At 38.3% G+C, this 281,392-nt stretch overlaps 5 protein-coding genes and 2 long non-coding RNA genes across 13 annotated transcripts; 4 read left to right on the top strand and 3 right to left on the bottom strand.

Moving 5' to 3' along the window:
• The first annotated feature begins 26,573 nt into the window (after positions 1–26,573).
• Positions 26,574–47,762, top strand: LOC139126328 (succinate dehydrogenase [ubiquinone] cytochrome b small subunit B, mitochondrial-like). Its single transcript, XM_070692403.1, has 4 exons — positions 26,574–26,731; positions 27,106–27,219; positions 39,114–39,267; positions 46,527–47,762. Exons 1-4 carry the CDS (start codon positions 26,698–26,700, stop codon positions 46,690–46,692), a joined length of 468 nt encoding a protein of 155 aa, XP_070548504.1. The 5' UTR covers positions 26,574–26,697; the 3' UTR covers positions 46,693–47,762.
• On the bottom strand, positions 47,255–53,649 carry LOC139126329 (uncharacterized). Its single transcript, XR_011550533.1, has 3 exons — positions 53,576–53,649; positions 53,029–53,178; positions 47,255–52,697 (listed from the first exon to the last, which is right to left on the bottom strand). It is a non-coding gene; the product is annotated as an uncharacterized lncRNA (long non-coding RNA).
• An 11,469-nt stretch (positions 53,650–65,118) lies between these two features.
• On the top strand, positions 65,119–84,072 carry LOC139126354 (uncharacterized). Of its 6 annotated transcripts, XM_070692421.1 has the most exons (9): positions 65,119–71,983; positions 74,219–74,608; positions 74,926–74,963; positions 75,333–75,398; positions 76,000–76,250; positions 76,503–76,623; positions 77,365–77,601; positions 78,072–78,234; positions 79,516–84,072. In XM_070692421.1, the coding sequence occupies exon 1, from the start codon at positions 65,840–65,842 to the stop codon at positions 69,047–69,049; it is 3,210 nt and encodes a 1,069-aa protein (XP_070548522.1). In that variant the 5' UTR covers positions 65,119–65,839; the 3' UTR covers positions 69,050–71,983; positions 74,219–74,608; positions 74,926–74,963; positions 75,333–75,398; positions 76,000–76,250; positions 76,503–76,623; positions 77,365–77,601; positions 78,072–78,234; positions 79,516–84,072. The 6 variants fall into 6 exon arrangements, with proteins under 6 accessions (XP_070548522.1, XP_070548524.1, XP_070548521.1 ...); XM_070692423.1 differs by lacking the exon at positions 78,072–78,234 and having other exon boundaries at positions 76,503–76,618; XM_070692420.1 differs by lacking the exon at positions 78,072–78,234.
• A 3,877-nt stretch (positions 84,073–87,949) lies between these two features.
• On the bottom strand, positions 87,950–107,966 carry LOC139126355 (large ribosomal subunit protein bL17m-like). Its single transcript, XM_070692426.1, has 3 exons — positions 107,670–107,966; positions 101,979–102,047; positions 87,950–93,346 (listed from the first exon to the last, which is right to left on the bottom strand). The coding sequence occupies exons 1-3, from the start codon at positions 107,853–107,855 to the stop codon at positions 92,951–92,953; spliced, it is 651 nt and encodes a 216-aa protein (XP_070548527.1). The 5' UTR covers positions 107,856–107,966; the 3' UTR covers positions 87,950–92,950.
• On the top strand, positions 95,353–97,964 carry LOC139126357 (uncharacterized). The gene is made up of 2 exons (XR_011550547.1): positions 95,353–96,071; positions 97,476–97,964. It is a non-coding gene; the product is annotated as an uncharacterized lncRNA (long non-coding RNA).
• Positions 107,967–135,658: 27,692 nt separating the features above from the next.
• LOC139126505 (trafficking protein particle complex subunit 4-like) lies at positions 135,659–183,660 on the bottom strand. The gene is made up of 5 exons (XM_070692562.1): positions 183,236–183,660; positions 149,862–150,036; positions 139,479–139,582; positions 137,891–138,017; positions 135,659–135,950 (listed from the first exon to the last, which is right to left on the bottom strand). The coding sequence occupies exons 1-5, from the start codon at positions 183,408–183,410 to the stop codon at positions 135,872–135,874; spliced, it is 660 nt and encodes a 219-aa protein (XP_070548663.1). The 5' UTR covers positions 183,411–183,660; the 3' UTR covers positions 135,659–135,871.
• A 24-nt stretch (positions 183,661–183,684) lies between these two features.
• Positions 183,685–259,194, top strand: LOC139126504 (vacuolar protein sorting-associated protein 26C-like). 2 transcript variants are annotated; one of them, XM_070692561.1, is made up of 8 exons: positions 183,685–183,973; positions 200,389–200,532; positions 210,416–210,565; positions 212,035–212,190; positions 217,133–217,310; positions 233,283–233,408; positions 245,316–245,393; positions 254,472–259,194. In XM_070692561.1, exons 1-7 carry the CDS (start codon positions 183,917–183,919, stop codon positions 245,351–245,353), a joined length of 849 nt encoding a protein of 282 aa, XP_070548662.1. In that variant the 5' UTR covers positions 183,685–183,916; the 3' UTR covers positions 245,354–245,393; positions 254,472–259,194. The 2 variants fall into 2 exon arrangements, with proteins under 2 accessions (XP_070548662.1, XP_070548661.1); XM_070692560.1 differs by lacking the exon at positions 245,316–245,393 and having other exon boundaries at positions 183,687–183,973.
• The last annotated feature ends 22,198 nt before the right edge of the window (positions 259,195–281,392 follow it).

The raw sequence follows: 281,392 nt of genomic DNA, 5'->3' as shown, positions 1-281,392 counted from the left end.
TTTGAAAACTGTATATAAGAATATTTCATGATAATCAGTTATGTTTAATCCATGGACGACTCAACTATATTTTGACATGTATAGCGCTTAGATATTGGACACGGGCTGTCTCTGTGTGTGTTGCTTTCGGCATCCCGTATCATACGGTGTGGCTAACTTTGCTTTCCATTGCATATTTTGTTGTATTAGAATAGCACAGGCATAATTTAATAAAAATAGCGAGGATATTTCATCATATGGAATTATTTACCTGCACCATACACCCTATGGGTCTATGATAAAACTAAAATGATGTAAGATTGCTGTGGTGATAGTGAAACAGGTACAGAGTATATGCATTTTCGTGAACAATAATACGTTTTTTATTGTAATTTAAATGGTCGGGTTAGAGGCTATGAGTGGGACGGTCCTGAGACGAGGCCACCTAACAGTTAATCACAATTGGTTTTGACCTTAGGGTGTTCGCATGTGGATTGTCTTTGTCCACAAAGCTATTGTTCCCGCCAACAAATAGAAACAATGGCAGACAAAGCACAAAGTTTCTGCGAATGGTGTGAGACAGCAGGCATGACAGAGGATATACATGCGACGTGCTAACTACACAAGATGGCGGCGTTGAATGGCGACACTTCACGTCACCATTTATAGACATCTTTCAATAAGTCAAACAACATCGGCAACTGCTCGTTTGCAACTATTACAGGTAGTGAAAAAAAAAAAAAACGGTCAAAAAATAGTCGCTTTGTCCCTTTAACAAACATTCATGATCTACCAAGTTGACAATCAGTAACTGGACTGCTGTTAATAATACCCTGTACCAAAGTCAATTGGGCCCTAAAACATTTTTTAGGACCCTGGCACCGGTAATTTCACTAGAAAGAGTTACTTACAAGGTTAGGATTTTCTACTTGTGTCGGCATTCTGGAATTTATGAAAGCAAATCAAAAGTCAACCCCTTAGAACAAACAAAGTTTGTGAATTTTCCCATTCTCCAAGGAGGAAGGACCGTGCTTGAAGGTACAGTGGAAATGGCTGTTGTTATTATGTCCTTCTCATGAAGTGGTTCTTTCATTACGAAGGCTAAATCAACCAAATAATTCAATGGTATATCATATTCTTGCCTTTTTTTGCACCAACATGAAGCTTACAGTTATCACACCAATGTTATTGTTTCCAGAGTGCTTCTTCACACAGCTGCCTCTGCTAGAAATCCACTCTCCATACTTTCAGCATTTAGATTGACCATAGACCCAGTTTTCTCTACAGTCTGTGAATTTACATACCCTATACTGAGTCTGTATTTCTGATAATAATTCTCTATGCTACATCAAGTTATGCATTAAACCCTCTTACTGTATGATTAAACCTTTCACCCAACCACAATCCCTCTCACTGGATGGACTGTGAAACAACCCATTATTTATCAAAAGGGCCAAAGTAAATTCTTTGTTTTGTGTCCGCGCCTATGTAGGTTCTTGGAAATTTTTTGGGAAAAAAAACAAACTTTCCTCTTGAAATTTCGCCGCTAGTGGCACTATTTTGTCAAAAAAACAAGTCATGGCTTTTAAATTTTAAGAGTGACCGTTTATTTTGATCCATTATGATGAAAATGCAATCAGCAATCATACAGTTTGTCACACTATGACAGGATTATTCATGTTGTTTGAGGAAATATGTCCAATTAAGGCAAACTGATTTTGTATTAAATTTTCTGTGTGTGTTTTTTAACCACTTTCCCACATACCTTTTGGGACTTTGAGTGGATACTAAACAAAAAATTTACTTACTTGGCCTAGTGGCTGTGGACTTGTTCAGCGGGAATTGGGATGAGTAGGTTCAGTAAAGAAAGGGCAACCCAAATAACCCATGTCATATTGATTTTGTATTTTTAGCTACTATAGACTATAGTCTATAGAAGCTATTGGGATGGGTATCCGTCCGGCGTCAGTCTGTATGTATGTATGTATGTATGTATGTATGTATGTCCGTTTGTGAGGTGTCCGTCCACTCAAATATCTGAGAACCGCAGTACTTACTGATTTGATATGTGTTGTGTAGATGAAAAATATGATTTTGAGAAACTGTTTTTTTTTAATTTTTTGATATTGTTTAAAATAGGCAAATTAATGCCAAAAAAGGTGTTTTTGGTAAAAAATCTTCTTCATAACTGCTGGTCAGACAGCTTTGTTATTTGGTATACAGGTCCCTAAGGATAACCCAACTTAGATTTGTTCAAATTGTTATCAAATATGCAAATGTGTATTTTTAGCTCCGCTGTCAGCGACGCGGAGCTTATCAAATAGGTTGATTTTCCGTCGTCGTCCGTCGTCGTCCGTCGTCCGTCGTCCGTCGTCGTCGTCGTCGTCGTCGTCCGTCAACAATTGCCTTCTCCTCTGAAACTGCAAGTCCGATTGCTTTGAAATTTTATATGCACTTCAATTGGGGTGACCTCACTTCAGTTTGTTCAAATCGTGGTGAAATTTGCATATTTGTATTTTTGGGGCATTTTTTTGTGTTTTTGGTAAAAAAATCTTCTTCTCTGAAACCGCATGTCCGATTGCTTTGAAATTTAATATTCAGTTTACTTAGGGTGACTTCAGTCAGATTTGTTCAAATCGTGGTGAAATTTGCATATTTGTATTTTTAAGGCAATTTTTGTCATTTTTGGTAAACAAATCTTTAAAAATCTTCTTCTTCAAAACTGCCGGTCAGATAGCTTTGATATTTAGTACATATGTCCCTAGGGATGATCTATTTCAGATTTTTTCAAATTGTGCAGAAATATGCAAATTTGCATTTTTAAGGCAATTTTTGCCATTTTTGGTAAAAAAATGTATTTCTCAAAAAATACTAGTCTGATAGTTTTGAAATTCGGTATACAGGTTTCTATAGATGAACTAAGTAAGATATATTGTATTTCTGATGAAATCTGTAATTTTGTATTTTTGGGGCAATTTTTGCCATTTTTGGTCAAAAAATGTGTATTTCCAAAACTACTCATCTCATAGCTTTGCAATTTTGTATACACGTTCCTACAGATCACCTTAATGATATTTATTGAAATTATGATGAAATCTGCAATTTTGTAATTTTGGGCAATTTTTGCCATTTTTGGTCAAAAAATGTATTTCTCAAAAAGTGCTGGTCTGATAGTTTTGAAATTTAGTATACAGGTTTCTATAGATGAACTAAGTAATATGTATTGAGTTTCTGATGAAATCTGTAATTTTGTATTTTTGGGGCAATTTTTGCCATTTTTGGTCAAAAAATGTGTATTTTCAAAAGTACTCATCTGATAGCTTTGAAATTTGGTATACAGGTTTCTATAGATGAACTAAATGATATTTATTGAAATTATGATGAAATCTGCAATTTTGAATTTTTTGGGCAATTTTATCCATTTTTGGTCAAAACATGTGTTTCTCAAAAAGTACTGGTCTAACAGCTTTGAAATTTGGTATACAGGTTTCTATAGATAAACTGAATTTGATCTTTTGAAGTTATGATGAAATCTGCAATTTTTTTTTAGGGGGGGGGGCAATTGTTGCCATTTTTGGTCAGAAAATTTTATTCTCAAAAAACTACTCATCTGATAGCTTTTGTTGACATGTTCTTAGGGATGATCCGATGTGATATATTCAAAGTATGATGAAATCTTCAATTGTGTATTTTTGCAGCTATTTAAGCCACTTTTTTCTGGCCACTGCATTGAGCTATCAAAGATTTCCACCTTCTTCATCAACATGTGTCAAAAATAGTTATTCTCTACATAAACACAGCGGAGCTATATCGGCCGCTAGGTCGCTTGTTAAGGAATTTTTTTGTCATTTTTGGTCAAAGTTTGACTTACATTGTATGTAATTCTTGTACTGTATAAACCCTATCAATTCACCCAGAAAAAAATAATTAATATGATTTTAAATAATTGAATTAATTAGGAAATCATCAAAGCCAAAATAATTTTAGTGTGGAATTATCAGAAAGTTCAACTTTTTTTGACAGTTCATAGTGAATTGAGGATTAAAACATGTAAAGGCAACTTTCCTGAATCCCAACTTTGATATATTCTGAACCACCATTTATGTTATCTAAAAGAAATTGCTCATAATAGTTTGTCATGATAGGGTGGTCAAATAAATAGAGATAGAGAAAGTTCTAATTTCCATTTATGGTTGACTTGGTAAGGATAAAATAAAATTACTTTTTGAGGAAAAAAATAGAGTGGTCAATTAAAAGAGTGGTCAAAGTGATAGGGTTTTTATGGTAAAGCTGGGCTGTAAGATTCCTCATGTGCTATTTATAGCAATTATGCAATCTGTGTAAACAGTGCAATGAAAGTGTAACATGATTCCTTATAATGCTTTTAATGACCTTGAACTTCTTAAGTTTCAAACATTTGTCTCTTCAGTGTGCTTTCTCTGAGTACGTACAGTCTCAACTTATTCAACAGAACTTACTTACAATGTTAATTTGAAAGTTAAAATGTGCTTGGTTAATAGGAAGAAAATACTGATATTAAAAGATAACCAGCTGAAGATTCTTTATAACCTGACAGATATGCTGTTTTTTTATGACGTAAATCTTGATTTAAGCAAGTCTTGTTTACTTTAATTAGAATGTCATTAACTCTCGTTTATTTGCTATTATAGACTAATAAAGTCTGATGAAATATGCAAATCTGTATTTTTACAGAATTTTTTTTTCCATTTTTGGTCAGGCCATCCTGAAATGAGCTATCAAAGATATCCACCTTCTTCATCAATACATGTGTCACAAAAGGTTATTCTCTACATAACACAGCAGAGCTCTGTCAACTGTTGAGTCGCTTGTTTTTTCAAAACCGCTGGTCAGACAGCTTTAATATTTGGTTTACATGTCCCTAGGATGACCCTAGTGAGATAATTTCATACAGTCAGGAAATACTTAATTTTGTATCCATGTCTATAGTAGCTTCAGGGACTTTGGCCCTATGTTTACATTTTCTATAAATTTATAAGATTTTGAATTGCATTTTAATGTTGTAGGTTTGGAGAGATACAAGGTACATGGTGTACTGTAGCTGCATTTGAATCAACAGAAGACAATAGAGAAGTAGAAAACAGAAATAACAAAGGAAGCATAACTTCAACAAATGGTAAAAGAGGTCACAAGAATTTTCACAAAAGGTACTCATCATTGAGTCAGAAAGTCATAATTACAAATGACCCATACCATTGGACATCAACAGCTGTCAATGTAACAGTTACGTAGGCTGGAAAGCAAACACCAGACAGTCTTGAGACCTTGACAGTTTTTATCAGATGAAGAACTTCAGATTTCACCTTGAATATGATTCCAGTGTTGCTGTATTTTACCTTGTCCCAGTTAAGAAAGTCAAGCATTTTCCCCATTGTTCAGATGAGAGGTCAGAATGTGTGGATTGGAGCACAAATGTCTTTCAGTTTCTTTTTTATGAAGAATTTTGATAATATTCACACTATTTCACACTAATCAGGGATCTTTATGTTTGCTTCTATGTTTTAATTAAGAACAAAATATATAATTCTTTCAAACAATTTAAAATAAGTACACTATTTATTCTACATAAATCACCAGTTGACAAATGCTTCAAATGAAGGCTAGTATATTCCGAACTGTTCCATATAGAATACACATTTGTCACACACAGACCACAGACCATACCTTTTGTATTAATTTTATTATTTAAGAATTTTCAAAGTGAACAGCCTTTGGTGAGGCTGCAGGTTCAGTGTTGTTCTTTAGATGTAGGTCAGTATTGTCACTCACTCACTGAGTGGTTTGTTTCCTGATACTTCATTAATCTATCTTTTCTGAAGACCATTCTTTAGTTTCTTCTCGCAGTGATCTGTACTTTGGCATTAACACTCAAATAACTTTTATGTGTGATGTGTTGGTACTATAGTCTGATTTTATCTGGCCTACATATCAATTGAATTGATTTTAACATTGTTTTAAGGGGATAAGTAGAATTTGCAGTAACTTTGCCATTCAAATTAAGGATGCCAGTGTATCAAGTAAATGCTGTAATCAGTATTGTTGGGCTTCAAAGATTTTCAGAGTTTTAGCTAATTGGTACCATAACTTACAGCATGTGTATGCAAATATTCAAGGGACTCTTGACTATTTCTTGTGTCACTCATGTTGTTTTTTTCTTGCTCTTTAAAACTCCTTTAAGTTCTATTCTGCAGAGCTATATCTCTTTGATTTTATTGACATCAAACAAATCACTGAAACATTTGGTAAGATCAAATTTAGCCGTTTGACAGAATAACCACATTTTTATATTAACTTTGCATGAAATAGATAATGGACATGTGACTGGTGTAGATTGTTTACAGCCTTTAAGGTCAAAAGTCATAAGTTGCATAAAAGGAGAAGAGCCGATATCTTGTAAACATTTTTGATGTTGAAGAGGTGTTAATGATTGCATTGTGAAAATTGTACGAAAAGTCTATGTTGTTAGCAGTTTGTGCAGACCCGATATTTGTATTATTATTCAGGTTCTCCTTTATATGGCTAGTTTTTTTCCAATTGATCTTCCATTACATGCCAGCCATATTCCATGGTCGATAATCAATAATTCAGTTTATGTGGTTAAATATATGAGAACTGCTTCTTTTATGAGTAAGTGCATGTACATGTAGGTTATAGATATTTTCTTGCAAAAAACTATGACACAATTTATTGTTCATACTCAGTGATTTTCCAATGGACTGCCGTCTCAAGAAACTTCAGATTATAAATTCTGTTCTGTAATTACAAAGTTTGGGAATTTTTTAATGATTCCATACATTCCTATATCCTGTAATCTTGTTAGTCAGACAGATCAGAAAATGTGTAAAGGAGCTGCAGCTTTCAATTACATATTCAAATTTTGGTTCTAGAAAATGAACACTTTTTTCAACAGAAATGCTCACATGGAATCAATATTTAGTTTTGGAAGCAACAAAGTAATACTGATAGAGTTTAAGATTTAATGCCTGGCTGCTCAATGTCACCACTTCTGAGGGACAGCCTGTCCCATATTACTTACCAAAGTCAGCCTGGCTTTGGTCAGTAATATATAAATTTAAAAGCACTGCCACCGTGACATCACAACTATTTGTTACAGCATGGGTGTAGTGCAATTGAAAACTTTTATAACAGGAAATGTAAGTCATGCTTCATGTCAGTGCATTTCTTCAGAAACTGAATGCTCTCAGAATCCTGCCACATTGAGCCAATTAAACAAATGTGTGAATGCTTTGGTAATGGAAAGACAAATAATGTTCATCATCTTGTAAAAATTAACGAAACTATTTGCCTACTCATTTTAATAATAATCCAAGAACGTTCAGAGTTTTCAAATATAACCAGTTTTACTGGAATTACAAGTGATATAGCACTAATCAACAAGAGTTTTAAGGACTTTCATTTTCATTATGTTTATCACTCTTTGTCTTGTAATTGAAGTTGAAATCTGATTTAGATACCAGCTTTGATTTGGATCAGTTTGTAAATTTACGGTAACAAATCATGTATGGTTATTGCAATGGTTAATGCAGGAAAACAAGATGTCTTGGTTCTCAAGAGATATATTGTTAGGATCATGCATAGAATTATTGTCTCCTTAATATGATGTATTTGTTGTCATGTTACAAAGTTATTGCTGTCATTGTTCTGCCATTCAATCAGCCTACGTTTTGCCATTCAGTCTGTTTCAACCATTTCCGAAGGTTGCAATTTTCGTATTTTTGACATTCAACATGATTCAAGAATTGTTTCAGAACTGAGCAGTATTGGAATTTCCTGAGGTGGATTGTATATAGAATATATGTGAGATCTTTTCTTCATTTTATAGAAGTGAAACTGAAATGCAATTTAAAAGAATATTTCTAAAGTTTTAATTACCTTATATTTGAAAATAAAACATTAAACCTAAGTATGGATTAAATTTGTTAAATTTCATGCTTGTCTATAGAAATCATGTTAAGTTATACAGTTAATTAGTATCATTAAGAATAATCAGTAGATAATGTGCAATTATAAAAACAACAGAAGAAATTGAAGGCACTCATCATGTGAATAAATGATGTCATACATCTGTGACTGTAACCAATGGAGTTTCTTTATACACTAATTTGCAGTATCAGAGGATGAAGACTACAATAACTTTATGTGTTACTGGACCCTATTTGACCTCAAAACACCTTTACGTCATCACAGGGGAAAACAAAATTTTATATTGTTAAAAATACATCTAAAAATACAGTGTGTCATGCCGTGAATGATGTCAGTCCTAAACCTATGAATTTGAGTGAAATTATACTGCTGAACCATAATTTAAAACACATGCACTGCACTGTGCAGGTCAAAGTTTCCTTCTTTGCACTAAAGTACAAGCTGAATGCATTCCCAGTCTGCTTGCGATCGCTTGATGCAGTGCACAATAGGCATCCTGAAAATACTATACAGACACTTTTTTCCAACTTATAAAAACTTTTCATCATTGACAAAACGGCCTATATCCTCTGAATTGTGCAGCATGTGCAGCCAATTCAGGGGTTATTAGGCCGTTTTGTCAATGATGTCAGCATCTTTATAAATGCTAATGATCACCCTCCCAAACGTCATGCAAGTGTGACATGCATTAATTTTGAATATGCAAATCAGATACATTGCCGATTGAGTTGGAATGCCCTGAAAATGGCCTGAACTCTCAATGATGCATTTCTAGATGGCCCAGGCTTTACATGTCGCACAGCGGCCAGGAGTCTAAAACCAGACCAGTTCAATGCCTGACATATTAACTTGCCCCAGTGCAGTAGAAATTTTGGAAATCAACAAGCAGCAAGGAAGAAATTTTGAGCTCTTTGAAGGCCTGTGCACTGCTTTGACGGTCAAAGTCAGCCCCCTTCCTATTATTTACTGTTTAGAAAGTCTGTAGGGGCAGTATAATTGCACCCATGAAGTTACTGTGCAATGCTACTGATGCAACTATATTGACCAGATTTCTGAGGGTCTGTGCTACAACTGCGTGAGTTTGGCATTGATACTACTCATCTAGGATTTTATAGGGTACTTTTGGAAGTTTTCAATATTGACAGAAAAATTAATTTTTTATCAAGAATTTCAATCAAAAATTTATTGATAACAGGGTCTATAGTACAACTGCGCATGACGATCAATGTAAGACCACAGGGGGTCGCCTACGTGTCCGTCCCCAGGGGTGGGTAGGTGTTTCTTTGTATTGCTAATAAAAATATATTCTACCAACCTTTGGTATTTTGGTCTTAACTTAGCACTGCCCTTGACAATCTTGCGTAAACGTTTTATCAACATACTGCGTCTATTATCTGATGGGTTTGAGTGCCTAATTTGCCAAAGTAAGCAAGGGTAGATTACTAATCTTAGGCGCTGTCACCAGATTATCACCGGATTAACTTTGACAAAGTCAGCAACGAACGCACCAGCAAGGTAAACAAGAGGTCCTGTTATACCTTGCTGATGCGTTGAAACTTGGTGTGCAGGTTCCTTTAGGTATTGTAAATTAGGTGTTTAAAATTTTGGATGAAATTTGCATGTTTCTATTTTTGGGGTAATTTTTTCAGTTTTTAGTCAAAAAATGTTTTTCTCTGAAACCACTCATCTGATTGCTTTGAAAGTTGGTATACATGTTCCTCAGGATGACCTTAGTCAAGTTTATACAAATTGAATTGAAATTTTCATATTTGTAATTTTGGGGCAATTTTCCGAATTTTTGGTCAAAGATTTTTTAATTCAAAAACCACTAATCTGATTGCTTTGATATTTGGTATACAGGTTCCTAAGGTTGATCAAAATCAGTTTTATGAATATCATGAAGATATCTCGAATTTTGTATTTTTGCTGAATTTTTTGGTTATTTTTCTCATTTTAAGTAAAATTTCTTCTTCTCTGAAACCGCTAGCCCATTTGCTCTCAAATTTGGATTGGATGTTTGCAAGGGTGTTACCATTCTAATTGTTGAAATTATGACAAAATTTGAAATATTACTGTTTTGGGGCAATTTTTGTCATTTTTGGTCAAAAAATTTTAAAAAATATTTTCTTTTTAAAGCCCCTGGACAGACGGCTTTTATATTTGGTGTACAGATGTCCAGGGATGACAATAGTTAGATATGTGGAATTTGTCCTGAAATATACAAATTTGTAGTTTTTAGACAATTTTGTCATTTTTGGTCAAGAAAACTTGTTCTCAAAATTACTTGTCTGATAGCTTTGTAATGTGGTACAAAAGTCCTGAGGGATGTTATCAGATAAATTTTCTGCTCAAAGTGTTGGGAAACCCCCAAATTTTTCTATTTTAGGTAATTTTCTCAGTTTGTGACCTTAAACGACCTACACCAACCCAGGATGTTGTGAGAGAGTTTCGAAGGCTGTGAACATAATTTTGTCATATTTAATATAAATTTGTTGTAAAATTCGATCCAGAAAACAAACCTGAGGTAAATTTTTTCATTGCGTACCAATTTTTGCAACTTTTGTATGTAAGACACACAAGAACTGATGAGAAATTTGGATCCAGGATAATTCCAGATGTTGGAATCCCCCCACAGTGGAAGGCATTTCACTATCTGTAACTGATTTAAGTGCTGTTTACATTCGAATGATAGCACTCAATGCATTAATTAAAACATCCCATTTTAAGCCAGCTGGTCTTTTGTAACAATGGTCAACCAAGGGGTGGAACATTTTATTCAGGAGGGGGTAGGGGCTAGAAGATTGATGAGGTAGCATTACTTTTTACCAGATCCCTTGTACATTTTTTCCCACTCTTTATTTTTTCCCCACTCTCCCACCTTTTCTTTTTGTCAAGCTTCTCTGGCTAATTTTTTGTTGACATTTGCTTATTTATGTAGGATCTGCTTGTCCCATTGCTATAGAAGTTGATATGCATGTTCCTAAAGATGACCTCCAGTACCTAAGTTGCAGACCTTATTTGCTTTTGTGATTCTTGTTTTTCTGGTTTAAATATTTCTTTAATGGACCAATTCAAACCGAATGTGAGCACACTGTCCTTGACGGCATTTTTTCCTTTTAATACAGCGCCATAACTTAGACATGTTTCAACCGAATTTATTCAAAGTTGGTACAACTACGGGGGTATACAAAACGAAGACCGAAGATCGAAGACCGAACACCGAAGATCGAAGACCGAAGACCGAAGACCCCTGAATTTGGATTAAAGGCACGATGCACTCTAACCGGCAAGGACGGATCGAACGTTATAGTATTTAGTACGCAGTAATTACGCTGTTTCAGACATGATACACGCCAAATTACCATCACATCGGAGTCAAACTGAAACACTCGCCTGCGCGACTTGATAACGATGGCGGCTAACATTTCAAACACAATACACGAAGTTCAACCGAAATTAAGCAATACGGCGAAATATGGCCCTTAAATACCGGAGATATCACAGTTCTTTGATTTGTACTTTTGACTTTGACAGATACGGCAAGCCGCTAGTATTGGTTTCGGATTGTAATTCTCAAATAGGCGCAACTATTTTAAGTTTTAATGTTTCATATAGCCAATTTAGCTATAGTTGTGGATGAATAACTCTCACCTTGACCAATTGAAACAATCCCGACGAAATATGGACGATTATTACGAAAGATATGCCAGGGTCTTCGTTTTGTACATTTGGACTTGAAAAACGCCCAAAATTAGTAGGTTTTTCTTAAATTACTCCAAAAATATACGTCCAAATTTTGTTTTTGGCACGGAATTGACTTCCTCCCACTATTCGTCACAAAATAAACCAATACCGACAATGAAGGGTCCTTAAATACCGGAGATATCAAGGGTCTTCGTTTTGTACTTTTGACTTTGACAGATACGGTAAGCCGCTGGCGTTCGTTCGGAATCCGATTCTTAAATAAACGCAACGATTTTAGGTTTTAATGTTTCATATGGCCATTTTTGATATAGTTGTGGATGAATAACTCTCTCCTTGACCAAATGAAATAATCCCAACGAAAAATGGACGATTTTTATGAGAGATATGCCAGGGTCTTCGTTTTGTACATTTGGACTTGAAAACCGCCCAAAATTAGTAGGTTTTTTTGACATTACTCCAAAAATATAGGTCCAAATTTTGTTTTTGGCACGGGATTGACTTCCTCCCACTATTCGTCACAAAATAAACCAATACCGACGAAATATGGTCAATAAATACCGGAGATATAAAGGGTCTTCGTTTTGTACTTTTGACTTTGACAGATACGGTAAGCCGCAAGTATTGGTTTCGGATTGTAATTCTCAAATAGGCGCAACGATTTTAGGTTTTAATGTTTCATATGGCCATTTTTGATATAGTTGTGGATGAATAACTCTCTCCTTGACCAATTGAAATAATCCCGACGAAATATGGACGATTTTTACGAGAGATATGCCAGGTTTTTTTTTAAACTTCTTCTTAGTTTTTGTCTTTTTCATTATTTTCGGTCAGTTCTATTATATTTTTACCCAATACCACATAGATATCAGTTTTTACCTGTAAAATATTAGTTAGCCGCCTCTGATGACTACATTTTGTCGTCTGCCACACAGTTACGCGTGGTTCGCGGCCGCCGCGCGCGGTATGCGTGCATACCACGCGGCGGCCGCTATGTATCAACCGCACGTATGTGCTAGTCACCTATGCGAATTCTGGCGGAATCAGCAAACTTTGTTTTCCGTCTTTTCTCCGAGTCAGTAAGACTCGGCTTTCCCCCATGGGGCATGACCGATCACCGACGCGAGTGGTACTGTGGCATACAGCAGCGTAAGCGTAGACTCGTACTCCATAGCTTAGTTGACAATGGCCCCAGTGCCGAACGTTCGATGTTCGGAAGCTGAATTGAGGTGGGCCACCGGAATTCAAACTTTTACTTTTTTGAGGACATGTTTTTATCGATATCTTGCGATCCGCGCGCAGCCGCCACGTCAAATATCGACCGTTGGCATTAAAAAATACGTTTTAAAAATGTTACCAAGTGGGAGTGCCTCTTTAAGTAGCACATAGTGGATAAATCGAATGGTCGTACTGGAATTTGTTTCATGCATCAAAATTGACTAATGTTTACTTTAACATGGTATTGTGGATATATTGAAATGGCTTGAGTGGTTACACAAATTCGTTTTTTGTATTGTTATTGCCAAGTACGTGACCTAAACAACTATGTGTTTCTTGTAACGTGTCTCCGAAAATTTGGTCAGTAGGACGACGATTGTTTTTGTTGATAACACGATTGGAACTAATTTGAGATAATGGGATTTTCATATTTTTCAAATTTCTCAAAAATTGTACGTGCCCTATAGCGGACTGATGCAATATTACAAATTACTCATAAAAACAAATGCATTTGTCACTTAAAAAGACAAGCAACCTAACGGAAGATATAGCTACGCTGTGTTTATGTAGAGAATAACTATTTTTGACACATGTTGATGAAGAAGGTGGAAATCTTTGATAGCTCAATTCAGGAGCCGGAAAAAAGTGGCTAAAATAGCTGCAAAAATACACAATTTCATCATAATTTGAATATATCTCATCAGATCATCCCTAAGAACATGTCAACCAAAGCTATCTGACGAGTAGTTTTTTGAGAATAAAATTTTCTGACCGAAAATGGTAAAGATTGCCCCAAAAATAAACATTGCAGATTTCACCATAATTTCAATATATCATATATTACAATAGCCCCTTGGAAACTGTATACCAAGTATCAAAGGAGAATCACAGTTACTTATACGGCGATGTCAGGATGGCTATTAAAATGCACATCACCAAGTTAGGGTCTGTCGTACTACTTATTAAGCAACATGTTCACATGTACCTTGTGTAAAAATGTTTCAACAGTATCATAAACCGATGACCCTCGCTGTAATTGTTCTAAGCAATTGTTTTCCTTCGTAAGATAATACCGATCACAATACAGTAGTTATCTTGAAGTTCGAATTGCTACAAATTTGATGTTTTACCATTACAAAGGACTGTGTAAGGTCAGCGTAAAGTTGACAGTTCATTTTGTTTTAATAAAAAAACTTTCAAAGTGCATTAAGCTTGTTATATATATATATATATATATATATATATATATATATATATATATATATATATATATATATATATATATATATATAATCTATCTATCTATCTATCTATCTATCTACCTCTCTATCTATCTCTATCTGTCTGCATGTCTGTATGTATGTATGTATGTATGTATACATGTATGTATGTATGTATGTATGTATGTATGTATGTATGTATGTATGTATGTATGTATGTATGTATGTATGTATGTTAATTAATATAAATAAATAATTTATTTAACTCTTCGATATTCATTTATGCATTTATTATTATAAATGTAGTAAAAATGCCTCACAACAAATAAAACAAATATAATTCAGTGAATTTAAGATTCGTAATCTGTAATCAACGCTAGATCATGCTTTCGTACCTGTCAACGTCAAAAGTACAAAACGAAGACCCTTGATATCTCCGGTATTTAAGGACCATTCATTGTCGGTATTGGTTTATTTTGTGAAGAATAGTGGGAGGAAGTCAATTCCGTGCCAAAAACAAAATTTGGACGTATATTTTTGGAGTAATTTAAGAAAAACCTACTAATTTTCGGCGGTTTTCAAGTCTAAATGTACAAAACGAAGACCCTGGCATAGTTCTCGTAAAAATCGTCCATATTTCGTCGGGATTGTTTCAATTGGTCAAGGTGAGATTTATTCATCCACAACTATATCAAAAATCGAAATATTGAACATTAAATCCTAAAAACAATGCGTTTATTTGAGAATCGGAGTCCGAAACGAATACTAGCGATTAGCCGTATCTGTCAAAGTCAAAAGTACAAAACGAAGACCCTTGATATCTCCGGTATTTAAGGACCATTCATTGTCGGTATTGGTTTATATTTTGAAGAATAGTGAGAGGAAGTCAATTCCGTACCAAAAACAAAATTTGGACGTATATTTTTGGAGTAATTTCAAAAAAACCTACTAATTTTGGGCGTTTTTCAAGTCCAAATGTACAAAACGAAGACCCTGGCATATCTTTCGTAATAATCGTCCATATTTCGTCGGGATTGTTTCAATTGGTCAAGGTGAGATTTATTCATCCACAACTATATCAAAAATCGAAATATTGAACATTAAATCCTAAAAAAATTGCGTTTATTTGAGAATCGGAATCCGAAACGAATACTAGCGATTAGCCGTATATGTCAAAGTCAAAAGTACAAAACGAAGACCCTTGATATCTCCGGTATTTATTGACCATATTTCGTCGGTATTGGTTTAATTTGTGAAGAATAGTGGGAGGAAGTCAATTCCGTGCCAAAAACAAAATTTGGACGTATGTTTTTGGAGTAATTTAAGAAAAACCTACTAATTTTGGGTGTTTTTCAAGTCCAAATGTACAAAACGAAGACCCTGGCATATCTCTCGTAAAAATCGTCCATTTCTCGTCGGGATTATTTCATTTGGTCAAGGAGAGAGTTATTCATCCACAACTATATCAAAAATGGCCATATGAAACATTAAAACCTAAAATAGTTGCATTTATTTGAGAATCAGAATCCGAAACTAATGCCAGCGGCTAGTACCGTATCCGAGTCTGTCAAAGTCAAAAGTACAAAACGAAGACCCTTGATATCTCCGGTATTTATTGACCATATTTCGTCGGTATTGGTTTAATTTGTGAAGAATAGTGGGAGGAAGTCAATTCCGAGCCAAAAACAAAATTTGGACGCATATTTTTGGAGTAATTTCAAAAAACCTACTAATTTTCGGCGGTTTTCAAGTCCAAATGTACAAAACGAAGACCCTGGCATATCTTTCGTAATAATCGTCCATATTTCGTCGGGATTGTTTCAATTGGTCAAGGTGAGAGTTATTCATCCACAACTATAGCTAAATTGGCTATATGAAACATTAAAACTTAAAATAGTTGCGCCTATTTGAGAATTACAATCCGAAACCAATACTAGCGGCTTGCCGTATCTGTCAAAGTCAAAAGTACAAATCAAAGAACTGTGATATCTCCGGTATTTAAGGGCCATATTTCGCCGTATTGGCTTAATTTCGGTTGAACTTCGTGTATTGTGTTTGAAATGTTAGCCGCCATCGTTATCAAGTCGCGCAGGCGAGTGTTTCAGTTTGACTCCGATGTGATGGTAATTTGGCGTGTATCATGTCTGAAACAGCGTAATTACTGCGTACTAGCACTATAACGTTCGATCCGTCCTTGCCGGTTAGAGTGCATTGTGCCTTTAATCCAAATTCAGGGGTCTTCGGTCTTCGATCTTCGGTCTTCGTTTTGTATACCCCCGTACAACTACAAGGACATTGACCAATTTCATAGGTATGCACGTCAATTTTTTTTGTGATATGATCCAATATGGCAGCTGTGCGGCCATTTTGTTACGATTTTTTCGTGTACAGAGCCATAATACAGGCATATCTCAACTGATTTTATTCAAAGTTGGTACGAGGACGTTGAGCTATGTCATACATATGCACATTGATTTGTTTTGTGTTACGATCCAATATGGCCGCCGTGTGGCCATTTTTTTACGATTTTCCATGTCCTGAACCATAACTCAGACATGTATCAAGCAAATTTATTCAAAGTTGGTACAAGGACATTGACTTATAGTATACATATGTACGTTGATTTGTTTCTCGATATGGTCCAATATGGCCACATGGTGGCAATTTTGTTACGATTTTCTCATGTACTGAGCCATAACTCAGACATATTTCCACTAGTATCATTCAAAGTTGGTACAAGGACATTGACCTATTTCATACATGCTCGTCAATTTGTTTCACGTCATGTAGCAGTATCATGTCAATTATTGAAGTTTCATAATAGGCTGATATGTCAAGAAATACTGCATCAAATTTCATGAAACTTTGTACAGATGTTAAGCTCACATTGCTTTAACAGTGAAAAAGACATTTATCAGTGTCATTTTAATTAATTTGTAATTGCATATGTAATGAACTTTCCTAATTAGAGTGATGTATCCACAAATACAACGTCAAATTTGGTGAAACTTGATACAGATGTTGATCTCATAGTGTTGTAAATACTGCATTAAACTTTATGAAATATGGTACCGGTCACAATCTATTAGTGTTAGGATAGTATGAAAAAATGTTTTGCAACATCCTGTCAACTAATTCCCAGTTGACTCATTTAATGACCTTTATGTTTTCATCACCATGGAACTCATTCTTGGCCATTGAGTGCCATCTGTATCAATACGGATAGTTTTCAATCGGATTCGAAGCCACAACATACGGCATCAGTCGCCTAGCTGAAATTTTTATTTGTATTTTTATCACAGACCTAATGAAGAGGACTCTATCCTCTCTGAGGACCTGTAATCAAAGTACCCATTAACAAGCGGGGACTGTGTCATCAACGATGACTTGTTTCTTAAATGTTGACTATAGATGGAGACTCGAGCATATTGGAGGATGCTATGGACTGAGCTTGATTGGTAATTTCTTGACCTGGACGGAATTTTAACCTTAGTGCAGTTTGCTCCGAGCTGAGACATTTTGATAATTTTGACACATAGCGTGTCGGATATTCCTGCAAAGTGATGAAATTGTTCGTAAGCATGGACTATAGATATTATTAATATTATTATTATTATTATTATTATTATTATTATTATTACAAGTTTAGGGGCTATAAGTATTATACAGAAATCCAAAAAACAATTAATTGAAGCTGTGAGACTTCTGAAAAAAAAATGTTGTTACTCCTGAATGGTTGCCATGGAAACATCTCACATTAAAATGAGTGTGATTTTTTTTGGTGTGCTAACCAGAAAACCCCTTATTATCAATTGTTTACATCAATTTATAGTTCTTTAATAGGAATTAGGGAAAAAGTAACATTTTCAATCCCAAAATAGTTACTATGGCAACTCGAAACATTAAAATAAGTCTGACATTTGTGTTCTCTGACCTGAACTTCCCCACTAGATAATTTTCATATCAATCAAAGTAACTTTTCAAGGGATATTAGAAAAACTGAAATTTTCAACACCTAAAATGGTTACCATGGAAACATGGGGCAGTGAAATCGATATCATATTTGGTCTTTTCGACCCAAAATACCCTTATGGTGAAATTTTCACGGAAATTGAACCTATTATTATTCGTGTTATTATTTCTATATAATACTTTATTATTATTAATTATTATTATTGTACTTGGGCCTCAGCCCAAGTACATTTGTTTTCATTCCGTGGGAAAAAACTCTGTAAGGTATAACCATTCCTGGCTGAGACCAGGGAGGGCAAAATGTCTTGGCTTCATCTTTCTTGGCATAATAAATGGCGTAATGATGTTAACTGAATGGAAGTGCTGCTCTCAGCCAGTCTTGAATAAGTGAGATGTGAATATTAATGCTTCTCTATCTGAGTTTTTGCCACAAAATCTTCTGAATATAATCAAAATGTGCATCGAAATGCAACAATTAATGCACCCTCCGTTTCCTAGGCGATGGCACGACCCTTGCCACACCCACTGGACGAGCCAAAGTGGGAGGGGTAATTTCAGTTTGGTCGAACAAGAGGGCTCGAGACCAGAATTTAACATTTAAACTTGAAACATGTTTAATCGCTGACAAGATGTGGACTAGTGTTAATCGAAGTAAAATTGTGAAAAGGAAAGGTTTTATATCCCGGACACATTGAAAAACATTACGACTGGAAACTGTACCCCCAGTTGAGAATAGTAATGCCCACAGCGATGGAGAACACTTATCCTTGAGCTGAGAAAACCAGACCATCATTTCGAAAGAGAGCTGCAGATTCGAGAAGCTCGTTCAAAATAGCTAGGTACACCCCATAAAGGGGTGGTTTCGAGTTTTGAGGGCAAATTTCGCCTCCTTCATATAGAAATCGTACGTTTGTTTTTTCCAGGAGAACACACCATTTGACACAAAATTTGCATGTAAAGGGGTCGCCAGTAAGCACGTGGTCAAATCTGGCATAAGAAACAATATGAAATGTTGGGTAAAGCCAGTCCAAAATAAACTGATTTGAACTTTTGTGTTTTGTAATTTATACCACTGCAGTAACATTACCTTTTTTTTGACAACATCACACAATGTAATACGTTTTGAAACTGAATACTCCGACGTATTCTGTGTCTCCTTTGCTAAAAAATACGGTATGCCGATTACCATGTAAGGAGATGATGACGTCAAGACAGATTTGTAGTGTGTTTGGTCCTGGATGGTGCACGAAGTTTTGTCAAAAGGTACTAGCTTGTGTATTTATTTCCTAAATGGGAGAGATTAGGGTCGATCTAAACGAAGGCCGAAGAATGTTATGATCCTCTAAGCAAGCTGAACTCTAACGCGAATGGTTGGATAATTTGGAGGATGTCTAGAATGATCGCGTCTCATTAAGATTATTTGGCGGTCAGTATTGAATTTCAACTGCGTCACAAGTTTGCGAAATGAGTATTCCGTCGAACGTTCAACGAACGATATTTTAGAAATCTGGAGACATGGCACATCGCATTTTTATTTTAATATTTTATATTTTACAAAAGATGTAAGAAGCAATGATTTTGTCGAAAATTCTGAAAAAAATATAGGAAGATTTGATCGCGAACACATTTTCACTTGGGGTCAACTAGCTCTGCGTACGATGCTGTGTGTTCCGCTACAGCTAATCGCCCCGCTCACCACAGCCCTGCAAAGACCCGTACGCGTACGTAGGGTCGGTGACTTCAAATCCATTTTGGGACTTGACGTAAAAAGCCAAATTACTGCCGAAATTCAGCGTTCTTGGGCCCAAGTCGTATCCCAGCCTACCTCAGCTACTCGATCGCTTCCAAAAATGACAGTCTTTTATTCACTTCTCGTAAATAACCGTCGATGTCGGCAACTCTCTCGCTAGCCCTGCGTTTGATGCTGTGTGTTAGCTGTAGCACATAGCATCGTACGCAGGGCTAGGGGTCAACATGGGGTCGCAGCCATGTTGCCTCAAAACTTATTTCTGTCTGCACTCAAAACTCAAAAATGTCAGATATGAACCTGAAAGATCGATGCAATTTTGTCAAACTTCGGCGAAATTTCAGCATATAGACAAAATTTCGTCTAGGTAAGGTAAATTTACTGAAATTTGATCGACAAATAATCCTTAGCTTGAACGTGACAGCTCGCCTTCTCCGGGAAGTCAAGTATCCAGCTGCTCATACACAGTTGCCCATATGGCCAGGTTTATGAGATTGTTTTCAAGCGACGGCGGCAGACCGTACGGGGCTCTGGATATGAACCTACCGCCGGTGTAGCTGTAATAACTGTTGCGTTGTTTTTAGTGCCCACGGACGAAGTCCTGGGGAGTTATAGGTTTGGTCATGTCAGTCCGTCCGTCCGTCCGTTCACGCAGATATCTCAGACATGCCCTGGTCAATTTCTTTCAAACTTTGCACAAGAATAGTACCCAACCCCATACAGATGCACGTCGATTTGTTTCACAATGCGATCGAATTTGGCCGTGTTAGAGGACTTTTTAGTTTACACCTCCATAGACTCCCATGTATAAGGCAGTTCTCCATAGACTTCCATGTATAAGGCCAAGAAAATAAAAATTTAGTTTCTCATCGTATTCATATTGCCTAAAGGATGCAGTGACACAGTTTTTTGTCCCCACGGATAAAGTCCAGGGGGCTTATAGATTGGGTCATAACCGTCCGTGAGTCCATCAGTGAGTCCATCGGTTCACGCAGATATCTCAGACATTTTGACAAAATATCATGTGACCTTGGTGACCTTTGACCTCAAATATACATTATTGTCCATAACTCAGTAACCACAAGTGCTAAACCTTTCATATTTAGTATGATGGGACACCTTATGACGCCACATATTGTACCTCATTAATTATGCGCATATCTAATTTTGAGCGAGCCAATAGAGCTAGAGGTCTGATTTTTGGTATATAGGGATAAGTTAACAATATAATTTGTTTGACAAAACGTCACGTGACCTCAATGACCTTTGACCTCAAATATACATATTTGTCCACAACTCAGTAACCACAAGTGCTACACCCTTCATATTTCGTATGATATGACACCTTATGACACCATATATTGTACCTCATTAATTATGTGCATATCTTATTTTGAGCGAGCCAATAGAGCTAGAGGTCTGATTTTTGGTATATAGGAATAACTTAGCAATACAATTATTATGACAAAATGTTACGTGACCTCAATGACCTTTGACCTCAAATATATATATTTGTCCACAACTCAGTAACCACAAGTGCTACATCCTTCATATTTGGTATGATAAGACACCTAACGACACCACATATTGTACCTTATTAAATATGCGCATATCTAATTTTGAGCGAGCCAATAGAGCTAGAGGTCTGATTTTTGGTATATAGGAATAACTTAGCAATACAATTATTTTGACAAAATGTCATGTGACCTCAATGACCTTTGACCTCAAATTTATATATTTGTCCACAACTCAGTAACCACAAGTGCTACACCCTTCATATTTGGTATGATGGACACCTTATGACACCACATATTGTACCTCATTAATTATTAGCATATCTAATTCTGAGCAAGCCAATAGAGCTAGATGTCCGATTTTTGGTATATAGGGATAACTATAGGGTAGAAATCTAAATATGCCTATCTAAATATTAGACATCTACCATCGAGAACAAAAGAAATTTGCTGTAATTTGAATATTTAAGGAGTTTAAGCAATTTCACTATAAATAAAGAACCCCTGCCTCAAACTCCACAAAAGTTGCTAGACATATTTTGCCGTTGTCATGCGATTGCTTCGTTTAATAACCAGTAAATCAAATGCCTAATTGACAGGAGGAAATTCAAGACCATATTTGAATAGTAGTATATATTGTCCTCAAAATTACTCTATCTCGGCCCAAGTACTCATTGCCTTCAGCAATACTGCCTTGTTATTATTATTATTATTATTATTAATCTTTATTTAAACTCGATAACTCCATAGATGAAGCACCTCTTTTCATGGAGGTCGAATAGACAAAAGAAAATCATATAACAGCACCAACTTGAAAACACGAAAAACACAGAAGTACAAATATCAAAAAAAAACCACGAAGAGGCATCAGACTAAGGGACTGGTCAGTTTCTTCAGCCTGGGGGGGGCCGGTGGATTCATGGAGGGGGGTCACCCTGTTTTTGACTTTGGTGATAGGGGGGGTCACCATGTTTTTGAAATGCCCAATAGGGGGGGTCAGTGTGTTTTTGAATTTTGACACAGGCTCATCGTTGCCTAAAATGCTAGTGTCAGCCACAAATTTCATCATTCAGTTGTATTTTTCGGTGCGCCCTTCGGGCGCGTAACTTTAATAATCAGTCATATTTTTCAGCACGCCCAACTTTAACATATCAAGCATACATACATCAGAGATATCTGTATGTTCAATATTTTTCAGCGTGCTCTTCAAGCTCATTACTTTTATATATCAAACATTTTTCAGCATGCCCTTCAGGTGCATGACTTTAATATACAAGGCATATATATCGGAGATATCAGGATGTTTCATACTTTTCGGCGCGCCCTTCGGGCGCCATACTTTAATATTTCAGAGATATCTTGATGTTTGCTAAGTGAAAGTGTACCTTTATGAAATCTGCATTTCATATGAAAAGGATGACAAATTCCTGATACTTTTCTGTTCTCTCTATGAGAATTCAGTATGAGAAAGCAACATGCACAAATATTTCACAATATATATTTGATACAGTGACTTATTTTAGAAATAGAAAAATGACAAGATATCTTTCCTTCTCATTGATGCAATTATTTTCCTTTGTGTCACTGGTTTTCTGTAGAAAGATGCTTTTTTATGAACAAATTACAGTTAAAAAAGGCAGTTTTTGTCATTATTACCTGTGCTTTTATGGTTTCAATGTTACAAGAAAAGGTCCTCTCAGACACTGTACACATCAGATTTGGCTAAAAAAGCTCTCTATTGCTCCTCATGAGATTTAATTGGATGGTTAGCAAGTCTTAACACCCATAAAAGTTTTTGATTCACTGCTTTTTCCTCTTTGATATTAATGATTGACATCCATTTCTGTACAACAGTTCAGGACATCTGGTTAAGCATAGAAAGTGTGAAATACATTCACAGCTCATTCAAAATACAGCTCATTCAAAATGTACTGTATTCAAACTTTAAGATTTACATTTTGAAATTCCTATCTTACAACTGACATGTCAACAATTTCATTAAAACATAGAATGACTATTTAAAATATAAATATATGTAAAATGTAAAATATAATATATATATACATACATATATATATATATATATATATATATATATATATATATATATATATATATATATATATATATATATATATAATTTATGTCCACCTTTTGTTTTACCTATGTCGCGCGTCGGGGGGGGGGGTCACCCTGTTTTCGAAATTTGGAATAGGGGGGGTCACCCTGTTTTCAAAATTTGGAATAGGGGGGGGGTCAACCAGTTTTTGACGTCGGCAAAAAATAATCCACCGCCCCCCCCCCCCCAGGCTGAAGAAACTGACCAGTCCCTAATAGAATACAGAAAGTTGTTACAAGATTTTTAAAAACTATGATCTTGATTTGGGGAGATTGTTATATTCATCCACACCCGCAACAGACAAGGTGTTTTGATAAAGAAGTGTACGTGCTTTGGGAACTTTAAGGAGGTTCTGATTGGAAGAACGAAGTGATCTGGAAGGGATATAATTATTGAACACACTGGTTACATAGTCAGGTGTTAGATTGTGAGTTGCTCTGTAAAGTTGGGCCAAGATATAGTCCTGAGATTATTGTGGATGCAACCGAACGTGAGTGATTGGTCATTTTTTGGCCTTGACGGAGTTTTAACGTTAGAGCTGAGACATCATAACTTTTCCGTCATATACACAGCGTATTGGATCTTGCACATTGCTGCCAATGGTTGACATTTCGTATCCATGGCCTTAAGATAGAGTTATGAGCTTATAGGAGGATACAACGGACTGAGATAGATTTTAAATTTCGAAGCCTGGACGTAGTGTTCATCTGCAGTTTGCTCCGAGTTGAGACATTTTAAAAGTCTCGTCATATAGGCCAACACAGCGTATTGGATATTGCAGTTTGTTGGAAACTTAGCGTTTTTTCTTTAAAATATTGACTATAGATAGAGTGCCGAGCATAATGGAGGATGCTATGAACTGAGATAGATTTGAAATTTCTTATCATGGAAATAGTTTTAACGTTAGTGCAGTTTGCTCCGAGCTGAGACATTTAAAAGTTTCGTCATATACACAGCGTATTGGATATTGGGGTTTGTTGGAAACTCGGCGTTTGTTCTTAAATGTTGACTATAAACGGAAACTCGAGCATATTGGAGGATGCTACGGACTGAGATTGATTGGTAATTTCTTGACATGGACTGAGTTTTACATTAGTGCAGTTTGCTCCGAGCTGAGTTTTGATAATTTATGTACTACACATAGCGTGTCGGCAAAGTGATTAAGTTTTTCGTAAGCATGGACTTTAGATATAGTCCTGAGATTATTGTGGATGCAACCGAACGTGAGTGATTTGCCATTTTTTTGGCCTGGACGGAGTTTTAACAGTTTTAACGTTAGTGCAGTATGCTCCGAGCTGAGACATTATAACCGTTTTGTCATATACATAGCGTATTGGATCTTGCACATTGCTGCAATAATGGTTGACTTTTCGTATCACTGGCCTTTAGATAGAGTTGTGAGCTTATTGGAGGATATAACGGACTGAGATAGATTTGAAATTTGTTAACATTGTCGGAGTTTTTAGCTCAGTGCAGATTGCTCTGAGCTGAGACATTTGATAATTTTTTTATTACACAGATATTTCAGATTGCTGCAAAGTGATTGACTTTTCATATCTGTGGACTTTGATAGAGTCCTGAGTGTCTGGAGAATGCTACGGACTGAGATAGATCAGTAATTTCTCAGCCTTGACGGAGTTTAACGTCAATGCAGTTTGCTCCGAGCTGAGACTAATAATTTTTGTACCTACACTTAACATGTTGGATATCTGTGGACTTTTATAGAGTCCTGAGTGTATTGGAGGATGCCGCAGACTAAGATAGATTGGTAATTTTTTAGCCTAGACGGAGTTTTAACGTTAGTGAAGGTTACTCGGAGCCGAGTCACATATTGTCGGATATTGCAGATTGCAGCAAAGTGAAACTGAAGACAATTGATAGCCCTGAACATATTGAAGAATGCTTGGAATTGAGATGATTTCGTCGTTTCTTAACAAAAGAGGAGTTTAACGCTATAGTGCAGGTTACTCAGTTCTGAGACAATTAAATAATTTTGTTACACGCATAGCTGGTACGGTCACATAGTACAGATTGCTGCAAACTATTTTCGTGTCACAACTACACGCTACTGTAATCTTATCAATTCATGGAGGGTATTCTCGTGTCAACTTTGTTATCTCATAATTCGACGATCAGCATCGTAAAGTTGGTAATTATTTGCGTCACAATGTGTGTTGTACCATGGAGAGAATGAAATGTAGAAGTTTTCTTTAATCCTCGAACACTTACTTGACAAGTGTTCACAAAATAACTTCGCAAATTGCGAAAATGACCTCTATTCGCAAGTACTGTTAACTTTTAGAAATCTCGTGATGTTTTCGTTGTAAATATTTGCTAAATTGCCATGGAGATAATTTTGACACTCTCATCAAAATTGAAAATTAACCTTGTGAACTCCATAATGTGTCTGTAGGCCAAGCTGTAATAAAATATTAAAATTTTTTGCAGCGGAAAATATGTGTTTAGCTAGAGTTAATCCTCTAATATGGCTTTCAGCTGGCGTTTCCTGTCCTGTCAAAATGTTAGTCTCTTTCGTTTTATGCAAGCTTTGGAAACCATCAAATAATAATAATAATAATAATAATACAGGAAATCAGTACGGAAGAATTTCCCCTCTGCCTTTTGACCGTGACGTACAACTTTTAAAATATCACTTGTGAGCAAATGCATTTTAAAATCGTTACAATGAGTTCACTGAATAGGTATTTGGTTGTGGGAAAATAAATAAATTTCTTTCAGGGGAAAATTTTCTATTTGGCGAAATGGTTTTTTCTCAGCTTCCTAAAAGGTTGGTCAAGTAAAACAAGGTTCTTTTACAAGGTAAAGCGAAAAAAATCTTGTAGATTATATTGGCAATGTCGACTTCGCAAGCGCAATGAACTATGGAAATTTTACGACCTGCTCCGCCACAGGACGGAGATAATGTCTGAGCTCGGAGGGAGGCCAGCGGATACTGATTGGGGATGGAGCCCCAGCTATCTATTGGTAAACTCAGTTGAGCCAGTGGCGTCGGCTTTGCGTATGCCAAGGATGTCCAGCAGCAGTGCAGTGAGCAGTGAATAAGTGTGAGAAGTTTGATCTCTCCCCCTCCCTCCCTCCCCAATCTGTTCGGTATGTTAACGTTAGCCTAGCGCCGCCAGCGGTAGAAATTGGGCAGGGAGCAGGGAGCCAGACAAGAAATTCACGTACCAAATCTCGCGCGATCTTCTTGACATTACATGCGTACGGTCAGATATATACAAAATGGCTGCTTCGGTGTTCCTACGTTCATCTCGAGGTAAGTTTTAACTCTTTGCAAAAGTCTCATCCGAAAACAAACCATAGCCAAGTTCAATATACAATGATTTAATTATTGGAACGGAGTATAACATTTGCATTGTCGTCGTGAGCTTTACTTGACAAAATACTGAGTACTTTCTCGACCTTGTTTGACCTTAGTTTAGATTGCGTGACAGTGCAGTGTCGCTCGGTACACGTAGTTCGCGTTGTCCACGGGTAGAGGCGTTATGTCTTATTTCCTGAATCTGTACACGATACATCTGAGACGAATGATTTATTTTTAAATCTATAACACAGTAATAATTTGTATATTTTATTCACTTTACGGAGTGAGGACATAACTGAAATGCAAATTCATCTCTGTCTCATCAGCTTTCCTGTTGGGACCGAGGGCCGTGACCCAGGCCTTTATCAAACCGAAGAACACATTAGGTCATCCAGCTATTGGCACAACATTGCATACAAATGCGAATCATCAACAACAAGGTTTGAAATTATTTACATGATGTCACTTAATTAATAAGTTCTGCAACACATTGACATCATGAACACATGGACTATATAGCTGCAAAATTGTAGCTCTACGGTGAGGCGGTCGGTGAGTTTTGGTTTTTGCGACGTCGCTCACCAGTAGAGCTACAATGCCGAAGGCCCTGTAGCATACAAAATAAGCGCGCCACAAATGGCGCGGCATTTTCATGTAAAATCCCGCATATTAACTGCATTTGGTTCGTACCGATTTATCACTACTGAAGACTAAACACTATACTACACTAACCTTGTCGTTTATGGGGTTTGGTATTAGCGCGAACACGTCGATCGCGTTGCACGTGACCATTTTGTCCACCGAAGAACGTCCCCGGATCATATGTCCCGGGGACATTCACGAGATTTCGCGAGAACTGTATTCGGCGCAATGTCCCTGGATCATTCACAGAAGAAAGTCCCTGGATCATTTTAAGTGGTAAATGTCCAAGGATCATTTGTATTGGTAAATGTAATGTCCCTGGATCATTTGTATTGGTAAATGTCTACTGCAATGTCCCAAGATCATTCACAGAAGAATGTCCCTGGATCATTTTAAGTGGTAAATGTCCTAGGATCATTTGTATTCGTAAATGTAATGTCCCTGAATCATTTGTAGTGCTAAATGTCCCTGGATCACTTGAAGTGATATGTCCCCGGATCATTTGTATTGGTAAATGTCCCTGGATCATTTGTATTGGTAGATGTCCCTGGATCATTTGTAGTGCTAAATGTCCCTGGATCACTTGTAGTGCTAAATGTCCCTGGATCATTTGTTGTGCTAAATGTCCCTGGATCATTTGTTGTCCTAAATGTCCCTGGATCATTTGTAGTGGTAAATGTCCCTGGATCATTTGTAGTGCTAAATGTCCCAAGATCATTTGTAGTGCTAAATGTCCCTGGATCATTTGTTGTGCTAAATGTCCCTGGATCATTTGTATTGCAGGGGTTTCACTAAGTTTTAAAACAGGGGGCCAAATGAAAATTACAGGCGGCCAAGCCGTACCAACGTTCAAGCATGAGGATGTTTGGATATGGCGCGGCAGCCCCCCCCCCCCCCCCCCCCCCCCCCCCGACACGGTTCCAAATTAGCTATAATAGCTCGACAAAACGGTACATCAATCACACATGATAAATTTTCCTACTTCCTGCATTACCGTGTACGGTGTATGAAACCACAAACAACTGTGCTACAGCACGGTCTCTCCGGACCGTTTTTACAGTCTACCACTCAACGTCACAGTCTGCTAAAGTTTACACCTTCAATTTATTCTGTTTTGATATTTATATGCCCACAGAGTTGAAGCAAGTCAAACGTTTGGCTCTCAGTCATTAAAATCAAAGAACGAACGCGAACGTTGACTACATTGACAAGCAAGCCGTTGTTTTTTTACACAATCTGCGGCCACGGATAGCTGTGGGCGATTGCTGATGCATTCAGAAGAAACCTTTCCTCAGAGATATTCATAAAATGCCACATAAGTATCAAAATGATCTGAGAAATTGCCATCCCCTGTACCCTTCTTAATCAACCAACCCGTCTAACTGATTCCATTTCGACCGAACTGAGTAACTTCAACTACGTATGGCCGACATTATGTTGCGTTACTGCACATGCTCGATGACCCCTAACCTCCAACCACCCTGTGTATGTACGTTGTACAGACGGGTTCCGTGCTGTATAGCTGTACCAGTATCGCACGATACACGAATGCGAACCAACGACCACAAACTTTTCACTGAAAACCTCGCAAAAGCGTTGAAAACAAGTTATTCAGCATGAAGGATACAGATCATTGTAAACTTTTACCGATATGCTGTATTTGTTACCAGCTATTCATTCCTGTAAGCGGCACAACAATTACATGATTTTCAGGTAATTACAGGCGGCCGTGATCGCCTTACAGCCGGCCATATGGCCGGTGGCCGGCTTTTAACGAAACCCCTGTATTGGTAAATGTCCCTGGATCATTTGTAGTGGTAAATGTCCCTGGATCATTTGTTGTGCGAAATGTCCCTGGATCATTTGTAGTGGTAAACGTCCCTTGATCATTTGTAGTGCGAAATGTCCCTGGATCATTTGTAATGCTAAATGTCCCTGGATCATTTGTAGTGGTAAATGTCCCAGGATCATTTGTAGTGGTAAATGTCCCTGGATCATTCACAGCACACACCTTACAGTTACACGCGCACCATAAATCAAACATGGCTGTCCGCATGCGCCGAATACAGTTCTCGCGAAATCTCTTGAATGTCCCCGGGACATACATGTATGATCCGGGGACGTTCTTCGGTGGACAAAATAGTCGCATGCCGATCGCGTTCCATAAACATTGAGCGTGTTTCTGGGAGCCGCCATTACCGGAAGTTGGTAATGGCGGCTCCAAGAAATGATTTTGGAACGCGATCGACGTATTTGAACAAATACCAAACCCCATAAACGACAAGGTTAGAGCAGTCTACTGTTTAGTCTTCAGTAGTGATAAATCGGTGTGACCAAATGCAGTAAATGTATGGGATTTTACATCAAAATGCCGTGCCATGTGCAGCGTGCTTATTTTGTATGCTACAGGGCCTTCGGCATTGTAGCTCTACTGGTGAGCGATGTCGCAAAAACCAAAACTCACCGACCGCCTCACCGTAGAGCTACAATTTTGCAGCTACATGGACTAGAACTAGTCTACGGCAACAGTCTATGGGAGTATGGCCTTCTTGAAGTACTTGGCTACCTCTGTGCCTATTAGCATTGCATGAGAAGTGGTGTTGTATAAATTTTATATACACGATGCTTCGCAATATCCTGCTGAAGGAAATAGCTCCTGATCATGTAGTACCAGTGTTTGTGTAAGGGATAGTTTCCCTATGGTTCCAAAATCTTCTAGCAAATTTGGTCTAGTAGAAGCCCTGAAATATTATTTGCCAAACCAGACATTCAATTAGCCAAACGTATACCACTCATCACAAATGATGTCATTTTTAGCTCACATTTGGTTATACCAATGTGAGATTATCATATAAGCTGAAGTCGGTGGCGTCTGTATGTATGTATGTGTATGTATGTTATGTATGTACGTATAGTATGTCCGTCAACTTCAAAAACTCACGAACCGCTACTCTTTTTAGCGCGGTATTTAGTCTGTGGATGCATCCTGGGCTGTAGATGGGATTTTGTTCAAATGAAGTTTGCAGTGCCCAAATTATGCAAATGAGCTTAAAAAATGTGAAAATGGTCAAAAATCAATAACTCAAGAACTGCTGGTTTGATTGCTTTGAAAATTACTATGCAAGTACCTTAGGTAGACCTTATACAGTTTTATGAATATCGCGAAGATATCTTGAATTTTGTATTTTTGCTGAATTTTTATCTACTATAGACTATACTCTATAGAAGCTATTGGGATGGGTATCCGTCCAGCATTGGTCATCAGTCTGTATGTATGTATGTATGTATATGTATGTATGTCCGTTTGTGAGGTGTCTGTCCACTCAAATATCTTGAGAACCGCAGTACTTACTGATTTGATATTTGTTGTGTAGATGAAAAATATGATTTTGAGAAATCCTTTTTTTAAATTTTTTGATATTGTTGAAAATATGCAAATCAGTGCCAAAAAGGCATTTTGGGTAAAAAATCTTCTTCTTCATAACCGCTGGTCAGACAGCTTTGATATTTGGTATACAGGTTCCTAGGGATAACCCAACTTGGATTTATTCAAATTGTGATGAAATGTGCAAATCTGTATTTTTAAGGAATTTTTGTCATTTTTGTTCAAAAATTTATTTTTTCAAAACCGCTCGTCTGACAGCTTTGATATTTGGAATAGAGGTTCCTACAGATTAACTAAATGGTCAGAAATGTTAAAATTGTGGTCATTTATTATGTATTATTTTTAAATAATACTTTTATCTACTTTTACTTTATAATCAGTTTATTTTCAGTCGATTTTGCTAAAGCTACCGTCTGTGCATGCACACAATTGAAAGACAAAAATGAGAGAAATAGATGCCATCTTGTTTCTCGGACTAGTCCTATTTTTTATGTTGTAAATGTTTCAGTGTGTATTTGAATATGTTTCATAAATGTATAGTTGACAGTGATGGTACTTTTTCCGACGTCATGTATTTTTTGGTTCGAAAGGTGCCTTCGATCAACTGAACAATGATGGCCTCTGTAGGCGATAATCAACGGATACCAGCGAATCTGTTATTGGCGGCAGATGTATCAGTCTTACTGAGGAAGGCAACCACTGGCCCGTAGTAGGTTAGGCTATGCTTAGTATGCGCATGCACATATAACAAGTTAGCCTTGGTTTGCAAGGAATAAGGATATAATACAGCTAGTTTTCAATCGGGTTCGAACCCACAACATATGGCATCAGTCGCCTAGCGGAGAGGCCACAGAGAGAACCGCTCGGCTAGATCTCCACTCCCAAAAAAGAGTGGTTCAATAGCCGATTAAGTTGTTACATTTTTCTGACTGAGACCGCTCCACACGTTGTAGAGTTTGTGACGCACTTACACACGCACGCTCACTATCACACATCGCACATACAAACTTTATCGAAGCGAAATAACGAATACATTAACTTTCACTGGGCGAACGATAACCTCGGGGACAATTCTGTCCACCAGCAGAGCTACCAACCCAGGGTAGAAATAGGTATCCCAAACGCATAGTGGATAGAGGTGTACAATGTAGCCATTGAAGAAAAAATAAAAAATGTCAGATTTTAAACTCTAACAACTTATTTATATTTTTTTATATTTTCTACAAAATTAGTTTCATATGAAAGACAATTATCTCAGCTTTCTGTTGATATGAGTGGTTATTATGTTAACGAAATGAAAATTCAAGAAAAATTAACTTCAATCCACGTGATCACGCACGTACGCGTGCGGGACGGCAAACTGAACGCACTCTACAAAATCACGGATTGCAACGATGTTCTGTATCTCCCTTCGCGCTCGGTGTTGGATTGGCAAATAGCGTTGTCAATACGATTACCATGTTCACAGAATTCAGAGCTGCCGATTCGTGTGTTTTTTTCCTTTCAACACTGACGATTTCATGGCTAAAAATCGATTCAAAAATTTCAAAGTGTTCGCAAATCGTCCACAATTTACTATATCCGAGGGAAAAAATATATTTAAAAAGCTCATGAAGTGATCTTTTCGATTATGAACTTCGTTTTTTACAAACTACGATCAACACGCAGCGCCGTTGCCGAATAAGGTGCTATGTATGTGAGACTATTTGAGTCAAAGATGGCGGAAACCAGCAGCGGGGCGAGTGAACGCGATCGCCATTGCGAGTCACCGTCTAAAATGGGTCTGTTAACGACACTGTTTTCCGAAATAAGTGAGTATTTTACGAAATAAAGAGTTTCGAAGATATGTTATGGTATTTTTCTGTGATAATTTCTGATTTACGAGCGCTAATGTGAAACGATTTTTTACCTCCGTGAGATCTGTGTGTATGTTGTCATGCCGTCATGGATTAATTGGCTATGTTGTTGGCCGATCTGAGTTGAGCGGGCTCGAGTACCGGCGAGCATTGATACAATAGTAAGTTGAATATCATCCGGAAAAAAATTAGAAATGATGCCAAGACGTAGTGTGAGCTATCTTTAACTCTATTTATCGACTCTTTCTACAAATGCGTGATTTTCATCGGATATATGTTATCTGTGACATATCAAAGATGGCGTTCATCGGTCAACTTGACAACAGAATCACACGATGCGATGGCCCAAAAGTGCAATCATATTTTCACTGCCTTTTTTGAAGACATCGGTCAATATTTTGAGAATAGAGAAAACAATAATGAAAGCTTGGAAGTTTAAATTGATTTCCCCATGTTACAAATAATTAATTTTGAAAGTATAATTATTAAACTATTCGAGACATGGACATCCTGGACATACTTGTGAAAGATTATTACCAAATTAGATTAATTAAACATGCATTTGATATTTTAGAAACTGATATAAAATATGCATCCTGCAACCAGAACTCTTGTAATAGGATGACTGGAGTAGCTGTGTGCTCCCACTCCCACAACACTTCTTTGAAATTGGCCTCTGTATTGACAGTTTCTGTCTTGTTGAAATTTTATCAATACTTGGTACTTGGTCCTTTGGATTTATGGCATAGTTTTAATAATTTTTTTATTACATTTCAGCTGATGAGACAATGCTTAATCTTAGGACTGTTTTCCTAGCTAGGGGTAGAGGTAGGCGCCCAAAACTTCCAGATTTGCCGCTTACTAATCGGCTTCTTCTGCAAGTTTATGCCTTGATGACACAGTCTGGTTCATCTTGGGACAAAGCATGCACTTGGCTTGGAATGCTATTTCCAATGTACCCTCGTCATCGCTTTCAGTTACACATCAGGAATGCAGTAGATAGGGCAGTCAGTCTATCAGAAGAGTCTAGAGTGGAATTCTATGATCAGATAGCAATAGATGTCAACTACATAGGCAAGTTTTCAGCAAGCTTAGGGCTTCAACGAAGACATGTGCATGATTTTAGTGAATTACCATCATTAGCCAGGGAATGCCAAGTGACAAATGGATTAGTGCTAGAACTCTCAGAGTTTTTCCATGCTGAGAAGTTCACTGTTACCCACTTGATGCATTTTTTGCAAGCATTAGATCCTGAGTTGACAGTTCGTGACACTAAATCCCTTAAGAAAGAAATAGATAGAGTGCGAAAGAAGTTCCGCAAACTTAATAAGAATAAGTCGCGCAATAATAATGCAGGGGCCAGTTTCAAAGAGGAGATATTTCATGTAGATGGCAATCAGGCTGCTTCCACCTCATCACATCCTAAGAAAAAAATTAAGAAAGGTCCCACTTCAAGATCCAGTGCCAGGAGTGTTTTTACTTCAGAGGACAGTACTCTAGCTACTACTGAAATATTGAAAATAAAGATATCTGCTCTGGCAGAACTTGTTGCAGAAAAACAGAAAGACATGAACAGACTTTCAAAATGCATTGAAGAAAAGGACAAAGTAATTCAAAACTTAGAAACAAAACAATCAGTCTTGAAAGCAAGAATTGTTGAAAAGGATAAAATGCTGAGAGAGATGCAAGATCAGCTGAGACATGTAAAAGGTACAGCAGTCTATCAAAGAAGCATAAGAGTGTCAAAGAAGTTAGAAAGAAAAGAAAAGCAGATTAGAACACATATAGACACAAGTAACATTGACAGAGCAAAAATTGTGAATTTAAAGAGTCAAGTTCATGGTCTACAAACTCTAGTTAGTAAATATAAACTACTCAATCTAACAAATTCAGAGAAAGTGAAACAACTATCTGTTGAAGTAAAGAGCTTGAAAGCAGAGGTCCTTGACCTTCAGTGTGAATTGCATAGTCAAAGTAGTAGTTCTTGCACTTTCCAAACAAGGGAAGGGTCAAAAAATAAATTTACAGATGCGATAGAAATGTGTTCCATGGAATTAGCAGGTGAGTGTGAGGTGTCATCAAAAAATGTCAAAAAGGTTATAAAGTGTGTGAGTAAGTGGCTGCATGATGAAAACATAAATGATAAAGACCTTCCCAGTGCATCTACTGTACAGAATTTTGTAGACAGGGCACATATTTTGGCTAAGTACCAAGTTGCAGAGGAGGGTACTTTAACAGAGCGGTGGGACTTGCACAGTGATGGCACCTCACGTGATCAAAAAAAGATCATAGGAAAACAAATAACTCTTGAAAACAATCAAACAATGTCTCTTGGTTTTTCGCCTGTTGCAGTAGAGGATAGCTCAACATTATTGGATAACGTAATCTCCATGATTGACGAACTGAGTGATTTATACTCAGAGTGTGATAACGTTGAGCGTGAAACTATCTTCAAGACACTGCTTGGAAAAATGTTTGCTGTTATGGGTGACCGATCTAGCGTTAATAAATCCTTTAATAAGCTTTTAGCTGAATACAAAACTCAGTATTTTGGGACAGAAATGGACACCCACTTTTTATTCTGCAATGCCCATTTCCTTCTTGGTCTTAGCACAGCTGTTGAATCGAAATTGAAGGAAATTGAAAGAGACCTTGCATCAGAGCTTGGTCATGGTTTAGGTCGTGATGCCTCAACGAAATTCCAACGATTTAAATCTGCCTCTGGCTCTGCAACTTGTCGGTTTGTTAGGACTGGTTGTGATGTGCTTGGACCAAGAGGAGATGAGAAAAATGGCTGCAGAATAAAGTGGGTGTCCTTTCTGGATGAAAACTTGAAAAAGAAGTCATTCATAACCAGTTTCAGAATGAATCGCTTTAATAATTTCTTTCAAGGGGCTGGTAGTTTAGCCCACCATGCTGCTGATATATCAGACTTTCTCACAAATTATTTTGAGTCTTTGAATATGAAACTGGAAAGTGTGCTACTTGACTGTAATTGTCAACAGCTAATTTCATTGACAAGAGCCCTGGGGATCCTGTACTATAAGGTGACTGGTCCATTTTGGTCAATGCTACAAAGTGATGTTGAATATGTTGACCAGTATATCTACATTCAAGCAATGCTTGAAATGTTTCAAGAATGGGAAACAGATTCAACATCACTGATGGCAAGAGACCAAAATGGAGTGTTCAGTGACAGATACAATCCCCGTAAGGATGAAGTGTATGACAGTTTGTTCTCAGATGATTTGATTACTTCACCATTGACTAAAAGTACACTGGAAAAACTGATGACATCATTTATTGTAGTCACAAAACGACAACTCATAGATTTCCTCCCTGGGGGAAAGTACAGTTCGGAACCCACCCAGGAACTGAGAAATGCCATGAAACATTGTAGATTAACAAATCTAGTTAGCGAGTACGAGTTTGGTGACTTGGATTTTGGCATGTTCAAAAGACGGCATGCATCACTATTTTATCATTCAAGCATACAAATGTTGAAGACAAATCACACCATCTCAGAGTGGTTGTTTGCAAAAAGTTTCGATGAACAACAACATTTGTTAAAGTTTGCTCGCTCAAAAGCTGTGGCTATGCGCCAAAAGTATAAGATGATTGAAAAAAATGTGAAAATTAAAACACAAGAAAGATTAGAGGAGACTCGAAAAAAAAAGCAAGAGAAAGAAGCAGCAAAAGCAGCTGGTCTACAAAACATAACTGAAAGTGTATTTAGTCATGGTGGGCCGTGCAAGAATGCAAGTGATGTTGCCAGGGTTTTGTCAAGGGTCAAATCAAAAACACAACAAATCAGTGTTCTGAAAATGAAATTAGATACATTACGAAAGTGATGGGTAAGAAAGATGACAGGCTAATAATGGGAAGAAAGTCCTTTGATTGTCTCAAAACAGATTTTATTTCATATTTAAATTCCAATCCTTCTGCAGTTGCAGAATCTGGTTTAGTGCTACAGTCTGACAGTCGGCCTGAGAGTAGAAAACGAAAGCATGATCAGATTTCCAATTCAGATTCTGAATCGGAGCTTGCTTACTGTTCATCTGATGAGTTTTCTGATGATGAGGAAACTGAATGGAACTTTCAGTATGAATTTACACGTCAAGGTGTGCCTGTCGCAGTAGCTTATGATCAAGGATACTTTATTGGTGAAGTTGTTGAGGCCAAATCTGGAGAGGTAGCTACAGTCCAATTCATGACAGCTGGGTATAGAAATACCTTTAAGTGGCCTTCTGTTGTGGATATTGATGAGTATGTAGAATCAAAATTTGTTTTTCATGCAGAATTTAGTATTATTGCAAAAGGTAGATGTTGTGTAGTGCCAGAGTTAGATGTAATAGAAAAAAGGTACAGTTTGTACCAGAAGCTTTTCATGACTTGAGCAGCTATCTTTGAATCATCTCTTTACTTGATGAAAATGAATAACAGAAAATAAAAGCTGGTACTTACCTTACACATACCCTTTCTTTTTGCTTATTTTGCAATTTTTAATGTAGTCTTTGATATAAAGTCATTTTAAAGAATACTTCTGAAAATTTGTTGTCCAAAATTAGCTATTTTGACATAGTCATCACAATCTCGGAATTTCGGTCTTTTTAGCAGTTTAATCAAAAGTTGAGAACACATGGTAGCATATTTCAAACTAATATAGGTAAACTAACTAATTATTTACAAAGAACAAGCAAAATTAAATACACCCTGAAAGTTTCATGTAATTTGCATTAACGGTTTTGATTTTGTACAGGATTGAAATTGTGGAATTTTCGGTGATTTCGGCAAATTTTATCACTCTGTAAAATTGGCTAAATTTGCATTTTTAGGCCAATTTTTCTCCAAGTTACAGTTTTCTGAAGTACACAGAAAAAAATAGGCATTAAAAGGGCATCATTTAGTAACAGTACAAGTATTTTAAGACCCCTAACCTTGAAAGTTTTATTTTTTGAGCTTTGTGAAAATGCCCGGATGGCCATTTTGGATAATTTACGACCCCTGGAAAATGGGGTTTTCTCAAACTTTGTCAATGAATTGTGCTAAAACTCCACTTCTCATATGCTTTTTACCTTCCAAATGTCATTTTGTAGGTTGTTTCTCACTGGAAACTGGATAAATAAATTGCTTTAGGTAAATTTTTAAAATTCTAGGAAGCCTTGAAAATGCCATTTTTCAAAATTTTGACAAGGTCATTTATCCGAAAGGTCAAATGAAGGTCAAATCTCGCTTAATCTTTGGATAATTTTAAAAAATAGGGTATCATTTTTCATCAAATTTTATGTACTTTTCTGTGAAACTAACAAAAATATGTGATAACAAAGTCAAAAAATTTCCTTGGGATACCTACCCAGGGTAGAAAATACGGCTAGTTTTCAATCGGGTTCGAACCCACAACATACGGCATCAGTCGCCTAGTGGAGAGGCCACAGAGAGAACTGCTTGGCTAGATCTCCACTCCCAAAAAAGAGTATATATAAATATAAATTTTACTATAACCCAAACGGGATTCGAACCCCCACTCACTCACGGCAACATCGCCTAGCTGCTAGGCCTCACACAAAACCAGTCGGCCACTGCTTCCAACCCAAAAGAGTTGGTCACAGTAACCGACTGAGATGTTGCAATTCTGTGCGCGACCGAACAACACGGTGTGCGTGGAGCAGACGACACACAGACACAGTACACAGTACACACACATATAGTAATCGGAAAAGCACGAAGCTTTATACTGAGCTATCAGACAGCCTCGGGGACAAGTAAATATCCACCAGCAGGACAGTCCACTCAGGTTAAAGAAATATAAATTTTACTATAACCCAAACGGGATTCGAACCCCCACACACTCACGGCAACATCGCCTAGCTGCTAGGCCTCACACAAAACGGACGCCATTTTGTTTCTCAGTCTGGTGTGAGTTTTTATGATGTAAACTTTTTAGCGTGTATTTGATCAGGTAGCATTACTTTTTTGTACATTTTTACTCACTTTTATTTTATCCCCACTCTTGCAACCTTTTCTTTTTGTCAAGCCTTCTGTGGCTAATTTTTTAGTTGACATTTGCGACTGTATGTAGGATCTGCTTGTCCTATTGCTATAGAAGTTGATATGCATGTTGCTAAAGATGACCTCCAGTACCTAAGTTGCTTTTGTCATTCTTGTTTTTCTGGTTTAAAATATTTCTTGAATGGCCCAATTCAAACCAAATGTGAGCACACTGTCCTTGACGGTATTTTTTGTGATATAAATATGTGCCAGCCAAAGTGCGCCCGCAAAAATCGCATCCCCACACAAAGCTTACTTAGACTTAGAAGTCAAGGTTCTGTCAAATGTACGGACTGGTATGAGCTTGAATTTGTTCACATGATAAGTCATGTATGCATCAATTTATTCTGACCAAATGAGAGATTGCAGTCTAATTGAGGCTAATTTTCTTCATATCCCACAGTTGACACTGGTGGCAGTCATTTAGCATCCACTCATTGGAATGCAGAAAGAGTGTTGGCCACTGGACTTCTTTGTGCTTTTCCCATTGCGTTCATTACACAAGCACCAGCAATGGATTATGTACTTGCAGCTGCTGTCACACTTCATGGTCACTGGTAAGTGCTAGTGTTTATTTTGATTTGGCACTTTCTATCTCAGCTTATGCAAATGGATTCCCTTTTGCTCTGGCTGTGTGCTCAAAATGCAGCGCTACTTCCAACAGTAGACCATCAAAGTATCTTGTGCAATGTAACCAATTGAATCAAAATAAAAGTAAAACTGTAGCCCAACATATTGCCCTTCATGTGACAAATAAAGATACAGCCAATGAAAGTTCACATTATAATTTGTATGGTGTAAACCAGCAATGTAAACTGTCATAATACAAATGTAAAAATGGAAAGCAGCACCAACATGTAAATAACATAACTAACAAAGTATATGACCGTACTATAGAGCTTGGTGAGAGAGAGGGCACATAACTAGTTGGTGTTGTTTTATGTTGATGTACTGTCCTTCGACACAGCAATAACTTTTAGTTTTCTGTTGCTTATTTTGGGTAATTTCATCAGTTGTGCGTTGATTTTGACATCATTGTTGACTTTGATTGCTAAAGACAGCGTGTGCTTATATTTTGACCAATTTACTTGGAAGTACGCGCACTTCAGAATCACGGCATAATCCGACATGGCAATTTGGCATGATCATCATATCATACACGATCTGAGATTGCACTTACGCATGGTCATGATAACTAATGTTGTTTATTTCACTGTTGTTACCTATATTTCCACTAAAAGACCATTATTATTATTAATTATAAACTTTATTTCGGACTTAAAAGTCCATATAAATGTTGTGAAATGTTATTACAGACTCTTTGAAGAATTAATTGTTCTCTTGCATACTGGTTGAAACAAAAAACAATCAGTTAAACAAAAAGAAGCTTATTCCAAACCTTAACTATATCAGATTTGAAGTACAATAAGTCACATGTACGTACAATTGTATTACTGCTGTTCAAAAGTCGCTCTCTCAAACCATAAATCTGTTTACGCATTTGAGCGTCAAAGTTATTGATACTATTAGATACAAACATTGAACTCGCACTACTCCGTTTTCATAACCCAATAAGAGTCGTGCAGCTAAGTGATGTATCGTTGTATGCGTTGTATGCAACTTTCAATTTACGCATAACAGCCACAGAGTAATTACTCCAGAGTGGTCCTCCATATAGCTGGTAACAATACGCTTTAAATAGAACACACTTAACATGAAACGTACACTTGCAGAAATTTCTCATCAACATATTTGCTGAAATGTAAAGATATCTCATCTGTCGCTCGATGTCATCGTCATCTCTAAAGCGATCAGATAAGACAATACCAAGGTATTTTTTCTTAGAAACAACTTCTAATTTAACACCGTTGAGATACACAGAAGGAATTTTACACATCCTACTGTGATTAGGAAAAATACACATGCAGTTAGTCTTTTTGCTATTAAAAATGATGTCATGTATACCACCATAGCAAGTGCAAACATCTATCAATTTCTGTGTACCTTTTGCAGAAGGACTAATTAAGCAGATATCATCTGCATACAGTAAGTGATTTACAAAAACACCACCGATATTACAGCCTGTATTCGAATTTGTTAAGAGAATACTCAAGTCGTCCATATAAACATTAAAAAGCTTAGGTGACAGTATACCACCTTGCTTGACACCATTTGTCACAGTAAAGCTATTCGATGTGAGAGCACCCCAACGAATAGCAATAACTTGAGTTCTATACCAACAAACAAGGAATCTAACAATAAAAACAGGAATATTACGCTGAATTAACTTTTTGAAAAGTGTCCAATGGTTGACTCTGTCAAAGGCCTTAGAGGCATCCATGAAGGTAATAAATACATTGCTGCCATAACTTCTGTAAAAATGAATTATTTCCTTCAAAATAAAAACACACATATCAGTGGAGTGACCTGATTTGAAACCAAACTGGTAGTCTGTCGTCCCAAGATATGATTCAATATGACGCAATATAACTAACTCAAGAATTTTAGAAGTAACAGTACAGAGGGCAATAGGACGATAGTTGTTCTTGTCAGTTATGTCACCATTTTTATCTTTGGTGATTGGAACTAGAATAGTGTTCGAAAGTCTTTCGGGGCAAACTACATGAACTAACATGGCCGTAAAGCACATACTGAGCAGAGTTGAAACTTTACTGCTGGCATACATAAAGTGTTCGGATGAAAGAAAGTCAGAACCAGGACTTTTGTTAGCCTGGAGGTTGGCAATAGCATCACGAATATCACCAGGGAAGATAGTGAAATTATCTCCCAGAGTACAGTTGTCAATAGCATCATATACAAATTTCTTATCCTTAGTATTGTTTACAGAGTTATAAATGTCACAATAATGGTTACGCCACATTTCAACAATGTCTTCATCACCTGAGCAGCCATTAATATTATTTGGTCTGGACATGTGATTTTTCTTACTATTGACAGAATTCCAAAATTTCTTACAATTACCAGAGGAGAGATTAGTCGCCATGGCATCAGCTTTCATCTGTTCCTCATTACGGCGGCACAGCCGCAAAGCATACTTGAAGCGCGCATGTGTACGTCGTTTAAGGTCATACAATGGACCACTCCTAGGCTTCCCAGAATCACGCCAAAGCTTAAAAGAATCACGCGCAATAGAATGGACCTCTTTCACATGGTCATTCCATCCTATAATATTACAATCCTTACTGTGAGTTTTTGACATAATATGAGTGCCAGCAGCGAAAAGACTGTTGATAATATTGTCATAAAAACTACAAATACTCTTTGCGTGCATAGGATTTTTGCAATGGATATCTTTACAGCACAATGCCTCTGTAGGAATGGTGATATCAGATAGGAGCCTATCAGTAATATTAAAGTAAATATCACGCTGCTTTTTGCTGGTCCTAGCCCAATTCACCCGAGAATCTGCTTCGCTTTCATCACTATGGCTACTTTGACATGAGGGTAAGACGCCAATATCGCACACAAGACCAAGTGGAAGATGGTCAGATGATATCACATCATACATAATATCCATAGACTTGATACAGTTATGAGCAGTATACGAAGAAATACAGTGGTCTAACCAAGAGGTAGTACCATGGGCATCACTTACGTACGTGAATGAGTTTTCGGGTAGAAAAACCCTGTCAGAAATACAGTAGTTATATTCATCACAAAAACTTTGTAATAGCTTACCAAAAGATGAATTGGAATCAGCATTCCAGTCACCAATTATCATAGTACTATAATTGTCAGAAGACTGAACAATTGAGTGAACTTTTGCTAAACACTCTGCAAAAACATCATTATTTTCCCTACTACAAGTGGGCATGTAAACACAAAGAATTAACAATTTACTATTGACATTATCTATTTCAATACCAATTATTCTATTATCATGAAATGATCTTACTTTAACTACATGACCAATAGACTTACGCCATAAAATTGCAACGCCCCCAAACGGTCGACCAATGATGTTCTCACTTGTGCAGGGGACTCACCAAAGTAATCAAAGTCGTCATGGACGGAGGATAAAAAAGAAATGTCATCCTTAGTAAGCCAGTGTTCTTGTAATAGGCACATATCATGACATTCGCACAAATCTCTTACAGCTTGCAATGAATTCTTGATAGAACGACAGTTGTAGGATGCAATACGAAGTTCATCCATCTAGGATTTACGGGGTTGGTAGAATTTTCGAATTAGAACACCTTCCGGCCAAACATCAGGGTTCATCAATGACTCAAAATTATCCGGTCTCACAGCAATACAAAACGAAGCGTAGGAGTCATATTTCGTCTTAAGCTTATCACAGTCAATGGTATCAATACGCATGGTTTCTCGTATGTATCGCACAAGATACTCTGTATCAGTTTCTGGCCTCAATCTGCTCACAAAGACACGTTTTCTTTGTGTAGCGGCTGTTTGTAGTCCGGTGTGCTGGCGTTTGCCAAGTATAAACTTACTACGACCGCTGTCAGCTGGACGTATCAGCTCCTTGGTCGTAGTAGCAGGTGAGCGGCGGTCTCCAACACGATCATTAGTTAACTTGTCGTCCTTTTTCTGACTGTCGGCAACTGCATCAGCATAGCTTCTGTGTCTCCTTCTGTATCGCCCATAGTTAACAACTGTGAAGCCATCTGCATCATTATCTGGTATTTCGTTTTTACCAGTCTTTACACTATGACCACATGCAGATGGTACTTCTGCATTCACTTGCAAATCAGGTTCTTCATTAACACATACATTTGTGGACGTGGTGTTGACAAGTGGCTGAACACAGTCACGGACACTGACCGAATCATCAAGGTGTGATTTCGAATGTACAGACATGTCAGAGTCTTCACTGTGGTCAGATTTCGTTGATATTGCAACTGATTTCACAGTCATGTCCTTTTCAAGTGGCAGATCTAGTATTTTCTCTTTTATTTGTCGAATGTCCCCAGAAGTGGTCAAATAAAGTTTTGACATATTGTCAACTCCGTGTTTAAGGCTATCAATGTTGTATTTCATCTGGTTCATTTGTGACAGCAATGAAGACACATTGATATGGTTGAAGTTTACCGGGGGTAGCTTCTTCAAATCCTTCGCGACAAAGCATGGAATATTTTCAACTTCCATCTCATGGAGAAGAGTCAAAATATCCTGCACGTTCAACTGTGATTTGTTCACGCCCTTACGATGCTTAAATAGATGTGAGCCAGTCTCTCCACAAACGTCAAACAGTAGATGTTTCGCTGATTCGATTTCTTGGTCATTGAACGCATCCACACATATTTTCACAACAGCATCAAACGGCAAAATGTCCATTTGGTTGACAATAAAGCAGAGCAATTCATTAATGATTACATTACCGGAATAGTAATTCTTTTCGTTAGTACCATGTTGATAACTGGAACTCCGCAACACACGATGTCTGTCCGAGCCACTCGATAACAAAGGATCAGCACACGTTTCGTCGTCGCCATTGTTTGGTGACACCACCGCATCCAAGCATCGATCAACATGAAATCGTTTTTTGTTGCAAGCAGGACACAAATCTAAGTCACCGTTGCATATGGTTACTTCTTGGGTACTCCCACAATCTTCGCAGTGCCGCATGATGCTTACAATGTAGTATTGTCGAAACTATCGACAACAAAGTAACAGACTGCAGGAGCTGCATGTGAACACGTCCGTTCACGACACCAGCAAAGAAAGAATTTCCTCGTGGCTACTTGAAATCGTGCACTGGCATGCATGTAATTATCAACATCACTATGCTTGACTCTCATACTATGAGTTACATCAACTGTCACTGCATATTGCATATGTGTGCAACTGCAAGTCACTCCGTATCGTATCAAAAAAATGTAGTATTGCGACGTTTGAGCTGCCCGAAGCGAGAATTTACAGTTTACGAGAAAGTTATCTTACATGTAAAACTCAGTTCTACTGTGAACAAAATGCAAGCTATGTTGTATAACTATCGTGAATAGCAGCATAACATAAATATTTTGTACCTATCACTGTGTCAGAAGATCAGAAGGAAACAAACCAGTCAGAGAAACTGTGGTCAGGATGATGCTGTCCAATTTTAATATTTGTCTCTCGGCACACACCAGATACTTATGACTGTGAGACAACATTTCCATATCATAGTATATTCAGTTTTTATATTTAGTTTGCTTTTCACCATATTGTATGTCCTTCCCTGCACTACGTAATTAAAAATTAAATATTGTTTTTGCCTTATACATACTTGAGGGGTAAGCTTATTTAGTCTCATAAATTAAGATGCACTGTTGACCTACAGTGTCCAAACTTTTTTTCATTGAACATGTATTGGAGATAGGTGTACACTCCAAATACTAGGTACAAGTGGTGAGTGTAACAAGCAAATGTTTTTTAGTCAATGGCCCAAATTTATTTTCTATTTGATGGACAATAGATACATGTGTAATCAATGCTAACAATCCAGTTTAAGTAATTTGGTTTAGATTAGCCATTGTTCATTATATTACAATAGTTTGTTGCTAAATTTTCTCCCCTTCTGAGAAAAATAACCAACAATTCAGCAAAAATACAAAATTCAAGATATCCTCATGATATTCATATAACTGTATTAGCTTCACCTAAGGTACTTGCACACAAATTTTCAAAGCAATCAAAACAATGTTTCTTGGAGCTATTATTTCTTGACAATTTTCACATTTTAAGCTCATTTGCATGATTTTGGCAATGCAAACTTCATTTGAACAAAATCCCATCTATAGCCCAGCATGCATCCACACACGAAATACTAAAATGTGCAGCGGTTTGCGTGTTTTTGATGATGACGGACATTGATATACCAAATGTGAGCTAAAAAATTAATTTCTTTGAGAATAAACAGCACATTTCTGATCTCTCATCGTAAATGTTACAAAAATAATCTTCTTCATTAAAGGCATGTTGATATTTTGGTGGACTATCCCTAAAATGTTGACAAAATTGTTTTATGTGAGAAAAAACAAAAAACGGTGAACGTAGCAATGTCTGTTAAAACAAAATTTATTACAAATAATAAAAGTAAGCACTAAGTCAAGGCATAGAATACAAACCGTAAATTTTTTACAGGCTACTTATCTCAGCTGGACCGGTACACAGCTCCAGAGTTGAGTCAGATTCTGAGACAGAGTATTATAATTAGCAGTCCTTTGGTTTGCTTGCAGGCTTGAGGTTGCGCAAAGTCCAGAGTAAAAATTTAGTGTGGCAGTGAAGATCTTGAAAAGTCTTGAAATTAATACTGCTGGAGTTTCCAAAGTCTTGAAGTAACATGCAAGTGACGTGATACCAAATTTCTGACTGAAAAACTGCTGTTCCCTATTTATACTCAAGTGGTTATATAAGAGACTATAAGAATAATCTAGAATTTCTATTGATATGCTAATTACTGTTCCAAAAATATCTCCATTTGTGACTAATTGAATTTCTAGAAAGTTGTAAACATGACTAATTGACTTCAAGGTCATGAAGGACAGTGACCTTAACAATGTTCTAGATTAATTAAACTCAGGTCATGAGTGTTGAGGGAAAATGACCCACATAACAATTTTTATGAGGCATTTGGTCAAAAGCAGTATCAGTCAGTATTTCAGGGAAAGCATCAGAAATGAATGAGTGATATGTCACCATGATTTCACAACACCGGACACAAATAACGACTCTTAGTACGCAAGTACTATGTAGCCTTGGTACAAAGGTAAGCAATCAACACAGAATTCACAAGATAACCTTCTATTTATGTAATTTAATTTGTGTTTCCTCTCTTTATGATTTGTTTTTACAGGGGTCTACAACAGATTGTTACAGACTACATTCATGGTGATACCCTACCAAAAATGGCACACGCGTCACTCTATGGTTTATCCATTGCAGCATTTGCTGGTCTCTGTTACTTCAACTACAATGATGTTGGTATTGTCAAAGGATTTATTGAGTTGTGGAAATTGTAGATCACAGGACAGTGATACAACATCATTCATTTTCGTGTTATTGCTGTATTGTAAATTATGTTCTACATCAATTTTGCCGTTGACATAAAATCATGATAAATACTTGACAGAGAAATTGTAATTACAGTAAGAGCATTGTGTTTGTTTTTGCATAGATCTCGTCAATATTCATGCATTTGTATGAAATATTCGTGAACAAAACACTGTGTGCAAAATTATCCAACAACTATTTCTACTTTGTCAATCGTCATGTTGATGTTGTGTTGTTGCTCTATTACTGATGCTGTTCAGTCCAATTGGTAATGCATGGTAATATGTTTATCTTTAATAGTTTTCAAAACAAACATTTTTACTGTTTGAAAGTATGACCAAACATACGTCTGATCTAGAAAGACTTCTTTTAATAAACATTTAAAACTTTGTCAGTGTAGAAAATTAATAGTGGTCAAAAATCCCATCTTGCCATATTGTATCTTGTCTTCTATGATTTTAGATATCATTATTGACCAATTTCTCTTGCTGGATGTGAAAGATAGTATCCAATATCAATTTTCAAGTCAGATTAGGTTGAAACATCACTGTGAAACGTTTCAAGAAAATATGCCAGCATTACAGAATCTTAAATCCAGTGACAAATAGTGCCACAGCTGCATTTTTCTCAGCACAGTATTTGTATTTCATTTTGATTATTTTGGCATATGAATGGAAAAACCAAATGAAATGAACCAGCTTAGGTTGTCCTATGAGCTCCTAAGATAGAGCTTGTAAAAAATCGCTGCAGGTCAGTGCTTATACGGTAGCTTTATGTTCTTTTACAGTCTCGTCTTTCGATGGAATTGTTGTACTTGATTGTTAAAGTAAAGGAGGAACACTGTGAATTTCCAGTGCTCACAAAGTAACATAATGATTTCAGTATAACTGCAGTGTGAAAGTTAAAGCTTTTCAGAACAGAATCGTCCTGTTCAATTATCATTTTCATTTGGAATGTTATTTCTGTTTATAGTAAACCACAAATGTACTACACAATTCAAGAATATACCACAGTGTTATAGTCACTTATTCATTGTAAAGCTTGTGACTTTTCTATTTTTCATTGATCTTGGTACAAGTGCTTTGACACGTGCAAGGAACCCTACACCAGCATGTGTAAGCATATCTCTCTCACCACATTACTATATACAGTTACAGCAAAAGTATCATTATTTGTTGTCAGTTCCCATAGGGGGACCAGATATGAACTGAAAATGCTCTCGTGTTTCATTATATATTGCAATTTTGTAAATTTGAATCTTTGCCACATGTTTGCAACTCCATTGAAAGTGTTATGATCAAAATAATAAATAATATTCACCACAGATTAATTCTAAATCCAAGTATATATCCCCATCATAGTATCTTTGATGTACAAAGCAATTCGTCAGGAAAGTTAATTAAATGTGCAAATAAGGAATTGGCTAAAGTAAAAATGGTTAATGGCTTTCAATGTTGTATCATAGTATCTTTAATGTACTTAGCAAGTTTCATCAAATTTGGTCTAGTCAATAAAGATAAATATCCCTATTTAGGAAAGTTCATTAAATATCAAATTAGGAATTGGCTGAAGTAAAAAAGTTAAATGACTTTCAATAATGTTGCTTTATAGTATCTTCAATATATATAGCAAGATTCATCAACCTCAGTCAAGTCAATTCAGATATATATTCCTAATTAGTGAAGTTCATTAAATATGTAAATAAGGAATTGGCTGAAGTAAAACGGCTTTATTATTTTCAATAATGTTATATCATAGTGTATTCAATGTACATAGCGAGTTACATCAACTTTGGTCGAGTCAATTCAGATATATCTAAAAAGAAAGTTCATTAAATATGCAAATAAGGAATTGGCTGAAGTAAAAATGTTGAATGACTTTCAACAATGTTATATTATGTACATAGCAAGTTTCATCATTTTTGGTTAAAACACCTTCTAAAATAACCTTCTAGATTCTAAAGTAACAAATGATGTGTTCTTCCTCTACATTCTGATGTGATTTAGCTGAATTTTGTGAAATAGAAGTTTCCAAATCTCCAGTTTGGCTGAACTGTAATGACATGACAGAATAAAGGTTAAAAATTGCACAAAAATGATCATGTTTGGATGGTAATCAGCCAATACAGTATCTGGATGATTTAAATGAAATGGCCTAACTATAAAAGACTTACAAATTGCTCAGGTTGGCGGGAAAAAATAATAAAAATCCGACTATAATAATAATAATAATATTTATTTCTTTAAAGCGCACTACACATACGTCTCAGTGCGCTTTACACATTTAAAATTGATAAAATACCAGCGAAACGTGACAAACTTAAAATGTAAAAACAATCAAATTATGCTAAAAAATTATGCTAAAAACGTACATGGTTAAAAATAATGAAAAATTCTGCAGAGTAAAAAACAGTCAAAATACAAAAAAAATTATTAAAATTCTATAGAGTAAGTAGCAGAAAATGTTAAAATAAGATATAATAAAACAAGCATCAGCGGTTACAGTAAAATGGTGACCCTTCCAAAACATTAGTAATAGTGCTTTACAAATTGATGGGTCTTTAAAATGCGCTTAAAACAGTCAACGGAGCTAGCATTACGGATTTCTGGAGGCAATGAGTTCCACAGAGACGGTGTGCAGACAGAGAAAGCTCTCTGCCCATATGCTTTGTTGAACATTCCCTGCGGTGGCACTAAGCGTAACGAATCACTCGATCTGAGATCTCTGATGAACATTCCCCGCGGTGGCACTAAGCGTAACGAATCACTCGATCTGAGATCTCTGATGAACATTCCCCGCGGTGGCACTATGGCGTAACGAATCACTCGATCTGAGATCTCTGGCAGGGGTGTATATCTCGATCAGATCCAAGAGATAAAGTGGAGCAAAACGATGAACTATTTTAAAGGTTGTCAACAAGATTTTGAATTTAATTCTTGCTTCAGCCGGCAGCCAGTGTAGATCAATGAATACAGGTGTGATATTAACAAATTTTCGAGTACGCGAGACAAGGCGAGCTGCAGCATTCTGAAGTGATTGAAGGCGTCCGAGCTGAAATTTCCCAACACCATACAAAAGACTGTTGCAGTAATCCAGCTGAGAAGTGACAAATGCATTGGACCATCTTTTCTGTGGTGGGTTTGTCCAACAATTGACGGATCTTGCCAATTCTACGCAATGCATAAAATCCATGCTTACAGATGTGGCTGATATGGTCTGACATCTAGCCGTCATGGGTGAGTTTCACACAGAGATTGCGAACTGTAGCAGAAGGGACAATATCTGACTCGCCAATCCTTAGACTTGAGAGTATCACTGCATCGGATCTGAGACGAGACGAAAACTGAACAAAATAACAACATCAAATATCACTTCCACAAAAAACTTTTATTTTCAAAAGTTTAACCGACATTTCATGTGAAAAAGTACTTTACAATTGATTTTTATCCATTTCATTGTTTACTACACTGGAAATGCACATATACATGGAAGTTTCTGCCACCTTTCATGTTCAATTTTGAATTTCAGAAAATGAATGCAACAAATGTGAAAAGCTTGACAACTGCAAAACAGTCAATGCACTAATAGTTAAAACTTCAACTCAAGAATCAAACTCATATCAACAACTTTCTTTTCATTAAGTTGAGAGAAAACTTTATCAAAACTCATCTGAAACACCTCTCACCAACTGAGACAGGCAGATTACACGACCCACTGCCACCCATGGATTCAAGGTTACAGGTTTAACTGAGCAAGCATTGGCCCAATCAACCTTAACAAACTAGAAGAAAAAGCCATGGCAGGGAACATGAGATAAAACTACAATTTGATTTCTATCGAATATGAAACTGATATTCAGTCAGTCTTAGAAATTTCTGATCCCTTTTGTGAAACTGGGCAAATGGTGACTGCAAACAAGTATAACTTGCAGATCAAACTTTACCATGGAAAATACAAAATCATGGCGATGAAAGATTGATTTTATGATTCTATGATTTTATTTGTATCTGACTAGAAACTGATGTTCAGTCTTAGAAATTCCCTATCCATTTTGGTTAACTAAGTGAATGATGATGAACTGATTTCATTCAATATTGGTACACAGATAAAGTACTATGGCATATATATATGCACATCAATTTATTTCACAAAACGATCCAATATGGCCACCAGGTGGCCATTTTGTTGAAACAGACTTTATTCAAACTTAGCACACAGACATTGTATTGTAGTGTGCATGTGCATGTCAATTAATGGTGCGAGTGAGGACTGTATCATCAGAGATGACTTTTTTAGCAAAATATGACTAATTAAATTGTTTCATCCAAATTAATTCAAAACATATAAAAATGAGCAGAAATTTCTAGGACTATTTTACTAATCCTCTATTTGGAGTAAATGCTTTCAACATCTTCACACATTTTAAGTAGTTTTGTGAACACATACAGAAAGTGAATCTTTCTATTATCATGATAGAAAACAGAAGTGACATGTAAATGCTGTCTGGCAATATGAGGTCAGTTCTGATTCTCATTTAGCGGGTCTACCACTTGATACACACAGCACTGATGAATGTCACAGTGATACACACAGCCCTGATGAGAGGCTCCTTGCCGTCAATGTCACAGTGATACACACAGCCCTGATGAGAGGCTCCTTGCAGTCAATGTCACAGTGATACACACAGCCCTGATGAGAGGCTCCTTGCAGTCAATGTCACAGTGATACACACAGCCCTGATGAGAGGCTCCTTGCAGTCAATGTCACAGTGATACACACAGCCCTGATGAGAGGCTCCTTGCAGTCAATGTCACAGTGATACACACAGCCCTGATGAGAGGCTCCTTGCAGTCAATGTCACAGTGATACACACAGCACTGATGAGAGGCTCCTTGCAGTCAATGTCACAGTGATACACACAGCACTGATGAGAGGCTCCTTGCAGTCATATGTCACAGTGATACACACAGCCCTGATGAGAGGCTCCTTGCAGTCAATGTCACAGTGATACACACAGCACTGATGAGAGGCTCCTTGCAGCCAATGTCACAGTGATACACACAGCCCTGATGAGAGGCTCCTTGCAGTCAATGTCACAGTGATACACACAGCCCTGATGAGAGGCTCCTTGCAGCCAATGTCACAGTGATACACACAGCCCTGATGAGAGGCTACTTGCAGTCAATGTCACAGTGATACACACAGCCCTGATGAGAGGCTCCTTGCAGTCAATGTCACAGTGATACACACAGCACTGATGAGAGGCTCCTTGCAGTCAATGTCACAGTGATACACACAGCCCTGATGAGAGGCTCCTTGCAGTCAATGTCACAGTGATACACACAGCCCTGATGAGAGGCTCCTTGCAGTCAATGTCACAGTGATACACACAGCCCTGATGAGAGGCTCCTTGCAGCCAATGTCACAGTGATACACACAGCACTTATGAGAGGCTCCTTGCAGTCAATGTCACAGTGATACACACAGCACTGATGAGAGGCTCCTTGCAGTCAATGTCACAGTGATACACACAGCCCTGATGAGAGGCTCCTTGCAGTCAATGTCACAGTGATACACACAGCCCTGATGAGAGGCTCCTTGCAGTCAATGTCACAGTGATACACACAGCACTGATGAGAGGCTCCTTGCAGTCAATGTCACAGTGATACACACAGCACTGATGAGAGGCTCCTTGCAGTCAATGTCACAGTGATACACACAGCCCTGATGAGAGGCTCCTTGCAGTCAATGTCACAGTGATACACACAGCCCTGATGAGAGGCTCCTTGCAGTCAATGTCACAGTGATACCTACATGTATAAGGTAAATACTCAGAAAAGCAGGTGTTGGAAATATTGACCAGCAGAGTTTGACGTCCCTTTAGAATTGGTGTTAAACATCAGCTGTTTCACATTTTGTGACAAAAACAACTTCATGCTTTTTTCCAGTGCCTTTACTGTTTTTACACCAGTAGCTGAGAAGTTAAAATAGAAAAGAACAGAAATTACTGCATGGATTTTATGATTGTATACAGTTGAGAAACAGAATTATTTAGAATTTAGTCATAGTTTTAATCAGTCTTTGTCATGGTAACTGAATGATCATGAATAGTATTTCTTTTGAAAATAGCTGGATAGTGCCCGATTTTTAGGATGTTTACAAAGACAGGTGTGAGGCCATGCAGAGATAGTACAGCATCCAATAAAACACCCAAGGTTGAACTCTGTACCCACTACTGATAATGGAGAATGAAATGTACCAAGTAATTTGGCTACAGATGCAAGTGTAAAACAAATAGGTCTTACCTTGGTCTGTCATTAGTACACTGGCAGATGATGAGGACAGCATTTCAGCAACAAGTGATGACAGATCATCACAAGTGAAGAGATCTGTCACTAAATTTGGATTACTAGCCTCCATGTACATGAAATATAGGAGTCAAATTACTTTTCTCCCTGTGAAGTTAAATTTTAAAATTAGGTAATACTAAACTCCTTTTTCTCAACAGTGCAAAAAGAGGAAAACACATTTAGGTGAACCCCATGGCGAGACAGCAAGTTTACTATACCAGTTGTAATTGCACTCATATTTATGGTCTATTTTGCTGTGCTTTCACTCATGTAGTCTTTCTATTCACTAATGCTCATGAACATACAGTCACCTAATACCATGGCAAACACTTGTGCACATACTGCTGCAATGGTACACTTGCACTCAGTTGCAATGAGCTGACAACATACTGTCTTCATCTGTATGAATTTAACCCTAGGCCTTACGTTGATTTTACCCTATCAATTTAATTATCAGCAACAAAATTAGTGAAAAAATAGAAAAAATGAATGAAGTACTCACCTCCAGATTTCAAGGGTGCAAACCTCCACAGTGCGCCATCCTGGTTAGGGACCGTTCAGTTTTTACGGCCGGGGGGGGGGGGGGGGGGGGGGGGGGGCCGGCAAAATCTTGTCGCCGGTGTTCAAAAAAATGATGACCCCCCCTGCATTTTTCGCGAAAAAATGATGACCCCCCCTTTGTCAGACGAAAAAAATTTGATGACCCCCCCCCCCCACTGAAAAATAACCAAAGCCCATATGTCAAATTTACCCGCACGGTTTGGATTTGAACTCCGGTACGCGGCGCACTTTATTCGTGTAGCAGAGATGCCAGTGTACAACTTCTCAGCCACATCCATGCAAACGTCTGTTAATTAGGACGACTGTAAGGCAATTTTTAACTTCATTTCCATAGACAACTTATGTCCATGGACATTGTATAAAGTAAACTTTATTGGAGTGGTTCGCCAAAGGCAGCCCTCCGGTTAAGAGGGTCATGGGCCATTACGTAAAGTCAACTTTATTCTAGTGGGCAACCAAAGGTGGCCCACTGGTAAAAAGAGGGTCGATCATGGCCATTGCATGAAGTAAACCTAATTGGAGTGGGCCGCCAAAGGCGTCTGCCCGCTAAGAGGGTCATGGGTAATACATAAAGATTATTTATTGTATTGGGCCGCCGAAGGCGGCCCGTCGGTAAAGAGGGTCAATCATGGCCATGGCATAAAGTGGACTTTATTGTAGGTATTATGTTTTTGAAAATGTGGTGACCCCCCCTTTCCTACCAGTGAAAAAGTGATGACCCCCCCTTCTTGGATTCCAAAATTATGATGACCCCCCCCCCTGGATTTTGCCGGCCCCCCCCCCCCCCCCCCGCCGTAAAAAACTGAACGGTCCCTTATAACTGTGCATACTCTTCACATCCACAATGAGAACCAATTGATAGGATGATATCAGTGATCACATGTTGACATCCTTATATGACGCATGTCAACATATCCATCTCCTCAGATGAAATCTGTAAGATAAAACAGATTTATTAGGAAATACATGAGAAATGCTGCTAGCCTCAATTGGTGTATCTAGCAAGAATTAAATGGTGAAAAATTAGGGTAAGTGTATTTTCTGTGGTGACTTGTTATTTAGTACCAGTGCTTAGAGCTAGCTTATTCACCAGCAAGTTCAGAGAAACTTTCAAAAATAGAAACAAAGTTCACTGCAACATTTAACCCTTTCACCACCATGGTTAGGTCCAACTCCATTGTTTTCTATGGCAAAGCTGGACTTCTACAGAGGGAAATGGGGGTGTCCAACTCCATTGTTTTCTATGGCAAAGCTGGACTTCTACACAGGGAAATGGGGGTGAAAGGGTCAAAACAAAGTGAATGTACAAAAATCATGACTAAGTGGTTTCAACTACACTGTATGCATGCGCTGTACGCAAAGTCCGACAATATGACATTATTTTAAGTACAATAGCTAATAACTGAACAGACATACAGTAGTGAGCAATGTAATTTACCTCAAAGTTGAGTAAATCGATGATGACAAGATTTGCCCCTTCTTGTCTCACCAAGGCTTCCTTCAATTCTAGAAGTGATGTCTGGCTGTTACTGTATTTTACTATAGTGATGGTGCTACCATGACAGGTGATCGATCACATGGTCATCACCAGTTGATGCAACTTTTCCCTCTGAACTTAGTCTTCACTGCTCTTACACAAAATCTCAGAAAACTTTCCGATGGTTTCTTTTTCAAGTCCTTGATTCCTTTGAATGATTTCAAGGCATTATAGGTGGTGTGATCAGGAAATCTGAAATTAATTGACAAAAAGGTTTCAGAAATATGCGACACTTCAGGCAAATTTACTTTCTGACTACTTAAACCAAAAACAGAAGATGTACATTGTTATATCTACTTTCAATGGGATGTATATGTTTACTTGTTCAAAGATGAATAAATTTTGTCAAGTGAAATCATTTTCATAGTGAATAGGGGTGAGCAAATCCATTACCCCAAGCCCATGGGCTAGCTTACAAGTCTTCTTTCTGAAGACATCATGCATACTTTTACATGTACTGGCGACTTATTTGGCTTTAACACTGATGTTAAATTGATGGTTAGTTGAAATTAGGGTTGGATCGGGTCAGTAATGTCTCTTTACTTCTGAAATTGACTTGTTAACCCCTCTATTCCAATCTATACCTTGTAGTGACTGTTTCCCAATCTTCTTCTCCAACTTTCTTCATGAAGCATTCTTGTACATAGCGCATTTCTTTCATATCTCTTGCTGCCTCATGGAGCTCATCAAATGAATATTCCAAAGAAGTGACTTTTTGGAGAAGACTGTACTGCTCTTCTTCTTTCAGATTACGAAGTGGTTTGTAGTTGGTTGATTTGCAGTCAGGGATACTGCGGTTCAGTATAAGAGACTCCCTTTTCTTCAGCTTTTGACCTTTGATTCTGGCATCCTTGTAAAGTTCATCTATTTTTCTTACAAGATTGTAGCATCTTGTACTTAGTGAAGCCATAAAAAATATCAGATCAAGAGATACTTCCTGAAGATAAATAGAAAAGATGGAAAAGATGTAGTGAAAAATTTGGGTAGAATTGATAGAAAATAATAGTGCAAAAAAGACCAGAAATTTCCAGTCCCTTTTACCTAAGGCATAGTGATTCTCTTTGTTATTTACCATGATTTATGCCTTTACATGTAGGCCTATGTACCAATTTTAGATCACTACTTTTATCCCATAGCAAGATGAAATGCACAGTGTCTCTGAAATCACAATTTAGAATGTATTGTGACCCCATATGTTGTTGATTGCACACATAACAGCTGTCAGGAACAGGAATGTACACACTTTGCGTTTTATCATATTCGTGGTAATCAACCAAGGACTTTAACTGCAGTTACACTAGGACAAAAATGAAGAATTTCCCAAAGGTGACATGCCACAAACATGACATGTACACTGAGTAGCTAGGAAACTAATTCCAGCCTTCCCTTAAAGCTAAAAGTCATCAGAAACCTGAGTAAATCTTGTTGAAGAGTACACAGAAAGTATATTAGATTACCTTCTCTCCCAGATGCAGTGAACACATATTTCTCCACTTTGCTGGTTTCCTTTTTGGTGGTTCTTCAGAGGTCTGGTTTTGAAAGCTCAAGTAAAAGTTTTCGGCAATACATCACCTGTAACAACAAGTTTAGTGTTTTAAAGAAGCTCCATGCCAACTAAAGACATTCATAAACTAAGTGATGTCCAGCTTCATTTTTGTCTTGATGCACTGAATACATGGAGCTTTAGATGCCATGGTTTTGACAATGTGGTAATTCTTAACAATACATACTGGTACAGACCACTGTACATAAATACATACCTTTTCAATGGTGTCATAAAACTTTAGAGTCTGGGCAACTGTGTTGTATAAGTTGGCCAGACGGACCACCTCATCATCTGTACAACCTTGAATTATTATGAAAAGTATAGAGAATCAAATCTTATAGTGGTAGATGACCTTTAATGTATTCATTAACACATTTCTTCTAAACATTAACACTTCAGGTCCTTGTTTTTCATACTATCAAATTATGTTTAAACCTTTGGTTTTCAGCTTATCAGCACATCATTTACATATGACCACGCTGACAATGCACAGGCTGTATTCATGTGATGTGCAGTGGACATTAAAAAGGTGTGAGAATCTGCATATAGATCAAAACATTATTATTAATAGTAATTCTAGTCAGGACAATAAACCATACAGTTGGTATATATGCAAGTGAAAAATAGGAGACAGATTTTTATATTTGTGTTAAAGTGCAGTCGTCGTCGCGCTGCGCGTGCGCATTTTTTTGTTGATAAACATAAATGTTTGTAAACATAAGTCTTCTAACTTCAATCGGAGTGAGATGGGAGCGGTCCCTCACTTTGTTAATGCCTTTGTAAGACCCAACATCATGCAATTGTAAAATATTAAGATTGGAAACGAACTTCAGTGGTGTATTTCTATCTATTAAAACTCATGTAAGGCTACGAACATTGAGACACTCAGCACAATATGTCGCTGAGTTTATTGCACGCAGTCACAGTGAACAAATGGGTTTGATTGCGCACGGTCATGCTGGTTGTACACAATGCTATATACAGCCCAGTAAAAATACATCACTAAAATGATCAACATTGTATATATATATATATATATATATATATATATATATATATATATATATATATATATATTAAAGTGCGATCTATAAATTATTATGCGATTGATAATGTAGTCCCGTTTTGAAACGCTGGAGTTGACTCTACATCTGCGCCAATCTGTTATGTTTCATACTTGATATAGAAGTTAATTTATAAGTTTAATGAAAATGGATATTTTTACCATAGAAAGACTCAAAAGAGAGTAAAATTTCTTTTAGCACGAAGAATCAATATCAATGCGCGATCTGATCTTGATGAACCGTGACCTCAGAGTGTAAACATGTCGGCTGGTCACGCTCGCTGCTCATAGTGGGCTAAGGGAGCGTTCAGTTTTTACGGCTGGGGGGGCCGGCAAAATCTTGTCGCCGGTGTTCAAAAAAATATAGACCCCCCCTGCATTTTTCGTGAAAAAAAGATGACCCCCCCCCTTTGTCAGACGAAAAAAATTGATTGACCCCCCCCCCCCCCCCCGCTTAAAAATAACTAAAACCCATACGTCAAATTTACCCGCATGGTTTGGATTTGAACTCCGGTACGCCGCGCACTTTATTCGTGTAGCAGAGATGCCAGTGCACAAACTTCTCAGCCACATCCATTGAAACGTCTGTTAATTAGGACGACTGTAAGGCAATTTTTAACTTCATTTCAATAGACAACTCATGTCCATGGACATTGTATAAAGTAAACCTTATTGGAGTGGTTCGCCAAAGGCAGCCCTCCGGTTAAGAGGGTCATGGGCCATTACGTAAAGTCAACTTTATTCTAGTGGGCCACCGGTAACCGGTAAAGAGGGTCGATCATGGCTATTGCATAAAGTAGACTTTACTGGACAGGGCTGCTGAAGGCGCACGGCCATTAAGATTGCCGTGGGGTATTACATAAAGTCAATTTATTGGAGTGGGCCGCCGGAGGCGGCCCGCCAGTAAAGAGGGTGATCATGGCCATTGCATGAAGTAAACCTAATTGGAGTGGGCCGCCAAAGGCGTCTGCCTGTTAAGAGGGTCATGGGTAATACATAATGTATATTTATTGTAGTGGGCCGCCGAAGGCGGCCCGCCGGTAAAGAGGGTCGATCATGGCAATGGCATAAAGTGAACTTTATTGTTGGTATTATGTTTATGAAAATGTGGTGACCCCCCTTTCTTACCAGTGAAAAAGCGATGACCCCCCTTTGCGGATTCCAAAATTTTGATGACCCCCCCCTGGATTTTGCCGGCCCCCCCCCCCCCGGCCGTAAAAACTGAACGGTACCTAACACATGTAACAGGACGCGTTGGAAGTTATTAGATTTTCGTAAAGCGGCTCGGGATGGAGTGTAATTAAACCTCAAATTTGTGTATATAACTCTATCGCTGAAAACATGGACAAAAGCCTTCACATCAATCCATATCATCAGAAGGCGAGATTTTGTTCACGATGACGGGGCACAGACTGTACCGGTCCCACTAAACCAGTAGGGTAACTGGTCGTTTCGGCACCAAGTCGTTTCGGCCCAAGTCGTTTCGGCCTCGCAATTTCCGGCCCAAAGTCATTTCGGCACCGCAACCAAAGACGTTTCGGCATCCCTGTTTCGATTTGTTTTCAAACTATTTAGTAATTGACTGACCAGTCATATTCGTAAGCGTGACCTTTGCGTTCTGACCAGTACTTTTCTGTGCATTTGTGTGACATTTGCTGTGCTGTTTTGTACCGTGGCCGAAAACGACACAGACCTTCTTCAGTTTGTAATTGCGTCGAGGGGGGGTCATCAAAATTTTGGAATCCGCAAAGGGGGTTCTGTTTGAGCTGCATCGTTCTGTTTTGATCTGCGCTCTTCAGTTGTAATTGCGCCGTTCTGTTTGAGCTGCGTCGTTCTGTTTTGATCTGCGCTCTTCAGTTTGTAATTGCGTCGTTCTGTTTGAGCTGCGTCGTTCTGTTTTGACCTGCGCTCTTCAGTTTGTAATTGCGTCATTCTGTTTGAGCTGCGTCATTCTGTTTTGACCTGCGCTCTTCAGTTTGTAATTGTGTCGTACTGTTTAAACTGCATCGTTCTGTTTGATCGTCGCTCTTCAGTTTGTTTTGTTGTAATAAAGGGAAAGCAACTCCACACATCGTTTACATCTGAGTTGTTTGCATTGTGTGTATGATATTGTGTATATTGTGAGTGTGTATCATGTTTGATTGTTTTATATGAGTATTGGTTAGCCATTGCGAATGTAATAAAGGGAAAGCAACTCCTCACATCATTCATATGTGAATTCTTTGCGTTTTGTGTATGATTCTATGTGTGTGTATATCATGTTTAGCTGTTTTATGTAAAGGGTTGATTAGCCATGGCGAGACATACCCGTAATTTACGTGTCTTGCTGTTAACCAACATTGGAGCGGAGAGACTAGCGTTACACTGCAATCCTTTGAAGCTACGTTTCGAAAACAGAGTTTTCTTCACCAGTCACTTAAAATTCATTTTTGATTGGTGAGACATGTTGAATGATTGATTGATTTTATGTGTTAATATGTTGTTCCACTGAAGTTTGTTGTTCAATTACGGAAGCTATGTCTACGGTTTGGTCTTGTTGTGTTTTTGTATGCTCATGTGAATCGGAGTGCCATCTATTGTAGCTTTTGTGAAATCTGGCATATGTAAGTGTATCGCATACTTCTGTTCCTTCTGTATGCGATTATTGGTTGCTTGAAGGTTTGCAGCATGAAAAAAATATTTGGGACAAGATTTCACTGACGTTCTTGATCCAAAGCTTAAATAGTATAAAATCATGGACTTTTGTATAAAATACAGCAAAAACGGGCTAAGTGTCAAAGACACAAGGAAAAAAGCTGGAGCAACAAAAAAGGACCTCGAAATTAAGAAAGTGAAATAGAAAAACATGAAAAGACATTGATGAAGTTCAGAGAGCTTTAGGTGATATTTACGAAGTCAAAACACAAGGTATTAGGCCTATTCAACATGCTAGAATAAGATGACATGAGATTGTTGAAAAAAGCAATGCTTATTTTTTGAAGCTTGAAAAGAGAAATCATTACAAAAATCACATTCGTAAACTTCAAGCATCTACAGATTTAAATGAAATTTTAAACACGTAGAATAGCACAACTGAAAAGTATAGGACCCGCTGGCATATTCTGGTAATGTACTTTGAATCATAGATTGAGAATGTCGTTTTTTTGTAAGTGCTATCCTTGTTCTTCGTCTTTTGTCTGTGTTCTGTTTCCGTTGTCTTTTTTCGTACCTTTTTCTCTTGTTCAAGTTGTAAATTATATATAATATATATATATATATAATATATATATATATATATATATATATATATATATATATATATATATATATATATATATATATATATAATATATATATTATATATATATATATATATGTTGTGTTCTCGGTTGAACATTTGAGTTCGATTCTATATTAGTGTCGACTGGACGACTGACGTTTAGTTAAACATCAACAAATAAACTTTATTCAAGAGACGTAGACATGCTACATACACATCCGCCATGCCATGTGGGGAGAGCGTATATATGCGGAAGGCGGGGAACTATCATGTGACTACATTTGCATATATGAAACGATACAATCAGCATGCATAAATTAATTGACTCAATAACACAACTATATATATATATATATATATATATATATATATATATATATATATATATATATATATATATATATATATATATATATATATATATATATATATATCTATATATATATATATCATCTAGTAAACACAATACGAACACAACGAACCTTTAACACAATAGAACAAAGTTAGACATCCTAGCTTCCAGAATGAAAGAACAAACCTTCAGTGGGACAACATAGGAATACGTACAATCTGCCATTATACTACGAAATTTATCCACTGAACCTGACTTGAGGCGATTGATAAAGAAAGTCTGGCAAACTTTCGAAACATAGCGTTAGTGTCGTACGCAGTGACTCAACTCTGGAGTACAGACTGCACTGACATTCATATTCAGCTGTCTCGCTGTACCTATTCTGTTCTGTACACAAGACAGTGAAACAAAAAATACACACCACCATACATTAAACGCAAACAACCAATATGTGAACGATGTGTGGAGTTAGTCTCCCTCTACTACCTATGACTCCATGGGCACCCATGCCAAGTTGCAATGGTATTCTCCAAGTGACCGTTCAATGTTTGTTACAAAATGTTTACTCCAGTACTTCCGTGTTATGCTGAAAACAAACTGAAGAGCACAGATCAAACAGAACGATGCAGTTCAAACAGAACGACGTAGGTCTAACAGAACGACGCAATTACAAACTGAAGAGCGCAGTTCAAAACAGAATGACGCAGCTCAAACAGAACGACGCAATTACAAACTGAAGAGCGCAGGTCAAAACAGAACGACGCAGCTCAAACAGAACGACGCAATTACAAACTGAAGAGCGCAGGTCAAAACAGAACGACGCAGCTCAAACAGAACGACGCAATTACAAACTGAAGAGCGCAGTTCAAAACAGAAGGACGCAGCTCAAACAGAACGACGCAATTACAAACTGAAGAGCGCAGATCAAAACAGAACGACGCAGCTCAAACAGAACGACGCAATTACAAACTGAAGAGCGCAGATCAAAACAGAACGACGCAGCTCAAACAGAACGAAGCAATTACAAACTGAAGAGCGCAGATCAAAACAGAACGATGCAGCTCAAACAGAACGGCGCAATTACAAACTGAAGAGCGCAGATCAAAACAGAACGATGCAGCTCAAACAGAACCCCCTTTGCGGATTCCAAAATTTTGATGACCCCCCCTCGACGCAATTACAAACTGAAGAAGGTCTGTGTCGTTTTCGGCCACGGTACAAAACAGCACAGCAAATGTCACACAAATGCACAGAAAAGTACTGGTCAGAACGCAAAGGTCACGCTTACGAATATGACTGGTCAGTCAATTACTAAATAGTTTGAAAACAAATCGAAACAGGGATGCCGAAACGTCTTTGGTTGCGGTGCCGAAATGACTTTGGGCCGGAAATTGCGAGGCCGAAACGACTTGGGCCGAAACGACTTGGTGCCGAAACGACCAGTTACCCTACTGGTTTAGTGGGACCGGTACAGTCTGTGCCCCGTCATCGTGAACAAAATCTCGCCTTCTGATGATATGGATTGATGTGAAGGCTTTTGTCCATGTTTTCAGCGATAGAGTTATATACACAAATTTGAGGTTTAATTACACTCCATCCCGAGCCGCTTTACGAAAATCTAATAACTTCCACCGCGTCCTGTTACATGTGTTAGGTACCGTTCAGTTTTTACGGCCGGGGGGTGGGGGGGCCGGCAAAATCCAGGGGGGGGGTCATCAAAATTTTGGAATCCGCAAAGGGGGGTCATCGCTTTTTCACTGGTAAGAAAGGGGGGTCACCACATTTTCATAAACATAATACCAACAATAAAGTTCACTTTATGCCATTGCCATGATCGACCCTCTTTACCGGCGGGCCGCCTTCGGCGGCCCACTACAATAAATATACATTATGTATTACCCATGACCCTCTTAACAGGCAGACGCCTTTGGCGGCCCACTCCAATTAGGTTTACTTCATGCAATGGCCATGATCACCCTCTTTACTGGCGGGCCGCCTCCGGCGGCCCACTCCAATAAATTGACTTTATGTAATACCCCACGGCAATCTTAATGGCCGTGCGCCTTCAGCAGCCCTGTCCAGTAAAGTCTACTTTATGCAATAGCCATGATCGACCCTCTTTACCGGTGGTACCGGTGGCCCACTAGAATAAAGTTGACTTTACGTAATGGCCCATGACCCTCTTAACCGGAGGGCTGCCTTTGGCGAACCACTCCAATAAGGTTTACTTTATACAATGTCCATGGACATGAGTTGTCTATTGAAATGAAGTTAAAAATTGCCTTACAGTCGTCCTAATTAACAGACGTTTCAATGGATGTGGCTGAGAAGTTTGTGCACTGGCATCTCTGCTACACGAATAAAGTGCGCGGCGTACCGGAGTTCAAATCCAAACCATGCGGGTAAATTTGACGTATGGGTTTTAGTTATTTTTAAGCGGGGGGGGGGGGGGGGGCTAATCAATTTTTTTCGTCTGACAAAGGGGGGGGGTCATCTTTTTTTCACGAAAAATGCAGGGGGGGTCTATATTTTTTTGAACACCGGCGACAAGATTTTGCCGGCCCCCCCAGCCGTAAAAACTGAACGCTCCCTTAGCCCACTATGAGCAGCGAGCGTGACCAGCCGACATGTTTACACTCTGAGGTCACGGTTCATCAAGATCAGATCGCGCATTGATATTGATTCTTCGTGCTAAAAGAAATTTTACTCTCTTTTGAGTCTTTCTATATAAACTCTCTTAAGCATGGAATCACCTATTACTAGAACATCAACTTCATTACAATCTATGGTACTCGTGACTCCTGAACTTTCTGTCAACGTAACAGGATTGTCCAAGTCAGCTTTATCAGTCACAAGTTGCTGTGGTTTCTCGGTATCGTATTTACACTCGCTGACAACTGATGCGATGGAGAGATCTTCAGTCTGCGCCATTTCATTAGTGTTATTGAAGTGCGTTCAGCAGCACGCCCTCACTCTTTGTTATTAGTTTATACTTTCGTCTTTTGCGCATGCTCGGCCCCCTCTCCCCTCTGGACCGCCATTGCTGTATGTACGTTTATATATCGATCGACGCAGTGTATCGATTAAACTGGTTATTGTTCTCAACTTCAAGTGTCTGGTTGTGATTCCGACTACTATTGGTAACTGGGCTTGTATCCCTACTGGCGTGGTGGCAGCGATTTCGAATCTACACGCCTCCTAAAGACAAAATAGTCGTCGCTGGACCATATAACCTGGCCAACTAGTCGTCGGACACACACACATAGTGTACAACCGGTCAGTATACATTAACTGGATAGCACAGAAGTTGTAGTCGTTACCAGAGTACATCATGGCATCATTCCAGCGGGCACCCAAGCAATGGTGTCTCAGTAAATCAGAGACTATTAATTCCTTCGAGAATTGGCGCCAAAACCTCAGATATACGTTATCTCTTGATGCTAATTTTGCACCATTCCTCGCTGAGGGCGCACAATGGAGAAAGAAAACGAAGTCCAGTCCACTGAGAGGGTTTACAGACGACGGTGGACACATCAGAGAAAACAAACGCCTTACAGCCCAGCAGAAGGTAAATGCTTTAGAGCTTATGTTGGGCCAAATAGCCAATACTGCCCTGTTATAGCCCGCAGTACCATTGTCAAGAACTCAACATCCATAGACAGCATTGGCAGGTCATTCGCTTACATTATGGCTTCCAGTCTACTGGTGCTCACTTCATTGATTTTGTCAAATCCACCTTGAGCCCGATGAGCGTCCTGAAGACCTTTACCAACGCCTCACTGCGTTCATTGAAGACAACCTACTTCATCGCGATAGTGGTATAACTCACCATGGCGATGCCATTACAGAGGATGAAGAACTTTCTCCGTCGTTGGAAAATTTTGTGGTTCTAACCTGGTTGCAGCTTATACACAAGGATCTCCCAAGACTTGTTAAACAACGGTATGGCACAGAGTTACGCACCCGTACCTTAGCTTCCATTAAGCTGGAAATTTCACAGGCTTTATCTTCTCTCCTGGATGAGATACACACTGCAGAAGATGCCACTGTCATGCGCACTGCTGCATCCAGTTATAACACCACCCGTCATAAAGGCAGCTTTCCCACTCGCTCTACTGGTCCTCCCAATGCCAGACAGAGAAGCCGTAGAACAAATCGCTCCTGTCCCCTGTGTAAGCAAGCTAGCAGACCAGCTCAGCATTTCTTAGTGAGTGTGAGTTCTTACCAGACCAAGATCGCAGGTTCATGACTAAGGCAAGACAGGTAGCCAATATATTCGACATTAACAGTGATGAAGATGATTGTCTTTCAAGTGATGAAGCCTCACTACAAGACACGAGCATTACCAACACTGCCCTCGAATACAGGTCCGCCAGTCACCCTACCTAGACACTTTCTATGGTTACCAAACCGCCCGCGTGATCATTGACAGTGGTGCCACTGGTAACATGATGCGCCTATCTTCAGCCAGACAACTGAATGTGCCGATAAAAGCCAGCTCCCAATCCGCGCATCAGGCTGATGGTTCCTCTCCCTTGAAAGTTGTAGGTGAAACTAGATTCACATTGACACGCGACAGCATCAGCTTCGTATTTGAAGGCCTAGTTGTGGAAAATCTGGATGTCGACATACTAGCAGGGACTCCCTTCATGGAACTAAATGACATCAGTGTTCGTCCAGCCAAGCGCCAAATCATGATTGGTGACGGTATGACATACACGTATGGGTCAACACCTGCAACCAATCACAGCGTCCGCAGGGCCCATGTACTCAGGGCCCCTCCCGTATCATCAACCATTTGGCCAGGTGACTTCATCGAGGTAGAATTACCACCTGATCTCCAGGCTGCTGACACAACCTATGCAGTTGAACCCAGATTAGACACATGTCCTGACAAAATGTCCACGCCTAACAACACATGGCCTGCACCGGACCTGTTGTCAAGTGTAGCTGGAAAACTACGTGTTCCCAACTTATCTGACAGTCCACAAACACTTAAGCGCAACGAACACTTTTGTCAGATACGTGCCACCTTCACCCCAGTCACAGATCACAGCAGTTCCGATATGAAGACACACCCCACCAGGTCTCCAACCACTGTAGGCAACTACTCAGACCATATTAAGCTCGACCCTGACAATCTCCTATCACAAGAACACCGTACAGCTTTCCGCTCCATACACCAAGAGTTTGATGAAGTTTTCAACCCAACCGTCAAAGGCTACAATGGTGCGTCAGGTCCATTTGAAGCAGTTGTCAATATGGGCCCTGTCCAACCACCACAGCGCAAGGGGCGCCTCCCCTTCTATCCACATGACAAGCTGTTGGAACTACAAACCAAATTTGACGAACTTGAAGAAATGGGAGTTTTTGCCCGACCAGAAGATGTGAAGGTTAGCGTCGAATATATAAATACTTCGTTCCTGGTCAAGAAAGCAAACGGTGGCTCTAGGCTAGTCACCGCCTTTGCAGACGTGGGTCGCTATAGCAAACCCCAGCCTTCTGTCTTACCAGATGTGGATGGTACTCTCCGCTACATTGCACAGTGGAAATACATAATCACCACAGACCTCACCAAGGCCTTCTACCAGATACCGCTTTCGAGAGAGTCACTTAAATATTGTGGTGTAGCTACTCCATTTCGCGGCATACGCGTCTACACACGATGTGCTATGGGCATGCCCGGCTCTGAAACTGCACTAGAAGAGCTCATGTGTCGCGTCCTCGGTGACCTACTTGCAGAAGGTGTCGCCGCAAAGCTAGCTGACGACTTATACTGTGGTGGCAATTCTATACAGGAGCTCATGGACAACTGGAAACGCCTGCTACAAGCGTTACATGCCAATGCCTTATGCCTTTCCGCCACCAAAACGGTTATCTGCCCAGCTACTACCATGATCCTGGGATGGATTTGGCACCAAGGATCAATCAGTGCAAGCAAACACCGTATTGCACCCCTTTCTTCATGCTCTGCACCAGTGAATGTACGTGGACTCCGCTCTTTCTTAGGTGCATACAAGGTCTTAGCGAGAGTAATTCCTAACTGTGCAGTTCTCCTTACAGCGTTGGAAGCTGCTGCTGCTGGGAAGCAGTCTAGCGACCGAATTGAGTGGACTGACAGCCTCCGCGAAGCTTTCCGCACTGCCCAGTCTGCGCTTTCCACAAACCGATCCATCACCTTGCCACGCCCATCCGACCAGCTTTGGATCATCACAGATGGCGCCGTGAAGGACTGCGGAATTGGTGCTACATTATATGTCTCCCGAGGCGACAAGCTCCACGTCGCTGGATTCTTCAGTGCAAAACTTCGTAGTCGCCAGGTTACTTGGCTCCCCTGCGAGGTTGAGGCTCTATCTATTGCAGTTGCCACCAAGCATTTCACTCCTTATATAATACAGTCTCACCACAAGCCGTGCATACTCACAGACAGCAAGCCATGCGTACAAGCATATGAAAAGTTGTGTCGCGGTGAATTCTCGGCCAGCCCACGTGTAACAACCTTTCTCTCTACTGTGAGCCGTTACCAGGCCTCTGTGAGACATCTTGCTGGCAGTGAAAACATCCCTTCGGACTTCGCCAGCCGTAATGCCCCAGACTGCGACTCTCCCACTTGCCAAATCTGCACATTCGTCGCACGTACCGAAGAATCGGTTGTACGATCTCTCTCTGTCCAGGACATCGTCTCTGGTAACGTAAAGCTACCATTTACCAACAGGGCAACCTGGCTCAGCATACAAGCCGACTGTCCGGACTTGCGTCGTACTCACGCCCACCTTACTCAGGGAACCCGTCCGTCAAAGAAGCTCACCAACATCAAGGACGTTAAACGCTACCTGAACAATGTTACTATCTCCAGGGATGGATTACTAGTTGTCTCTCGCACTGACCCATTTGTCCCTCCAAGTGACCGTATTGTTGTGCCCCGACAAGTTTTGGATGGCCTTCTGACTGCCATTCACATCCGCTTAGGTCACCCGTCATGCCATCAGCTGAAGCGTGTGATACATCGCTACTTCTTCGCCCTGGACTTGGACAAATCCATTGAGCATGTCTCCTCTGCATGCCACCACTGTGCCTCGCTCACCAAGGTTCCGCATACCATAATCACTCAATCAACTACAGATCCGCCTGAAGTCATCGGCATATCCTTCGCTGCTGATATAATCAAGCGTGAACGTCAGTTAGTCCTAGTACTCCGCGAATGCGTCACATCATTCACGTCAGCATGTCTCATTGAAAATGAGCGCCATGAGACCCTACGCACGGCCCTCGTGAGACTCTGCATCGAACTCCGACCTTTAGACGGCCCTCATGCTGTTATCCGTACTGACCCAGCCCCAGGTTTTGCTGTCCTTGTGAACGACGATCTCCTTCGTCAGCACAGATTGAGCATAGAGATTGGTCGCACTAAGAATCGCAACAAAAACCCTGTAGCGGACAGAGCAATCCAAGAAATTGAGGATGAGCTTCTACGCCAGGACCCTCTATGTTCTACCATTACGCCACTCTCCCTGGCCATAGCCCTCTCACACGTCAACTCCCGCATCAGATCTAGAGGTTTGTCCGCTCGTGAAATGTGGACTCAAAGAGATCAGTTCACCCATGATCAGTTACCGATTAGCGATCACCAGCTGATTCTTAAACAACATGCTCTCTGAAAGGCCAACCACCGCTCCAGTGAGACCTCCAAGGCTCCAAGTGGACGCATACAACTAGCCCCTACACTGGAAGTTGGGAATCTAGTATACCTACACTCCGACCGCAACAAATCGCGTTCTCGAGATCGCTACTTGGTCATCCAGAGTGACCCGCCATGGTGTTGTATCCGCAAATTCCGCGGCAACCAACTCCGTAAGACATCGTATCGCGTTAAGCATTCAGAATGCTACCTAGTGCCATTCTCAGCGACCGATCACTCCATGTCAACGAAAAGTGCAATGGACAAATGCTCTTCTGATGAAGATACACCATGTCCGCCACCAGCCACAGTGCCTGAACCCCCCAGCATTCCGTTGGAAATTGCATTGCCACGTAATGCTGATCACGTAGAAAGTGCTACACCTGATGTCTGTGATAGAACCACTACACATACAGAATCTGACACTTGTACCTTTAACATAGACCCAACAGTGTCCAGTGCCATGGAAACCACTGACAGTACAGCAGCTGTTGAAGCTAGTCAACCAGATCAACCACTCATCACTGAGGGTACAAGGAAATCCAACCGCACTCGCCGTCGTCCCACTCGCTTTAGTGACTATGAACTTGACTTTTAGAGTTAGAATTTTGTGCTGATCTGTAATGTTTCCAGTGCCCCCATTTACTTTTATTGACGTTCATGCTCTCAGTGTATTGAAACTTTTGACCCTTATATGACTCATTTCACGTGCATGTTTACATGTTTCTATGCACTTTATGCTTAATTTCTAGTTTCACGCTCTTTAGACCTCCTCTATGGGGACAGAAACTGACAGACAAAAGGACAAGAGAGAAGGTGGCTACGCCATTTCATTAGTGTTATTGAAGTGCGTTCAGCAGCACGCCCTCACTCTTTGTTATTAGTTTATACTTTCGTCTTTTGCGCATGCTCGGCCCCCTCTCCCCTCTGGACCGCCATTGCTGTATGTACGTTTATATATCGATCGACGCAGTGTATCGATTAAACTGGTTATTGTTCTCAACTTCAAGTGTCTGGTTGTGATTCCGACTACTATTGGTAACTGGGCTTGTATCCCTACTGGCGCTGTCCGTTAGACTGCGCGTGTACATTTACAGAGAACTTTTCATCTTGGCTACGATTTCCTGACACACTGGGATCTCCTGTGTCGTTGGCTGGATTATTACTCTGGTTCTTTAAAGCCGACTCAAACTTACACAGCTCGTTTTGCAGCTCCTTCAACGAAGCCTTTTCACGCACCTTTGATTCTGTTTCCATCAGTGTCTGCATATCAGACAATTTCTTTGACCAACTACAGTCAGCTGCGAGTAGGTCGGCCTTTAACGATTTGTTTTCGGCCCTCAGTCTACAAAGCTCATCTTCTAAGCGACCCAGCTTCTGTGTTTTAGCTTTCAGCTCCGAAATTTCCATTTTCAGGACAGTCGTCTCACTCTGTAGGGTGTTGCACTGGTAGACAGCATCTACAAGTCTGTCTTCTAGGGCTTCGATCAATACATCGTATCTGTCCTTCATTTGATCAATTTCCAATTGATGAACAGCAGAACAAGTAGTCCCACAGTCTCTTTCCTTTACATTTGTTGATTGGCTTGCACTACATATTTTATTAGCGCTGACCTGGTCGCCGTCACGGTCATCACGCACACTGTCATCATGAAAGAGACGCTTCACTTCTGTATCTGAGATATCGGATATATCATCTGACACAAGTGTTTCTGAGGTACAAAGCATTTGATCAGTTCCTGCATAGTCATTATCATCAATGGGGAAATCCTCCGAAACAAAAACACCGGAGCGGTTACATCTATTTTCAGCATGAGGGTCGCCATCAATTGAATCAGTCTCACACCGCGGGTCACGTGCACGAGGTACGCTCTCAATTTCATCAAGTATATTATTCCTGCTGAACCGGTCCAGATATTCCTCAGCCGCCAATCTTGTTTCAAAACTCTTAAAACAATTACCGGGAAACCCATTGGTGTACTTATGGCACAACTTCCAGTCAGTAAAGACGCCAGTTTTACGACCAACTGACACGTACTGCATAATATTTCACCTTCTTTTTCGTCTGCTTCTTTGTATGGCCATGTGCTTCCACTGTGTCATTGTCGTAGTCAATCTCCGCATCCAAATCCAACCCGTAGATAAAGTCCGCATCTGCTTTTGACTTTCTAAGCCTCTTGTCCGGTGTGTGCATACTTTCAATGTTAATTTGTCACATACAAACGAAATAAACAGATGCCAACACAAGCTAAATCACGCCAGTTTTCCAGGAGACAACGTAACGTAGTGTTTAGTATAGCGCCGCCATCGTGGAGATCGTATGCTCCAGCACTAGTTCCCTCAGATAGCCCTGAACAGTGCCGAAATGTCTTGGGTTGCGTTGCCGAAACGACTTAGGGCCTGAAATCAGGAGGCCGAAACGTCTTGGGCCGAAACGACTTGGTGCTGAAACGTCTAGATTTACTGCCCGTGACTGCCCGTAGCTGCCTGAGGACTGCCCGAGAACTGCCCGAGCACTGGTCCATCCCGATTTAGAACCATAACTTAGATATGCCTCATGTTTCAAATTGGGAACAACGACATAGACCTATGTGCCCATAGATCTCAACATATACACTCCATTGATACTTCTTAATGACCACATTTCCCTACCCCATCAAGACTAATACTCCTATTACAAGTGGGGACTATGTCATTGTCAATGACTTGTTCATGCAAGGCTCTCATATTTCTTGGTCACATATTTATAGATCTTTTAACTGAGTTTCTTTAATGTATCAGGAAAACCGCTTCACAAAGTGTTACGTTTGTGTGGCACTCAAAGAGGAGAAAGCTGAAACAATGGATCCAGAACCCAGAACAGTGATTGACAAACTAATGGCAGCTAGAACACAATGCTGCATGCTGTTAATGTGTAAGTATATCTTGAAATATGCTCCTAGTAAATTGTAATAGTGAAATGTTCAATACGAGATAAGAGCCAGTGTATCACACAACACGATGGAGAGTTATACAAACTACAAAGCAGTCATGTCTGAGTACTTCCTTTGAAATATATTTGTAACCACATTCAGTGAAATACTGAGTTAGAATGAATTGTCTCCATGTATGGAATGCATGCCTATTTGCACGTTGCTGTTAATGATAGACATGCATGTAAAAAATCATATTTAAATATATATATATTTTATATACTTTTTTTTTTCTCTCTTATCGTTTTCTTTTTTACGCATTTCTACTTACTCGTAATGTATCTATTTAGTTATATATTTATTTATGTAGTTGTTCTTTTATTCACTTAGTTACTTTGTTACAATTAGGTTACTTTGCAATCCCACTACTTTCATGTACACTACCCTCGATATACTTCAGTTTTCTTTTTTCTTCTTCGTTTCCTTGCTTTAACTTCAAATGGCTTTGGGAACGGACTAGACTAGCATTTGCTATTTTCCGTTTCCATTTACCCTTTATCACAGCACAACTCAGATGTACATTCATCATTGAATTGTAATATTATTATGATTAAGGGTAATAAAGATTATTATTATTATTATTATTAGCTACTATAGACTATAGTCTATAGAAGCTATTGGGATGGGTATCCGTCCGGCGTCCGGCGTCAGTCTGTATGTATGTATGTATGTATGTATGTATGTATGTATGTCCGTTTGTGAGGCGTCCGTCCACTCAAATATCTTGAGAACCGCAGTATTTACTGATTTGATATTTGTTGTGCAGATGAAAAATATGATTTTGAGAAACTGATTTTTTTAATTTTTTGATATTGTTGAAAATACGCAAATTAATGCCAAAAAAGGTGTTTTTGGTAAAAAATCTTCTTCTTCATAACCGCTGGTCAGACAGCTTTGTTATTTGGTATACAGGTCCCTAGGGATAACCAAACTTAGATTTGTTCAAATTGTGATGAAATATGCAAATGAGTATTTTTAAGGAATTTTTTTGTCATTTTTGGTCAAAGTTTGACTTACATTGTATGTAATTCTTGTACTGTATAAACCCTATCAATTCACCCAGAAAAAAATAATTAATATGATTTTAAATAATTGAATTAATTAGGAAATCATTAAAGCCAAAATAATTTTGTGTGGAATTATCAGAAAGTACAACTTTTTTTTACAGTTCATAGTGAATTGAGGATTAAAACATGTAAAGGCAACTTTCCTGAATCCCAACTTTGATATATTCTGAACCACCATTTATGTTATCTAAAAGAAATTGCTCATAATAGTTTGTCATGATAGGGTGGTCAAATAAATAGAGATAGAGAAAGTTCTAATTCCATTTATGGTTGACTTGGTAAGGATAAAATAAGATTACCTTTTGAGGAAAAAAATAGAGTGGTCAATTAAAAGAGTGGTCAAAGTGATAGGGTTTTTATGGTAAAGCTGGGCTGTATAAAGATTCCTCATGTGTTATTTATAGCAATTATGCAATCTGTGTAAACAGTGCATTGAAAGTGTAACATGATTCCTTATAATGCTTTTGATGACCTTGACCTTTTTAAGTTTCAAACATTTGTCTCTTCAGTGTGCTTTCTCTGAGTACGTACAGTCTCAACTTATTCAACAGAACTTACTTACAATGTTAATTTGAAAGTTAAAATGTGCTTGGTTAATAGGATGAAAATACTGATATTAAAAGATTAGATCAGCTCAAGATTCTTTATAACCTAACAGATATGCTGTTTTTTTATGACGTAAATCTTGATTGAAGCAAATCTTGTTTACTTTAATTAGAATGTAATTAATTCTCGTTTATTTGCTATTATAGACTAATATAGTCTGATGAAATATGCAAATATGTATTTTTACAGAATTTTTTCCATTTTTGGTCAGGCCATCCTGAAATGAGCTATCAAAGATATCCACCTTCTTCATCAATACATGTGTCACAAAAGGTTATTGTCTACATAATACAGCAGAGCTCTGTCAACTGTTGAGTTGCTTGTTTTTTTCAAAACCGCTGGTCAGACAGCTTTAATATTTGGTTTACATGTCCCTAGGATGACCTCAGTGAGATAATTTCATACAATCAGGATATACTTAATTTTGCATCCATGTCTATAGTAGCTTCAGGGACTTTGGCCCTATGTTTATTATTATTAAAATATGTTTCTTATCTCTTCAAGGTCTGAAAGACAAACCTATTTTGACCATCATGAACTTGGAAGAAGCCCGGCCAGATAAATATCTGAGTGCAATCTTGGATGGGATGGATCAGAATAAATTGTTTGTTCCAAGATTAACACAGACTCGGAAAGCCACCAGTAGTTTATGGCAATTGAGAACCCATCTAACTGGAGCCTTGGTACATGGTTGACATGCTCTGGGATTTTTTGACGATCTGCATTATCCTCATGATAGCAACTTAACTATGAATGTCATCCTAAACATCCTCCTGATGGTAGATCATATCCCTGATACAGCATTTTTCCAGTTCGACAATTGTTTCAGAGAAAATAAATAAATTTGTTTTCTTATTCTTTGGTCTATTAGTAGAAGAAGGCATCTTCAAGGAAGTAAGTGCTGCTGTTAACAATGGATAGAATTTGGATTCAAATTCGATTAACAGAATTGGTTTGTTTAGTATTTTTCTGAACGGTTCCAAATGCACATTTGGCATCACAATTTTTAAATTTGAATATTGTTTTTGTCCTACATTTATGTCTTATGGCAGAAACTACAAAACTGGAATATTTTAAGTCATTTCAAATATCACATCTAACAGACACATATTCTGTGCAATTTAATTAATGTGCAAATATTTCTTAAAGCATGACAAACACTACAGTTGTATATTTTCCATTTCTCATGAAACTTTTCTCTTGTATTTCAGGTATGTCAATTTTCTTCTCCGCGGTCATACCCATGAAGGTAAATGTTCGCTTGATTTTTACCCCACACTCAATACCTTCCCAAATTAACCATTGAATTCCTTTGATTTACTTGAATTTATGAAAGCCACAAATCAAATGGACTCAAGCACAAATGTGAATAAATGCAGACACTAAAAACATGTACTCATTTGAACATGTTTTGGCATTTGACAACTATTTTGTAATCCAATTGATCCAATAGAAAAACTATAAATTGCTGTAAATGTACTGGAGCTGGACAAATTCAACTATGCAACAGAATGAAATGTTCTGGAAAAATCTGAACCATTTTATTTTTCTGCATGGAAAGAAAGCTTCTTTCCATTCTCATATACAACCTTAATTCTGTCTTTCTGTGTTTTGACAGATATTGATCAGGTTTTCAGTGTGATTGCAAATAACATAAGTGGGAAGAATATTATAACTGTTGAGGGTGAGTTTCTTCTATTAAAGTTCAAATGAACCAGTTGACCAACACATTTTCCCGCCAAGTTTTTATACAAATATTTTTCATACTTTTATGTCATTTTAACTAACAGTTTTCCTTTTCAGTCCCAAAATGTGTATGATGACACTGCTTCCAGATTTTGGTCAAAATTATATATAAAAATATCTTTTACATTTTATGTAATTACCATAGATATAAAGCAGATCATTTTGTGGAATGTGTCAAAAGTTGACAATGGCGATGGCAGAAAATTTTGAATGGCTGAGTTACACTAATTCTTGATTTATTATTAAAAGAAACAATGGCTAATTTTGTTCCGCTTCAATTTAAGTAAGGTATCTTGCTATAACTGAGACCTGATAATTTCATGAGTTATACATTTAAGAGGAGGGATTGGAAATTTCTGATCCCTATAAGTAATTGGTTACAAACATATACAGTGTAATACCAAAGTTCAGTGCAGTGTTCACAGTTTTAATGCATATGTAACATTTTGAAATTGCAAATGTCATTCCAATCCTGCAGATGTCATCAGACTATTCAGTATAATTTTCTAATGAAATATTTTTGTTTAAAAATGATTTAGAGTTGATGAATTTGGTCCTTGGTGTCTTGGAATCAGGATACTCCAAATCTGGGTCTCATGTACAGCTGTTGGATAAGATGTTTGATATCCGTACTTGGATTCATCCTGTGTGTGCTGACTTGCACAATCACTCAATACCACATGCCTTGAAAATATCGAAAGATGAATGTGGTTCTGCGTAACTACAATACAAAATCTGGAGTACTGATAATGAGTGGTTGCCAGATAATCATTCCATTAAACTTCTAAAGGTTGGTTTGTACTTTTTCTTTGTATATCTTCCGGACACAGTAACACAATTTAACTTGTATGTTGAATATCCAAGATTTCAACTCAATGGTTGGATGATAAGTCCAATAGTGAAGCTGAGCTTAAAAGCTGTTGAAAATTATCACATCACAACAACCAACAAAAACAGAGTTAAAACTAAAGCTTCTCTTTTGTGTGATGCAGGAAATTTTTCATATTGTGATTTCTTTTCTTGTCAAACACAAAATATACAGTCAAAACCAACTGGGACACCTGGATTGGTAATACTGTCAAGTACCAAAATGAACTACGAGAAATTGCTTGATGACATCCCAAAATTGCTCACCAGCAGTGCTGTAAGGGTTGTAAAGTAAAGTAAGCCTTTATTGAAATCGTATCCCAGTTGGGATCTTGACCATAAAGTACATAAAGGTTTTGCAAAAACAACAATGAAAGAGTATATATATATATATATATATATATATATGAGGTCAACATATTACAGGTTCATAAATAGTTTACTTTTTTTCATTTTGTCTTGTCTGAGTTTAAAACATGTATGTATGTATTTTCCCAATTCACATAGTGATGCTTTATCTGTCCTTGAAAAGATCCTTACAAGGTCTTGTGTGCCTCTGAATGCCTTCTTACAAATGTTTAGATTACTGAAAAAATCATGTTTAATGTCTGCGTAGCCTTTGCAATGAAAAAGAAAATGTCTCATCTTCTACTTGTTTGTTTTGGCAAATTGGGCATGCTCTGTCTATGACATCAAGGTTTCTATATCTACCTGTTTCTATGTGTAGTATGTGTGCACTAATGCGTAACTTGCACAGGGCTGATCTGTGATCTGGGTTTTTCATAACATGAAGGTAGCTTTTGAGAGAGAAATCTTTTTTCAACTCTCTGTATGTGCAAAGTTTATTTTTATGGTGCCCTTGTCTGGTATCATTATGGAGCAATTCAAATGCACATTTTTCAAATAACTTTTACATAGAAATTAGTTTTAAACTGTTTGTCATTTTCTATTTTTACATTCATGGCATCTCCAATATTTACGAGCAGCAACGATTGTTTAATTACTGACACCCAATCATCTGTATGTGCATTGTCCAGTAATGGTCCAGGTGAATTGTTGTAAGTGAACAACAAAAGAGATGGTGGGATGAATTCTTGGATGAACGATTACCTGACCTGTTGCCTGAACAAGACCCAGCTGAATGGCCACTATCAACAATCTTAGAAACGAAGTTAGGAACTGGTATTGAAGAGAATGTTGATCAACCACCTCAAGTATCAGAGGAGCTACTGCTGCTACATCAAAGAGCACTCCATGTGGATGCCACCACTGAGGTCAGTTTATTTTGATGTTGATATTATGTGAATGTGTGTGATGACCAAATAGTTACAAACAAGATACTTGTACAGAATTCAACTATCAATAAGACATGCTTCATTCAAGTTGAGCAAAAATCTCTAAATGCCCTTCAAACTTGGCAGAATTATGCCCAACATTAACGGTATCAACTTTGGCCTTTCTGTATTGCTTCATAGGAATAACAGATATGTCATACTCTTGTTTCACAGAGAATTACGCACAAGCCTTTTTGAAATCTTACTCTAGTGTGAGCTAATCTTGCTCATAGCAATCACTGGTTACAAACTTTTAAGATTTCATACGTCTAATTGTTATGTAAATTTTGTAGACCAGAGTGGAATTTACAGATGGACTAGTAAAAACATAGGGCCAAAGTCCCTGAAGCTACTATAGACATGGACACAAAATTAAGTATTTCCTGACTGTATGAAGTTATCTCACTTAGGTCATCCTAGGGACTTGTAAACCAAAACTTGTAAAGCTGTCTGACCAGCAGTTTTGAAAGAACAAGCAACTCAACAGTTGACAGAGCTCTGCTGTGTTATGTAGAGAATAACCTTTTGTGACACATGTACTGATGAAGAAGGTGGACATCTTTGATTAACATTGTAAGTGAGTTCTGTTAAATAAGTTGAGCCTGTACATACTCAGAGAAAGCACACTGAAGAGACACACTGAAAATGTTTGAAACTTAAGAAGTTCAAGGTCATCAAAAGCATTATACGGAATCATATAACTTTCATTGCACTGTTTACACAGATTGCATAATTGCTATAAATAGCACATGAGGAATCTTACAGCCCAGCTTTACCATAAAAACCCTATCACTTTGACCACTCTTTTAATTGACCACTCTATTTTTTTCCTCAAAAAGTAATTTTATTTTATCCTTACCAAGTCAACCATAAATGGAAATTAGAACTTTCTCTATATCTCTATCTCTATTGACTATTTTGAGCAATTTCTTTTAGATAACATACAGGGCACAATAAATGACGGTTCAGAATATGTCAAAGTTGGGATTCAGGGAAGTTGCCTTTACATGTTTTAATCCTCCAAGATGGTAAGCATTTCACTATGAACTGTCAAAAAAAGTTGAACTTTCTGATAATTCTACACTAAAATTATTTTGGCTTTGATGATTTCCTAATTAATTCAATTATTTAAAATCATATTAATTATTTTTTCTGGGTGAATTGATAGGGTTTACACAGTACAAGAATTACATACAATGTAAGTCAAATTTTGACCAAAAATGACGAAAAAATTCCTTAAAAATACACATTTGCATATTTCATCACAATTTGAACAAATCTAAATTGGGTTACCCCTAGGGACCTGTATACCAAATAAAAAAGCTGTCTGACCAGCAGTTATGAAGAAGAAGATTTTTTACCAAAAACACCTTTTTTGGCAGTAATTTGCCTATTTTCAACAATATCAAAAAATTAAAAAAAAACAGTTTCTCAAAATCATATTTTCCATCTACACAACAAATATCAAATCAGTAAGTACTGCGGTTCTCAAGATATCTGAGTGGACGGACGCCTCACAAACGGACATACATACATACATACAGACTGACGACGGACGCCGGACGGATACCCATCCCAATAGCTTCTATAGACTATAGTCTATAGAAGCTAAAACCAACTATATAGTCCAGGGATTAGCAGGAAAAAATGCAAATTTTCAGGCCTTGATGACACAAAGTTTTCAAAGGGTTTGCAAGTTCAGGTGTCCTTGAGCTTGAGACCAACTTGTCTGTCCCTTTCAAAGAATAACACAATATTTCTGAAGGTTTGGTTTAATGGCCCTGTATGACATTGATGTACAGAGTTGTGGGTTTCTCTTTCATAATGTTTAAAATTCCAGTTTCTTACTTGTAGGTGTACACAGGCTCACGCCAGGCAACTGAAGGCACAGATGCAGGCTGTTCTCAAAATGAGAACAGGCATAATTATGAGGTTGGTCAATTTGTTGCTGCCACCATAGACCCTCTATGCTGCCACATCAGATCATTGGAAAGAGATACCACTGATAGGCGAGATTAAAACCATAGAAGATGACTCGGTGACAGTTCATTGGTGGCATGGTAGCTGGACAACGAAGTGGAATCCCCTATCAAGGTGCTCCAGACACTGCACAGAACCATGGCTAGAGACGCTTCAAATTCAGAATATTCTCCTCACAGGTATTGACTTCACCAGAAATAAACATCTCAAACTTAATGTTAAGGAGAAGCTTAAACAATTGTATAAGGTGTAACAACACAAAATTTCACGAAGTTTATGCCAGGATTTGAATCTGATAATTTGTGCATGTTTGCCTGCTGTGACTTTGATGTTTGTATTACATCTTCACAACTGGCTGTTGTTGTTTGATCCAAACCATGCATATTCATGTTCTTATATGCAAATAAAATATATTCTGGGGAACAGGAATTTCTGTTCCCTTTTGATAAAACAGTTACTGTGATATTTATCACATGAATTGACTCATTTCTTATGAAGGCTCATGCATCTCTGTTGGAAAATAAAAAAAATAGTACAACAAACAAGTTACATTTGACTTTAAGCATTCAAAGATACATGTGTGATTTTGACTGACAGGATCAGACCAACCACATTTATTTTATAAAACTGATCTCCAACACACATCAAAGTGTGTACTTAATTTTAAGGTTTTGCTAGACTTTACCTGCTTATGACGACTGAGTTCGGTTTTGCAGAGACATGTTGTATTGTTGTGACACTTTATACATGTACTGTTGCATGGTGCTGAGAGTGTGAAGAGGTATAAGAAATTTCCATCCCTTTATGGTAACTGTGTTTTATTCTTTCAAGTTTACCAGTGTCTCAATTGAGATTACCTTGTCAAACAAGAATTGTGTTTGGTGTGTTGAGTTACATTTTCAAAAAAGGTTTTTGGTGTTCAATTGTACCTCTGAGTCATTGTAATAGTTCAAATAAATATGGAAAACAAATCAGTCTTTGTCAGTATTTTTTGTGATGTAAGTTTACATATTATCCATTCTGCTTCACAGACTAAATTGAAAAAAAATGATAACCTATGACAATTTAAATGTCAAAATAACCCTTAAAATAGGGTTTTTGACTTTTTGAACAAACATGGCCAAGATTTCTCCAACTTTTGGCTATCTTCTTGTCAGTAGCATTAATTGATGGCAAAATTATGGGTCTATGGTTTGGAAGAGCTTAAGAGTGTAGTTCCTGTAATGAAATATGAGTTCTGGTTACCCAGTGAAAACTCTCACATATTTTTTTGTCCCTTTCATCTTCCATTCCGTCGGCAATTATTATCTGTCTGTCTGTGTGTCTCAAACTTAATATCTGATCTGGCTGCAGGAACTCCATGGGTGGCAAAGTGTAATCACATACACTGACAGCTATAGTGCATGCAGTGATAGTATAAACCAATTTGAGACATGAGTTAATGCACTCAAAGTATTCAATAGCATACCATACAAAAATTGTTTTAATAACAAAAAAAGTAAAAACACCACAATTACATGGTGTCGCTCACATTTGATCAGAATTGGTACATACCAGTATGGGTACTAAAGATCAAAAATACATGTTGTTTCTATCTGTTCAGTGCAGGAAAATTCTAGGTTGATGTTATGACAAATCAAACGTCATTAAGTCTGACAAATCAAACGTCATTAACTACAAGCCTGTTTCCTTATTGTGTATTTGTAGCAAAGTTTTCGAGAGATGTATTTTTAACTCCATTTATCCACATATTGAACCATTTCTCCATCATATGCAACATGGTTTTACTAAAAGACGTTCCACGACTACACAACTTGTACAAAATTTCATCATGTAGGGAAAATCCTCGATCAGTCAGGGCAAGTCGATATTATATATCTCGACTTTTCAAAGGCCTTCGATTCTGTTCCACATGACCTTCTTATCCACAAAATCAAATCTTTCGGCTTTCATGGCACTTTACTGCGGTGGTTCACTGCATATTTGTCAAACAGAAAACAAAGAGTTGTTGTAGAGGGCTCAAATTCACAGTGGTGTAATGTATCGTCCGGAGTACCCCAGGGATCAATACTGGGGCCTATGTTGTTCCTGTTTACCAGACCATGTCAGTTCAAACACAATGGTTGCACTTTTTGCAGATGACTCAAAATGTATCAATGAAATCAACGACATTTCTGACTGTCTAAAACTGCAAAGTGATATCAACAATTTAGTATCATGGAGTGAGAAATGGAGCATGCTTTTCAATGCTGAAAAATGCAAGCTCCTTACCATTAGTAGAAAACGCAACCCCATTACTTATACTTATTCAATGCGTGGTGTTTCCCTAGAAAAAGTTGACAGCATCCGTGATCTTGGAGTCGAAGTTTCTTCAAATATGTCTTGGGATAAGCATATCAATATATCTGTTACAAAAGCAAACCGCATGCTGGGACTGATTAAACGTACATGTGGCCACACCTGTTCCACTAAAATGAAACTCCAACTGTATTTATCCCTTGTCCATAGTATTCTTGATTATTCATCCCAGTCATGGGCTGTCACGACTAAGCAATCAATGCTTCATCTTGAAGGTGTCCAAAGGAGAGCCACAAAATGTATTCTTGGATATCCCCAGGAGATGGATTACAAAGAGCGTATGATTAAATTGAATTTGCTCCCATTGAGCTACAGGAGAGAATTAAATGACTGTGTCTTTTTAGCTAAATGTTTTACTGGTATGTATGACTTAAATTTAAGCCAGTTTGTCACATTTAAATCTCCTGATGACACTTCCATGAAGATGCCACTTTTTAAAACTGAATGTTTTCGTTACTCGTTTTTTAACAGAGCTTTTTACTCGAGTAGTGTTATGCCCTTTCATGGCAAATCTTCAACAAGTGTTAGCTAGGTCATACAAGTCTATTTTATTAAAACATTACACGGGTTTGTTAAATAATAATTTTTATCCTGATAACACTTGTACTTGGGTGGGAAAGTGCCACTGTAAAAATTGCCCACTCTGTTAATTTCTGGGGTTTTTTTGTTCTGTTTTGAAATTTTTTGTATTTTTTTATCATTGTTTTATTCTGCGTTTGTCTTTTCTGTTTTTAATTTTGTATGTGTAACTTGTTAAATGTGTGCTTTTGTATAGGTGTTAGTCACCTGTGTGACTCATCCTGACTTTATGTCAAAGCTGAATAAATAAATAAATAAATAAATAAATGACAATGATTTCTGCACAGTACAACCAGAAAACAACAAGAAATATTTAAACCAGAAAAACAAGAATGACAAAAGTTGGACATGCTGCTACAGAGAAATAGCCGTTTTGATCAATAACGGGCAAAAATTGTCCTAAAAACACAAATATTGAAATTTCACCAAATTTTTTGCAAACAGCTTCTCAGCTTGTCAAAAGATGATCTGCAACATTTCGCGAAATCTATCAGCAATATAAATCACTAGGCCATATGTATGTTGCAGTTACAGCATGCAATTTTATTTGCGCTAGTGATATGGATGTACATTGTATCATCAGACAGCGTCGAACAACAAAAAATTATAAATCTGAAAATTTACTCCGAAAAAAAAAATTAGCACAGCTTTTCTCATTTTGACAAATTTTTTTTAGAAATTTACAATTGTAAAAAAATGTTCACAACTTCATTGTGACAACCCCTCCCAAGATCTAATGGTCTGTCCCTTAGTTTGAGCAGGTCTGTTAATATGTAACAGTGCATAAACAATGATAGGAAATGACTCAAGGTCAGTGGAGTATCCTGTTTCAGTCATTGGCATGCCACCACTCCTGAACATTTGCAGAATTTCCCCTCATTTGCACATGTTTGACATTGACGTGTTCATTTGAACAACGTCACATCTCAACCCCTGCATCTACCTGTACACCAAATACTGAGATGGTAGCTTAGGCGGTATGGGAGCTTTTGCGTGTGACGGACATACATACAGACATACTGACGCCACCGACTCACCATATAAGCTCTTTTTGGTATTTATATATATACCAAATATGAGCTAAAAATGAGGCATGGGACAAATATAGCTTACAATACTGATAACCTGCTGACTGCTAAAAAGATTTCTGTAAACTCAATGGACATTGTCTGAATGAACATGCAGTCCAACGCTTTACTTTTTTAAACATGATTATTGAACACCGCTCCAATTTTCAATCACTTTCCTGCATCGACTTACGCCAAAATAATTTTAACAGAATAAAAAATACAAAAAAGATTTACATTCTCACGACCTCCATGATTTGGCATTTCATGGTCACATTTATACTGATAGACTACCATAGCCAAAAGGCAGCAAAACTCTGCAACAATTCAGAGCTTGACACAGTATTTTATATAACTTTATCAAATCAAACTGATTACACAATCACTGGATCAGTGACATTTTGGTGAAAATTCCGCATGAACCATATCTTAAAATAAAAATAGACTTCAAACAAAGACGTCATGTATGCTGCTGATCAACAGCATAGTGTGAACTGTGAACTGGCTTGTGCATTGCCTACAAATAAAAGCAACTAAAATGACTGCATCTTGTGAAAACCAAAACATATCAGTGAAAGTTGTACTAATAGTCACTGGTAAAAACCCTTCATAACTGACATGTTTACTCATGTTATATCTGTTGGTTTTACTGAAGAAAGCCAGTCCAGATGACCAACCCCTGTCATAAATTAGTTTATGGCACTAGTATGGTACTTATTAGTGACTTTGTGTACACATTGCGTACCCCATGGAGTGCTCATGTTGCCAGATCAAGTATCAAGTTTGAGGTGAATTACCAAAGTGCTTTGGTAATTACCGATCAAAGTCGATCAAAGTCTCAATATCATCAGCGAACTTGCTGGGTAAATAGCAAGTTTGGTGTCCTGATAAATCGTAAAACCTCTGAAATGGCATGCTATGGCGTGTGTTTCTTTTCTAGTGTAGTGCCTAATGTAGCCGTCGTACTAATTAATGTGTCACTGCTTGTCAAGACATTAACCTATGAAATATCGTAATCAGTCAATATTTAAATATCACAGACCACTTCTGTTTATAAAACCCTAACAAAATAACAGTCCAAGTCTCACAAACATTGATTTTCAAACAAGTGGGTGTTACTCGCCTCACAAGGTGTCTATTGGTGTGATTGGGTTTATTGACAGGAGTAGTGAAAAACCTAATACAATAAATCCTCTCAGAGATAGTTACTCAGGCAGTCTGGTCACAGGTCTTGTCTTATCAGTGGCAGTGCTTCAAGTCTATTCAACTCAGCGTCCTGTACTCAGCTGAACTCCTGGATGTCTATATAATGTCTGTCTTTGTTCTTGTGTTTTGACTAGTGATTAGCTTAATGAGGTCTGCAAATGTTGAGTAAAATCTCCTTGTATGTTGTTTTGTCACTTTAAATGAGACAGGTCAAGGTCCAACTTACACAACTTCATAACAGTCAAAAGTATGCAATAATTCACGTCATACTGTCTTATTTCAAATGTCCAATATTGTCTAATAAATATCGATACATGTCGCATTATCAGCAGTCAACTTCAATGCTTGATTATTAAGTTTGCAATTTTGTCAAAACTTAAAATCTGTTCAAGTCATTAACCTATAACACGTCAGTCCAGCCGTCAATATAGCAGGTATCCTTGATCTGCTCTGAAAATGCAAAAATTTTCTTGTCAGTTTACTGGACATCCAACACTCTCCCCTCCTTAATTAAATGTCGTCCCAGACATTTGCCAAAAAGTAGCAAAATGTTAGATACTGTTCAATTTGTAAGTCTTCTGAGCAGTTTCTGAAAATAAGAATCCATTGCTCAGCTTTTGCATTGCAGTGTTCAATTTCATGACAGTGTCTTTGTATCACAGAGTCCATCTCATTTGTAAACAATACTATGAGAAGTCTGTTCTGTGAGTTCCATAGTACACAAAATGCAATGTCTGCAAATGTTTTTGAAATTCTTTTGCAACGAATTTCATAATGTTCTGTTACAAATCCAAATTTGTTAGTGAATTTGGTATTTTTGGCAGTGTATAGCCAGAAAAAATTAAACAGTGTCTGAATAATTGTATGAGTTCAAACCAAATAGTGTCATTGAACTAAGAGTTCAAGTGGGTCAATCAAGGTCATCAATTGTTTGTAAACAGTTCAGGTCATCACAGTTCATTCCAGGTCAGATTCAGTCTAATGCAGTATCCTCAGCACAGTCTAATGCAGTATCCTCAGCAATGGATTGGTGCATTGTTTGGTGTCAGATATATACCATGTGGTTGTGGTTGCATCATTGGCATCATCCACGGATATAGTGTAGGCTGCACTGGCATGCATGTATGTGGTGGGTACCACATCGGCGTTGGCTGCCGTAGTGATGCTGCTGCTGGTGTAACCATAGCAACATTGACATGTGGGTCAATGCGGTGATATTCAGGCTGTCCCATCGATGTATACGTTAACATAGGTGGTTTCTCTGGCTAGATATCGTCTGGTGTGTTGACTCACCTTGTGAGCATTCAGGTACATTTGATGGTTGTACTTGGTGCTCAGTTTGGTGATCTGCTGGAGCAGTGCTGTCCCTCTGTGCCATTGCTGGCTGCTGGCTGAAAACAAGGAACTTCTGGATTTAAGTCATGATGTGTGACGTCTCCAGCTTGATCCACTTGTGTTTCCATCTGAGTGTGTTCTGTCTGCTCATAAGCTGATGCAGTGTTGCTTGGCCGTGTGATGTAGTAATGATAATTTTCATCTTTATCGCTGGTGTTGCTGCTGTAACTTTCACTGACTTCCTCAGTTGGCAGGCTGTCTGGTCTCAGTCTCCGACTTTACCTTCTCACCTGGCGGGTTGATGTAGGTGCTGTTGGAGATTCTATTTCCACAGGTAGTCCATCACAGGGCAGGGGCAGATTGCGATGTAGCACTCTGATTCTTCCTTGGCCAGTTTCTGGTCTAACCTCTAGGCTCATAAACAGGACTGTCTGTACCTTTTCTTTCTGTCACGACGTGGATTTTGTCTTCCCAGTATGATCGGAGTTTGCCTGGTCCGCCTGTTTCAGTCATATTTCATACCAGCACTCTGTCACTAGTTGGAGTTCAGTACTTTGAGCTTTTTGGTCGTAGTACTTCTTCCCATTCGCTGCTGTTTTGTCAGAATTCTGGGATGCTAATTTATATTCCATTTTTCCACTTTTCGACATATTGTAGATAGTCGCCTTGATGTTTGTCCTCTTTGATATCAAACAGATGTGCTTACTGCCTGTTCAGAGGTTGACAATACCGCACAAAAGGTAGAATATTTGCTAGAGCTTGCCTTAAAAAGACACCAGCACAGATAAGAAATCCATATCAGTCCTGTTGTACGTCATCAACCAGAACTTTTTTCCTGCACTAGAAATACTGTTCATACATGCATGTCAGCATTGTTGTGACACTTTCGTGCACAGAGTGATCTGTCTTGATTGATGCTGTGCACACATGACATTTTTATGAAACGGTGACATGATAAAACAAGATGTGGAAACATACAAGGCATGGCTTGTCCAACAAAATTTTAAGTCGCTATAGCTTTACCTACAGTGCGTTTCACCTAGGTACTGCAACTCAGCGTATGAGACAGACACAATCCACGTACAAAACAAACGATTAGCTTGGGTATCACGACACATTTGAAAGTCACCGCCTCAATGATTAATTACAGTAAACCAGCATAGGGCTGCCACTCAGTCTAAGCTAAGAGGTACACTTGATCTACAATGTGTGGCTTTTTAGTTAGTTTCTGTTGAGAATACCTTCATCTCTTGAACTCTAGAGCTGAAATTGTAAAAGAAACAGTTACATTGTAGATCAAGTCTAGCCAACTGTTTATCTCTCAGTCCAGACAGCGGCTGCCCCATGCTGGTTTACTGTAATTAAAGCTGGTGACCTTTACAAAGTTAGAGAAACCAAATAACATAGTCACTTTAAGTGAACTTTTGACAAAATGGTAACCATCCTTCACTCAGATCTGAATTTACTTTTGCTAGAAGTTCCAGACTGTCATTTGACCAATGGTAGACATGGTTCCTCATACTCTGGAGTGACTGAGACAAGGAGGAGCATATCAGCCTTAGCTAAATGACATGCATACTGACATGAAATCTGGGGATAAGGAGAACTTGAGTACTATGACAATAACTAACAAAAAGTTGAGGTAATTTTCAATTTTGAGAAAAAATATTCTCATGTGCATTAATACAGAAGTAGAAGTACTTATCTTCCATTCATGTAAACCAGTATTATTTCACAGAACAAAATCTCACTGCAAGCACATAAACCATGCCACTCTCACTTTATTACATTACAACATCAAAAAGACACTTGGTCAGATACAGTATTATATACCAGTAGTATAGTATGGTAATATTATACAGGTCCTTGGTGTCGCGCCAGGGGTTTAGATTAGAAATATTTTTAGTATTGATTCATGATTAGTAATAACAAGTCATCGTTGATGACACAGTCCCCACTTGTTAATGGGTACTTTGATTACAAGTCCTCAGAGAGGATAGAGTCCTCTTCATTAATTAGGTCTGTGATAAAAATACTTTGATACAGATGGCGCTCAATGGCCAAGAATGAGTTCCATGGTGATGAAAACATAAAACCAATGTAGGCCACCATCCTAAAGTTCATAAAATGAGTCAACTAGGAATTAATCAACAGGATGTTGCAAAACATTTTTGCATACAATCCTAATATTTAACAGATTATCACTGGTACCATATTTCATGAAGTTTGATGCAGTATTTACAACAAACTATGAGATCAACATCTGTATCACGTTAATCAAATTTGACATTCTATTAATTTGTGGCTATATCACTCTAATTAGGAAAGTTCATTACATATGCAATTACAAATAATTAAAATGACACTGATAAATGTCTTTTTCAATGTTAAAGCAATGTGAGCTTAACATCTGTACAAAGTTTCATGAAATTTGATGCATTATTTCTTGACATATCAGCCTACTTACCAAACTTCAATAACTGACATGTTACTGCTACATGACGTGAAACAAATTGACGAGCATATGAATGAAATAGGTCAATGTCCTTGTACCAACTTTGAATGATACTGGTGGAAATATGTCTGAGTTATGGCTCTGTACATTAGAAAATTGTAACAAAACCACCGCCATGCAGCGATATTTGATCTTACTGTTTAAAAACATAGGGCCAAAGTCCCTGAAGCTACTATAGACATGGATACAAAATTAAGTATTTCCTGACTGTATGAAATTATCTCACTAAGGTCATCCTAGGGACATGTAAACCAAATATTAAAGCTGTCTGACCAGCGGTTTTGAAAAAACAAGCAACTCAACAGTTGACAGAGCTCTGCTGTGTTATGTAGAGAATAACCTTATGTGACACATGTATTGATGAAGAAGGTGGATATCTTTGATAGCTCATTTCAGGATGGCCTGACCAAAACTGGAAAAAAATTCCGTAAAAATACAGATTTGCATATTTCATCAGACTATAATAGTCTATAATAGCAAACAAACAAGAGTTAATTACATTCTAATTAAAGTAAACAAGACTTGCTTAAATCAAGATTTATGTCATAAAAAAACAGCATATCTGTCAGGTTATAAAGAATCTTGAGCTGATTATCTTTTAATATCAGTATTTTCATCCTATTAACCAAGCACATTTTAACTTTCAAATTAACATTGTAAGTAAGTTCTGTTGAATAAGTTGAGACTGTACGTACTCAGAGAAAGCACACTGAAGAGACAAATGTTTGAAACTTAAGAAGTTCAAGGTCATTAAAAGCATTATAAGGAATCATGTTACACTTTCATTGCACTGTTTACACAGATTGCATAATTGCTATAAATAGCACATGAGGAATCTTACAGCCCAGCTTTACCATAAAAACCCTATCACTTTGACCACTCTTTCAATTGACCACTCTACTTTTTTCCTCAAAAAATAATCTTATTTTATCCTTACCAAGTCAACCATAAATGGAAATTAGAACTTTCTCTATCTCTATTTATTGACCACCCTATCATGACAAACTATTATAAGCAATTTCTTTTAGATAACATAAATGGTGGTTCAGAATATATCAAAGTTGGGATTCAGGAAAGTTGCCTTTAGATGTTTTAATCCTCAATTCACTATGAACTGTCAAAAAAAGTTGAACTTTCTGATAATTCCACACTAAAATTATTTTGGCTTTGATAATTTCCTAATTAATTCAATTATTTGAAATCATATTAATTATTTTTTTCTGGGTGAATTGATAGGGTTTATACAGTACAAGAATTACATACAATGTAAGTCAAATTTTGACCAAAAATGACAAAAAAATTCCTTAAAAATACACATTTGCATATTTCATCACAATTTGAACAAATCTAAGTTGGGTTATCCCTAGGGACCTGTATACCAAGTAACAAAGCTGTCTGATCAGTGGTTATGAAGAAGATTTTTTTACCAAAAACGCCTTCTTTGGCATTAATTTGCCTATTTTCAACAATACCAAAAAATTAAAAAAACTAGTTTCTCAAAATCATATTTTTCATCTACACAACAAATATCAAATCAGTAAGTACTGCGGTTCTCAAGATATTTGAGTGGACGGACGCCTCACAAACGGACATACATACATACATACATACAGACTGACGACGGACGCTGGACGGATACCCATCCCAATAGCTTCTATAGACTATAGTCTATAGTAGCTAAAAATCAACACGTAAATGTATTACATAAGTCAATGTATGTCCATGTACCAACTTTGAATAAGATCAGTTGAGACTTGCCAGAGTTATGGCTCTCGACATGAAACAACCATAACAAAATTGCCACCATGTGGCCATATGACCATCTCGTGAAACCAATCGACATACATATGTATTAATAAGTCAATGTCCTTGTACCAATTTTGAAAAAAATCAGTTGAAACATGTCTGAGTTATGGCTCTGTACATGACAAAATCATAATAAAATGGCTGCCTAGCGGCCATATTGGATCATATCACAAAACAAATTGACGTGCATATGAATCACATAGGTCAATGTCCTTGTACCAACTTTGAATAAAATCGGTTGAGATATGCCTGAGTTATGGCTCTGTACATGAAAAAATTGTAACAAAATGGCCACAAGGCAGCCATATTGGATCATATCACAAAACAAATTGAGGTGCATATCTATTACAGTGGTCAATGTCCTTGTACCAACTTTGAATAAAATTGGTTGAAACATGTCTGACTTATGGCTCTGTACATGAAAAAATTGTAATGAAATGGCCGCCTGGTGGCCATATTGGATCATATCACCAAAAAAATTGACGTGCATATCTATGACATTGGTTAATGTCCTTGTACCAACTTTGAATAAAATCAGTTGAAACATGTCAGAGTTATGGCTTTGTACATGAAAATATCGTAACAAAATGGCCGCAAGGCAGCCATATTGGATTGTATCACAAAACAAATTGACAAGCATATCTATGACATTGGACAATGTCCTTGTACCAACTTTGAATAAAATCGGTTGAAACATGCCTGAGTTATGGCTTTGTACAAGAAAAAATCATAATAAAATGGCCGCCTGGCGGCCATATTGGATCGTATCACAAAACAAATCGACGTGCATATCTATGACATTGGTCAATGTCCTTGTACCAAGTTTGAATAAAATCGGTTGAAACATGTCTGAGTTCTGGCTTTGTACATGAAAAAAATCGTAATAAAATGGCCGCCTGGCGGCCATATTGGATAGTATCACAAAACAAATTGACGTGCATCTGTATGACATATGAAGTAATCCTTGTACCAAGTTTGAATGAAATTGCTCCTTGCATCTCTGAGATATCTGCGTGAACGGACGGACGGACGCACGCACGCACGCATGCACGCACGGACATGACCAAACCTATAAGTCCCCCCGGATGGTGTCCGTGGGGACTAATAAAGGATAAAATTGAAATAACAGTACTTGCTATATATGTTTGTACGACAACTATGCCCAGTTTACCCGCTGATGAGAACAGTTCACGATGTCAGACCCTACAAGTATAGATTATCTGTCCAATATGTAAAACTATTGGGCAAAAATTGGCAATATTTAACATGAGAACTACCTATAAGGGATATATTGTGCCATCATCGTCACACTAGTAACTGCACTGCCCTGAAACTTCGACTTGCAAGCTGAAAACTAGCGTTCCGCCTTAAAACTGAAAATGTTTGCATCTAGTTATAGACACAGAGGGCGCTTTTCGAAAATTCAATCCCAGCATTCTTTGCGTATGCCGTCGTTCATATGCACGAGTTTTCTCTTTATCTATTTTTAGGCGTGATATTTTACGAGCACTCAAAAAAACATGGTGACGCCCATGAAAGCCAGGTACAATTCCGGTTACTCAAATAGTATATTATGAATCTGTGCATGCATAATCATTAAGCAGCTGGTGCGACTATTAAAGGCGTGGCAATATAATTTCTTCTTTCAATAAATTATCCTGTACAAACCTGCCTACTTTTAATGTCCGTATTTTGTTTGTCGCAAAGTAGAGAGAGAGAGAGAGAGAGAGAGAGAGCGACATATTGCTTGCATTCTTGGTATGACAAAAGGTGACAGCCAAGATCAAATTGTTAGTAATGCGCACACAGGCTTTAAATACAGTATGCAAACACTGCATTTTGGTTATTCTGTTATTTGCTGCAAGTATCAAAGGTTACAAGGATTTCAACTGGAGTATAACATACATCCTAACAAACGGTACTATCATTGTATATATGACAATGGAAATTTCCTGTGCCTAAAATTGATGTTGGTAATAACATCAGTTGCAATTGTAGTGTAGGAACATCCAAAAGTTTATGGTGTTTACTGCCAAGTATTGCTGCTGATACCATGCTCAGCTCAATGTTTCCCTGATTATTTAGTGAAGACATTGACGTTATAGCTGTATAAATTGATACACCATGACATGACTATCATACAGGACACTCACCAATGAATTCATGATGTTGATCCATATTCAGCAATTGTATAAACCATTGTTATACCAAGTTTACAGCCAATCTTTCAATTTGCATGGTTGTAAGAAGTATGCTACTTCCCTAAAAGTTTTTCTTTCATCATTATAGTTTGTTTGAGGCAGAAAGGCTACACTGAATGTCTTTATTCAACCATGACAAAGGTATATTAAGCTAACAGCAAAGATGCATAAGTTCTTAAATCCCATTGAAGAGTTCACAAAATCATTGAAGTTGCACCATGAAAATCACACATCAGTTTTATTTAAACAGCGGTACCTTCTTCAGATGGCTGATGTGAGTTTGCCTTTTTTGTTGATAGGTTAGTCTTTGTTTCCCTTACATCTTGGCTAAGGTTACCATCAAAGTCATATTTTGTTCCCAGAGATACATTTTGCAGTAAGTCTGTGATTTCATCTGGGTTGACCTCATTTTGTGTTCCCTGTAATAATATATTGACGAGCCAATCAGGGTTCTTTTGCTTTTCTGGCTGCAGTGGAGGAAATGGATTTCCAACAAACTCTAAGAATGCCATCGTTGAAGCACTTGGATGGAGATGCATACCTCTTTCACCAACACACCACAGCTTTGTGTAACTGCCTCCAAAATTTTCATAGCGTGGGACAAGCACTTTAAAAAGCTTATGAACCAAATCTTTTTCCTGTGTGAAAAATTGAGAGAACTGTATTATGTCTTAGCTTTTCTGTTGTAAACCCTTTCCACATAATTTTACCCAGAACTGTCTGTGCACATGAAAAGTAGAGTGCATGTTGCTGGTTTTGACCCATATAATTAGGGGTATCAGGGTATCACTACATGCGCCAGGAACATACACTGTATGCAGGTTCTACTTTCACTTCATTTTGCTGTGTTATGGAATTGGAAAATCAGGTAGAAATGTGCCAGCAAAATGCTTAAATTCTATTATCCATTTCAATTTAGTCATTGTCTTTAGATTATTGCATTTTCAAAGTTATCATTGGTTTAACATGGAAATAAAGCCGCTGTCAATTGGAATCTCCACCCCTGGGTGCACCTGTCCACCAAATACTAAGATGGTAGGTGCTGCGGTTTAGGAGTTTTTAATGTTGTCAAACATACATCCGCACACGCTAACTAACTAACATACATACATACATACATACATACATACATACATACATACATACATACATACAGACAGACAGACAGACAGACAGACAGAAAGACAGACAGACAGACAAACAGATAGACATGCATACATACATACATACATGTATGGTTTGTACAGTACAATAGTTACATACAATTTAAGTCAAATTCAGTTAATATCAATTATCGTCTGACATTGCATCATTCCTATAAATAACACCCCAGCCTTCAACAGCACAATCATAATCTGCTCATTCACACAGGCAGTACTTGACTTTGAATGAATGACCTACTACAGTTCACCTGTGTACCAAATTTGAAAGCATGGCAGAAAGTACCACAAAATTTGCACATTTCACCTTTAGTTCACTGAGTCATCTTTAGATCACTCCTTGGAACCTGCACACCCAATTAGAAAGTAATACCATACACAGTTTCAAAGAAGATTTTTAGTCCCCACGGACACCGTCCGCGGGGACTTATAGGTCTGGTCATGTCCGTGCGTGCATCCGTCCGTCCGTGCGTGCGTCCGTGCGTGCGTCTGTCCATTCACGCAGATATCTCAGAGACGCCTGGGGCGATTTCGTTCAAACTTGGTACAAGGATAGTACCCTACCTCATTCAGATGCACGTCGATTTGTTTCACAATGCGATCAAATTTGGCTGTGTTAGAGGACTTTTTAGTTTTCACCTCCATAGACTCCCATGTATAAGGCAGTCCATTGACTCCCATGTATAAGGCAGTCCATTGACTCCCATGTATAAGGCCAAGAAAAATAAAAATTTAGTTTCTCATCATATTCATATTGCAAAAAGGATGCACTGAGACAGTTTTTAGTCCCCACAGATAAAGTCCAGGGGGCTTATAGGTTGGGTCATGTCCGTCCGTGAGTCCATCTGTTCACGCAGATATCTCAGACGCTTTGACAAAATGTCACGTGACCTTGGTGACCTTTGATCTCGAATATACATATTTGTCCTTAACTCAGTAACCACAAGTGCTAAACCTTTCATATATGGTATGATGGGACACCTTATGACGCCACATATTGTACCTCATTAATTATACACATATCTAATTTTGAGCGAGCCAATAGAGCTAGAGGTCTGATTTTTGGTATATAGGGATAACTTAGCAACACAATTTTTTTGACAAAATGTCACTTGACCTTGGTGACCTTTGACCTCAAATCGCACTGGATAGAAACCATTGTAAAACTGTCACTTTCCAACACCTTCTCTTTAATAGAATTGTCATTCTCTGGAACAATTTACCGGCGACAATTAGAACCACTGCTTCACTTTGTACATTTAGAGTAACATTGACGAAATGGTATTGGGATAAATTTTATAACTGTTTTGATCCAGACAACACTTGTACGTGGATTTCTCGTTGTCTGTGTAGCAGGTGTAGACCTATGTAGATTTTATTTGATTTGTTTTAGACTTTCTTCATTTTTTATCTCCTGTATGTTATTGTTGTTTGCTTTTTTCATTTGTACATATTTCATTTCATTAGGGTGACTGGCTTTGTATTAGGGGGGTCGCGCGCTCAACTAAATTCCTTCACTGGGGTGTGCTCATTGAAATACGTATGAAAAAGTGTCATCATGAAGAAGGTGAAGTCGTCGTTCAAGAAGAAAAAAAACGTGTAATAAAATAAAACTATTTACAAACTTTGTGTGTGTTCTTTTCTGTTCTTTAATTTTTATTTTGAGCAATGGTTTTCTCCGCTGAAAAGTCAGCGAAATTTGGTTCAGGCTGGCGCGCGCTAAAAAACGGCGCGTTGATTTACGTCGTTGCCGTAACTTTGAGACAAAACCCGGAGGCCGTCTTTCTAGGTAGAAAAATCCTATATGTGTCATTTTATAGACCAGAATTCGACCTATATGATGGTGGTTACGTATCGAAAATCGGCCAAATGACAGCAAAAATACACCAAAATAAAGATTTAAAACTTAATTTTCCTTTTTTTCTTCCGTATGATTCATATTATACGGAGCCAGTTCATAAATATTTGAAATTTCAGCTTTCTAATGATATGAAAATTGTACGGATTCGAGTGAACATGGTCTCCGGAAATTACAAAATACTTTCTGTGACAGAGCGAATATAGCGCAAGCTGTCATGGGGGGTCATCTGAACAATAACGCCGACCCGGCGCTCAAGAGTTTTCTGACCTCATGGAGCTTCTACGGATTCATATGCAAATATTTCAAGTTCTCACAAAGATAAAATTTCGGGAAAGTTTTCAGGTAAGTCAAAATAAGCCCTTTGAAGTTGTTTTTGTGTCAATCTGATTTTTAGTTCGAAATTAGAATGTTCATTCTTTTCTGTACTTGTTGCCATGTTACGATCTTTTTCAGTTTGTTGACGTCGCGTTGTCGATCGAATCGAAAGATTTTAAATTCTCCCTACTTGTGGTGGTGTGCTGAAGTCCCGGGACTTCGATCAGCGTACAAATGATCGTCATACATGTTTGAAAGTTATAAAATGTTCAAATAAATTGTTTTGTCCAATTTCCGTTGTAGCTGTCTGTTGTGTGTTCGTCCACTAGACAGCAAAATTTGCGATTCGCGTTTTCCCGTGTACCGTCAATTTGATCCCGGAAGTACCGGTAACACAGGTTGCGGTCCGAGCGAGCGTTCAGAATAGGGAATGTAAAATCTATGTAACTGCGATTTTCGTCATGATTTCACTTTAAAAGGAGTTCCAATCGGCAAAAATACTATCGAAGAATTTGAAATTCTCGTTTGCTAAACCGCGAAAATGAAATTTACCGTGACTGAATTATGAATGAGAATGTAAACATGAATGATTGATGAGACGGCCTTGTCGCAGTACAGTTTAGGGACCGTGGTTTACATCGTGGACGGTAACATCGCAACTGCAGATTTACTTTCTGGAACTAAATTTCCAGTACCGAGCAGTTCAGTTTACACTTCTTACCGTTTATTAAATTCCGTCGATGTCAGATAAACGTGTACGTAAAGCTACTAAATGTCGGAGCTGGAAGACAGATCAAGTTAGCATGAATCAGCTGAGCGATCTAAAAATAGCTACTGTAGACGTCTGTGCGGAACTTCCGGTTTATACATCCGTGGTGTTGCAATGCGAATGCTCGGTGTTTTTCATTTCTAAATGATAAAATTCAACACTATGAAGCAGTAACGAAATGATCGAGCCGTATTTAATATTTTGATGACGTAAAATCGAATTCATGACGATCTTGTATCGCTTATAACATGAAGACAGACCATTTGGTCATGCTTGCATTGTGCTTATGCCCTCTGTGGGTCATTGAGTTTTAGTGTTTACTATGTATTGCGTCTATTACTCACTGCTGTACTGATGATTATGAAGTTAGCATTCAGATTTTTTACTTGTAATAGTTATCCTGTTTGTAAATACTACTACTACCACTACTACTAATAATAATAACAATGATGATGATGAATTGTGATGATGATGATGATGATGATGATGATGATGATGACAAATACAAAAATATTCATTTCTATAAAAAAAGTCTGGTAATTTCTGATTATTACCAATCTCTGATGGCATGATGCAATCTACAAAATGACTTCATTTGAAATATAGTAATCATTAAGAGTTTTGAAAGATAAAAATATGATCTATTTTTTTTTTGCTTTAAGGTCATGACAAAGATAAATCAAGAAAAATATATGTAATTGGAGAAGAGTGTGACCGAAAGGGGATAACAAGAGAGATACTGGAAGGAAATGGTGTTTATGCTGTAGAAAATATAACTGAAATGGTTGTAGTTGAGCTAGAAATTTATAGAGCCAAACAAGGGATAGAGTGGAAGAGAATCTGCAATTGGATTGACAATTTGTATGGAGAGAGAAACATCCTTCAACAGTCACTGCGAACTTCTTTGCAAAGTATGACGGCAAAAAGAGACAAAGCAAAAAGAAACCATAATATTGCATGTATAGAGCAGATGAAACAACAAAAATACTGTCTACCAATTAAAAGAGATATGTCATCAAGTGCAAGAAACATGTACTGTACAATAATTGTTTATTTTATTACACTGTCATACTTCTTGGACAAGTTTCATGTATTTTCAAAAGAACTTCATGATGGCTGACCCAGTAAAGGAACTTTGAAAATCTTCACAAGCTTCTTGTTTATTAGCGCAACACACGTGTAGGTCACACAGAATACTGAAAAGAAATACTGTCAGAGCACCATTGACTAATCTTTTAAGGTTTTGTTTCACTATTTTGATTGAGTGTGTGTCAGTTGTTCGATCTTGTTCTACTCCCAAAGCATGTTGACGCAAACACTAATTATCTTATCAGTCAGACACACTGTTATTGTTGACATTTCAATTGTAGTCTCTACTAGAATTCACTTGTAAACAAAAACAACACAGATAACACTCTCACATGATAAATAGATAATGTGAACCTGTGCAACTTACCATGCTTTAGGGAGTAGTTAAAGAATCTACAATAGGTAAAACGGGGAATTCTAAGGCGCGCATGCTTACAGTAACCATTGTACAAACAAACCTATGTGGCCTAAAGTGACCATAGAAATATGTGTATTCCTGTGTATATGCTCACTCACAATGTTTTTTGTTTGTACTCTATCACATGACTTATTCCACGTTCATTTTCCATGGAACACTACAGTAGTCTGCACACAACATTTTTATTCCAGAGTAGGCCCACTGACACTCACAACAACAGTTAAGAAATCACTGACAAATGGCAAATACTATGGCTTTCTAATAAGGTCATTTCTGTTGTCATGGTGATAAGAAACACCTATAATTACATAAAAATATTCTCTCAATGATATTCAAGCAAAATAACTTAATTGAACATTGTTTTTGCTTTTAATATGGATATTTGAAAGTTTTACGTCAAACCAGTATTTGTTGCCATGGAAACCAATTCATAATATAACGTTTCCATAGAAATCATATAATTTGGCATTTTTGACAAATTCTGATACCACCAGTGTAAAGAGCACCCTAAGAAACCTACTTGTGTGGAAAATCTTCTGTTTTGGTTTAAATATGAAGAAACTATAAAGAATTTTAAATTGACCAATGGCAAGTCACCATATCCTAAGTTTTCAGCATTTGACCATGGTGGGTTTCATCAATTTTTATGAATTTAACAGTTTTTTAACCAGAAAACTGTGTCTCATTGAACAAATTTCATTTTGGAAAGTGATAGTATGGAGAAAATTGAATGTAATTTTTATGTTACATCAGAAATTTTTAAATTCCCCTCAAAATGAGAGCGGCCTAAATATGTTAATTTATGCAAATTGGCATTTTTACTACACTTTACTCAAAATAATTCACAATTTTTTTCACTTTCAATTGGCGATATCTCGGCCATTTCTGGGTCAATTTTGATCAAACAAAAAGCTTTCTGTTTCTTTTTGTAAGATCTAACAGGAAATACCAATACAATATGCACATCTAACTTCTAAAAATTTCATGTGACCCCCCTATTTGTATAGGTGGTTCGCACCTGTTTCAGTCATCCTATCCTATGTCGGTACATGTATCGTGTCCGCTGTGGATGAATATTATAAATAAAATAAATAAAATAAAATAAACATATTTGTGCACAACTCAGTAACCACAAGGGCTACACCCTTCATATATGGTATGATGGGACACCCTATGACGCCACATATTGTACTCATTAATTATGTGCATATCTAATTTTGAGCGAACCAATAGAGCTAGAGGTCTGACTTTTGGTATATAGGGATAACTTAGCAACACAATTTTTTTGACAAAATGTGACTTGACCTTGGTGACCTTTGACCTCAAATAAACATATTTGTGCATAACTCAGTAACCACAAGTGCTACACCCTTCATATATGGTATGATGGGACACCTTATGACGCCACATATTGTACCTCATTAATTATGCACATATCTTATTTTGAGCGAGCCAATAGAGCTAGATGTCTGACTTTTGGTATATAGGGATAGACTATAGGATAGAAATTTTTTGACAAAATGTCATGTAACCTCTATAGCCTTTTACCTAAAATAAACGATTATGTCAATAAATAAGTAACCACGAGTGCTATGTCCTTTATATTTAGTAGGATGGGAGACCTAATGACAACACATGCTTTACCTCATTAATTATGCACATATATAATTGTGGGCTAGCCAATAGAGCTAGAGGTCTGAATTTTGGCATATATGGATTAATTAGCAATACAATTTTTTTTTCAAAACGTCATGTGACCTTGATGACCTTTGACCTCGATTGTGCATATATATGCATTACTCAGTAACCACAAGTTCTTTACGCTTCAATTTTGATAGGATAATAGACCTTAAGATGTCACATCTTGTACCTAATTTATTATGCGCATATGTTTTTCTTGGCGGGCCAATACAGCTACTAGAGGTCTGATCTTTTTTCCCGATTTAGAACCATAACTTAGACATGCCTCTTGTTTCAAATTGGGAACAAAGATATAGACCTATGTTTCCATAGATCTGAACATATACACTCCAGTGATACTTCTTAATGACCACATTTCCCTGCCCCATCAAGACTAATACTCCTATTACAAGTGGGGACTATGTCATTGTCAATGACTTGTTTAACCAAAAAATGGCAAAAATTGACCCAAAATACAAATATGCAAATTAAACCATAATTTTCATGAATTCTATTTTGAGTTATCACAAGGCACACCAAATTTTAAAGTGATCCGACCATTGGTTTAAGGTAAAAAGATTTTTTACTAAAATGGCAAAAAAAAGGAAAAAATTCATTAAAAATAGAAAGCATCAAATATTGACATCAAATTTATATATTTGAATGAGTTGGGCCTAAGGTACCTAAAAACCCAAATATGACAATGATCAGATGAGTAGTTCCTGAGTGATTGATTTTTGACCATTTTCGCTTTTTTTCTACCTCATTTGCATATCTATGGGGCTAAAAAGTTCATTTTAACAATGGCACATCTACACCATATATGACATCACTACACCAAAATTCAGCTTAATATGTGCAGCGGTTCGTGAGTTTTTGCGTTGGATGGACAGACATCCATACATACATACATACATACAGACAGACAGATAGACATCTCACATACAGACTTTTTTCAATCATACCGGTATAACCTCCCAATTGCCATATATGTACGGCCAATGGGAGCTTAAAAATTGCTCAGATTGCATTTAAATTACAGTCATTAACCGAACACATACTGCAGTTTCACTGTCAAATGAAGCTAATCTTCATACACTAACACAGAGCAAATAGCAACTACCATACTCTCTGGATCGAGTTAAGGACATAACACTTTACAGTACACACAGAAAACACATTGTTCTCTTGGCCATCATCATAGAGGGCATGTCTTTCTCATCTCTTATATGACTTTTGACTTTTATGACAAAAAAGAATGATCATTTCACGATGTACATTGTAGTTAATCAATTTCTTGATTTTATTGAAAGCTTTGAAGATTTTAAGGTGTTATGGTGATTTTCAAGGGTGTACAGACTTGCATGTACTCAAATACATTGGCAAACCTTAAAAGAATATTGATTACACTTGCCCGAACACAGAATTCACTTGCTACAGGGGTCCGAAGCCCTGAATATATTGCAGCAAGTTTGTTTCATAACTTCCAGTTTTTCTACATCACAGGTGCTGTTTGTTGTACACCTAACATCAAGCAGGTGTGGTTTCATCCTTTGTGTGGGGAAGCATGCACATTGCATGTTGTTCTTTATTAAATACAATCATTTCAATGAATGAAATACCGAGAAGATGACTTCAATACCATCATCACAATTAAAAATACGTAAAAGCTAACTCTTATTCCATAGTATGGCAAAGACAGACAAAATGAATATAAGATACGGATAATTGAAAAAACCATGAAATTCTCTTCATTTGATCTACATGTATATGTACAGTTGTTTTGCTAAGGGCAGTAAGCAGGTAAATGTTACTGGGGTTGCCAAGTCATTTTACCTGGGTTTCCTTCGGTATATCAATGCAATCAGATTAGGGGACAGCAGCGATGTTACCTGGGTTCCCAAATCATTTACCTTTATTCCCCAACCTTAGCAAAAACACTGATGTACTAACTTAAATTAATGTTAATAATACTTACACCAAGCCATGTGTTTGCTACTTGCATAGCTTCAGGATCTTTGAAGCCATTTTTGGCAACATCTATCAACTGTAATGGAGAAAGTATTGGGAATGAGACTGACTGTCACTCAGTACGGCCATTTTGGACAATAAGCAAAAATTTGCAACAAATTTATATTGACAAGCGACCTAGCGGCCGATATAGCTCCGCTGTGTAAAGAATAACTATTTTTGACACATGTTGATGAAGAAGGTGGAAATCACATTGGATCATTTCCGAGAACACGTCCACCAAAGCTATCTGACGAGTAGTTTTTTGAAAATAAAAATTTACAACCAAAAATGGCAATAATTGCCCCCAAAAATGAAAATTGCAGATTTCACCATAATTTCAATACATCATATATTACAATATCCCTTGGAACCTGTATGTCAAATATCAAAGCTATCGACTTGCAGTTTTTAAGAAACAAATTTTTGAACAAAAATGGCAAAATTTGCCCCAAAATTACAAAATTGCAGATTTCATCATAATTTCAAAGTATCAAATTAAGTTAATTTGTAGGAACCTGCATATCAAATTTCAAAGCTATTAGACCAGTACTCAATACTTTTTGTGAAACATTTTTTTACCCAAAATGGAAAAATACCGTCAAGGACACTATGTGCTCACATTCGGTTTGAATTGGTCCATTCATGAAATATTTAAACCAGAAAAACGAGAATGAAAAAGCAAATCAGGTCTCAAACTTAGGTACTGGAGGTCATCTTTAGGAACATGCATATCAACTTCTTAGCAATGGGACAAGCAGATCCTAAATAAATAAGCAAATGTCAACAAAAAAATTAGCCAGAGAAGGCTTGATAAAAAGAAAAGGTAGGAGAGTGGGGAAAAAATGTACGAGGGATCTGGTTAAAAAGTAATGCTAGCTACCTCATCAATCTTCTAGACCCTACCCCCTCCCGAATATCAAATGTTCCACCCCTTGGTATTGACCATGTTTACATAAGGCCAGATGGCAGGAAGTGCATTTACAACCTTGGGGATTTTTAATTAATGCTATGAGTGCTATCATTCGAATGTAAACAGCACTTAGTTACAGATAGTGAAATGCCTTCCACTGTGGGGGGTGATTACAACATTCTAGAATTATCCTGGATCCAAATTTCTCATCAGTTCTTGTGTGTTTTACATAAAAAAGTTGCAAAAGTTGGTCTGCAATGAAAAATTAACCTCAGCTTTGTTTTCTGGATCAAATTTTACTACAAATTGATACCAAATATGACAAAATTATACTCACAGCCTTCAAAACTGTCTAACAACATATCCTGGGTTGTTATACAAGGTCACAAACTGAGAAAATTACCTAAAATGTACAAATTTGACAAGAAGTTTTTTAGAAACCAATTTTTTGACCAAAAGTGGCAAAAACTGCCCAAAAAATACAAAATTTCAGATTTCGACCTAATTTCAATATATCATATTAAGATAACCCATAGGAGCCTCTTTACTAAATATCAAAGCAATCAGACAAGTAATTTTCGAAAAAAAAAATTTTCAACCAAAAATGAGAAAAATTTCCCCAAAAAATACAAAATTTCCGATTTCGACATAATGAGAAAAATTGCCCAAAAAATTCAAAATTACCAATTTCTACCTAATTTCAATATATCATATTAAGATAAATCATAGGAGCCTCTTAACTAAATATCAAAGCAATCAGACAAGCAATTTTCGAGAAAAAAAAATTTAAACAAAAATGAGAAAAATTTCCCCAAAAATACAAAACTGCAGATTTCATCAGAATTCGAATACATCAGATTTTGATCAACCTTAGGAACCTGCATACCAAATATAAAAGTGATCAGATCAGTAGTTTTTGGATAAAAAAATATTTGACTAAAAATTCGGAAAATTGCCCCAGAATTACAAATATGAAAATTTCAATTCAATTTGTATAAATTTGACTGGGGTCATCCTGAGGAACATGTCTACCATTTTTCAATGCAATCAGACAAGTGGTTTCAGAGAAAAAGATTGTTTGACTAAAAACTGAAAAAATTACCCCAAAAATAGAAACATGCGAGTTTCATCCCAATTTTTACACACTTAATTTAGAATACCTAAAGGAACCTGCATGTCAAGTTTCAACCCAATCTTACCAACAGTTTTAGCAATTTGAAGGTTTTTTGCCTTTTTTCCCCTCATTTGCATATTTTTGACACTGACAAGTTCATTTGAACAAATTCACATCTCCATCCCTAGGTGCACCTGTACATCAAATACTAAAATAGTAGGTGCTGCTGTTTAGGAGGTTTTGACGTGGACGGACATACATACATACATACCGACATGCAAATAGGATGCAAATGAACTGATTATACGATAACCTCACATTGGTATACCAAATGTGAGCTAAAAATTGCCCCAAAATTACAAAATTGCAGATTTCATCATAATTTCAATAAATATCATTAAATTTATGGGTAGGAACCTGTATACCAAATTGCAAAGCTACCAGATGAGCAGTTTTGGAAATACACATTTTTTGACCAACAAGTGACCTAGCAGCCGATATAGCTCTGCTGTGTTTATGTAGAGAATAACTATTTTTGACACATGTTGATGAAGAAGGTGGAAATCTTTGATAGCTCATTTCAGTGGCCAGAAAAAAGGGGCTAAAATAGCTGCAAAAATACACAATTAAAGATTTCATCATACTTTGAATATATCACATTGGATCATCCCTAGGAACATGTCAACCAAAAGCTATCTGATGAGTAGTTTTTTGAGAATAAAATTTTCTGACCAAAAATGGCAACAATTGCCCCTAAAAATAAAAATTGCAGATTTCATCATAATTTCAAGAGATCAAATTTAGTTCATCTGTAGGAACCTGCATATCAAATTTGAAAGCTATCAGACCAGTACTTTTTGAGAAACACATTTTTTGACCAAAAATGGCAAAAATTGCCCCAAAAAAATTCAAAATTGCAGATTTCATCATAATTTCAAGAAATATAATTAAGTTCATCTATAGAAACCTGTATACCAAATTTCACAGCTATCAGATGAGTAGTTTAGGAAATACACATTTTTTGACCAAAAATGGCCAAAATTGCCCCAAAAATACAAAATTGCAGATTTCATCAGAAATTCAATATATATTACTTAGTTCATCTGTAGAAACCTGTATACCAAATTGCAAAGCTATCAGACCAGTACTTTTTGAGAATCACATTTTTTGACCAAAAACGGCAAAAATTGCCTTAAAAATGCAAATTTGCATATAACTGCACAATTTGAACAAATCTGAAATAGATCATCCCTAGGGACCTATGTACCAAATATCAAAGCTATCTGACTGGTACTTTTGAAGAAGATTTTTTAAAGATTTTTTTACCAAAAACGACAAAAATTACCTTAAAAATACAAATATGCAAATTTCACCATGATTTGAACAAAGCTGACTATAGTCACCCTAAGTAAACTGTACATCAAATTTCAAGCAATCGGAAAAGCGGTTTCAGAGAAGAAGATTTTTTTAACCCAAAACAGCAAAAAATGCCCCAAAAATACAAATATGCAAATTCCACCACGATTTGACCAAACTTAAGTGAGGTCATCCCAAGTGAACTGCATATAAATTTTCAAAGTAATCGGACTTGCGGTTTCAGACGAGGCGGCAATTGTTGACGGACGATGATGGACGACGACGATGGACGACGACTGAAAATCAACCCCATTTGATAAGCTCCGCATCACTGACAGCAGAGCTAAAAAGTGGAAATCATATGTGGCTAAAAAAGCGAGAAACGTTGGGTTTATTTTTCACTTGAGTGATTAACACATAATAGCCTAAGTGGGGTAATAGTGTCTGATGAGTAGCCTTCACTGTTTTTCAGAAACTTGAACCACAAGTGTGAGTGACTGTGCATGGTCCCTGCAACACATGTGCACAGAGGTTGCATACAGTATCTAGAGATAGGACCACACTGGTGGAAGACGACTAGCTGACAAAACATGCATATCTGACAAAACCCACCCCATTTCACTATAACTCTACTCCTTGGTATAAAATAATCCCTAAACATCTTTCCGCTGTATCACAACCTTCTACAGATATTGTATCACTTGACTGTACAGCTACATATAGTGGATTACATCAACTCATAACATATCATAGACAGTAATCATGAAGTGAAATGCACTCTGTGTAAACCATAATCTCAAACCTCATAATAGAAGGGTGACATGTTGCGCATTTGATGGGGACTTCAATTAGATGGGGGATTTACATAATCTCATATCCTTGAGATTATGTAAATCCCCCATCTGACCACCATCTCAACGTGTCAGTTTGGAGAGACGCTTCTGATCCGATCAGCTTCTCACGACTTTGTAGTTTGCATGGGATCCAGTCGGTTTGGGGTCCAGTTGTCTAGAAACCCTAACGCTTACCCCCAAAATAATTTATCACCCCTTTCCAGATCGTGATTTTGACCTCATTTCCATAGTACAGTACTGTACACACAAATTTGACACTTGTACAATGTCGAAATTCATTCTGTTTTTATAATTATGGCCACCGTCTATGATTTTCGCTGATCACTGCGTCTCACGTGACTTGACTAGACGCAGCACGTAGTAAGACGCAGATACCGGCAACCGCCATTTTGAAATGAGACAGTTTTTGGTCTCCCGGAAGTTGTTGATTGCGCATGCCCGCACATAGTGCTTCATTTTTTATCGCCTGCTTTTTAGTCTAGTCTGGTAGCTGCCAATATTTCAAAACTTGTAAGAATGGTAATTAAATCCTTGGTTAAATTCTAGCCACGTTCGCATCTTGAAACTGTGATAATTTTAGCGTTACTTCCAAATAAAATTGAACAGCCAATGACAGCGCCCCATGATTCAACCAATCAGATTTCGTAATTCGATACATGGTGGTTTCCCGTTACCCGCCTCTTTGTGCTTGTCACTGAGGCGGGGACCAGCCAATCTATGATTTAGCCAAAAGACTCCCTAGGCTACAGGTAATGAGTTCAGATATGCACCTACTATTATTTGACTCGATGAGGCCTTGACACGTATTTCAAGCCCTCGCCTGCACCTGTGGTTCTCAATGTTAGAAATATTTGTTGTAGGCTGTTTTAAGAAATAAAACGTTTTTATACGTACCAGGTACTCATAAAATTGCAAAAAAGTATCGGGCTAGTTTGCATCGGGCGAGTTGGAATCGGGCGAGGTGGAATCGGCGGCTGGGCGGGTTGAAAAAGGTGCGAGTTGACTGGTACCCGTTGAAACAAGCGGCTCTACTGCTAAAGGTCGTCATATTCACGGGTACTTATCAATCTGATTAAAATCAGATGTAGAGTACGGTGACGTCTTCTTATGCGTACGCGGTATTCTCTCATTGTCGCCTCTGTCGTAGTGAGAGGCGACACCCCAGGCACACCACCATTTGTGCATAGCAAATCTATGCGTGCATCCACTGGGCTTATCACTACGACAGAGGCGACATCGACAATGAGAGAATAAAGCGTACGCATAAGAAGACGTCTCCTTACTCTACATCTGATTTTAATCAGATTGGGAGTTGTACTTGTGTACCAAGAGTGAGCCGAAGGGGAAACAGAAAAACACTGTATACACTTAAATTAACGAATTTTATTCCGTAGAAGTATCTTATGAACACACGTAACTTACTCGTTCGGCATATTTCTGTGCCTCATGTCCTTTAGCGTAACTCGTCTCCACTCTTTCGTGTCGAACAAGGGCGGTGATCATTCCTTGTAATAGTCTGAGTCTCTCACGGGGGCCTCTCGACATATTGCGGAACATCTTTCCATGCCTACGTTGGGCAGGGTGGCTAGGAAAGTATCTTCGACTCATTCTCTTCCAATGTTGAGCTAAACTTGCTACGGTTTTTTGTTCATGAGCCCGATGCTGCAGCTTTGGCACGGAACGGACGCCTTATACACTTCCGGTGTAAGTAGCATTATGGGATTCTGTTTTGATCGTTTCGGCATGGTTCAGCCTTATCACAGGCGGTCCAGAAATTTTGAGTTTTGTCACTGTTTTCTCTATCAGTTCCTCTCCTTTTCTCTATGCTCTGAATGACCGGAGTAAATAAAATAAATGATTCTACAACGTAGCTTAGCCTCTTTATTCATCATATGTTTTTCACTCCATTACAAGGACGTTAACCATATATATATATATATATATATATATATATATATATATATATATATATATATATATATATATATATATATATATATATATATATATATATATATATATATATATACAATTAATTATGCTTATCCGTGGACTAATCAGGAATTTTATGGGTTAGCCAACATTGCGAAAGATAGAGATGTGAATGAAGAGGAACTGATAGAGAAAACAGAGAGAAAAACTCAATGTCTGGGCCGTCTATGGCCTGATGGGTGATTTCACACACCAAACAGTGGCGGCGCTCTCACTTCCGTTACACTTTTCGCTGACCACTGCGGCTCACTTGACCAGACAAGCAGCAGGTAGCAGGCGGGGACCAGCCAAGTTACACTTCTGCTCCCGCTTGATAGCAAACCTCCGCCCGCGGGCCCTCATCGCTGGGCTTTGAACCACGGCTAAGCAGGAAAAATCAAGCAAAATATAAACAAACATACACACAAGCATACAAATACATAAATAAATAATAAACACAAAGCAAACAAATAGATAAGCAAATATAATGAACAAACAAATATATATATATATATATATATATATATATATATATATATATATATATATACAGAGAATCTAGGAACTTGTAGTTGTCACTCTACAGGCTGTTTCATGCGCTAAGCAATCATCAGGAGTGAGGATATGGCGGGAATGGGACTGTTTATATTGTGTTGCAGGTGAGTATGCATATTCAAATAAGCGGATGCGGCCAATGGCAGGTCAGTTATTAATGAGGAGGAATTTGCTGCGGTGTCTGCATTTTGAGAGGAATTCTGCTCGTTTGTTGAGGGTTGATTTGCTGTCTGAATAAATTATATGGAGTTTTTCTGTTATGCAAAGGTTGCAGCTAGCGTTTGGTTTTATTTGAATAGGGGGGAGCTCTGTCGATAATTGGCCATTTGATATCGTAGTTTCTGTTGTTGTCTTTGAGTTTCCATATGAATTTTGAGAGTTCTGTGCTATTTCTGTGCTTGGGTGCCTTGAATGTCTACACAGTCGTTTGGAGAGCTATTCAGCGCTGGTACTATTCGCCCCATAGACGAGTGTGCAGAAGCGAGAAATACCCCAAGTCTGGAAACAGAATGGCTATAAAAACCACACCATGTCACATTCCGTGTCCGATTTCACTGTGAAAATTAACAAGTTCATCTATCATGCAACCGTCGATCGCTCCCTAGCATTCTAAAACTTCATACCTGATACTTTATCTGATTCAAAAACGCTCGTTTCGTGTAATTTTCGGCCGAATTCGACGGACACCTCGCCAAAACCTGGGGGTGAGCAACATTCCGGTCACCTCTTGGGTCCCTCCACTTTACTGACGTTGGCGCCGCCTACCCATGAGGGACGACTGGAATGTTGCTCATGCTTATGTTTTGGCCAGGTTTATCTCGAACTCAGCCGAAAATCACAGGAAATGAGCATTTTGTAAGCAGATGAAGTATCAGGTATGAATTTTCGTGTGATTTTCGGCCGAGTTCAGAAGACACGTCGCCAAAACATAAGGCATGAACAACCTTCCAGTCACCCCTCATGGGTACGCGGCGCTAACGTCAGTAAAGTGGAGGTGCCCAACGTCCACTGTGAGGTGACCGGAATGTTGCTCACGCTTATGTTTTAGCGACGTGTCCGTCGAATTCGGCCGAAAATCACACGAAACGAGCGTTTGTGAAGCAAATCAAGTACCAGGTATGAATTTTGAGAATGCTAGGGAACGGTCAACGGTTACATGATAGATGAACTTGTTAATTTTCACAGTGAAATCGGACACGGAATGTGACATGGCGTGGTTTTTATAGCCATTCTGTTTCCAGACTTGGGGTATTTCTCGCTTCTGCACACTCGTCTATGGGGCGAATAATCCCAGCGCTGATTTCTCGCTTCTGCACACTCGTCTATGGGGCGAATAGTACCAGTGCTGAATAGCTCTCCAAACGACGCGACTGTGATGTCTACTTGTGATACGTGTATCTTTGATTGAAAGTTGAGTCCGTGAGTCCAATGTAGTGTTTCTGATCGTTGCTTGTGGTGACAGTGGCTTTGTATATTACTGAAGAGGTGAGGCAGTTTCCTGAAAGTGGACAATCGTCTTTTTTGCGGCAGTTGCACAGCTTCTCTTGTTCCCTGTCTTTATGTAGTATTTGGTTGTTGTGGGCTTTGATTATGCTGCCCATATTTCTGGAGCAACTGTAGCTTACTTTTACGTTGTTTTTGTTGAAGAGCTTGTGTAGACGGTGGCCTTCTGGAAAGCGGGTCTTAATCAAGTTCAGGAATGTTCTGACGATGTTAGTTTTCATTGCCTTGTTGAACGGGGGGTTGTACCAAATGATTCGTCTGCTTCGTTTTCTTTTGTTTTCGGGCTATTGACAAAGGTTGAGACGACCCAAACTAGCCAAAATTAGCCAAACCACCATAAACCACCATAAACGACCCATATCATCAAGTAAACGACCTAAAATAAGCACAGGGATGAAATATGTCTCAGATTTCTGGAGAAACCGCCCCAAAAACGGCGAAAACCAGCCGGCATTTTCGATCATTGCAAATTCCTATACATGCCATCAACGAGTTAAGGGGTTCGGTTTGTTTCTTCAATAGAGGGCGCTGTGCAAGATTGTTACTGCTTTTACAACGTAAAGTGTAGCACAGGGAATTTCCCCGTTGTCGTGTTTAGTGGCTTACCAAGGAATGAGATCAAAGTTTTTAGTTTATTACATTTTTACAGCTCATTCACATTTTTTTTGATACCAACATTAATTTATTTGAATAAATTCTACAAACCAAATATTAAGATAACATGTGCCGTGGCCCTGGTTCCATACATGTACATACACATACCTGCATATATGTGCATGCATGCATGCATGCACACAAACATATATATGCGTGCATGCAGGTTACCATGGAAAGTTGAAGATCTAGCAAATAACAGATTAAGTGGGTGGTCGCTTTAAAAAAACAGCGCCCTCACATAGAATAGATGGCATTGATGGAAAATCATTAAAGAGTCTCTCTTGGAGCAAAAAAAAAGCGCAAAATCTTCCAAAACATAGTTAAACACTAAAAATCGTAGAACTTAACCTTTTTTTCACTCACCTGCACATTATTGGCCGGTGAATGAGAGTCTGGAAGTTTGAAAAAGCGCCCTCCTTCGGTGAGCCCAGTTTAACTGGATGCTGAAGTTATTGTCGTTTTCAGTTGTGTCATCGAAATGAGCCCCACAACTTGGTAATTGATAGTACCAACAACATGGCTGCCCGCAATTCTGTCGACGGTTTCTCCAGAAGGTGGAGTTTTATTGTATCCCTGAATACCTAGAATGTTTGTTTTAGGTCGTTTACTTGATGATATGGGTCGTTTTTGGTGGTTTATGCTGGTTTGGCTAATTTTGGCTAGTTTGGGTCGTCTCAACCTTTGTCAATAGCCTTTGTTTTCGTTGCTTGGTGACGGGGGCTCGTACTTCATTTTGTAATGTGTGTCCACTTTGGTTCAGCGCCTTTTCGAAGTCGGGGGCTGCTTTCTTGAATGTTGCTTCACAATCTGAGATGTTTGATATTCTGCTGTTGACTGAGGTGGGTATTTGTTCCAGGATTGGCGGGGGGTGATTGGATCGCCTGTCGACGTAGATAAGTTGGTTGCTTGGTTTGCTGTATGGCTGGTAAGGGGCATTTTCCAGGTTAAATGTTACGTATGGACCAAGAGAAACTCAGAAGACATGTTTGACGTAACCATGGGGAGTTTTGACGGAGCTGAGATATGTGAACTCGTCGGATCGTACATCCTTTCCCACCTCAGCAAGAAACTCGGCAAAGAAAACACCGGCCTTTACCGAGACGACGGGCTCGCTATCACAAGCAGCAAATCAGCAAGACAGTGCGAAAAACTGAAAAAGGAACTCGCCTCCATTTTCCACGCATTTGATCTCCGCATAACTATCCAAGCGAACATCAAGATCACCAACTTTCTTGACGTAACATTCAACCTGGAAAAATGCCTCTTACCAGCCATACAGCAAACCAAGCAACCAACTTCTCTACGTCGACAGGCGATCCAATCACCCCCCGCCAATCCTGGAACAAATACCTACCTCAGTCAACAGCCGTGAGAATATCAAACATCTCAGATTGTGAAGCAACATTGAAGAAAGCAGCCCCCGACTTCGAAAAGGCGCTGAAACAAAGTGGACACACATACAAAATGAAGTACGAGCCCCCGTCACCAAGCAACGAAAACAAAAGAAAACGAAGCAGACGAATCATTTGGTACAACCCCCCGTTCAACAAGGCAATGAAAACTAACATCGTCAGAACATTCCTGAACTTGATTAAGACCCGCTTTCCAGAAGGCCACCGTCTACACAAGCTCTTCAACAAAAACAATGTAAAAGTAAGCTACAGTTGCTCCAGAAATATGGGCAGCATAATCAAAGCCCACAACAACCAAATACTACATAAAGACAGAGAACAAGAGAAGCTGTGCAACTGCCGCAAAAAAGACGATTGTCCACTTTCAGGAAACTGCCTCTCCTCTTCAGTAATATACAAAGCCACTGTCACCACAAACAACGATCAGAAACACTACATTGGACTCACGGACTCAACCTTCAAACAAAGATACACGTATCACAAGTATACATTCAAGACACCCAAGCACAGAAATAGCACAGAACTCTCAAAATTCATATGGAAACTCAAAGACAACAACAGAAACTACGATATCAAATGGCCAATTATCGACAGAGCTCCCCCCTATTCAAATAAAACCAAACGCTAGCTGCAACCTTTGCATAACAGAAAAACTCCATATAATTTATTCAGACAGCAAATCAACCCTCAACAAACGAGCAGAATTCCTCTCAAAATGCAGACACCGCAGCAAACTCCTCCTCATTAACAACTGACCTGCCATTGGCCGCATCCGCTTATTTGAATATGCATACTCACCTGCAACACAATATAAACAGTCCCATTCCCGCCATATCCTCACTCCTGATGATTGCTTAGCGCATGAAACAGCCTGTAGAGTGACAACTACAAGTTCCTAGATTCTCTGTATTACCGCCCTGCAGAAATGCATTGAGCACTATACTTTGCCTGCATTGACAAGCAAATCCTTTTCGTATATATATATATATATATATATATATATATATATATATATATATATATATATATATATATATATATATATATATATATATATATATATATATATATGACCTCCTTCCGAGCTCATACATTATCTCCGTCCTTTTCGGAGCAGGTCGAAAAGTTTGCATAGTTCATTGCGCATGCGATTTAGACATTGCCAATATAATCTACAAGATTTTTTTTCGCTTTACCTTGTAAAAGAACCTTGTTTACTTTACCAACCTTTTAGGAAGCTGAGGAAAAACCTTGTCGCCAAATAGAAAATTTTCCCCTGAAAGGAATTTATTTATTTTCCTACAACCAAATACCTAATCAGTGCACGTGAACTCATTGTAACAATTTGAAAATGCATTTGCGCTTGCTCACAAGTAATATTTTAAAAGTTGTACGTCACGGTATTATTATTAGGGGCCCAAGCCGACCGGCTGGGACCCTATTGTTATTGCTCAAGTTCTACTACTTCCTCTTCTTCCTCTTTTTCTTCTTCTTCTGCCGATTTTTTGTCGATCTAGATCTCTTAAACTGCTGAACGAAAACTTCTCAAACTTGCAGGGCTAATAGGTGTTAATTAGTACTCGTGCACCTGACCCTTGAAATTTTGATTGGTCACGTGACCTAGCGGCCATATTGGATTTTCCAAAAACCTAAAAATGGCTTCTCCAGAAGATCTAGGGGTCTAGTCGATTTGAATTTTTTTGTATAGTAAGCATGACCTAAGGTCTTTAGAATTTGCAAATAAAATCGCATGCAGTCACGTGACCTTGGCCGCCATATTGGATTTTCTAAAATAGTCATTTAATCTTTAAAATCTTCTTCTCCAGAACCGAAACATCGATTAAGCTCAAATTTTACTCATGTCATTCTTACAGTGATCTCTTTTAAGTTTGCAAAAGACATTTTGATTGGTCACATGGTCTGGCCGCCATATTGGATTTTGTGAAATCACAATTTAATCTTTAAAAATCTTCTTCTCCAGAACATATTCACCAATTGAACTAAAATTTAATAAATGTCATCTACAGTGTGATCTATTTCAAGTTTGCGAAAACCGTTTCGATTGGTCACGTGGTTTGGCCGCCATATTGGATTGCGCAAAAAATTAGAATTTAATCTTTAAAAATCTCCTTCTCCAGAACCAAAACACTGATCAAGCTGAAATTTTACTCATGTCATACTTACAGTGATCTCTTTCAAGTTTGCAAAAGGCATTTCGATCGGTCACGTGGTTTGGCCGCCATATTGAATTTGTGAAATCACAATTTAATCTTTAGAAATCTTCTTCTCCAGAACTAACACACCGATTGAACAAAAATTTTACATCTATCATCTAAAGTGTGATCTCTTTCAAATTTGCGAAAGGCGTTTGGATCGGTCATGTGGTTTGGCCGCCATATTGAATTTTGCAAAAAAATCGTAATTTAATCTTTAAAAATCTTCTTCGCCAGAACCAAAACACTGATTAATATGAAATTTTACTCATGTAACCCTTACAGTGATATCTTTCAAGTTTGCAAAAAGCTTCTAGATCTATCATCGAAAGTGTGATCTCTTTCAAGTGTGCCAAAGGCATTTGCATCAGTCTTGTGGTTTCGCCGCCATATTGGATTTTGTGAAAAATCGTAATGTAATCTTTAAAAATCTTCTCCTCCAGAACAAATACACCTATTGAACTAAAATTTCACACTTATTTTCCCTAGTGGTAGTCCTTTTAAAGTTTGCGAAAGGCATTTTGATCAGTCACGTAATTTGGCCGCCATATTGGATTTTGTTTAAATCACAATTTAATCTTTAAAAATCTTCTTCTCCAGAACCAATACACACATTCAACTGAAATTTTACTCATATCTTTTATAGTGCGAGCAGTTTCAAGTTTGTGAAAGGCATTTGGATCGGTTAAGTCGCCCCAATGTTCATAAGGCTGCAGTTTAAAACCTCGTCAGTCAGAGGATCGATCAGTGATGTATGTTATATTGTACACTTGAAAGTCAAAGACGGCACGACAGACTGCAATGCCCGCTGTCAAATTCAGCTAGCAGTCACACGAACCCTAATCTCGGCCCCTTGTGTAAGGCAACTTTGCGACCAGCTTTGTACGCTAGGTGACGTTGTCGAGTATACTGCGACGGAAGTACTTAGAGGAGTGTGCCACTAACTTTAGGGGTGGCCGACCGGTGTGATCGACTGAATGGAGACAAGGTCCTGCCAGGGCACAATTACTAGGGTCTACGCACAGCTGATATGTGAGTGTCAAGGACCATAAATGAAGCTATTCGGGTATTTTTATATGTAGGTGTCTGAATGCACGCTCACTTGTTCATCATGATAAAAAAGACGGATACATGACATTGCAAGGTGTGGTGATTTGTTTATGTTTCTCTATCTTACATGCATGGAGTGGCCCTGGTGTGTTGTGTAACTGGGCGCATGTAGCTGATTAAAAATGTAAACAAGACCACATCAAGTCCAGCTGTTAATGTCGTAAAAATCGCTGATAGATATCCATTGAAACAGCACCTTGTTACATGAAGTTCTGCAGCTTGATCGAATTTCACTGTAATTGCTTTGTGCAGTTGCATGCCCGGTCTAAGAGATCGCCGAAATTTACCCGATATTTAGGTACCGTTCAGTTTTTACGGCCGGGGGGGGGGGCCGGCAAAATCCAGGGGGGTCATCAAAATTTTGGAATCCGCAAAGGGGGGGGGGGTCATCGCTTTTTCACTGGTAGGAAAGGGGGGGGTCACCACAATTTCAAAACCATAATACCAACAATAAAGTTCACTTTATGCCATTGCCATGATCGACCCTCTTTACCGGCGGGCCGCCTTTGGCGGCCCACTACAATAAATATACATTATGTATTACCCATGACCCTCTTAACGGGCAGACGCCTTTAGCGGCCCACTCCAATTAGGTTTACTTCATGCAATGGCCATGATCGACCCTCTTTACCGGCGGGCCGCCTGCGGCGGCCTACTCCAATAAATTGACTTTATGTAATACCCCACGGCAATCTTAATGGCCGTGCGCCTTCAGCGGCCCTGTCCAGTAAAGTCTACTTTATGCAATAGCCATCATCGACCCTCTTTACCGGCGGGCCACCTTTGGTGGCCCACTAGAATAAAGTTGACTTTACGTAATGGCCCATGACCCTCTTAACCGGAGGGCTGCCTTTGGCGAACCACTCCAATAAAGTTCACTTTATACAATGTCCATGGACATGAGTTGTCTATGGAAATGAAGTTAAAAATTGCCTTACAGTCGTCCTAATTAACAAACGTTTCAATGGATGTGGCTGAGAAGTTTGAGCACTGGCATCTCTGCTACACGAATAAAGTGCGCCGCGTACCGGAGTTCAAATCCAAACCATGCGGGTAAATTTGACATATGGGTTTTAGTTATTTTTAAGCGGGGGGGGGGGGGGGGGGGGGGTCATCAATTTTTTTTCGTCTGACAAAGGGGGGGTCATCTTTTTTTCACGAAAAATGCAGGGGGGTCTATCTTTTTTTGAACACCGGCGACAAGATTTTGCCGGGCCCCCCCCCGGCCGTAAAAACTGAACGCTCCCTTATCAGGGATTTGGGGACTCTGATTTCGATACTAGACAATAGTAGAATGACTTGCCCTGTGCTTCGGTACGCCAGATCTGTGAAATCGTCGATATTTACATGTAATTGGATGTTTATCACCAATTTGGGGACTCTGATATCGATAGTACACAATACTAGAATGACTTGCCCTGTGCCTCGGCACGCACGGTCTGTGAAGTCGCCGATATTTACCAGATATTTATTGGCGATTTGGGGACTCAAATATCGATACTAGACGATACTAGATTCTGTCAAATCCCGGTTAAATATCCGATATAAATCGTGACCTTGCATTTCTGGTCAAACCCGACTTCCAAGGACTGACTCTAACTTCGATACTGAACGATACTAGATTCTGTCGAATCGTGGGTTTATATCCAATATCGGAGAAGTTGGACGCTCTTGCCATAGTTCTAGGTCTAAATAGGTGCGACCTGGCATCTTATGTTTGTTTGCAAAACTTATTATAGTGGAAACACTCAGTAAACATCCACTTCCTTCGGCGTCTTTGCTTGCTTTGTTTTGTGCGCGACTTCCGCGCTGTCAGTAACTTTACCAAGGCAGACAATGGCTCGGAAATGCGCGATTTGCGCAATCGCGCAGGCGAGAGAAAACCATGTCCACCATCGATAATTATGCCGGTTCCATCACTGTTACTAATGAATCAAAAATAATCCTTATATCAGCCATATTTTCGACATATTTTGTCATTTAATTGTCTACTCTTTGAACAAAATAATTTGTCGCTTTGTCGTACGTCGGCCGATGACTGACGGCAGACTTCTTTGGCATGCAACCAACATAGTGAGTTGATAGCGTTGGAATTTGACAAAAGCTTAAATGAGCATGCGCGAAAAAGTTTCAAGATCCCCCGTTTTTATAGTCCGGTCATTGTACGCTTTCGGTAGTTTCGAGACATCCAAACAATGCAAATGCATAACAAATGCACGGTACGATGCGCCTAGAGTTGATTGAAGTCGGTGAAATGTTAAAAATTAAATAATTTTTAAAATCGTAGTTTCTTTTGTGTCTCTCCTACATCCATACGAACCTATTTGGAATTAAGCAGCGCAGGCCAGGTTTCCTAGCAACTGAATGCGTTATCTGAGTCTGTGCAGTAGTGAGTTAGTTTCGGTCGGGGATTCGATATATATCGGACATTTCACCACCTTACATGTACATGTTTTCATAAAACCGACTTCATGGACTGACTGTATATGTAACTTCGATACTAAACGATACTAGATTTTGTCAAATCGCGGGTAAATATCCGATATATATCGGAAATTTCACCGCCTTAATGTTCTAGTAAAACCCGACTTAATTCCAGCATGCTATTTTTTACATCCATGATTCCAGGGACTGGCTCTAACCATGCTCTAACCTTGATACAAGGCGATACTGAATTCTGTCAAATTACGGGTAAATATCCGATATATATCGGATATTTCACCACCTTATAGATCTAGCCGAGCCAATCTAACTTCGATATTGTATAATCTACTAGCCGTAAATATTGGATATCATATAAAAAGTGCAATGTCGCGGTATCCTCGAGATTCCGGGATAAACTCCTTTGTGATGTAACGCTCACCCCGCCCGCTATCGCGTTCACCACACTCAGGCGTCTCACATCGCCTTCACCCCAATAAAGGATTCACAAATCACAGTTTACGATGCAGCTAGAAGGCAGCTACAATTACCAACTACAAATTGTTTATTGATTGTTGTCAGTTGGGAAGGAAACTAGGTTTAAAATGGCTGCTCACTCACAGCCTGTCGGTAAAATGGCTAATCAAAGCTGGACGCTCTTATAATAGTTCTAGGTCTAAACACAGGCGTACGGAATGTTTCCTAGATCGTCGTCGGATGGGAAGTGACGGACACTGCATGCACTGTGAGGCCGAAGGCCGAACCTCGGTACTGTATAACAATACAAGGTATGTCACGGAAAAATCGACCGGTGGCCCAAAACAAACGAAATAAAGCATCTACCTCAAAAAAATTACATCGACCGGTCGGAAATACCTTCAAACTTTCAAATCTTTACTCTGGTTACAGAATTCTTTCAAATCTGCCAGTTATGGGCGATAATTGACTGTCCGGCGAATACTCGCACTTGCATTGCCACTCCGCCATTTTGAATAGCTGTTTTACTCCCAAAAGCCTTTGCGAGTGGACGATCCGTAAAGAGTTTGTTTACAAATGTCAGATGGCGGGATTTGAACATCACGCTGCCGAGGCAATGGTTTGCGTTGATTGCCTTGTTGCCAGATAGCTGAAGTTATATTCACTGACAGTATGAAATTTACCTAACGGTTAACGGTTGAATTTAGCGGTTGTGGGGTCACGGGGTCACTCGTCCACTTGCAAAGGCTTTTGGGAGTAAAACAGCTATTCAAAATGGCGGAGTGGCGATGCAAGTGCGAGTATTCGCCGGACAGTCAATTATCGCCCATAACTGGCAGATTTGAAAGAATTCTGTAACCAGAGTAAAGATTTGAAAGTTTGAAGGTATTTCCGACCGGTCGATGTAATTTTTTTGTGGTAGATGCTTTATTTCGTTTGTTTTGGGCCACCGGTCGATTTTTCCGTGACATACCTTGTATTGTTATACAGTACCGAGGTTCGGCCTTCGGCCTCACAGTACAGTGTCAGTCACTTCCCTTCCGACGACGATCTAGGAAACATTCCATACGCCTGTGGGTCTAAATAGGTGTGACCATTTCAGTTGTTAGTGTAGCTGTGCAGAACGTTTCTTTGCACAACTTATTACAGTGGGAACACGCAGTAAACATGAACTTCGTGAGGTTTATTAGTGTAAAAGTAGTCCTGCGTTCAGGTGTGTGTTCCGGGCGTTATACGGCCTCCAGCACAGCCCTGCAACGGTCTGTAGAGATAACTTGGGTCTCTTCGGCGAGATTCACAATGGCTAGCCTAGATTCCTTTTCGTCCGCTTGCCTCCGTACCTCCTTCCCCTACTAGTGGGGACGGAGGTACGGAGGCAAGCGGACGGAAAAGGAATCTAGGCTACACAATGGCTATCTACATGGGTAAATTTAAATAACTTGTCGAGTACTTATGTTTCAGAATGCGAGCGGTTTTGGACGTTAGAAGAAGTTAATCGCAACTTTTCTGCGGTAGGTTAGGAGGTAAAAGCAGATCTAGATAGGGAAAGGATATTGCCTCTTTTTTTTACATCCATGCCCCAATAGAGAAGAATTTCGGCCAAAACGACCGTATTTTCGTTGCGGTCTGGATCTGGACCGGACCGCAGAGACACCAGTTACTTCCATACGATCAACCTCCCTTATCAGTGCAACGGGTGTCGATCATTCCGATGTGATCGTTGGCCCATCAAACGGGTTTAAGTTACTGAATCTTTTCAGAGGGGCTGTTCAAGTTACGGAATAAGTTTGGAAATAGGTGACTGTGTGATTATGGATTATTGCGGTTTCCACCGCGCGCGATATATTGAACAAAATTTCCAACTACTATTGCGGAAAGTCTACCGTGAATTTGGAAAGTTAGGTAACGGCATTGCATGCGACTTATTTTACAAAGTAGAGCGAGAAAGGCACTCCTGAACGGCGAAAATGTTGGTGGTGTATTGCTGGCAACAAGACAATACCTTTACTGACGTTAGGAACTTGTGTTAATTGGCTTCCGTAGAGATGAATTCGCGAGATTTTTCAGTGTATTGTGACGTGATATCGGAAACAGATTTTCAGAGAAGGCGCTCGCTCGTCTGCCGAGTCATCGTACTTCCACATTCATATCGTGCAAATGCGCAATTCCTGTCGCGATATTTGAGCATTAAACTTGATCGTCAGTGAAACAAAAAGATGGTTCTCAATATCAAAACATTATGTATTTTATATTTTAGGGTTCTGTTTAAGTAATTGACATGAACATTTGGATTTATGATCCAGGATTTCCGTGATCCGTGACATGATTCAAGCTGATTTTTTTTGTGATGACTCCTGACCCAAGTGTCATCGATTCGTTGTGCGCTCTGTCCGAGCATCGCTTGCTAACATTCATGGAGCTACCAAAGCTCCATGCTAAATTCAATCGTAAAGCAAATGTATCGAAAGTCTAACATGCACAAATATCTCAATTCTATGAGTATTTTACTTTTGAACTGCTATGAAAATGGATATCTAATTCGTTTGAAAAACTGGTGTGCGGAAGCAGGTTTCGTGCTGTTAAAGCGCGACATGTACAGTACAGCACTGATAGCGATTGCAGGTTTATTACCAGGGCTGCATTCACAAAAAACAGTTAAGGGGGGGGGGGGGGCTGGAGAAATTCAGGAACGGTGATTCGAAAATTTTGATGGTAGTAGAGAGGGAACTTGAAATATTGCCCCACCTGTAGGGGGCACTTGAAAATGTTTTGGTTTCCTTTTATGTTTTACATTTTCCGATTCCAAGTTTTTGTAGGTAATTTAATGAACAATGAATACCATTTTTATGTCATTCAAATGTTGTAATGTTAGTAATAATTTAACAGAATCTACAACCATTTTGTCACATTCCATGACTTTTATCTCGACAAAAATCTAAACATGTGTGATTTGTCGTAAAAAAACCCAGACTTGAGCCTAGTAACAGGGCACAAGCTCCAACCGTTGATGATTTTTGCAATATTTCGATCCAATATATCAACTACAGTTTCTTGCTGTCTCCCTACAGCATGCTCAAACACATAATGTTCAGTTTCTCGACAAAGCCAGTATATATAAATATGTATTAGGTGATAGTTTAATTAGAGTCCAGACTGACAGTCAGTTGTCAGCATTGATACATGGTACACAAACACTGGCTGTGCTAGCAAGCTGAATACTGGACAGTTCAACATGCTGTAGAGAGTAGAACACAAACGCAGTTGTATAAACTGAACATAAATATTGTCAAAATTATCAAAGATAATACCGCTACTGCCTATGGGCAACTGTCACTACCAGATACTGCCCTGTTACTGGTACAGTAGTGTCACTGTTACTGCATACGTGAGCAGTGACAGAGAGAGCTCTGACTCTGATGCACATGGTAGTTGAAGAATAGTGTGTGTGTCAAATGACGCTCATGACAGTGAAACATTATACCTAAACAAGATCAGGCCAGAAAGCAATACAAGGAAGAACACATGGAAAATTTTTGAATTCTGGCATATGAGAATAATAAAATATTGCAAACAAAAGATGGGGTCACCATGCTTGATTTTCTAAATTTTCACATTCTTGTCATAAAAATTATACAAAAGTAAAACTTTGAACACTAAAGATGAAATGAAAAAATATATGACTAAATGGAATTACAACCAAATTTGCAATTATTACACTCAAAATTTCAGAGATGAATACATTAATTTAATGGAATATTTCAGCCTTCCAGTATCGTCAATTTTGAGTGGCATCTAATTCATATATGTCTTGTACTTTTGAAAGACATTTTTGGTAGCTAACCGTGCTCAGTTTCAGAATCCATATTTTATTTTGCAAAAATCGCAATTTATCTCTAAAATCTTATTCTCCAGAACCACAACACTGATGGAAGTGAAATTCCACTTTTGTCATTCTTAGTGAGAGCTCTTTCAAGTTTGTTAAAAAAATTTGATCGGTCACGTGGTTTTGCCGCCATATTGTATTTTGCATAAAACATACGATTACGATTGAAACAGACAGTAAATATGAGATGATGTTCAAAATTCTTCTTTACAAGGACTTGACTGTTTTCAAGTTGAAATTTTGCACATAATAAAATCACTGCACGAACTGGAAACCATGTTAATCGCTTGGGCCCCGCCAACGCTGCTTGCAGCTTTAATTATTATTATTATTTGATGGTTTCCAAACCTTACATAAAACGAAAAAGACCAACATTTTGACAGGACAGGAAACGCCAGCTGAAAGCCATATTAGAGGATTAACTGTAGCTAAACACATATTTTCCGCTGCAAAAAGTTTTAATGTCTTATTACAGCTTGGCCTACAGACACATTATGGAGTTCACAAGGCTAATTTTCAATTTTGATGAGAGTGTCAAAATTATCTCCATGGCAACTTAGCAAATATTTACAACGAAAACATCACGAGATTTCTAAAAGTTAACAGTATTTGCGAATAGAGGTCATTTTCGCAATTTGCGAAGTTATTTTGTGAACACTTGTCAAGTAAGTGTTCGAGGATTAAAGAAAACTCTTCCATGGCTTTCATTTCATTCTTTCCATGGTACAACACACATTGTGACGCAAATAGATACCAATTTTCCGATGCTGCTCGTCGAAGTATGAGATAAAAAAAGTTGACACGAGAATATCCTCCATGATCGCGAATTGATTGGATTACAGTATAGCGTGTAGTTGTGACACGAAAATAGCTTGCAGCAATCTGTACTATGTGACCGTACCAGCTATGCGTGTAACAAAATTATTTAATTGTCTCAGAACTGAGTAACCTGCACTATAGCATTAAACTCCTCTTTTGTTAAGAAACGACGAAATCATCTCAATTCCAAACATTCTTCAATATGCTTAGGGCTATCTATTGTCTTCAGTTTCACTTTGCTGCAATCTGCAATATCCGACAATCTATGACTCGGCTCCGAGTAACCTTCACTAACGTTAAAACTCTGTCTAGGCTAAAAAATTACCAACCGATCTCAATCTACAGCATCCTCCAATACACTCAGGACTCTAAAAGTCCACAGATACGAAAAGTCAATCACTTTGCAGCAATCTGAAATATCCAACATGCTATTGGTACAAAAATTATTAAAGTCTCAGCTCGGAGCAAACTGCATTGACATTAAACTCCGTCAAGGCTGAGAAATTACTGATCTATCTCAGTCCGTAGCATTCTCCAGATACACTCAGGACTCTATCAAAGTCCACAGATATGAAAAGTCAATCACTTTGCAGCAATCTGAAATATCTGTGTAGTACAAAAATTACCAAATGTCTCAGCTCGAAGCAATCTGCACTGAGCTAAAAACACCGACAATGTTAACAAATTTCAAATCTATCCCAATCCGTTGCATCCACAATAAACTCAGAACTCTATCTACAGTCCATGGATACGAAAAGTCAATAGTTTGCAGCAATCTGCAATATCCAAAACGCAGAGTGTATGGAGAAACGGTCAGAATGTCTCAGCTCGGAGCAAATTGCAGTAATCTTTGAACTCCGTCAAGGCTACGAAATTACAATGCAATCTCAGTCCGTAGCATCCTCCAATACACTCAGGACTCTATAAAAGTCCACAGATATGAAAAGTCAATCACTTTGCAGCCATCTGCAATATCCGACAAATTATGTGTAAGTACAAAAACTTATTAAAGCCTCAGCTCAGAGCAAACTGCACTGACGTTAAAATTTCGTCAAGACTGAGAAATTACCAAAGTATCTCACTCCGTAGCATATCAATAAACTCAGGACTATTTCAAAGTCCACTGGTACAAAACGTCATTCACTTTGCAGCCATCTGCAATATCCGACACACTATATAGTACAAAATTTATCAAATGTCTCAGCTCGGAGCAAACTGCACCAAGGTAAAAACTCTGATAATGTTAACAAATTTCAAATCTATCTCAGTCCGTTGCAGCCACAATAAACTCAGAACTATTTCTACAGTCCATGGATACGAAAAGTCAATAGTTTGCACCAATCTGCAATATGCAATACGCAGTGTGTATGGAGAAACGGTCAAAATGTCTCAGCTCGGAGCAAATTGCACTGACGCTAAAATTCCGTCTGAGAAATTAGTATCTATCTCAGTCTGTAGCATTCTCCAATTAACTCAAGACTATCAAAATCTACGGATACGAAAAGTCATTCACTTTGCAGCCAACTGCAATACCCAACACGCTAAGTGTAGGTACAAAAGTCACAGCTCGGAGCAAACTGCACTGACGTTAAAACTCCGTCCGGGCTAGGACATGACTAATCTATCTCAGTTCGTAGCATTCTCCAATAAACTCAGGACTCTATCAAAGTCCATGGATACGAAAAGTCATTCATTTTGCAACCATCTGCAATATCCGACACACAAATTTCAAATCTACATGTGCCGCCAACTGATAAATTTCATCAATTTTACAAAACCATCACTTCCATTGTTCCTTGAACAAAGATCCTCATACGAGCTCGTATGCAGATGTGGTTCAATCTCGTGCACCTGCTGTCAAAGCTAAACGTCCATCACAATATGATCGACTACCGACAAAGGCATCTGAAAATCTGTCGGTGAATAGAGAAGGGGAGTTCACTGTGGTATCGCGTCGTTCTAAACGTCGCCCTCCGCCTGTTATTGGTACTGCGAAATTTAATGAAGAATCCACAATCAAAGCTGTTCGCTGTCATCCTCCGTTCAAATTTTTTATCACTCGATTCGCGCCTACAACGACTCCAGAAGCGGTTATTTCTTTCATCAAAAATCGCTGCCAAGTTATAGTCAAATGTGAACAACTAAAAACCAAATATGACACATATTCATCATTTCTGATTAAAACAACTCGTGAGTTTGCCGACAAAATACGTGACCCGGCATATTATTAATTTATGACATTACGTCTTTCATCTTATAAATGCCGTGGAATAAAGTCATCCATTGACGCGATTAGGACCCTTTGTAAAGATCATGATATTATTCTTGTGCAAGAACACTGGCTGACGGAAGCGGAACTGCCTCTTCTTTCGAGAATTCACAAGGACTTTAACGCATGTGGTGTTTCTGCTATCAATGACAACTGTGGAATTCGTGTTGGGCGGCCGTTCTGTGGCGTTGCCTTCATATGGCGTAAGTCCTTGGAGACAAATTTTCACGATTAAATACCTCAACGATACGAGACTTTTAGGTGCTGAAATAGTTACATCCTCCAGAAAGCTATTTATTGTTTGTGCGTATCTTCCGACCTGTTCTAGAGAAAACTATGATAGTTATACGAGTTTTTTGGCAAAAATCAAAAGTATTATAAATGAGGTTGACACTACGAATGTTATCATTCTTGGCGATTTTAATGCCAATTTCGGTACGTTATTTGCGAGTGAGCTTGATACTTTTTGTATTGAAAATAATTTGCATATCTCTGATGCTGAAAAGCTTGGTAGATTTGATGAAAATTTTACATTTATTAGTGAGGCACATGGTAGTACTAGTTGGTTGGATCATATTTTGAGCACCCATGCAGTGCATAATGCTATTTCTGACATTGGTATAATATATGATTGTATGTCATCCGATCATTTTCCTCTTTGTGTAAATATTGATATTATTGAGCTTGTTCATACTGACCCAATTCGACAGAACGTGACCAATTCTCATGCAAAACCTAATTGGAGTAAAGCAACGCCTAGGAATCTGTCTGCCTATGAATATATAACCGATTGCTTACTCCGTAGAGTGGAAATCCTCAGCAATTCTCGTGTCGAGATCCTAATTGTAAAAACGTTGAGCACCTTCTCAATATGAACTCATTGTATTTGAATATTGTTATTTGCCTTAAATCAGCTGCTCAGAACTGTATCCCTATTTCGAAAGCAGACGGTCATGGGTTTAAAGATATTCCAGGGTGGAATGAACATGTGCGCGAGTTCCACAGTGCCGCTCGTGATGCATTTAAGTTATGGGCCTCCAATGGTAAGCCTAGGTATGGTCCGCTTTTTGATCTTATGCGCAAAACGCGTGCAAAATTTTAATCTGCTTTACGGGCGTGTAAAAGGGATGAAAATCAAGCCAAAGCCGATGCTTTGGCTAACAACTTGAAGCAGGGGGGGGGGGGGGGGGGGGTTGTTACAACCGATAACGTAGTAACTTACCGATAACGTATCAAACCCGATAACGTAGTAAAAATTGACCGATAACATAGTAAATCAACCGATAACGTAGTAACGAACCGATAACGTAGTAAATTTTTCTAATCGATAACGTTGTAAACATTTACCGATAACGTATCAACAAATTTACCGATAACGTATCAATGAACCAATAACGGATTAAATAAACTGATAAAGTAGAAAACTCAACAAATACCGCATCAAACCAATTAATAACGTATCAATTAACCGATAATATCTGATTAAGCGATTCATGGGCAGCGATAGATTGATCGATTTATAGATAGATAGATATTAGATAGATAGACAGATAGACAGATAGATAGATAGACAGATAGATAGACAGATAGATAGATAGATAGATAGATAGATAGATAGATAGATAAATAAATAAATGGGTCGATCAATGTATCAATAAATAAATCGATCACACATTGGATAGATCGATCGATCTATCTATTGATGTTTGATAGATGGTCGGTCGATCGATCGATCAATCGATCGATAGATAAATTGATAGGCAGATCGATCGATAGAATGAAGGATCTATTAATTCGATAGAAAGATACATCAATGAATCGATAGATCGATCGATCTATTCGATAAGTTGGTCAATAGATAGATAGATCTATAGATCGATTTGTTATCACATTGTCTCGTACTCAATTCTCTTTTCTCCTATTTATTTTTTCCGTTTAGCGTAAATTGTTACAAATTTCTGTAGCAAATCAATCATGTTTCGGCTGTTCTCATGGTATTACGAACGACTAAGTTGATCTAAATGTTGTTAAACTACCGGAATAGGTTTGGGAACTTGTTTCTAATTTTGTTATAGTAGCTATACAGTTTAGTTCTAGTTGGGTAAAATTCAAAGAGATAGTATAGGTACTGATGAAACAGAGGCAGGGGAATGAGCGGCTGTTGGTTTACACAGAGAACCCTACCGAGAAAGAAAACTATAATAAGACAAAAAGTATGGTTGTAAAAGCAAGATTAGAAACAACTTTCCAAACCCATTCCAGTAGTGTAGCAACATTTAGATCAAGTTAGTCGTTCGTGCTGCAACAAAAGTTATACAGGCAAGTCGTGGATATACTTTGCTTCGCATATAAATGTGATTATCACAAAACATGTTTTAACAAAGTAATCGGACCAGCTACAAGACAGAAAACCTTTTTTTCCCTGGGGACTGTTTTTGGCTCTAGCAGACCAATACCGCAATCACCAACAGCCAACATCGCAAATTTTCGCACACATATTGGATACGTCACCGATAGAAGTAACCGCGTATTAGTAATTAACAGAAGAATATAATGATTTACCCGTACAATTGACGATTTTTCATGTTATTGAAAATCTCCATCGGGTGTATTTGAAAAAGGTAAGCATATCAGTGATTGATATGCCGGAACCTAATATAGATGTATGAGTGAACTCTGGGAAGGCCAAGAAAACCATAAGTTTGTTTCTCATCCTAGACATATTGCTAAAATGATGCGGTGACGCAGTTTTTTTTCTTCTCGGTTTTTTATTCTTCAACCAACAAGAACGCGCATAAAAAAACGTGAAAACGACATAGGAATGCACGCAGAGATAAATGCACAGCAGTGTTGCTTTAGTATTTTTGTATAGCAACAGTTCTTTGGTTTGACTTTTAGTGCAGCAATGCACAATTTTGTCAGCTTAATATAACAATGACATATGTGTACAGTTCTGAATGGAATGTTGGTGTCAGTTATTTTGTTTACTGTTCTGTTTTATACAGCACTGTGTTATGCACTATCGTCGCGTATTTTTTCGGGTTTTAAAAACTTTATTTCCTTATGAGCAGGAAAAAAATGTTGACGTGGCGGGTTTGAATTGTGACGGCGCGAAGATGAGAAACAAACTTGTTATTTTTCTTGGCTTAAGTATTTTTTTCTATCAGCACTGTACTATGTACGACTACTCAATAATTTTGCGATGTCTTCGTAATCCTACTTCAAATAAGATGTGACTTGACGTGAATCATGACAGAAAGGATAAAAAGGAAAGAAAAAGCAATGTTGTCTACAAAATCTGTTGACTTGGCTTGCTTACAGGAGTAAATTGCAAAATTAATGAATTTTGATTATAAGGAATTCAATTGAACAATGAGTCCAGATTAAAGGTATACAGTCACCTATAATCTAAATATGCCCATATATGGTCAAAGGGGCGTTCCTTGGTATTCAAAATGCCCCTGTGAGGGCGCTGTTTTTAAAAAGCGGCAACCCGCTTAAAATCTGTGATTGGTTAGATTTTTCTCTTTCCATGGTAACTGTGGCAAAATTGGAACAGGTGACAGTATACCTTTAACCTGTAAAATCAGTCTCATAATGAAAGTTACATAATGGTTGTAAAGACTTATTGATTTTCTTTTTGATAAACTGAAGTTGTAAGTAACGAAATTTTGTAATCGGTCATGTTGAAAACTTTTTTCCAAGTCCAATTTGTTGACATGATGAATTGTCAGTTGATTGGAATCTATACTCTTTGACTTGACTAGGTCAGTGGTTGATTTGATACATAATTGGTTGATTTGATACGTCATCGGTTGATTTGATACGTTGTTGTTCACTTGGCTACATTATGGGTTGATTTGATACACTATCTCTCTATTTATCTATCCGTCGATCGATCAATTTATCCATCGAAATATATATATATATATATATATATATATATAATATATATATATATATATATATATATATAGATATATCAAGCATTCTATTAGTCGAGCAATCGATCAATTAATTCAATCGATAGAAAGATCGATAGATTGATTGATCAGTGCATCGATCGATCAATCGGTCGATCTATTGATTGATCAATGGATTGATCGATCGATCGATCGAGGATAGATCTATCCCTATGAATCTATTCCCATGAATCACTTAATCTAATACATTGATACGTTGATTTGATACGTTATCGGTAAATTTGTTGATACGTTATCGGTTAGGAAAAATTACTGCGTTATCGGTAAATTTTGACTACGTTATCGGTTAGGAAAAATAACTACGTTATCGGTTCGTTACTACGTTATCGGTTGATTTACTACGTTATCGGTAAATTTTTACTACGTTATCGGGTTTGATACGTTATCGGTTAGTTACCACGTTATCGGTTGTAACAGGGCTCACGTAAGTTTTGGCATTCTGTCCACACCACTCGTGGTTGTCTATGTTCGCTTCCGACTAGTGTAGGTGGGTGCACTGGTCACGAGAATGTTGCTGATATGTGGAAACAACACTATGAAAAATTGCTTAATTCTGTTTCAAACTGTCGTAATAAAAAAAATTGTATTATCAACATTAAATGATACTGGTTTCCACAATGCGATGGTGGTTACTGCAAATGAAGTAAAAGGGTGTATCAATAAGCTAGAAAAGGGAAAGGCATTGGGTAATGATGGTATTGCAGCTGAACATCTTATTTATGCTAGTTCAATCCTTAGCGTTTTATTGAGTCTATGCTTTACTGGATTTTTTACACATGGATATTTACCCGAGACTTTAATGCATGCGATCATTTGTCCCGTCGTGAAGGACAAATCTAAGGATGTTACTTCTGTGGATAATTATAGACCCATTGCAATTGTGACGGCCATTTCAAAGGTATTTGAGCTCTGTGTTCCTTCGCGTATTGATTCACTTTTAGATACCAGCAATTTACAATTTGGTTTTAAAAGTAACCACTCTACTGATATGTGTATTTTCGTGCTCAAAGAAATTGTAGATTTTTATAAAAGGCATAACTCGCCAGTATATCTGTGTTTCATGGACGCAACGGAAGCTTTTGACAGGGTAAACCACTGGACATTGTTTAGAAAATTGATCAACAGTAAGATACCTCTTTTTATTATTCGTATTTTACAATACTGGTACAGTAACCAATGTTTTTTGTTCGCTGGGCATCTGCAGTTTCTAACTCTTTTGGGGTAACTAACGGTGTTCGTCAAGGTAGTATCCTTTCACCCAAACTGTTTGCCATGTATGTATATGGTTTAAGTAGTAAACTTAAGTCAGCCGGTGTGGGTTGTCACCTGGCAAATTTGTTCTATGCCGATGATTTAGTCTTGATTTGTCCGTCGGTTAAAGCATTACAGAAACTAAGTTACATTTGTGAACATTATGGGAATCAGCACGACATCATCTTTCATACTGCAAAGACAGAATGTATGGCAATTTTCCCAAAGTCCTGGAAAGCACACAGTGTGAGAATGCCCTGTGTACTACTGTATGGTAAACCTCTTAAGTTTGTGTGTACAAAAAAGTATCTTGGCTTTATTATGTCTTCTTCAGGTACAGATGATGCTGATGTGCAACGGCAGCTGTGTTGTTTTTATGCTAGAGCTAATTTTATTTTACGTAATTTTGGCAATTGCTCACATAAAAAGAAGTGTACTCTTTACAAGAGTTTTTTATATAGCGTTTATTGTCTTAATGTTTGGTGTAACCACAGTGTCAAACAAATGTCTTCACTGAAAGTAGCCTACAATAATGCATTGAGATTGATATTTAATCTGAAGCGTGATACAAGTACAAGTATAAGTTTAAATTTTGTTAATAGAAATATTCTGAATTTTACCTCGCTTCACCGTAAATTGTTGTTTGCATTTTGTGAACGGTTGTGGAAAAGCGAAAATCCTGTTATTCGCAGCTGTGTTAATTCCGACTCTTATTTTCAGTCCAGTTTCTGGAAACATTGTAAGAGTATTCTTCATTAAGTTTATTCTAGCTTTATTTCTTAGATTTGATGTTATACCGTATTTTTGTACATTTTACTGTATGGGTTTATGGCCTGAAATAAAGAATAATAATAAAAAAAAACGTGTTTCGAAGGCTGATATAGTGATTTTAAGTATTTTTGACCTTGACCTAAATTTTGAAGGGGAAAGTTGAGCTGTTCGTAACTGCCCTCCCACTGGCATATCGGAAAATTTGCCCTCCCACTGAAATTATGATGCCCACTGCCCACCAGGACCTACGGCCCACTCCCCACAACAGTTTAAGCTCCCCACTCCCCTCTCCCCACCACTGACCTTCCCCATTCCCCACTGGATTTAAATGTTCCCACACTACATGTACATTTCATTACGCAACTATTTATCTGTGACCCAATTGGCGTTCATTCGGGGTAGATTCCACACAAATGTTTTTCTCTTTCCAAACTAGAAAAATGCCTGGCCTCAAAATGTATCGAATCCGTGGCATTGTTAGGCCAACCGTATTTCAATGTGGAAATCAGAGAAAGACATGATAAATTATGTCTAAATTGCATTTTGTCACAGATTTCAGACCCAAGGAAATGACGTTTACAAGCTAATTTTACATAAACCGCTGTGATTTCATGAACGAATTCGAAAATTTAAATTGCGCGAGGTGCGCGATACATTGTGTGGCCAGGCATTTTTCTAGTTTGGAAAGAGAAAAGCATTTGTGTGGATAATCGGCTTTAAATTGATATTTACGAGTGTTGACTAGCAATATTGCACATGAAGTAGTTGCTCTTGTGCGACGTGTTGTGTCTTGTGCATGCAACAAAATCGAATATTGCAATTTGATACACTGCTCCTTACTTCGGATATGCGATTTTCGATATTGGTTTGGACCGGCAATGTTACATTTTTAGTGATAATCCCGTCTCACTGAGACTGATACATTTTACATTTTGTAATCGTGACAAAAAAAACACGTAGGTCGCTCAACGTCACTCCCGTTTTATAGGACGGGAGTGACGTTGGGCGACCTACGTGGTTTTTTTTGTCACGAACATCGACAAACAACAGCAAGGAATGACACATTGTTTTTTAATATTTTTTATTATCGTCATCATCATCATCATCATCATCATCACCATCAACAACAACAATAACAACAACAGCAACAACAACAACAACAAGATTACTCAGTTCCCTGTGATCAGAGCAACAACTTCATGCACAATATTGCTAGTCAACACTCGTAAACATCAATTTAAAGCCGATTCCACACAAATGTTTTTTCTCTTTCCAAACTAGAAAAATGCCTGGCCGCAAAATGTATCACGCACCTCACGTAATTTAACTTTTCGAATTCGTTCATGAAATTGCAGCGGTTTATGTAAAATTAGCTTGTAAACGTCATTTCCTTGGGTCTGAAATCTGTAACAAAATGCAATTTAAAGATAATTTATCATGTCTTTCCCTGATTTCCACATCGAAATATGGTTGGCCTAAATATGCCACGGATTATCATGGATTTGTTGCAGAATTGTTTTGACTAGTTCTATGGAGAATATGGGCGATCTGCGTACGGTCACACATCGTACTGACAAGTGCACGCTTAGATAAAAATATGATGTCCAAAAAGTTTAGGTTTGTTGTTTTCAACTAACTGGGTCATCGCCTTTTGTTATCGCCTAAACATCCCCAGAGATTTTTTCGGGGAGACTGCACCATGCCAATGCATAGAGTACGGCCGTTCATCAAATGTATTTATTCACTGTTTCGCATAACATCTATTACGGTAAATATGTGCTTGGGTGAACGGGCCAAGTTTTTGTACGTTGGTCAGAAACTAATGACAATATAGGATAGGATATTACATCTGTCAAATTAGGACAGAGTATTGCAGATGAAAATACTTTCATCGATCGACAAAGAAAAGAAAGAATGAGTCAGTGAATATCGAATCATAGACGGGAGAATCAAGACTGTCTGTGGTTTATGATTAATTAGGAACAAATATATTTCGATTAATTGACTAACAATCAGAAAGGAATTTTTATTCAATTTTGAAAAAAGTCCCCGCCTTTCCTTGACATAGTATTCCATGGCAGTGGAGCAACACACAATGTTGTTTAGGTCCTCAAAATTATTCTAAAACGGCACGACAATAATAATAATAATACTTTTCACGAAAGCAAGCAACTAAAAGAACTGTAATCTGAACTTTAAATGACAGTTCTTTAGTTGGGTAATCTGCGAAATAGATCGCCTTTTGGCTCAATCTGTCAATCCCGTTAAATGAGTATTTAGGTTGCAATGGCGGGCATATCGACTACGGGATCAATAGATCGAGCCGAAAAGCGATGTATTTAGCAGACTACCCAACTAAAGAGCGCCTTTGCTTGCGTATCTGCCCCTCCAACAGCACTGCGACCACGGTCGCCCCATATAATTACAATGTTGTGCCATATCTAACATGTTGACATCGCAAACGTTTACTGATTCACACCTGTAGCGTCCTTTTTTGATTGACAGCTTGCAGACCTTTGTTATGGCCGCTTGCCACGCAAGTTGAAGACAAAGAGAAATACCTTCATCGATCAAAATCGGCTTTTTTAAATAAATTATCGATACATTCAATCACTAGACATTCATAGTTAGGTATATGTGCATGGATGCCTAGGTTTCTTCGCCAGTGACCATTTTGGCATGGTTTTTACAGAGCGATCGAGTGTGTTACTATCCGTGCCACACTTTGCAAGCACTAACTCCAACCCTGGCCTTTTAATTTATTTTTATTCATCTTATTTATTTATTTTGCACAAAATGATACATAAAACACCGTAAAATGAACAAAATTGTGCACGGATTACACAGAAAAGTCCAAAGACCAATTTCCACTGTGGTCCATATTGACAAAAGACTAATAAAACAATGGAAAAAAATACAAAGTGAGAAATCCAATAACAAAGTAAAACAAGCACTTCCAAAAGATAGGTCTAACGGACTAAAGCCCTCTGAAAATCACATCAAAGATTAAATGAAAATCTCTCCTGATACGATCAACATAAGAATCTTGCAAATGTCCTTTTAACTTTTTTTTAAAATTGTAATTGGAATCAATATTCCTTATACTACGTGGAAGGCAATTCCATAACTGCGAAGCTGGGTACTGAAAACTTAATTTGAAATAGTTTAGCTCCTCCTGGGATAAAAAACTGAGTTATTGCCAGAACATGTATTATGATTGTGTACATTTTGTCTGGTAATAAAATTTGATGCTAGGTAGGATGGAGCTTGACCCCTTATTTTATGCATGAGATTCAGTTTCAGATACGACACTCTTTGCTCGACACAACGCCACCCAAGTTTTTCAAAGTCCCAATATGTTCCCTAGGGTGCATATCTATAACAAACCTTATTATTTTATTTTGTGTTGTTTGTAGTCTATGTTTACTGAGAACCTTCAAACGTTGAAGCCAGTAGACACAGGCATAATCAAAAAGACAATTAGTGAGACTGTTGGCAAGAAGTTTATGTGTTTTCCTGTCCAAAAAGTGACGTTTGGGTTTATCCAAATCAGCACCCAAATATTTAACGGTATCCTTGGTGATGACATTGGTATCGTAACAGACTATTTCCAGCTTAGACTGTTCTTTTAAGAAATGATTCGAGCCAAAAAGAATTGACTCTGTTTTACCAAGATGTAAAGATTTGTTATCCACTAACCATTCACTCAAACTTTGCAATTCTAAGCTTAGTTCGTTTTGTCACAAATAGCTCTGTGTTCCAGACTGCAGACCTAAAAATTTCAATATCAATCATTTTGATTTCAGCAGAAAAATTTTCAAACGATGTATATCTCAACACAGCTGTGAGAACCTTTAAAAGCAATCTAGCACCTTCTGCCTGTAGGAATGAGCAAATTAAATTTTACAGTCCTGTTGAGTCTACTTTTTAAGAAAGGATTTTTCTACCATATAGGCACAATTTGAAAAAATTCATTGTAATAAAGAATGAGTCTGTAAGTGTTCACAGAGTGCTATATATTGTGATTTTGTCAGCTCTCCTCAGTGTTTTGGAAATATTACTAAGTGTAAGGATGTGTAAATGACAAGCACAAAATGAGACAAATGATTCTCCTGCTGGAGATACCAGTGTTTGCTTTGTTTAATATAAATGAAGTCATCATGAATTTACACAAACTGAAAGGTACATGAAAAATAATCTGTGCATTTTGATTTGTTATCAAAATGACTATTAAACATCATAAATACAGGAAAGTTGACGATGCTAAGGTGGTGTATTGATACAGACAGCTCACAATGATCTTCTATTTGTATTTCCAGAATGTTTCTTCTACACGCTGGCAGTATAGATAGCAGCTCTTTCTGCATGTTCCAATGCTAACTTTAGATTTTCATCAAAGAGTTCACATCTGGAGAAAAAAAAGAAAACAAAATTCTCAACTTATATTTGGCATCTACATACTTTGAGGGCCAAGATCTTGATTGAACAAGTCATCGCTGAAAATGAATACCAAGATGACTAAACCAAAGTCTCAGCAGTCCTGCAATCATTTTTGAAGGCAATATATGTCTGGATGTGTGCTTAGACATAAGAGCAAATAATACCTGAAATATACAGTAAAGCCTTATTAGCTGTATCTTTTCTACTCATGCACTTTGCAATGCTCACCAAAATATATTATCTGATTTTCCATATTTGGACTTGAATCCATATTTGGAAGCCAAAAATATTGTGATGTTAAAAATCTAAGTTGTACGTTCTTCACCAAATTTGAAAACTTTTTTATCACATTTTGGGAAGAACTTTGGCTTTAGTTACTTTTGATTGGAAATCATATGTAAAAAAATAATCCTAAAATACAGGTAATGTGCCTTAAAACAAAACACCTTTTTCTTAAAAAAGTATGCAGGTTGTTTTACAATGACGTAGGCTTACTTTGTTAAAAGAAAGGAAAAAATCATGTATAACAAGTTACGAAATGGATGATTTCTGAACAAAAAGGCAATGATGATGAAAAAAGAAATTCTAAAAAAACGATAGAGATGGCAAATGTCATCGGTAGAGGGCGGCTTTATTTACTTGTAGGTGACGGTCGATGGTGTTTTTGGCACATGTTAAGTTAACATTTCCGTCTCATGGTTTTAATACAAAAGCGAATACATAGTCTCAAAGCTTAGTGTCTGCGCTATCGATCACTGGCCAAATCTAACTTGGGGACAACAAGGAGACGGAGTAAAACGCTAAAATTTAGGGCGGTGTGAGTAATTTTGAGGGTAAGAACGCACACGACGACTTTGTTTTTCACCATATTTTTTCACAAAATGGACAATTTTGGGTCAAAAGTCTGTACCACCCTATAGGATGTGTTGATATCGTCCATAGTATTTAGTTTTTACGGCACATGGAACACAGGTAGACAGACCCTAAGCGAAAAATCTCCATGGTTTCAATTGCAGAATGTGGCGATATAAATTTGCATTTTTTCGTTCCATACCCCATGTAGATTTGGTGCGTCCCGACTATGTGCGTCGCCGCCACTGCTTTGGGACTTTGTCTGTTGAGCAGTAATTATACCAGTTACCGTAAATTATGCTGACCACAACAACAAACTCTAATTATACCAGTTACCATAAATCATACTGACCACAGTCACATATTCTAATCAAGTATAGACCTTTGCATGATTATGCTATGTACAAAATTGTATGATATTAACATCAATGGTTCGTAATTTATGACAAACAAAAGCTATCTTACAGATGGACAGAATGACAAAATATGCATACAAGCAGTGAAGCAACATTAAGCATTATTACATGTCTCATATATCGAACGTCATGTGCTCCATAGGATTCAATGGTAACTTGTCCATGACGACGCGGGCCGCATAGTCATCATTGGACTGAAAGTGAAATGGAACTATTTTCAACTTGACAACTTTGGAATTAAAAATGTTATAATTACATGTTTTACACACGAAATCCGGTTTTTAGAAAATTATGATTCAAAAATTGATAAACAGTATAACAGCGATTTAAATACATTGATGCGCCATTTGACGATGAAAATCGTTCTATTTTTAATGGATGTTCATCTGACATGGAAATAATAAATATAGCAAATAAATCCAAAGATATGTTGAGTGAAAACTATGTAAGAGAGGCATGTATTAAAAACATTATAGCCCAATCAACGGACTATTTACCCTCAGGACAGGAGACAATTTGCTCTACTTATGTCAGGCAAATGGTCACCTACCCTCGGGCACATAATCCCATGTTTGGGCTATAATGTATATTGTTTGAGCCTCAAATGTTGCATAAATAGCTATTTCAAAGAATATCTTACCTTATAGGCATGTCCAGTGAATAGAAAGGATTTTTCAATGCAAAATCTGAATAAATTTCATAAATCTTCTTCAGCAAACTGTCAAGTCCACCCTGTCTTGGGTCTGTTAAGATTATAAACTTTATTCCTAGAAATCAGGCAGAAACACATATCCTGAAGTACAGAGATCATATCTTTACTTCAGCGACTTCTTTAAAGGTTCAAAGTTGGCCATTTTTTAATGAACTTTGATTGATACAAGATACTATTTATATTATTTGACATGTTGAAAGATACTGAAGGAATGGGTGACCATGCGTGTATTTGACCCAGGCTTTAGACATAATACACAAAACCATCACGAAAATTTAATGGGTATGTCAATTAATTCATTTTTGCGATTGTTTTAACCGGGGTCGAATATATGTATGGTCACCCATTCATTTGGTCTTTTTCAACATGTCAAACAATATAAGTAGTATCTTGTATCAAACAAAATTCATGAAAAAATGGCCGACTTTGTCCTAAACTCTTTTTGTTAAGGTAAGGGACTACCCAATTGTAGCGTAGTATCTGCCAATTCCATTGGTATGTACACAGAAAGGCATGAAAACAGAATAATACCGTACTCGTCCGAGTATAAGCCCCTGCTCGTGTATAAGCCCCCCTACTGATTTTAGAGGATTTTAGAAAATGCATTACATCCGTGTATAAGCCCCTACCCTAGTGTAACTCAAATACAGAAAGGTTAGGAGAGTATATTTGGTCATTTAACTTGGTAAAATTAATTTTAGATAATAAAGAAACCATTAAAAGATGTTAAAACAATGGGAAACTGGAGTTCCCTTGACAATATCGTAAGGAAAATGACACGTTTTTCCAGTAGTATCTTGATTCTTTGACCCTACTCACCCCCGTCGCCTAAATAGAATAGTCTCACTCACGTCCGCCATTGTTTATTTTCATCACGGCCACGATGTTTTCATGCTTGAAACATGCAGCTTCTTTGTTTGAAGCAATTATCCTTTCATTTGTGAAGACTTTCCTGGTGACTATTACAATTTTCACTGCTATGTTGTTGTTTTCACAAGATGTAGACAGTTTGATATTGGAATATTGAGTTGCCTTTCCGTGTGGGCAATGCATGCCTGTTCACAATCACATGTCATTACTGTTGATCAGCAGCATACATGACGTCTTTGTTTCAAGTTTGGGTTTTTTTTCGACGCTGAAATTTCACCAAAATGTCACTTCTGTATTCAGAGATTGTACAATCAATTTCTTTGGCTGTGTAAGTCGATTTTGAAAGCGATAGAAAGATCGAGTGGTGTTGAAAAAAATCGTGCATAAAATTAGCATAAATTAAGCGTCCATGCCAGATAACATGGGGTTGCTCGAGTATAAGCCCCTCCCCTAGTTTTACCGCTGTTTAGTGTTGCCGAACCGGGGGCTTATACTCGGACGAGTACGGTAAAGGTTCTGTTTGTCATAATGAAAGGGAAGCAATTCAATGAAGGTGTGTAGCAAAGTCTGATATATAAACAGAAACAATTTTGATTTGAATATTTCAGAAGCAAGTGATTCAGTATGTCAATAGATATGAACCAACCTGTGAGTGTTTGATAACAATGTAGTTTAAATGTGTCAGTTTCTAACACTTCAATGCCAGAAGATCTTGGTTCTGGTGACAACTGAGAACTTATCACATATAGCCTGAAAAAAAAAAAATTGTGTCAGTCACGAGGCCTATGCTTGAGTACCTTTTCAGCTGTGGTTTGGTAATGTCTTGCTTTGTCAGTCTACGATTGTTCATCAAAACAAAGTTTTTAAGTCAAAGATCCTATAATTTCAAAGGGTGTTATTTCAGCAATGTGAATGTAACAGAACGTCCTGCACAGGTTACAGGATTTTAATAGGGGGAGCCTTGTTGATGATTGACCATTTTAATTCTTGAAGTTTTGTAACTTTCAAAATTCATATGGAAACTCAAAGATACCAACAGAAACTACAATATCAAATGGTCAATCATCAACAGGGTTCTCCGCTATTCAAAAAATAGTGTCAATGACACTGTGCTCCCATTTTACAGAGATACTAAGTACTAGTACACACATGACATTGCATTCTTACAGGTTGACTAAGAAAATTCCATTGCAAGTCCAAATTAATCTTATACTCCAGCAATATGAAATGCTCCATCTCATAATGACTTTTACACATCTGACAGAAAACAACCCTAGGATCAAGACTATCATGTTTTACAGCAATCCAACAAATACTTTAGGAGAAAATGATTTTTTGACCAAAAATGGGAAAAATTGTCCAAAAATACAAATATACAAATTTTACCACAATTTGAACAAATCTGACGAAGACCAACCCTAGGATCATACATACAAGTTTTCAAGGCAATGGGATGAGCGCTTTCAGGAAAGGAGATTTTTTGACAAAAAATGGGAAAATCTCCCAAAAAATACAACTTTCAAAATTTCACCACAATTTGAAGAAATGTCACTTAAGTCACTATAAAGAGCCGGCATACCAAGTTTCAACCAAATCTGGCTTACAGAGTTTTAGCAATTTGCAGGATTTTCTCTTTTTTCCCCTTCATTTGCATATTTTTGACTTTGACATGTTTATTTCAACAAATTCACATCTCCACCCCTGGGTACACCTTTCAACCAATACTAAGATGGTAGGGGCTGCAATTTAGTAGTTTTTAATGTGGACAGACATACCGTATTTCTCCGATTCTAAAACCCTGCCCGATTATAACGCCCCCCCCCAGGATTATTTCATCGATTCATAATTGGCTGTTAGCTCGTTTATAACGCCCCCCAGGGGGGTACACCCAAATTCTGACCGGAACAATAGAGCCATTGTCATGTAATGAGACAAGGATATCCGAGACACCTACGTTTCTTGCCAAAGTGAAATATCACATCTTAAAGCAAGCACACTATTATTTGGTGTTGAAACATGTCAATCGGTAACGGTTCTATCATTCCTGGCGATAAAATTCCACTTAAATTTCGCCATGTAAATGAACATTAAAAGAGTTGGATTTTTGAGTGTCTCGATCTAGTACAATGCCGTCTTTTTGTCACTGTCATTTTGCTAACGTCAAAATAAGCGGATTTTTGAACATCTTGATCAAGTACGAATTGAACATTTCGATGCCATATGGCTACCATAACATGAACATTACGATAGTTGAGTTTTTGAACGTGTCGATCAAGTACGATTTGCTCATTTCACGTGGTGAAAAAATCGTTCTTGCGAATGCGCTCAACGGAACTGAAGACATCATGATTTCTGACGAGATTCCAGTACTCGATGACAACTTATCAAATGAAGCCGTAGGACTCGTGTTTGATGACAAGGGGGAAGATGACGATATAGACTTCGACGGGTTTGACTTCGATGAAGAGGGCAATTGTATCGACAAACGCGACATCCAAAGTTTCTTCCGCGCATGAACTGAAAATTCTTTGAATTTCTTTTGTTTATGTTTTATCAATTTTGCACATAGTTTTTCTCATGTAATGTATTTATTGTTCGAACAGCATTTCTTGCTTGTGTGTGTCCTTTTCCTGAAGTAGTCCAGGCAATGAGCAGGCGATAGTGTAACCATGGAGGTAGGAAGGTGTAATAGCCCTGCGTACGATGCTGTGTGTTCCGCTACAGCTAATCGCCCCGCGATTAGCTGTCGCGGAACACACAGCATCGTACGCAGGGCTAGAAGGTGTAACAGACTTTCAAGATTATGCATGCTTTTGAAGTCTTGCGAGGGAAAAATACCAAACTTCATAATATAATCATAGATGACTGAATTCCACATCAAGAGACATTTTGTTCATCAATACAAATAATAAAAAACTTCAAAGATTTATTGCCAAAAATTCAATTCATCAAATCGTAAGCAGATTGGCGTAGCAATCTTTCATCTCGGCCAGCCGATGTTTCAACACTTTATCAGTTCGAGCCTAGCGCCTGCCTGTTCGTAAGATCACATTTCATTTCGAGATATGGTTTGACTTTTCGAAACTACCGTAGGAGCAAAACAATAAACTCACAACATGTAATTGATGGTTTATTTTAAGGAGTACGCTAATTGAAAATCGTAAATAGAAAACATCGGACGGACACCACCACATGCATGTGCTGAACAGAACTTTACCCTGACCTCATGCACTGACACCTTTGACCTATTGCGTGAATTGACCAATCATAGCCAGTGGAACTTTAGGGACTTTCCCTTCACTCGTACTCATTGTCTGACCTTTGCGGCCATGCTTTGGGGAGCTAGCTGCTGCTGGGGCTGTGCTCTCCCTGGCCTTTCAAAATTGTTAGTAAATTTACGAATTGGGTTCAAAAATTATTAGTAAGCATAAATTATGTAATGCTGAGCCCGCCAATTTTCAACAAGCACTTCTGGTACTCAATGATTTTAAGGGGATAGAAATGATGAATGATTTCATGGGAGACAAAGGCAAACCAAAAATTCCTTTTTAGCTTTTTATGACATAACACTCATATTTTGATACGCATTTTCAAAAGATCCATTGAATAACACAGTACATCATGGGTCATGAATGCTTGTAACATTGAAATTTCTTCCTTGTCTCAATAAAGTGTGTCATTTTGGTCAACCAGCTCATGAATGTTATTCAATTAATCAATCTTTATTATTATTTTATTTCTCAGTGGGTGATGATTATATATATATATTAATATATTAAGTGGTCATTAATATTATCAGTGTTTGCACAAGTTTTAGATGCTAGAAAATCTGTCCCCTGTTTTCCATATTTGGAAAGCTCTGTTACCTTGAAAGTATGCATGTCATCCATAGGTACTAGGTGGTGCCTCTATAGCTGCAGTCATTATGCCGTATTCATCTCTAAAAATGTTTTAAGACAACCACTGATCAGATCATTAGGCAGTCTGTGGTTCGGCACAAATTTTGTCTCATTATAACTGCAAATTTAAGTACGCAAACTGAAACTGGTAATCCTGCTAATGTTTTCACAGAGACAGTCACATTTTTAAAACGCTGCAGATGGTCGTTATTTTTTATTTATCTGGATAAACTTTTGCCGTGCGACTGTACAGGATTGTCTCTGGAGTATCAGAGAAAACTATCAGTATTCAAAACATTTGCTGAGACAGTTTCTTGTACAATATTTTGAAAGAAACCTATTAAAATTGGAAAGTTCACAGAAAAATTCAATCTGCATATCGTCAAATGACAAATCTATGACAACTAAGATTTCCGGCTAAGATTTCCGACTCGCTTTAGTACATCCATGCACAGACAAACACTTTGCGGTACGTCGTTCAACCATGCGCGGTCCGGACTGCAGTTCGACTGTCTTTCAGGCTGACTGTTGATCTCTTCTTGGCGGTTTCATTGCTTCCAATTTTTTCATATCAGTTGCCGTTTTTATCCCTAACTTTCTTTCCCAGCTGAGGATACTATCCATCTAAAGCATTTGTAACTGCCCGCTTCCCTCGATCCGCTTCAACCGTCCATTCGGAAAGTTGATAGCGTGTGAATGTTTGGGTGTCTCAAAACTACCGTAATGCATGACACACCAGTACACGACCCGGGGATCTTGAAACCTTTTCGCGCATGCTCATGTCAGCACAGGTCAAAGTCCAAAGCTATCGCCATGTGTCGATGCGCCGATACGGATAATAGGGGCAGAGTAGTTTTTGAAAGACGAGATATGACAGTATTTCCCCGGAATTCATAATCTTAACCGAAAATCAAGCTTCAAAAATAACAAAATGATTCGTAAATGGCCGATCGGGCATTTTTTTTTTTTCGTAATTTTTCATTTTTGTTCGTAATTTACGAATGTTACGAGCGACAGCAAGAGCACAGTGGGGAGCGCAACAAAGTATCGTGGTGATTATCTATACACGAAAAACGAACATTTATTGCTATTGTATTGTTTGGCAAAAGACGGTATGGCAAATACGCTAATTTTCAAAACTTGTAGATCTCCATTAATTTATACTGTGCAGTTTCGACTGTCAGTATCGACGCAACATGGCCATGAGTCGATATCACAAAGTATGAGTTGTCTGCAACGCTCACGTGAATCAAAAAAACATTGGCATAAAATTCGCATAATATTGCATTAATTAGCATAAATTAACTACAACGTTCGATTTCGCAGTGACATCCGTTTATACAGCCCCCCACATCTTTTCCGTCACCTTTGGTTCTGAAAAGGGGGTTTTAGAATCGGAGGAATACGGTACATCCGCACATACTAACTAACAAACATACATATATATGTACAGACATACATACATATGTACAGACAGACAGACATGCATACATACATATATTTATTTTTACAGCTTTTAACCTCCAACAGCAGACCAACCTATCAATATCAGCTTGTTCAACTTGATACTACTGCTTATAAACAAGAATTAATTACATTCTAATTAAAGTAAACATGTCTTTATGGTTATCAAGATTATGTCAGAAAAAAAACAGCATATCTGTCAGGTTATAAAGAATCTTCGGCTGATTATCTTTATCAGTATTTTCATCCTATTAACCAAGCACATTTTAACTCTCAAACTAACATTGCAAGTAAGTTTTGTTGAATAAGTTGAGCCAGTAGGTACTAAGAGAAAGCACACCGAAGAGACAAATGTTTGCAACTTAAGAAGTTCAAGGTCATTTTTATTTATTTATTTTTTATTTATTAAACTTCATCACTGGCATACAAAGACAAAGAAGACACAAAGTCCAACAACTAGCTCACCAGAAGTGGCACTCAACATTAGAATAAAATGGCCGCCAGTGAAAGGTTGAGACAAACAGGTGACGAGCACCTCTATAACTGCCCCACCACACATTAAAAATTGAAAAATAAAAACAACAAGGCACATAACAAAATGCACAATAAAAAACAATTTAACATACAGTAAAAAACAAAGTCGGCAGCTGTGGAACAGTGAAAAGACCGGAAATAATTAAATTGGACGACAATTATGACAGCGACATGCTGAAACCCATGTACAAGTATCAGTACAATTGAAAATATTTACAAATTTCTGCTGATAAAATGAAGTTACTCTTGATTTAAAAAGAGAGACGCTCCCCGACATTCTAATATCTGAGTGTAAATGATTCCATAGTGGTACAATTCTATTAAAGTAAAAACGTGTAAATGATTCTGTGTGGCAAGACTGTGGTTTAAGTTTTAAATAGTCATCAATTGATCTCATATTGGGATAACTCGAATTGGCTGAGTAAAAGTGAACAAAGTCATTTAAATTTACATCATAATATCCATTAATACACTTAATGAAAAATATCAAATCTGACATTTCTCTCCTGTATGTGAGAGGCATAATATTAAGTTCTGTAAGCCTTTCTTTGTAATCAGAATCGGGATAATGAAGTATAAACTGTGTAGCCCTTCTTTGCACCCCTTCCAAAGCCTTAAAGTTTTGTTTGGTAGTACCCGCCCACAAACTACAACAATATTCCAAGCCACTCCTAACCAAGACAGTGTACAAGGTCTTACTTACATTTTGTGGAGCATCGAAACCTAAAATCCGCTTTATCAAACCAAGTTTAATATTGGACTTCTTTATAAGTCTTTGTATATGATTGTTCCAAACCAAAGTGGAAGAAATATCCACTCCTAGGTCTGTAATTGAATTAACCCGACCAAGGATCGTGCTTGACATGTTGTAATTATAGATAAGTGGATGTTTACTGCGAGAAATTGTAATAATTTGACATTTAATTGGATGAAAACGGAGATACCATGCTTCACTCCACCTTAGCAAAGAATTTATATCATTCTGAAGACACTCACAGTCATCAATATTATTGATAATTTTGTAACACTTTGAGTCGTCAGCAAATAAAGCAACAGTTGAGTGCTGGACAACACTGGGCATGTCATTGATGTACAAGAGAAATAGCAGCGGTCCTAATATGGAACCTTGTGGAACCCCCGAAATTACCGGGAGCCACTCAGAGTGTTGTCCTTCGACAACAACTCTTTGCTTTCTCCCAGTCAGGTAAGCCTCTAACCAAGTTAATAACTGAGAATGGATGCCAAAGGATTTTAGTTTATGAATTAACAAATTATGGGGAACACTGTCGAAAGAGAGAAACCTCAAAAGCATTATAAGGAATCATGTAACACTTTCATTACACTGTTTACACAGATTGCATAATTGCTATAAATACAACATGAGGAATCTTATAGCCTGGCTTTACCATAAAAACCCTATCACTTTACCACTCTTTTAATTGACCACTCTATTTTTTTCCTCAAAAAATAATTTTATTTTATCCTTACTAAGTCGACCATAATTGGAAATTGAAACTTTCTCTATCTCTTTTTACTTGACCAACCTATCATGACAAACTATTATGAGCAATTTCTTTTAGATAACATACGGAGAACAATACATGACGGTACAGAATATGTCAAAGTTGGGATTCAGGAAAGTTGCCTTTACATGTTTTAATCATCCAAGATGGTAAGCATTTCACTATGAACTGTCAAGAAAGTTGAACTTTCTAATAATTCTACACTTAAATTATTTTGGCTTTGTTGATTTCCTAATTAATTCAATTATTTAAAATCATTTTAATTATTTTTTTCTGGGTGAATTGATAGGGTTTATACAGTACAAGAGTTACATACAATGTAAGTCAAATTCAGTTAATATCAATTATCATCTGACATTGCATCATTCCTATAAATAACACCTCAGCCTGGAACAGCACAATCATAATCTGCTCATTCACACAGGCAGTACTTGACTTTGAATGAATGACCTACTACAGTTCACCTGTGTACCAAATTTGAAAGCATGACAGAAAGTACCACAAAATTTGCAAATTTCACCTTGAGTTCACAGAGTCATCTTCAGGTCACTCTGAGGAACCTGTACACCAAATTAGAAAGTTATGGCATACACAGTTTCAAAGAAGATTTTTTTGTCCAAAAATGGCAAAAATTGCCCAAAAATACAAAAATGCAAATTTTGCCATAATTTTAATGAATTCTATTTTGAGTTATCACAAGGCACCTGCCCACCACATTTTAAAGCGATCTGACAATTGCTTTAAGAGAAAAAGATTTTTTATTGAAATGGCAAAAAAAAGAAAGAAAAAATTTCATTGAAAATAGAAAGCATCAAATATTGACATCAAATCTATATGTTTAAATGAGTTGGGCCTAAGGTACCTAAAAACCAAATATGACAATGATCAGATGAATAATTCTTGAGTTATTGATTTTTGACCATTTTCACCAGTTTTTCTACCTCATTTGCATATCTATGAGACTAAAAAGTTCATTTTAAGAACGGCACATCTACACCATATATGGCATCACTACACCAAACATCAGCTTAATACATGCAGGGGTTTGTGAGTTTTTGCGTTGGACAGACAGGCATCCATACATACATATATACATACAGACAGACATCTCACACACTCAACCATAGTATGGCAAATGGGTGCTAAAAATTGGCTCAGGGGTGACACAGAAACGGCTGCTGATGGATGGACAGACAGACGGGACCCAATCTAGAAGTCCTCGCTGGACTGCGTCCGCGGGGACTAACAAGCAAACAGAATTCCTCTCAAAATGCTGACACTGTCTGCCAGTGGCCGCAACCACTTATTTGCATATGCATATCCACCTCCTACACAATACAAACAGTTCCATTCCCACCAAATCCTCACTCCTGATGATCGCTTGGTGCATGAAACAGCCTGTAGAGTGACAACTACAAGTTCCTAGATTATCAGTACCGGTATTACCTCCCTGCAGAAATGCATTGAGCACTATACTTTGCCTGCTTTGACGATCATATCACAAATCCCTTTGTGTGTGTGTGTGTGTGTGTGTGTGTGTGTGTGTGTATATATATATATATATATATATATATATATATATATATATATATATATATATATATAATATAATATATATATATATATAATATATATACCTATATATATATATATATATATATATATATATATATATATATATATATATATATATATATATATATATATATATATATATATATATATATATATATATATATATATATATATATATATATATATATACCGGTATTTATTCACCATGTATTTGTGATAATCCTGATCATACTGTGACAGGGTGGAATGATTACCTCAAAAACATCCATTCTGTTGGTCCGGATGCATTTAAACTGTGGCGTGAAAGTGGAAAACCAAGGAATGGGCCCCTATTTGAATTCAAGCGTCGTACGCATGCGAGATTTAAATATGCTTTAAGAAGTTGCAGACGCAATGAGGAGCAAATAAAAGCTGATGCGGCTGCGAATAGTTTGTTTACTGGTAATTGTAATTCATTTTGGCAGTACATCCACAGAATTAATGCAAAAACTCCGCCTAGACCAAATACTGTAGATGGCTGCAGTGGTGATGTCAATATCTCTGAAATGTGGCGGAACCATTTTAGTGGTCTCTTAAATGTGGTTCACTCACTTAGAGACAAAGAATTCTTGTTAGATCAAGTTGATGATTGCAACCTTGATCAAATGAGTTTTGTATCACCTATAGTGATGTTCGTAAAGCCATTGACAAGTTACAACAAGGGAAATCTGCTGGTCCAGATTCTCTCTCATCTGAGCATTTTTTATATGCTAGTAATAAGTTAATTGTACTTTTGAGCATGTGTCTCATGTCAATGCTTATATTCATAATGTGTGTCCTCCTAGATTATCTGAAGTTTTGTTAGTGCCCATTGTTAAGGATAATCAATCAATCAATCAATCAATCTTTATTTACTCGACACATACTAACAGAGAGTATGGTATGGTACATCAAGATGTGTTACAAATGTAAGTGAACAATACAGAGAAAGAAAAACAACCATTCATCTCTGTAATACGAAAACATGCAATAATTACATTCATTGGAGCTGCTTCAGCTCAGTATAAACATGTGCTCTTTAAGAAAACAGTAAAAGTCTGAACAACAAATGAACAAAAGTTACCAGGACATTTTTCAGCCCGGAGCTGCTGGAGGGTTCAGCATACATTTGTATTCTTTAGAAATACAGCTAGATCAAGAACATTTTCAAAAACGTAAGCAATAAGAACAATTATCGCCCGCTATTTGGAGCATTCAACAACGAACATTTCACCGGCGATACCTGCTTGCCACGGTGCAGATCCTACATCGTTCAAGCAATCGCGGATTGTGGAAAAGCTGATGGAAATTCAGTTCCGTTCCTTATTCAAAGCTAAACCAGTCAAGAATTGTTTTCGATTCGGATTGTATGGAGACCAAAAAGATTTCACGCACTTCTGCTGATTTGAAAACTTTGAGGGAGAAATCAACTTGTGAAACGGTCGATTGATCTTCACTTATGGTACACTGCAGTCCGCTACATAGGAGGTGCACATGTGCACTTTACGTACAGTGGTTGATGTACCCCTTTACGATAGGTAATCTGATTTGTATTGAAACGATCGTACGACATTTGCGTTTTGCGACATTAAAGTAAATTTCTGCGACATAGCGAACAAGGGAAGGGCACATCCCGCCGTGTTTTCAATCATATGATCTGTGTTTGTTTTTCAGATTTCATCCAAAAACCCACGCGCACGCGGACGGCAAACAAAGAATTTATTTTACAGCGCCTTAAATCCAGTTGTTTGTTTAACTCCCTACATAGCACTCAGCAATAGTTGGGACAGCTAGCCGTAGTCAATGTGTATTTGTAAAAGTTGGGGGGCAAAAGTATACCTTATGAAATCTGAAAAACAAACACAGATCATATGATTGAAAACACGGCGGGATGTGCCCTTCCCTTGTTCGCTATGTCGCAGAAATTTACTTTAATGTCGTCCGCGGGGACTAATTATAAATAGCTTGATTATTCAACATAATGATAATGGAATATGTGGTTAATTTAGTACTTACGAATGGAACATACTTGCTAGCATGATTCTTTCATTAGATGATAGTTTTGGACGTCCAAATTTGATAGAAATAGGGTAGTTGTCGGGATCAGAAATGACATTAATGACATCTCTTCCATCTTCTACCATTCTTCCTGATACAGGGTCTCCATTAATACCAAGCAGAGTATGCCCAACTGCAAAAAAAAAGATTGATTGCACTGCATTATCATTAAGAGCTGGGATAAGTTGCCATTCAAAATATCGGAATTTATCCTTGATCAGACTGTAGGGCAACAGCTAATTATACAAAATTTATAACTGCTAATTTGCATAAAATTTACATAACTTTTCATAACAATTAACATATATACCAGTACATCTTGTAAAATGATATGCCTTAAAATTCCAGAGAACAGTAACGGGCCTCTAACTTTTTCCACTCATTGAAAATTGTTCATATATCACATATATTGGGGAGAAAACAGTTCTTTCATACACTTGGTATTTGAGGTTGTATTTCAATGGCTGATTATCATATTTAAAGGGCAAGTGGCAGAAAATTTAGGCATTTTCTGTCCCGTTTGTGCTGTAGTTTAATCCATCTATTATTGTCTTGTCGAATTTCTTTGCTGTTTGTGTATTTTGTGTGCATGAAAATCAGTATGCAGTAGTGGCTGGCAACATATGACAGTACATGATGTCTTGAAATTTAGTGTAGGAAAGCTTGAAATGGCACTGATTTTGGCATCAACAGGTTTTACCTCACTCTAACCTCAGCTAAGTACAGTTCAAGAGTAACTTTCCGACCTCGCTAGCCTGGGGTTGGCCTGGAGCGCATGCCAGTCTAGCCTAGCTAGTGTTAGCACCTATTGACTGGCATCAGCCCTGGCATCAGCGCCTTTTCACTGTAGCATGAAAACAATGAAAGCGTAATGAGCATGATATTCACGGCAAAACGTAGAAACAATTCACACCTGTTCAGTAGTATGCAGGGAACTGTTTCCTACTCTTCCAGTTGTACATGAAGCCACTTTAGGCAACTCAAAATGATACAAAAGATGATCAAATTGTCTGCAAACTGTAACAATTCCATGTAACCTTTTCCCCTCAACCTTCTCTCTACAGTTATTTATCAACGTGTCCCTTGAGGGATCTCAGTACAGACACTAACTACACATTTATGAAGGTACTACTTCTCAAGAAAATGACATCATTGCTCTGTGAAAATAATTCTGTGAACAATGTCAAACTGATGGTGAAAATTCAATACATGGAAATGTTTATTCACATACCGTACATTTAGCACTTGATTTTACTACGGGAGTTGGTAAAGAGAGATTCCTGACAATGGGAATGGTAAACAACACCCCACATAATTACTGGGCTCGAAATTAGCCCGTAGTCCTGCGGCCACAGGCTACCAACTTTTTCCTTGGGCAACCAAAGTACATAAAATGGTAGCCCACACGAACAAAGCCTGGGACCTGAAATTCAGTCAGTACTTGGCATGCCCTGTCCAGTCCGTCACTTTGGGGGAAGCTACAGGAAATGCAGTAAAACCCTGCTGGACACAGAAAGGCTAGACCATGATTTTTTTTATGCAAATTACAAAGACGACCGTGCAGTGGAACTTTGCAACAAAGTTTCAATATCTGAACTGATCGACTTGAATGATAAGCACTGGAAGTGATGGCCAATAAAAACGCATTTTCGTTGCATTTTCATCATAATGTATTAATCACAATTACACGGAAGTTATGCCTCCTCCCTACAGAAAGCCTATTTCAAATTTCAAAGCTTTCAACGTCTTAGTTTTTCGAAAATTGAAAAAATTTTTTATCAAAAATTGGGAAAATTGCCCCAAAATTACAAATATGACAATATCAATACAATTTGTACAAGCATGACTGAGGTCATCCTGAGGAACATGAATATTAAGTTTCATAGCAATCACATGAGTGATTTCAGAGAACAAGATTTTTTGACTAAAAACGGAAAAAATACCCTAAAAATACAAACATGCAAATTTCATCCCAATTTTTTCACACATAATTTAGAATACCTAAAGAAATCTGCATACCAAGTTTCAACCAAATCTGACCAATGCTTACTGAGTTTTAGCCATTTGCAGGATTTTTCCTTTTTTTCCCCTCATTTGCATATTTTTGGCACTGACATGTTCATTTGAACAAATTCACATCTCCACCCCTAGGTGCACCTGTACACCAAATACTAAGACAGTAGGTGCTACAGTTTAGGAGTTTTTGATGTGGACGGACATACATACGTACATACATACATACATACAGACGACATTTTTCCACCTTATACAAATACCTCCCATTTGCATATATACATATGCATATATACGGGAGCTAAAAACAGAGAAGGCTTGATAAAAAGAAAAGGTGGGAGTGGGCAAAAAATGCACAAGGGATCTGGTAAAAAAGTAATGCTACATCATTGATCTTCTAAATCCTACCCCCTCCTGCATATCAAATGTTCCACCCCTTGGTATTACATAAGACCAAATGACAGGAAGTACATTTACAACCTTGGAGATTTTTAATTAATGCCATGAGTGTTATCATTCTAATGTAAACAGCACTTAAGTTAGTTACAGATAGTGAAATGCCTTCCACTGTGGGTGGTGATTACAACATCTGGAATTATCCTGGATCCAAATTTCTCATCAGTTTTTGTATGTCTTACATAGAAAAGTTGCAAAAATTGGTCCAAAATGAAAAAAATCACCTCAGCTTTGTTTTCTGGATCAAATTTCCTACAAATTGGTATCAAATATGACAAAATTATGTTCACAGCCTTCAAAATTGTCTCACAACATATCCTGGGTTAGTATAGGTCATTTAAGGTCACAAACTGAGAAAAGTACCTAAAATATACAAATTTTGGGGTTTCCCAACACTTTGAGCAGAAAATTTATCTAATAATATCTTTTGGGACTTTATACCAAATTACAAAGCTATCAAACAAGGGACTTTATACCAAATTACAAAGCTATCAAACAAGTAATGTTGAGATAAAGTTTTCTTGACCAAAAATGACAATATTGTCTTAAAAATACAATTTTTTATATTTCAGGACAATTTCCACATATCTAACTATTGTCATCTCTGTACGTCTGTGTACGAAATATGAAAGCTGTCTGTCTAGGGGTTTTAAAAAGGAAACACTGTCTAAGATTTTTTGACCAAAAATGACAAAATTGCACAAAAATAGTAATTTTCCCAATTTTGTCATTAGAAGAGTAACACCCTTGCAAAGAGACAACCCAAATTTGAGAGCGATTGGGCTGGCGGTTTCAGAGAAGAATAATTTTTACTGAAAATGAGAAAAATCACAAAAAAATTCAGCAAAAATACAAAATTAAGGATATCTTCACAATATTCATAAAACTGTATAAGGTTAACCTAAGGTACTTGCACACAAATTTTCAAAGCAATCAAAAAAGCAGTTCTTGAGTTATTAATTCTTAACCATTTTCACATTTTGTAAGCTCATTTGCATAATTTTGGCAATGCAGACTTCATTTGAACAAAATCCCATCTATAGCCCAGGATGCATCCACACACCAAATACCAAGCTGTAACGTGCAGCAGTTTGCGTGTTTTTGATGTTGACGGACATACTGTACGTACGGTACATACATACATACCACATACATACATACATACATACATACATACATACATACATACACACATACATACAGACGCCATCGACTTCAGCCTATATGATAAACTCACATTGGTAAAACCAAATGTGAGCTAAAAATTGTACCGAAATGGCTGCTATGACAAAGATCTGTGCCCTTGTACCCAATTTGAAAGAAATCAGTTCAGACATGCCTTAGTTATGGCTTAAAACACGAAAAAATCGTAACAAAATGGCTGCCTGGCGGCCATCTTGGATCATATTACAACAGAAATCAATATGTATATGTATGACATAGATCAATGCCCTTGTACCAAATTTGAAAGAAATCGGTTGAGACATGCCTCAGTTATGGCTGAAAACACAAAAAAATCGTAACAAAATGGCCGTCTGGGGCCATCTTGGATCGTATCACAAAAACAATCGACGTGCATCTGTACGGGGTAGGGTACTATCTTTGTGCAAAGTTTGAAAGAAATTGACCACAGCATGTCTGAGATATCTGCCTGAACGGATGCACTCAAGGATGGACGGACGGACAGACATGACCCAATCTATTAGCCCCCTGGACTTTATCTGTGGGGACTAAAAACTGTCACTGCATCCTTTTTGCAATATGAATATGATGAGAAACTAAATTTTTATTTTTCTTGGCCCTATACATGGGAGTCTTTGGAGAACTGCCTTACATGGGGAGTCTATGGAGAACTGCCTTATGCATATCGGTAGAAGTCTATGGAGAACTGCCTTATCCCTTTTCCTGCCAACTCGGTGAAAATCCGCTTGAAATTCGGTGTAGCCAGAATCTAAGCACTGGTGACCGTCTTTCTACCAACTCAGTGGAAATAGGGCCCTTTTTGGGTACCCCCTTTCCTGCCGAGTCACTCGCACTACGTTTTGCTATCCCCTGTGCGTTTAGGGGTCATCCGAGGACAGGTTTTCTGACAAGGAACACCTTTCTACCCTACACCCAACGATGGCAAATGTGTACGGTACGCCGGGCAAATTTTGATATAACGATCAGACAAGAGAAGTCACGCATAATGGCATATCAATTTTTTTCTTGTGACGAGTACGTCGTCGGCCTGCATCAGATGCTGTTTTCAGGCCAAAATTCGCTCATCAAGCTTAGCGTGTGTCCGGTCCAGGATATCCCAATACTTCTGACGGGGTCGGAGTCGGATAGACACATTGTCATTGCCCAAATGATGATGCTAAACTCTGAATGACAAATCAAGAAATGTTCAATACCCCCGGCACAGAGGTGTGAAGCCGTACGGTATCTGGGTATAGTTTCAAATGGAGTGTCGTTTGTACAGTCCCCATGAGTCTATTAAACCAAATGTTTATTTGACCATGGAGCTAAAAAAGGATTATTTGACTTCCTCTGTTTTGTTCAGTCGTCACTTAAAGCGTACTAAGTATCCACGAGGGCAAGTGCCAGCATATCGATAACCCCTGCGATGCAGTTTCGCTGCATATCGGTCAAAGTTCAGTACGTCTGAGAAATTTACGAGATTTTCTGTCCGAGTCCGAGTTTTGGAATGCATCTGATTTTTGTGCTTTTTGGTTCCAATGCAAACAAAGTCTCGCAACACAAATTGGCAAATAATGTAATACATGATGCTTGTTTTCTGACTTCTGACCGCCATCTTGGCCTCATAAAAGTTTTACGTTTCCTGGTTGAGTACGTCGGGATAATGGTTCAATCTTCAGAAAATACTCATTTTATATTATTTTGACACTGATTATTCCAAATTTTATAAAAACATATTAGTTCAAAGAATTTGAGAGATTCCAGCGATGCAGATCCGTGGTTTTGCATTGCAGTATATTGACTTGTAGTGGTAATTTTGTTGGTCGAGGACACTGTCCGCATCCGGCGCCAAGCGACACACTGCGGGAATCGGTGAAATCTGAAATCTGTCACTCAAACGCACCAAGTATGGTGAAAACACCTAATCCCAAAGTGTACGTATTCCAACGTGCTCATAGACGTTCGACGTGAATAGTTTATATTTGTAAATCTACTAATATAGTGGCGTTTGACGCAAAACAATGAAATCGAAACTATGTTGACATGGTGGAGAACAGAGAATTCAAAAGGTTACATAAGGTCAATGCTACAGGGATACCGCCTGCACTTAGCAGGGACTGCTTTTGTTATGCAAACCAGCTAGCAGTACAATATGGCTGCCAGGCATGTGGACACGTCGATGGCTAGAACAATGGAAGCATATTGCGTTGCACCCGTGCATCGCAAAAGTGAACTGAAGACTTGGGTGTAGTGACTGGTTATCACTGGTTAGCTGCAGCCCAAGCCATGTTGGTACAAACCCGTACCTGACTGAGGACCACTCGATTAAGTCAGTAATGAACGGTAACACTCGTAAACCAACTCCCAACTGAGCTGGGTAAACTACGTGAAGCTGTGCTTCAATGGCTCAGCCATGTCGTTAACCCTTTTCCTGCCAAGTCGGTGAAAATCCACTTGAAATTCGGTGTAGCTAGAATCTGAGCAGCCACGGCCGTTATCCTGCCAAGGCAGTGGAAATCGGGCTACTTTTTGGTACCCCCTTTCCTGCCTAGTCGACGGAACTACGTGTAGCAAACCCTTGCTCACGCTAGGGGTCGTTCGAGGACAGGTTTTGGGCGAGGAACGGCGTTTGCTCTCGAAATGGGTTCACAGGGAGTCCAACGACAGGGAAAGGTGCAGAAGGTACCCAGCCAGTCCCCCACCCCGTTGGGGGACTGTTTTTTTGGGGGGGACGAGTAGCGTACTTGGCAGGTTAGCACGGTGACGTATCCTAGCGGAGTTTGGGCTAACTTGGCTCTTAGGCACTACATAGATTGCGGCCGAAATTGACCATCTCGGCAATGCTAATCTGTAAGGCAACCGCCTAAGACCGCCTCAGCTGGCGGTGCAATTTTTGCCAATGGTGCGAGACGAAAATCACGGACTTGGTCCTGATTGACGGGAAGTGCGGACGGATTTGACGGACTCGGCTTGATTAGTCCCTGACATCGAACTGATCCGAACGGACTTGAGCGACATTTGTGAAGGGTAACCACCGCTTTTAACCGACTTGTTACCTTCTCGAAAAGACTACCCGCTCAGATGTCGGACGTTGTCGGCTGCACTTGGCTCTAGACGTTCAAGCCGTGCAACGAAACACACCGCTTCAGCCTTGCCATTCACGAACATGGCCTCAAAATTTGATACCATTGTTCACCGACTTGGCGGCTGCAGTTAGATGCGTGAACCGTTGTTCACCGACTTGTTACGCCTATGTTGTCCCTGTGAAGTTCGGCTAACGGCCGAGTCTAACGGGAGTTGGCAGACCTGTGTTTGGTTTATACCGTAATATATGACCGACTCAGGTAGAGGTACCTGTCGGTATATTCCGAGTTTTACGCACTCGGGCGTCAATGACGGGTCGTCATCACCGCTGATGACGTAGACGTGCTGGCCACGTTATTTGAAGGAGCCATGTTTGCCCAACGGACGAGGCCGAGACAGCTGTTGACAATTTTGGCATCTTTCATCTTTGACCGCCTTAGTTGGGTAAGCCGCTCGGTAGGCGACGGTTATGACCTAAACAAGCCGCTGAAGCACTGTTCGTTGCCGTACAAGAACGAGACGGCCAGTCCATTACTGCTTAATGGGCGATCCGTCGGGTTGGCTTGTCACCGACTTGGATGACAATACGCCCTGCTAAGGCATACTTAGAAGGGACATGAGGTTAAAGATACAGGTTTCCCACCCGCACTAAACATGGGCTTGGGCCAATGTCCTTGGGTGGCAGGTGCGCATGCCACATACCCAGCTGGATGGAATGTCAAGTTGAGATGCTAATGACATTGACTATGTTATGCTAAGTGCTCGAGGGATTTGCATTGCAAATGAGTATTATTAGCATATCAAATGGTACGGACAGGCAATTTACATGACGGGTAGGAATGTCAGCGCCGGTTGGTGGACTGATTGCCGTAGGTCCATTATAATAACAGGTGGCTGCATATATAAACACCCCTGCGTCCAATCATGTCCAGGGCTTTGTTTCCCTGTGGCTTTAAAAGGGTGGGACCTGCTAGTCTGTCGACACTGTTCCAGACATGAGCTTGACGGACCGCAAAAGTTTTCTGAAGGCGAACAGATGACTGAAGCTCAAAGATGCAGAGTCTCCGGGCGGTAGTGGTAGCGATCGTTGTGATGTCCCTAGTACACGTTCTAAGAAGTCGGGCAAGAAACGCTCCCGTAAGGCGAAGCTATCTCCGGCTGAAAAACCCAGTGGTAAGCGTAAACGTAAGACTGATTGTTCTGCCGATGAGGATGATGATGGGTAACCGGTTGCCAGTGGTTCTCACCCGGCTGCTCCGGGAGAGACTACTTCACCTGCAGAGACTACATCTGCTCTTGTGGGAGATACTTCACCTGCACAGACTACGTCTGCTGCTGCTAGTGAGACAGTTAGTAACGAGACGGCTGATGCCATTGGTTCTCCGCCGGCCGCTCCGGGAGAGACACCACCTGTTGCGTGCACCATGAGCCCTCATCCTGCGTCAGGAGAGGTTCCTGTGCCCAGTGCGAAAGAGCTTGAGTCCTCGTCATCAGCAGAGGCTGCCCAGCCCGCTCCTGCCATAGTTTCGTGTGCTGCGATGTCCCCGCCGAAAAAGATAGTGCAGAGGGGGTTCGTTATCAGGATAGCCCACCTGATTTTGAGCCAGATATGATCCTTGATGCCGCTACGGGCGAGTTCAGGCCCAGACGCCCAGACGACGGTGATATCACCGCTGAGTCCAACTCGGAGGTTGACGAGGATGCGGCAGAGGACGATGACTTTTATGACAGGCAGTATGTAGGTGAGGCAAGCTCTGACGACGATGATGACGTTGCTGCTGTGTTGGCGGAGGACGACACCCCTCCTGTCTGGCGTATGTCGGAAACTACCGATGCTAATATATTTGAGGAGACCGATTTTGACCATGAGAGAGGACCGACCTTCACCTTGCCCAGCCACTCCCGTGAGATCGATTACTTTTTTAAGTTTATTCCAGCTACACTGATCAGATTGGCAAAGGACGAGACTAATAAATACGCCAAATTCCACCAGCGATATATCGCTAGAAAGATCGATAAATACTGGCGTAACGCTGACTACCGAGAGGTGCAGGCGTTCATTGGCGTCTAAGTCTGTATGGGTCGGTGTAAGGAGGATCCCCTTTATAAAATCAATCCATGGATGGAGCCCATAGTTGACAGGTGCATAAATAATTATAAGATGGGTAGAGAGATCTCCATCGACGAGGGCATGGTGCGATTTAAGGGCCGTTCTAAATTTAAGCAGAGATTACCGCATAAGCCTGACCGAGACGGTTTTAAGATATGGCAGCTGTGCGACTCCAGCACTGCATACATCGCTAACTTTGCACCGTACCTAGGTGTGAAATTTCGGGATCGGACTGATGGGAGACGGCAGGAGCCAGGTGTGGTGAAAAGAATTACGATGGAGCTGGTCCAGCCATTTTGTGGATATAATCACAGCCTATTTTGTGATAGCCTGTTTAGCACGGTCGTTACTGCATAAGAGCTGATGGAGACCGGGATCTACATGGTCGGGAGTTTTAACCGCCGTAATCGTCGCACCATGCCCCCTCAATTAATTCCGCCGGGTAAGAGGAAGCGCCTTCCTCTGTCTGTTGGGGATATGAAAGCCACGACCAGAACGGACTCTCGTCTTAACATCACTGCTTATCAGGATAGTAACGCTCAGGTGCTGATCTTGAATACGGTCTATCCACCCTTGGAGTGCGTGCCAGTGGGGGAGGGAGACGAGCAGCGACAAGTGCCTCTGTCGCTGTATAATTATCGCCGGTACATGGGAGGTGTCGACCGAGCCAACCAGAAGCGCAAGTACTTTCACACTGGGCGCAAGAATCACAGATGGTGGACATATCTGGCATGTTACCTGATTGATGTTGCCCTGGTAAATGCATATATGTGCTTCAAGCATGTACACCCTGATAGTAAGCTGACCCATAAGATGTTTCATCTGCGTGTCGGGAAACAACTCATTGGCGGTTATTGTGGGCGATCGCAGCCCAGTGTGAGAGAGGTCGAGGCCACCGTTTCTCTTGCCTCGTACATAAATCCACAAAATCAGCCGATGCACGTTGTCAGCCGTTTGGAGGGGCGGCAGAAATGCTGTTTGAAGTCTAACATGTACATGGTCGGTAATCGTACCCCGAAAATGCGGTATTTTCCCGCCAAATGCCTGGCAGGAAAGCGTGCAGGAGAGCCAATCTTCTGTAGACACGGAAAAGGGGCCGGTTTTGACCGACTTGGCAGGATAACAGACAGGGGCGCTCGGCAGGAAAAGGGTTAATACAACGGCAAAAACGTAGTTTTTGTGCTACACTGCCAAGTCGTTGAAGGTACGTATTCAATTGACCCTACCCTGGGGAAACAGGACAGGTTTGCCGGTGCTGCTGCACCCTTAGCACAACCCTCAGGGTCTCTGACTAACAGACGATTGAGGTGATGTTTTTGCCTAGCGGACGTGCGTAATACTGAAGGAGTTTATTTCCGAAAAAATAAACATGAAACGGCAATAAAATGACGTACTCCCAGGGGCAAACAAAGCTGGTGACCTCAATTTTTTTCTGCAGTAACCCTTGAGCTCCTTCCCCTGTCTACGGGCATGTAGAAATTATCGAAGTCTAACACGTACAAGTACGGCTAAAACTACCCTGAAAATGGGCGATTTCTGCCAAAATGCCTGGCAGGATAGCGTGCAGGAGAGCCAATCTTTTGCAGACACATATTATGGGGCGGTCTTCTACTGACTTGGCAGGATAACGGACAAGGGCGCTCGGCAGGAAAAGGGTTATAGGTGCTGCGGGTTTGGAGTTTGTCAGTACATGTACACACACCCACACAATAATATTATATACATACAGACAAACTCAAAGACATGCAATCTCAAACCTATAAGAAGAGTTTTCACTGGCACATATACTCTTGCCCATATGGGAGTTTGAATGGGTTAGCCCTACATACTGACATACAGGAGTTATTGATTTTGCCTGCACTTCAAATATTAAAGAATAGCCACCTGGTATTTGTAGCTGACAGCTGGGGAAAAAAGTGATATGGGCAAGTATGGATTTTAACTGTAAGCAAATTTTATTCAATATATAAACACTGAACAGTATTAAAAAATCAAAAATCACTGTCAAGGACAGTGTGCTCACATTCAGTTTGAATTGGTCTATTCAAGAAATATTTAAACCAGGAAAAACAAGAATGACAAAAGCAAATAAGGTCTGAAAGGTAGGTACTCGAGGTCATCTTTGGAAACATGCATATCGACTTCTATAGCAATGGGACAAGCAGATCCTAAACGCATAAGCAAATGTCAACAACAAAAAATAGACAGATTAGGCTTGATAAAAAGAAAAGGTGGGAGTGGTAAAAAAAATGTACAAGGGATCTGGTAAAAAAGTAATGCTACCTCATCAATCATCTAGACCCTACCCCCTCCTGAATATCAAATGTTCCATCCCTTGGTATTACATAACGCCAGATGACAGGAAATATATTTACAACCTTCGGGAGTATTTAATCACAATGGATGAGTGTTATCATTCTAATGTAAACAGCACTTAAGTTAGTTACAGATAGTGAAATGCCTTCCACTGTGGGCGGTGATTACAACATCTGGAATTATCCTGGATCCAAATTTCTCATCAGTTCTTCTATGTCTTACATAGACTAGTTGCAAAAATTAGTCCGCAATGAAAAAATGTACCTCAGCTTTGTTTTCTCAATCAAATTTTCCTACAAATTGATACCAAATATGACAAAATTATGTTCACAGCCTTCGAAACTGTCTCATAATATATCCTGGGTTGGTGTACCCGGTAGGTCATTTAAGGTCACAAACTGAGAAAATTACCTGAACTATACAAATATGCGGAGTTCACATCACTTTGAGCAGAAAATTTATCTAATAACATCCCTCAGGACTTTATACCAAATTACAAAGCTATCAAACAATTTATTTTGAGAACAAGTTTTCTTGACCAAAAATGACAATATTGTCTCAAAAATACAAATTTGTATATTTCAGGACAATTTCCACATATCTAACTATTGTCATCTCTGTACATCTGTGTACCAAATATAAAAGCTGCCTGTCCAGGGGTTTTTAAAAGAAAATACTGTTTAAGATTTTTTGACCAAAAATGACAAAATTGCTCAAAAATAGTAATTTTCCAAATTTTGTCATAATTCCAACAAATTAGAAGAGTAACACCTGCGCAAAGATCCAACCCAAATTTGAAAGTGATTGGGCTGGCAGTTTCAGAGAAGAATTTTTACTGAAAATGAGAAAAATCACAAAAAAATTCAGCAAAAATCAAAATTTCAGATTTCTTCACAATATTCATAAAACTGTATAAGGTTCACCTAAAGTACTTGCACAAATTTTCAAAGCAATCAAAACAGCAGTTCTAGAGTTATTATTTCTTGACCATTTCACATTTTGTAAGCTCATTTGCATAATTTTGGAAATGCAGACTTCATTTGAACAAAATCCCATCTATAGCCCAGGATGCATTTAGACACCAAGTACCAAGCTGAAACGTGCAGTGATTTGCGTGTTTTTGATGTTGACAGACATACTGTACGTACGTACATACATACATACATACATACATACATACACACATACATACTGTCTCGAGACCTCCAGTGTCCCATTGTTTTGTAATATATAACAAGTGTGCCATGAGCTTCTATTTAAAGGAGAGAAACTTCTCAAATAATTTTTTTTCCCTGTAATTTCCTGTCAGAACACATGGACAGATGCTCAGGACTCTATGCTGGTGGTACCTTGATAACTAACCTACAACTTGTAACGTCATTGTCTAACCTGTTCACCCCAATTTCCTGTAGACAAGTCCACACTCACCATTGATATCAATGGGTTTGGGCCATACCATGGTAATGAAAGACTGTAACATGTGAGGTCGTGGATACTTAATCTCTGGAATGTCAAAGTCTGTATATTGACTCAAGGATGTTTAATTAACAAATGCCTAGGGTCATCTCAAAAGTGAGAATCTAAACTATGAAATATGTTTTTTTTTATTACTTTTGATGCCCAAAAGAGCATAGAAATCTCTTATACTTCGAATCAGCCATCCTGTATATTTCTAACATTCATCAAAACCTAATTTCTGTTCCAAAACTCATAAAACAGTCCACAATGCAGGATTGGTGTACATTCCAAAACTACATATATGAAAGACCCCTAAAATCAATTAGTTAAAAAGGGGGGTTAGAAATTTCCCAAAACTATATAACTGCCGCTCCGTTTGGCTCCATTTTTCGGAATCGGAACCTTGGAACCAGTCTGAATATCGGTACTAAATATCAACGCAGTCTGTTCAGCAGTTTTTGACTTTTAGTCGTTTACGGAAATGGACGACATCAAACACCGGTTGAAACTACCCCTATATCACAACTTCCAGTTGTGATAAAAATGGCAAAAATTGCCCCAAAAATACAAAATTACATATTTCATCAGAAATTAAATATATATACCACTTAGTTCATCTGTAGGAACCTGTATAACAAATTTCAAAGCTGTTAGACCAGTACCTTTTGAGAAATACATTGTTTGACCAACAATGGCTAAAATTGCCCCAAAAATACAAAATTGCAGATTTCATCATAATTTTAATAAATATCATGAAGTTCATCTGTAGGAACCTGTATACCAAATTTCAAAGCTATCAGATGAGTAGTTTTGGAAATACACATTTTTTTGACAAAAAATGGCAAAAATTGCCCAAAAAATACAAAATTACAGATTTCATCAGAAATTCAATATATATTACTTAGTTCATCTATAGAAACCTGTATACCAAATTTCAAAACTATCAGACCAGTAGTTTTGAAGAAGATTTTTAAAGATTTTTTTTACCAAAAATGACAAAAATTGCCTTAAAAATACAATTATGCAAATTTCACCACGATTTGAACAAATCTGACTGAAGTCACCCTAAGTAAACTGCATATTAAATTTCAAAGCAATCGGACAAGCAGTTTTAGAGAAGAAGCTTTTTTTACCAAAAACACCAAAAAATGCCCCCAAAATACAAATATGCAAATTTTACCACGATTTGAACAAACTTAAGTGAGGTCACCCCAAGTAAACTGCATATAAAATTTCAAAGCAATCGGACTTGCGGTTTCAGAGGAGAAGGCAATTGTTGACGGACGACGACGAGGGACGACGAGGGAAAATCAACCTATTTGATAAGCTCCGCGTCGCTGACAGCGGAGCTAAAAATTACAGAAAAATGCATGAAAATTGGTAAAATGTTGCACTAAAATTTTGGTGGAAAAAATTTTACAGCACTCAAAGGGTTAATTTGGGAGCCAACATGTCAACATGTCAACAGAGGAGGAATCTCCAATCCCCCTGTCTAGATGAAACACGTCACTGTATTATCTATCATCTACAAAATCAAAGTTATATCATTAATAATAGTGAATTACTATAGATTATCTCAGAAAGCATATAGGTTCTTAACATACCGATTTTAAGACCGTACATCAAGGTACTTCACTGAGCAATATTGTCAACTTATTTCAATACTAGTTTTCTTTGTTCAAAATATAGTCATAATTGCAACTATTTTTCATTTTTGATTATGAATCATCACATTTAATCTCCAAGCAAAATGGCTTTTATCATAGGAACACAAATTGTCCTCGAACACTGTTGACAATACTTTCTGAAAATACTAGAATTTCAAGTGACTGTAAGCTGTGAAAAGTGAATTTTTGGCTCATTTTTCAGGACTTTTGGCCCTCTGCCAGGAGTGGGAACACCTCTTGGAACACTATTGACAATACTTTCTTAAAATGCTTGAATTTCAAGTGACTGTAAGCTTTAACCCTTTTCCTGCCAAGTCGGTGAAAATCCGCTTGAAATTCGGTGTAGCTAGAATCTGAGCAGCCACAGCCGTTATCCTGCCAAGGCGGTGGAAATCGGGCTACTTTTTGGTACCCCCTTTCCTGCCTAGTCGACGGAACTACGTGTAGCAAACCCTTGCTCACGCTAGGGGTCATTCGAGGACAGGTTTTGGGCGAGGAACGGCGTTTGCTCTCGAAACGGGTTCACAGAGAGTCCAACGACAGGGAAAGGTGCAGAAGCTACCCAGCCAGTCCCCCACCCCGTTGGGGGACTGGGTTTTTTTTTGGGGACGAGTAGCGTACTTGGCAGGTTAGCACGGTGACGTATCCTAGCGGAGTTTGGGCTAACTTGGCTCTGAGGCACTATACATAGATTGCGGCCAAAATTGACTGTCTCGGCAACGCTAATCTGTAAGGCAACCGCCTAAGACCACCTCAGCTGGCGGTGCAATTTTTGCCAATGGTGCGAGACGAAAATCACGGACTTAGTTCTGATTGATTGGAAGTGCGGACAGATTTGACGGACTCGGCTTGATTAGTCCCTGACATGGAACTGATCCGAACGGACTTGAGCTACATTTGTCAAGGGTAACCACCGCTTTTAACCGACTTGTTACCTTCTCGAAAAGACTACCCACTCAGATGTCGGACGTTGTCGGCTGCACTTGGCTCTAGACGTTCAAGCCGTGCAACGAAACACACCGCCTCAGCCTTGCCATTCACGAACATGGCCTCAAAATTTGATACCATTGTTCACCGACTTGGCGGCTGCGGTTAGGTGCGTGAACCGTTGTTCACCGACTTGTTACGCCTATGTTGTCCCTGTGAAGTTCGGCTAACGGCCGAGTCTAACGGGAGTTGGCAGACCTGTGTTTGGTTTATACCGTAGTATGACCGACTCAGGTAGAGGTACCTGTCGGTATATTCCGAGTTTTACACACTAGGGCGTCAATGACGGGTCGTCATCACCGCTGATGACGTAGACGTGCTGGCCACGTTATTTGAAGGAGCCATGTTTGCCCAACGGACGAGGCCGAGACAGCTGTTGACAATTTTGGCATCTTTCATCTTTGACCGCCTTAGTTTGGTAAGCCGCTCGGCAGGTGACGGTTATGACCTAAACAAGCCACTGAAGCACTGTTTGTTGCCGTACAAGAACGAGACGGCCAGTCCATTACTGCTTAATGGGCGATCTGTCGGGTTGGCTTGTCACCGACTTGGATGACAATACGCCCTGCTCGGGCATACTTAGAAGGGACATGAGGTTAAAGATACGGGTTTCCCACCCGTACTAAACATGGGCTTGGGCCAATGTCCTTGGGTGGCAGGTGCGCATGCCACATACCCAGCTGGATGGAATGTCAAGTTGAGATGCTAATGACATTGACTATGTTATGCTAAGTGCTCGAGGGATTTGCATTGCAAATGAGTATTATTAGCATATCAAATGGTACGGACAGGCAATTTACATGACGGGTAGGAATGTCAGCGCCGGTTGGTGGACTGATTGCCGTAGGTCCATTATAATAACAGGTGGCTGCATATATAAACACCCCTGCGTCCAATCATGTCCAGGCTTTGTTTCCCTGTGGCTTTAAAAGGGTGGGACCTGCTAGTCTGTCGACACTGTTCCAGACATGAGCTTGACGGACCGCAAAAGTTTTCTGAAGGCGAGCAGACGACTGAAGCTCAAAGATGCAGAGTCTCCGGGCGGTAGTGGTAGCGATCGTTGTGATGTCCCTAGTAAACGTTCTAAGAAGTCGGGCAAGAAACGCTCCCGTAAGGCGAAGCTATCTCCGGCTGAAAAACCCAGTGGTAAGCGTAAGTTTACGTAAGACTGATCTTTCTGCCGATGAGGATGATGATGGGTCACCGGTTGCCAGTGGTTCTCACCTGGCTGCTCCGGGAGAGACTACTTCACCTGCAGAGACATCTGCTGCTCTTGTGGGAGATACTTCACCTGCACAGACTACCGGTACGTCTGCTGCTGCTAGTGAGACAGTTAGTAACGAGACGGCTGATGCCATTGGTTCTCCGCCGGCTGCTCCGGGAGAGACACCACCTGTTGCGTGCACCATGAGCCCTCATCCTGCGTCAGGAGAGGTTCCTGTGCCCAGTGCGAAAGAGCTTGAGTCCTCGTCATCAGCAGAGGCTGCCCAGCCCGCTCCTGCCATAGTTTCGTGTGCTGCGATGTCCCCGCCGAAAAAGATAGTGCGGAGGGTTCGTTATCAGGATAGCCCACCTGATTTTGAGCCAGATATGATCCTTGATGCCGCTACGGGCGAGTTCAGGCCCAGACGCCCAGACGACGGTGATATCACCGCTGAGTCCAACTCGGAGGTTGACGAGGATGCGGCAGAGGACGATGACTTTTATGACAGGCAGTATGTAGGTGAGGCAAGCTCTGACGACGATGATGACGTTGCTGCTGTGTTGGTGGAGGACGACACCCCTCCTGTCTGGCGTATGTCGGAAACTACCGATGCTAATATATTTGAGGAGACCGATTTTGACCATGAGAGAGGACTGACCTTCACCTTGCCCAGCCACTCCCGTGAGATCGATTACTTTTTTAAGTTTATTCCAGCTACACTGATCAAATTGGCAAAGGACGAGACTAATAAATACGCCAAATTCCACCAGCGATATATCGCTAGAAAGATCGATAAATACTGGCGTAACGCTGACTACCGAGAGGTGCAGGCGTTCATTGGCGTCTTAGTCTGTATGGGTATTGACCGTAAATCATCAGTGGAGGATTATTGGTCTAGCGATCCATTTCTGAGAAACCAGGGTATTTCTACTGTGATTACCCGCAGTCGCTTTCAGCAGCTTATGCGATATTTTCATCTGGCAGACCCAGAGAACGATCCACGTCGTGATCCTGATGAGGCACGCCGCCGACGTCAGTGTCAGGAGGATCCCCTTTATAAAAGCAATCCACGGATGGAGCCCATAGTTGACAGGTGCGTAAATAATTATAAGATGGGTAGAGAGATCTCCATCGACGAGGGCATGGTGCGATTTAAGGGCCGTTCTAAATTTAAGCAGAGATTACCGCATAAGCCTGATCGAGACGGTTTTAAGATATGGCAGCTGTGCGACTCCAGCACTGCATACATCGCTAACTTTGCACCAGACCCAGGTGTGAAATTTCGGGATCGGACTGATGGGAGACGGCAGGAGCGAGGTGTGGTGAAAAGAATTACGATGGAGCTGGTCCAGCCATTTTGTGGATACAATCACAGCCTATTTTGTGATAGCCTGTTTAGCACGGTCGTTACTGCTAGAGAGCTGATGGAGACCGGGATCTACATGGTCGGGAGTTTTAACCGCCGTAATCGTCGCACCATGCCCCCTCAATTAATTCCGCCGGGTAAGAGGAAGCGCCTTCCTCTGTCTGTTGGGGATATGAAAGCCACGACCAGAACGGACTCTCATCTTAACATCACTGCTTATCAGGATAGTAACGCTCAGGTGCTGATCTTGAATACGGTCTATCCACCCTTGGAGTGCGTGCCAGTGGGGGAGGGAGACGAGCAGCGACAAGTGCCTCTGTCGCTGTATAATTGGAAATTATACCACACCTACCGTTGCAGGATAATTGAAATTATTCTTCTCATCCGGAAGGAACGAACAGAATTGAAGTAGCTGTCTCCCCTTGACCTCAGAGTAGACGCAGCCCATTCAAATCATAACCTATGACCTGTAATCTAAATATTAATGAGTACTCCCTATACAAACCATGTACAAAGCCAGTTCACCATGTTTCAAAGCCAAAACAATGTAAACCTATGAAAAGAACAACTGGGTGGGTGAGGTGGGAGCTACTTCAATTCTGTTCGTTCCTTCCGGATGAGAAGAATAATTTCAATTATCCTGCAACGGTAGGTGTGGTATAATTTCCAATTATTCTCCTCATCCTTCAGTCACTCCCATCATTTCCGTAGCTGATTTTAAAGCATCATATTGACCAAAACCAAACTTACCTATAAGTTTGCTATGGTATCCATCACAGAGATAGAAGATGTCACTTCACATTGATAATGTTTAGCAAAGGTTCTGGCAGATGACCAGTTTGCCAAGTTCATAATCTGTTGCAATGAAGCACCCTTAAAGTGTAAAGCTGAAGTAACTGCTGACCTTGTAGAATGTGCAGAATAGCTGTCATCTATACCTGCCCCGAGTAAAACCATCTTCAACCATCTTGCAATGGTGGCAGGTGAAACTGGTTTCCCAGATACATAACTCACAAACAAAAAGTTGCCATCTTTACGAATTGACTTCACCCGGCGTAAATAAGCAGCTAAATAGTAAACAACACAAATTCTCCTATTTTTCTTAAATGCAGGCAAAGTAAACATCTTCCGTTGCTTTGCTGGTCTGTCAGTCTTCGCCAGAACTGCCGGAAGTAAAACTGCTAACCCTTTAGATACCGACACAGATTCAAACTGAAGATTTGCTAAATCAGAACAACGTCCGGCTGTACAAAGAGCCACTAACATAGCAGTTTTAAACGTCAAACGTTTTAAAGACAACTCTTTAGCTGGTGCACAAGCTTCCAAAAAATCAAGAACTTGCTTCACGTCCCAAACTAGCGTATACTTAGGTTGCGGAGGCCTTGAAATAAACACACCTTTCATAAATTGGATGACAAGAGGATGACTACCTACTTGATAACCCTCAACTGGTAGATGAACTGACGAAATAGCTGACCTGTAAACATTGATGGTTCGATATTGGAGCCCCCGATCAAACTGATCCACCAGAAACTCTAATACCACTGGGATAGGTGCTGAAACTGGATCTTCTTCCTGTCTTTTGCACCAACGATTCCAGCGACGCCAGGCTGATTCATACTGTTTAGCAGTTCCCTTTCTGACACAAGCGAGGATAACTTTGGACACCCTTTCTGATATGCCTCTTGCTCTAAGAGTACACCTGATAGCGGCCATACGGCTAGCAACATCCGGTCTGTTAGAGGATGACAATCTCCTGTCACTGGATCTGTCACTAAGTCCCGCATCTGAGGAAGGAGAAATGGATCTTGTACTAAGAGGGTCAGCAAATCTGCATACCAAGGCTGAGTTGTCCACACTGGGGCTACCAACACCACTCGAGCGCCCTCCTGCCGAACCTTGTGTAGCACTCTGGAAAGAAGGCAAAACGGAGGAAACGCATAACTCACCAGGTTGGTCCATGGAATGGAAAAAGCATCTATCCGCCATGCCTGAGGATTTGGTTTCCATGAGACGAAGCGATGGAATTGTGCATTCTGATGTGATGCAAAGAGATCTACTTCCGGAAACCACTCCAGCTGTTTGAGAACTGCATGAAGGACTTCTGGCTTGAGATACCACTCCAGATTGTCTTTGAACTTCCTTGACAGGTAATCTGCCTCCTGATTTATCCTTCCTGGAAGATAGCTTGCTACCAGAAGAATGTTGCGTTCCAGACACCACAGCCACATGTTGGCTGCCATTTTGCACAAGGCCCAGGAGTGTGTTTCCCCTCGATGATTGATGTATGTCACCACCGTTGCATTGTCGCATTTGACTTCTACACATACATCCCTCAGATGACTTACCAGAGAATCTAGTCCCTTGAAGACTGCTAGCATCTCCAACTGGTTGATGTGCAACTTCTGTTCCATCACTGACCACTGGCCTTGGGCTGTATTGTGAACGCACAGGGCTCCCCAACCTAACTTGGATGCATCTGTCTGTAAAATTACCTCTGGTTTCTGTGGGAGAAGAGATTTTCCATTCCATCTTCCCAGACAATCCATCCACCATTTCAACTCCTCCTTGGCTTCCAATGAGAGACTCAGTGGAGTGTCGTACGACCCTGTCTGAGACAAAACTGCCAGTTGGTCCTTCTGAAGAGAACGGTAATGAAGAGGGGCAACTGTTACTGCTTCTAATGTTGCAGTCATTTTCCCTAGAAGTTTGGACAGACACCTCACAGTGACCGAGTCCCGGTGGAGAAGACTTTGACATTCCACTTGCAGCCTGTTGACCTTGTCTTGAGGTAAACTGATTGTCATTTCCTGAGAGTTGATGACCATCCCTAGAAACTGAATTTCTTGTCTCGGTACCAACTTCGACTTTTCCCAATTCACAAGGAAACCCAAACTGAGCAATAGTGTGACTGCCGCATTGACATTGGCCTGACAAGTCTGGAAAGATCTGCCCAAAATCAGAAGGTCGTCTATGTAAATTACACATCGAATGCCTTGGCGTCGGAGCCGCGAAACCACTGGTTTTAGTAGCTTTGTGAACACCCGAGGTGCACTGGCAATTCCAAATGGAAGCACTGCGAACTCGTACAAAGTCTCTTTCCAAATGAATCGGAGAAACTTTCTGTGGTGAATGAAAATGGGAACTGTGAAATAGGCATCCTTTAGGTCGACTGTGGCCATGAAATCGCCTTGTTGTAGCAGGGACTTTACATGATGAAGGCCTTCCATCTTGAAATGCTTGTATAGAATGTGACGATTTAAAGGTTTGAGGTTGAATACTGGCCTCCAACCCTCTGTTCCCTTGGGCACTAGAAACATTGTTGATACAAACTGACCTGATATTGGCAAAACTTCTGTTATTGCTCCTTTTTGCAGTAGAGAATTCACCTCTGCATCCACATGACACACATGAGCTTTTGGAACACATGTAACAGGATGATGAACCTGCTCCGGCATTGATGTCAATTCCAGTTTGTAACCCTGCACAGTTTCCAGTATCCAAGGGTCTGATGTCAGCTGCTGCCACTGATGAGGAAATAAAATCAGACGTCCCCCTACCTTGGGATATGGCTGTCGAGATTGCAGAAAACCCATCATATCATTCTTTCTTGGCCCGAAAGGACTGAACCCCACTGCCATCTTTACTACCAAATTTCCCAGAGGAGCCAGCTTGTTTGTACCTATCAAACCTATCATATTGGTAACGCTTGTATCCACTCTGACCATACCTGGACTTGCCGTATGAAGAGAAACGCCTGCGAGATTGCTTCCCTGTAGTTCCGGTTGACCCTTGTCCTCTTGTCATATCAACCACCACATTATGTGCCTGCTTGGCTTTCTTCGCTTCTTTCAGTGGTTCTTCACCAAAGAGTGTAGCCATGGATGGTTCAACCTTCCTCAAAGAAGCATATTTATTAGGCAGGACAGAATCAAATGCCTTCTGTCTTGCAACTTGCAATCCATGAAAGGCACTGCCAAACAATGTAATACTATGCTGAATGATAGGCAGAAGTTTGGGATCAATAGGAGCACCATTATGACCCTCTTGTAATGTTTGCAACAAAGGTAGCTGGGAAAATAACAATTGCTCAGAGGCTTTACGAATTCTCTGATCCTGCAACACCAAGGGCTTGGTAAAGGCTTGCTTTTCCCAATGAATGGCTAAATGTTCAGGAAGTACAGGAGCTTCAAAAAAGTTCTCATGGCTTTTACATACTCCATAACGCTCCTTCAATTCCTTTTTATCCTCTGCCAACAAGATGTTAGTACGCTGTTGCTTAAACCATGCACGAACAGACTTGGAGAACTGTATTCCTGTATTCTTGTCATGTGGGTTATCAAACCCACAATCTGACTCATCAGAAGAAGAAAACTCTTCAGAAGAAACTGAAGAAGATTTTGGCTTTCGGCTTTTCTTCTTACCTTTCCGGTCACTCGACTTCTTACACTTGCGTTTGGTTGAACGACGACCAGACTGGGACATGCCATCAGAGGAATCCTTGACATCTGGACAATACCATGCATAATGCTGGTATTGTCCTGTGCACATGAGTCTTCAAGAGACTGAGAGGCCACATAAGGGCCATGGCTACAGGTACGGTCACTCAAAAGAGGACACACCTCGTGTGCATTCGAGGGACCTGCTTCCACATTATCAACGTGGATGCCATTATCACGATGGACTTCATTAGCTTCACCAGACCGATCATCACTACCAGTAGCAGCTAACCACCTTGCCTGGTTCTCAGTTAAACGTTGAACCGACTGTGCAAGTCCTGTAACCATTTCCATGAGGACTTGTGATGATGGAGTCTGCTGAGAAGGTACAACATCATGTTGACCTGCGGGCATATTTGGAATATTGCCACTTCCTTCAACGGTACTACCTTTATCTGCCATATTCCTGTGAAACATAAGGAAACAGAAACACAGCATACTCCAGGGAACCTATGCAGACCCTCAAAAAATATGCACAGTCATGCTAGCTAACAAGGGTAACAGGTGGTTGAAAAAATTCAAACACATGGGTTCCACAAAAAACACATACCATCTAAAGCACAAGAGCTCCATGAAAAAAAAAATCAGAACTCACAAAAGTAGAAAACTACAAAAAGGTGAACAAGCAAAAGGGAAGTACAGAAAATTGTTCATTAGGCACTCACCTTGCCAACAAACATACCGACACTCCACTAGATAAATGGAGCCAAAACACCACGTCTACTCTGGTTGAAGCCAAACAGGAAAGATGGTGAACTGGCTTTGTACATGGTTTGTATAGGGAGTACTCATTAATATTTAGATTACAGGTCATAGGTTATGATTTGAATGGGCTGCGTCTACTCTGAGGTCAAGGGGAGACAGCTACGGAAATGATGGGAGTGACTGAAGGATGAGGAGAATAATTATCGCCGGTACATGGGAGGTGTCGACCGAGCCAACCAGAAGCGCAAGTACTTTCACACTGGCGCAAGAATCACAGATGGTGGACATATCTGGCATGTTACCTGATTGATGTTGCCCTGGTAAATGCATAGATATATGCTTCAAGCATGTACACCCTGATAGTAAGCTGACCCATAAGATGTTTCATCTGCGTGTCGGGAAACAACTCATTGGCGGTTATTGTGGGCGATCGCAGCCCAGTGTGAGAGAGGTCGAGGCCACCGTTTCTCTTGCCTCGTACATAAATCCACAAAATCAGCCGATGCACGTTGTCAGCCGTTTGGAGGGGCGGCAGAAATGCTGTAAAGTATGCAGCAGAGAGGGTAAGACCACTGCCAGCGGACGACTGTCTGAGACGTCCAAAGGATGTAGTCTGTGCGGGGTTCATCTTCACGAGGGCGAGTGTTTTGCGGCTTTTCATCATCGCATGATGCTACGAGGTAAGAGGAGCGTTGGCGTGCAGACCTCTACTCACACAGCCCCGACGACACCCATCAGCAAGAGAACCCGACGTAAATAACGGACAGGGGATAGCTTCGCCTCACAGTGGCTTGACTGTATTCTTAACACGGACCATGATCACATTTTGAGCACGGTTGTGCCGTTTGTTTGTGCTTTACGATCCCACTGATTGTAAATTGAAACACGGACCATGCACTCGGACGTCGAGACAGACTCTGAGATTTATTATTCGGCATAATGTAAATTATTCCCGAATAAAATACTATCTATGGATCGCATATTTTCGTTTGTTTTGTTTAGACGGATTATTTTGTACAATCCCCCCGATTGTAATCTTTGTAACACGGACCATGCACTCGGACGTCGAGACAGACTCTGAGATTTATTATTCGGCATAATGTAAATTATTCCCGAATAAAATACTATCTATGGATCGCATATTTTCGTTTGTTTTGTTTAGACGGATTATTTTGTACAATTCCCCCTATTATAATTTTTGTAACACGGATCTGCCACCCCGATTGTAATTTTTGAAACACGGACCATGCACTCGGACGTCGAGACAGACTCCGAGATTTATTGTTCGGCATAATGTAAATTATTCCCGAATAAAATACTATCTATGATCGCATATTTTCGTTTGTTTTGTTTTTACCCCCACTTTCGTTTTTGGCAGATCCGTAAGGACGCTATAGTAATGGATGAACGTGCATTGTATCACGTGGGAGGGGCACAGCCCAACGGAGGCTGTGCTCGTGCGACGTAGACGTTGTACCAACCATCTGTCGTTTGGGTTAGTGCATAGAGCAGTTGCACTGTCCAGAGCTAAGGTGGTACAAAACTGCACCTTAGCAACAACTGCACAACTAACCTGTTAGGAAACGGTAACACTAACGAGCTAAGTGTGCACTGAACTGGCCAAACTACGTACACGCTTCCCTTCAATGGCGAAGCTATGTCGTTGACACTACGTCAAAGCAGACTGCACTGTGCGACTCTTCCAAGTCGTTCAAAGTACGTGGCCAAGTGACACAACCCAGGGGGAACAGGACAGGTTTGAGGGTGCTGCCGCACCCATAGCACTAACCCCTGGGTCTTCTACTAACTCACGAGCGAGGTGATGTTTCCCCGGTGTGGACGTGCGTGACGGCGAACGAGCTTTACTTCCGCAAAAGTAAGCTAGAAAAGGGCATAAAAGTGCACGTCCCCCGGGGCAAACAACGCCCAAGACCTCGTTGTTTTCTTGACACAACCTCATCAGTGGTTGCCCCTCTATACGGGCATGCAAAAATTTTTGAAGTCTAACACGTATATGGTCGGTAATCGTACCCCGAAAATGTGGTATTTTCCCGCCAAATGCCTGGCAGGAAAGCGTGCAGGAGAGCCAATCTTCTGTAGACACGGAAAAGGGGGCCGGTTTTGACCGACTTGGCAGGATAAGTCGTAAACAATGGTATCGAATTTTGAGGCCATGTTCGTGAATGGCAAGGCTGAGGCGGTGTGTTTCGTTGCACGGCTTGAACGTCTAGAGCCAAGTGCAGCCGACAACGTCTGACATCTGAGTGGGTAGTCTTTTCGAGAAGGTAACAAGTCGGTTAAAAGCGGTGGTTACCCTTCACAAATGTCGCTCAAGTCCGTTCGGATCAGTTCCATGGCAGGGACTAATCAAGCCGAGTCCGTCATATCCGTCCGCACTTCCCGTCAATCAGGACTAAGTCCGTGATTTTCGTCTCACACCATTGGCAAAAATTGCACCGACAGCTGAGGCGGTCTTAGGCCGTTGCCATATAGATTAGCGTTGCCGAGACGGTCAATTTCGGCCGCAATCTATGTAGTGCCTCAGAGCCAAGTTAGCCCAAACTCCGCTAGGATACGTCACCGTGCTAACCTGCCAAGTACGCTACTCGTCCCCCCCCAAAAAAACAGTCCCCCAACGGGGTAGGGGACTGGCTGGGTAGCTTCTGCACCTTTCCCTGTCGTTGGACTCCCTGTGAACCCATTTCGAGAGCAAACGCCGTTCCTCGCCCAAAACCTGTCCTCGAACGAGCCCTAGCGTGAGCAAGGGTTTGCTACACGTAGTGCCGTCGACTAGGCAGGAAAGGGGGCACCAAAATGTAGCCCGATTTCCACCGCCTTGGCAGGATAACGGCCGTGGCTGCTCAGATTCTAGCTACACCGAATTTCAAGCGGATTTTCACCGACTTGGCAGGAAAAGGGTTAATGAACTTTCCTAATTAGGGATATATATCTGATTTGACACGATCAAAATTGACCAAACTTGCTACATGTATTGAAGATACTATGAAACAATATTATTGAAAGTCATTTAGCATTTTTTCTTCAACCAATTCCTAATTTGCATATTTAATGAACTTTCCTAATTAGGGATACTTATCTGAATTGACTTGACCAAAGTTGACAAAACTTGCTACATGTACTGGAGATATTATAATACAACAATATTGAAAATCATTAAGCAATTTTACTTCAGCCAATTCCTAATTTACATATTTGATAAACTTTGCTAATTAGGGATATATATCTGAAGTGACAGGACCAAAATTTTTGAAACTTGCTATATACATTAAAGACACTATGATATAACATTATTGAAAGTCATTTAAAAGTTTTACTTCAGCCAATTCAAAATTTGCATATTTAATGAACTTTCCTAATTAGGTATATACCGGTATATCTGAATTAACTTGATTGTAGTGGTTGAAACTTGCTGTATACATCAAAGATACTGTGATATAACATTATTGAAAGTCAAAAGACAATTTTACTACGGCCAATTCCTAATTTGCATATTAAATGAATTTTCATAAATAGGGATATATATCTGAATTGACTTAATCAAAATTGATGAAACTTGCTATGTACATTAAAGACACTATAATACAATATTATTGAAAGTCATTAAGCATTTTCTCTTCAGCCAATTCCTAGTTTGCATATTTAATGAACTTTCCTAATTAGGGATACTTATCTGAATTGACTTGACCAAAGTTGACAAAACTTGCTACATATATTGGAGATACTATGATACAACATTATTGAAAATGATTAAGCATTTTTCCTTCAGCCAATTCCTAATTTACATATTTAATGAACTTTGCTAATTAGGGATATATATCTGAATTGACTGGACCAAAGTTGATAAAACTTGCTATATACATTAAAGATACTATGATACAACATTATTGAAAGTCATTAAAGAGGAAAGTCCAGCGCCGTGGGCGCACAATAGGCAACGTCGTAGTGACGTTGGTTGTTGGCAAACACTGGGCGGGATGGTTAAACACTTGCTTAGTCGTTGGCTTATCAGAGAAACATAAACTATCTTTTACACCAGGAACTACCGATTATCACCTCTGCTAGCCCTGCGTACGATGCTGTGTGTTCCGCTACAGCTAATAGCCCCGCTCACAGCGGGACTATTAGCTGTAGCGGAACACACAGCATCGTACGCAGGGCTACACCTCTGCCTGAATATTACGGAAGTGTGTAGGGTTCACACAATTCGAGACTACATTATAACTAGGGTGGGGTACTGGTCGAGGGGCTGTGGTCTGGTCGACAGACCTTCCTTGACTGTGATTTCTTCGCTACTAAGGTGACTGTATGCCGTACGTTGTGAGTTCGAATCCAATCAAAATTTACTGAATTCAAATCACAGTCGTTTTGCGGTTCGATAGACAGCGAGGCGATGACCGCTGTGGTATGCAATAGAAATACATGTATAGGAAGTTATGAAACAGAATGGCCGCTCATGTATCGCCGAGTTCGGAGACGAATTTCCATCATACAATTTGCTCAATAAACAGCAACGGTGTATGGCTTTCAATACATCTCTGAATTTCTGCTAACCTTTTTGCGTCTATGTAGATGCAGTGTTCTCCCTGAATAAGGTAACAGGGGCATGGCGCCCTCTTGTAAATTCCGAGCGCCCCCTTGCCAGAAATGAAAAAGATTTATTTTTTTTTGAAAAATAAAACAATAAAATGTACGGGAAAAAAGTTGACAGTGATTTACAAGCAAAATGCAAGCGTGATCGTCAATCCTGCAGGCTGCAAACGTAATTCTCATCGATCTTGCAAATCTCGCGAGTTTGTGATGTCATCCGAGATCATAAGCCCATGTGCAACTCATCGATGGCAGCCATGTTTGCATGGCTCAGGCCGTAACGTATCGTTAGCCACGGTCCCTCCATAGGGACCGTGCATTAGGTAACCGACTTTATAGCTGAGTAAACATGCCAAGGAGCTTGAGCCGAACCAAGGACAGCAGAGTACACTGAAGTTTTTTTAGGAGGTTAGAATTTCGCTTGTGTATTCCTTCCCAAAGCAAAACGACCTATTTTAGGCTCCGCCGGAGGATGAGAACACGTGAGTGCTATGGTGATAAGAATAAATGTATGTCTGTCGCTAAGCTTATGTTTTCGTTTTCAAAAAATGTAATCTTCATTGAAATCACTGAACTGGAATAAAAGTTGTGGAACACCGTCTTAGATTTCTTTTCCTTTGAGTTTTTTATACGGAAAAAATCTGAAATAAATACTCCCCAAGTGCCATCAAATAACACCATTTTAATCTCTGTTTTTCAAAAGCTCAAACAGCAGGAGGGGGGACACCCCCCTCCTGACCTCCCCCCGCGACCGCTTACGCGGTCGCTTGTGGTGCTTCGCACCACGTCTTCGCCCTCTTGTAAAAAAGTCCTAGGGAGAACACTGTAGATGTGTGCATATTCCGTTGCGATTTCAAACGGGACCCGGTTTTCAACCCCCTGGTTTCAACCCCGGCTTTCATCAACACAGAACGGATACTTTCTCACAACAGCAGCGGGTGATTTGAATGTGAAGGCACTGTGATTGAAGCCAGTAGTTGAAATGGACATAGTATTACGGGCTTCGGAAGGAAGATAGAAAACGAAGGTCTTGACTTAGTTCAGGAGAGAATTTCCTCGGGCACTGTATTGAGTTCAAATCTAGCCCTGAACATCTCGTGCTCGGTACAAGCGCGCAAACTAGACATATAAACAATAAGGGGAAAGTCTAGCAAATAGATTATAGTCTCTAAGGACGGCAGCAGATTGTGATCGTAAGCAATCGTAAGTTAGAACCTTCTACTGTTTGTAGCTTTATGGCTTTTTTGGTTGGCAGTGATGTAGATAATAGCCGGTCACTGGTACTTCGCACGGCCGGGTTACACGCAGCTTGCAACGGGAAAAAAAACTTGTGAATTTGAAAAACAAATCTTCACCCATTCATAAGCTTATTTTCCGTGTAATTTTGGCATTTCGAACAAATCAGAGGAAAGGGTGAAGAAATTTTGAGTAAAACTGATTTAAAACGTTACGACCCCCAGTTTAGAGTTTGGTATGCATGACCCGAAGTATAGTGAGCGCAGATTGCATATCCGGTTACCTCGGATAGGTAACCTCGGAAAACATCGACGACCATTCGTAATATGCAAATGACATGTGACTGAGACGTTGTGGAAAAGTTGCCGTAGTTCCATAGATGAGCCTGCATATTTGAATACTATACATACGCTGCTTGCTGTTCCGATATGTAAGCCAGAATCTTCAACAAAAGGAAACTACTAGTAATCTGTGACAATGGTCAGCCAAATATTTTGAAATACATTGGTAAAGAAAGTAAATGACGCTGATGAGTCCCCCAGGACAGCTGTGCAGGGCCGTGGTCGTCGTCGATGAGTACTCGAGTATGGATGATCATGGATGATCGATCTACAACGCAATAGTGGCAACGATGTAATCGACACTGAAATTTCAATTCCATTCAGCTCAACTGAATTGAATCAACTGATATAAACATGACCAAACTTGTCACAATGCTAAAGGTACTTCCTCAAAATGTGAGTCAAAAGATTCAGTTTCGATGCCTGAAGGAAAAATGAAATTGTGATTGCCTTCAAAACGACGTGTGAAGACTCTCAATGTTCATAACTTTTTACAGGAACACATACAATTTACAAAACTTTTTATTTCAAGACCACCAATCACTCCAAAAAGAAAATGCCGTTTCTTGCGTGTTCATTACATGTGTCGTATCGTTTACGTTGTATGTGGTTGTGTATGCGTGTGTTTAGGTACATAACGGTGATTTTAGTGATAAGTCAGTACGCTTTGTTTGTTGTGCTCGGCAGGGATCAAGATCGCCCAGGCCGCAATTTGAATTTGAGTAATCATGATTGGCAGCATACATTAACATTTAGAACAGAGGTCAAATGGACATTCTGGACCCACACTTTGTGAAAATATGCGTTCTCTGTATTAAATAACAGTGTTTTTCAACGTTTTTTCGACATAAAGGCAGTCGCTATACATTCACAGGTGTCATGTATGAGATTGGACGGAAATTAACGCCGTTCACCCGTCGAATTTCTGGAAATCTCGGAGCAAACCGAGTGCGTCTTACCCGTAGCGTGGCTTTTTCACATCTGCATAGTCTTACCATAATCCCCCTTTTGTAGGGGACTTTCCTCTTTAAGCATTTTTCCTTCAGCCAATTCCTAATTTGCATTTTCAATGATCTTTTCTAATTAGGAATATACACTGGTAAAGAGGGTCGATCATGGCAGGGCTCGAAATTAATGGTAGTCCTGCGTCCACAGATTACCAACTTTTTCCTGGGGCTACCAAAGTCCATGAAATGGTAGCCCACACGGACTACCAAAGCCTGGGACAAATGCTTGGTGTGCGATGTTCGTCACTTTGGGACGAGCTAAATGCAGTCAACATGCAGTTTCATTTGTTTGAAGCAATTACCCTTTCATCTGTGAAGAGTTTTTTTTCTGGTGACTCCAATTTTGACTGCTTTTGTTATTGCTTTCACAAGATGCAGAGCGTTTGATAGTAGAATGTTCAGCTGCTTTTCCGTGTGCAGTCTTTGCATGCCAGTTCACCCTATGTTGTTGATCGGCAGCATATACAAGATGTACTTGTGTCAAGTTTTGGGGTTTTGATGCTGAAATTTCACAAAACTGTCACTTCTATAGATTGTGTTATCAGTTTGATTTGAAGTAGTAATAATATAAAACACTGTGTCATTTAGGCTTTGAAATTGTGTCTGAGTTTCGCTGTCTTTTATCTATGGTTGTCGATCAGTATCAATGTATTACGGTCTGTATGGAGAGACTCAGGTGTAACAAGGCATGCCAGTTCATAAAGATCATAAAAAATATTTTTTTCTTTGTTTTTTTTTTACTCAAGTTACAAGTTCTTTGGATGTGTAAGCCGATTTTGAAAGTGATAGAAAGAGTTAAAATGTACATAAATTAGCATTAATTAAGCGTTCGTGACACATAACATGGGGTTTTTCGAGTGGAGGCCCCTAGTTTTACTGCTTTTTTGTGTTGCTGAACAGGGGGCTTATCCTTGGACGAGTACAGTATCCCTAAACTAAATTATTCATGGACTACCAGCCATTTTCGCTGGGCTACAGACTTCAGAAAATGGTAGCCCAAGTGGACTACCAGAGTAAAAAGTTAATTTTGAGCCCTGCATGGCCATGGCATAAAGTGAACTTTATTGTAGGTATTATGTTTTTGAAATACGGCTAGTTTTCAATCGGATTCGAACCCACAACATACGGCATCAGTCGCCTAGCTGAGAGGCCACAAAATGTGGTGAACCCCCTTTCCTACCAGTGAAAACGCGAAGACCCGACCTTCGCGGATTCCAAAATTACGATGACCCCCCTGGATTCTGCCGCCCCCCCCCCCCCCCGGCCATAAAAACTGAACGGTCCCTTAGTAGGACCCGACAGAACAACGCAGAACGCAGAGCTAAGGGGAGAACCATTTGATTTCTGGGGGGGGATATGGAGGATTTTGAGAAAAAAAAAATTGTCACCAGGTGAGAGAGAAAAAAAAAAAATTGATCCTGTCATGGCCTGAGAAAAAAAAAATTGTCATAACAGACAGAAGAGAAAAAAAAATTGTCACAATGCACCAGAAATAAGCAAAATTTGGAGACTTATTCTCATGTATTCTTTGCCGGCGCGCCGCCATAGGCGGCGCAAATGTTTTACCACAAGCAATTCTTATGTTTCTTTTCCCAGCACTTATGATATAAACATGCACTACATAGGTCTACTTTACACCTCAGTACACTCAATGTTTTCCTTCCCTTTTCTGACCCAAGAAATCATATTGCAGGATTTCTGTTGCAATATCTCAATGGAATAGGCACTATCTAAAGGGGACTATTTGACTTCTGTAAATTGTGAAAATTTAAAACACAAGACAGGAGTCAATAAACTAGTATTAAAACCAATATATTATTTTCTTGATATAAATTTGTTAGAAAGATGTACCTTGACAATGAAAAATTGAGGAACAACAAATATAATGAAATACAATGTGTGAGCCTTGTTTTTCTGACCACAAACACCGGATCGCAAACATACCATATTCAGGCTTTTCATTAGAAGCTGGCAGCTGGAGAAATGACACCAGAAGGTCACAGATTTACGTTCCTGTATATTCATTTGTCTTCAGTCTCTGGCAAACAGAACTGTTTTTCACAAATTGTATTGTCATTGTTTGGTTGTTGAATATTGTGACTCAAAACTGATAATGCAAAAAAATGTAAAAATATCAGTGTTCAATGTCATTTCAAACAGTTTTACCGAGTGCAAAATAAACTGAAACTCCTCTCAGATTGCACCATTAAACACATCAATTTCTCAAAATTTCCAATACGAGCCCCCTCTCGTGCTCTCCCCCTTAGGGTATTCTAACAGTTTCCCTTAGTAAACAAATTAAAAAAACTCTCAGATTGCATCAGACTGCACCATTGCACACATCAATATCTTAAACATTTCCATGCAAGATAGGGGAAAGCCCCTGTGACACTTTCCCCCTAAGCCTCTCTCATGTTCTCCCCCTGTACTTTCAAATTCTGCCCGGTCAGATATCCTAGTGAAAACCCTGTCATAATATCCATCCAAATTAAACAATATACTATATGATTAGATACTGCGTGATCTTTTATATCTTTATTTTATTGTGACTTTGAATTTCATTTTGATGTGTTCACCTTTGTTGAACCATCATGAGATAACTGATGATAGTCTAGCAGGGTACATCAGGATTTGATAGGTCTTTATTGTTGCTGTATTTTGTGAATTTTACAATTACATGTATTGGTATTTAACTTTTCTAAGTGGGGTATCGGTCAAAATTTCAGAGTTAGAGAGGGAGGTTACTCAAATTCATCATGGTTGGCGAAGGGCGGGGGGTCACTCGAAATTTCGGAGTTTCAGGCCGTAAATAATGACGGGTCCCTTGTATACAACGCATTACAAACTTGATGACCAATAAAAAAAAATTGCACTCCATTTGGAAAAAAAAAATTGATGCAGGTCTGACAGTAGAAAAAAAAAAATTGCTGTCACTCTGACAGGAAAAAAAAATTTGCTCCCATACCCTCTTCCTCCATACCCCCCCCCCGAAATCAAATGGTTCTCCCCTAAAGCCAGGCAGATCGTCCATTTTGCCGACACGAACACGAAGTGTGTTGGCTACACGGACTGTGTGCCTAAAGCCATCCTTACCTTTGATTCCATCTCTCTGACCAAAGGATACGACGACCCTTTCGTCCACTATTTTCAATACAAGTTCTAATGGATAACTGAATGTCTTCTCAATTTCTGTTTTTGCGTTGGAATGGTCTAATTGGTAAATTAAACCGCCGGCCCTATTCACAACATACACGGCGTATATTGCCATAGTTAGGTTGTTACTAATGTCTGCTTCGGGTTCACATCGACGAAACCAGTACAACCATGATTCTCAAACTCTGCATGCGTTATATTACCCCGATTCCCTGTCCCCTTTCTACCGTATCGCTGGCAATAAACGTTCCCGGCTAATAACGTTAGCACAGCGCAAGGGGCAGGGAACCGGACAAACCCCAGTGAAGCTGACGCGTGAGGTTGCGCCTCGATCAGCGTCGTCATATTTGCGAGACGCCTTGATTATGAGGATGACTCTAACTTTACGCTCGTTGCAGAGCTAACCCGGAAGTGAAACCGGGTAGCAGTTGACACCCATAAAGCAAGCTAGCTAGCCACCTGGCTGTGTCGACAGTGCCGAAGTCTATTCTTTTTTGTTTTTTCTTTTCAGTCGATTACAGTACTGTAACCAGGAGTTATCTTTTTGTTCTTATTTTTTCTGTTGGTAACTCTGAAGCGTTACTTCCGGTGTTAATTTCCACAGAGATTTAAAAAAAAAGGATGGCGACGACATTGGATATTAGACTGAAGAAAGCAAATAAGATTTATCATGAAGGGGTGAGTACATATTTGTAAATTTATTGAATGAAATGAATTCATATCAAAATGTTCCACAGCTGTGTGCATGTGGAAAGAAAGTAGCATGGACGTAAGTCCATGTGCTATGGGTTCCGCCCCTCGGGATACGATAGAGCTTGGACGCAGACGCCCGACTTTACGTGAGAAACTAAAACAAGCCGTTTTGTCACACAGTGTTCCATCTTGGATGCTACACCAGTGGATTTTACAATTTTGGAAGATTAAACTGAAACATATCACGTCTTTGCACGTAAGCTTTAATGTTGCAATGATGTCACTTGGCCCTGCGTACAGGCACGGTCCAGGAGGGACCGTGCACAGGCGCTCCTTAACTGGGCAGTCTGCTAAGTAGATCAATTTTCGGATCGATCTATTGATCCCGTAGTCGATATGCCCGCCACTGCAACCTAATATTAAGGTTGCAGTGGCGGGCGTATCGACTACGGGATCAATAGATCGATCTGAAAATCGATCTATTTAGCAGACTACCTAGCCAAGGAGCGCCTGTGGGACCGTGGTACACGATGCTGAAGTTATTTTCGTATTCGTTTTCGTATTCGTTTTCGTATTCGTATTCGTATTGGAGTCACTGACAAAATTTTTTATTTTTAGTCCAAATTTCGTACGTGTTATATAAAAGTTCTGTCTTTACAGAACTTTAAGTGCTTTTTATATGACAATATATCAATACTTCAATATTTGAGAATGTAAGTTGAAAAAGATCCAATCTTTTTAGGCCCCAGATTGAAATATATCTTTGCTATCATTAGAGGAGAGATTTTAAAAACAAACGGCCAATACACAGGCGCTCCTTAGCTGGGTAGTCTGCTAAATAGGTCCATTTTCTGCTCGATCTATCCATCCCGTACTCGATATGCCCGCCATTGTAACCTAAATACTCACTAGGTTACTGTGGCGGGCATATTGACCACGAGATCGATAGATCGAGCCGAAAATCGATCTATTTAGCAGACTACCAAGCTAAGGAGCGCTTGTGGGCCAGTAGTTCGCTGATCACTGCGTCTCACGTGACTAGCTAGACGCAGCACGAAGTAAGACGCAGATACCGGCTAACCGCCACTTTGAAATGAGACAGTTGTTGATTGCGCATGCCCGCACATAGTGCATCATTTTTTATCGCGTGCTTTTTAGTCTAGTCTGGTACCTGCCAATATTTCAAAAGTTGTAAGAATGTTAATTAAATCCTCGATTAAATTCTAGCCACGTTCGCTGTGATAATTTTAGCTTTACTTCAAAGTAAAATTGAACAGCCAATGACAGCGCCCCATGATTCAACCAATCAGATTTCGTAATTCGATACATGGCGGTTTCCCGTTACCTGCCTCTATGTGCTTGTCACTGAGGCGGGGACCAGCCAAGGCCAGTAGTAGTCTTTGGAGGAAAGATTTTTTAAACAAACATCATTTTCGTATTTGTATTCGTATTCGTTTTCGTATTAACTTCTATCACAACAACCAACTTAAACATTCCGTTGACATCATTAGTAAGCTTATCGATAATGGAAATTTAGCTGACCCGCCCAATTTAACGAGTTGTAAAGGTGAATTTCTTGTTTTAAACTGATATCTCTGTGAAAGTGATCGTCATAACGACAGTGAATGCAGGGCTCAACGTTAGCTGCAAAATTGTAGCGCTACAGTGAGGCGGTCGGTGATTTTTGGTTTTTGCGACTTCGCTCACCAGTAGCGCTACAAGGCCGATGGCCCTGGGGAGTATCATATAAGCGCACCCCAGTCGACCAGGCGTGTTGATGTGGAATGCAACATATTTACTGCATTTGGTCGTACCGATTTATCACTACTGGAGACTAAACAGTATACTGCACTAACTTTGTCGTTTATGGGGTTTGGAATTTCTTCAAACACGACGATCGCGTTCTGAAAACATTGAGCGTGGGGCGTCGGTGTTTGTGGGAGCCGCCATTACCGGAAGTTGGTTCTGGCTCCCAGAAATGTTTCGGAACGCGATCGCCGTGTTTGAACAAATTTCAAAGCCCATAAATGTGAATGCTGAGCGAATACATGTTGAATTTGATCACGTCTGGAGAAATTTCAGTCGCAATCTCATAAAATTTGGTCGCCTATGCGACTGAAAATGGTTGCTACTTTGAGCCCTGATGAATGTAATAGGCCTACATGAATTATCGGTCGGTCCGGTTTTATGTTATTATTGCTCACATCTTTACTCTGAAAGATAAACTACCTATTGTGATTGATTTCTGTTACTTTCTCCCCTGTAGCAGCACGTACAACTTTGTCGTAACTTGCAATTTTGTAATTTTTGCCTTGCTGCACTCCCTTAGCGTGTTGTTGAGCGATAGAGTTTTGTAAAGTATTGTATTGTATTGTATGTCTACGTAGAGCCATATCAAAATCAAGTAAAAATACTTGAAATACAAATTGTAAATGGATACGATTATTCTAGAGTGAGTCCAAAAGGATGACCGGATATAACAATGTTCACATTTTTCTATTTAGATGGCTGTCCCGGACAAGTCCCCCGTTCATCACAGCTTTCAACAGTCACCCGTTTTGCAGCTCCTCACAAAAATCTGCCCTCCCCGCAAAATAATTGTACAGTCCAGGGCAGCTCCTTTGCACAACAACTGCCTTGTATCATCGTCTGCTCCCACGAGTCCCATTACTTGGCACTATCTACCTGATTAAGGGGTGCATCCAGCTGCCCGGTCAAGAGACATTGGCAAGCGAAGATGCTGCCATACCAGATCCCAACCGATTTTAAGTAATTTTTTACTCACATTTGGTATACCAATGTGAGGTTATCGTATAAGCTGAATTGATTTGCATGTCTGTATATTTGTGGGTATGTGCGGATGTATGTCCGTCACACACAAAGGCTCCCATACTGCCAAAGCTACCGTCTCAGTATTTGGTGTACAGGTAGATGCAGGGGTTGAGATGTGAATTTGTTCAAATGAACACATCAGTGTCAAAAATGTGCAAATGAGGTAAGAAAAAGGGAATTTCTGCATGTGTGCAGGAGTGACAGGCAAACTCCACTTATCTTGAGTCATTTCCTGTCATTGTTTATGAACTGTTACATATTAACAGAACTGCCCAAACCATAGACAGTAGAGGGGAGGAAGACCGTCAGTAGAGGGGAGTTGTTTATGAACTGTTACATATTAACAGAACTCTCCAAACCATAGACAGTAGAGGGGAGGAAGACCGTCAGTAGAGGGGAGGAAGAGCGTCTATGGTCAAACTGAGAGGGGCTAGCTGCCTTTCAGCTATACATGTTGCTAAAGTTGACCTCCAGTACCTAAAATTTCAGACCTTAATTACTTTTGTCATTCTTGTTTTTCTGGTTTAAATATTTCTTGTTGTTTCTCTGGTTGTACTGTGCAGAAATCATTGTCATAACATCAACGTAGAATTTTCCTGCGCTGAACAGATAGAAACAACATTTATTGTTGATCTTTGTTAACCCACACTGGTATGTATCAATTCTGATCAAATTTGAGCGATACCGTATAATTGCGGTATTTTTTAGCTCACATTTGGTTTTATCAATGTGAGTTTATCGTATAGGCTGAAGTCGATGGCGTCTGTATGTATGTGTGTATGTATGTATGTATGTATGTACGTACAGTATGTCCGTCAACATCAAAAACAGGCAAACCGCTGCACGTTTCAGCTTTGTATTTGGTGTGTGGATGCATCCTGGGCTATAGATGGGATTTTGTTCAAATGAAGTCTGCATTGCCAAAATTATGCAAATGAGCTTACAAAATGTGAAAATGGTTAAGAATTAATAACTCAAGAACCGCTTTTTTGATTGCTTTGAAAATTTGTGTGCGAGTACCTTAGGTTAACCTTATACAGTTTTATGAATATTGTGAAGATATCCTTAATTTTGTATTTTTGCTGAATTTTTTTGTGATTTTTCTCATTTTCAGTAAAAATTCTTCTTCTCTGAAACCGCCGGCCCAATCGCTCTCAAATTTGGGTTGTCTCTTTGCAAGGGTGTTACTCTTCTAATTTGTTGAAATTATGACAAAATTGGGAAAATTACTATTTTTGTGCAATTTTGTCATTTTTGGTCAAAAAATCTTAGACAGTGTTTCCTTTTTAAAACCCCTGGACAGACAGCTTTCAAATTTCGTACACAGACGTCCAGAGATGACAATAGTTAGATATGTGGAAATTGTCCTGAAATATAAAAAATTGTATTTTTAAGACAATATTGTCATTTTGGTCAAGAAAACTTTATCTCAACATTACTTGTTTGATAGCTTTGTAATTTGGTATAAAGTCCCTTGTTTGATAGCTTTGTAATTTGGTATAAAGTCCCGAAAGATGTTATTAGATAAATTTTCTGCTCAAAGTGTTGGGAAACCCCAAAATTTGTATATGTTAGGTACTTTTCTCAGTTTGTGACCTTAAATGACCTATTCTAACCCAGGATATGTTGTGAGACAATTTTGAAGGCTGTGAACATAATTTTGTCATATTTGATACCAATTTGTAAGAAAATTTGATCCAGAAAACAAAGCTGAGGTGATTTTTTTCATTTTGGACCAATTTTTGCAACTTTTCTATGTAAGACATACAAAAACTGATGAGAATTTTTGGATCCAGGATAATTCCAGATGTTGTAATCACCACCCACAGTGGAAGGCATTTCACTATCTGTAACTAACTTAAGTGCTGTTTACATTAGAATGATAACACTCATGGCATTAATTAAAAATCTCCAAGGTTGTAAATGTACTTCCTGTCATTTGGTCTTATGTAATACCAAGGGGTGGAACATTTGATATGCAGGAGGGGGTAGGGTTTAGAAGATCAATGATGTAGCATTACTTTTTTACCAGATCCCTTGTGCATTTTTTGCCCACTCCCACCTTTTCTTTTTATCAAGCCTTCTCTGCTTTTTGTTGTTGACATTTGCTTATGTATTTAGGATCTGCTTCTCCCATTGCTATAGAAGTTGATATGCATGTTCCTAAAGATGAACTCCAGTACCTAAGTTGGAGACCTCATTTGCTTTTGTCATTCTTGTTTTTCCTGGTTTAAATATTTCTCGAATGGACCAATTCAAACCAAATGTGAGCACATAGTGTCCTTGACGGTATTTTTATTTTCTGGTTGTACTGTGCAGAAATCATTGTCATAACATCAACGTAGAATTTTCCTGCACTGAACAGATATAAACAACATTTATTGTATATACCAATTTTGATCAAATGTGAGCGACACCGTATAATTGCGTTATTTTTTTCAAATTTAATGAGGTAATCAAAATTATTTAAAGTCTACAAATGCAAATTTATGTAAATTTAACAAAATTTGGCAGATTATATTACGAATCAAAATATCACAATATTTAAACCTCAGTAAATATCGTATATTGAATATTTCATACATGAAACCTGGACTAAAAATAATAATTTCTGTCAGTGACTCCAATATGAATACGAATACGAATGCGAAAACGAACACGAAAACGAATACGAAAATAACTTCAGCATCGTCCGTGGTACAGGTCTGTGTGTTCCCTCCACCACAGCCCTGCAACGGTCTATGGAGATAACTGGGGTCTCTGCGGTCCGGATCCGGACCGCAACGAAAAAAACGGTCATTTTGGTCGAAATTCCGCTCTATTGGGGCAAAATCCTTTCCCTGCCTACGTTTACCTCCTAACCGACCCGAGAAAAGATGCGATTAACTTCTCCTAAGGTCAAAATCGTTTGTTTTCTTAAACAACGTACTCGACAAGTTGGCGATCAACATGATAGAGGATTTCAATATAATAGTCATAGTCCTCGCCATTTCAATGTGTTTAGTATAAGTCAGTTATCATGATACCGTAGTAATGGTAAAAGTCATACCAACAACATGTATACTGATCAAGCTTACAGATATTACTAGTGTTGCTTTGACTGCAATATTGTGATTGTTACAGGTAATTTTCCTTGAAATTTTGTATTCCCTTGATTTGTTTTGTTGGTTTGCCTTAGGGCCAGTTTGAGCAGTCACTTCATTGTAGTGTTCGCTTTCCATTCTAAATAGTTGCTTAAAGGTATTCATACCATGGTTGTGCATTTAAAGGAATTACTGTACAGTGTACTAGAAAATATAAGAGTAAGTTTGTTGTTTATTCCATACAGTGTTGCATTGTTGCTGTTTGTCTTTTTATAACTTGTTTTTATAACTAATGTGTTTCACTGCTTTGAGAAAGAGCCCTTGCAGCCAAAAACAACCTGTACGCTCTCATGTGCACATTGGAAGTTGGAATATTCAGGGTGGTTTATCAAATAAGTGTAATGATAGTGATTTTGAATATATCATTAACCCTTTTCCTGCCAAGTCGGTGAAAATCCGCTTGAAATTCGGTGTAGCTAGAAGCTGAGCAGCCACGGCCGTTATCCTCCTAAGGCGGTGGAAATCGGGCTACTTTTTGGTACCCCCTTTCCTGCCTAGTCGACGGAACTACGTGTAGCAAACCCTTGCTCACGCTAGGGGTCGTTCGAGGACAGGTTTTGGGCGAGGAACGGCGTTTGCTCTCGAAATGGGTTCACAGGGAGTCCAAGGACAGGGAAAGGTGCAGAAACCTGTCCGCCAGTCCCCCACACCCGAGGGGGGCTGGTTTTTTTTACCGCTTTTTAGCGGACTTGGCAGGATAGCATGGTGACGTTTTCTGGCGGAGTTGGACGTACTTGGCTGCCTGGCACTATAGAGATTGCTGCCGAACTTGACCAACTCGGCAATGCTAATCTAGAAGGCTACCTCTTGCAAACGACTTGGCAGATATGCCGATGGTGCGAGACGAAAGTCACTTATTCAGTTGTGCGTGACTGAAAATGAGAACGTATTTTTGACGGGACGGCTCGACTTGTTCCTCCGATGGAACGGATATGAACGACTCGGAAATACCATTACAAACTGGTGTCCGACGTACTAAGCTGGGCTTCAGCTCTGCAAGTTCAAGCCAGGCAACGTCCTTCACCGCCTTGGCCATGCCATTCAATGGACTTAGCTTTGGATTTTTATTTATTCCATCGTCCGAAGTATTGGCTCTGGTTTGCAGGCAAACGTATCCTCTTGCTGACGCATTGGTAACTACGTACGCTGTTTGCGTACAGAGAATTCAAAAGGTGACATGAGGTCAATATGCTACATGTACGGGGATACCGTCTGCATTTAGCAGGGACTGCTTTTGTTATGCAAACCAGCTAGCAGTACAATATGGCTGCCAGCATGTGGACACGTCGATGGCTAGAACAATGGAAGCATATTGCGTTGCACCCGTGCATCGCAAAAGTGAACTGAAGACTTGGGGGTAGTGACTGGTTATCACTGGTTAGCTGCAGCCCAAGCCATGTCGGTACAAACCCGTACCTGACTGAGGACCACTCGATTAAGTCAGTAATGAACGGTAACACTCGTAAGCCAACTCCCAACTGAGCTGGCAAAACATACGTAAAGCTGTGCTTCAATGGCTCAGCCATGTCGTTAATACAACGGCAAAAACGTAGTTTTTGTGCTACACTGCCAAGTCGTTGGAGGTACGTATTCAATTGACCCTACCCTGGGGAAACAGGACAGGTTTGACGGTGCTGCTGCACCCCTAGCACGACCCTCAGGGTCTCTGACTAACAGACGAGTGAGGTGATGTTTGTGCCTAGCGGACGTACGTAATACTGAAGGAGTTTATTTCCGAAAAAATAAACATGAAACGGCAATAAAATGACGCACTCCCAGGGGCAAACAAAGCTGGTGACCTCAATTTTTTTCTGCAGCAACCCTTGAGCTCCTTCCCCTGTCTACGGGCATGTAGAAATTATCGAAGTCTAACACGTATAAGTACGGCTAAAACGACCCTGAAAATGGGCGATTTCTGCCAAAATGCCTGGCAGGATAACATGCAGGAGAGCCAATCTTTTGCAGGCACATATTATGGGGCGGTTTTCTACTGACTTGGGAGAATAACGGACAAGGGCGCTCGGCAGGAAAAGGGTTAAAGCTCCACAAAACACCTTACAAAGCTAGGTTTATCGCAGGATCTTCAAAATGTTCAACAACAGAGTTATCGAAGATACTGACTTCTGTTCTTTGTACTGTTAAACGGGGACTTCAAGCATACTGTGATGTTGTCTTTTCTCGAAGTGGTATAAATCAAATGTGGATATTAAAAATTCAAAGGAACTCTTTGGAAAATTTGAAATCTGTGGATATTAAAAATTCAAAGGAACTCTTGGAAAATTTGAAATCTGTTTCAAAAATAACATCTATTAAAACTTTCGATTTTTCCACTTTGTATACCACAATACCACATAATAAATTGAAAGAACGCTTGAAAAACATCATCAACCAAGCATTTTTCTACAAAAACGGTTCACGCCATTACAAATATGTAATATTAGGGTATAGTTCTACATATTTTGTTAAAAATGTTACTAACGCTAAATTGTTTTATACCGAGATGTATGCTTAATTTCCTCATCGACAACATATTTGTTGAATTTGGAGGGCACATTTTCCAACAGTGTATAGAAATCCCATGGGCACTAACTGTGCTCCCTTGCTTGCAGACTTATTTCTGTTCTCATAGGACGCAGAATTTATCCAGAACCTAATCAAACAGAAAAAGGTCTCTGTAGCTCGAACTTTCAATTTAACATATAGATACATAGACGATGTTATTTCATTGAATAACTCTGAATTCAGTAAATATCTCACTATGATTTATCCTCCAGAATTGGAGATTAAAGAAACTACAGAAACGGCCTTTTCTACTTCATGGACATTTTACTTGAATTTGACTCTAATGGTCACCTTTCTACTAGGCTATATGACAAGAGAGATAACCGGTAATTTCAACTTTAGTATCATCAATTTTCCACACCACTTAAGTAATATTCCACTCTCACCAGCTTATGGGGTATACATTTCCCAGCTTATTCGATATGCTAGAGCATGCAGTTCATATGGTGATTTTGTAGAGAGACATGGCCATCTCTCTTACAAACTGTTAAATCAAGGTTACACCAGAGCAAAACTTGTCTCTACATTTAAACTCTTTTTTGGCAGGTATCGCAAGCTGGTAGATAAATACGACAAATGATCACTGATGGCATCGGTGACATTGGGCCTTAGTTAGTGACCACTACCTATCTGACTTATAGATTGATATATGGCGGGTGCCACATGTTGGGCAGGATGGGCTTACTATTTTCGAAACACCCTACATCACTTCTTGGTCTTCTGGCCAGAGGTCCATATATCTTTCTTTCATGAATATGACTTTGTTTGTGTACCGTCTGTTTACTGTCTGTTCTGTGCTGTTTTGTGTCTATGTTTACAACTATTGTCTTACGAATTCTGACCTACTGTCATTAGATTATGGATTGGTATAATTGCGATTATTGTTTGTATGCAGGAAACTTGGCTTTCTTAGTCTAATATTTTACATTTAAATGGTTATAGTTATTTGAGATCAGATCGTATTACAAAAAAATAGACTTAGTAAGCGTGCTGCTGCAGGAACTCTTGTTTTCTTCAAGTCTTGCCTTAAAGAGGGCATTCATAAAATTAGATCTAATATTTCAGATTTTCTTTGGTTTAAAGTAGACAAAATTTTTTTTATTCTTCAGAAAAAGACATTATTTGTTGTGTTTACATACCTCCACAAGGATCTGTAATGCATTTATCGAATAATTACTTTGAGACTCTTCAGTCAAATGTAAACTATTCTCACTTGGGGAAATAATCCTTTTTGATGACTTTAATGCCAGAACTGCTAAGTTTCTAGATTTTATTAAACATGATGATGTAGACTTTTGTCCCACACCTATGGGTTATGTACCTGACATTATTCAGGAAAGGATTTCAATGGATAATGGGAAATCTTGTCGTAACTATTTTGGTAGACAACTTTCTGAATTGTTTTAAGAACAGTTTATTAATTTTGAATGGTAGAACTGTTGGTGATTTAAATGGTAAACCCACTTGCTATAAAAATAATGGATGCAGAACAGTAGATTATTGTATTGCTGCTAAGAACCTTCTTGATGATATTCAATATTTTAGAGTATATGATTACACACGTTTTTCTGATCATTGTCCAATTGGTATTTCTATTGTTTAAGATATTTGTTCCTCTTCAGCAGTTGATAGCACTGTTTGTAATCGATGTCCAAGCAGATATATTTGGAATGATGATGCAAAACAACAATTTTTAGAATCTTTGCAGAGTTCACCCATTTAAGCTGAGTTCAGTAATTTTAGTACTGTCTAGTTCTATGTCATGCAATGAGTCTGTTGCTACCTTTGAAGCTATTATCCACAAAGTTGCTGATTGTTCTTTGAAAAATTTACACCACAACCTATTTCCAAAAAAATTGAAATCAAAAGTGATGAAAAAGAAACCTTGGTTTGGTAATTCTTGGTATTCAGTACGCACAGAGTTAAATGAGGCTTGTAAACTACCGATTTTATTCAAACTTGGTACAAGGACATTGACCTATGTCATACATATGCACATTGATTTGTTTTGTGATACGATCCATGGCCGCAATGCGGCCATTTTTTTACGATTTTTTCATGTCCAGAACCATAAATCAGACATGTATCAAGCGAATTAATTCAAAGTTTGTACAAGGACATTGACTTATATTATACATATGTACGTCAATTTGTTGAACACAATATGATCCAATATGGCCACATGGTGGCAATTTTGTTTTTTGTTTTTTTCATGTCGAGAGCCATAACTCTGGCAAGTCTCAACTGATTTTATTCGAAGTTGGTACATGGACAATGACTTATGTCATACATATTCATGTTGATTTTTGGCTCACATTTGGTGTACCAATGTGAGGTTATCGTATAAGCTGAATCAGTTCATTTGCATCTGATTTGCACGTCTGTATGTCTGTATATTTGTGGGTATGTGTGGATGTATGTCCGTCACACACAAAGGCTCCCATAACGCCAAAGCTACCATCTCAGTATTTGGTGTACAGGTAGATGCAGGGGTTGAGATGTGAATTTGTTCAAATGAACACATCAGTGTCAAAAATGTGCAAATGAGGTAAGAAAAAGTGAAATCGTGCAAATGTGCAGGAGGCATGCCAGTGAGAAACAGGCCAACTCCACTGATCTTGACTCATTGCCTGTCATTGTTTATGAACTGTTACATATTAACAGACCAGCTGCAAGCATAGACAGTAGATGGGGGAAGACCGTTTATACTAAACTAAGAGGGGCTTGTTTCTGCTATGCATGTTGCTAAAGTTGACCTCCAGTACCTAAAGTTAGACCTTAATTACTTTTGTCATTCTTCTTATTCTGGTTTAAATATTTCTTGTTGTTTTTCTGGTTGTACTGTGCAGAAATCATTGCCATAACATCAACGTAGAATTTTCCTCCACTGAACAGATAGAAACAACATTTATTGTTGATCATTGGTAACCCATACTGGTACATACCAATTCTGATCAAATTTGAGCGACACCGTATAATTGCGGTATTTTTTAGACAGTAAGATCAAATATGGCTGTAGAATGACTTGCCTTGTGCTTCAGTACGCAAAATCTGTGAAATCGTCGATATTTACTCGATGTTTATCAGCAATTTGGGCACTCCAGGGAAAGACACTATTAAAGGGTTGCCCGATTGCCCGGGGCAAGTGAAAGTCGTGTTTAGGCAAGTGAACCTCCGATGCCACTTGCCCAACGGGACAATTGAAAAAAATAATACCTAGAAATGGAATTCACGAGAGCGATTTTCTTGTGAGGGAACACAGACTTAAACAACAAAAAATAATCATATTATGTCATTGTGAACATTTCCATAAGATTTTTCATAAAATTGCATGAAGAGTTGACGAAAAGAATCATGTAATCGCTTTCAATAAAATGCAGTTCAAACAATACCACCGGTTCAATACCGTACGCTGATTTTGTATATGAGAAAGCTGTTCAGCTGGTGGAGCGTACGTTAAAGTCCATATATTACCTATGAAAAAATATTTTTTATTTTTTTACTATAAACTCTTATTGGGGTCATGTGTCAAATGTCATGTGTCACTTTATTCATTTCTTTATTCATTTTAATATAATAATGTACAAATAAAGTCCAGTGGTGAAAAATCACCACAAAAAGGGACTTTTACTAACTTTTACTTTTACTCTTCAATGTTAACTTTTACTCTTCAATGTTAACTTGTTGAGTGACAGTGAGTGGCATCGTGGCAAGACCGCATGCAATCAAAGTCATGAGCAAGCTTTGGTGTCAACGGGTCCAGTCTTTGAATTTTCAATGAACACTGACTTAATTTTCAGGTCAATAAGCCAAAAGTTACTTGTCTGTAGCGACCAACCTCTCTGTTTGTGAATTTTTCCATTCTAAAATGACTGTCAAGAAGCATTTGGAGTGAGTACGACACTGAGGAATTCAGCTTTCAAGACACATTGAAAACCACCGACGCCTTAGGTTGTTGGTTTAAATTCTATTTAGTCTATGCATGAGCATTAAAAAGACCACCTAGGTTATTAGAAAAACATAGGATACTGGTATAGTGCAATGGTAATCCAAACTTCATAGGGCTTGTGTATGATATCGGCGCAGTAAAAACATGACAAAGAAGTACATTATTTTTCAGAAGCTTCAAAATATTCCTTTATAGCTACAGATTTTTTTCTTTCTGTGTAGATAAGTTAAAACTTTTTAACTGCAAAAATACCGTGAAGGTACAATTAAAATGGCTGTTATTATTTGTACATTAAGCCCCGAGAAAGTAAACATATAAACATATGAACTGTTAGAATTTTTTCTATGAATATGAAAGCCCCACTAGCTGTAAATCTTGAAATTTGTTGACCTAAACAGGGCTTCCTATTTTCTCTGGTTTTCTTTAAATTCTATCCATTTACAGGATATAGTCTTTTACAGCTTTACAAAACATTCTTTAGTGAAAAATTGGACAAGAAAATTTACATTTTAACCATTATTTTGATTTCCCACCGTACTACAAAGAAAAAATAGCGTTTTTGTCTCAGTTGAAAACATTCAACACAATGCATTACATTGGACTACTCTGTTGTTTCCGTGAATATTCAAATGCATATATGCACGGTGTACACTGTTTTGCTATATTTGCATGTGGTGCCATTTTACGTTTGCGCACACATTTATTATTTTTCTTGTTCAAAATTGCACATGCAGTCTCACTTGGCAGTTAACAATACTTGTATTCCAGCCCCTCAAAGAGCACATTCCCAAAAACTTGTTTTAGTTCAGAAGTAAAATCACATAAAGAATGCTAAAAGATACAGCTAGTGGGGCTTTAATAATTAATTTAATATAAATGAGCCATCCAGCACTCTTAGAAGTGTGAGGAGAACCCTATGAGAATGTCCGACATTTTCTCATGATAACATGATAATTTTCAAAATAAAGTGCGTGAAATGAAAAACCAATGTTTTAGCTTTTTTAAAACACGTAAATTATACTTGGCAAGTGGTTTTCCAATTTGGGCAAATGAATTGAACCCCCCACTTGCCCAAAGGGCAAGTGGATAAAAAAATACCGGTAAGCGTCTTTCCCTGCACTCTAATATCGATAGTAGATGATACTAGAATGACTTTCCCTGTGCCTCGGCATGTAAGGTCTGTGAAATCGCCAATATTTACCAGATATTTATCAGCGATTTGGGGACTCTAATATCGATACTAGACGATACTAGATTCTGTCAAATCGCGGGTAAATATCCGATATATATTGGACATATCACCACCTTACAGGTTTTGCCAAACCCAACTTCCAAGGACTGACTCTAGCTTCGATACTACACGATACTAGATGATTCTGGTCAAACCCGACTTCAAAGGACTGACTCTAACTTCGATACAAGGCGATACTAGATTTTGTCAAATCGCGGGTAAATATCCAATATATATATATCAGAGTTTTCACCATCTTACAGGTTTTCACAAATCCAACTTCCAAGGACAGACTCTAACTTCGATACTAAGCGATACTAGATTCTGTCAAAAAGCGGGTAAATATCCAATATATATGTGTGGGAGATTTCACCACCTTTAATGCTGTTCAGGTCAAACCCGACTTCATAGGACGGACTTTAACTTCGAAACTAGTCGATACTAGATTCTGTCAAATCGCAGGTAAATATCCGATATATATGGGAGATTTCACCACCATATAAGGGTAGATCTAGCCGAGCAAACTTCAATATTTTTTTAGCTCCGCTGTCAGCGACGCGGAGCTTATCAAATAGGTTGATTTTCCATCGTCGTCGTACGTCATACGTCAACAATTGCCTTCTCCTCTGAAACTGCAAGTCTAATTGCTTTGAAATTTTATATGCAGTTCACTTGGGGTAGCCTAGAATCCTATTCGTCCGCGGTAACCTCACTTAAGTTTGTTCAAATTGTGGTGAAATGTGCATATTTGTATTTTTGGGGCATGGTTTGCTGTTTTTGGTAAAAAAATCTTCTTCTTCTCTGAAACCGCTCGTCCGATTGCTTTGAAACTTGATATGCAGTTTACTTGGGGTGACTTCAGTCAGATTTGTTCAAATTGTGGTGAAATTTGCATATTTGTATTTTCAAGGCAATTTTTGTTGTTTTAGTAAAAAATCTTTAAAAATCTTCTTCAAAACTACCAGTCAGATAGCTTTGATATTTGGTACATAGATCCCTAGGAATGATCTATTTCAGATTTGTTCAAATTGTGCAGAAATATGCAAATTTGCATTTTTAAGGCAATTTTTGCCATTTTTGGTCAAAAAATGTATTTCTTAAAAAATACTGGTCTGATAGCTTTGAAATGTGGTAAACAGGTTCCTATATATAAACTAAGTAATATGAACTAAGTAATATTGAATTTCTGATGAAATCTGTAAGATTGCCTGTTGGGGTAATTTTTGCCATTTTTGGTCAAAAAAATGTGTATTTCCAAAACTACTGATCTGATAGCTTTGAAATTTGGAATACAGGTTCCTATAGATGAACTAAATTATATTTATTGAAATTATGATGAAATCTGCAATTTTGTATTTTGGGGGCAATTTTTTCCATTTTTGGTCAAAAAATGTCTTTCTCAAAAAGTACTGGTCTGATAACTTCGAAATTTGTTAAACATGTTTCTTCAGAAGAACTAAGTAATATATGTTGAATTTCTGATGAAATCTGTAATTTTGTATTTTGGGGCAATTTTTGCCATTTTTGGTCAAAAGTGTGTATTTCCAAAATTACTCATCTTATAGCTTTGAATTTTGGTATACAGGTTTCTAGAGATAACCTTAATGATCTTCATTGAAATTATGATGAAATCTGTAATTTTGAATTTTTTGGGCAATTTTTTCCATTTTTGGTCAAAAGTTTGTTCCTCAAAAGTACTGGTCTACTAGCTTTGATTTGGTTTACAGGTTTCTACAGATAAACTAAGTAATACATATTGAATTTCTTATGAAATCTGTAATTTTGTATTTTTGGGGCAATTTTTGCCGTTTTTGGTCAAAAAATGTGTTTCTCAAAAGGTACTGGTCTGATAGCTTTGAAATTCGATATGCAGGTTCCTACAGATGAACTTAATGTGATATTGTGAAATTTTGATGAAATCTGCAATTTTGTATTTTTGGGGCAATTTTTGCCATTTTGGTCAAAAAATTTATTTCTCAAAAAATGCAACTTGATAGCTTTGATATTTAGTATACAGTTTCCAAGGGATAATTGTAATATATTATATATTAAAACTATGGTGAAATCTGCAATTTTTTTTTTGGGGCAATAAACATCAAATCAGGTCCAATAATCGTTATCATTCAAGGTAACTAAGAAATTTACCAGGTCCAAGGAACATATTGAAAATGACAAAGGCAATGGGGTCATCCTGAACCACAAAATAGTGGTGGTACCAGGTGTCCGGAATGGGTAAGCGTACCCTGCCAGCTAGCCGCACCCATCAAGATTGACCCAAAGCGACAAATCCATTGTTATTTGTAAAAACGACTAGTTGTTCAAATAGTAGGCTACATAAATAATCCAGTGCATATTTTTGATCGATCACAATGAAAACCAGCATGTCGAAATTCTTGGTCCTTCAGGAAAACAGTCGGTTTGGGATCGCAGGACTGACGTGACTTTCAAAGACGTCTGGGGTCAATGATCCCAATACCACATCCGGTCACGAGCTTTCACCATGCGTGGCGAAGGCGTTGCAATTTTTTTTTTGCCACATCTGACATTAATATGCAATTTGCGACTGTGGCCAACGTTAGCGCAAACCCTGAAAATATTTCACCGCAACCTCTCATATATATGTATCTTGGTTTTGTGTTTTGTTTTTGACTAGAAATACAATTTCTCTGTTATTTCTTAACAGGAACTTGTTCAAGGAGTTCTACTTATTAATTGTAAAAGTGATTTTCAACATCAAGGTATTACATTAACAATGGAAGGAAGTGTCAATCTTCAACTCAGTGCTAAAAGTGTTGGATTGTTTGAAGCTTTCTACAATTCTATTAAGGTAAGTAAATATTTAAAGTTGGATTTAATAGAATCATTTGAAATGAAAGTTCTTGTAGTGTATTGTCAATAAATTCTTATAATTAGGGCCCAACCCTGCTTGGGCTTTTTTGGCCTCTACTGCTTTTGCTGAGACTCAGCTGTTTTTTTCTTCTTCTTCTTCTTCTGCTACTTCTTCCTTTTATTCTTCTTTTTCTGTAACATTTTTACAACGCTAGACTTCAAAACCACAGCACGCAACCTTTTCCAATTTCAAGTGTCTATGCCATGCCGCAAACAACATTTTTTAAAAAGTTTTCTTCGGGGATGTTTTGTCACATTATGCATTGTATCGATGTGAAATGTGAAAATTATGTGACATTTTCAACTTCCGCAGGACGCCTACAAGCACTTTGCTACATGTAGGCTGGGCCATTTGAGCCTCTTAAAGCCAGCTGAGGCATTTGCATGACCAGGGACGAATGACATCAATTGTCCTAATTGATATGTATGATATATAAATCAAACATACGGTAATCACTCCATCAATTCGACCAGAAAAAAATAAATATGATTAGGAAAAGACAAACTGATAGAAGAAAAATAAAATTACGAAAATCCGGCCGGTCAAACTGATAGAATATTTATTCAACGGTCATGAATTTGCACGGCAAAGACTGTATGTACATTCAGCATGTAGTTTAGGTGACATTTACAATAAAATCGTACTGTTTCAGGTAAAACAGAATAAAATAAGTGAGTTGACAACTTTGATATTTGGGATAGAGGTTCCTACAGATAAACTAAATGGTCAGAAATGTTAAAATTGTGGTGATGTATGCCTTGTATTATTTTTAAATAATACTTTTATCCATTTTTACTTTATAATCAGTTGATTTTTAGTCGAATTTGCTAAAGCTACCGTCTGCACATGCGCACAATTGAAAGACAAAATTGAGAGTTGAAGAATCAAAATAGACGCCATCTTGTTTCTTGGACTTGTCCAATTTTTTACGTTGTTATTTTATTATTATTATTATTATTATTAGCTTTATTTCAGGATAAAAAAACATCATCCCATATCAGTTAAAAACAAGAAAAAAAAAACACGGACAAAAAAGATTATAAAAGACCGGACAGAGATTACACACATCACAAAAAAGATAATGCTCAATGGAAAAAAGACTATAAAATATAAAGTAGATCTCTGTACAGTTTAAAAGCACGCGAGTAAAAATACGCATCTGAGTTAAGTACTGCTAAAATAAGACCATTGCAACTTGTTTTCAAGCGTTCAAAAAAGTTATACATGAACTTTTGCCTGAGCTCCCCAAAGGATGGAATACTGTTAAGAACGAACATGTGACTTGCACTACAATCTCGTGAGCAACCCATAAGAATACGGAAGGAGTTGTTGTACGCAACTCTAAGATTGTTCAAACACTTTTTAGTGAAACAACTCCATAACTAGGAACAGTACATATTCACACAGTAAGTTCTGAACAAAGTTGCTTTGACATCAATAGAGCACTGTGAAAATTTCCGCAGTAGAGTGTTTGCTTGACCATAAAAACTCTTTGTCTGACGTCTGATAGCACTATCGTCACATAAGGAATCAGAGAAAATGTAGCCCAAATATAAATGTTCGTGAACGATACTTAGAGATCTCTCACCCAAACGAACAGGGGGTAGAAGATCGACTCTAATTGAACACTTACGCGGCATAAAATAAATACATTTCGATTTTTTAGGATGGTACACAATGTCATGGTCAACACCATAACTCTCGCAAATTGACACGTTGAACGCAGACCTGCAATTGACGGACAAAGAAGTGCCAAATCGTCAGCATACATAAGGTGGTTGATTATTTTACCACCAATACTACAACCTTTAAAGCACGACTTTAAACGGACACTTAAATCGTCCATATACACGTTAAAAAGATATGGGGATAAAATGCCACCTTGACGAACACCATTATAAACAGAAAAAAGTGAGGAGCAAGCCCCACCCCATTGAACTAAAAAGCGTTGCATACGGTACCAAACCAGTAATATGCGAACAACATACTTGGGGAGACCCCGATCGATAAGTTTCCGAAAAAGTGTCCAATGATTGACTCGATCGAACGCTTTTGTTGCATCTAAAAAGCAAACATAGACGGGGCTGTTATACTTATGGTAATAATTAATCAATTCTTTAAGCAGATAAATACAGAAGTCAGTTGAATGACCATGTTTGAAACCGAATTGAAAGTCTTCTGTCGTAAGATATGCCTTAAATCGTTCAAGTATGACGGATTCAAGAATTTTCGATGATACAGTAGCTAGAGCGATAGGTCGATAATTATCTTTGCTAGTCAGATCGCCGGTTTTGTCTTTAACTAATGGCACAATGATAGTTTTCATAAAATTGTCTGGCAAAAAACCATGCGACAACATACCCGAAAGAGCAAGAACTAGCATAACATGAAGTCTCTGGCTGGCATATTTGTAATGTTCACAGGAGAGGTCATCAGCATCGGCAGCTTTACCACTCGGAAGACTATCAATAGATCTTGAAACATCCGCACTGCTAGTTGTAAACGTTTCAGTGTGTATTTGAATATGTTTCATAAATGTATAGTTGACAGTGATGGTACTTTTGCTGACGCCGTGTATTTTTTGGTTCAAAAGGTGCCTTCGATTGATTGAACAATGATGGCCTCCGTAGGTGATAATCAATGGGTACCGGGTACCGGTGAATCTGTTATCGGTGGGATGTATCAGACCTACCACGGAAGGCAACCACTGACTAACACCACTTCAAAAAAAATGCGCATTTGTGAAGTTATATTTTCAGCACAGATTTCGCTGGAAAACTCATGCCTTTTGCTCTATTACCATCCCCAAACTTCCTTGATTCCTTACAGTTAATGCACATGAACAAAATAAAAACCAACAAAGTCAGCACAGGGAGAGGGTTTATGGTTTTCGTCACAGCTTTTCGTCAACAGACTTGACCGCCTTCACCCAATAAATTTGCATATGAATAGCCAAAATGGTGACCTTTTATTAGCTCCACTGTCAGCGACGAGGAGCTTATCAAATAGGTTGATTTTCCGTCATCGTCTGTCGTCGTCGTTGTCTGTCATCCGTCAACAATTGCCTTCTCCTTTGAAAACTACAAGTCCAAGTGCTTTGAAATTTTATATGCAGTTCACTTGGGGTAACCTCACTTAAATTTGTTCAAATCTTGGTGAAATTTGCATATTTCTATTTTTGGGGCATTTTTTACTGTTTTTGGTAAAAAAGTCTTCTACTCCCAAACCATTTGTCGGATTGCTTTGAAATTTGATATGCAGTTTACTTAGGGTGATTTCAGTCAAATTTGTTCAAATCATGGTGAAATTTGCATATTTGTATTTTTAAGGCAATTTTTACGCTCCCATATATGCATATGTATATATGCAAATGCAGTGTTGGAAACTGGCCAAAATATTTGCCAGACATCAGGACTGGTAACTTTCAAAACTTGCCTGTCCTGCCAGAAAGTTGCCTGTCCTTAATCTTTGACAAATCCATTCATTCAAAAAACACAAAACCATTATGTACTTCAAACTGTAAACAACTTTATTTTCAACATGAGTATTAACTGTGATCTTACAAACAAACTGTTCTGAATTCCACTGTTTGAAATGAATTCTAATCCGGACTTTAATACAAAATTTCTACAATAACAATGCTGATAACACACTGATTAATTAATGAGTTAATTCAAACACACTTTGCCCATATCGCTCAAACAGTTAATACGATAGCGATTTTAACAACTGGGAAACATTTTTTTTTAATTTGTCTCAATTTTATGCCACTTTATCGTATAAACAAAGATGCAATCTGTCATCGAATTGGTACTACAATCAACCAAACTGAAAGATTGCTGAGCAATACAGAAAACATGATCTGGCAAAGAAAATCAAAAACTGAGAGAGCTGCCATATAGGTAATCAAAGTTGGCGACATGAATTAAATAAACCAATACTCTCCTCAGACCAAACCGATTTCAAAGGGCGTTTACAGCAAATATTGTTAACAAAACCATGAAACCTGGGAATGGCTAAACACAGAGAAACAAGATTTAATTCTCGAAGCAGCCTTTCACAACATGCTTTTCAAACACCGGAAAGCAGGCACAAATATCGACCCGAAATCTATTACAAAGTCCACGAAAAATTGACACAAAACTGAAAGTTCGGATAATCGATTTAAATGCCTAAAACAAACTAATCGTTAACAGATTAGTACAACATTTATTGTTAACATAACGAGCACTAGCAATGCTCAAAATATGCCCTAAAACAAAAATCCTTATCAGCGTCCAGAAACTCCGGTCGATGCTGGGTTATGTTAATCATAATATGACGCCACACACCGGATTGCTCACTATAGAGTCAGTCAATAGTGGCTAACTCTCTCAATAACGAATCTGGCTTCTCCTCCTCGAGGACGAAGATGACTTCATCACACAATCAAGCGGATGGGATACAAAACAAGAGAGCGACTAATGAAGGAACCCCATTTTTGGTTCCGGAAACACCGTTAAGACAAATCACTCAATCAACAAACCGGTTTACTGCGGACCCAAAGCACATAACTAGGGTCAAAGCACTATCGATTCACCGGTGTCTCGCCATGTATCCCACACAAAATAAATGCAATGATCCTTTTATTCACCATATCGTAATACTAAACAATCTTGGTAGAGCCGATGTGTGGAGTTGCCCTCATTTTCCTTTATATCCTTTATATCTTTATATCTTTCCTTTATATCTTTATATTTATAGCACTGGCTGATATCGCTCTAATCTCGCTTTATATAGTGTGAGATTTACTAGTATGAGCGACTTCCTGTTTACCCGTGTTTACATGTCTCGCTTGCATTGCGTTCCGGCGTCACACAGTTGCACAGTTTCAGTAGCATAAGCGCGTCAAAGTCGGACGTATTGGTATACTACATTTCGTTTATTTTACACAACATCTAGAAGCAGCTGATCGATGAGATTACTGGGTATGCCGTATGGGCTACTATCGAAAGCCCGACACACGGACGTGGAAGTACAATTTTCCTCCCGTCCGACTGAAAAGTTACCCGTCTCGGACGGGAGGACGGGCGGTAGTTTCCAACGCTGGCAAATGGGAGGTCTTCGTATAAGGTGGCAAAATGGCGTCTGTGTGTATGTATGTACCGTATGTATGTATGTCTGTTAGTCCGTCCACATCAAAAACTCCTAAACCGTAGCACCTACTGTCTTAGTATTTGATGTACAGGTGCACCTAGGGGTGGAGATGTGAATTTGTTCAAATGAACTTGTCAGTGCCAAAAATATGCAAATGAGGGGAAAAAAAGGAAAATCCTGCAAATGGCTAATACTCAGTAAGCATTGGTCAGATTTGGTTGAAACTTGGTATGCAGATTTCTTTAGGTATTCTAGATTATGTGTGCAAAAATTGGGATGAAATTTGCATGTTTGTATTTTTAGGGTATTTTTTCCGATTTTAGTCAAAAAGTTTTGTTCTCTGAAATCGCTCGTCTGATTGCTATGAAACTCAATATTCATGTTCCTCAGAATGACCTCAGTCATGCTTGTACAAATTGTATTGATATTGTCATATTTGTAATTTTGGGGCAATTTTCCCAATTTTTGATAAAAATGTTTTTAATCCAAAAACTGCTGATTTGATAGCTTTGATACATGTATTTGGTATACAGGTATCTAAGATTAATCTCAATATAACGTATTGAAAGTATGTTGAAACTGGCAATTTTTTTTTTATTTTGGGGGCAATTTTTGCCTTTTTTGGTCAAAAATCTTTTCTCCTAATACTTCTGATCTGGTAGCTTTGATATCTAGTGTACAGGTTCCTAGGGTTTATGTTAATTAGATATATTTAAAATTAGGATGAAGTCTGCAATTTTGTATTTTGGGGTGCAATTTTTGTCACTTTTGGTCAAAATTTACCAGTCTGATTGCTTTGATATTTAGTAAACCGGTCCTTAGGGTTTTTGTTAATAAGATATATTGAAATTAAGTTGAAATCCGGAATTTTGAATTTTTGGGGCAACTTTGCGAAACTTTCAGTTTTACTGGGATATCTTTCATTTTGTATTTTTAAGATTTTTTTTTGTAATTTTATACCTACTGGAACTAAGCCTATATAATGTGGTGATTTAGTAAGCATTTGATATGGTAAACTCTGTTTGGTGTCGAAATGCGGTAAAAAAATCCTGGCAGATTTTGAAAAAATTCCAAACAAATGCCAATAAAAAATTCAGCCAGAGAAGGTTTGACAAAAAGAAAAGGTGGGAGAGTGGGGAAAAAAGAATGTACAATGGATCGGATAAAAAAGATAATGTACCTCATCGATCTTCCAGACACCATCCCTTATCAAATGGTCCACCCCGATGTATTTTTGTGCACAATTAACCATGCAGTGTATTTTAGTTTAAGATGTCACGTTAGGTAAGGATTTAAAAGGAATAGTCAAGTTCACCACAGTTTAACTTTATCTCTTGTGTCATCATCCTTGTGTAATTGGTTAAGTTTGTAAGTTGTTCCAGATGTGGATGTACCAGCTGTTCTGGAAGAAGAATGTTTACTTTTTCCTGTAGGGTTTCTGAGTTGATGATTGTATGTTGAAATTTTTCCATGTATCTGGTGTATGGGCAAAGTGTAAACATTGGTTGCATGTTATATATTTCAGTCTATGTCAAATATTGTAAATGAAAAATAAAGAACAGTTTACTATGTGCTTGTAAAAGATAACATATTTGTCGATACATAAACTGCCTTGCAGATTGATTGCCTTAAGGTAGCTACATACCTTTTAGACACTTTCAGATTTTTATTTTTTTCTCAATTGAACACATCCCAAACCCCAATAAAGTATACATTTTCTGAAAGCCCTGATATAGAGCTATCTGACCAAGTACAGTACACGGTCATTATTTGCATAAGAGTCACGTGACAAGCGTTTTGCTGAACCTTCCAAAAACCGGTTTTTCCCGCCTTATGCAAACACGCTGCAAGATTTCCGGTTAGAATTTCTTCATTGACAAGCCTTGACAATATCCTTCATAACCATGTCTGCGATTTTTTCCCGGAGGCTCCATTCAAATTATATGGCGTGATAATTAAAATTCCTTGAAAAGCACCTTCATCTAACACCTTTAAGAGCGCATTAAAAAAAAACAAAGGCATATAAAGAAAATCCCAGACACAGTTTATGCCCTGTATCTGCCATACTGAATTCGAACTACCTTACCCACAATTCAATGCGAAGTCCAATTAAGTCAGTATGGCGGATACAGGGCAAGTGTGCGGAATCCCAAGGAAGTGAATATTGCCAAATTTCGGCACATGTAACGTTTCTAGGCCGGTCATACTGGAGCAATAAACATTTGAAGGTATTTGTGATAGTCGGGGATCATTTATTTGACGCCAGATTTTTTCTTTTGTTTCTTTTAGGCTGCTTGTCTGAAATCGGTGTCTGACCTTTCTATTTTTTCCAAGTAAACGGCGACCTGCGGCCGCGGCCGCCCGCCTCGAACGACTATCCAAGCAACATTACGATAACCTGTGGTCAGGGGGGACTTATTGGTTTGGTCATGTCCATGTGTCTGTGCGTCCGTGTATCCGTTCATGCAAACTTGGTGCAAGGATTACTCTTATGTTATACATATGCACGTTGATTTGTTTATGATACAATCTATTATGGCCACCATGCGGCCATTTTATCACGATTTTTAGTTCCCATATGGCCGTACATGTATGTGCCAATGGAACCTATTCTTATAGATTGGAAAAATTGCCTGTCTGTATGTATGTGTGTATATCTATATTTATGTATTTATGTATGTGTAGCAGTTTTTTAATCACAGACTTAAAGGCGGAGCCTCCCTTTAAAAGGACGCCAAGGTATGGCGGCATTCATTGTGTAAGAGGACACCAAACAGGCAACACGCAGGCACACGCTCCAGAAAATGCCACTTTTTAGTTTTCCCCGGCCGCAAAAACACAGATTGACTGCCAAGCGGTCAGCGCAAAGTTGCTGCCGATCGATCTCTGTGGTTATATTCAAAGTCTAACGCGACTAGAAGACAATTTTTTAGGAAATTTGAGCGTTTGTAGTGGGGAATCAATCACCATGGGCGATTTGAACCGACCGTCAGTCTAACGCTTGTATAAACTATGTTTACAGGATTAACAAAAGGTGACAAAAGGTTGAGATCAGTTTGTGCAATCAATGTTATAGAAATCAAACATCATACTGGCCAAGTGTTTGACTGGGAGGAGAACTCCACTAATGCGAGAACCTGGGATTGAAAAGTGTGGCTTTAATTAATGAAGAAGACTCCCCACCGAGAACCTGTTAATGTACTCATTAACAAGTAGGGACTGTGTCATCAACAATGACTTGTTATGAGAAGAGTATAATTGTTTATAGGAATGATGCAATTCTGGAAGCTTTGTGAGGTAAGGGATATGGTTTGGTAGATAAACTAGGTCAGTCCAACTACAGCAATAGGCGCTATACGATGTTATATCAAAAGCCAGAGCTTGAAGTAAACGTCAATAGGTTTGATAGGAAGGCAAGACTCTGGTTTCAAGTGGCAGATAAAATCATGTATTCCACGTTTCAGTCCTTCAAAGGGACCTTCTTCAGGAATAGGTAAAATGCTCGGAACACTTGTGGTCCTGGTTTTTGATCGAAAACGAAACGATATGTTAACTCAATTTGACTTATATTATATGTAACTCATGTACCTAAAAAACCCTATATGATTTACCAGAAAAAAATAATTGTGACTTTAAATAATCAATTAATTAAGAAATCATCAATGCTGAGATAATGTGAGTGTAGAATAAATGGAAAGTTCCACTTTTTTGACAATTCATAAGTGAAATGCTCACTACCTTGCATGATTTAAACAGATAAAGGTAACTTCCCTGAAGCTCCAACTTAGAGACACATTCTGTACTGTACAGGAATGTATGTTACCAAAAAGAAATATTTGTCATAGGTCGGTCGAATTAAAAGAGATTTAGAAAGTCCCAATTTCCATTTGTGGTTAGCTTGATAAGGATAAAATAAAATCAAGTTTTGAGAAAAAACAGAGTGGTTGAATAAAAAGAATGGTCAAACTGATATGGTTTATACGATTAATTTGGGCTATGGGATACCTTATGTGCTATTTATGGCAATTATGCAATCTATGCATTATCTATCCTCATTCTAAAATGGCAGGGGTTGAAGTCTGACACTCCAAAAAAGTGTTTAAAAACATAATTAGTAAAGTTAAAATGCATCTTATTCAAAATGTCGGAACTTTATTTACTGCCAAACAAAATCGTCATTTTATAACAATGTGAAAATTTCAGAAATTTTGACCCAGCCAGATTGGAGTTAAATTCTTTGGAAGTCTTGAAATTGGGAAAAAAAACAAACAAGGAAATCGGGTGATTTGCATACATTTGCATATATTAACACTTCTTTCTCACGTAATTTACAACTGCTTAACAAGCTTAAAGGGGAGCACCGGCAATATTTTAATCTTGGGTTAACAAATTAATTAAAATTGAAGGGATGTTTGCAAAATAAGCTGTGTTTGGTGCAGCGCCCGATAAATTGCAGACATTCATCTCTTCAGTGTGCTTTCTCGGAGTACCTACAGTCTCGACTCATTCATCAGGACTTACGTAGTTCAGAAAAATAGCAATGGTAATTTGAGAGTTAAAATATGCTTGGTCAATAGAATGAAAATACAGGTTTGACTTTTCTGTGTATACACTTACTCTGGCTTGCCACATGTTACCAAATGTGAGGAAAGTGTCACTGACGCTATTTTTTATTTTTGTTCAGCCAATCCAGATACTGCATTACTCTGTTGAAGTATCAAAGCCAGGAAGACTTCCAGCAGGAAGAACAGAAATGCCATTTGAATTACCCTTGAAACCCAAAGGCAATAAAACCTTATTTGAAACATACCATGGAGTCTTTGTAAATATTCAGGTGAGTCCAACTAAGGAGAGCAATTGGCCCAGTACAGCCAAGTTGCCAAAGCCAGGTTATATCTTAATTGAATGCTAGTACTCCAGTTCACATTTCCAACACTGTGTACACAGTCTTCAGAATGTTTCCTCCTGCTAGTTTTGGGACTGTGAGAATAATTACCAAATTCAGTAATCAATACCGTAATCACTCCATCAACTCGACTGCTCCATTAATTCGACCACCCACTATTTTTTGGATAATTAATTATTTTACAACCTCTAATTGTTCGACCAGTGTTTCACTGCATGATTTTCTTTTCCTCTATAATTTGACCACAAGTGTCATGGCATTGCATCAAAGTAACAGTAACAGGTTCACACAAACCTACGCAAACACAACAAGATCAAACAGTATATATTTTAGCTTCCTTATTTGAACAGCCAACTCAAGTGGAATAACACGTTACAAAACAAAAATGATCAACCATTCAACACGTATCACCAAACAAAAATGAATTTTAAGCGACTGATGAAGAAAACTCTGTTTTCGAAACGTAGCGCTAAAGGATCGTAGTGTCACAGTAGTCTCTCCACTCCAGTGCGGATTAACACAAGACACGTAGATTACGGGTACGTCTCGCCATGGCTTAACAACAATTTACATAAAACAGCCAAACAGGATATACACAATATCATACATAAAACGCAAACAACCCAAATATGAACGATGTGTGGAGTTGCTTTCCCTTTACTACCTGCAGACTGATATACAAAAACCGCTGGTGGCTCCTCAGAAATACGGCTGACAGTTTCTCCGCCAAAACAGCCGATTTTGAATCCAAATTTTGCATTGATCTTCGTTTTCGAGCACACCCATCTCGCCTAGGTACACGATGTGCCCAGCCGCGCTTGTAAACTTACGCAAAGCCTACTTTTCTCTGTCTATGCGAGGGAAGTGTTCGTATCCGCCGCCATTGTTAATCTCATTCAACTCATGAGCACTCGGGCGAAAACAAGCGTGACAGTATAGCGCCACGTATGGCGAGTATTTAGAGAAAAATAAAAAGCAAAAAGCAACAAAAAACAAAGCGTAAGAAAGCTAGAATTATTAATAGCTGAACGCAATTTGATATTTTTGCAATAAAAAATAAAAAATAAATAAATAAACAAACAAGAAATGCCCGTAAAACCCGTCCAAGCTGAGCGATGACGTCATAAGCGTGTCGCAATGCATTCTGGGTAATGAAGGTAAAATTTGTATATAGCATGTTCTATGGTAGTAATACGAGAGAAAGAAAGAAAGAAAGAAAGAAAGAAAGATAGAAAGAAGAAGGAAAGTGAGCAAAAACTAACAGTTCCAGAGCTGGTCTCTAGAACTAATTAATGAGAATCAGAAAATGACATGTTCAATACCAATTTGCACCCAAAATTTCCTTGTTTATCTATCTGTGCAATCAGTATAAATGGTATGTTTAATTCTTTCAACAGTACACAGTCAAAGTGGAAATGAAAAGGTCTGTATTGAGTAAAGATCTTTCAAAGTCATCTGAATTCATCGTTGAATACAAACAGAAATCAGAGCAAAGTGTGGTAAAACCTGTACCATTTACCATCACACCAGAGTCACTACAGAATATCAGAGAGGTAAGATATTTACAAGTCAGATTGTGACATATTGCAATCACCAATCTTCTAAATACAGATGGTGCAAAACGGATCAGCGGTCAGATAGATATGGGAAATTGTTGACCCTTTTATTTAACTAATTGATTTTAGGGGCCTTTCACATATGTATTTTTGGAAGGTACACCAATGCTGCATTTTGGACTGTTTTTAGCTCCCATGTATGTATGCAAATGGGGCTATTCTTGTAAGGTGGCAAATGGCGTCTGTGTGTATGTATGTATGTATGTATATATGGATGTATATATGGATGTATGGATGTGTGTTCATTAAGATAAAAAACACAACTATCTTTTACTCTTTTTCACTATACGGCAAGTAAACTATAATTATGAATAAACTGTAATTATGGCACCAAAATTGTGCGCGTCATTGTAAACGCGTTTTTATTTGCCAACTGACTAATCGTGTACTCTCCAGTATGCCCTAACTTAAGCACCTGTGCAAGCTATATTTCGCATAGTTCTGCGCGGCAGTACTGTGTGTTACTGGCCTTATACAGCCTCCCACAATGCTGGTAACACACAGCCTTGCCACGCAGAGCTATGATTCACATATTCGCTACATTTTATCACTCGTACTCAGTTCAACGCTCAGTTCTTTTTTTTCTCTCAGTTTGACGCTTACTTTGTAATTTTCAACTCTGTTTGACGCTCTCTTTGTCATTTTTACAACCCTCAGTTCGACGCTCACTTTGTCATTTTCCACGCTCAGTTTGATGCTCACTTTCTCGAATTTGGGACCCTTACATACATGTACCTGCAAGTGAATTACATATTAGTAATGAAGAATACATTCTAGCTATTTGTAGTTCTCTACAAAGAGTCACAATATTCCTGAAACTAGTCCCTTGTGACTTACGCGTCAGTGCGTACATGAAACCATTATTACCAGCATGGGGTGCCAATCATGATCTTCAGTTTGTGTTTGATCCATATGCATGTGCCATGTACATAGTATCATACATAAGTAAGTCACAAAGAGGTTTGAGTGCATTACTTGACCAAGCATGCAAAGAAGCCAGTAAGGTAATATGGAACTCAAGGCACAAGTCAGACACATTGGCAATAAATTCAATGTTGAAATCAGTGCACAGGAGGCTGCTTACATTATACTACATTACAGGAAGGCTCCATTAACTTACGAATACCCTACTTCCCTAGAGGATCAATTTCACAGAACTGCCTTTCCTACAATGGCCCTACAATGGCACCAGCTGGATTAGATAAACATAACAATGGAACATTCACACCTTGAGGGATTAAAAGTCTTCTGTTTGTCACCCGAGTTGGTCAGACAAGGACTCGGGTTTCAGGTACCATGCAAGTTAATGCAGTCTTCCCCTAATGACAAATGCCATTTACTAAAGCCACTAGACAAGTTGTATTCATCAATACATCATGTCCACATGAAATGTGAACTGAAAAGTAAAGCTGCCCTTGAAAACACACCTGCTGATTCCACCGACATAGAAAGTGATAATCTCATCAAACGTTATGCTAGAAGACCACAAGCATTGGAAATTTGGTGCCTTGCAGATTATGCATCCAAACTAAAAGGAACGATCCGAAAAATCACTCACCAGATGTCAATGATGACAATCCAGATATTCTTAGTGAATCTGACTCTGAAATGGCAACAAATATCACACCGGATAAATCCAAGATAAATATCAATCTCAGAAATGGAATTACCATACAAAAACTAAAAACTCCCTGTGTAATACGCTATGTCACTACAATAAAAAGTTTGACAATGAAAATTACTGTCGAGAGAAATTATTATTGTACATGCTATGGAGAAATGAAACTGTAGATTTACTGTGTGGCTGCGACACATTTCAAGATGCCAATGAACTTAGTAATCATATCATTGCAAATAATGCAGCAGATTATGAACACTATACAGAAGAGTTAGAGCAAGCAAAGCAAGCTGCTAAACTGCATGATATGGAAGATACTTATGTATTTGACCAGATTGCACCAATTGCAAAGCAGACAGAAAATGATGACTTACAGACAGGTTCCACGCCAAGTGATCACTACATATACTTTGATCCTGACAAACCTGACAAACGGATACTTATGAAAATTAAGTGATTCCCCCTTCTGTGCTATTTGAAACCCCCCTTGCAGTTTTCAAATTCAAGGTGAACCTCCCCCCAGGATTTTGCCAGCCCAGCTTCGGCTGCAATAACTGAACACTCCCTTACTCCTATGGTGAATGCACCACCAAGAATATTTTATTACTCTGTAACTATATCTATCAAGCTGATACTGAAAGCAGGGAAAAGCCAGTCTCAGCGAGCCCAAAATACTCCAGTTCACCGTCCCTCCACCCATCGGTCTGGAAACAGCTCCTGTTTCTTTGTTCCGATGCGCGTTACAGGTAAACATATCAATTACAAAAAATCTGTGAATCTCTGACACCTTAAAGGTGACCAGTACGTGAATTTGCATGAAAAATATGCTAATTTTAACCAAAATGACCAGAATGCACTGCGCTATTCACTACAGCGATTTTGCTGAATAAACTTGTCGATATTGTAACACAAACGTTTCGATATTGAGGTGGGAGCTTAAACGTTCTTTCACATTTTTATACATAAAAATTCATTTCTTTTCAAAACTGTTGTGTACTCTTTTGGCCTCCAAAACAGATTGAGCTTGCAAGGAATCGCCATTAGACAGCTGTACGCAACTGTACCCCTAAGTCTTAAAACGGATAAAAAAAAGACACAAACAAAATCACTATCCCAAAATTCATCATTTCAGACGAAAAAACATCAAAATAAGTGTCTCACCATTCGTAAATTTAATGTTCAATGACTGAAATAGGCTGAGTTGGATTAGATTCAATCATGGAAGGGAGGAAAAAACTTCGTGACCGAAGAACCAACGTGTGCGATCAAAGTTTCAAAATGGCGTTGCGGCTGAAAGCATAAATTTCGAGTAATATTAGAATGAAAATCGATTTTAGAAAGTAAACTTTTAGGAAGGTATACTCCTCGCAAGTCAAAATTCATGGGGAATTTTACAGGTTCAGTGGCAATTTTCATTGTTCAAAAAAACGCATGGCCGACGTATGGTGGCCGCCATCTTGATTTTAAACAACAAATGCATTGTCAAAAACTCAGGAGTTTTCTACAACAGAACAGAGTAAACAACAAAAAACCGCATACTACCAATTTTAAAATCCCCATTGCTGTTTGATCATGCCAAAGTCGTCTTGATTTCTTCTTATTTCTACAAGTGAAAGGGGGGGAAAACTTTGCTACCATAAGGTGCATCTTCCTACCTAGCGAGGTCAAATTTGGTGGGCGAAAATTCGACAGAAAAACACAGAAAATCATAGACGAAAATCTAACAATAAACACAGTTTCTCAGTTGTAGCAGAAATCCTGGCTATAGTAACAAAGTTACCTTAGGAGCAAAGACATGACAATAAATAAAAATACTCCACACCGCAAGATGTTGCCAAACCCTTCTGATGGCATCCCCAAGCAAGCATTTACAATACGTAATGCGCTTCGTACCAATGGTAAAGCAATTAACACCTTTAAACAATAGCGCACGTGTCGCGTTTCCAGACCGGTGGGTGGAGGGGCAGTGCCGAGTTTCACATCGACAACCAGCAAAACGTGACATGCTATAGCAGCCAGCCATCTTTCCATGGCATGATGCATCTGTTTGTGCGATATAATTTATCACTATCTGACATACCGGTATATGCATAAATAGTACTCTTAGTAGCTCAGGCCATGTCCTCATATGATTTACCTTGTAAAATGATAAATTGAAACAATGCTTACATATGTTTAAAAGGTGTTCATTTTCCTTTACCAGTACATTCATTATGCAATCAATTTTATACAATCCAAGATGAGAGGTACATGAATATTCCACATTGATAAAGAATCATTAGCATAAAATTTCAAAACTGAAACAATGCTCATTAATATAATTTGCATAAATGAATACTACCTCACATCTTGCAGTAATAGGTCTTTTTTTTTTTTTTTTCGAAACACCTGACATCACTTCTTGGTCTTCTGGCCAGAGGTCCATATATCTTTCTTTCATAAATATGACTTTGTTGTGTGTACCGTCTATTTACTATCTGTTCTGTGCTGTTTTGTGTCTATGTTTACAACTATTGTCTTACGATTCTGACCTACTGTCATTGGATTATGAATTGGTATGATTGTGATTATTTTATATTGTGAGCAATATTTGTCTTGCAAATCATGAATAAATTATGCTAATTAGCTGCTACACCTTCAAGTACTCCTTGGGAAATACTGATAGGACCAATATATAATGAATAACTTCTGATTGGCATCTCTCTGAAAGCCTGTGTGACAGCAAATCCTCTGTGTTTGCAGTGGCATTTCCTTACCTGTTTTGCTCAACTATACTCACAATTCTCATGAAAAATGGGTTGGTAACAAAAATGTACAACGTGTAAACTATACCATTGTGCAATTCACATGTTTGGCACTTCTATTACTCCCCCTTTTGCACATCCATCTTGTAAATATAGACTTAAAAGATACATCAAATGGGTGTACAGTGTCATTGACACTATTTTTACCCATATAAATCTGCTCTGAGGAAAATATAGTTGACTGCCTGAGACTATCATGACTCAAAGGTGGCAAAATAATATTTAAGGTACCAAGCATTGAGTCCCTTATTTTAAGGGCAGATTCTGTTGAGGTCTGTTTGATTCTGCATTGATTTTGGCAATGCATTTGTCTTGAAGATTAGTATTAATAAAAGAAATTTAAATCCTTTAGGGGAGAAATCCATTTCTAAATATCAGTTTCTATAAAGAAATAGACATCAACCAAACACTGTAACATGGGTTCATACTGAATGAATTTTTGTACAACTCTTTACAGAGGAGTGGATTACCGAAGTTTGTTGTGCGTGGAAAAATGGATTCTGTGAATTGCTGTATCAGTAAACCACTGACAGGAGAGATCATAGTGGAACAGTGTGCTGCACCAATCAAATCTATAGAATTACAGTTGGTTCGTGTTGAAACATGTGGATGTGCAGAGGGATACGCAAAGGATGGTAGGTTCGTTATATTATTGCTGTGACGTTTGCAATATCAGTGTTCTCCCTGAATAAGGTAACAGGGGCGTGGCGCCCTCTTGTAAATTCCGAGCGCCCCCTTGCTAGAAATGAAAAAGATTTATTTTTTTGAAAAATGAAACAATAAAATGTACGGGGAAAAAAGTTGACAGTGATTTACAGGCAAAATTCAAGCATGAGCGTTGATCCTGCAGGCTTCAAACATAACCCTCATCGATCTTGCAAATCTCGCGAGTTTGTGATGTCATCCGAGATCATCCCATGTGCAACTCATTCATTGATGCACCGTCCCTCCTCCCTCGTGCATGGGTGGAGGGACGGTGATTGATGGCAGCCATATTTGCATGGCACAGGCCGTAACGTTAGCCATGGGCGGTCCCTCCGTCTTCGCCCTCTTTTAACAAAATCCTGGGGAGAACACTGCAATATTTACATGATTTTTATCCATGAACTTTGTATAGGATAAAGCCCGAGTACGAGGGCTCTTTTGGTATATAAAGTCCAACCCAATGATAAAATGTCGAGGCCGCAGGCCGAGACATTTTATCGTAGGGTTGGACTTTACATACCAGAAGAGCCCGAGTACGAGGGTTTTATCCGACTTAAAAACTATCGCCCCTAACTGATATATTTTCGTTTTCAATGTGTTTACGTCAACCGTCCCCTTTGTCAATGTAACATGTTTAGGATATGAATTAAAACTTTTATTTGTGAAATAGCCTTCCAGTGTAATGGAACATCTTATAAATGCCCTAGGGCACATTATATAAATGCCCTAGGGCACAGCAGGTTTTGTGTTGCAGCTGGTTTCCGCTGTGTTACCAAATTTGAATATTAAAACGTACCAGATGTCTACAGAGTATGACATGTTCACTTTTGATTGGACAGTACTTTACTACGGCGCTGTCATTCGTTTCTGGAATTTGGTGACCAAGGCTTTATGAGTAGATAAAACACCCTGAATTGAGCACTCTGATTGGTCAATCAACAGTAGATAGTTTTTAAGTCAAAATACATAATATGGTAATTTAAGAGGCATTTGATGTGGTAACTTTATTTTCTGCCAAATTGTTGCAGGTGATTTTAAAGGTTTAGTCTCAAAGATATTCCACAATTTCATCAGTACGAAACAGTATCAAGGTTGTGAAATTGCTCACATTGTGGGCCTTTGTATCTCTCTTAGTAAACATTTTACATGTAACATTTATTAATTCTGCTGTCAGCAATGCAAAGCTATATAATAGTTGGATGTGTGGTCAGCATTCATCATCTGTCATTCTACCGATACATCAACTTCAAAACGGCCTGTCGGACCCCTTTAATATTTGGAGTACAGGTTCCTAAGGATGACATTAATCAGATTTTTTGTCAAATTGTGATGAAATCTACAAATGCATAATTTTGAGGCTAATTTTGCTATTTTTGGCAAAAATTTCTTCTCCTTAGTTGCTGGTCAAACAGCTTTTATATTTGGTATACAGGTCCCTATAGGCGAGCGGCGAATCCACAAAAAGAGCCTTATTTTAGGAGTTTAATGTACCCACCTTACATACGGCCACATCATACATCATTTGAAAGCTTATTATCTCTACTTTAAGAAAATTGACGATATGGAGCTGCCAAGTAGGGCCATAACCTCCTAATATGCATAATTAACAAGGGTACCCAATTTGCATAAATGCGATATAATATTTGAAATTTATTGTTAACTTCTCTAACGATACGTTTAAACTATCGAGTGATATATCAAATGAAAGGTCTTTCCATGTAGAATACAAAATGGATATTCAAAGAGATATTGAAATTGATCTCACTGAAAGATTTTCATGTTTATATTGAAAACAATATTTTCCCCTTTTGAATAACAATAATTAAAAAAATTTAACACATACAGTCACAACACACAGCCACATCATACATCATTTGAAAGCTAATTATCTCTACTTCAAGAAAATTGACAATTTGGAGCTACCAAATCGGGCCACAACCCCCTAATTTGCATAATCAACACGCATACCCAACTTGCATAAATGCGATATAATATTATAATTTATAGTTAACTTCTCTAAACATACGTTTAAACTATCGAGTGATATATCAAATGAAAGCTAGTTGCATGTAGAATACAAAATTAATATCCAAAGAGATATTGAAATTGATTTCATTTAAATATTTTCATATTTTTATGGAAAAAATATTTTCCCCTATAACAATATTTTAAAAATTTTAACACGTATAGCCCTATCATACAGCCACATCATACGTCATTTGAAAGCTTATTATATCTACTTGAAGAAAATTGACAATGTTGAGCTATCAAGGAAGACCGTACCCCTTTATGTGCATAATTTACACTTGTAAGCAATTTGCAGAAATGAGATATAAAATTAGTAAACATACTTTTGCACTATCGAGTGATATATAGTATTTGGTAATGGTTTTTGCATGTAAAACAAATAATTAATATCAAAAGTGATATTTAAAGTGATTTTACTGAAATATTTTCATATTTCTGTTGAAATTAATATTTCCGCTTTTGAATAATGTATTTTAAAAAATAACTAAAGTATCAATGTAACCACAAGCATTATGATGTGAAAAAAGTGCATAGAACATGGAGAACAAACAGCTGAAATTAGTTCTGAAAATTATAACTTTTTTGTTGAATGTATGTTTTAAAACATATAAACATCTCTTCTTGTTTACAATATTATCCAATACCGATGTCTAGCTTTTAGAGGTCAGAGGCTGATTCTTCGAATATGCCTTTTGTTTGGAGTATTATATAGCCATTCACAGCATAAGGAAACTTTTTAATGTTACTCAAGAATACCAACATTTTCTTGTAATGTTGTAACCATGAAAACAGGATATATATAACATTTTGATTTTAAAAAATATGGTAAATGATTTGAACGCCAACATTATTTGGTAAAGATGTGTTGGGAAAATATCACCAATTACTATTAAGTGCAAACATAAAAAAGATCCACATGAACGACACTATTGTTGTTGTTGAAATGTAGCTCTGTAGCTCAAACAATGTGTCAGAGTAAGCTGCAGTCAAAATAATGGCATGATTCATGATCCAAGTCACTCATGTCATTTCCAGTAACTCTAGTAATTGTAGGAATTCATCATCATCTTCTTCACCAGCATTGTCATGAGTAAAAGTGTTGCCAAACAAAGGTCTGTGCAGGGAAGATTAATTTGACAGCAGACACAATTGGTGACATGTAATAAGAGAAAGCTGCTAAGAGAAAGCTACATCGTTCATATCTTAGTCGTTTGAATTTTGTGTATGATATTGTGTATATTGTAAGTGTATATTATGTTATGTTTGGCCGTTTTATGTATGGTGTTGATTTGCCATGGCGAGACGTAGCCCTAATCTACGTGTCCTGCCCTATAGCATGGGGTAGCAAGACTAATGTGACACTGCGATCCTTTGATGCTACCTTTCGAGAATAGAGTTGTCTTCATCAGTCCTTCATTTTCTTTCGGTGGAACATGTGCACTGATTGAATGATTGTAGGTGTTACCAACCGAGTTGTTCCTCTGAAGTTCAGTTAGTTCAAGTACGGAAGCTAGAATGTCTACAGTTCATTCAGCCTGTATTTGTGTATGTTCATTTGAATCGGAGATCGGACTGTTGTAGGTTTTGTGAAGTTTGGCATCATCGTTACGCTTATATTTCCGTTTCTTATGTATGTGATTAGGCTACGCTCACAAATAACGGTGAGGGGCGGAGGAATTCGGGTTGGATTCGAAAGTTTTGGGAGATTGTAGAGGGGTACTTGGAGTTTTTGATCTGCATATAGGGGATCTGAAAATGTTTTGGTTCCCTTTTACTTTTTACGATTTCAAGGTTTTGAAAGTAATTTAATGAAAATTTAATAACATTTAAATGTCATCCGACTGTCCAAAGTTAGTAATAATTAAACAAGATTTAGAATCGTTTTGTCGCATTTCATTACTTTTATCTCGAAAATGTCTTGTATTTTGTAGTGTCTTGTTGTTGCATGATTGTTCTAATTTATCGTAATTTTTCGCGTTTAACAAGGCCCTTGAATGTTGCCATTTGGTTTCATGAACCGCAGTGCGTCTGTTGGTTTTGTGTGTGTATTGCAGTCGAGAATGTTCTCTTTGTTGCACCGATGACCTTTATAGATAATGAGGTCTAACGATATGATTTCCTGAGAAGAGTTTTCGAAAATTTGAAAGTATGATGCATTTGTTTATATTTGACATGAATTCATTAAGCTCGTGTTGAGTTCCAATGAGAATCATACATCGTCTCTGAATCTCAGTCAGAGCGATATTTGTTCAGTGTTTTGCTGAATTATTCTCATTTTGTCTTGTGAAATGTAATGTCGGGAATTTCTGGTAAAACTGAAGATCCCGTACCGCACCCAAATACCTGACGGTAAAATTCACTGTTGACTTGAAAGTGTTGTTTTTCAAGATCATTTTCAGCATAGCTATCATGTATTTTGTTGTTGGTTGTTTGATTATGCAATCATTAGTTGACCTTTCCTGATTTAATACTCTGCCGACTGATTCCATTGCTTCATTGTGCTGTGTATAAGTGTACATTGAAACAATGTCTAGTGTTACCAATGTCGCATTGGCCGGAACTTTTATTGTCTCAATTTTCCATGTAAAATCTGTCGTATCTTTGATGTATGTTGTTTATCTATTCACGATTTGTTTGAGAAAATAGTCAATGAATTCTGATCTGTGAAAGGTATGACTGCATCATCCACTTATAATTGGGCGGCCCATGAACTTTCCTGGTGGGCGTCATTTTGTTCACTTGTATTTTTAGCATGAGGTACCAACTTGTAAGTGGTGCTAGTATTTTAAACAAAAAATCAATTGCAAAACAAATTCAGATATTTATCCGTATAATGTGAGCATTATTGTATTTACTACACATTATTTTGAATATTAAAAACGAGTCAAGACGTTTACGATTTAATTGAAAATATTCAATAAGAGTATTTTGAATACACGTTTCGAGTTCATGATTCTATTCTACATGCAAATACCTATCATTTGATATATCACTTGATAGTTGAAAAGTAAGTTTAGAGTACTTGACAATGGATTTGTGTAATTTTATATTGTATTCATGCAAATTAGGTACCCGTGTGCATTATGCAAATTAAATAATTACAGCCCTATTTGTCAGCTGCATATCGTCATTTTTCAGGAGGCAGAGATAATAGGCTTTCAAATAACGTTTGATGTGGTTGTGTGATGCAGGTCTATGTGTTAAAATTATTAAAATGTCGTTATTCAAAAGGGGAAAGTATATTGTTCTACATTAGTACGAAAACATTTTAGTAAAAGCATTTTAATATCTCTTTGGATATCCATTTTGTATTCTGCATGCAAATACCTTTCATTTGATATATCACTCGATCTAGTTTAAAGTATGTTTATAGCAGTTAATAAATTTCTAATTTTATATCGCATTTATGCAAATTTGGTAGCCATGTAAATTATGCAAATTAAGGGCCACGTCCGTACTTAACAGCTCCACATTGTCAATTTTCTTGAAGAAGAGATAGAAAGCTTTCAAATGACGTATGATGATGCTGTACGATTTGGCTTTTTGTATTAAATTTTTTTAAATATTGTTATTGAAAAGGGGAAAATATTTTTTCAATATAAATATGACAATATTTCAGTGAAATGAATTTAAATATCTTTTTGGATGTCTGTTTAGTATTCTACATGCAAATACCTTTCATTTGATATATCACCACAGGCGACCCAAGTATTACTGAGTTTTTCACACTGTTTTCTCTATCATTTTCTCTTCTTTCTTCATGCTCTGAATGATCGAAAAAAATAAAATAAATGGTTTATATAACCTAACCTAACCTAACCTGTGACTCTTTATTTATTTTACACTCCATTACAAGGACGTATATCTCTCATACACACATGCTGTAATTAATTAGTCAACACAACTAATTATGCTAATCCGTGGACTTATCAGGGATTTTACGGGTTAGTCAACATCGCGAAAGATAGGAATGGTTACTAAAACGGGAAGGTAAGAAGCTCTCCTGAAATGTGTCCAGAAATTACCAAATTGCGGCCAGTCATGACCTTTTATCCAAAATTTACTGCAGCCAATGTATTTCGATGGCCAAGGAGAGCCAGCTACTCTTATTTCAAACGTTTAAATGGTTGCGAACAGTGCAAACCCTGCCAGTGCCTTGCTTGCAGTTCATGGCATGAGGACGTCCGTAAAGCAGGAAGTCGGAAGATGAAACCTTTGACCTTTACGTTGTTTATATGTGGGCAAACTTGTAAACATATTTCCCAGGGACAAGTCTGATTTTGACTAGGGTCAAAGTTCGTGTGGTTTAGCGTGGTTCTCTCAATCGGGTGGTGTTGCTAAGGTTTTGTCTGCCCACCGTCCGTGGGTGGAGGGACGGCCATCTGCCTTTCTTTCAGTTTAGCTGTGCGTTCTCGATAATTTTGATGTATTTTTTCTCACAAACATTGGAAATTCGTTTAAGTTTTAAGAAACATTGATTTTTATATGAGGAATATTCTAGCTCGTATCCTCGAATTAAATCAACCGATTTTCTTTGATACAGTTTTTTATATGGTTTGGAGAACTCTTTGGGGCGGCGTCAGATAACAAGTGGAATGAGACAACAACATTTCGTTCATGCATGGATGTAAAAAATAGACCCATGGTTCATGTAAGGAAATCATATAGCAAGAACTTCTTGCGCTGGTGCAAACTCTACGAAATATTATGATATCAAAGATGTTTTCCATGATAGTTTACAAGGTTTCTTGTCTAAATTCGCGGAAATCATCAAGAATATCTAAAAAATACTACACGTAATTATGATTACATTTTTTATGTGTAGAGGTGTTGTTTGCCGTTCCGAACGTATGTTCTACACGTACGCGACGTATGGTTATCACTGATAAGCTGATGATGGAACGTAATTTCGTGTAACTAAACTTCTCCATAACGATATGTTACCGGCAGACATGGAGATAATAGCGAGTGAATAGAAATGATGGTGACTGGTTTAAAAAATTCACAGTGCTGGTAAAAATTCTCACAGGCTTCTTAAAGTAGTGGACAACATCATCGGTGATGTCAGTTTGTGTTTCGATGTTGCGAGGTCACCGCTCAGGTGACTTTAGTGACGGGCTACACTGAGCCTCGTCAATCGCTGATTGTACGCCAGAAAAAGAACGGTCTGCGAGTAGTCATGTCGGAAAAAGCTGGAAAAACGGCGATAGTTTGGTGATTTTTAGCGGATTTCTTGTAGTGGTAGGCCCCTAATAACCATGTTGTCGATGAGTGTTGGCAATTTGGGTGGAAAATTTTCGAAATATCGACAAGTTGCGACAAGCGTGCTGTCGTGCAGAACATGGACGTTCCCATGGCTGTGGTGGTGACGTTAAAGTCAAAACCAGCCGTAAAAGGCAGAAATCCCGTCCGAAAACACCACAGCTATGGACCCAAAGCTAGCCTAACAGTACAAACGAAGTTTTATAGCCAGTGCGCTGCTTCTTTCGGGAATTTTGTGCACTAACAGCATAAGGCACGATTGAAAATCGATCAGACTTGTAGCGACCATGGAGCTAGAAACTAGCTCCATGTAGCGACCAACTCTCTTTTATTATGCGAAAAAGTAACCGGCGAGCTTAACTCTTTGACGCCGTACAGTCATTCTAGTCATGAGCTTGGTTGCTACCGTATATACCAGAAAACAACCGACTTTGACGTCAAAGGCCTGTTGCTGGTACGTACTTTGAGACAGAAAATAACGATATGTTACCGGTAGACATGGAGTTAATAGCGAGTGCAGAGAAATGAAGGTGACTGATTTAAAAAAATTCACAGTGCTGGCCAAAATTCTCCAGTGTGTGCTCCTGCTAATGTGTCACCATTGTGCCTTGAATCATGACACGGTTTGTAAATTATACTTGGTATATACACTCCCAGAAAACGACGACGTGAAACATACATCTATATAATTTTGTTGAAAAACTCATGAAACGGCAACTCCGGCGATCTTTTTCTGCTTGGTCGGTCGATGTTCACGCAGATTTTTAGTCCCCACGGACACCGTCCGGGGGGACTTATAGGTTTGGTCATGTCCGTGCGTGCGTGCGTCCGTGCGTGCGTCCGTGCTTGCGTGCGTGCGTGCGTGCGTCCGTTCACGCAGATATCTCTGAGATGCCTGGAGCGATTTCATTCAAACTTGATACAAGGATTACTTCATATGGCATACAGATGCACGTCAATTTGTTTTGTGATACGATCCAATATGGCCGCCAGGCGGCCATTTTTTTACGATTTTTTCATGTACAGAGCCATAACTCAGGCATGTTCCAACCGATTTTATTCAAAGTTGGTACAAGGACATTGACCAATGTCATACAGATGCACGTCAATTTGTTTTGTGATACGATCCAATATGGTCGCCAGGCGGTCATTTTATTACGATTTTTTCATGTACAGAGCCATTACTCAGGCATGTTTCGACCGATTTTATTCAGAGTTGGTACAAGGACATTGACCAATGTCATAGATATGCATGTCAATTTGTTTTGTGATACAATCCAATATGGCCGCCAGGCGGCCATTTTATTACGATTTTTTCATGTACACAGCCATTACTCAGGCATGTTTTGACCGATTTTATTCAGAGTTGGTACAAGGACATTGACCAATGTCATAGATATGCATGTCAATTTGTTTTGTGATACGATCCAATATGGCCGCCAGGCGGCCATTTTATTACGATTTTTTCATGTACAGAGCGATAACTCAGGCACGTTTCAACGGATTTTATTCAAAGTTGGTACAAGCTTATTGACAAATGTCATAGCTGTGCACGGCAATTTGTTTTGTGATACGATCCAAAATGGCAGCTGTGCGGCCATTTTATTACGATTTTTTCATGTACAGAGCCATAACTCAGGCATATCTCAACCGATTTTATTCAAAGTTGGTACAAGGACATTGACCTATGTCATACATATGCACGTCAATCTGTTTTGTGATACGATCCAATATGGCCACCAGGCGGCCATTTTATTACGATTTTTTCATGTACAGAGCCATTTCTCAGGCATATCCGCATGTTTTGACCAATTTTATTCAAAGTTGGTACAAGGACATCGACCAATGTCATAGCTATGCACATCAATTTGTTTTGTGATGCGATCCAATATGGCCGCTGTGCGACCATTTTGTTACGATTTTTTCATGTCCTGAACCATAACTCAGACATGTATCAAGCGAATTCATTCAAAAGTATTTTTATCACAGACCTAATGAAGAGGACTCTATCCTCTTTGAGGACCTGTAATCAAAATACCGATTAACAAGTGGGGACTGTGTCATCAACGATGACTTGTTCAGTGATGCTAGGAGCGATTCCATGGATTACTCCATATATTATACCTATGCACATTGATTTTTGTTTTGATCAGGTCAAAAATGGCTGCGTTGCTGCCATATTGTTTCTTATGTTTGACAACTGTGCGTTCGTTCACGTAATTTTTCAGCGATGCCAGGAGCGATTGCATTGAAAGTTGGTACATATTTTAATCCCTATGTCGTATATATGCACGTCAATTTTTGTAATGATTCAATCAAAAATGGCTTTGTGACGGCCGCTTTCTTTCCTGTAATTAATATCCATCCACAGGGCTGCCAGGAATGATCCACAGGGATTCAAGGATGGTATTATTGCTGGCGCAATAAAACTTGGGACACCGAAGTCCCTATATACATTGGGAAACCGCTGCGAATATCCCTATATTGGCAAGTAATTAGCCAACAGCAGTATCACTAGTGCATCAGATCATCTTGCAGTTTGTCTATTGAAAACACTGCAGGATGCCCATGCTGTGTCTCATAGACAAAACACCGTAGCAGAGACCGTTCATTTTGCGTGAAGGATGGTACAATAAAGGACTGACGTTTTGAGTAAAGTTACATTGGTAAATTTCAATGACCAGGGAACCTACATCTGATTTTAATCAGATTGGCCCACGTCGATTAGTTTTGTGATCTTAGCCAGTATGGCCATGTGGCGGCCATTTTGCTTCCTGTATTTGATGTTGCTGTGTATGTTCACGCAGATTTTTCAGTGATGCTAGGAGTGATTCCATGGATTACTCCATATATTATACATATGCACATTGATTTTTGTTTTGATCCGGTCTAAAATGGCTGCGTGTCAGCCATTTTGTTTCCTATATTTGACAACTGTGTGTTCATTCCTGTAAACTTTTCAGCGATGCCAGGAGCAATTGCATTGAAAGTTGGTACATATATTAATACTTATCACATATATATGCACGCCAATTTTTGTAATGATTTGATCAAAAATGGCTGTGTGACCATGCATTGGGGCTCATGAATGCAGATATCTGAGATATGCCTTTGCCAATTCTTTTTAAACTTGGTACAAGGATACTACACTATGGCATACATATGCAGGTCCATTTAAATTGGTGTGGCATGCATAATTAGTGCTAATTTGCATAATTCAGGGTTAGAGCACTGTTTCTGGTACAACTGTGCCAAATTTGATGAAACTTTGTGCAGATGTTTTTCTCACAGAGTTCTAATATCAGTCAATGACATATGTCAAGAAAACTTGTTCTCAAAATTACTTGTCTGATAGCTTTATAATTTGGTACAAAAGTCCCAGGGGATGTTATTCAATAAATTTTTTAGCTCAAAGTGTTGGGAAACCCCCAAATATTTATATTTTAGGTAATTTTTTTTGTGACCTTAAATGACCTACACCAACCCAGGATATGTTGTGAGAGATTTTCCAAGGCTGTGAACATAATTTTGTCATGTTTAATATCAATTTTGGTAAAATTTGATCAAGAAAACAAAGCCGAGGTGAATTTTTTTCATTGGGGACCAATTTTTGCAACTTTTCTATGTAAGACACACAAGAACTGATGAGAAATTTGGATCCAGGATAATTCCAGATGTCGTAATCCTCCCACAGTGGAAGGCATTTCACTATCTGTAACTGATTTAAGTGCTGTTTACATTCGAATGATAGCACTCATACTCTCATAGCATTAATTAAAACATCCCCAAAGTTGTAAATACATTTCCTGCCAGCTGGTCTTATGTAAACATGGTCAACCAAGGGGTGGAACATTTGATATGCAGGAGGGGGTAGGGGATAGAAGATTGATGAGGTAGCATTACTCTTTACCGGATCCCTTGTACATTTTTTCCCACTCCTTATTTTTTCCCCCACTCTCCCATCTTTACTTTTTGTCAAGCTTCTCTGGCTAATTTTTTTGTTGACATTTGCTTATGTATGTAGGATCTGCCTGTCTCATTGCTATAGAAGTTGATATGCATGTTCCTAAAGATGACCTCCAGTACCTAAGTTGCAGACCTTATTTGCTTTTGTCGTTCTTGCTTTTCTGGTTTAAATATTTCTTACATTTACCAATTCAAACCGAATGTGAGCACACTGTCCTTGATGGTATTTTTTGTTTTTAGGGAGAATGTCCAAAAGTATTGCATCAAACCTTATGAAATATGGTACTGGTGATAATCTGTCAGTGTTAGGATAGGATGCAAAAATGTGTGGCACCATCCTGTCGATTAATTACTAATTGACTCATTTAATGACCTTTTGTAATTAGGATGATGGCCTACATTGGTTTATGTTTTCACCACCATGGAACTCATTTTTGGCCATTGAGCCCCATTTGTATCACAGTATTGTTAACCACAGACCTAATTAAAGAAGAGGACTCTATCCTCTCTGAGGACTTGTAGTTAAAGTACCCATTAACAAGTGGGAACTGTGTCATCAACAATGACTTATTCAATTTGTTTCGATTTTTCTGATTGGCTGTATGTCATTGTTAAAGGCACAGTTGGGGCCTAATATATGTCTCTGTTTCCACCCCTATCATAATTGACAGGCTGCGTCATAAGTCTGATGCAGCTGCAAATATAATTAGTTAAAGAAGGACAAACAACTCTTGGCACGTTCAGATTGACGACTTTGCGTCGGCCCAGGTCCGGACCTGGGCCGGGGCCGACGTAAAAAACCAATGTGGACACGCTGAGTCGGCCCTGGGCCGACTCAGTTTGGTCCCGGTTAGAAGGGGGGGTTCAGGGCCGACGCAAAATTTGGTCCGACGCAAATCGCCAGTGTGGACACGTTACGTCGGCCCTGGTCCCAGTTGACCAGGCCTCCGCCATGGATCGAAGTTGAACTAGTCACCCTATTCGCACAAAACAAACGACGTTTGAAACTAAAGTTTACACCTATCGAAAGTTTTCAATCCAGTCTTCACATTTTAATATCATCCCATGTACGCTGAACTTCCCACCAACCTTTGTTCCGCAAACGAGACCATGTCATTTGATTCCACAGTGCACGTAATAGACTAGAGAGGCATGTCAAAAATGCCGCGCACTGGTTATTTCTCCACCGCGGTCTTACATATACATGATATGCTCATCCAATAAATAGTGAAGATCTCTCCGATGATTGAAAGGGTGAGTGGTAGTCATATTTGCCCTTCTTGTGCGTAAAAACACAGGAAAATCATGAACAGTAGAAACAGCGTGCCATATTCAAATGCGCCATTTTGAACTTTGACAGGTCAGAGGTCACAAAGGAAGGTAAAGTTACGTCGGCCCTAATTCTGGTACCGGTAGGTGTGGACACGGACCAAATTTAATCCCAAAAGGACAATTATTTTGCGTCGGCCCAAATTTCAGTTGGGTTGCCAATGTGAACAAGATATCTGTCTCCTTATTTAAACATAGATACTTTGTACTGTCCCAACTGTAATATGATTGACAGAGCTGTGCATAGTTTCATGTTACAGTTACTTCTCAGAGATGAATACTTTAAATTTAGGATTGATGACATGATGTACACGTCTTGTTTCTTCAATGATAGTTCTTCTGTACTCCAGTCCCGTCTACTGAACTGTACATGTTGGTTATAATACATGATCTCTTTGTTTTACCATTTATCTGTAATCGTTGCATAATGTTTCCTTGCAAATTTTGATCAGCCTCTGAATGAGACAGGTCCAAGGTTCAATTCTCTTGAACAACTTCATAACAGTCCAAAAGTATGCAATAATTCATGTTAAAATTCCTATTTCATGGGTACAGTGTCCGGTATTTTTAATGTCGACAACTGTCTAGTCATCAGCAATAATTGTCAGTGCGTGATCACAAAATTTGTATTTCTGTCAAAACTTATTAAATTCTGTAACACATAGTCATGTGCATATATCCAGTCAGTCAGTCTTCAGTATCTATTACGGCAATTGCGTAACACAATTGAGCAGTGTGCTATCAACACCGATATCACTTCTTATCATATACCGATGCCCTGTATTGTGTCTGTACTGAGTTCAGTGACATGATTTATCATGTTGATTTGCATGTCAATAAAGTGATACGCCTTGTTGATTTGCATATAAAAGGAATGATCAGTGCGTCTTTCTTTCATTCAATTGAATATTTGCATATGAAAAAGTGATATGACCTGTTGATTTACATAACAAAGCCTGATACGGCCTGTTGATTTGCATACCGGACTACTTACATGGTGGTGCCCTAATCAAAACAAACCATGGTGCCCGTCTATGATTTTGACTTTGACTATGATATCATGTCCGATCTCCAAAAGTGGCAGGGTTTTGAAGCAAAGGGAAATGCGGGGTAACTAAATAAAACACATGTGTTGATATCGGATTAACCTGCTAGTAGTGCTACCAATTTGAACAAATTAAAGAGCAGAGCATCACACGGTACGGGCACTGACAGATCGATGACAGACCAGCTGTTCCGTCCGTGTGCGTGCATAAGCATAGACTCGCAGTCGACAAGCAAAAGTGCTATCGGACATGTCAGAGGACCGGCAAATTCAAAAGCACAACTTTCAAAAATATCATGTATTCATGGTAAATGCGTTCTGGAAAATAATACCAAACACAACACTTGCATGTACCGTACGGATTCTGTAGATATCCTACATGTTTGATGACAGAGTTCAAGCATTTCTCTGCTCAACCTTAAATTAATAGTCAATGAGCTAGCTGATAGATTACGTCAGACGCTAGTATATCAATCCGCCTTAGCAAGATGACGCAAACAAATGTAGTCCATCAAGAAAAACAACAGTGAAACGTATCATATTTTAATATACAAGATTTATTCATTCAATAACGTGGGCATAGGTATATGATAAAGAGGTTATCCCTCGATATCACCTCTTGGTAGGGTCGTATTGCTGCTCGTGCGGTTGTGGGCCTCATCACACGAGTCGAAGACGAGTGTGATGCGGCCCACAACCGCACTCGCAGCAATACGACCCCACCAAGAGGTGATATCGAGGGATAACCTCATATTATCTCTTAAGACTTGTCTGTCTCAAAAGCTGGTCAAATGGCAGGCAAAATGGAAAAAGTCACAATCAATCAAAAGAACGAAAATAAAATCGAAAAAATAAGTGTTAACAGCCTTTCTCTAGCTTTGCCGGCTCACTGAGCTTAGCTTTGCTCAGCTAGTGGGGAGGGCGGTATTATGGTCTGAGGTGAAGCCAGCAAGGGGCTGTGAGAGAGTCTAGTAATGACATGCATGTCTATCACCATGAAAAGTCTTTACTTTGATTATTAGATTTTAACAGAACTACCATAGTTTCACAATGCCCTAAAATTATATTCAAAGCTCACATCCCAGTGGAATCCCAGGTAGTGCTTCAATACTGACCATAGTACTGGCTTAATATTCTTGATCTACATACAGGTCATATCCACATGAGTTGATTGTAATCAAAATGGTAACACTGTCATTAATACTGTTTATTTCTACACAGCATCAACATCTTTATAAGTATGCTAAAAGCACTATAATACTTGGGTATTGGCAATGTTGCTTGCAGATTTGATTAGAAAAAGTCATCACTGATGACACAGTCCCCACTGGATTATGGTGTTTGAATTACATGCTTGGTAGCCTCAGTACAGGGGAGAGGGGTGAATTTGTTAAATGTTGAGAAATTACACAATAGTGGTCTGTTTGGGTTCATGTTTGTTGGGACAGTAAAGTTATGGCTGTTGGTGTTTTCTATGGCAAGATCAATAGTTGCATTGATTCATGATGTGTAAGATATGTGAAACTAAAATACAATGTCTGTGTGCCAAGTTTGAATGAAATCTGTTCAGGGAAAAATTGCAACAAAGTGGTTGCCCAGTGGCCATCTGTGTATCAACATTGAATGAAACCTGTTCAGGAATAGTTGAGTTATGGTTCAAAGACATGAAAAAATCGCAACAAAATGGTTGCCAAGCTGCCATATTGGATTGTATCACATAATAAATTGATATGAATATATATGCCATAGAACTTTATCTGTGTACTTGAACGAAACCGGTTCAGGAATACCAGTTGCTGACTTATGGTTCAAAAACATGAAAAATTTGCAACAAAATGGCCGCTGGGGCAGCAGTATTGGATCATATGGCAAAATAAATTGACATGCAAATGTATACCACCGTACTTTATCCTTGCACACAGTTTGAAAAATTCGGCTGAGGGGTGACAGAGAAACGGTAAATAGTTATAACAAACACAGTAGGCACTGACAAAAAGATGTATCACACTCTGGCATTACTAGCACTCTTTTCTAAAAATATCAATCATTATTTACATGTTTCTAAGAGAAAAATGCTAAGAAAACAAATTTTAGTAAAGCAAACATTGATATTTTGACAAAAACATTTTAAAAAACCTTAGTTTGTACCATATACAAAAAGTGTATAGTATAGTATGAGCTATCAAACTCTAAATCTGTCAGCAAAAGAAGGATCGAAAATAGCCATTCACAATAATGTACCGATGCCTTTTCTTCCATTTATTTTTTTCAGCGACAGAGATCCAAAACATTCAGATAGCAGAGGGTGATGTTTGTAGAGGATTCACTATCCCTATATTTATGATATTCCCAAGACTTTTCACCTGCCCGACCTTAGCTACAAGTAATTTTAAAGTTGGTAAGTAGCTGATCATTTTCAATTCCACCCTCAATTCATTACCAATCTCTTTCAAGTAGTTATTTGTTCTTAGCTCCCATTATAGAAATATTTGTCCAGCGGTGGAACTCGTAAGATCAGTCAATTCCACTGTCTGTATGTCTGTATTGGGATATGCATGTTTGTATGTATAATTGTCTGTGTGCATCAGCTTTACCTTTGTTGTGTGGGTGTCTCATATGTACCGTATGATATGGTATGCCTCCTACTTCCCAAAATGTGCAAATGAGCTTTAAAATGTGAGAACGATGCACAGTTAGGAATTAAAAGTCATATTACTTTGATATTTAGTCTGTGGTATTCTGAAAAGTTAATATTTACATTGATATTTACAATTTTTTTGGTGGTGATTTATCAGTCCAAACAGACATTTAAATGGACATTTTTCATGAAATGTTTTATTGTAATTTATTAGTTCATATTTGGTATGTGTAAAAATACCAAAAAGAGCTTATATGGTGAGTAGGTGGCGTCTGTATGTCTGTATGTATATATGTATGTGCGGATGTGCATGTATGTCCGTCACACACAAAGGCTCCCATGCCACCAAAGCTACCATCACAGTATTTGGTGTACAGGTAGATGCAGGGGTTGAGATGGCACTATTCAAATGAACATGTCAGTGTCAAAGATATACAAATGAGGTAAGAAAAAGGGGAATCCTGCATATGTGCAGGAGTGGTGGCATTAACTGAAACAGCCTACACATCTGAGTCAGAGGTTTATGACCTTTAACCTACTGTAAAAAGCCTATCAATTCGACCAGAGAAAAATAATTACTATTTGAAAAACGTCGAATTAATAGGAAATTAAAACAGCTGAAATAATTTAGTGGTCGAATTAATTGAAACGACGAGGATGAAATTTACGCGAGACATGTTTGCCATGTTGAGACTGCTTCAAAGTATGGACTGTGAAATTTTATGAGGTCGACAAATAGGTAACAAAAAAAACCCAAGCGTACGTGGGTGTCACATCAAAATCAAAGTGGCCACAATTACAGACGGCGCGATCTGTGACACTGCCACCGGCCGCTCGATGGACGACACGTAAGTTGACATCGTGTGCCAGCCCTAGAAATATATCGTAACTCCCTGACAGGCAGATGAGATAGTTTAAGGGCGTTTGATGCATGAAAGTTTGTAAAAATAATAAAAAATGGCATAACCGATCATAAGAAACATGCTGTTGAAGATAATATTTTTTAAGAGAAGAAAAGTCCAGGGCTCCCGCTACCCGATCGACAACTAGCCAAATGCTACAAAAAATTAAAAATGGCTACAAAAATTCCAGTTTGGCAATGTAGTGGCGATTGATTTTCTAGACAGTGCTCCATCAACAGAAAACTACAGCTAACAATCAAAAGTTGTAAGATGTTGAAACAGTTTGCCCTCCTTCCTACAAAGTTGCAGTGTATTGAAACAGTTTACTCTCCTTTCTAAAAAGTTGCAAATTCCCTGGTGCGTGAAGCAAACATTGTTGCAGTTCGATACTACTTGCTTTCTTTGCCTCTGTGAGCCCTGTTCGTCCTGTAGTCTATCAAAAGTTTTACCTACTTTGCTTGAATCAACATCTGGTCTGCAACTACTCAGTTAATTTGATAGTAAAAACCATAATTTCAACGGAAACTTTCACAAACGGAGTCATAATACAAGGGAAAACGAGAAAAACTCAGGTGTTTTGAAAGGTCAAGTCTAGGTAATCTCATCATGTGATGTATTGCATGAAGACCCCTAAGTACACAATTATGGTTCACAAGAAACCACCCAGGGTGGTCCAATAGGTGAAAGGTAATATTTGTTGCCTTCCACTTTAAATGGCATTGAGCTTGACTGTCAGTTTTAAATTAAATTTTATTAAGAGTCATGGCAAAGGGAAATTGTCAACAGTAATTGCAGTAAGCATATCCATTTTCAAATCATAAAGTTTGTGAATTGCAATTTTGCATGTTAACATCAAAGCAAACAATTCAAAAGTAAAATATTAAAATTGTCCGTTTGGCCTATTTGAACTGTTATAACTTACACAAGAAATTGTGTGATTCTGAAATATTTTAATATTTTTGCAGATACAACCATGCAGTTTAATGATCTAGAAGTGAACGTCACCAGACATTTCTTTATCATATCAAAATATCAAATGAAAATATATCTGGGCTAAAATGTTATCATAATCATTAAAACAATGAATACTCGCAAACAGTGAGTAATTTAAATGAACATAAATCGTTGTGTCTTGTTTTACAAGAGTAGTATTTGGCCCAACTCTTTTTGTCATAAGAAAAATACTTATACTCAAGATGCTATTCAGCCTGCTTGATCACAACTATGGCATACTAGTAACACTGGGGCCAATTGTATTTACACTGCCAGTATGCTACTGAATGCTTTCTTCTGCACCTAAGATTTTTATTTGTGTGGCTCAAACATTTTGATTATGGAAGACTGCATAAATTTGCCACATGAGACGCCTGTAGCTTATGACAAGCTATCATACTGTGAACACTGACTGAATGCCGCAGAAATATTCTGTACACCTTTTGTAATATACACTTCACATTGCTACCAGATTTTTTAGAAGTGAATTGCTACTTAATTGTGTTTTTGGTGGTAAAAGTTTACCACCAGAAATGAAAAAATATTTCTATCCCTGAAATATCAAAGCATAGATTATTAATGCAATAAAAACTGAACAAATATTTATTTAATGTAAAAACTATCATGAACATCATACAGAACATCTTGATTTTGTAAAATTAGGAACTCCTGAATGCCGTAAAAGCTGTTGCTACACTTGAGATCATAAACTGACTATAAGTTGCTCAAAATTGCTAAGAGAGTTTTGATTTGGCTAATGACTTGGCTAATCATTTTGGTGGCTTTTGGGGAGCCCTGAGTTAACACATACGGTGATGCCGCCATGAATTCTCCTAACACTTTACACAGTGACCTTTAAACCCGATTAACGTAAATAAATTATGACGTAGAAGGAAGTCTGTGACCTTTAGTCACAACACTAATAACAGTCTGATAGTGGGAACTTCCAAGTGTTTCAATAATTGCTACGCAATTCATACTATAGAGTTACACTCCGCAACCAATTATCCATCAAAAATAAAATTAATTTTAGGCAACCTATCGCACCGTGCGAATACGGTATAAATCTGAGTAGGCCTACATATGTCACGCCGCGCCGATCACTCTAAATCACGTACCCACATCGTCCGAGACATTCCAATTCATGATTATTAACTGATCATTTACCTTCAACTACATAAAATCTTGTCTATATTCTCAATTTTCGCTGACTTTTGACGAAATGACATCGATTTTTCATGCTCATATCCGATGTCTTTGCAGTCAAGCAGAAATTGAGTCGATCGAGACCTATTGATACTCAGACATTAAATAGTCATCATGAACAACAATTCCCCTCAGTGAATACCGCATACCAGCATAGTCAAACCCTGAAAATCAGGGATATGCACTCTACGACTGTTCTGAGCCCAAGTTCTACATCTACAAGTCAACAACGGGTGAATGTTCCAACACATAATGTCCCGCAGTCCACAAATCCACCATTATCATCTAGGCAGCATCATTTTTAGGATTAGGGCATCCAACCCATCGATGGATACCTCACACATCACCTTTGATCATACAAGCAAACCCCTACGTATTACCTCATTTAATGCCAAAAATGTTAAATCCAACTACGTTTACATCAAGAAGCTTCTAAAAGAAAATCAAATCATCTGCATCCAGGAACACTGGCTCTTCGAATTTGAAAGCAAGTTTCTCAGCAAGTTACATCCTGATTTTCATTTCTTTTCAAAGTCTGTTGACTCAGATGATCCAATCTCGCCATATCAGAGACCAAGAGGTTATGGTGGCTTAGCTGTCCTCGTGCACAATTCTCTTTTGGGAAAAGCTACTGTGCTCCCTGATGGCAACTTGTATACACTAGTCGTCGAACTTAATATCTGCAATGCTCCTATCTGCTTAGTCTGCAGTTACCTCCCGTCAAGAAATACTAGGCACTCGGTTGATGAATTCGACGAAGGTCTTGATCAGCTGTTAGAAATCAACAATAAATACAGGCAGTCTCATCTAATTATCTTCACCGGTGACTTTAATGCATCATTAGAATTACGTGCTCATAACTCGAGAGATAAGAAGCTCCTCAACTTTGTGAATGAAGCCAAGCTGTCATCTCCGATTAATGATAATGCGGATACCTTCTTCCATGTCAATGGTAAAGACCACGCACAACTTGACTATTTCTTTGTCTCATGCCATACTTCCAACCTTAAGATGTCTGGAAAAGTCCTAAAACCTGATGTCAGTAATATGTCAGACCATGTACCGATCAGTCTGTCTATCAATTTTCCGAATTCCTATAGTACGAAGAGGACCAAGAAAAACAATCTCAATGACTTACCCACGCAACGCTATCAATGGTGGAAATTTAAAGATAATTATAAAGCAGACATAGCTGATGTGCTCCGCCCCTGTAGACCAATTGCCAACTCGCACGACACTGACTGCGAACTCGTTTATCTGATACGCACACTCGAGAAGGTAGCGAAATCAAATGCTGGGTCCAAGACAAGCAAACAAAAGATGTGTCGACAACCACTGCCAATAACCAGTTACATTATACAGATCATGAGAGAAAATAAACAAGTCTACTCTGATTGGAAGAGAGCAGGCAAACCTCAAGATAAAGATAATCCACTCCTTAAACGACGCAACCAGATGAAATATAAGCTACGCTCTGCACAACGTCAACTTATTGCTCAAAAAAGAGATAGTCTTTACTGTCAAATAATGTCTACTCATAAAGATGATCAGATTATGTTCTACAAGCTGCTTAACCGGCAACGATCAACTCGACCTACATGCTCACCTCAGATTATCCTTGAAGATGTTTCATACACTGATGGAGATATAATCCTTGCCTGGGAAAAACATTTCTCATCCCTTGCCGAACCCCTGGAGGAACCCCACTTTAGCTCGATAGATAAACAACGGACTCATCTTGACAAACTCATCATCGAGAATATTTGTCGTGCTACTAATCAACACCTCAAGGACTTCACGGTCAATGAAGTGGAAAATGCAGTGTTATCCCTAAACAGTAACAAGTCTCCAGACCTCGATAATCTAACTGCAGAGCACCTTATCTATGGCGGCATGCCAGTAATCCTGTTCCTGTGTACTTTTCTGAATGGCATAAAGAATCATGGCAAATTACCGGAGACACTGAAACGTGGCATCATCACCCCAGTCCTGAAGAAACAAAAGGATCCTACTAACCCAAACAACTATAGAGGCATTACTGTTCTATCAGTCATCTTTAAAGTTCTCGAAAAACTGCTTTTGTCACGCCTCCAGCCAATACTAGGTGAAAAGCAACATAACTTGCAAAGAGGATTTACTAAACACTGCTCATCAACCATGGCAGCTCTGATGGTAACTGAAGCCAATTTAGACGCCGAACATAATAAATCACCACTGTGCCAAGTTTTCCTAGATGCTCATAAAGCCTTTGATGTTGTTTGGCATGACAAATTATTGGTAGAACTATACAACCATGGAATTCAAGGTCATCTTTGGAATATCATCGCAGAACAGTACTCTGAGCAGAGCTCAAGCATAAAATGGAGTAGCAAAATCTCGAACATTATTCATCTTAAACAAGGAACTAGACAAGGTAGCACTCTCTCTGCTGAATTATTCAAAGTCTACACGAATAGCACATTAGAAGCCATTCAGAAGTTTAACTTCGGTCTCCGCATCGGTCATGTTTACCTTGGTAGCCCTACCTGTGCAGATGATGTAGCACTTCTTTCTTCAAATCCATATGAAATGAGGGCAATGGTCCAAATTGTGGAAGATTGTGTGAACAAGAAAAGAACAAAGATCAATACCACAAAGAGCGCTTACATTTCTCGTTTCAGTAATAACACTCCAAGCTCAGCACAAAACTATCCTACAGTCAATGGTGCAAATATCCTACCATGTGATGCAGCTGTTCATCTTGGTGTTCCTAGGACAAGCGACGGAAAGCATAATATCGATCAAAACATTCAGCTTGCACGAAGAACCATTTACCAACTACTAGGAGCTGGTCTACACGGTAAAAATGGCCTGAATCCAATAATTTCAACAAATATCTGGAATGTTTTTGTCATCCCTAGATTAATGTATGGTTTGGAGGTTATTAAAGTCAAGAAGCAAGATTTACTTTCACTTGAAAACTATCAGAAGAAGATCTCAAAGCAGCTACAGCATCTACCTGACAGATGTTCCGATTCCATAGCCCTGTTACTCATTGGTGCGCAGAAAATTGAAGCTGTACTTCATAAGGCTATGATCTCTCTTTTCCTAAATATTTGCCGTCTGAAGAACTCTATCGAACATAATCTCGCGTTACGACAGTATGCCATGAAAGATTCAAAGAGCAAGAGTTGGTTTTTCAGTGTCAATGAACTTCTCATAAAATACAACTTTCCCAGTTTCATCTCGTTACTACAAAATCCACCCACAAGATATAAAGGAAAAGAGCTCATGAGGAAACATATCGACGAATTCTGGCATGCAAAAATTACCCAAGAAGCCACAGAGAAATCTTCATGTAGGTTCATCAACCTTGATGTTTGTAGCCCGAACAAGCCTCACCATGTCTGGTCCACAGTCAATTCTGATCCCCGTGATGTAGAACGTGCTAGTGTTAAAGTGAAGCTCTTAACTGGTTGTTATATTCTCCAAGCGAACAAAGCAAGATTTAATCAAAACAAGGTGAACCCAACCTGTAGGCTATGCTCAGATGGCCCTGAAGATAGACTGCACTTCTTATGCCTTTGTGCTGCCAGCGCTCACCTGCGTCACAAACATTTCCAGCATATATGGGACACTATGAATAATTATAATGTATCCTCGTCCATTGCTCGTTTCCGTGACTCACCCGCTTTCCATTGCACCGGATTAATCTAATTTCTTCAATTGAACTAATCTCTAGACGTTTTATTTTTGATTGCCATGTTCTGCGTACACGATACATGGCTGCAGACGACCAGAACAACATTACCTCGACTGAGGGTGCTTCTATCTAAAGGAGGGATCTCACTTACAACAACAACAACAACATGGCCGTGACCTCATGTCGACCCCAAGTGAAAATGTGCTCTGATTTTTTTTTCAGAACTTTTGACAAAACCATTGCTTCTATTACATCTTACAAAAATGCGCTGTGCCATGTCTCTGCATTTCTATATATCGTTGTTGAGATAAGAACATGATACAGCAGGCCAGCTCAGCTGTTGATAGAGGTCATGGCAAAAGGTCGTTTAAATTAGCAGTGAGCATGGTGAGCGATTATGCATGGTTGTAACGTCAAAAAATCGCGATTTTTGCAATCGCGAATATTGCAAAAATAAATCGTTCACGTATTGTTCTTTGTATTGTTCGACGCGATGCAAGTTTAAAATGAAAGGACACACCTTTTATGGGCGGGAATGAGGCGATGCGCTAGTGAAACGATACGGAAACGATACGAAACAACCGAGTAAGCGATGTTGGATTGGGGGTTGGGCGATGCGGAAACGATACGGAAACGATACGGAAACGATAATGAGGCTAAAAAAACAAAGTTTTGAGCGATACTTTATCTGTATTGTCAAACTTAGGAAAACCAACATCTGGAGATTTACTTCAACCAACACTTTTGGATTAAATCAAAAAATTAAATCATTTTGTTCTACTCTTATTATAAGATTAGTTGGATTTATGGAAAGTAGGTGTACATTTTCGATGTCTGTGTAGCGTCTATACCGAAGTCATATCTGAAAGAGTATAATCAGTTCACGACAGCATAAACCTCTCTCTCTGTCTCAGTGGCATTTCGATGTTTTATATTGTCGACATTTATATATCAGTGTGAAGTTTCAGGTCACTGCTCAATGCAATAGTTGATGTCAATTTCCCCTATCGGGCATGGTCTCTATTGTCACTCTATTCGTTAGTTTTTAGCTTCTCGTCTATTTATAGACAGAGAAGCTATTAGAATTGAAAACCAGTATGGTCATGTCAACTTTTACTTCTGTCTATTAAGATTCGGTGACGTCATGGCGTTGTGATGGGTCATATCATAAACTGGTGGGGGTGTTCATTGTTCGGGTTGAGGTGTAGAAGAACGATTTTGAACTGCAACAACAATTAAAAGGGACTTAGGCACAGTGTTAAGCCTTTCTCCAAGGTTAATAGTTGACTGCAATCCATTAATTACAGACTTACTGAGCTGATATTGTAGAAGTACTCACTTTGTGTTTGCTCGCTCTGTGTACACTAGGTGTGTGTGGTACTGCATTGCCTGGATATCCCCTCATTGCCTTACGTCATATGGGCCTGTTGCATAATCTGCATATACCTCTGAAAACAGTCATTATGTATGCATGTCAGCATTTTTGCAGCATTTTTTTCTCACGTAATTTTGTAAAATGTCTGCGAATACCTCAAAGTCAAAGTCATATGTCTGAAAATGAGTGAAAAAATGAGACAGGAAAATTGTACACCAGTACCGGCTACGCTACGGCTGCCACGTTTTGTTTTTTTGTATTTAAATTGTTTTATTGGTAACATTTTCTTTAGTAACATGAACTTAAATTAAAATGAAGTACAGTGCTTAGTTATCTACAATTTTGTGTAAAATTGAAATCCATCTATGGCTACCTTAAATGGTAGACTATATATGGGAGACCATGGTCCAGTAAAGTCATATTCTCTTTCATAATATCGTTCATTAATTAGGGGTCCAAGCCTACCGGCTGGGCCCCTATTGGTTTTACTAGAGTTCAATATTCTTCTTCTTCCTCATCTTCTTCTTCTACTGTCCCTTTTTTTGTCACTCTTGATCTCAGAAACCGCATGACATAAACTTCTCAAACTTGCAGTGCTAATAGCTACTTATGGGTTCTCGTGCATGTTATCCTTAAAATTTTGATTGGTCATGTGACCTGGCGGCCATATTGGATTTTCCAAAAAACTAAAAATGGCTTTTCCTGCTGACCTAGGGGTCAAGTCAGTTTGAAATTTTTTATATAGCAAGCATGACCTAAGGTCTTAAGAATTGGCAAATAAAATCGCGTGCGGTCACGTGACCTTGGCCGCCATATTGGATTTTCGAAAAATACCAATTTAATCTTTAAAAGTCTTCTTCTCCAGAACCAACACACCGATTGAGCTGAAATTTTGCTCATGTCATCCTTAGAGTCATCTCTTTCAAGTTTGCGAAAGACGTTTGGATCGGTCACGTGATTTGGCCACCATATTGGATTTTCGAAAAATACCAATTTAATCTTCAAAAATCTTCTTCTCTGGAACTAACACACTGATTGAGCTGAAATGTTACTCATGTCATCCTTAGAGTGGTCTCTTTCATGGTGTTACGTGCAGAGAAAACGAACAAAAGGGTTGTTCAACCTATTGTGCAATCTTTGCCGTCATATTTGAAAGACATACCCACCATCTTATAGACAGCCATGACATTATTGTGCCAGATAATTCCATCCTTGTCACAATGGATGTAATATCCTTGTATACCAACATTCCCCATGATTATGGAATTCAAGCCGTACGCGAAGCACTTGCTGACAACAATGTATCACCGTCCAACCAACAGCTTATCACAGAAATGTTAGAATTTATCCTCACCAGAAATTACTTTCAGTTTGATGGCAAATATTTTTTACAAGTACAAGGCACAGCAATGGGAAGTAAAGTCGCTCCATCCTATGCGAACATAACGATGGGTAAACTTGAAAAACAAATACTCGCTTATTGTCCCAGTAAACCCATGCAATGGAGACGATTCATCGACGACATACGGTTCATATGGTTAAAAACTCTACAAGAACTCCTTCAATTCCACGAATATTGTAATTCAATCCATCCATCACTCAAATTCACCATTGAATACAGCGACACCGAAATCTCCTTCTTGGATACTAAGATGATGATGAGGGAAAATAAAATACACACTACGGTTTACAGCAAGCCAACGGACAACACTCTTACCTCTTGCCGTCATCGTGTCACCCTCGTCATATTTTTAAATCAATCCCCAAGGTCAAGCTCTTCGCTACAGACGTATATGCTCATCCACTGATCTATACAATAAAGAAGTTGAGAACCTACATAGACATCTTACGGATAGAAACTACAAGCAATCATCAATCGTCACTGCAATCAACAAAGCAAGAAATCATTCCCGGGAAAAACTCATTAACTACACAAAAATAAACACACTGACCAGCCTACGAGGATTCCATTTGTGCTGACGTACCACCCGTCACTACCCAGCATCTCCTCCATAATCAACAAACACTGGCCTATCCTTCAATCAAATCAAGAAACAAAAGTTACATTTGACAAACCACCTGTTGTAGCATTCCGACAACCACCAAACATAAAGAAAATGCTGGTAAAAGCCCGGACGAAAACATCCACACAGGACGACACAGAACCAGGTACTTGTACACCCTGCAACAAATGTAGAGCATGTCCCCACATGTTGAAAACAAAACAAAATTCCATAACTAACCAACTCACTGGAAAATCTCAACCTCTTGTCGGACATGTAACATGTAATACACGCAATATCATCTACGTCATTATCTGTGATAAGTGTAACAAATTATACATAGGCGAAACGAAACGTGAACTCCGTATCAGAATTAATGAACATTTATACAGTATCAGAACTCATAAACATACTCTAGTAGCCCACCATTTTCATGAACCCGGGCACAACATCAATAATTTTCGTTTCTCTGGTCTTTGTAAAGTGTATTCAAAAGCAGATAAAATAAGAAAGCAGCTTGAACTTCATTTCATTCATAAGCTTGGTACTCTGTCACCCAACGGCATCAATAAAAAGGACTGGTGAATAAAGTACAGTTCCTATAGGTTTTCAAATCCACTTCATCTACAGCTAGGGAGTCCTTTCCTCATGTCTGTAAGTTGTTTCAGTGTTCTGGGGAGCCCTCCCTTCATTGTATTTCGCGCCAGTGGCTTTGTACGATCCGGCCGGTCAACATCGCTACTTTTAGACTGAGTGTTCACTCGTCTTCTGTTTGTAAGTTCAAAACTTTTTTCTTCTCGTCTGTACAGATTGATTTTTAGCTATAGTTCCTTTTATTAACCAACAACTCAGTTTTTCGAATAGTTTTTAAATGATTTTACGCCAGTGTTGCTCTTTTTTGTTTTTACTAGTCCCATATTTACTGTAATCTTGTTGTTTTTTAGATTCCTGATGAAGATTCCCTGTGTGGAATCGAAACGTCGAAGTTTTAGAAATATATCTATTTTGGAACAGAGTCTTGTTTTTTCATCCGCTCAATACTACTCTCAAGACCAAGTTTCATTGCCACCTAGTACCTGCTACTGTAGTTGGACTGACACCAGTTCTAAAAACAAACCCAAAATAGTTTGTCATGATAGGTTGGTCAAATAAACAGAGAGAGAGAAAGTTCCAATTTCCATTTACGGTTGACTTGGTAAGGATAAATTAAAATTACTTTTTGAGGAAAAAAATAGAGTGGTCAATTAAAAGAGTGGTAAAGTGATAGGGTTTTTATGGTAAAGCTGGGCTGTAAGATTCCTCATGTGCTATTTATAGCAATTATGCAATCTGTGTAAACAGTGCAATGAAAGTGTTACATGATTCCTTATAATGCTTTTGATGACCTTGAACTTCTTAAGTTGCAAACATTTGTCTCTTCGGTGACCTTTCTCTGAGTACCTACAGGCTCAACTTATTCAACAGAACTTATTTGCAATGTTAGTTTGAGAGTTAAAATGTGCTTAGTTAATAGGATGAAAATACTGATAAAGATAACCAGCTGAAGATTCTTTATAACCCGACAGATGTGCTGTTTTTTATGAGGTAAATCTTGATAAGCAAGTCTTGTTTTAGAATGTAATTAACTCTAGTTTATATTATTATAAGCAGTAGTATCAAGTTGAACAAGTTGATATTGACAAGTTGGTCGGCTGTTGGAGGTTAAAAGCTGTAAAATTAAATGTATGCATGTATGCATGTCTATCTGTTTGTCTGTCTGTCTGTATGTATGTATGTTAGTTAGTGTGTGCAGATGTATGTCCGTCCACATTAAAAACTCCTAAATTGCAGCACCTACCATCTTAGTATTGGTGGACAGGTGCACCCAGGGGTGGAGATGTGAATTTGTCGAAATAAACATGTCAAAGTTCAAAATATGCGAATGAAGAGGAAAAAAGGAAAAATCCTGCAAATTGCTAAAACTCTGTAACCACTGGTCAGATTTGGTTGAAACTTGGTATGCGGGCTCTTTATAGTAACTTAAGTTACATTTCTTCAAATTGTGGTAAAATTTTGATAGTTGTATTTTTTGGGGCGATTTTCCCGGGATTTTTTTGTCAAAAAAATCTTCTCTTCTGAAAGCTATCATCCCATTGCCTTGAAAACTTGTATGCATTATCCTAGGGTTGGCCTTTGTCAGATTTGTTCAAATTGTGGTGAAATTTTCAAATTTGTATTTTTGGGGCAATTTTTCCCATTTTTTGTCAAAAATTCATTTTCTTCCAAAGTATTTGTTGGATTGCTGTAAAACATGATAGTCTTGATCCTAGGGTTGTTTTCTGTCAGATGTGTAAAAGTCATTATGAGATGGAGCATTTCATATTGCTAGGGTATAAGATTAATTTGGACTTGCATTATGAGATGGAGCATTTCATATTGCTGGGGTATAAGATTAATTTAGACTTGCACTGGAATTTTCTTAGTCAACCTGTAAGAATGCAATGTCATGTGTGTACTAGTACTTAGTATCTCTGTAAAATGGGAGGACAGTGTCACTGACACTATTTTTTCTATACTATGACAATTATTGGCCATGAGGAACGTTTACAAACACAAACCGCAAATAAGCATTTTTAGTTCATATTTGGTTTTGTATATAAATACCAAAAAGAGCTTATATGATGAGTCGGTGGCGTCTGTATGTCTGTATATTTGTAGGTATGTATGTGCAGATGTATGTCTGTCACACACAAAGGTTCCCATACCACCTAAGCTACCATCTCAGTATTTGGTGTACAGGTAGATGCAGGGGTTGAGATGTGAATTTGTTCAAATGAACACATCAGTGTCAAAAATGTGCAAATGAGGTAAGAAAAAGTGAAATCCTGCAAATATGCAGGAGTGATGGCATGCTAGTAAGAAACAGGCCAACTCCACTGATCTTGAGTCATTTCCTGTCATTGTTTTTGAACTGTTACATATTAACAGAGCTGCTGAAACCATAGATAGTAGAGGGGGGGAAGACTGTCTATAAACAAACTAAGAGGGGCTTGTTTCTGCTATACATGTTGCTAAAGTTGGCAGACAGTCCATGTAGCCGATAATGACATGCTAATTAGATGCATGTGTACGGAGTTACAAGTTGGCCTTGCGGAGTTCCAGTATATCTGTGTCTAGTATCAACTAAAGTTACACTATTACACAGTAGAAGCGAGATTGTTGTTACACCTATATTACTGCCTTACCTACGTCTGATTAACCCGGCCTCTGTACGAAGTTGTGTACTAATTCAGTTATGAAGTTAGATAGGACTGTTTGAGGGCGTCCTACACATTCCAATGTGTACATCGGGGGTTAGGCTGGGTGAACTACGCGGGGGCCTGTATCAAGTTCCGTACTTACTTAGTTACAGAGTTAGGCTAGGGAAACTACACGGGGACCTGTACGAAGTTGCGTACTTACTTAGTTACAGAGTTACGCTGGGTGAACTACGCGGGGGGCCTGTATCAAGTTGCGTACTCACTTAGTTATAGAGTTAGGCTGGGTGAACTACGCCGGGGGCCTGCATCAAGTTGCGTACTTACTTAGTTACAGAATTAGGCTAGGGGGAACTATGCAGGGGCCTGTACCAAGTTGCGTACTTACATAGTAACAGAGTTAGGCTGGGGAACTAAGCGGGGGCCTGCATCAAGTTGCGTACTTAGTTACAGAGTTAGGTTTAGGGGAACTAGGCCGGGCCCTTTACCAAGTTGAGTACTTACATACCGTAGTTACAGAGTTAGGCTGGGGGAGCTATGCAGGGGCCTGTATCAAGTTGTGTACTTACTTAGTTACAGAGTTAGGCTGGGTGAACTACACTGGGGCCCGTATCAAGTTGCGTACTTACATAGTTACAGAGTTAGGCTAGGGGAACTATGCCGGGCCCTCTACCAAGTTGCGTACTTACTTAATTACAGAGTTAGGCTGGGTGAACTACGCGGGGGCCTGTATCAAGTTCCGTACTTACTTAGTTACAGAGTTAGGCTAGGGAAACTACACGGGGGCCTGTACGAAGTTGCGTACTTACTTAGTTACAGAGTTAGGCTGCGGGAACTATGCGGGGGCCTGTTTCAAGTTGCGTACTTACTTAGTTACAGAGTTAGGCTGGGTGAACTACGCGGGGGCCTGTATCAAGTTCCGTACTTACTTAGTTACAGAGTTAGGCTAGGGAAACTACACGGGGGCCTGTACGAAGTTGCGTACTTACTTAGTTACAGAGTTAGGCTGGGTGAACTACGCGGGGGGCCTGTATCAAGTTGCGTACTCACTTAGTTATAGAGTTAGACTTGGTGAACTACGCGGGGGGGGCCAGATCAAGTTGCGTATTTACTTAGTTACAGAATTAGGCTAGGGGGAACTATGCAGGGGCCTGTACCAAGTTGCGTACTTACATAGTAACAGAGTTAGGCTGGGGAACTAAGCGGGGGCCTGCATCAAGTTGCGTACTTAGTTAGTTACAGAGTTAGGTTAGGGGAACTAGGCCGGGCCCTTTACCAAGTTGAGTACTTACATAGTTACAGAGTTAGGCTGGGGGAGCTATGCAGGGGCCTGTATCAAGTTCCATACTTACTTAGTTACAGAGTTAGGCTAGGGGAACTATGCCGGGCCCTCTACCTAGTTGCATACTTACTTAATTACAGAGTTAGACTAGGGGAACAATGTGGCATTTGAAAACCTTAAAATCACAATTTCTTGACTTCAAAACACATACGAAGGTATAATGTTACAATGTCATAACAAATCGCATTTCTTCAAATATATGTTAGATGTGAAATCCCGATTTTATGTTAATTTTTTCATTGAAAATCTACGTCCACGAACCACACTTACTTCTTTCATTTTGTCATAAATTTCATCTTCTTTTCACTGCCATGGTTTTGTCTGATTCATAGTCCATTTTTCTGTTTACGCATTTATAAGTGTTTCTTGTTGTTTATGAACTAGTTGCCCTACCACCCTGCACGCCAAGGTACATGCCACAGGCAAGGTTTGTAAGTTATGTTATGTAATATGTGTGTGTGTGTGTGTGTGTGTGTGTGTGTGTGTGTGTGTGTGTGTGTGTGTGTGTGTGTGTGTTCGTGTTAGCAATGTGTGTGTGTGTTCGTGTTAGCAATATGCCGGCTCATTTTTATCAGGTGTCCTTCCTTTGACCATCGATGGATACTGCTAATTGGCGGGCGAATATGCGGAGCAAACTTCGTGCTCTATTGTTATGTTATGTTATGTTATGTTATCTTTATTTATTAAAGTGTCATGTGTGGACTTATATAATGCCACACCCAGCCCCTAGGGCTTACAAGACACTGGAGTAATACAGTTCTTTAAGTTATGAAAGCGTAAACATACTTAAACATTATACATAAATTCGTTTCTCTTACAAAAAGCATTACTTACAAAGTTTGCTAGGTCTACAGGCATGACTTTCATTAAAAATTCTAGATTTTCATCGTCGCCCTTTATATCAAAATGTGGGGATATTTCCCTCTATTACTAACTTCTCTTCATTTACCCATAATAGAAGGTTCGGATTTCTGCGATATTATTACACCGTCGTTACGTGCAATGTCACTTTCAGCTACTGCGTTATAAAGTGTTACAACTTCCTCTTCATTCATTTCCGATTTGCCGCTAACTCTCCTGTGAATGCACTCCATTACCAGCGTTTATTCCATTTTCCATTTTCCGGTGTTAACTATTTCATTGGAATCGCACATATACTCAAGACCACATTGCTTTAGTACGACCATTCTTTTGTGTTTTCTACGTACTTTCGGTTCTCATTCTACCGCCATTACAACTAGCCTTTGCCCGACATTGTTTTCACAAAAAATGTGAAAAAGGCTCCCCCCTTACTATCCAAAATGGTTTTTTTTCGAATTTGTGTTTGATTCGTTTTCGATATGTGTTCCTACATTCTTATCCGATTGTTTGTGTTCATATAATGTTTGTTTCACTTCGGATATATGTAGGGATTTGTATTAGTGTGTACGGTAATTTTTTGTTTTTGTGGGGAAAGCTTATTTCATAGAGTGGCCCTTTGATGCTTCCGTTTTGAAACCAGAGTGTGGTCTCTCATCAGTCACAGTGTAGATTCTTTCCTCAGTTTGTGTTTGTTAAAATTTATTTTAATGCATTTTAGTGTTCTTGCTCTTCGAGTAGCGAGGCAAGTATATCAATGTTTGGGTCTTGTTGTGAGTCTGTTTGATGGTCCGGTTTGTTTGTTCTATGTTTTTTTACTTCTGTAAATTTTGTTTTGACTAGTGTGTCTTTTAGATTTTTGTTTATCTTGTAAGCAATGATTGGTGATTCTGGGAATACATTCCTTAGTGTTGAATCCTTCTCCAGTTCAGCCCAATGTTTCAAATGACTTCCCCTAAGATATTTTGTTTTTATGTGTGGGCTGTATGTTGTGCTGAAGATGAGTTTGTTTGTTGTTTCTTTACGTGTAAGTGTGCGGTTTGTTAGTGTATTTTGGATAATTTAGTCTATTTTTGCTGTTATTTTCGTAATTTCGTTGTTTTTGTATTCTTTGTCGAGTAGTTTGTTTGTAAAGAAAGCGACTTTTCTAGTAAAGTCGTCATTGTTATTACAAGTGCGAGCGTATCTATAAAGGATTTTGCCTTTGATAAAGCCATTAACAGTTGCTGTCGGGTGACATGACCTTGCATTTTTTCTCATTTAATTTTGCAAAATATCGGCGAGTACCTCAATATTTCAAGATAACCCTTTCTTCCCAATCATTTCCTGGAGTTTCAGAGTCATATGAACGAAAATGAGTGAAAGTTTTAGACAGGAAAATCGGACGTCGGCCATGTTCAATGTTTACAGTACAATCAGAAGTTTACGTGGAGGAATTAACCAACAAACACTATTCATGATGCCCGCCCTCTAGAGGCAGACCCTCCTATATGAAGTACCACATTTGATGCTTGTGGAAAGCTTGACCACACAATGGAGCATTTAAACTTTTAGAAAATGACAAACTGAATAAGAAGGTATTCAGAAAATGTCAAATACTGCGGAAAAATGCGCAAATATTCAATATAAACAGGTTAACTGACTGGTCAGCTATAAAAAACAATGAAAATGTTTATGATCAAAAGTTTTTGAGATGCGCACATTTTAACAAATACAGAAATTATTAACATTATAAATATAAGACCAAACTATTTTTTCAGGGATGGGACAGGTTGGAAATGAGGGGTGAGAGACAAAGGCACTCCTATTGCTGCATGTGGATGCAGCCACACCATTTCATTTACAGCATACTTTAATTCACTGTGTTGTGTTCAAGTTCCATATTGTACTGACTGTCATACAAGGATAACATGAGCAAATCAAATCAAATTAGAAAAGGATCAATGCTGTTGTGTGGATTTTGCTGAACATGGCTGATTTTAATATTTCGCCCTATATATTTGGTATCCAGCAAAGGCATATTTTGATGTAAAGTCAAAATTAACACTACATTGCTGACAATATATTTTACCGTTTCTGCATGAACTTTTCTTTTTTAAATTATAGTATATTAGTACTTCAAACAGATTAACAGTTATCGTGATGTCAACCCATAATTTTACATCACAAAGACTGTAATTCTGCCAATTTTTTTGTTTTCAGTCATTTATAAATTTTGCACTGCACAAGATGATTGAACAAATTGCAATGTTTGAATTTGTAAACTCAAAGAATAAAAATCCTTTGGTCACAGATTAAATTATTTTTTAAAAAGAAATTTACTCTTAAACACTTTAGCATATATTCTTTACACGGTCATGTATTTCAAGGAAAATATGCCTATTAAAAACAGTAATTTCTTCACTTTCAATTTTTTTCAATACTATGACAATTATCAGCCATGAGGTTATACAAACACAAGACCAGATAAGCGTTTTTCATCATTTTCACAGGACTCTTTGGAAAATCCATTAAAAACAGTTAAAAGTGACTTAAAATGATCACTTGGTATACATTTAATTTACAGATGCCAGTTTGTGTATTTCACATGCACTCAGGTCAGTAAGGAAGTGCATCATTACTATTTTGGACTGTGAATTCTTATTTCTGAATTATTTAACTTTTTCCCACATTGAACTATCTTTAGGCAGTTTATACTGTAGCTTAGAATTTTTTTGATTGATGTATTTAATCATCTTTTGGGTTCTTTGGGTCCATATCCCACCTCATGCCCCTACATCATCAACTATTTACCAACAACTCCATGCCAACAACCAATTACCTGACCTGGCCACACATTAGAGACGGTACAGCGTCATTGACGGTATTTTTTGATGCTGTATTTTGTTTCATGCGAGGTTTGTGAGTTTAGTGTTTCACTGATTAGCCGAATTGCTTCGTTGTGAATTGTCTTTGTGTACATTGACACCACATTGAGTGTTAAGAGAAATGCCTGTTAAGGGACATTTGTCTTTTCTATTTCTTGTATGAAATTTGTTGTATCTTTTATATATGTTGGTTGTTGCTGAACTTGTGGTTTTATGAAGTAATCCAGGAATTCTGTAATTCTGTAAGTGGGACTCAGTGGAGCAGCCACTGATTATTGGTCTGCCTGCAAATTTTGAGTTTTCAGGCGGCGGTTTGTGAATTGTAAGCAATGAGCACCACTGCGGAATATGGGCATTTATGTTTTTGGATCAAGATACTTATAAGTATCATGGTCAATGTTAATGTTCTCGTACATTTAGTTTAATAGTTTGTGTACTTTTTTTACTTTTTGTTCTGTGTCGTCACTGCCAAGTTGTGTATAAGTGTAGGTTATTGCCCGCTTGAAACGTAAACAACGAGGCGATTAAATGTTTTGTTTTCAGGCAACCTAATTTTTCCCATCAGACCACCATGACATTGACACATCTTGCGTTTATCACTCGTGTCACACTGCTTACGATTTGAAATGTTTTGTTTTCTGGCCACGTAACTTGCCCATCAGACCACCATGACATTGACATTAGGGAAAAATTTACCATGCATAAACCACTCACACACCTACACATGAACAATAACAACTTTTTTGAGGTTATCAAGTTCTCTTCATTCTTTATTATCAATAAATCATAGAGTGATTTCGAGGGGAATTAGCTTAAAGACACATAGGCAACCCCAGGCATCTGGGACGAGTGGTTCAAAATCAGAGTCAGATTCTGACTCTGAAGGAGAAAGCACGAGTGGACAGAGCGATGGAATGCTCGGGACAGATTGGAAAGTACGATGAGGCTACGTTTCATTTCTTTGTATGAAATTAAGTCTGAGTTTGAACTTTTCACCGTTGAATTTATTTTATAAAAAGTGGAGCAATACCGCGCCTGAGTATTTCGATTCAATGTATTGCATGTTGTAGCTGTAGTAGAGTACACTCAGTGTGCAGTTTTCGGACATTCAATCACATGCTGTTCGTCGGACTCACTTCGCTCCGTAATGATAGCGTTTTACAAGTTGTTTGACTCATATTAAGTGAAGTGGTACTCTGTCCCGTTTTGCATAGTTTGTTTAGTACAAGCTATTTCGGGCTACAATTAAGCGAAGTTAGCCAGACCATATGATAAAAGGTGCAGAAAGCAACACACAGAGACAGCCCATATGTCCGGTAGGTAAACGCCAAACACGACGAAATTTGGTTATGTCGTCTATTAAACGTAACTAATTATCATGAAATATTTACATTCAGTTTTTTGAACACATCGAAAATAAAAATTTGGGTTTTTAAGTTTCAAATTATCAACATTTAGCCTCTTCTCACTTTCCAAATATGACATCCGATTACTGCGATAGCAGTCTGATTACTACGCAATCAACATGGGGTAAAAAATTTTGCAACTTGACTCCCTAAATACCATTTCTGTCGTGTTAACAGTTTGACGATAAAAGCAAAAGGTATGGTAATAAGAATTCGTAGCGCTTGTCATTTATGAAACGGCTTTGGGCGAAATTCACTACCCTTTCAGAAAGCTATCACTCTTAGTGTAGCTGTGTTAGACGTCGACCTTTGACAGAACTATCATTTCCTTTACTGGAGCATGAGACAAAAGGTGCAATTGACCCATGTTCCCGTGCATTTTCAGAGCAAACGAATCCTGCAAAAAGTGATGTGTCAGGCCTATGTTGTACATGTTTTGATAAAGAAAAACAAAGAAAGCTTGTCGCCACATTGTCGGGTCGCCATTTTGAATCGCCGTCTTCACCGTTCAAGATTGTGTGGAGACGGGAAGCTTCCTGCCGCACAAATGTTTCCCGATGAATGAGAATGTGACATCGATAGTCATCATTCCTGTAATGTTCATTTCCTGTATTTGGCACGAAAGCATAGTACACCTAATCAGATAGCCTGACAAGTCATTTTAGTTTACATCATTTATGAAGTACTAATCAATGATAGAAGTTCATAGATAAAGTGCTAGTAGATTACATCATTTATGAAGTACTAATCAACGATAGAAGTTCATAGATAAAGTGTTAGTAGATTACATCATTTAGATAAAGTGTTAGTAGATTACATCATTTAGATAAAGTGTTAGTAGATTACATCATTTAGATAGAAGTTCACAGATAAAGTGTTAGTACATTACATCATTTAGATAAAGTGCCAGTAGATTACATCATTTACATTCATCTTCCTATCTTGTCTTTCAGAATTTGAAGTAAATATCGTCATTGTACTTCAGGATGATCATCTGATAACAGAAAATTTCCCTATCAAGTTGTTCCGATTTTGAGCTCACTGCATCACCAAGTCTTTGCTCAGATATTTATGGTATGTTGTTTCCTCTGATACCACCTTTGACATTCAGTATAGATAGCTTCTTCAGGATATCTTCATTAATATTGTGGTCATAATCACTGACTTATTATCAGACAATACTAAATAAAAATTTCTGCTCTATCACAACAGTCTATAGTATATGAAAATAGTTACAGATTATGTTCAAACTGTACAACCAGTAGTTCCATAACAAAATGCATATCTGGAGATAAACACTTCATTGGTTGCAGGTATAGTTTTCTTTTAAAATACTTATTTAAGTAGAACTACAACATCTACTGAATCATTAATGGCATTGTAATTTTTTACAACAAACATTTTTTAGAAAATATCACACAGAGTCTCTTAAGTTTTTGTCTTCTATATGAAAACTTAAACAGTAGATCTGCTTGAAAATAATCTTGAGTCAATTGGCCTGGGAATTAAATGTTATCCTCACTTTTCCTTGTTGATTGTTAAAATTTCTGGATTTCATGACATTATCATTATCTTGAAATATGCTATATCATCAATTGTTTACACATTTTCATTGTGCATTCAAATATATACCGGTCTATCCATGATAAACCCTGTGAAATTATATAGGATGTTGTGTTCAATGGATGAACAGTGATTAATATTCAACAACACAGGGAATTCGCAGCATACACACTGATCAATATCCTCATAGATAAATATGTATTCTTACATATTTATTTACGCAACCATTTTCCAGTGCGCATTGATGACAATCACTCATAGTAGTGTTGAAGGTAGTATAGTATATGCCCCAAAAGTGAAAGACTTTTGCTAAAACTGTTCTGAATGAAACTTTCAACTACTCTCTTATCAACAATAAAAATTGGGGGTCACTGGGCAAAGTTTGGAACTAGTGAAACAAATTACTCAACATTTTGCAATATTTGAAATCCAAAACGGTAACCATTCCTATGTAGAGTTACTATGGCAGGTTAAATCTTAGATTTTGAAAAACCAAGCCAGAGAAAGTTTTTCTTTCTCCAAGAGCTTTAAAATGAGCTGCAACAAGTGGTAAATCAGAGAAGGATTGTAGAAAGTTGAGAGTCCGACTATCTGTCCCTGAGGTGCGTTCCACCGTCAGCTCATCAACAATATGTTTGCATTTGACTAGCCAAAAAGTACTAAATATGGTGAACTATTTTTTATTCACATCATTAGGCCAGATTGTCTAAGAAAATGTCACTCTTTCAATCCTTGGTGAGGGATTCAGTCAATTCAATTCAAGCACTTATGTGTATATTTGCGGCAGCCATATTTGAATTGCAACTCAAAAATTATGTATTTGTTAAAATTTTAGTTGTGTATTCATCACCAATGTTCAGGTATGTAAGGGTAGCTCAAACCCCCAACTGGGACCGCCAACTGGGACTCCCAGTTGGCTTAAAATGCACTCTGGGACCGGTCCCAGTTCACTTCTGGGACCGGTCCCAGTTCACTTCTGGGACCGGTCCCAGTAGCGAACTGGGACTGGTCCCAGTTGGCCTCTGGGACCGGTCCCAGTTGGCTTCCAGGACCAGTCCCAGTTGGCTTCAAAATTAACTCTAGGACCACGGCCGCGGTCCTAGTTGGCCTCCAGGATCAGTTCCAGTACACTTCAGGGACACATCCAATTTGTGAACTGGGACCACTATGAAAAAAACCCAGTTACTGGTACTTAATACTAACAATCTGTTAATGTTTTCATTTTTTACTCTGCCATAATCGTAGGTATACAAGACATTTAATAGATCCCAACTATTAAAGGCCAAAGTAATTTAATGCTTTGTTTTGTCTGTGTGCACATACTAGGGTTTTTTCTACTGCCAATGGTTTGAATAGGATTTTACTTAGCTTTCCTGATTACAAAATTTCACATCTTGTAGTATAACTGATGATGATCACGATGAAAGGAAGTTTCTGATGATTTTTGTATAGACACTTATGTTGTTACATGGAAATAATCAAGAAAATATAAGGTGTGTTTTGATTTTCTTGTATGTGTTTTAGTACTGCCTTCCCGCTCATGTTTCGAAACATTTGAGTGGGCGCGCTAAACAAAGAATTTGATTACTTTGGTCTTACTGCGATGTACTCATTCTTAGCACTAGTAAGTCCTGTGCTATGGTGTGTGTTGAAATCTTACTGCACGGATCACGTTGATAGAGAGACTGTGTACTGAATCAGATGAAAAAAGGAGATGAAAATAACTATGCAAGACTAGCAATTAACTCATCAAGGCTTTCATTACATTAAAAACAGCAAACAAATTATTTAACGAAAACCTGCTGTGTTTTAATAGAATTGCAATTCACTTGCAGTATATGACTGATATCTTAAAGCCGCACTTTTCAATCCCAGGTTCTCGCATTAGTAGAGTTCTCCTCCCAGTCAAACACATAGCCAGTACGATGTTTGATTTCTATTACATTAATTACACAGACTGAGTTCAATCTTTTGTCACCTTTTGCTAATCCTGCAAATAGAGCTTATATAACCGTTTGATTGACGGTCGGTTCAAATTGCCAACTGTCATTTATTCCCCACCACCACACTCGAATTTCCTTAAAAACATCTTCCTGTTACGTTAGAATTTGAATATAACCACAGAGTTCGATCGGCAGCAGCTTCATGCTGACCGTTTGGAAGTCTGTCAGCGTTTTTGCGGTTGGGAAAAACTAAAAAGTGGCATTATCTGGAGCGTGTGCCCTCATGTTACCTGTTTGGTGTCCACTTACACAATGAACGCCGCCATAGGTTGGCGCCCTTTTAAAGGGAGGCTCCGCCTTTAATTAATTTGGACCTATACCGGTAGTTATATTTCTGAACAGATAGACACAAATAGGAGAGGGGCAACCATTAGTGCATGCATGTACTGTTACAGCAGAATCATTTCATTGTGATGCGAGGAAAAAATAGACATCAATGAGGTGATAATAGTCCCATTACATTTTAAGACAAAGGGTTTTGAATATACAAGTCAACAACATGCACTGCTTCAAAACTTCATTGACAGCTAGTAGCTATATGCAGTATATGCTGCCTCAGTGTTTTCTATTTCAGTCTGTATGTCTGTCATAGCTCTATGGAGCTACGAGTCCCAGAATTGAAATGAGACCTGACTGTCCTTGAATGAAACTGGGAGATGTTAGCTTTCCCACACAAAAAACATACATAATTTCACAACAGTACAGAGAATATGAATAAAACAAGTGCATACAATTGCTACAAAAGGCATATAGTGGGATGGGAAACTTCTTTCCCATTAATATTATGGTTTCGTCATTACAGCATGGAGGTACCTTACCTCCATGGTACAGTTCATTTGATACAAGTGTGTTTCCCCACAATCATAATGGTCCCAGTTACGTCAAGCTAGTACGCTTCTGGGACCAGTCCTGGAGGCCAACTGGGACCGGTCCCAGTTTGCTTCTGGGACCGGTCCCAGAAGTGAACTGGGACCGGTCCCAGAGTGCATTTTAAGCCAACTGGGAGTCCCAGTTAGCGGTCCCAGTTCGGGGGTTTGAGCTACCCTTACATACCTCCAATGTTTTGAAAATGTTCTGATGTCAAACTTTGGCAAGCATTTTTACTTAAGTTGCATTTGATTTCAATCCACCTCATTTAAAAAAGTGAAAAAAAATGCATGAGACTTAATAAAAGTGTTAAATGCCCAGACTTTTGTAGGATAACATTTTGAATGTATTGAATTAGTCCTATTCTGTTTTTGCATCATTAGGGATTGGTCAGTTTCTTTGGCCTCGGGGGGTGGAGGGGGTGGATTCATGGGGATCACCCTGTTTTTGACTTTGGTGATAAGGGGGTCACCATGTTTTTGAAATGCCTATTAGAGGGTCAGTGTGTTTTTATATATTCAACACGGGCTCATACTTGCCTAAAACGCATCATGCCAGCCACAAATTTCATCATTGCATTTTTCAGTGCGCCCTTTTGGTGCGTAACTTTAATAGCTAGACATATTTTTCAGAGCCCCCTTCCAAGTGCGAAACTTTAATATATTAGACATGTATATATCAGAGATATCTGTGTATTTAAAATTTTTTGGCAAGGCCTTTGGTCATTTTGTGTATATATACATATATACAAATATATATATATTTATATATATATGTATATCAGTATATATATATATATATATATATATATATATATATATATATATATATATATATATATATATATATATATACACTGAATTATTGAATTTATATTCCACCTTTTGTTTTACTTTTGTCGCACGCAGGGGGGTCACTGTGTTTTCGAAAGTTGGTATATTGGGGGGGGGGGGGGTCAACCACTTTTTGACAATGTCAAAGAAATAAATCCCCCCACCCCCCAAGGCTGAAGAAACTGACCAGTCCCTTAGATAACTCCCATTATTTTTTTCACAGGTTCGAGAATTACTTGAATGGTTTTTCATTTTTACCTTTTAGATATTCATTCCTCCATACTTATATTGCCTTATAGAATTTACAGCAAAGAGATTAAACTTTAATTCCCAACTTCTGAATGTTTTGACATGTAAAACGTATTCATTTTCAATTAGAATAAACTTCTTAATCCAATCAGATATTGTAATTTTGTCTGAGTGACATCATCTTTAGTATTGTCCTGAAGCTCTCTGAAGCGCAGTTTATCAATGTATTCTTTGCTGTGATTAAGTTTGTGTGCGGTTTACAATAATAGGTAGTATTTATCAATCAATCAATCTTTCATTACTCAACACACATTAACAGAGTGTGGTATGGTACATTTAAGATGAAAGAAGAACATGTTCAAATCTGAACACCATCGAATGGGTAAATCCAAGTAAATTGAATTCAAGTACAAACATAACTTCAATATCTCAACTGATGTACTTGATGACAGGTACAGAAAATGATAGCCAATTAAAAATGTATTCTCATTGCATTTTGATCAAAATGTATCAATCACAAACTCCTCCCTACTACTGAAAGCCATGTATATTTATAGAGACGGTGGTGATCAAAATCTGTAACTCTGAGAATGAAACGAGTTGTCAATACAATGATAGATCACCAAACATTTTAATGTCACTGTCGTCAATTACACCAGTTTTCTTTGGGTAATAAAGGTGTGCAAGTATTCACATCAAATAACTAACAAATTCACTTCATGGGCAAAATCTTGAAAAATAGCTTTTTCTTCCCTTGTAAATGAAAAAAATTCTCCAAACTAAAATATGCATGGGCTACCAGCTATTGTCACTAGGCTACCAACTTCAGAAAATGGTAGTCCAAGTGGACTAAAAGTTAAGTTTGAGTACTGGAAAATTCTGTTCCATAATCTTTTTCATGTTTTCTACTTTTTTCTTTAACACTCATAGTGAGAGAAAAATCTGTTCTGCTTTTCTGGCACGATATTGATCTCTCAGAAATATGAGACTTGCATCTCAATAAAAAGTGAAACTCGTCTATTACATTACTATCACATCTCAAGCAAATTCTTTTATTTAAAGGTAAGATATCCTACCAATTTCAATACGAAAATTATGATCAATCAGTATATATTTTGTCAAACTTCTATGTAACCTGAAATATCTGAAATATCTCTTAAATATTTTTCAAAACCAATTTTGGTCTTGAAAATGCTATAAGTGCGCAATATGCTACCACTTCCATTCTTCCTTGAATCATTGAAAAGAGTTCTCTTCCAAGTTTCTAAGTATTGATTGTCATACTCATGTTTTAAATTCTTACATAACTGAGAATAAGAATTTACTCAAAATGCACTGAAAACATGACTATGATTGTAACTTCCCAAAACGTGATGAACAAATTTTGCCCATGAAGAATTGATTGTGCTTTTTTCAAAATATGGTCTCCTGGCAAGTTATTTAATATACACCAATATCTTCTCATTGACACATTGAGCTTTATTTTACAAGGGGATCTGCCTAGCTCCGATCTAATGCCCTCAAAAGGGGTACAAATGCTTCATAAACTCTACAGAATGAAGAGAGGTCAAGGTCAGAAAATAATAATATTTATTTATTTAAAAATGTACCACACATATGTCTCAGTGCGCTTTACACATTCAAATCGATAAAATACCAGCAAAGCAAGACAAGAAACTGAGAGTGTAAAAATAATCAAATGAGGTAAAAAGTGTTCATGGTTAAAAATGATGAAAAATTCAAAGGAATTGAATGAACCAAATTGTTTCTCCGTTACACACAAATTGGAGCAAGTGATCACAGGTAGCACCACCTAAGCCTCTTCGTCTTGAGCAAGACTGGTGGTGAACATCATAGCCACTAACCGCTGAATGAAAATCACCAGTTTGACTCCATGTTTCCGTGACGACTAAGATATCGAGGTTATCGTTGATCAGAGTTGATGCAATGACGCCAATTTTTCCAGTCACCGAATGTACATTCTATCAGTTGCAATTTGGAAACATATGGAGAACTTTGGAATTTTCAATACCACCGGTTTTCTGTTAACAGCTAGTTGAATGGTACAATTTATCATAAGAGTTTGAATGAATGGCTATACGCTCACTGTATGCAATATTTGGAACACATATCTGCTGAAGCATACTTGTTCGACAACTTCTCTTTAGTAGCCTGGACATCCAATCTGTGGTGGTTGGAATATGGTAAACTGGCTCAGGATACAGGGTTTTGATGTTTTGTACAGTGAAGAACAAAGTCTGTGGCATAATAGGAGAGGGAACAAAGTCTGTGACATTAAGTCTGTGACATAATACGAGAGCTCATGCTGCTATGTAGAACTGGTCACAAAGTGCGTAACAAACTCTGACAAAACAAGCAAAAATTCATACACTCCGCTCTGGAATGAAATGACATTTTCTACCAAACTGATCAATGCTACAATACTTTAAAAACCAAGGATCTGACAACTTAAACCTTTAAACACACCATAAGAACAACATGAGTTCTAAAAGCTAGGAGAGAACTGCAAAAGGCAGCCAATCAACAGTGATGTAAAATAATAAAAACCTAGCTCCATTATTGAACCACTCTCTTACACTTGTAAAGGGATTGCCTGGTGACAAATGTGCCTCCCCCCCCCCAAAAAAAAGAACCTAGCTACATCTTAAAAGTCCAGATCAATTAACTGTAAGGTTACAGCGGTTACTGTGCATGCTCATACATTACTGAAAGTACTGTTGGTTTGTTTGTGTTCATGTCCATTCTCTTCTTGCTCTTGTCATTTGCACTCTTTATTAACTGTTCAGCGGCACACTGTACTTGATTGGCTTACCCTCAGTTGAGTCTCACTTCAGAAATTTCCTGTTTCAAATTTATCAAGTTCACGGTCCAGAGGTACTGTGGTTTGTTATTAGTAATGTTACTAGCACATTGTACATATGCAAACTACCTCCGTTCTCCACTGTCAATGGTGCCACTATGTCTTCAGTGTAAACATATGAGAATGCCTAGCTTAAGATAAGATGATTACTGAGATTTAATTAAGGAAATAAAAAAGAAAGCTTAGAAAACATGTCATCGTAGATGGAAATAAGTTCCAGAAACTCCAGCCTTTACAGATCGAGAGCCCACAGACCATTGATATGATACAGACCCAGGTAAGTAAGACAACAATCAAGCTCAGCTCTATTCAAAGACCATTTCAAGTTCCAGATGATTTGATGATAATTCCGACCTTTAGACAAAGGTTTTTCTGAAGAAATTTGGGCAAGTACAATCTCTTACCCCTCTCTTTTCATGTACAAAATGTTTTATTGAGTAAAACAGTTTGTTGCAGAATTTTTTTCCCTTTAATACATTATCAAAGTTATATTTTATACTCTGAGTGATTTGTGCAAGAAAATCTCTAAATTGAACAATTTGTACAAAACAGACTCTGATTAAGCAATTTGTACAAGACACACTTTTTTAAGAGAAACTCTAATTGAGCGATATGCAAAAGACGAACTCTGAGCGATTTGCTCATTGAGTACAAGATAAACTTGCTTTGAGTAATTTCTACAAGACAAACTGTGATGGAGAAAAACTACATTTGAGTGATTTGTACAAGAGACTCTGATTGAGGAATTTGTAAAAGTGAGAATCAGAGATTCTCTTGTTCAAAACACTCACACAGAATTTGTCTGGTAAAAGTCACTCAATCAGAGTTTGTCTTGTACAAATTGCTAAATCAGAGTTTGTGTTATACTAATCACTCAATCAGGGTTTGTTAGTCCCCACAGACACCGTCCGGGGGGACTTATAGGTTTGGTCATGTCCATGCGTCCGTCCGTCTGTCCGTCCGTCCATCCGTCCGTTCACGCAGATATCTCAGAGATGCCTGAGCAATTTCATTCAAACTTGGTACAAGGATTACAGATGCACTTTGATTTGTTTTGTGATACAATCAAATATGGCTGCTAGGCGGCCATTTTATTATGATTTTTTCATGTACAGGCATGTTTCAACCGATTTTACTTAAAGTTGGTACAAGGACATTGACCAATGACATAGATATGCACGTCAATTTGTTTTGTGATATGATCCAATATGGCTGCTGTGCGGCCATTTTGTTATGATTTTTTCATTTACAAAGCCATAACTCAGGCATTCAAAGTTGGTACAAGGACATTGACCTATGTCATACATATGCACATTGATTTGTTTTGTGATACGATCCAAGATGGCCACCGTGTGGTCATTTTATTACGATTTTTTCATGTCCTGAACCATAACTCAGACATGACATATCAAGCGAATTTATTCAAAAGTATTTTTATAGCAGACCTAATGAAGAGGACTTTATCCTCTCTGAGGACCTGTAATCAAAGTACCCATTAACAAGTGGGGACTGTGTCATCAATGATGACTTGTTTTGTACAAATCACTCAATCAGAGTTTGTCTTGTAGAAATCATGAACAGAACCTCTCCTGTACAAATTGCTAAATTAGAGTCTGTCTTGTACAAATCACTCAATCAGCTCTTGTTCAAATCACTCAAATAGTGTTTGTTTGGTACAAGTCAGTCAATCAGAGTCTGTCTTGTACAAATCACTAAATTAGATTCTGTCTTGTACAAATCACTCAATCAGCTCTCGTTCAAATCACTCAAATAGTGTTTGCCTGGTACAAGTCACTCAATCAGAGTCTGTCTTGTAGGGGAAAATGGGGCAAGTGGGCCACTTAGTGGTATTTTGCTTTATATAATTGTAACGACTTCATTAAATCTCATGTTAATATGGTCATAATATAAAATGAGATCAATGAAATATAATGGTATAATAAATGATATTAAAGAAATATTATTATGCAAATGACATGCCCATAAAAATATTTGTTGAAGCGGCCCACTTGCCCACTATTTGGGGTAAGTGGGCCACCAATAATATGCAATTTTCCCCAAGGCTGGAATTTCTGCTTGATGTACAAATCTATGTATAAATATTAATTTATCACCTATTTTGAAAGATATATGAATGTAAATGATTATCTTTATAAACAACACTTAATACATTAACATTTTATTTATTTTTTGTCAATTTTACAATTAATATAACAATACATTGTAATTTTTTATTTCAAATAAGTAACTGTATCCTCACAACTTGGAAAACATAGTGATAGTGCGCGAGAACTGAGCAATGCTCAACAATTTGGATTCAATTACTGGTAGCTCTCACAGATATCTAACTAAGCACTAAACTATCAGCCTGACCATGCTTTACTATTTTGTGCCTTGCCCTCTCGCTACATTTTTGTAGCTACAGCATCTCATATCTTAGAACTATACATTACAGAATGGCAATCGCGATGCAGACAAAATTCAGAGTAAAGTTGACCTTACTTTTGTTAAAGTATAGTGTCATTTAGCAGTCCTTTGAGTTATGTGACAGTGGCCTGAATTATCAACTTTTTTATGCCATCACATTCAAAAGATGTATTGCATCAGCTTTTAACATGAAATTGTTGCAAGAATAAATCACTTGTCTTGTGTACAGATCTTACAAACTATTAATCTGGTCGAGCTTTCATGAAATATAATTCTCCATGAAGTGACCTGACAAAGTAGCAGTGGTATTGATCATATAGTGGGCAGTGCTTTGTGAAATATATTTCTGTAATCATTGTATACTGAAAATGCAAAGCAAAGCAGGCAAGGCAAAAAATGCGGAAAGAGTTGTTTTAAAAGTTTAAAATATGCAAAATGTTGCGTAATCGTGAACGCTGTTATATGAACTGTACACGGCTGCACAAGCCATTAATTTAATATAATACCATGGCTGCAAATATTAATTTTTTTTATTCTTCCGAGAACATGTAAAGAAAGGGAGTTATCCCGAAAATTGTAACCAAACATCTTGACTTTAACATTTGAAATTTGAATTTTACTCTCAAAAAAGTTTTGGTCCAAAATAGCCTTTCCAACCACCTTAAAGGGACAAACTCACTCATTGTGACATTATTTCTGGTATTTTAGTTTCATTTGAAATATAAGTGTATTGCTCTGGTCACTGAAATATGCTGAATAACCAGTTGCTACAGTTCAACTCTCACATATGCATAGTTGTAACGCATGAATTCTTCCACAAAGCAATTTTTGCAGTGGTACTTACCAAAAATTAAAATGATGGAAGTAATCATGCCTTATGTCCATGTACAGGGTGTGAGTTGAGCTGTGACAACTGGGTAATTCAGCCTATTTCAATAAGCAGAGCAATACAATAATATTTCACAAGAAACTTAAATAACTGGAATAATGTCAAAATGAGTAACTTTGTCCCTTTAATCATTGTCACTGCTGCTGTGGTCCGAACAGCAGAATTGTTCCAATTTAGATGAACCAAATACACCAGTGCATGATTCATAGTGTCATTTTGTACATTTTCGGCACTTCCACCAGTCGTAACGAACTGCTCTGACTGCATTTTGCATGGCAAATAGGGCCCAGAGGCCCTTCTTGGGCAAGTCTTTTCTTCTTACCATGTTCTGTTGTGGAGCAAATATATAAAAAATCATATTAATATAACATATAATTGACTGTATTACCCTCACAATATAAATACACATTCTTAGTCAGACATATTTATTTATCCACATACGCAAGCACATATATTACATAAAATTAAATATATGCTATGCATACAAAAAATAAATACCTACATATTATTTATTTATAAGCTAATAAATTTATATATTAACTTATATATATCAATAAATGTATAATTTTAATTGATTGAATAATTAATTCATTACATCATTCATTTATCCACCAATAAATATATATATTTAATTTATTCAATTACTTTTATGCAAATAAATATTGATCTATATTATTATAAACAATATTATAATTGTATACTTATAAATTCATTTATCCATTTATTTATTAATTCATTGTCATTTATCTATTATTTCCTATGTGAATGTGTCTATGTGTTTACAGGCCAGCTGCTTCCGCTGGTAAAACATTAATTTTTCAGACAGTACACAGCTTTGAATTCACTATATGTGGTGGCCCACTTGCCCGGAGTAGTTGGGGTAAGTGGGCCAGTCACAAAACATGTCACCATATTAGTAAAATATAACTTGCAGTACTGATTCAATGGGCTGCCATGGAATATTTATTCAATAACATATATGTTTTGATAGATGAATTAAATTGTAATCGAGAATATTCAGTTTATAAATAATTTTGTCAAATTTTACCAGTATTTCCCACGAGAAGTATTTAAAAATGGCCGCCGAAGGAAATCAAGAGAGGAAATAATCGACTCTTGTTATCGAATACAATGTAATATATGCAGCAAAACTTGTACAGTTAACAAGGAGTTATTTATACATGCAAAATACAATGATAAATGTGAATACTAAAATCTTAGAAAAATACGAGATGTTTTCACTTTATGTCGTTATATTTGAATTTGGCGGCCATATTGGAAAAAGCAAATACGATTTCTGTCAAAAATCGTGTAATAATTCAACAACTGTCATTGATCGTTGATTATTTGGTGCCATAAACAAATGCACCGTTGTCTCTGTCATGTTTACATAGTTATTTTTATCGAAATAATCATATCAATAGAATACGGTCGAAATCCATGTTATCGCCACTTTCACACATACTAGTGGACACGTGACAAGTAGCAAAACACGCAACCATAAGACGAAAATACGGATTTTTACCTGAAATCGGCGCCTCTGCTGACGGTTGCCACCATCGGCTGGATTCGTCTGATGTCTGGTATACTGGAACGTAAACTTGCCGTAAAGGGGGAGATCGCTTTTAACGACAATTTATCGTAAAATGGAAAGTGGCCCACTTGCCCCGACGGCCCACTTGCCCCACTGTCTTGTACTAATCGCTCAATCAGGGTTCGTTTTGTACAAATCGCTCAATCAGAGTTTGACTTGTACAAGTCACGAACAGAATCTGTCTTGTACAAATCGCTGAATTAGATTCTGTCTTGTACAAATCACTAAATTTGATTCTGTCTTGCATAATTCACTCAATCAGAGATTCTCTTGTTCAAATCACTCAAACAGAGTTCGTCTGGTACAAGTCACTCAATCAGAGTCTGTCTTGTACAAATCGCTAAATTAGGGTTTGTGCACAGAGGGCAGATGAAAGTCCCCTGGGGTGGGGAGGAGGGGTTTTTTTGTGCAACGGTTTACCTCATTTGATTTTATTAATTTTGACTGTGATATTTCAAATAAAGCTTTCGACCCCAAACTGTCTGACTGTGTTTTCAATACCTACAATTCCTTATCTCCTCTTCAACCAGTGCACATACCACTCTAATTGCTGCGCAAACATTGCCAACTTGTTAATGACTGCACGTATCAGCGGATTAGCTTATTAAGTCAACACCACACCCGTCCCACACATAGTTAATGCCTTTGTGACAGCTGTGGTGTTGACTCAATCACTTAATCCGCTGATACCGACAGCGGATTAGCAAGTTGGCAATTATGCCGTTCATACACAGGCCATTGAAACGTCTCTGAAACGGTTCTGGGCCAATACTGACACAGAAAGTTATGTGTGGACACTCCGAAATGGTTCTGAAGCGTTTCAGATTTGAGACGGTTTAGTCGGCCCGACCAGAGCCGTTGTAGGGATTAACTCTATCCGCAAATCGCTGTGTGGACAGACTGAGCCGCTTCAGAAGCGTTTCAAACGCCCTCACGCGACAGGTATTTGTAACATAAAACAAACAACAACCAATATACAATATTCACTTTCGCCATGGCTGCCGAACACAGTACTACATCTCGCGGTATACTGGTCCGACGAAGAGATAAGCTTGCTACCAAAACCCTATCAATTCGACCAGAAAAAATTCATTACGATTTGAAAAACGTCGAATTAATAGGAAATTAAAACTGCCGAAATAATTTAGTGGTGGAATTTAATTGGAACGACGAGGATGAAATTTAAGCGAGACATTTTTGCCATGTTGAGACTGCTTCAAAGCATGGACTGTGAAATTTTGTGAGGTCGACAAATTTCGTAACAAAAAACCTCAAACGCACGTGGTGTCACATCAAAATCAAAGTGGCCGCGATTACAAACGGAACAATCTGTGAGACTGCCACCGGCCGCTCGACGGACGACACGTAAGTTGACATCGTGTGCCAGCCCTTGGAAATATATTGTAACTCCTTGACAGGCAGATGAGATAGTCTTATAGCGTTTGATGCATTGAAAGTTTGTAAAAATAATAAAAAATGACATCACCGATCATAAGAAACGTGGTGTTGAAGATAATAGTTTTTAAAAGAAGACTATGACGACCATATTTCTGTAAGTATTATCTAACTTTAGAAAACCAACATCTGAAGATTTACTTCACCAACACTTTTGGATTTGTTCCACTCTTTATTATAAGATTAGTCGAATTTCTGGAAAGTAGGTGTAAATTTTCGATGTCTGTGTATCGTCTACACCGAAGTCATATCCGAAAGAGTATAATCAGTTCGCGACCGCGTAAACCTCTCTCTCCCTCTCTCTCTCTCCGGCATTTCAATGTTTTATATTATCGACATTTATATATCAGTCTGAAGTTTCAGGTCACTGCTCATTGCAAGTAGTTGATGTCAATTTTTCCGTATCGGGCATGGTCTCTATCGTCACTCTAATTGTTAGTGTTTTCCTGTTATATTCCATATCAAACTCAAAACACAACGTGAACAACGCTGATAATATATTGCATATTTCGTATCGAAAACCGGTAAAGTTCGTAACTGGTGACATGTCACGCCCTGGAGAAAGTTCATCACCATCGATCGAATGTCCGTGGCGCTTTTGCTTCCAAATAGACATATTGAAATGCACAGGGAACTTCGCGGTATGGCAATTATATGAACTTTACCTTGAAGAAAGTCTGTGACTTTAAACTGGCCGTACAACCAACAATAAACATGGCGGAGCAATGATACCGATTTCAGAGACTTCGATTTTTTTTTCATTGCGACCTCGACCGCTGGTGAGAGCGAGTCGTCTATTTTTTTCCCACTGGCTATTTGGCTTTGAATTTTCAATTGCCATCTTGCGCTAAGTTAAAGCTAAAAACAAGACGGGCGTTCTCTGTAAATCAATAAGCCTTTTGAATATGAAAAAATCGGACATCTATGAAAGGATAATTGCTTCAAGCGAATAAAATTGCACGAAAGAATGAAAATCAACAGCACACCATAGACGTGATTTAAAACAATAGAGCTTGTGAATAGGACTATTTGAGTAAAAAGTGCCGTTTTTCTCGCAATTTTAGCAACTGTAACGACCCTTTATTTTTTAATACCTTTCCATAATTGAATTAAACTAGGTTTAGGGCTTATACACACAGTGTACACTGATGTACAGAACTTTAAAAATATTCTGCTGGTAACGAACAGGGGTTTACACTCTAATGGGCGCAGTAAAACAATGGTCACGTCCATAGATTCAAGGACGTTCACGGGGAGACACGATGGCAAATAGTGCAGTGTGGTAAAATTGCTTAGACTAGTTTTAAGAACAGTACAATATCTGGTCATCGGTGTACCGCTACCTGTGAATCGAAACGACAAGTGTAGACCTATAGCTTCGAAATTTTATGGGAGAGACACCACGACTGAGACCGACAGTAGCATAACAAACTATTCCCAATTGTTCGTCGTGTTTAATACAGACATCTCTGTAGGTGATTCTGGTTTCTCTTGAATCAAAAGTCCGACTTTGACAAAATTGACATAAAATAAGTCCGAAAAGTTATGTTTTATTCAACTAACTGATTCATCTCCTTTGATATCCCCATTAGCTACATGTAAACAGTCCGGAAAGACTGACATCGATGTCTCCCGGGCCCCCATTTCTTCACCGTTTTGCAAAACATCTCATCAGCCGGACGCATGGGCAATATCTTTGTACGTTGGTCAAAACTAATGACAGTATAGGTCAGGATGTAACATCGGTCAAAGTAATATTGAATATGGAAGACGAAAATGCTTTCATTGATTGACAAAAATGAGAGGGAACGAGTCAGTAAATATCGAACCATAAAGGGGAGATCGAGACTGCCATCCCCCATGATTAATCAACTGGGAACAAAATATATATTTCGATCAACAGACTTACACAACCAGAGACAGCATTTTATTCAGCTGTAAAATAAGTCACCGCCTTTCCTATAATAACACCCCGTTTGCATTTCGATCTACTCTGCTCTGTCTCCAATCGGTATGGCCGTCCGGGTTTCGCCTGCCGTACTGATACATGGTTATTTCTTCACATATTTTTTCATCGTTTGGCATAAAATACAGCATCTCTTTGGTGCACAAGGCAAATCAACGTTTAGAAGGAAAGTCACAGGAGGTTAGGATATTATATACCGTAGGTGAAATTAGAATGGAATGTTGAAGATGAAAAGACTTTTATCAGTCGACAAAAATTGCCATAAACCGAGAATTGAGATTGTCTATATGATTTATTAATTGGGAACAAAAATATTCGATTGCGTCATTAAGTTTGTGTTTGATTCGTTTTAAAATGTGTTCCTACATTCTTATCCGATTGTTTGTGTTAATAAAAATGTTTGTTTCGCCTCGGATATTTGTAGGGAAGTTTGGATTAGTGTGGACGGTAATGTTTTGTTTGTGTGAGGAAAGTTTATGGCGAGCCGAAACAAACATTTTTATTAACACAAACAATCGGATAAGAATGTAGGAACACAATTTAGAAACGAATAAAACACAAACTCGACACAAAAACATTTTGGATAGTTCGGTGGGGAGCCTCTTTCACATTCTTTACAGCCAGTACGACGTCGTTCGTTTCAGCCATCTTGTTATGCAGTATGCTTGGCCATACACACCTTTTGAACTCGAGAGGGCGCATTAAGACGTCTTAAATTGTGAGTATGGACACGAGCGGACCCAAACTATTAATCCCCTGTGTTTACAAATCACAAATAAAGTCGCTGAAACGTTTCAATTTTTGCCTGTATGAACGAAGTAAATGTTTTCGGAGGAATAATTACAGTGGTGTATACACAAGTTGGAGAGGAGATAAAGACTTGTCAGTAATATATAAAGCAGTCAGACGGTGTGGAGTCGAAATCTTTATTTGAAATACCACAGTCAAAATTAATAAAATTACCTGCAGTAAATAATGTAAAGAAAGCAGTCAGACAGTTTGGACTTGAAATTTATTTGACATATCAGAGTCAACCCCCTGTGGTTTGTGTAGTACTAATCGCTCAATCAGGGTTTGTTTTGTACAAACATTCAATCAAAGATTCTCTTGTTCGAATCACTCAAACAGAGTTTGTCTGTTATAAGTCACTCAATCAGAGTCTGTCTTGTACAAATCGCTAAATTAGAGTTTGTGTTGTACTAATTGCTCAATCAGAGTTTGTCTTGTACATATCACGAACAGAATCTGTCTTGTACAAATCGCTAAATAAGATTCTGTCTTGCATAAATCAGTCAATCAGAGATTCTCTTGTTCAAATCACTCAAACAGAGTTTGTCTGGTACAAGTCAATCAGAGTCTATAAGAGCTTGTGTTTGTACAAATTGATAACTTGGAGTTCTCCAGCTTAAATAGCTCAATCAGAGTTTGTCTTGTACAAATCGCTGAATCAGAGTTGGTCTTTTACAAAATCAGTCAAATCAGAATCTATCCTGTAAAAATCTCAGAATATTTAATTACCTTGTCATAGACAAAAAGCTCAATCAGAGTTTTTCTTGTAGAAATCACTCAGTGTTTTAAAAAAAACATTGCAAACGGGGATATCGACTCTGCTATTGTTTGTTTAAATGACATCTTTGCTGCCATTTCGTGTGAATTTCGTAAAAATACTTGTACCCATGGAAAGAATATTAAACCCCCCTCTGATTTACCAGATTTATCTAATGTAAATATTAGTTACTTGATGAAAACAAAAGAATGACAAACTGTCAATGGGGTGTTGACACATTTGCTAATGCTTGAACCTTGGATTGAGACTAGAAAGACTAGCAAACAAGCAAAACGTAATGTCCAAAAAGCCCTGAACAACTTTCGTAGATACCACAACCACGAAAATCTTGGGCTCTATAACGAAACCAAGAAATCCTATCAGAAATTAATTGATTATAAAAAGAATGAATATAAGCAGAGTAAAATGGACGCATTTCTGGCGGATGCATTAAATAAAAACTCGCGTAACTTTTGGATGAGGTTCAAAGATTTTTCAACTGGTCTGTCAAAAAATATCAATATTACTTCATGGTTTGAATACTTTTCTGAATTTTTTAACCCAGCATAATTTTTAGCTCACATTTGGTTATACCAATGTGAGTTTATCGTTTAAGCTGAAGTCTATGGCGTCTGTATGTATGTGTGTATGTGTGTATGTATGTATGTATGTATTAATGTATGTATGTACAGTACCGTATGTCCGTCAACATCAAAAACACGCAAACCGCTGCACGCTTTAGCTTGGTATTTGGTGTGTGGATGCATCCTGGGCTATAGATGGGATTTTGTTCAAATGAAGTCTGCATTGCCAAAATTATGCAAATGAGCTTACAAAATGTGAAAATGGTCAAGAATTAATATCTCGAGAACCGCTGTTTTGATTGCTTTGAAAATTTGTGTGCAAGTACCTTAGGTGAACTTTATACAGTTTTATGAATATTGTGAAGATATCCTTAATTTTGTATTTTTGCTGAATTTTTTGGTGATTTTTCTCATTTTCAGTAAGAATTCTTCTTCTCTAAAACCGCCAGCCCAATCGCTCTCAAATTTGGGTTAGATCTTTGCAAGGGTGTTACTCTTCTAATTTGTTGAAATTATGACAAAATTGGGAAAATTACTATTTTGGAGCAATTTTGTCATTTTTGGTCAAAAAAATTACACAGTATTTTCTTTTTAAAACCCCTGGACAGACAGCTTTTATATTTGGTACACAGACATACAGAGATGACAATAGTTAGATATGTGGAAATTGTCCTGAAATATATAAATTTGTACTTTTAAGATAATATTGTCATTTAAGGTCAAGAAAACTTGTTCTGAAAATTACTTGTCTGATAGCTTTGTAATTTGGTATAAAGTCCCGAGGGATCTTATTAGATAAATTTTCTGCTCAAAGTGTTGGGAAACCCCAGTTTACCATATTCCAAACCCCAAGTAATTTTCTCAGTTTGTGACCTTAAATGACCTACACCAACCCAGGATATGTTGTGAGACAGTTTCAAAAGCTGTGAACATAATTTTGTCATATTTGGTATCAGTTTGTAGGAAAATTTGATCCAGAAAACAAAGCTGAGGTGAATTTTTTCATTGCGGACCAATTTTTGCAACTCTTCTTTGTAAGAAATACAAGAACTGATGAGAAATTTGGATCCAGGATAATTCCAGATGTTGTAATCACCACCCACAGTGGAAGGCATTTCACTATCCCTAACTAACATAATTGCTGTTTACATTAGAATGATAACACTCATCGCATTAATTAAAAACATCCCCAAGGTTGTAAATACATTTCCTGTCATCTGGCGTTATGTAATACCAAGGGATGGAACATTTGATATTCAGGAGGGAGTAGGGTCTAGAAGATTGATGAGGTAGCATTACTTTTTTACCAGATCCCTTCTACATTTTTCCCCACTCTCCCACCTTTTCATTTTGTCAAGCTTCTCTGGCTAATTTTTTTGTTGACGTTTGCTTATGTATTTAGGATCTGCTTGTTCCATTGCTACAGAAGTTGATACGCATGTTCCTAAAGATGACCTCCATTACCAAAGTTGGAGACCTTATTTGCTTTTGTCATTCTTGTTTTTCCTGGTTTAAATATTTCTCGAATGGACTAATTCAAACCGAATGTGAGCACACTGTCCTTGACGGTATTTTTAAATTATGCTGCTGAAATATAATAATAATAATGATAATATATCTGATAGAGGTTTTGACGAATTTCATGCAATGGTAAAATCCTTTTGTTGACTATCTAAAATTAGATGGTGAAGTTGATCAAAACATCGATTGTAGTTTACTAGACAAACCCATTACAGTTGATGAAGTAGTTTCTAGTATAAACAAACCTAAAAATAATAAGTCAACAGGATTTGATGGCATTGTGGGAGAATTATATAAAAATACACCCCCAGTCTTATCAAATATATTGTGTAAACTTTTTAATTTACTCCTCTCCTCTGGTTTATTTCCAACGGAGTGGATCAAAGGTATGATTTCACCAACTTGAATATATAAACATAGGACCAAAGTCCCTGAAGCTACTATAGACATGGATACAAAATTAAGTATTTCCTGACTGTATGAAATTATCTCACTAAGGTCATCCTAGGGACATGTAAACCAAATATTAAAGCTGTCTGACCAGCAGTTTTGAAAAAACAAGCGACTCAACAGTTGACAGAGCTCTGCTGTGTTATGTAGAGAATAACCTTTTGTGAAACATGTATTGATGAAGAAGGTGGATATCTTTGATAGCACATTTCAGGATGGCCTGACAAAAACTGGAAAAAAATTCCGTAAAAATACAGATTTGCATATTTCATCAGATTATATTAGTCTATAATAGCAAATAAACAAGAGTTAATTACATTCTAATTAAAGTAAACAAGACTTGCTTAAATCAAGATTTACGTCATAAAAAACAGCATATCTGTCAGGTTATAAAGAATCTTGAGCTGGTTATCTTTTAATATATTATTTTCATCCTATTAACCAAGCACATTTTAACTTTCAAATTAACATTGTAAGTAAGTTCTGTTGAATAAGTTGAGACTGTACATACTCAGAGAAAGCACACTGTGAGACAAATGTTTGAAACTTAAGAAGTTCAAGGTCATCAAAAGCATTATAAGGAATCATGTTACACTTTCATTGCACTGTTTACACAGATTGCATAAGTGCTATAAATAGCACATGAGGAATCTTACAGCCCAGCTTTACCATAAAAACCCCATCACTTTGACCACTCTTTTCATTGACCACTCTGTTTTTTTTCCTCAAAAAGTAATCTTATTTTATCCTTACCAAGACAACCATAAATGGAAATTAGAACTTTCTCCATCTCTATTTATTTGACCACCCTATCATGTCAAACTATTATGAGCAATTTCTTTTAGATAACATAAATGGTGGTTCAGAATATATCAAAGTTGGGATTCAGGAAAGTTGCCTTTACATGTTTTCATCCTCCAAGATGGTAAGCATTTCACTATTAACTGTCAAAAAAAGTTGAACTTTCTGATAATTCCACACTAAAATTATTTTGGCTTTGATTATTTCCTAATTAATTCAATTATTTAAAATCATATTAATTATTTTTTCTGGGTGAATTGATAGGGTTTATACATGAATTCCATACAATGTAAGTCAAATTTTGACCAAAACAAGTCATTGACAATGACATAGTCCCCACTTGTAATAGGAGTATTAGTCTTGATTGGGCAGGGAAATGAGGTCATAAAGAAGTATCACTGGAGTGTATATGTTCAGATGTATGGACACATAGGTCTATGTCATTGTTCCCAATTTGAAACAAGAGGCATGTCTAAGTTATGGTTCTAAATCGGGAAAAAAGATCAGACCTCTAGCTGTATTGGCCAGCCAAGAAATACATTTGCGCATAATAAATGAGGTACAAGATGTGACATCTTAAGGTCTATTATCCTATCAAAATTAAAGCGTAAAAAACTCGTGGTTAATGAGTTATGCATATATATGCATATTCAAGGTCAAAGGTCATCAAGGTCATGTGACATTTTGAAAAAAAACATTGTATTGCTAATTAATCCATATATGCCAAAATTCAGACCACTAGCTCTATTGGCTTGCCGACAATTTTATATGGGCATAATTAACGAGGTAAAGCATGTGTTGTCATAAGGTCTCCCATCCTACTAAATATAAAGGACATAGCACTTGTGGTTACTTATTTCTTGACATAATCATGTATTTTAGGTAAAAGGTTATCGAGGTCACATGACATTTTGTCAAAAAATTTCTATCCTATAGTCTATCCCTTTAAACTAAAAATCATACATTTACCTCTATTGGATTGCTCAAAATTACATATGCACATAATTAATGAGGAACAATATGTGGCGTCATAAGGTGTCCCATCATACCAAATATGAAGGGTGTAGCACTTGTGGTTACTGAGTTATGGACAAATATGTATATTGAGGTCAAAGGTCACCAAGGTCACGTGATATTTTGTCAAAAAAATTGTATTGCTAAGTTATCCCTATATACCAAAAATCAGACCTCAAGCTCTATTGGCTCGCTCAAAATTAGATATGTGCATAATAAATTAATGAGGTACAATATGTGGCGTCATAAGGTGTCCAATCATACCAAATATGAAGGGTGTAGCACTTGTGGTTACTGAGTTTTGGACAAATATGTATATTTTAGGTCAAAGGTCATTGAGGTCACATGACATTTTGTCAAAAAAATTGTATTGCTAAGTTAACCCTACATACCAAAAATCAGACCCCTAGCTCTATTGGCTCGCTCAAAATTAGATATGCACATAATTAATGAGGAACAATATGTGGCGTCATAAGGTGTCCCATCATACCAAATATGAAGGGTGTAGCATTAGTGATTACTGAGTTATGGACAAATATGTATATTTGAGGTGAAAGGTCACCAAGGTCACGTGACATTTTGTCAAAAAAATTGTTTTGCTAAGTTATCCCTATATACCAAAAATCAGACCTCTAGCTCTATTAGCTCGCTCAAAATTAGATATGCACAGAATTAATGAAGTACAATATGTGGCGTCATAGGGTGTCCCATCATACCATATATGAAAGGTTTAGCACTTGTGGTTACTGAGTTATGGACAAATATGTATATTCGAGGTCAAAGGTCACCAAGGTCACTCGACATTTTGTCAAAGTGTCTGAGATATCTGCGTGAGCTTATGGACTCACATGGATGGACTCACGGACTGACATGACTTTATCTGTGGGGACTAAAAACTGTGTCACTGCATCCTTTTTGCAATATGAATACGATGAGAAACTTAATTTTTATTTTTCTTGGCCTTATACATGGGAGTCTATGGACTGCCTTATACCGGTACATGGGAGTCTATGGACTGCCTTATACATGGGAGTCTATGGACTTCCTTATACATGGGAGTCTATGGACTGCCTTATACATGGGAGTCTATGGACTGCCTTATACATGGGAGTCTATGGACTGCCTTATACATGGGAGTCTATGGAGGTGAAAACTAAAAAGTCCTCTAACACGGCCAAATTTGATCGCATTGTGAAACAAATCGACGTGCATCTGTATGAGGTAGGGTACTATCCTTGTACCAAGTTTGAACGAAATTGCTCCAGGCGTCTCTGAGATATCTGCGTGAACGGACGGACGAACGCACGGACATGACCAAACCTATAAGTCCCCCCGGACGGTGTCCGTGGGGACTAAAAAAGCGTAACATATTGAGAAGTTGGGTTCAAAAAGTCCTTGGCCTGGCAGTTGCATTGCATAGAAAGTCTATAGCACTTTAAGGGTTAAGAAGTATCACTGGAGTGTATATGTTGAGATCTATGGGCACATAGGCCTATGTCGTTGTTCCCAATTTGAAACACATGAGGCATGTCTAAGTTATGGTTCTAAATTGGGAAAAAAAATCAGAACTGTAGCTGTATTGGCCAGCCAAGAAATACATTTGCGCATAATAAATGAGGTACAAGATGTGACATCTTAAGGTCTAATATCCTATCAAAATTGAAGGGTATAGAACTTGTGGTTACTGAGTTATGCATATATATGTATAATCAAGGTCAAAGGTCATTGAGGTCACGTGACATTTTGGGAAAAAAATGTATTGCTAATTAATCCCTATATGCCAAAAATAAGATCTCTAGCTCTATTCGCTTGCTCAGAATTAGATATGTGCATAATAAATGAGGTAAAGCATGTGTTGTCATAAGGTCTCCCATCCTACTAAATATGAAGGACATAGAACTTGTGGTACTTATTTATTGACATAAACGTATATTTTAGGTAAGAAATCATCAAGTTCACATGACATTTTGTCAAAAAATTTGTATCCTATAGTAATCCCTATATACGAAAAATCCCCGGGGGGGGGGTACTTCCATTACTTGCCAATATGTATACGTGCCGCCCAATGGGGTGGGTATTTCAGCAACTTGGTCTAAAATTGGGGTATCAATTCACAGTAAACCAGGGTCTAAAATGGGGTCGATTTTTGAGTGCCACATAAGAACAAATTAAATTCCAACTGTCAGTTCCCGTCTTCCTAGCACAGGGTTTTGAGCTGCACTCAATAAGCATCGATATCTTTTTGTGTGGCAGGGGAGCCATTAAAGAGACCCCCTGGCTTTAGCCAAAATAAATACAGACTTTGTTTTAAAGCACCGTCACTAATTGGTCAGAACTCCATATATGGAAGAATTTTGCCCAATAGAAAATATCAAAACAAAGTGGCTCTACTACTACTATCATAACAGGTCGACCTTGGGAAAACTAGCAGTGCATTGACGAACGGCGAGGCTTCTTGTAAAACCACCAGTCAGACTGTATCTGCAGATAACTGATAATTTCAGAAGCTGGACAAAACTTTGGTGAGGGTGAAAGATAGTTTCTTTCACTCAATTTTTTTAGTATTTCCAAATCGGAAATCATGGCTAGGCCAGCAACAACAAAACCGTAAATGCAGTACTGTATAGTGGTAAGCTCTGCCGGTAGCTCGGTCGCGCAAATGCTTGCTTTTTACCCGATTACGTTTTTGCAAATTTTGACACTATGACTTTCGACCTGGGTCAAAGGTCATAAGGTCTAAAATGGGGTCCTAAAATAACGAGATTTTAGGTCTAAAATGGGCCCCGGGATTTTACGTGCGGCCGCACACCCCTACCACTTCTCAGAGCAGGTACCCCCCCCCGGGGAAAAATCAGACATCCAGCTCTATTGGCTTGCTCAGAATTAGATATGCACATAATTAATGAGGTACAGTATGTGGCGTCATAAGGTCTCCCATCATACCAGATATGAAGGGTGTGGCACTTGTGGTTACTGAGTTATGGACAAATATGTATATTTGTGGTCAAAGGTCACTGAGGTCACGTGACATCTCGTCAAAATGTCTGAGATATCTGTGTGAAAGGATGAACTCAAGGATGGACGAACAGACACAATGACCCAATCTATAAGCCCCCTGGACTTCATCCGTGGGGACTAAAAACTGTGTCACTGCATCCTTTTTGCAATATGAATACGATGAGAAACTAAATTTTTATTTTTCTTGGCCTTATACATGGACGTCTACGGAGAACTGACTTATATATGTGAGTCTATGGAGAACTGCCTTATACATGGGAGTCCATGAAGAACTGCCTCATACATGGGAGTCTATGGAGAACTGCCTTATACATGGGAGTCTATGGAGATGTAAACTAAAAAGTCCTCTGAGTCTAACACGGCCAAATTTGATCGCATTGTGAAATAAATCAACATGCATCTGTATGGGGTAGGGTACTATCCTTGTGCAAAGTTTGAAAGAAATTGACCAGGGCATGTCTGAGATATCTGCTTGAACGGACAGACGGATGTATGCACGCACGCACGGACAGACGGACATGACCCAATCTATAAGTCCCCCCAGACTTCGTCCATCGGGACTAACAAACTTTCTTCGTGTCATTAATAGCCTTGATTTTCTTTGGATATTGAATGGACACATTTATTAAAGATGTCACTTTAGCTTGTCATTGATAGTGAAATGATTTTTTGCAGAAACTTGATCGGTCCAGCAAAGTACACATGCTTACTCATAACAGCTGGACTGCGATGATCACAACATTGTTTTGTGATATTCCGATACAAAATTAAAATAATTTTATTAATATGTCGCATTGACTATAAAGTTGCAAATGTTTCCTTGGGTGTTGAAACATGTTAGCATAGTGTACCAGAAAGTCCATGGAAATCAAGCAGGTTGTTCTTAAATGAACATTGCTGTTCAACACACCAAACAGCAATGTTCATGTAAGAACAACCTGCTTGATTTCCATGGACTTTCTGGTCCGCCCATCACACTGTTATGTCTGTTTCCCCTCTAGCTTCTGAAAATTCTAGTAAATTTATAAATTCAGTCTCAAAAGTTTTGAGTAAATTTCAAAATTGATTGTATTAATTAAATTGTCAGTTATTAACAAATTCCTTTTGTATGAGAATACAGCTCATCTCAGAACTGAACATACTTATATACACACAAGATTTGGCAACACCCTTACAATTAAATAATCTTCAACAGCACTGATTTACATTAACAAATTATTCTATGTGAAGTAATTCTTCAATTGCAGATACTATGACAGAAGAGTTCAGCACTGCCAAGTTATGAGTATAGCACACTGAATTTTGAACCAGAGTTACGAAAATGACTGAACTGTGTCACAATAGGTTTCTTTTTATTAAATTAAATCAATCGTTTCATTTTTTCTAAGATTGTAGAGACTAAGGGTTAAAGATATTAGTAACTTTAAACCAGGAAAAAATACTAATAAGTGGAAAGTATCAAAAGAAATCAACTTATTTATTTCTTTAATTATTACAAAACCAGAAAGTAACACATAATTCTAATTTAAGTGATTTAAGGCTACTTTTACTAGCTTACTTGTCAATGTTTGATGATGGAAAGAAACACAAAATATAACTAACTTAAACAATAATTATAAAAAACCACGAATAAACCTCAAAAGCAACAAAATTCCAAGCATAACATTACACGATGGTTCAGAATGTTCATTTACAAAGTTCACTCAAAATGTACTTTGAAAACGATAGTATTTTGACAGCTGTTACCGTAGCACTTGTGGTTACTGAGTTATGCACAAATATGTATATTTGAGGTCAAAGGTCATTGAGGTCACGTGACGTTTTGTCAAAAAAATTGTTTTGCTAAGTTATCCCTATATACCAAAAATCAGACCCCTAGCTCTATTGGCTCGCTCAAAATTAAATATGCACATAATTAATGAGGTACAATATGTGGCGTCATAAGTTGTACCATAATACCAAATACGAAGGGTGTAGCACTTGTGGTTACTGAGTTATGGACAAATATGTATATTCAAGGTCAAAGGTCACCAAGGTCACGTGACATTTTGTCAAAGTGTCTGAGATATCTGCGTGAAAGGATGGACTCACGGATGGACTCACGGACGGACATGACCCAATCTATAAGCCCCCTGGACTTTATCTGTGGGGACTAAAAACTGTGTCACTGCATCCTTTTTGCAATATGAATACGATGAGAAACTACATTTTAT

Source organism: Ptychodera flava, assembly GCF_041260155.1.
Source record: "Ptychodera flava strain L36383 chromosome 3 unlocalized genomic scaffold, AS_Pfla_20210202 Scaffold_27__1_contigs__length_13241970_pilon, whole genome shotgun sequence".
In the NCBI taxonomy this organism is placed as follows: Eukaryota; Metazoa; Hemichordata; class Enteropneusta; family Ptychoderidae; genus Ptychodera; species Ptychodera flava.
The sequence above is the reverse complement of the archived record's forward strand: the minus strand, read 5'-3'. Positions and strand labels throughout refer to the sequence as shown.

Coding starts and splice junctions, on each gene's coding strand:
- LOC139126328 (XM_070692403.1), top strand. CDS start 26,698: ATGGCTGCTTCGGTGTTCCTACGTTCATCTCGAG. Junction 26,732..27,105: donor GTTCCTACGTTCATCTCGAG/GTAAGTTTTAAC, acceptor CTGTCTCATCAG/CTTTCCTGTTGGGACCGAGG. Junction 39,268..46,526: donor GTCACACTTCATGGTCACTG/GTAAGTGCTAGT, acceptor TTGTTTTTACAG/GGGTCTACAACAGATTGTTA.
- LOC139126354 (XM_070692425.1), top strand. CDS start 65,840: ATGATGCGCCTATCTTCAGCCAGACAACTGAATGTGCCGATAAAAGCC.
- LOC139126355 (XM_070692426.1), bottom strand. CDS start 107,855: ATGAGTCGAAGATACTTTCCTAGCCACCCTGCCCAACGTAGGCATGGA. Junction 102,048..107,669: donor CACAGAAATATGCCGAACGA/GTAAGTTACGTG, acceptor TCTCCATTACAG/TTGATAGATGTTGCCAAAAA. Junction 93,347..101,978: donor TAGCAAACACATGGCTTGGT/GTAAGTATTATT, acceptor TTTTTCACACAG/GAAAAAGATTTGGTTCATAA.
- LOC139126505 (XM_070692562.1), bottom strand. CDS start 183,410: ATGGCAATATACGCCGTGTATGTTGTGAATAGGGCCGGCGGTTTAATT. Junction 139,583..149,861: donor CTAGCAAGTATGTTCCATTC/GTAAGTACTAAA, acceptor TTTTTTTTTCAG/GCTATATGTGATAAGTTCTC. Junction 138,018..139,478: donor TTGTTATCAAACACTCACAG/GTTGGTTCATAT, acceptor CCTGATTTCTAG/GAATAAAGTTTATAATCTTA.
- LOC139126504 (XM_070692560.1), top strand. CDS start 183,917: ATGGCGACGACATTGGATATTAGACTGAAGAAAGCAAATAAGATTTAT. Junction 183,974..200,388: donor ATAAGATTTATCATGAAGGG/GTGAGTACATAT, acceptor ATTTCTTAACAG/GAACTTGTTCAAGGAGTTCT. Junction 210,566..212,034: donor GAGTCTTTGTAAATATTCAG/GTGAGTCCAACT, acceptor TTCTTTCAACAG/TACACAGTCAAAGTGGAAAT.